Source organism: Argopecten irradians, chromosome 4 (genome assembly GCF_041381155.1).
Source record: "Argopecten irradians isolate NY chromosome 4, Ai_NY, whole genome shotgun sequence".
In the NCBI taxonomy this organism is placed as follows: domain Eukaryota; kingdom Metazoa; phylum Mollusca; class Bivalvia; order Pectinida; family Pectinidae; genus Argopecten; species Argopecten irradians.
Genome location: NC_091137.1, coordinates 21,606,820 through 21,817,314, shown reverse-complemented (window position 1 = coordinate 21,817,314; position 210,495 = coordinate 21,606,820). Strand labels below are relative to the sequence as shown.

The 210,495-nt window shown below is 36.6% G+C and overlaps 9 protein-coding genes across 14 annotated transcripts; 4 read left to right on the top strand and 5 right to left on the bottom strand.

Moving 5' to 3' along the window:
• The first annotated feature begins 953 nt into the window (after positions 1-953).
• Positions 954-17,449, top strand: LOC138320950 (uncharacterized). The gene is made up of 2 exons (XM_069264274.1): positions 954-1,634; positions 12,421-17,449. The coding sequence occupies exon 2, from the start codon at positions 12,453-12,455 to the stop codon at positions 14,790-14,792; it is 2,340 nt and encodes a 779-aa protein (XP_069120375.1). The 5' UTR covers positions 954-1,634; positions 12,421-12,452; the 3' UTR covers positions 14,793-17,449.
• Positions 17,450-21,025: 3,576 nt separating this feature from the next.
• LOC138320951 (uncharacterized) lies at positions 21,026-45,213 on the top strand. 3 transcript variants are annotated; one of them, XM_069264277.1, is made up of 10 exons: positions 21,026-22,183; positions 22,747-23,174; positions 37,714-37,801; positions 38,271-38,425; positions 38,763-39,072; positions 39,282-39,368; positions 40,115-40,236; positions 40,700-41,595; positions 41,825-41,850; positions 42,617-43,157. In XM_069264277.1, the coding sequence occupies exons 2-10, from the start codon at positions 23,042-23,044 to the stop codon at positions 42,651-42,653; spliced, it is 1,854 nt and encodes a 617-aa protein (XP_069120378.1). In that variant the 5' UTR covers positions 21,026-22,183; positions 22,747-23,041; the 3' UTR covers positions 42,654-43,157. The 3 variants fall into 3 exon arrangements, with proteins under 3 accessions (XP_069120378.1, XP_069120376.1, XP_069120377.1); XM_069264275.1 differs by lacking the exon at positions 41,825-41,850 and having other exon boundaries at positions 21,038-22,183; positions 42,617-45,213; XM_069264276.1 differs by lacking the exons at positions 21,026-22,183; positions 41,825-41,850 and adding an exon at positions 22,202-22,515 and having other exon boundaries at positions 42,617-45,213.
• Positions 43,141-56,255, bottom strand: LOC138320952 (lysosomal proton-coupled steroid conjugate and bile acid symporter SLC46A3-like). Of its 3 annotated transcripts, XM_069264280.1 has the most exons (5): positions 56,154-56,255; positions 46,155-47,353; positions 45,835-45,918; positions 45,226-45,382; positions 43,141-43,421 (listed from the first exon to the last, which is right to left on the bottom strand). In XM_069264280.1, exons 2-5 carry the CDS (start codon positions 46,840-46,842, stop codon positions 43,388-43,390), a joined length of 963 nt encoding a protein of 320 aa, XP_069120381.1. In that variant the 5' UTR covers positions 46,843-47,353; positions 56,154-56,255; the 3' UTR covers positions 43,141-43,387. The 3 variants fall into 3 exon arrangements, with proteins under 3 accessions (XP_069120381.1, XP_069120379.1, XP_069120380.1); XM_069264278.1 differs by lacking the exon at positions 43,141-43,421 and having other exon boundaries at positions 45,242-45,918; XM_069264279.1 differs by lacking the exons at positions 43,141-43,421; positions 56,154-56,255 and adding an exon at positions 55,296-55,509 and having other exon boundaries at positions 45,242-45,918.
• On the top strand, positions 55,169-73,860 carry LOC138320953 (dnaJ homolog subfamily C member 9-like). 2 transcript variants are annotated; one of them, XM_069264282.1, is made up of 6 exons: positions 55,169-55,201; positions 55,609-55,720; positions 61,346-61,498; positions 65,761-65,877; positions 67,541-67,752; positions 71,919-73,860. In XM_069264282.1, the coding sequence occupies exons 2-6, from the start codon at positions 55,678-55,680 to the stop codon at positions 72,099-72,101; spliced, it is 708 nt and encodes a 235-aa protein (XP_069120383.1). In that variant the 5' UTR covers positions 55,169-55,201; positions 55,609-55,677; the 3' UTR covers positions 72,102-73,860. The 2 variants fall into 2 exon arrangements, with proteins under 2 accessions (XP_069120383.1, XP_069120382.1); XM_069264281.1 differs by lacking the exons at positions 55,169-55,201; positions 55,609-55,720 and adding an exon at positions 59,556-59,739.
• A 594-nt stretch (positions 73,861-74,454) lies between these two features.
• LOC138320949 (bone morphogenetic protein receptor type-2-like) lies at positions 74,455-141,101 on the bottom strand. The gene is made up of 12 exons (XM_069264273.1): positions 140,737-141,101; positions 110,970-111,176; positions 91,290-91,460; positions 88,671-88,718; positions 86,520-86,729; positions 85,404-85,574; positions 84,583-85,143; positions 83,822-83,991; positions 83,493-83,640; positions 83,114-83,250; positions 82,657-82,789; positions 74,455-82,200 (listed from the first exon to the last, which is right to left on the bottom strand). The coding sequence occupies exons 1-12, from the start codon at positions 140,789-140,791 to the stop codon at positions 80,552-80,554; spliced, it is 3,660 nt and encodes a 1,219-aa protein (XP_069120374.1). The 5' UTR covers positions 140,792-141,101; the 3' UTR covers positions 74,455-80,551.
• A 967-nt stretch (positions 141,102-142,068) lies between these two features.
• On the top strand, positions 142,069-151,636 carry LOC138320948 (uncharacterized). Its single transcript, XM_069264271.1, has 8 exons — positions 142,069-142,175; positions 142,474-142,523; positions 143,600-143,699; positions 144,044-144,316; positions 147,925-148,074; positions 148,324-148,480; positions 150,454-150,490; positions 151,116-151,636. Exons 1-8 carry the CDS (start codon positions 142,151-142,153, stop codon positions 151,488-151,490), a joined length of 1,167 nt encoding a protein of 388 aa, XP_069120372.1. The 5' UTR covers positions 142,069-142,150; the 3' UTR covers positions 151,491-151,636.
• A 2,596-nt stretch (positions 151,637-154,232) lies between these two features.
• On the bottom strand, positions 154,233-160,193 carry LOC138320947 (uncharacterized). Its single transcript, XM_069264270.1, has 3 exons — positions 160,034-160,193; positions 157,647-158,000; positions 154,233-156,969 (listed from the first exon to the last, which is right to left on the bottom strand). The coding sequence occupies exons 2-3, from the start codon at positions 157,972-157,974 to the stop codon at positions 156,809-156,811; spliced, it is 489 nt and encodes a 162-aa protein (XP_069120371.1). The 5' UTR covers positions 157,975-158,000; positions 160,034-160,193; the 3' UTR covers positions 154,233-156,808.
• Positions 160,194-166,503: 6,310 nt separating this feature from the next.
• LOC138320946 (alanyl-tRNA editing protein Aarsd1-like) lies at positions 166,504-178,482 on the bottom strand. Its single transcript, XM_069264269.1, has 13 exons — positions 178,329-178,482; positions 175,546-175,674; positions 175,293-175,310; positions 173,837-173,978; positions 173,143-173,200; positions 172,708-172,867; positions 172,048-172,167; positions 171,653-171,783; positions 170,641-170,707; positions 169,742-169,833; positions 169,277-169,331; positions 167,945-168,039; positions 166,504-167,122 (listed from the first exon to the last, which is right to left on the bottom strand). The coding sequence occupies exons 1-13, from the start codon at positions 178,365-178,367 to the stop codon at positions 166,972-166,974; spliced, it is 1,257 nt and encodes a 418-aa protein (XP_069120370.1). The 5' UTR covers positions 178,368-178,482; the 3' UTR covers positions 166,504-166,971.
• Positions 178,483-181,234: 2,752 nt separating this feature from the next.
• On the bottom strand, positions 181,235-210,290 carry LOC138320943 (methyl-CpG-binding domain protein 5-like). The gene is made up of 7 exons (XM_069264268.1): positions 210,140-210,290; positions 205,295-206,727; positions 204,553-204,914; positions 187,329-191,927; positions 186,325-186,482; positions 185,846-185,958; positions 181,235-185,488 (listed from the first exon to the last, which is right to left on the bottom strand). Exons 2-7 carry the CDS (start codon positions 206,518-206,520, stop codon positions 185,344-185,346), a joined length of 6,603 nt encoding a protein of 2,200 aa, XP_069120369.1. The 5' UTR covers positions 206,521-206,727; positions 210,140-210,290; the 3' UTR covers positions 181,235-185,343.
• Between the last annotated feature and the right edge of the window lie 205 nt (positions 210,291-210,495).

Here is a 210,495-nt window from a genome sequence, read left to right as displayed (position 1 = left end):
TTAAGGAAGGTTGAGTTTATGAGTTTATAATATGACAATTATTAGAAGTTTTATGTGTCCTAACTGAGTGAAAGTTTTGACATGTTATTTTTGCTTTAGTAATATATTGAAAACCATTTGATTAATTCAGCTGTGAAAATCATTCAAATGGACAGACAAACATATATGATGCCATATTAGTTACAAAAAAAATGAATTAATGCACTTGTTTGTTTGGTCTTTCCTATGCATATTTAGATGGAAACATATCTGCCGAAATCACTTATAATTACGAATAATAAGTGCAGTTGTAGTTGTAAAAATGTGAAATAAAATTGTACACCAAAACTTGAAATTAGATTCATAGTCAGACTGTATGTGCTGATAATGATTTTTGGCAGTACTGTCAAAAATCATTTTCAGTCCTTATTTGTTCTATCAAATTAAAACCTGTGGATTGTAAGTATTTGATTCTCAAGTTGTTGGCAGATTTTGGTGGTAAAGAAAACATTAAAATCTTTTCTTGGGTATTCGTGAGTATGGAAATTATAGCACATAACTTTAAATACTTTCAATATTACTGTTTAATGTTATTTCTTTTCATGACTGTAAACATTTACCATTGACACATTGGTACTTCAGAGATTTTGACAGAATACTATCTAAATATCAGGGTACATTAACAATAAAAAGTTTGTTGAAGAAAATGTATGTATTTTTTTCTTGGAATAAGGTTATGTTTCCTCAAACACATTGGATATCCCATTAGCAAAGGTTTCTTACGCATAATCTAATTAACTTCGGCATTTTAATGTGTTCACTAAAATCGTATAAATTTTGCTGTTTTTCATCATATCAAAAGTGAATGTAAATAATATAATGAATCACATCTTGACTTGTTTAAAACACAGGAAATTAATACAACCTCAGAAAAATCTTTGCCTAAAGGCAGATACGCAACCGTCACTTCTCATCATTGTCTGGTAGGTAAAAACTGTTCAACATAATTGTTCTATTATTCTGCTGTTCAAGTTCTTATGATTGGTGTGAGTTGGTGGTAGTGCCGTCATGCAGTATTTTCCACTTTGATTACAGACATACAATATACATGTTCTTTTTTTCCTGTATATATTTCTAAAATAGCTTGTTATTACTCCAAAGTATTTTTTCGTGATGATGATGATGAGAACTCCTAACTTTGCCTGTTGCCCTATCCCTGGCGTATTTTATAAGCTGTGAGGTTTTCTTCTATTTTACAATGGATATAACATTTCTTCCAGTTCTTTTTTTTCTTTTTTCCATTTATGTTTTTTTTTTTTTTTTTTATAATTATTATTATTTTTATTAATTTCCGTGTTTACACGTTCAGATGAGATTTCTATCTGTTGGGAGATGTCATTTTAACTAATATTGTGTCATCTATTAGTTGATTAAAGCTTTCAAGAAAAACATTCCAAGACTAGTCTAATATCTGGTGATTTTCCTTTTAGTAGAGCTTGCAACGGTTAATATTGTCGCGTTCCCTTAAATTTTATCGGGATATAATTCACCTGTGCTGTAAGAGTTACTTCCCTTGATTAGATATGTACGCTGCAGGTTCGTAGACTTGTTTAAGTGGGCCGCAGACACAACATGACACTGTAAAACTGAAATAGGTAAGAATGTAAATATATAAATTACATGATGAACCTTTCTTTGAATTGCTGAGGAGATGAGTGACTTGATCATTATCTCATATAAAATCAGCACAGTAACCGCTAAGTTACTGATCAAGTGAATGTCGGTCATGATCACAAATCTAGATACAGATGTAACTTTACGTCGATTATTTTGAGATTATTTGTACTCAAATTGTTATTATCATACAATCACTGGTATGGCAAGTAGATCTAAGGAAAAACAAGAATAAAATAAAGGGCATTCAGTACTGTCATAGTAATCAAATGGGTGAATATCGGAATGTTATTTTTTTACTTTCGTTTTGTTTACCGGAAGTAGGATATGGCCATGAAGCATATCATGTAGTCAGCCCTGAGCCGAGCTTTGTGTTGTTATCCTCCAAAATAGCAGGTATTAAAATAATTGTTGGCACAAAGAATCTTTGAGTTATTTGTTAGCTATACATACTATTTATATTTCTTGAAATTAATATGGATTTCATAAATAGACCATTATCTCTTTTCAAGGGGCAAAACCATGTAACCTACAGTCATAGGTATTTAGCCTGCTGGGAAGTCAAAGACCCACTATAGACTAATATCTCTATATATTAGTCTAACTTTATAGTGGGTCTTTGACTTCCCAGCGTGCTAAATACCTTTACCACAATCGAGCGCGACATTTTGCGATTTTTCTAAATTGTTTGAAATCTATGCTTTTTTGAGATGAATAATTTTAATCCAAACAGCAAGTATACATAGCTGGTCTGATAAGTATAAATTTCAACATAAATATCAATTTATAACAAATTCGTCTTTTTTGGTAACCCCGTTAACAAGTACCTGTCTTGCCGATCTCACTGTTCACCCGAGCCGAGCCTAAGCTAAGGGTAGGCAACTTTCCGATCCCAAGATTTTTTAGGTCACCTGAGACAAAGTCTCATTGTGACCTAATTCTAAATGCCTTTTGTCCATCGTTGTCCGTCGTCTGTCGTCCGTTGTGCGACGATAAACATTTTACATTTTCGACTTCAAAATGTGAAAAAGTCTGCCGTATCCTACAGTGTAGCTTCCAGTGTAACTTCTACAGTATCACGCAGGCCTATGATTATGATGGAAACACCACTCAGGAAGATGTAGTAAAACCCAAGGCTTGCCAAGGGTTTTACAACATTTTGTGATCCCGAGGGTAGAATATCCCTATCCTTCCTATCCACTTATGAAAGAGTATTTTTCTTTCATACCTCAACGTTTCAATGCAATTTTACAACTACATAATATCCTGCCATTTTGAAATAAATTCCAAGAAATCCACGACTGGAAGTCAATTTTCCATACATGAAAAATAACGTGATATTTTCAACACAAATCCCATTGCTTGCATCTTTTATAGTATAGCCAGTCAATTTTGTGAAAAAAGAAATAAAAATTTTACCAAGGAAATAGAGATTTTGTTGACGCTGTGATGTCACAAGGCTTTATTGCATGAGTAGCCATGCAATACAGCCTCAGGGGACATGAGTGTATTGCCCTAGACCAGCCAGTATTACACATGTAGGTATGAAAGAAAACGATCTACATCAAATAGGGAATTAAGGTATGTGAAAAAAGCAAGACCACATTTTAATTATCTAATTAATTTTCTTTTGAATTTTGTTAAGTTTTGTACTAAGTGTCATTTAATTAATGCTCAAATATTAATATAACATATAGATTGCTTTTACATTAATTACATTATACAATATTGTAATACTAACGTGTGCATTCTACAGGTACATTTATTAAAAAAGCTCGGGTTCGGGGAGTTGTCTGCCCATAGTTCAGGCTCGGCTCAGGTAAACAGAGAGATCGGCGAGACAGGTACTTGTCAACGCAATTACTAAAAAAGGCGGAATTTGTTATGAAATAATTGGATATTTATGTTGAATGTATACCTTTATGATGTATTTTGAATAACAGCAATTCTTGTCAAAAAAACATAATATTTTAATATTTTGGAAAAATCAAGAAATGTCACACTCGTTGTGGTCTACATGGTTTAGCCCTTTGAAAAGTGATAAAGGTCGATTTATGAAATTCAGATTAATTTCAAGAAATGTAACTTACTTAGAAAGATAAAACATAACACAAAGAATTGTTGTGTCAAAAATTGTTTTAATATGTGCTATTGTTGAGTAGAAAAACGAAAATAGCCGAAGCTCAAACTCGGGTTTAAAAGCTTGGGCTTGGGGCGGGCTACATAGTTTAGCCCCCACCGTAACTAGCATAAACACCTTCTTATCTTTATCAATAGAATGTATGACCGTTTTCATTAATTCCGAACAACCGGTTCGACCGTTTGTAAAAGTCATTACTTCAAGTATAAACCGTGGCAGACCTACAATTTTTGATATGGGCCTGTGAGAGCTTTGTCAAGGCTCGTCTGAAAACAATATGAAATCCTATACCTGTACTGAAGTAACTACCAGTTTCCCCAAACCTATACCTATACAGTCATACCTACCAGTCTCCACAAACCTATACCTGTACTGACATACCTACCGGTCCACAAACCTATACTTGTACTGACATACCTACCAGTCTCCACAACCCCATACCTGTACTGACATACCTACCAGTCTCCACAACCCCATACCTGTACAAACATACTTAGCAGTCTCCACAACCCCATTCCTGTACTAACATACCTACCAGTCTCTACAACCCCATACCTGTACCGACATACCTACCAGTCTCCACAACCCCATACCTGTATTGACATACCTACCAGTCTCTACAACACTATACCTGCACTGACATACCTACCAGTCCTCTACAACCCCATACCTGTACCGACATACCTACCAGTCTCTACAACCTATACCTGTACCGACATACCTACCAGTCTCCACAAAACCTATACCTGTACAGACATACCTACCAGTCTCTCACAACCCCATATACCTGTACTGACATACCTACCAGTCTCCACAACCCCATACCTGTACTACATACCTACCAGTCTCCAACCATCTTACAACACTATACCTGTACTGACATACCTACCAGTCTCACAACACTATACCTGTACTGACATACCTACCAGTCTCTGTACTGACATACCTACCAGTCTCTACAACTCCATACCTGTACTGACACTACCTACCAGTACATACCTACAGTCTACCCCATACCTGTACTGACATACTACCAGTCTCCACAACCCATACCTGTACTGACATAGCTACCAGTCTCCACAACCTATACCTGTACTGACATACCTACCAGTCTCCACAACCCCATACCTGTACTGACATACCTACCAGTCTCTACAACACTATACCTGTACTGACATACCTACCAGTCTCTACAACCCCATACCTGTACTGACATACCTACCAGTCTCCACAACCCTATACCTGTACTGACATACCTACCAGTCTCCACAACCCCATACCTGTACTGACATACCTACCAGTCTCCACAACCCCATACCTGTACTGACATACCTACCAGTCTCCACAACCCCATACCTGTACTGACATACCTACCAGTCTCTACAACCCCATACCTGTACTGACATACCTACCAGTCTCCACAACCCCATACCTGTACTGACATACCTACCAGTCTCCACAACACTATACCTGTACTGACATACCTACCAGTCTCCACAACCCCATACCTGTACTGACATACCTACCAGTCTCCACAACACTATACCTGTACTGACATACCAACCAGTCTCTACAACACTATACCTGTACTGACATACCAACCAGTCTCCACAACCCCATACCTGTACTGACATACCTACCAGTCTCCACAACCCCATACCTGTACTGACATACCTACCAGTCTCCACAACCCCATACCTGTACGACATACCTACCAGTCTCACAACCCCATACCTGTACTGACATACCTACCAGTCTCCACAACCCATACCTGTACTGACATACCTACCAGTCTCTACAACCCCATACCTGTACTGACACACCATCTCTACATCTTCCATACCTACCCCATAACCTATACCTGTACTGACATACCTACCAGTCTCCACAACCCCATACCTGTACTGACATACCTACCAGTCTCCACAACCCCATACCTGTACTGACATACCTACCAGTCTCCACAACACTATACCTGTACTGACATACCTACCAGTCTCCACAACCCCATACCTGTACTGACACACCTACCAGTCTCCACAACCACTATACCTGTACTGACATACCTACCAGTCTCCACAACCCATACCTGTACTGACATACCTACCAGTCTCCACAACCCCATACCTGTACTGACATACCTACCAGTCTCCACAACCCCATACCTGTACTGACATACCTACCAGTCTCCACAACCCCATACCTGTACTGACATACCTACCAGTCTCCACAACCCCATACCTGTACTGACATACCTACCAGTCTCCACAACCCCATACCTGTACTGACATACCTACCAGTCTCCACAACCCTATACCTGTACTGACATACCATACCAGTCTCCACAACCCCATACCTGTACAACTACCTACCAGTCTACCACGATACCTACAACACTATACCTGTACTGACATACCTACCAGTCTCCACAACCCCATACCTGTACTGACATACCTACCAGTCTCCACAACACTATACCTGTACTGACATACCTACCAGTCTCCACAACCCCATACCTGTACTGACAACCTACCAGTCTCCACAACCCCATACCTTACTAGACATACTACCAGTCTCTACAACCCCATACCTGTACTGACATACCTACCAGTCTCCACAACCCCATACCTGTACTTGACATACCTACCAGTCTCTACAACCCCATACCTGTACTGACATACCTACCAGTCTCCACAACCCCATACCTGTACTGACATACCTACCAGTCTCTACAACCCCATACCTGTACTGACATACCTACCAGTCTCCACAACCCCATACCTGTACTGACATACCTACCAGTCTCTACAACCCCATATACCTGTACTGACACACCTACCAGTCTCCACAACCCATACCTGTACTGTACATACCTCCAGTCTCACAACCTTACTGTACTGACTCCACAAGTCCCAACCCAACCTGTACTGACATACCTACCAGTCTCCACAACCCCATACCTGTACTGACATACCTACCAGTCTCCACAACCCCATATCTGTACTGACATACCTACCAGTCTCCACAACCCCATACCTGTACTGACATACCTACCAGTCTCCACAACCCCATATACCTGTACTGACATACCTACCAGTCTCCACAACCCATACCTGTACTGACATACCTACCAGTCTCCACAACACAACCTTATCATACCACGTCTACAACCCCATCCTGTACTGTCACACCTACCAGTCTCCACAACCCCATACCTGTACTGTCACACCTACCAGTCTCACAACCCATACCTGTACTGACATACCTACCAGTCTCCACAACCCCATACCTGTACTACATACCTACCAGTCTCTACAACCTATACCTGTTACTGACATACCTACCAGTCTCCACAACCCCATACCTGTACTGTCACACCTACCAGTCTCCACAACCCCATACCTGTACTGACATACCTACCAGTCTCCACAACACCATACCTGTACTGACATACCTACCAGTCTCCACAACCCCATACCTGTACTGACATACCTACCAGTCTCCACAACCCCATACCTGTACTGACATACCTACCAGTCTCCACAACCCATACCTGTACTGACATACCTACCAGTCTCCACAACCCCATACCTGTACTGACATACCTACCAGTCTCCACAACCCATACCTGTACTGACATACCTACCAGTCTCTACAACACCATATACTGTATACCTGACCATACCTACCAGTCTCCACAACCCCATACCTGTACTGCATACACCTACCAGTCTCCACAACCCCATACCTGTACTTACATACCTACCAGTCTCCACAACCCAATACCTGTACTGACATACCTACCAGTCTCTACAACACTATACCTGCACTGACATACCTACCAGTCTCTACAACCCCATACCTGTACTGCCACACCTACCAGTCTCCACAACCCCATACCTGTACTGACATACCTACCAGTCTCCACAACCTATACCTGTACTGACATACCTACCAGTCTCCACAACCCCATACCTGTACTCCACACCTACCAGTCTCCACCAGTCCTACCCCAATACCTGTACTGACATACCTACCAGTCTCAACCACCTGTACTACCATACCTGTACTGACATACCAAACCAGTCTCCACAACCCTATACCTGTACTGACATACCTACCAGTCTCCACAACCCCATACCTGTACTGACATACCTACCAGTCTCCACAACCCCATACCTGTACTGACATACCTACCAGTCCCTACAACCCTATACCTGTACTGACATACCACCAGTCTCCACAACCCCATACCTGTACTGTCATACATACCTACCAGTCTCTCACAACCCAAATACCTGTACTGACATACCTACCAGTCTCACAACCCATACCTGTACTGACACACCTACCAGTCTCCACAACCCCATACCTGTACTGGACATACCTACCAGTCTCTACAACCCAATACATGTACTGACATACCTACCAGTCTCCACAAACCCATACCTGTACTGACATACCTACCAGTCTCCACAACCCTATACTGTACTGACATACCTACCAGTCTCCACAACCCATACCTGTACTGACATACCTACCAGTCCTCCACAACCCATACCTGTACTGACAACCCTACCAGTCTCCACAACTATACCTGTACTGACATACCTACCAGTCTCCACAACCCCATACCTGTACTGACATACCTACCAGTCTCCACCAACCCTACCTGTATGACATACCTACCAGTCTCACAACCCATACTGTACTGACATACCTACCAGTCTCCACAACCCCATACCTGTACTGACATACCTACCAGTCTCCACAACCCAATACCTGTACTGACACACTACCAGTCTCCACAACCCCATACCTGTATGACATACCTACCAGTCTCCACAACACTATATACCTGTACTGACATACCTACAGTCTCCACAACCCATACCTGTACTGACACACCTACCAGTCTCCACAAACCCCATACCTGTACTGACATACCTACCAGTCTCCACAACCTATACCTGTACTGACACACCTACCAGTCTCCACAACCCCATACCTGTACTGACATACCTACCAGTCTCCACAACCCATACCTGTACTGACATACCTACCAGTCTCCACAACCCATTACTGTACTACATACCTGTCTCCACAACCCATACTGTACTGACATACCTACCAGTCTCTACAACCCCAATACCTGTACTGACATACCTACCGTCTCCACAAACCCCATACCTGTACTGACACACCTACCAGTCTCCACAACCCCATACCTGTACTGACATACCTACCAGTCTCTACAACCCCATACATGTACTGACATACCTACCAGTCTCCACACAACCCCATTACTGTACTGACATAACCTACCAGTCTCTCACAACCCATACCTGTACTGACATACCTACCAGTCTCCACAACCCCAACCTGTAGACATACCTACCTGTACTGTCACACCTACCAGTCTCCACAACCCCATACCTGTACTGACATACCTACCATCCACAACACATACTGTACTGTACCACCAGTTTCTACAACACATACCTGTACTGCAGTACCTACCACTCAACCACTATACCTGTACTGATCCTACAGTCTCACAACCCCATACTGTACTACAGCCACCAGTCTCCACAACCCCATACCTGTACTGACACACCTACCAGTCTCTCACAACCCCATACTGTACTGCCTACTACATACCTACCAGTCTCCACAACCCCATACCTGTACTGACATACCTACCAGTCTCCACAACCCCATACCTGTACTGACATACCTACCAGTCTCCACAACACCATACCTGTACTGACATACCTACGTACCTACAACAGTCCACTGTACTGACACACCTACCATCTCCACAACTGTACTGTCACTGACATACCTACCAGTCTCCACAACCCTATACCTGTACTGACATACCTACCAGTCTCCACAACCCCATACCTGTACTGACATACCTACCAGTCTCCACAACCCCATACCTGTACTGACATACCTACCAGTCTCTACAACCCCATACCTGTACTGACATACCTACCAGTCTCCACAACCCCATACCTGTACTGACATACCTACCAGTCTCCACAACCCATACCTGTACTGACATACCTACCAGTCTCCACAACCCCATACCTATGTACTGACATACCTACCAGTCTCCACAACCCCATACCTGTACTGACACACCTACCAGTCTCCACAACCCCATACCTGTACTGTCACACCTACCAGTCTCCACAACCCCATACCTGTACTGACATACCTACCAGTCTCCACAACCCCATACCTGTACTGACATACCTACCAGTCTCTACAACACTATACCTGTACTGACATACCTACCAGTCTCTACAACCCCATACCTGTACTGTCACATACCTACCAGTCTCCACAACCCCATACCTGTACTGTCACATACCTACCAGTCTCCACAACCCCATACCTGTACTGACATACCTACCAGTCTCCACAACCTATACCTGTACTGACATACCTACCAGTCTCTACAACCCCATACCTGTACTGTCACACCTACCAGTCTCCACAACCCTATACCTGTACTGACATACCTACCAGTCTCCACAACCCCATACCTGTACTGACATACCTACCAGTCTCCACAACCCTATACCTATACTGACATACCTACCAGTCTCCACAACCCCATACCTGTACTGCACACCTACCAGTCTCCACAACCCCATACCTGTTACTGCCACACCTACCAGTCTCCACAACCCCATACCTGTACTGTCACACCTACCAGTCTCCACAACCCCATACCTATACTGCCACACCTACCAGTCTCCACAACCCCATACCTGTACTGTCACACCTACCAGTCTCCACAACCCCATACCTGTACTGACATACCTACCAGTCTCCACAACACTATACCTGTACTGACATACCTACCAGTCTCCACAACACTACCATACATGTACTCCACATACCTGACATACCACCAGTCTCCACAACACTTACATACTGTACCTACCAGTCTCCTCAACCCATACCTGTACTACATACCTACCAGTCTCCACAACCCCATACCTGTACTTACATACCTACCAGTCTCTACAACCCCATACCTGTACTGACATACCTGCCGGTCTCCACAACCCCATACCTATACTGCCACACCTACCAGTATCCACAAAACTATACCTATACTGACATTCCTGCCAGTCCCTACAACACTATACCTATACTGACATACCTACCGGTCTATACAACCCTATACTGTACTGATACAACTAACAGTCTTTACAACCCCATTCCTGTACTGCCACATCTACCAGTCTCCACAACACTATATATGTACCACCTGACATACCAACCAGTCTTGACAACACTATACCTGTACTGACATACCTACCAGTCTCCACAACCCTATACCTGTACTGACATACCTACCAGTCCCCGCAACACTATACCTGTACTGACATACCAACCAGTCTCTACAACTCCATACCTGTACTGACATACCAACCATTCTCCACAACCCCATACCTTTACAGACATACCTACCAGTCTCAACAACACTATATCTGTACTGACATACCAACCAGTCTCTACAACCCCATACCTGTACTGACATACCAACCAGTCTCTACAACCCCATACCTGTACAGACATACCTACCAGTCTCTACAACACTATACCTGTACAGACATACCTACCAGTCTCTACAACACTATACCTGTACAGACATACCTACCAGTCTCTACAACCCTATACCTGTACTAACATAACTACCAGTCTCCTAAACCCCATACCTGTTCTGACATACCTACCAGTCCCTACAACACAATACCTCTACTGACATACCAACCAGTCTCTACATCCCCATACCTGTACTGATATACCAACCAGTCTCTACAACACTACACCTGTACCACCCGACATATTATCAGTCTCCACAATCCAATGCCAGGCCACAGGATCATGAAACAGTCTTAGACTTAAATTTTTGCTAAGCCAATAAAAAATGACATACTGCTTTGCAACGTCATCTGGGATTGGCTAAGTCTAAACTTAAGACTGTTTGATTTTTAAGACCTTTTCATGATGCTGGGGCCTGGGGACTTGCTCAAATGGTTGGACTGACACCATGGGAACAACAGGGTAATCAAATTTGATATATTCATATCAATGACTTGCTGTGTGAAAGATATTTATTTGGCTGGTAGCTTGGCTAATAGGTGGATAATCAAACAGACGCGAAAACGTCAGGGGTCACCTACCCGATCACGTGGGTTTCTTCCTGGCACTCTGGTTTCCTCCCACTCTAAGATCCCTCGCGCGCTTACATCCAGGTCATCGAAAGTGATTTGTATAAGTTGTATTACTTGTTTCGCAATCGATGTAAAATAAATTAAGTTTATATTTTTAATCAAAATTGTTCAGATTCAAGCTCCCTGATGCCTGAGGGAAGGTACGAAAATTTTGATTAAATTACTGTTTAATAACGAATTTGTCTTTGAAACCACTTTGGATGCTACTCATATTTGACTGGTGGCATAGTAGTTGCTAAGGGTGGGAGTTCAATTATAAGCCTCGGTTTTTGTGATATTTACTAAATAACCAGGTGAGCTGTGCAGAACCCTTCATTTATTTTTGTACTGTTACTGTTTATTTTTATAATCATATTTTCATTTCAGAATGCTAAGCCGTTCTGTACTGCCAGTTGCCCATGGCAGAGGGAGGCCTGTACTGGGATGATGGTCCCAACATTAATGATGACGATCTGTTCTCTGAAGGTCCTGTCGACAGTATCACCAGTCGTCCGCTGTTACAAGCATTTCGACCAGACGATAATGATCCACTGTCGCAACGGCAGCGAAATGAACAAGATAACCATTTTAGAATTGCGACATCTTTATTTGACACAAATTCCAGCAATTTAAACACAATTCCAGGACAAAATGAATTCAAACTTGACGATGGAGGATCACAAACAGAAGAAACAAACCTGGACACCTCTGATATCACAGACTGTCCAATTTGTCTTGACACTTTGGAACGACCGAAGGCATTGCCATGCCTACACACATTCTGTCATGACTGTTTGGATTCGTTTATATCGGAGAGGAGTAGTAATTCTGCGCGAAGGCCACCGTTGAGAAGTTTTCCATGTCCAATTTGTAGACGGGACAGCTCTCCGCCTGATCCTAGTAAACACCACAAGGATTGGTCCGACCAGTTTCCTACTAACAATGTGATGTTAGAGTTAATCAGAATAGGAAAAACGCAGCATAATCCTACACATAAAATAGATCCGACAATCAAACAAAAATCCAAAGTCGATGGCAAAACTAAACCTCCAGAAAATAAATATTGTGGAAACTGCCAAACTTTTTCTAGAAAAACTGTGAAGGCAAACTTGCGTTGTGAGCAATGTTCAGTGAACCTTTGTGAAGCTTGTGATAGTGTGCTTCATTCACACGGCACTGATCACACACGTGTCTTAGTTGACGCTTGTCATTCAGAAAGTCAGATAAAGTTACCTCCCTTCAAGAATGTGGAACCCAGAGACTTTTACCCGTCAAGGTTGGTATGCAGACAGCATGGTCTGGCGTTTGAATGCTTCTGTGTGATACACAAGTGTTGTGTATGTATCAACTGCATGAAAGATGAACACGCGAAGTGTGATGGAGTTCACACATTCAAAGAATATTCTCGAATATTGAAGCGTGGAAACTCCGAATTAAAACCAGCTGTGAAAGATAGCCTGTCAGCTATGGATACATTGGCTGTCCTCTTCAAGAGGCACAAGACTTTGGTATCTGCTGACCGTGAAGCCATCCTGAGAGATATTGGCGAAGTACGGGATGGCATTAATAATCAGTTAGACGTCCTTGAAAGAAGTTTAAAGGATCAGGTTTCCAACGTTTCGGGAAATGAAGGACGCTTGTTAGATACAGTGATCGTACGATGCGAAAGTCTGAATGAAGACTTGAATCAAGCTCTTCAGCTACTTAACACAGCATTGCATGACGGCGACGATAAGAGGGTCATATCGGCCGCCCTGTTTTGTCACGTCCAGATACAACAATCTGTAGCAGTTGTGAAAGAAATTTCTGGAATCCACAGTGTTCCTCGTCTTTCCATCAACATAAGCCCCTTTCTAACGTCTTTGCTAGATTTAGACAGTTTTGGCGAAACAAATTTTGTACGTGAAAAGACAAAACTTCCGCAATCCGTTCGAAAAATCCTGCCACTGAATTCCAGAACCGTACACGAGATCTTGCGGTTCAATGCACGTACTTATTTAGATTGTTCTGTGTGCGGGATCACTAGTGCCTTGTACCTACCCAATAATGAGGTGATTCTGGTCGACTTCGCAAACAAAGCCGTCAAACTGTTTACCGACTATGGGCATCTTATCCACCAAACCGAACTGACTTACCGTCCTTGGGACATCTGCAGTGTCGGCGATGACACATTTGCAGTCACAATACCCTATAAACAGAAGATAATCTTTTTGAAGCGTGCGCCCCAGCCAAATGTGTTCATACGACTATACGGCATGGAAATGGATCTCAAAACCTGCTGTTATGGCATCACGTTTTACAGGGGTGGCCTGGTGGTCAGTTGTCCTACAGACAAGAAAACCACATTGTTTGATGTTACGAAAGATGGCACTAAAGGTCAGTTAAAGCAGTTTTGTAAGCTCCCGCTTCCTTGCTGGCAGCTTGTGACGAATAACGTTCAAAGAGAAGTGATTGGCACACATGACGTTGACAATGGTGGTTTAGTGAGGGTGTCTGCATTCTCTAAATTTTCGGAAGAATCTTTTGGACCTCACCTCGCCAAGAGTCTGCGCGGCTGTGATGTAGATAGAGAAGGAAATGTTTACCTATGTGGACGTCAATCTAAAAACATCGTACAAGTATCGCCGTCCTCTGGAAGTAGAGTACTGCTGACGGCAGTGAACGGACTTAAAGAACCATCGACAATCGCTGTGTATGAAGATAAGTTCTTAGTAGCCGATGTAGCTAGCAATGAAATCGGGATTTATGAAATGCTATGAGTATTCGCTATCATATAAAATGACTAAACAAAAAGAAAAAAAATCGATTCATGAAAGTGCAGTATAAAGCCTTACTTTTAAAATGAAAAAGAATACAAATGATTTTGGGTGATGTTAGTGTAGTAGTAATTACGGTAGTATTTGTTAGATTTTGTACAAAGCTGCGATATCGTTACCTTTAGTGAAAGATATTTGAAACGGATGCCTTTTAAAAGATAGATCTAAACGATACATATACATAGAGATAATGATACTGTAAAGAAAATACTGAGTAGCTTCAATAGTTTAACAAAAATCGTTTTCGTTTTGTCATTGTATTAACATACGAGTATAACAGATAAATATTCATAATGATGCCTTATGAATGATAGAAAAGTGTTTAAATACTTACATAAGCATATTTTTTATTCTTATTTTTTATTTTTATTTTATCAGAAGGTATGTTAATATTTGTGAGAGGTGCCCCTGTTTACCTACTGATATAGCAGTAGATTTAACGACCTGATAGTAAGTATCATCAAACACTGTAAACTCTTTCCAGTGTTTGAAAGTGATCTCCACAGTGACTGGTAGACTGGTACTCCTACGAGGAAGACATTCGTCTGTTTGTTCTGGCGGCACTCTAGGTCGTCAAGAATCGGAGTCAACAGTTGTATGTAAACCCTACTGACTTCCCGGTCAGGTTACAGGGGCTGGCACTCCTACAGTGTGTATACACAGTACTGATTAAACCGTTATGTAGGCATAAAAGTATCATTCAAATGAAGAGTGCTGGAATTGTTTGTTTTAAAGTAAGTGTCATTGTTTAATGATTATTGTTGGGGTTTTAATGTTTTGTCCTTAAACAATGAGAGACTGTAAAAAATTATCTTTTATTTGTATTGATGAGGTAGATGGTATATTATAAGACTCGTTCGTATGTTGATATGAAGGATAGGGATATTCTACCCGAGGGACACAAAATATACCAGCCTGACTGACACAAAATGATGTAAAACACTGAGCTTGCCGAGGGCTTAAAAAACATTTTGTGATTCAGAGGGTAGAATATCCCTATCCTTCGTATCCATGTATAAAGAGTATTTTTCACTCATACAACGAGGCTTTATTGCAATTTTACTATAACTTTCCCCATTTTGAAATCAATTTGAAAAAAACGCGACTGCAAGTCGATTCCCCATATATAAAAATTGCGTGATAATTTCATTGCAAATCCCGTTGTTTGTATCTTTTAAAGTAAACCAAGCAAAGTTTTTGGGAAAAAAAGAAAAGTTACAATTGTACCGATCAAATAGTAATTTTGTTGACGCTGTGACGTCACAAGGCTTTATTGCATGGGAAGCCATGCAATACAGCCTCATACGACATGAGTGTATTGCCTGAGACCAGCCAGTTTTACACGAATAGGTATGATAGAAAATGTATTTCTGTATAAGCACATTATTAGCTCACCTGGTCCGAAGGACCAAAGTAAGCTTATGCGATATTGAAACTAAGCAAAGGACAGCACCCATAATGCAAAGGTAGCATCATTATAGGGTGAGGATTCGAAATTGTACAAATAATGGGGCTGACCACCGGGGGCCTGAGGGGCAGAGTCAAAAGGGGTCAATCACTGAGAGGCGGGGTTAAAAGGGTCAAATTGGGCTACTATTTTCACATAAATTACTTCCTCTTTGAAACTATGTATTGGATAGCATATTCGTATGGTATCTACAGTAACATTATATGGTTGGAATTCAAAATTTGACAAATCGTGGGGTCAATTTTAATATTTTCTCTTATTGTAAGAGTCTTTGTAATTAAATACCTGGGCCTCTTGTTTTTGCGTACACAATATTTCGCGTCTTAGGTTTTTCAACACTTTTGCGAAAATATTTGATTTGTGAAAATATGTATCTCGTGTGTTATGAACTAGTTTACTGTAATTTAGTTCACATCAAACGAATTTTAGACATTTTAGACTGGTTTCATAATGAAATGATCAAAAATGTTTAGTTTGATACTATTTTCATAACTCCAAGGAAAGACAGTGAAATGTGTGACTGGTCATCTTCTTTTTTTCATTCTGTGAAAATTAATCAAAACTTTTTATAGTATGTTATGGGTACATAAATAAAGTATTTCGACATATAAAACGTACATGTAATTGTGGTGTCACTCGTTATCACGTTATCCTATGCTACTGTGGTAAAATGTATGACATTATTTAGAATATAGTTAAATAATTTGTCACTATTTGGGACCCTTTTTCACGAACATTCTGTAATTCAATGTAATACTTCATATTTAGATTTCCCATAGCAAAACATTGCAGAATTTGAGGAACACCAGTAATTCAATACTTTTCTTCTGAGAACATTGGGAAAGTTCGTGATGAAACAGTGCCCAAAATTATACCTAACTCGACCTATGTATTACATGAAATATTTTGAACATGGTTATGTTTTGAAAACATGTAATGGACTGATTAAAAGCATAGATGAGATACCAGTGATTGATGAGAAGTCATAATAAACTGTCATTTATAAAGGAGCAAAGAACCGTTAGGCAGTTATACAAATAACGAATAAAGTTAATTGTCTAATTTTACATTGATTCTTAGTTGTCTAATATGTATAAAGGAAATAATTTCAAAAATAAAATGTATTTACTTTAATTGCAAATGTGTTACGACTGTATTATTTACCTGGAATACAAATTAAGAATACAATCACTGAACTATGTTATGTTGCATCGTCATGATCAGCCTCACAAAACTACCAAAATACTTGTGGTATCAATGTCGGTCTTACTTCTGCATTGCTCTTCCTTCTTATTATATAATTTCTGATTTAATGATAGATTGCCAAGTATGCGGTGTAACTAACTCCAACCGATCACATAATGCTGACAACTGGCAAACTAAGTCGTCCTGTTACCTGTTTGCTGAGCATTCCCACCTATGCTGTAGTTACTACTTGTTTTTTCACCAAACTTAAGACCAAATTGAGATAGTTAGTATCAATGGAGACATTGCGTGAAGACAATTGTGTAATAAAAAAAGTGGGCTAGAATAAAAAAGAAACTAACTACGGTTCTTGCTACTTATATATACAGTGGAACTCGGTTAATACGAAGATCTTTTCAGAGGTTTTATTAAATACACGAGATAATGTCTGTCCGTGTTTTATTGACTCGGGGTTGGATATTTACCCTTTTAGTATGTAATTTTGTGTCGAGATTTACGAATGAAGCGTATAACATCAGTAAAATATAATCCGTCTAAATATATTTTTGTTATAAACATATATTTATTTACAAGGCATACATCCACGTTGTATACATACAAATACCCGATATACAGTGTAAATAATGTTGAGTTTCTTTTATTTGTATATACATTACTATCTATGCATAGTCTCAATCAAATTGATTCTGTAGACAGGAAACTATTTTGGAGTACAGAAAGGAAATTAAATAACTGATTGGGCGATTTGTAAACCAGCAATTTTAACATTTCACACCCTTCATTAGCGTGGAGTTCTTTAAACTCTATTATTTGTACGATGTTGTACCAGTGGTATTTCATTTCTTTTGCATTAAGTTCTAAAATTGATCAAATATTTAACTTTTTTTCACATCAAGTGTAAGCATGGTTGGGACTTTGTATAGAGTTACACGATTCGAAGAATAACAAATACAGAATGAACTGTTAGCTGCAAAAGGAATTAAAGATTGTGTAAAGCTTTTCAATCAAGTTCCTCACGAGACAGAGAAAAGCTAAACTTGACATATATCACCAACACCAAACATATGCGAAGCATTCACATTGATATACTTTTCGATTATATACCCTCGTGTCTACCCCATCGATTGCTTCTAATTGAAAACTATAATTTCTAACCGTTTATAAAATTCATTGTCAGGCTCTTAGGAATATTAGGCTATATCAAATAAACTTTTACCGAAGCCAAGCCAGACAGATGTCACTTTTTAGAACGAACTTTTTATTGACAGAACAAAAATTCGTGTAACGGTGTTAGTGTGAGGATGTTTGTTTTTATTTTATTTTGATTTGGTTTTTTTTTTTTTTTTTTTTTTTTTTTTTGGGGGGGGGGCTGGTTAGCTATGACTTGATTTGAAGTTTTGAAATATATTAAAATAAAGAAATATTACTTTCTGAATATTTCTCCGTTTATTTCTGTTCACAATACCGGCTTATAAATAAAAGGGTGTTTGACCCAAGTTGATGACTAACTTCTGTGCATCTCACACGTTTGATGTTTAATATCTAAAGGTCATTTACTTGATATTTCTCCAATCCTCACACGAATGAACATATACGCTGTCAACATGACCGTTAAAGTTTGCGGGTCAAGCCGCGCCATCAATTTTTATCGAGGGTCGACTCCATACAAAGCACTTCAATCTAATAACGATTCAGCTTTTCAACGCACAGACGAGGATCAGACCCTATTGAAGTAAGTACATATAGATATAAATGGAAATTAATTCTGAATTATCCGGTTTCCTATTCTGAAAATCGTTTTGGTCATAGCACATACAATAAGAACGAAAAAGAAAAACACATAGATGCTATGATTTAACGCATCCCTAGGAACATTTAAACAAAGACTAATAATAAATGACTCAAATCATATAGTTATAACTTTGTGTGGTTCAATAATGGAACTTACCACCGTATACAACATATTTGTTTTGATTTATCGATTTCGCGTTTTCATTGAATTCAAACATTTTCTTGTTCAATTCCAGTCAAATCCGTTAGGATTATTGATAAAAAGTTATTGATATTAGAGCAAATTTTGAATTTCTTAATACTAAGAGCTACCTAACGGTGTTATATAATCAAACAAAGACATTTAATCAAACTGATTTTTGTCTTGGTTAGTGTGCTGAGAAAGATGATCTTTTTGTTCTCATGATTGGGGCAGACGTACACAAATAGTTATTGTATTTTTATATCTTGTTCCTGTTTTACGGATAAGATATAGGACGACCATGGATTGCCTGTATGTAATGAATCGGTATAGAGGGTGGGTCGGTCTTAGAAACCATAAATATGTTTATTACACATTAAGTAATTAGAAAGAAAATAACCGAAATCATTGCTATAGAATGTTTAATTATTTGTATTGAAATACCAATTAAAACTAAAAAAACTGTGAATGATAAATATAGATGTTTATTATTGATAGATGACTATTGAACGTCATTAGTCTTTTCCCGTTACCATATATACTGATACTATTTCCACGTAGTTAGCGCCCAAGGTCAATAAATAACGTGTGTCTATATCATCAGCCCCACGACGTGATGACATTGCTGTACATTTTAATTGTAGACCGTACTTTATCAGCGATTTCCATTGATAGCTGTGCTGTGAAGTTCGTTTAATTAATTGTTTTCAGTCATTGATTCTACTGAAATGTCAATATCGCTGATGTGTATTCCCAGTGTTATGTTGATTGGGGTATCTGATCCGGCTAGATGTTACCTTTGTTATTTTGTTGATTTTTACTTGGCTGTTGGCGCTATTTTTAACGTTAAATTGTTAGGTTGGCTGGACATTTTTGACACGAAATAATTACTAAAATTAAATATCCTTTCCAATAGTTTTTAATTAAAATTAATAAAATCAATTTTCTTTCTCAGCTACTAATTTTCGCGATTTCAACAAGTTCGCAAAGATAAACTTTCGCTGATTTAAAAATTGGACGAAATTTCCTATCGTAATAGGTAAAGTATAGTATATTCATGAAAATTTTCTTTAGTCTTGAAAGTAAATCACACGGGAGAGAATGTTGATTTACAGTTTAGGGTGGTAACATAGTGTGTGTTATTCTACACATAATGGTACACCAGTGTTGTAAATCAATGTAAACTGTATTGGAGGGAAGGCGCGGTTATTGTAATCATTAATTATATTCTAAATCACGAGGGATGTTTTTGACACTACGATTTTTTTTCACATACGATTTACTATCACGAATTTCACTATAGAAGTTAGTTTGCTAAAGTTGAGCTCTACGAAGTAATAGATACCGCGCCTACCCTGAAAGGTACTTCGATTCAATGTTGTGTTGAACTTGGTTTGATTGCTTCAATCCCGAAAAAAGTTTTATATTTACTTACTGAAGGTTAACGTCACGGCTTTGTTTAAGACAGCAGTGTTCGTCTTGGCTGATGAAAGTTTTATATTTACTTGTAGGTGTTTCGGAATGTGGTGGTCCATTGCAAATGGAACGCAATAAAATATTCGAGTGCCTTCTTAACTTAGTATTGGTATTGGATGTGATTTTAATCCGATTATTTTGTTAACTAGCATAGCAAGAACTGAATCGGATATTGTACTAAATTTGTGAGTTTTAAAAAGTTTCGATAGAATGACAATGTACTGTACATAAGTTATTTTCGCGAAGGATTTATTTTTGCGTTCATTTGTAAGGAGAATCGTTTGCGAATTCAAATTCCACGAGAATATTTGTATAAGAAGACCGTTGACCGCCTGTTTCGATTCTACCGTTACAATAGTATGGTCGATGGTGGCTGTTCACATCACCATATTACATAGCAACGATGATCACTGATATAACAATAGAATAAGAAAGCTTTGTATTCGCATAACGTGAAAGGGGCGTAGTGGCAGTAGTTAAGTTGTTTCTCATATACATTTTAGTCCAATATACATTTTACTGGATAAATAATTCCACTTGTCTGTCAACACACCCTCATCCGCTCTTATCAACAGTACAGTGATATCTATTATTTACCTGCTGTTCAAAGTGTGTCACTCCTCCGTCCATATAACATCAATACAAATGTAGTTCATGATGATGAATATTACACATATGTACTGTTACAGTTATGGTTGTTTTATTCAAGTCTGATGTTACTAAAGCAGACTGTAATATTGAAATTTTTACTCGCTTGATTCAATAGACTTATTGAAAATAAACAAATGTAGATAAATATGGCATAGGACTAATGGATAAATTGATTTTACAATTATACTTATACAATCAAGTTTAAAGAGACTTTTGCCGTCATATGCGTATGCACAATATACTTATGAATGGGATGTCATTCCCAATCCGTGAATAAATGTTTAACAATCACCTAATATATATTGTAAAACACAGCGATGCGACAGCTCTTAGCATTGCTTGTTTATGCGTGAATGTTTGCCTTGTTTGCTGAACGGGTTTGTAAAATATTGACATAAACCACTGGCCTATGGAGCTTGGTCTATATCGCTTTATTTACCTCCTCCACCGCGAGAGTTCTTTATTAGCCTTCTGAGTTGCGAGACCAGCGCGCACGAACGTAGCCTGAGATTGTGAAAGTTTTATTTAAATTGTGATGATGACGCTCGAATGTAAATAGAGGTTAGTATCCAGCGTAGAATATTTAACGGTTTCATGTAATACATGAATGTAACTGTATTGTTAAATTTTTATTTGGTATTCAACAGAGAATCTCGGTACAAAAATGAAAAGCTTTAAGCTCAGAGATGTATTATTAGATTTACATTTAACTCTCCAATGATATCCAGGCTCTCACAATACGGGAGGCGGGACGGAACGCCGGGGTTCCAGCACAGAATATATGACAGATGATACTTTTATATTCTAATTCGAAGAACTGGTTTGTATTTTAAATCGTCTGTAACGTCAATATGTACCTGTGAGTTTCTCTGGGCATTGCAGCAATGTAACAGGTAATTACTTAGTATGTATAACATTTAATAGTTATGTCTGCTCGAGAAATTCTTTACTTTCAATTTTAATAAGAAATACTCAACATGAACCTACCTAATGGCACTAGGAATAACGTACTCTTATTTTATAATCGTCGTCATTATTTTTATTTCAAATTAGTTTGTGAATTGTTGGAAGAAATATATTTGAAACAACTGGGATGGATAAATATGTGCATTGATATGTTTCAGGTTTTTTGTGGATTGACGAAAGATGAGTTAATGAGAAAAGTAAAGAAACATCATATTAAGAATGCTTCAGTGATTTCTGTGATTTGGAAACGTAATTAATTAAGATATATAAATACAATGGTGTTGTCTGAATTATTCTATTGATTATCCCCGAGTGAATAGGAAGTGACAGAAAATACAGAGAGAAAATACTCGGATGTGTGCCATTTATGTCACCTTTCTCAACAACATTAACATCATGTGGTATCAGAAAGTAATGTATTGCGGGCATTAGGATCAAAAGACTACTGGAAACATGGGAAGTACTCAGTATGAAAAAGTAGTGGCGGTTATCTCGAAGAAACCGGAACTTCGACAGGACTTCGAGATACAGGGGTTGCTGCCATGGTTACGGAAGAAATCTCAGCTTTTCTCGCAGCTGAAAACAGGTAAGTTCATTTAACGTAGGGTTCGAATTTTAAATCAAATGTGTTTTCTCAAGGACAGATAATAAGAAGTTCAGTTACATCCTATATTTACCACTCTCTTATACAAAAAGGAGATGGAGAAGTAGCCACATTCCATTTTAAAAATGGACATTGGTGAAATCATCCTTGGTAAAAGCAGTGTGATTGCTTAGAATGTATTGCCTATACATGTGATTAAAACAGTGTAGGTAACAATTTAGAGCATAGATATGATTTGGGTATTCAGCTGAGAGGATAGGATTTGTTATAGCAGAGTACATAGTCCCAACACTGTTATTTTCTTATCAAAGGAAATAAAGTTTAATTATCATAGATTGTTACGGCAACACTTAACCAAATGAACCTTTTCATGCTATTTTAATCAGCAATATGTCACCGAACTATTACCATGACGTATATAACAGGAACTTACCAGACAAATGCTAACAAAAAGCCATTATCAGATGACACTAGCGACTGATTCTGTCTTCCGTTCTCAAAATAGAATTGTCGTTATATCAACAGCAAAATGTCTTTATTTGGAAAATTTTAGTCCCTCATTGCATCGGTATCTCGATTTTGCAAGATATTGTATGTTTGTCACCGTGAATGATGGCAAATAAACGTCCACAAAAATTCAATTTTATATCCCTCCTGATCGGATCCTTGAGGACTTTACTTGAAAACATACTTTATGTGATGAAGAGTCTAAAAGTAGTTGATGTACACCAGAGTATATGATAACTCTTCTTAATCTAGAGTGTCTCGCAAGTAACATTTATCTGGATGTCAATTCACTCGTACTAAATTCATTTGTTTATGATATGCTTTAAATATTTGTACACATTTAAACTGTAACGTGAAGTTATACTAGTAAAAGAGTAGTTCAGTGCCCTGAATTGTAAAGCTGATGGGACGATACAATGTACCTAATACTATATTGAGTCTGGTTTTAGAACGAAATACATATGTCGAATTATCATTATCATAAAACGTTACCGAATGATGTCACGACACAAGGAGATAAATATTAAGCTATAAATAAACCTTAGATGTGACCAGTTTCCAACCCAACTAGATCCTCCCTTCCCCCTAATTACAGGAGAGATCTTTGACCTTCATAAACAGGATAGCGCAGATGTGAACTTACTCTAAAGGTATGCGAAGTAACTTTAACATGAGAACGGAATGTGTGTCAAGATCTCATGTCTTCTTACAGAATGTATTTATCAAGTAGCATTTAAAATAGGCGGAGTCGATAGCCTGTAACTCATAAGTGACAATTTACATGACGCAGTATTGCACCTTAAAATGTAATGCTGTTCCACACTGCAGCACGGTCCCTAATTGGTACCTATTGCAATATTATATTGTAATCGTATGAGAATAATGGCATTAGTTATAGATAATCTAAGCTGACAAGAAGACATTGGCCGAGATTATTTAATGGGATATAGATGTTTGGAGTACTTATGATAAGTAGAGTGAGACAAGGCCAAGAGATAATATGTTTGGATGGTCAAGTTTGCTAAGCATTCAAACAAGGTAAATACGATTAAAGGCGGATGTTTGAAGGCAATTAACGGAAAATTGACCGCGCTTTCTCTTGTTGAAATTATTTGTTTTAGTATTTAATATATACACGAAACTATCGGGAAAAGATTATCACCTAGGAGAAAGGAAAATTGAAAAAGATATTCGTCAGTATATTAAACTTTAATAGATATTTCTGGTAACTTTGTAAAATGTACAATCTTTTTTATTAAAAATGTTCTATAGTCCGAGGGCCAATAAATGTTTTTGTGGACCAACAAGTCTTTGGACGTTTTCATCATACGTGCCTTCTGACTACTGTGCTTTTAGACTAATGGATATTAGGAAGTTCAGGTAGCTGGTATCCATATTCGCAATGGCGAAATATGAGTTCAAAGTTAATTGTTGTCCATACAATTGAAAGAACAACAAACAAATAAGCTATGTATTAAGATATGCTTACCTGTTTCTCCCCGAGCCGCATATTATACGTACATGTAGATATGGCTGGATTTCAGCTATATAAAGCTGTACTTTTGAGCCACATTCTTACATTAGTTAACATGTTTTTACGAAAGTAATGAATGACTAGACAACAAAGGTTTATTGTCAACTTACCGCACAGACGAGAAACTGATTTATTGCTGGGATATCCTTTCAAAATGACAAAATATGTTAATTTGTTTGAGTCTTTAGTAGTTAATCACCTGTGTTAGTAAAAGCCCATAATCGTGTCACATGCTCACCGAGTTTTCATCTGTGAGTTCAAAATTAGAGATCGGGTTATCTGTAGAAGTAAAGCAGCTAAATCAATTTTCGATAGTTGGAAGTGTACAGCTAAAGTCATGTCAAACATAATATGGATTGTTGGCAGCACATGGACAACGACCGAATATTCTTTATTCATAAACTGTACTAACAAACTTGATGAAAGAAATCATCATCATGTCATTGGTTTTAGAAGAAAAAATGTGATGCTTAATCGTAAAGAAAGGAAGCGTAGATCTGCGTTTTCGATATCATAAAACACACGAAAACACGTCAGGCACAATAAAGACTAGACATACTACAGATCTTTTAAACAAAATTCCGTAATATTTAAACGCCCATATCAAATTCGTTATAATAATCCATAATTACATCTTAATATTCACAACGACATTGTTGAAATTTATTATAAAATAAAAACATCTTTATGACTTTAACTAATTGGAATTGAAAGATATTTCCATCTTAACGAATAGACAAATATCATAACGTCGGTGTCATTTCGAGTGACTGTAACATTATCCGTCATAATCATATGTTTTTGGAAATAATATAAGAACACTGAATGTTTAAAGTTAACATCATTATGTCCTGGGTATTCTAGTGATAATATTCCTATATTCTATGTATCATTATGCCCCGGGTATTCTGGTGATAAAATTCCTATATTCTATGAATCATTATGCCCCAAGTATTCTAGTGATAATATTCCTATATTCTATGAATCAGTATACCCCGAGTATTCTGGTGATAAAATTCCTATATTCTATGTATCCCTATTCCGGGTATTCTAGTGATAATATTTCTATATTCTATGTATCACTTTGCCCCAGGTATTCTAGTGATAATATTCCTATATTCTATGTTTCTCTACGCCCCGGGTATTCTAGTGATATTATTCCTATATTCTATGTTTCCCTATGTCCCGGGTATTCTAGTGATAATATTCCTATATTCTATGTATCACTATGCCCCGGGTATTCTAGTGATAATATTCCTATATTCTATGAATCACTATGCCCCAAGTATTCTAGTGATAGTATTCCTATATTCTATGAATCACTATGCCCCGGGTATTCTAGTGATACTATTCCTATATTCTATATATCACTATGCATCGGGTATTCTAGTGATATTATTCCTATATTCTATGTTTCCCTATGTCCCGGGTATTCTAGTGATAATATTCCTATATTCTATGTATCACTATGCCCCGGGTATTCTAGTGATAATATTCCTATATTCTATGAATCACTTTGCCCAAGGTATTCTAGTGATATTATTCCTATATTCTATGTTTCCCTATGTCCCGGGTATTCTAGTGATAATATTCCTATATTCTATGTATCACCATGCCCCAAGTATTCTAGTGATATTATTCCTATATTTTATGTATCACTTTGCCCCGGGTATTCTAGTGATAATATTCCTATATTCTATGAATCACTATGCCCCAGGTATTCTAGTGATACTATTCCTATATTCTATATATCACTATGCACCGGGTATTCTAGTGATATTATTCCTATATTCTATGTTTCCCTATGTCCCGGGTATTCTAGTGATAATATTCCTATATTCTATGTATCACTATGCCCCAAGTATTCTAGTGATATTATTCCTATATTTTATGTATCACTTTGCCCCGGGTATTCTAGTGATAATATTCCTATATTCTATGAATCACTTTGCCCCAGGTATTCTAGTGATACTATTCCTATATTCTATGTTTCCCTATGTCTCGGGTATTCTAGTGATAATATTCCTATATTCTATGTATCACTATGCCCCAAGTATTCTAGTGATATTATTCCTATATTTTATGTATCACTTTGCCACGGGTATTCTAGTGATAATATTCCTATATTCTATGAATCACTTTGCCCCAGGTATTCTAGTGATATTATTCCTATATTCTATATATCACTATGCCCCAGGTATTCTAGTGATACTATTCCTATATTCTATTATCACTATGCCCCAGGTATTCTAGTGATAATATTCCTATATTCTATGTATCACTATGCCCCAGGTATTCTAGTGATAATATTCCTATATTCTATGTATCACTATGCCCCAGGTATTCTAGTGATAAAATTCCTATATTCTATATATCACTATGCCCCAGGTATTCTAGTGATAATATTCCTATATTCTATGAATCACTATGCCCCTGGTATTCTGGTGATAAATTCCTATATTTTATGTATCACTATATGCTTGGTATTCTGGTGATAATATTCCTATATTCTATGTATCACTATACCCCGGGTATTCTGGTGATAAAATTCCTATATTCTATATAACACTATGCCCGGGGTATTCTAGTGATAATATTCCTATATTTTATGTATCCCTGTGATTGAAGGCTGTCCTGTATAAACATATAGAGTTTACTCCAGATAAATACACCAAGAAAAGTTGTTAAACTGGTCCCTTTGTTTACATCACACGGATAGTATAACGGCTCTCTGTTTATTCTTCCTGTATAACACCATTCACATATACAGCATATTATTCCTGATCAACCCTATTCCATACACAGACTTTAATAGATGCTTTCAGCTTAACAACACTTGCAGTATTTTGTTGACTCGTTGTAAAAATTAACAATAATTTATTTTACATGTTAATCATATTCCGTACCTGCATCCTAGTTTCTATATACAAAATGTACAATTCGCCTGAGTTATAGCACCTTAAAGGTGTACAACTTTGTCGTGTTTACTCTACGTAGTACAAGGTGGTCGATGTATCTCATGAAAAGAGGTTTTTTATTTGAGTTATATTACCTGTTGATTATGGTGTAAAAGTTCTACCGAGAAGATTAAAAGAATTGAACGACATGAAAATTGAAGTACCACTCCAGGTCTGGTGGTATAGGTACATTTGTGTGGGTAGTGTACAGTGTGCATAACGGAAAGGGGTGGTTAAATGTGTGGTGATGTTAAATCATGCGTTACGAGTTGTATGTGTTACATAACTGAAATGTTTCACTGGTGACATTTATTTAAAACATTTCCCTTTAACATAAGGAATTTGTCGTTTCGTTTTATTTTATGGCCGTAAAATTATGTCACAGGCTCAATGTATAATGTTCGTTCAAATTTAGTCAATGATACTTGTTTAAACAAAACAGTATATATCATGCGAAAAGATGCGCGATGATAACTTGGAAACTAGTAACGTTTGAAATCACAACACAATATCTCTACATCAAAACTCTATAGCACGTCTGTTTAAGAATTAAACAATCATATATATGGATAGCTGTGGAAAATGTGAACTCATGCACTTTCTGTATATTGATATCTGATGGGTGAATATTATATATTTTATCAAATAGCACTTTGATATAACAATATAACTTTGACCTATGAACCGCTGAAACATAGTGATAATATGATGACGCCAGTTCCAATGAATATTTCAAAGAGTTTATGTCGAGTAATATAGGCATGATTTCGTACTAGAATATTATATGATTTCATAATAAAATAACGATAAGAGAAAATTGGCACAATGAAAATTATTCACAGTTCATGTCGATATTTGCAGATGACTCGAGCTATCCATTCTAAACTCAGGATATGACATTATTTTCAAAATGTCTTTGTTATGTGTCATATATAACAAACACTTGCTTACATGTCATCAATGCATAAAGAAGAGAAAATGACATGTGTCATGATTTATAGAATTTATAGAAGACCTCTTCCTTATCTATAGTATCATATATAATATACATGCTCGGAGCGCTCGATGTTGCCTCAATGTTAACAACAACACGTTATCTATGGCATGGTTACAGCCATACTCGGTTCCCTAGACGGAGGAATGTGAATGGAAATGTAGAGAGGCCGATTTCAAGCCAGGCTGCGTCACAATACATCTCGATTAATGTATTTGCAGGAGGATCAAAGAGCCATCGTCGGATTGATCGATCACAGATACTTACACTAGGATGGATTATTGTAATGATTCCCTTCTATTTTTCCTATCAATAAAATAGAATACTATACGCCCATGTCTCATTGTAGAAAAACACATTTTAACCTTTCAAGACTATTTGACAAATATCCGTCCATTGTACTTTTCAAATATCATATAGGCTACAATACGATGTCACCGAAGCTGTTTCACAATACTGAGTACATTTGTATCAAGCGAAGTATTCAGGATACACAGTCATTGCAAATACATAACCCACGAATAGAGATGAAGAGCTCTTACTTCCGGTTAATTCATTTTCCAATCGGGTGATGTTTGTAATGTCCTAGTTTAAATATTTTCTGATTTGTGGAAACTGATTAAGGTAGAAATCGAAAATATGTTAATATGTCTCACAAATATGTACATGTATTGTTTGAAACAGCTTTAGTAATAGAAACGTCCATTGATTTGTTATTTCTCGGAATTATCTATTATTTGGGTCAGCTTCAATACATCAATAACTTCCTTTTATTTAATTTGTAATCAGACTCATACTGGCATTGTAAATGGCATTGTTAACCAGGATAAGAAGACTCCGGGGTTTGCTAATCTTTTGCTGAGGCGTGCTAGACCGATGTGTAAACACTGACATGTTGGTACCATATCTATGCTTTTGTTTCACTGATTTTGTCACTTTACGACTGAGCCCATCATAATCCGACGTGTTCGCATAACAAACCTCAGTATGACATCAATTTTGTGAGCAAAATAACCATGAATTAATTTGGTTATCAGTTTGCCTTTCATAAGAAAGTCAATAATCCCAGACTCCCTATCTGACAGTGGTGTTAAACGTATCGGTGGCAACAGGAGTAATACCATCGCCATATAGCCATACGCTGTCATCTCTAGGATTCCATTAATGTGCAAATGACTTTTACACAAATTCGGTGAAGTGTTTGCTTTGGTCTTTGACTTTACCGACCAAAAATAGATGACGAATACTAAGTTTATATTTACACATTAAACAAAAAATGTACTCCTACAACAACCACACGGGTCAATCTTGGTCTCTCTGGCGCTTGCACAGATCTTCATATCAAGTGATTGGGTCGCATAATCTGGGAGATAGATCAGTAGAGGGTGGAGTTATGGCAACAGCGCAAACTAGTTCTGATCAGGAGAGGGAGGCAAGAAAAGAACGCTACTATACTCTTACTAGATACATTAGCTCCTACCAACTTTCCCTATAGAACACGCCTCGCTATGGTTACCATATATCTTTAAAACATATCGTTATGATAACAACAAATAAGTTGACGAAATAAAGATCCATGTCTGTGACTAGCTGTGATATTGTATATCCAGTGTAATAGATTAGTTTTTTTCCGCCATTAAGAAGTCATTTTACCGAAACATATGGAACTAATCTTATCTAAGTGACACACACCGATGTCTATCCACATAGAAACCTTCCGAGTAGAAGAACACTTTTAAAAGAGACATGCTAGGCATTTGTCTTGGTTAATAGACGTACATGTATGACCTACTGATCTGTGGAAATAAATGTATTCAATAAAACAAAATAAATGTGTAGACGTCACCTCCTGGTTACTTATGTAAGCTTAGTGTGACCAGACGGGCCTCGTACCCTCGATACTTACTTCACCTCTGTCATTTTAACGTGTGGTAAAGGTTTTACCAGACTAACTATAGATTTCACAACGGAGCTACCATATTTGATTATCTCTCTTATGAATCAGACATGTCGCAGAGAAAAACATTACCAGGCCAAATTTAGTGATGTATTTTATATTCTAGAAACTGGTGGTCAGTTTGTGGAATACGTAAGCTGCAATTATTTCGCACATTGTATTTCCGAAGGTTAGTTAAGATATTTTAATTTACAAACCCATATGTTTTACTAAGGGTTCCTTTAGTGTTATAAAAACAATCATAATTATTATATTATGTATATATTTTAGTGCGATATTTGCTGTATTGCGTTTAACAAAATCGCTTACAGTATGATTACGTAGTATTTTATTTTAATGATCTTGAATAAATAATAAAGGCGAAGCCTACATATTTTTACTTTATATATTTGGAAAAGATATATCAGGAAATAAAGCTGTTATCATATATATAGCACCAAGTAAAAAGCTTTACACTGACTGAAAAGAAAACACATTTTCGCATTCTAAATATAATCTTGATTAATTTTCATAAGCAAACAATTACTGAAATATTATCGGAAACTGATATGACGGCATAATATGTTAATATTAACATGATAAATAAGTATTATATGTTCATGTTGATCACTTTAAGATAATTCGGAATGTCAATATATCGGGAACATAATGTGATCCCTAGGAATGATTGACCGACAAAGCGTGTATTCCTCGAGTCAAGTGTCTAAGATGGCGGTGACCAGGTACGTGAGAACATCACCACCAGGCCTGGCCGAGTCCTTCGAATTCTCTACAACAGATATAAAAAGACAAAATAAAACCATTCCACAGTGGAAAATATAATGTCTTCCCCTTGGTACGAATTGATCAATCATTGAATTTATTGAATTTTTTGTAAGGTGCTAAAATGTTTGATCATTTTTGTACAATTATTTACGAATTCCTGTGGCTTTGGTTTTTATCCTTCTAAATACATGTAGTTATTACTTCAAGACACTGAACATCTTTATTTTTTTCTGAATAATTTAGGCATTGAGTTATTGTATATTGAACTCTCGTTTACGAAACGCCTTCGTTGCATTTTTGCATTTGCAAAATTATGTCCAAAAATTTTGTTGAATTTTGATGTTGTTTTAATTTTTTTATTGTTTTTGAAGTTGCGACTGAAAAACTAAATACTATTTAATAAGATCAGTTCGATGAATGATATGTTTACACAAAATAAGCAAAGTACAGCAAAGAGAAAAACCATTGAATCTATGACCTTTCAACTAAAAGAAGAAACATTTCAGCGGTGATCTTGTTATGTAGTTTTTTTCCGTGGAAGACGACATTCTTTTTGTAAATAATTACGACAATAATGTTAACATGTATTCATTTATTAATGTCACAAACTCGTATAACACAAATATATAATATATAGGAATAAAACAATTATATATCATTAAATCCATGCACAATATAAAGTATAATATATGACCAACACAACACTCAAGACTATGTTCTTTAAACTAAAGTTGTCTCATAATCCTAACATAGCATGGGTCAATACGTGCTTGTACGTGTTATTTGATTTCAAATTGGGGTTCGAGTGCCTCAGGAGCAAAGCTAAATAATGTGCGTCATAAAATAATTCCGATTTATTTCTGTAATTATTAGATACGATTATGACCCCTCCAATGTTTAAGTTCTTGGTCCTGGTTGACGTAGATAGTAAAGGCAATGTTTGTTCTACAATCAAGACAGTTTAGCTCCGTTTCTATTATGACACACTCGATCTACTAAGTGATCGTAAAGTAATAAATCCTGAGGTGTCCCGATGCAACATCACGACCTATGACAAGGTTGTAAAATCGTAATTGCCGACCAATCATTTAAGATCCTACTCGAGATACATCTACTTTAAAACGCACACGTATCTTTGTTTACCGTCCTCTTTGCGTTACATCGTTTTACTTTTTATACAACATTCTATTTAACAATATCGTAAATAAAAATAATATGAACATCTGCATATACCTGCAATAAAACATGTTGTTTTTATTTTTCAGTATCAATTCGATATAGCAGCATAACATTCTTATGTTGTGTAAACAAGAGAAAAAATAATGAAATGTAATTAGAAATATGGTAATATCTATATCATGCACCACTTGTAATTTTGTAATTGATGAGTTAGTATTTTGCTTTAATCACATTAAAACCACACTTCTGACCCTCTTTGCATTAACTTAAAAGTTGTTAAATGATCCCGTAATACAAACAATGTAATAATAATGACACAGTGTAGAAGTTGGATCTTTCTTCAGCTTGAAAAAGACTACTTCAGTCTTCAGAACAGTGCAAATATTGAAAGGTTGTCGAAAAATGGAGAAATCGGAGTGAAAAGGGGTACAGGGTGACAAGGGGACAAGGATATAACACATTTTTTTCCAAAATGGATTATTGCTGAAAACAGGCAGGGCAACAAAGATACGATGACAAAGAATACCTAGTAGTATGGAAAACATATGTACCAATTACTAGACATATAGTTTCTAAGATGATTTTGACCGAACGAAAACAGTTATTAAATTTTACAGGATATTCTAAAACACCCTATAATATAACAACCGGAGGCTACAAACTACGTATCAAACTACATCTATGTAATATCTCATTATAATCAGACTAGTATCATAACATAAATAAACAACAGGATAGATTTAATTTGATCAATGACCAATAGCTTTGATCTTCATCCAGGAATTCTTGTCATGTCCTAAGTACGTCGCCATTCTAGCGTGAAGAGATGTTTGCTTTCTATCCGTTATTCCATAGTGCGATTTTTACGATTCAGTTGTCACTTTAATGTTTCTACAATAAAACGAGCTGTATAAAAAAAAACTTGCGTTCAGAACACCATGAAAGAGATCTACATATATGTATGTATCCATTCTGATTAACGATGATGCCTACTAAATTAGGTAGTCATTTCTTTTGTTATGCGAGATAACAATTTAATCCTGTAATCTTTTCCGGAGTTTGACATTCCAGATTAGATGTTAAATACATCATTGATACTGTTGAATAATGTTAGATGCCGTACTGCAACAAGGTATTTGCAGTACAAAGTACGATCGCCGCATCTGAACAAAGTAACGCTGTCAGCGTTAAATAAAGGTATAATCGGATTTTCTCAAGTACGTCAATACCGATCACAAATATTGTTTTGTTCTTCTTGACAAAATAAATCCCAATGTGTTGATAGAACTTTACAAAGAATTACAGAATGGTCAGTGCATTACTGAGATTCATGTGTCATATCAATCTGTTTTGCTCATCCCTAACAACATTTCCGTGTATGTCCTTAATTTTACTTTTCTTGATTTTCATAATGATCTTTTCCACGTTTTTTTTATCGTCATCTCTATATTTTCGATTTTTCTTTGAACATGTCAAGTCGTCAGGCTAGTTGGGTTCTTTGCAATGGTTGTTTCTTTATTCTGTTACTTTTTTCATCTTTCCTGACATCCCCGCGAGTGATATCACACATTTCGGCTTTCCTAAGTGTAAGATACTAACCATGTATTCTCTATTTAATTGGACGATATGTGTTATGTGCAGGACGTGCCAGTGGAAGATGGTGGAATATATTATGTGGGAATAAAAACGTTATGCACCTAAATAACTCTGTTAAATATTTTCGTTTAAAATACGTTTGCTTACTGAAACAAATTATGCATAGATATACATGTTTTATGTTTACACAACGCAGCATGTCCGATAATCTTTAATAAAGTATCATTAAAAAAATAGAAAATAACCGCAACGTAAAAAAATCGAAATGTCAGCCAAATAAAGTCAAACTGCAATGCAAACTATTTATGGCTTGGTCAGTGAGGCTAGAGGCTTCATAAAAGGCAATCAATTTAGTAGGTGGAAAAATGTGCAAGTATTACAGAATGTTATTTATGAAACAGATTTCCAAATGTGGTCGAGGAAGCAGAAATTATTAATCATTCAACAGAAGACACGTTTTTGGAACACTTTAAAGGTATACCGGTCCAACCTAAGATAACTTCAATATACCTAGGGTTAGGAATGAATACTCATACATAGTCATAACATATATAGAGGAGTTCCATTTGATATGTTATGAAACGAGTCTAAGAAGTTTTTTTTTCTTTTTCTTGTAATTTTGCGAGCCATGGGGAGCAAAAATTAAAACTTCGAGACGATTTTAATAAAGTTGCATATGAAGTGATCATATGTTTCAGATAGCTTTATCACATAACTACGACAATCTGCATTTCAAAGAATTCCAACGTCAACATGTGTTGCAAATTCCCTGGGGTGACCGCCATTTTGTCACGAAAACTTAAAATCCTGACATCACGTCATTGTTTTCTGATGTCAAATCATGACGTCACAATGAGTGTCCAGCCAATGAAAAGCACTCCATGTCACATTACACTAGTGACATTTGCAAAACTAGTACACGTGTGAAGTCACTAGATAACTCACGAATGATGTGAGCGATATTAAAGCAATCTTACAATTAGGGCACATTTTGATTTATATATTTATGGTGAGATTCAGGTATCTATAACATTGAGTTTCCGTAAGTAATTAGTTACTACGAGATAATTTTCCTTTGCTTTGTGAGTAATGAGAACGGTCATTAAACTAATGTGTTTTACGTTTCCACCCGAACACTTTCACTAGGACTGTTTTTCAATGACTGTTTTATATAAAACATGCATATATTTTCCTGAATTTATAACAAAAAACATAACAGATTTGATAACCTCTTACTATTTTAATTACACAATTAAACTAACAAAACAGAATGTAATGTACCCTTCAAACTCACTTATATATGACACACTGTAAATATCATTAAAGCTATGTATACATTTCATATACAGTATTATATTTATTTCTAAACAAAATTTGTTTAAATTTACTTCCATGTTCTAGTGTGTAAATCTTGATAATGTTACACCTGTGATTGACAATGCTCTAACTACCTACCTGATATAATGAGAGGACCATTGTTACTATGTACTCTCTACATTGTTATATTGAATAAACATACAATACCATTGTTTACTTTCATTTTTCATTGTCACGTGTAAAACAGGTTTGTCAAATACTGTATCAGATAAAATACTCAAGGTTTGGAATTGGTTCGCTCCGGAGTTTGCTTGTTAAATTAAATGTCATTAAAAGTGATAGTATAGTACCGTGTTTATAGAAAACTAATATTGAGATATTTTTGTCATTATAGTTCAAGCATGTCTAAAGTTTATTTCAATCCTCAACGCAAGTTTAAATGATTTACAACACTTACAATATTATAATTTGAAATCTTTTGACAGACATTTCAATAGCAACAATGAAAACATCCAGGAATTCACTCCCATGCAAAACAAGTGCTTGTTTACAGAAATATCAAATCATTTGTTCCCGATATTCCCTGTAACTATTCAGCCCGTTTTAAATATAGAACAGACAAAGAAGTCGCCGTTATAAACGCTTATAATGATGGTTATACATTGATTTGGCTTCATCCAGAGATATAGAAATCAACAGGTTCAAAAACCCCGTTAATGTTAATAGTTTTTATCCATCCCGAAATAATAATTTTAAATTAAAACATAGGTATAAGTAGCGCCTATTTAAGTTATCTAATTTCACAGTCAATACCAAACAATAGAGAAACCTTTACAATATAGAGAAAACACGTCTATAGAGGTAAACAATGTGAGTAATTATCAGGGGATAATGGTGTACCATTTATTATTCAAATATAATTATCGAATGTTTTATTTTATTCAAGCGATTTAACCATAAATTGTTTTCTATGAGAACGTTAATTTGAAAATGGAAACCAACAAGCTAATGCCACGGCGTGCAACACACCAGAACTCCATAGTAATATGCAAACATTATAATAGGCTAGCGATTTGAGTATCAGCATATTGTCATTCAATATTGATATAGCATTACCTTAATGTAGAATGACAATGGCGTCATGAGCTTTCAATCTTTAAAATTCATCTTGTTACTTCCGCTCATCAAGAATACCTTTATGAAATAAATCTATCGGAAATATTGGATTTAAAAACTCCAACCAGTATCGTAATCCCGGAAATAAGCAAGTATTAATTAAAATTACGAAAATATTGGTATGATTTTTACTGTCTCAAGAAATAATTATAATTTTAAATTCGTCCCGGATTATCACAAATAAATAAAAGGTTAGTTTCAATTAGTTTGCTCGTGTTTAAACTGCTTTAAGATATTAATTACAAAGTTAATATTTTTTTAATCAATATCAAAATATGGTAAGTGACATCCAACGTTCACTTCCGGAAATCATAGTCGTGGCGGAAGGACCGGCATACGCTGGAAATATTTATTTCTGTTAATTTTGAAACATTACGAGTTAAATGGTAAAACTAAGATTCGATGCCTTAAATGATGAGTAACCATGCTCTTTCATGTCTTTTATATAATGTTAAATACAAATATATTAATTACCTCCCTGTACGTTACGTATATAATTTGTGTCATTCGTTACATCTGTTTCCATGGTGTCATTACAGACTACCTGAAGGATATCGTGCGGAATTGTGGGATGGTGTCTTACGACAAGGACGAGATGATTATCAGGCAGGGAGACAGAGGGGACTGGTAAGATAATGGAGTCTGCTGATCGCACTTAAACGTATAAGTCATAATAATAGTCAGCAGATCAAGACTAGTCATACGGAATTATTGTTCTTTTGAATGGCAGTGCTGAAATTCATCCAACTTATTACAGTGTTAACACATATGGAGCCAATGTTCGTATTAAATTAATAGCATGCTCAATATAACAACGATTTTTATCTAAATAAATACTCAAATTTCGCTTAATTCACATTATATATTCTTTTCCTGTAGTATACTCTTATACTCTTTTATGTCATTGCCATTTTAGTCTTTTCGATTTGAGTTGTTTTATCTAGTGGGCCCTCTAGATCAAAGTTGAAAGGACATGTTTTGTGGGAATATCATCTCAAAATTTTATTGCATGAAAGCCTCTTTGTGATTTATTTGATAGATTTAGCTACATATTTCTTATAATTCATTCCCTGATTTTTCTCATTTTAAATTGCAGTTTCTACATCATTCTAGACGGCAAGATATCAATCTTTATCCTTAACAAAGATAAAGATGCCGACGATGATGATAAAGCCATGGAGGACATTGGCAAGCGAACACCTGAGGGCAAACTCGACAGGACCAAACTCGGCAATTTTGTGACACATTTAGGTAATTTATCTTAAGGACAAACATGTAAGTCGTCTATAATTATGGCGACGGATATTTACTAATGCTTGTAAGAGAATATAGTCAGCCAACAAAGTCAATGTTTTGTGTTCATTTAGGTAAAGATTGAAGCCTCTTAATGTTGTCAATAAAAACTTTGTTAATGAAGTACCTTACCCTAACTAATTTCAAAACGATTTTTATTATGAATATAAGAACCTGTGCAGTTGGGAACCATGACGTATCTTGCAATCAATATTTTTATTTTCTTTATGGTTTTACTATAAAAGCTGTTAAAGTGTGCGTTTCCCGTAAATTATATATATTATTTTATTTACAGGTTCCGGTGTGCCGTTCGGTGAGGTGGCGTTGATGTCAGACGACTGTATACGTACAGCGTCCATTATTTCCGAGGAGAAAACAGACCTTCTAGTCGTAGACCGGGCTCTTTATAACAGAGCAGTGAAAATTGTTTTAGCCAAGGAATTCGAGGAAAAAGTGGAATTTATTAAATCCAATCCGTTATTCGCTAATTGGGCACCGCGATACAGGAAGCAACTGACGATGGCAATGTACAAAGAGACGTTCCCTTACGATAGCATACTGGTCAAGCAGGGAGAACCCGTCACAAATATTTACTTTGTAATAAGGTAAATAACAAATTGGAAAACCTGTAACGTTACTAATAATTACATTGTAATAATTCAAAATTAGGGAGATCCTTTCTTTAATATGGAAAACATGTTTTGCTCTATGCTTTAAGCTAGTGTTGATTTAAGTATATATGGGTAAAATGTTGCTCTTCTTATCTTCTCTTAGCATTCGTGAAATGTTTTATCGATATTTTGTCCCTCCGTAGTGGCCAGGTAGAGCTGCAGATTGACCCATCCCACCACCAAGTGCAATACCCACGGATCTTTATGGAGGCCCAGGACGAGTCGGATAGGTACGTAAATATCATCAAATCGTAACGGGATTAGAATAGGCAGTGGAATTCGGAGGCCAAACCGTAATGTAATTACCCTTTAGGTGCAGGTCTTTCATCATCTCTACCGTCAGTAATGTGACTGTGACAAACCTTGGCAAGACCAAGCTGAAATTGAATAGAGTGGGGGAGCATGGCCAAAATTTCACGGCACCAATACGTTTCGGGCACACGGGACTGCCGTGGCCGCTTGGAACATAGTGTAAACCTAGCCTTATCATTATGTCTACAAAAAAAATCATTGATGAAAACTGTCAATTTATTTGTGTTCTTTGTCGCTGGAAAGAGTTTAGCGAGTGTTTCGGCGATTCGATTATCCGTTGTTACTAAATAATTATCATGGACAATCTGTAGTAAGACGACATCCTTATCCCCTCCTAATGTGGTGTATCAAAGTTGGTGTATTAAGTTCGTCATCAGATCAAAGTTTATAAGATTATTGATCTCTAAGCAATGAAAAATATCAAAAGTTCAATCCATAAATTCGTTTGCAACAGTAGTTCTATTTCTTCTATTAACATCACTTACCGACATGGAAATCATCTTATCAACACACAAACAGTTTAAACGTTTGATCGAATCATCTACAATTCCATCATTATATTATATATATCATATTACCTTGTCGTTATATATCTACTATTTTTGAACTACATGTATTTCACATGTAATAAAAACCATTAATTGATATCTTTATGTTTTAATAGGTTGATACGAAAACATGAAAAGATCCGACCCCCAACCGAAACACAGTACTCAACATTCGTGAAGAAGAAAGACTCAACCAAATACTCCAAACTGTGTATTTTAGGCATCAACGAAAGTATAGGTAAAGGAAGATTAATTATAGAGTAGGAATCAAGGGCAGTAAAGATAATGGAATGGTTGACTCATTTTAAACATCAAAGAATGTAACGTTATAAATGAATGAAGGTTTAATTCACATTTGGGTGTCAACAAAAATATGTTCGGTCCAATACTAAAATGCACATACAATGTATAGAAAGATATACGAACGCTAACACAAGAATATGTTGCATGCATGCTCTTTGTACAATCCTTCCATGACTTTATAAGATGAAAAAAATTGTAATTGGTGCTAGGACGTCAGTTCTTGGGTACAAGCTTATGTGGCTATCCACACAACGAACGTATATTACAAAATGTTCACGGTGATAATGTTTTTTTTATAATCATTACAAAAACAACAGATGTTTATTATATGTAAACAACATTTGTTTGATTTCCTATTGAACGTTTACGATAGATAACCGTCCTGGTATTATTTCTAGGTGAGGTAGAGGTGCTATTGGATCTACCGACGTACACACAGACGGCCGTTTGTACCGAGAAGACAGAAGTTCTTGTGTTGGAGATGAAACATTACGAACGACTTTTTGTTCGTCGCCATCCCCGTACGATCGAAGCCATGCGACAGATGTTTAAAGTAAAACTAGTTACAAGGATGAATCTGCTAACCAACAAAGAGGAATTGCCATTTTTAAACCTCTTAAAAGACAGAATTGACTCTTATAACAACCCAAAACCCTCCGCAGATAAAAAGAAAAAGGAACTAACTTCTGCTTCTGCAGCGGAGAAGGAGTTCTTGAATCACAAGGGACCTCTGATAGACATCTATGGTCCTGGCAGTGTGTTCTATATGATCCGTATCAGGGAAAAACACAAACAGAAATACAAGGCCCATAAGGAACGTGGACATTTCAAGAAACCAGTTACAAATGACAATGGTCATCTGCATTCCGTTAGAGTACCACATACACTTTTAATGGCAGCACAGATGTCGGGTGCGACAAGAGACTCCGATGCCTTGAGTGAACGTTCGGAACACACATCGCGAATTGTGTCCAGTAGAATTCCAAGTGCACGCTCACTTCCGCAACGCAATGCACGATCATTTAGGCGGATTCAAAGTGCCACTAGAGCGACCGAGCTCGAGGAAAAGCAACAAAACGATGAAAATGAAAAGAACAATGACCAAGAAGAGGATGACGACTTAGACTTGGCCAAGTCCTTACCTGACACTCGTCAGGCGACGGTCATGTTCCCCGATACAAAGGAAGACATGGCTCTGACGTCTCTTGAGGAGAGAGTTCGGGAATGGCTTGATAAAGGCAACACCTCACGTGGTTGCCCACAAGTGGCGCAACTCAGGCGACTTCCAATGCAGGTAGGAACGCCTTAAACGTCTTATGATAAAATGTATAAAACATTGCTTTCCTGACTTTGAAAATGATATTTGGGGATACCGGAATAGAGTTGTTTGTTCGTTGTTTTGTGATATACAGCACGTGTATATTAAAAAAAACAAGATTATCGTAAACATTATGGATTGTTAAAGAAAAGTTATTGTTTGAGTAACTTCAGTTTCTAATATATCTATGAATCCTGAAATATAGATAAGAAGAAGGAATCTGGCAATGTTGTAAGTACGGTTAGTTAGAACCTTCCTGATCACCATCAATACACAGTAGATAGTACCCAGTCCCCAGAACGTCACTAATGATCCATGCACTAGTACACAAAGCTCCAGGAGTTAGAACACCTACCATCATGTGTTTATAATTACTAACTATTCCAGGTTTACTTCTTAAATGATTACATTGGAAATACATCAATCATTGGAAAAAATGGAGAAAAAAAACCCATCAAACGCATTATTTGTTATATGATGTTATTAAATCATTATTTCATCGATTGTCTCTAGAATTTAGCGTAACAGTGGAACAGAATAACCAATATCTTCATATGTGCCACCAGTTTTGACTTATGCTTTATTTCGACAAAAATTTAAATATCATCATTACTTGAAATTAATTAATTTGTAGTCAACAGGAATTAAGTTGTTGTAATAAAATACAAGAATATTACAACCATATATGTTGCTGACAAACGTTTTGTGCAAATATACGTAATCTAATTCGTCGCTTTTAAACCCGCTTTTGCAATAGAATTATACACCTTTACATTTTAAGCTGATAGATTAAACTTAGAGACATAGTATAATATTAGGGAAAAGGATTTAATCAAGTTATGTATTAAGAAAATATGCTGCCTACATGTAATCAATTTGAATCTATTGACAATTTATACATTAGCAAGCGTCTAGCTGATTAAGCCATACAATTAATATTTTTCCGATTGCATCATCAGTATGATCTACACATTTTTTTATTTCATACTTGTAATAGGAACTGGAGGCGCAGCCCAAGCCAGGCAACAAAGTGATATTGAGACGACGCATGCGCTCCAATGAGCCACCGGAAATAGAAAGAACGTTTCACGACGAGGAGACCACAAGGAACCCAACAGAATCTATTGAACATTTTAAGATTCTTATAACCTAGACAAATTTATTTTATCCATCGATTGAGTATCGCCTAGTCCATGAATCTGGCAAACTTTGAACCACTGTTTACTGAAGACCAACTTATATTCGCGACCACTTAATTTTGCAATCTAATTTTTGCGATCTTGCGATTTAAAAAAAAAATGCGATCTAGATTTTGCGATTTAGACTTTCATGGTTCAACTAACATGTCTTTGAAATATTTTCGAAAGATAAATTTTCGCGATTTCTTTTCGCACGCTAAAATAATCTGGTTTACAGTACTCGTATTCGGAGACATGACACGTACCATACCATAATATTTTCATAAATTATTTTTTTATCATAACTCGATGACGCCGTTTCAAACACTAAACCTCAAACTCAAGAGAGATAACTTTTATTTAAATACAAATGTAAAGATATTATTGAATACAGTGTATGCAATGGTTATACGTCTTTTAATCTCTATTTACTTTGTGCAAGCATGTCAAAAAGAATAAATTATCAGTAGACATAGATTTGATTCGATAAAAAAATGTAAGCACAATTTAAAAAAAAAGATGTCAACACGATTCGACCAGGCCTTGATCACATGTCTTCTCAATATTTCAACCGCATAAGCAACTTCTCTTTACTTCGATAGTTTAGATCCAATTATAAAGCATCTACAATGAAAAGAAAATACAATTATATAAAATGTATTATTTACAATGTAGATATTTATACCAATAAATTAAAATAAACAAACTATATATGTATTTTTATTATTTGATTTGAGCTCTATGTACATCGATACCGCTTATTATTAGCAAAACTTGTAACGGTAAATAGTTTGGATCCCTTTGATCTCTCATACAGCTCGGCGACGATCAGTTTGCAAAACGTTTCTGATTGGCCGACCAATCAGGGAACAGTAGCGACGTGAGTGTAACACTTTGATTGACTAATAGTTTTGGGAAGAAGGCAGGGCCACTGTTCGTCGCTGTTTTTTTCAATTTAATAGTTTGTATCAAGAATTTATAAGTGATATTCGTCCTTGTTTGTACTAAAGATACACATAATTGCATGATATCAGAATAATGAATGAGTTGCTCATTGTTTTCTCTCTTCTTTCTGTCTACATTTAATCCAGCTTAAAATGCGTTTTGCTAACTGAAACCTGTAATCAAACAGGAACGATATACATATATATACATGTATGTTAACATTTGCTTGGACAATTTTAAGTTAGTAAGTTCTTAAGCTCTGCATTAAATATCTTTGGCAGACATGCAACAATACTGTCGAAATATTGGAGAATGTTAAAATTCTAACATGTTTTGAAAATTCCGAGAGTTCCACATTTGCAAATTTCCAGATCATATAGAGTAGCAAACTATGATTGGTTGAACTATTTTTAATAAACTGTTATAAAAAGTTAATTTCTTTCATTAATAATTTTCGCTTGGTGTAGGCGTATTAGATTTTTTGATTTCTAGGCCATTGATACATGCATGGTAATAAAATATTATTTTAATATTATTTTTTAATATTATGCAAAAAATTGCAAAGCAAAAAACAAATGTCTTTTACCGTCAAACGTTAGCCCCGCCTACAAACAAAACTCAAAGTCAATCAAAGTGTTACACTCACGCCGATACTGTTCCCTGATTGGTCGGCCAATTGCAAACTGATCGTCGCTGAGTTGTGTTGGAGTTCAAAGGGATCCAAACTATTTATCGTTACAAGTTTTGCTAAATAATAAGCGGTATCGCTGTACTATACTAACAGAAGAATACCACAGCCACAGTGAATTCATTGTTTTAAACCACCTCACCATAAATCTGTTTTAAACACACAACGAGTTTACATCTAAAACACGAGAGATCGCATGCCCGAAACATAGGACGATTACAAACTCTAAACTTTGACAACAACCTGTCCTTAACAATGGAGGATTACACAATGATGATAACCGACATCATTCACTTGGTAACATTCTGAACAACGGGGCCCAGATGCTCAAAAGGTGAATTAGTTAACCAATGTTTTAAAATCAACATAAAATAGCTGCTTTTAATACTAACTTTTCAAAATTTTAAGATCATCAAGAAATCCATCTTTACCAACTTACTGATCTTTTGTGAAAATAATTAAATTTAATAATTTAATGATAATTTAATTTTGTGAAAATAATTTTGGAGCAAATAAGAAATAACCAAGAGACCAAGATAATTAGATTTTGAACAATTTGACACTGATTATTACCTACCCAGTAAAAACATTTGTAAAACCTTGGGTGATCACTTTTTTGACCACCTACAGCCAGTCGGCTACTCCTCAGAAGTTACAGGGGTTATATTTTCTATCTACTACTAGTATTATGTTAATTATCTAACCTATATTACCTATACCATCCTTTATCTTTCTAAATATTATCTACGAGTATATGGATATCTTTATAAAAATATGTAAGTATTTAATACTCACATGTACAAACCAAGCATGAGCAGACTACATCCTGCAAACTCCAGAAACACGAATCCTCTGAAACTGGTGACAGTCGCTGTGTATATGGACCTGGTTAAAATCTCATTTACTACTGTACAAACGGATTGTACCACCGCTATACCGGAAAATAACGCACCTGAAAACACGGTAAAGAAAGAGCATGCTTAATAACCACTGATTATAACAATAACGTCGTTTACAAATATGTAAATAACAAAAACAATAGGTAAAGAAGGAGGTAAAACATATACTTTAAACCAACTTTCTTTCGCGTGCGAAATGGAAATCACGAAATTTAATAGCAGTGAAAGAAAGTAAGTTTACAGTATGTAATAATACAACCCCAAAGTAGAGATATATATTGTACAGATATATGAATAATAAAAACTCTAGTTAGAGAAAGAGGTAGCAAATATATGTTAATAATAAAAACCGTAGATAAAAAATATAAATGTGTGAAAAATAAAACATTTAGGCTAACAAAGTGATTGTGCAAATATGTGAATAACAAAACCACCAAATAGAGATTGAGGTTGTACAAATAAGTGAAACACACCAATTCTATAGAGAGAATACAAAAGCAGAGACCTTGTTGGTCGGGTGGAGTGATTTGTGACATGACGGATCTAATGACGGGACTGGCCAGGAAAGTAAAGATCCCAATGGCAGGAACTGAAAAAAACCCACAATATAAATAAAAGATATGCAAATGTCTGTTAAAAGTAAATTACTCTAATTACAAAATCATTAATATTTGCATTTCTTAATTCATATTAAATTGTATATTTAGATTAACAAGAAAATGAATAAACATGAAAGCGAAATGGCGCTTACGTTATATATTTAGCAACATGAATGCAAAGACAGTATAAATGTACAAGGATCATAGTTAAATTGTTGGTACTTACCAGAAAACAACATAGCATCATTGACAGCGAAAGCCTCCATAACGTACGCTAATATGCTTGATAAACCACTGATTATAACAATAACGTTATCTAATAGACAGTATTTTAAAAGTTTGATGGAGCTCAGGCCAATGATGTTTCGCACAATGTACACTGAACTGGAGTACCATCCTATCTTGACAGAATCCCAACAAAATGGTGCATTCAGTTGGTACAACAACTCTACCGATTCTCTTCCCACAAATGACATTGTAAGAGCAATATAACTCAACGTTAGTAAAATAAACTTCCATCTTTTACCTTCCTTCGACGTATCACGGATGTAAAATGTAAATGCACCCTTCATCAAATCGCGAATCCTTGTTGTCTGGTGCATGGAGCTATCCAAAGATTCGGGAAGGAACATTAATACTGCAACAAGGTTAAAGGCATTAAGAGATGATATAACAATCATTGAATAAACAAACCCTGCATCTTTGATTAAATAACCTGCAGATACACCCGATAGCACTAGTCCAAAGCCCACTGAAATCTCGACCAGCGCAAACGCGAAAGTTCGGCTTTTGCCGATGGTTGTTAAGTCGGACATGTAAGCATATCCGAGAGATAAGACGAGGCACCAACCCCCTGTTACCCCTTCTATCGCCATAAATAAGTAGATATATGTCAGGCTCGTACCCGTACTCATCGCTACTGCAGTCAAGACGGTTTTCAGAAAGGTTCCAAGTAGTGAAATAATAACAAATAATTTCCTTCCATATTTATCGCTAAAGGATCCTTAAACTATATCACTGACGATAGCTGGGGCGTTAGAAAATATAGCGGCGAAGATCAGCCATTCACTTGTCAGCTTCTGTACATGAGTCCTCTGTGTATAGGCTAGGGATGTCTTGTTGATGTGACATTCAGACCCACCTTGGTCGTGAAGGATCGGCGAACCTGGATAATAGTGTTTCGCAAAGTAATAGTAGATGTACTGGCCGATGACCTGATTGGTGTACATGAAGGATAACAGATGTAAAGTGAGGCATGGCCCCATTAAATAGTGTCCCCATCTCAAACGAGGATGTCCAGGTTCTGTATCTACTTTAGCTTCTAAATCATCATCGTTGATAGACTGGTGTGGTAGTAAAAGTGGATTTTTCTCATCATCGCTCATCTTATCCAATCTATCCGTTCCTTCGACTGAAACACGTTCTCTGAAAATATACAGAGAAAAAAATTAAAGGGCATAACAGTGTATAATACGTGTTGTCAATTAAATCAAATATTCATAACTTGATGTTCTTTGATACTCTAAAACATTATTTAGTATTTACAGCAGAGCACTATAAAAGACTGAATAATGACACCTAATGAAAGAGTTTGTCTTCTCCTTTTTACTTACGGACAGTGGAAAACCAGATGGTCCAATTGAACCGAAACTAGTATTCCATGGAGTAATAATCTCAAAACAAAAGTAAAATCATGCTATGAAATCAGAATCGCAATCAACGAAAGAGAACAAAAACGTTATTGATACTATGTTTTCTTTTTCCTGTGAAAAACACAACCTTGGTGTGAGGTTAACGTCCAGAATTATTTTCTCGCGATAATGTTATCAACGCTATCGAGAATCGTCGGATTTCTTATGGTCTGTAAGTATAAAGAAGGCCGGCTGTATAGCGATTCCATTATTAATAAACCCATTACAAAACAGCCTCCTAACGAAATAACCAATGCTGTTCTCGTGGACCAATAATATGTTCTCTTCGTAGGAACGATAAAATACAGAACCCTCGGGAAGTAGACATACAAGCAATAAATATCACTTTTCTGGTCAGCAATCAGTTTACTACCTTTTTTACCCATACAATGCTGCATTTAAAACATTTTACATAAAACTCATCCGTATCACCTAACCAACATCCTTTTACACAAATCATCTGCTTCACCGAATGCAATACAGAAATCAGTGTTGTTCTCTAAGTCTTATCAAATGCCTGTTCATGATCAGACATATGATGTATATAATTACCCTTCTGCTGGTACATCCATAGTCTGATGTATCGTAGTACCCATCTGCTGGTACATCCATAGTCTGATGTATCGTAGTACCTTTCTGCTGGTACATCCATAGTCTGATGTATCGTAGTACCCATCTGCTGGTACATCCATAGTCTGGTGTATCGTAGTACCTTTCTGCTGGTACATCCATAGTCTGATGTATAGTAGTACCCTTCTGCTGGTACATCCATAGTCTGATGTATCGTAGTACCCATCTGCTGGTACATCCATAGTCTGGTGTATCGTAGTACCTTTCTGCTGGTACATCCATAGTCTGATGAATAGTAGTACCCTTCTGCTGGTACATCCATAGTCTGGTGTATCGTAGTACCTTTCTGCTGGTAAATCCATAGTCTGATGAATAGTAGTACCCTTCTGCTGGTACATCCATAGTCTGATGTATCGTAGTACCCTTCTGCTGGTACATCCATAGTCTGATGTATCCTAGTGCCTTTCTGCTGGTACATCCATAGTCTGATGTATCGTAGTAGCTTTCTGCTGGTACATCCATAGTCTGATGTATAGTAGTACCCTTCTGCTGGTACATCCATAGTCTGATGTATCGTAGTAGCTTTCTGCTGGTAAATCCATAGTCTGATGAATAGTAGTACCCTTCTGCTGGTACATCCATAGTCTGATGTATCCTAGTGCCTTTCTGCTGGTACATCCATAGTCTGATGTATCGTAGTACCTTTCTGCTGGTACATCCATAGTCTGATGTATCCTAGTGCCTTTCTGCTGGTACATCCATAGTCTGATGTATCGTAGTACCTTTCTGCTGGTACATCCATAGTCTGATGTATCCTAGTGCCTTTCTGCTGGTACATCCATAGTCTGATGTATCCTAGTGCCTTTCTGCTGGTACATGCATAGTCTGATGTATCGTAGTACCTTTCTGCTGGTACATCCATAGTCTGATGTATCCTAGTGCCTTTCTGCTGGTACATCCATAGTCTGATGTATCGTAGTACCTTTCTGCTGGTACATCCATAGTCTGATGTATCCTAGTGCCTTTCTGCTGGTACATCCATAGTCTGATGTATCGTAGTACCTTTCTGCTGGTACATCCATAGTCTGATGTATAGTAGTACCCATCTGCTGGTACATCCATAGTCTGGTGTATCGTAGTACCTTTCTGCTGGTAAATCCATAGTCTGATGAATAGTAGTACCCTTCTGCTGGTACATCCATAGTCTGATGTATCGTAGTACCTTTCTGCTGGTAAATCCATAGTCTGATGAATAGTAGTACCCTTCTGCTGGTACATCCATAGTCTGATGTATCGTAGTACCCTTCTGCTGGTACATCCATAGTCTGATGTATCCTAGTGCCTTTCTGCTGGTACATCCATAGTCTGATGTATCGTAGTACCTTTCTGCTGGTACATCCATAGTCTGATGTATAGTAGTACCTTTCTGCTGGTACATCCATAGTCTGATGTATAGTAGTACCCTTCTGCTGGTACATCCATAGTCTGATGTATCGTAGTACCCTTCTGTTGGTACATCCATAGTCTGATGTATCGTAGTACCTTTCTGCTGGTACATCCATAGTCTGATGTATAGTAGTACCCTTCTGTTGGTACATCCATAGTCTGATGTATAGTAGTACCCTTCTGTTGGTACATCCATAGTCTGATGTATAGTAGTACCCTTCTGTTGGTACATCCATAGTCTGATGTATCGTAGTACCCTTCTGTTGGTAAATCCATAGTCTCATGTATCGTAGTACCTTTCTGCTGGTACATCCATAGTCTGATGTAAAGTAGTACCTTTCTGCTGGTACATCCATAGTCTGATGTATATAATTACCCTTCTGCTGGTACATCCATAGTCTGATGTATAGTAGTACCCTTCTGTTGGTACATCCATAGTCTGATGTATCGTAGTACCCTTCTGTTGGTACATCCATAGTCTGATGTATAGTAGTACCCTTCTGCTGGTACATCCATAGTCTGATGTATATAGTACCCTTCTGCTGGTACATCCATAGTCTGATGTATCGTAGTACCCTTCTGTTGGTACATCCATAGTCTGATGTATAGTAGTACCCTTCTGTTGGTACATCCATAGTCTGATGTATCGTAGTACCTTTCTGCTGGTACATCCATAGTCTGGTGTATAGTAGTACCTTTCTGCTGGTACATCCATAGTCTGATGTATAGTAGTACCCTTCTGTTGGTACATCCATAGTCTGGTTTATCGTAGTACCTTTCTGCTGGTACATCCATAGTCTGATGTATGTAGTACCCTTTCTGCTGGTACATCCATAGTCTGATGTATCGTAGTACCTTTCTGCTGGTAAATCCATAGTCTCATGTATCGTAGTACCCTTCTGCTGGTACATCCATAGTCTGATGTATCGTAGTACCTTTCTGCTGGTACATCCATAGTCTGATGTATAGTAGTACCCTTCTGCTGGTACATCCATAGTCTGATGTATCGTAGTACCCTTCTGCTGGTACATCCATAGTCTGATGTATCGTAGTACCCTTTCTGCTGGTACATCCATAGTCTGATGTATCGTAGTACCTTTCTGCTGGTACATCCATAGTCTGATGTATAGTAGTACCCTTCTGCTGGTACATCCATAGTCTGATGTATCGTAGTACCTTTCTGCTGGTAAATCCATAGTCTGATGTATAGTAGTACCCTTCTGCTGGTACATCCATAGTCTGATGTATCGTAGTACCCTTTCTGCTGGTACATCCATAGTCTGATGTATAGTAGTACCCTTCTGCTGGTACATCCATAGTCTGATGTATCGTAGTACCTTTCTGCTGGTACATCCATAGTCTGATGTATCTAGTACCTTTCTGCTGGTACATCCATAGTCTGATGTATCGTAGTACCTTTCTGCTGGTACATCCATAGTCTGATGTATCTAGTGCCTTTCTGCTGGTACATCCATAGTCTGATGTATCCTAGTACCTTTCTGCTGGTACATCCATAGTCTGATGTATGTAGTACCTTTCTGCTGGTACATCCATAGTCTGATGTATCCTAGTGCCTTTCTGCTGGTACATCCATAGTCTGATGTATCGTAGTACCTTTCTGCTGGTACATCCATAGTCTGATGTATCCTAGTACCTTTCTGCTGGTACATCCATAGTCTGATGTATCGTAGTACCTTTCTGCTGGTACATCCATAGTCTGATGTATAGTAGTACCCTTCTGCTGGTACATCCATAGTCTGATGTATCGTAGTACCCTTCTGCTGGTAAATCCATAGTCTGATGTATAGTAGTACCCTTCTGCTGGTACATCCATAGTCTGATGTAATCCATAGTCATGTACCCTTCTGCTGGTACATCCATAGTCTGATGTATCGTAGTACCCTTCTGCTGGTACATCCATAGTCTGATGTATAGTAGTACCCTTCTGCTGGTACATCCATAGTCTGATGTATAGTAGTACCCTTTCTGCTGGTACATCCATAGTCTGATGTATCTAGTACCCTTCTGCTGGTACATCCATAGTCTGATGTATAGTAGTACCCTTCTGCTGGTACATCCATAGTCTGATGTATCGTAGTACCTTTCTGCTGGTACATCCATAGTCTGATGTATCGTAGTACCTTCTGCTGGTACATCCATAGTCTGATGTATCGTAGTACCCTTTCTGCTGGTACATCCATAGTCTGATGTATCGTAGTACCCTTCTGCTGGTACATCCATAGTCTGATGTATCGTAGTACCCTTCTGCTGGTACATCCATAGTCTGATGTATCGTAGTACCTTTCTGCTGGTACATCCATAGTCTGATGTATCGTAGTACCTTTCTGCTGGTACATCCATAGTCTGATGTATAGTAGTACCCTTCTGCTGGTACATCCATAGTCTGATGTATAGTAGTACCTTTCTGCTGGTACATCCATAGTCTGATGTATAGTAGTACCTTTCTGCTGGTACATCCATAGTCTGATGTATAGTAGTACCCTTCTGCTGGTACATCCATAGTCTGATGTATAGTAGTACCCTTCTGTTGGTACATCCATAGTCTGATGTATAGTAGTACCTTTCTGCTGGTACATCCATAGTCTGATGTAAAGTAGTACCTTTCTGCTGGTACATCCATAGTCTGATGTATAGTAGTACCCTTCTGCTGGTACATCCATAGCCTGATGTATCGTAGTACCCTTCTGTTGGTACATCCATAGTCTGATGTATAGTAGTACCTTTCTGTTGGTACATCCATAGTCTGATGTATCGTAGTACCCTTCTGCTGGTACATCCATAGTCTGATGTATATAGTACCCTTTCTGTTGGTACATCCATAGTCTGATGTATAGTAGTACCCTTCTGTTGGTACATCCATAGTCTGATGTATATAAGTACCCTTCTGCTGGTACATCAATAGTCTGATGTATATAATTACCCTTCTGTTGGTACATCCATAGTCTGATGTATAGTAGTACCCTTCTGTTGGTACATCCATAGTCTGATGTATATAATTACCCTTCTGTTGGTACATCCATAGTCTGATGTATAGTAGTACCCTTCTGCTGGTACATCCATAGTCTGATGTATAGTAGTACCCTTCTGCTGGTACATCCATAGTCTGATGTATAGAAGTACCCTTCTACTGGTACATCCATAGTCTGATGTATAGTAGTACCCTTCTGTTGGTACATCCATAGTCTGATGTATAGTAGTACCCTTCTGCTGATACATCCATAGTCTGGTGTATATAATTACCCTTCTGCTGGTACATCCATAGTCTGATGTATAGTAGTACCCTTCTGCTGGTACATCCATAGTCTGATGTATCGTAGTACCTTTCTGCTGGTACATCCATAGTCTGATGTTTAGCAGTACCCTTCTGCTGGTACATCCATAGTCTGATGTATCGTAGTACCCTTCTGCTGGTACATCCATAGTCTGATGTATCGTAGTACCTTTCTGCTGGTACATCCATAGTCTGATGTATCGTAGTACCTTTCTGCTGGTACATCCATAGTCTGATGTATCGTAGTACCTTTCTGCTGGTACATCCATAGTCTGGTGTATATAATTACCCTTCTGCTGGTACATCCATAGTCTGATGTGTAGCAGTACCCTTCTGCTGGTACATCCATAGTCTGATGTATAGCAGTACCCTTCTGCTGGTACATCCATAGTCTGATGTATAGCAGTACCCTTCTGCTGGTACATCCATAGTCTGGTGTATATAATTACCCTTCTGCTGGTACATCCATAGTCTGATGTATCGTAGTACCTTTCTGCTGGTACATCCATAGTCTGATGTATCGTAGTACCCTTCTGCTGGTACATCCATAGTCTGATGTATCGTAGTACCCTTCTGCTGGTACATCCATAGTCTGATGTATAGTAGTACCCTTCTGCTGGTACATCCATAGTCTGATGTATCGTAGTACCCTTCTGTTGGTACATCCATAGTCTGATGTATCGTAGTACCCTTCTGCTGGTACATCCATAGTCTGATGTATCGTAGTACCCTTCTGCTGGTACATCCATAGTCTGATGTATCGTAGTACCTTTCTGCTGGTACATCCATAGTCTGGTGTATATAATTACCCTTCTGCTGGTACATCCATAGTCTGATGTATAGCAGTACCCTTCTGCTGGTACATCCATAGTCTGATGTATAGCAGTACCCTTCTGCTGGTACATCCATAGTCTGATGTATAGCAGTACCCTTCTGCTGGTACATCCATAGTCTGATGTATCGTAGTACCTTTCTGCTGGTACATCCATAGTCTGATGTATATAATTACCCTTCTGCTGGTACATCCATAGTCTGATGTATAGTAGTACCCTTCTGTTGGTACATCCATAGTCTGATGTATCGTAGTACCCTTCTGTTGGTACATCCATAGTCTGATGTATAGTAGTACCCTTCTGTTGGTACATCCATAGTCTGATGTATAGTAGTACCCTTCTGTTGGTACATCCATAGTCTGATGTATAGTAGTACCCTTCTGTTGGTACATCCATAGTCTGATGTATAGTAGTACCTTTCTGCTGGTACATCCATAGTCTGATGTATATAATTACCCTTCTGCTGGTACATCCATAGTCTGATGTATAGTAGTACCTTTCTGCTGGTACATCCATAGTCTGTTGTATATAATTACCCTTCTGCTGGTACATCCATAGTCTGATGTATAGTAGTACCCTTCTGTTGGTACATCCATAGTCTGATGTATAGTAGTACCCTTCTGTTGGTACATCCATAGTCTGATGTATAGTAGTACCCTTCTGTTGGTACATCCATAGTCTGATGTATAGTAGTACCCTTCTGTTGGTACATCCATAGTCTGATGTATCGTAGTACCTTTCTGCTGGTACATCCATAGTCTGATGTATATAATTACCCTTCTGCTGGTACATCCATAGTCTGATGTATAGTAGTACCTTTCTGCTGGTACATCCATAGTCTGTTGTATATAATTACCCTTCTGCTGGTACATCCATAGTCTGATGTATAGTAGTACCCTTCTGTTGGTACATCCATAGTCTGATGTATCGTAGTACCCTTCTGCTGGTACATCCATAGTCTGTTGGTACATCCATAGTCTGATGTATAGCAGTACCCTTCTGCTGGTACATCCATAGTCTGGTGTATATAATTACCCTTCTGCTGGTACATCCATAGTCTGATGTATAGTAGTACCCTTCTGTTGGTACATCCATAGTCTGATGTATAGTAGTACCCTTCTGTTGGTACATCCATAGTCTGATGTATCGTAGTACCCTTCTGTTGGTAAATCCATAGTCTCATGTATCGTAGTACCCTTCTGCTGGTACATCCATAGTCTGATGAATAGAAGTACCCTTCTACTGGTATATCCATAGTCTGATGTATCGTAGTACCTTTCTGCTGGTTTTGTTTATGAGATATTCCCATGTCGGGCACATCCATTTTTGTTTTTCTCTTTACCAGTATTCCTACGCGCTTACCAACCCCTACAGTATATAAAGCGCGTGAATCAACACACGTGCGCTCGTACCCTGAAACGATTTTATATTTATCGTACAGGTAAGTTAAATTCTTTAAAGTTAAACGCACGTGCATATACATCTAGCAGTTGTTCACTGTGTGACATCTACTAATACATAAACAAAGCCCTTACCTGTAAAGCTGTATGCGGCTTGTTTTATCAAACAAATTTCAACACAAGTGAATAGAAATCCAATGAATAATCTGTCCACATATTTCAACGTACATTTGTATATTATCGTACTCGATGTGCACAACTGACCACGTGCACGTGACCACATGTCCCGAACGAACTACCAAGGATACACGCTTGTACATGTACGTGTAAACCCTAGTGTATATTAAAATGAAGTGTTTCAGTAGCTCGGACTGGACATATTTTGAGTTCTAGTTGATAATATTACTTCAATGAAACCTTGTCATGTGAATGCATTGTTTATTTTCAGTTTGGCAATGTTATCTGCAATACCGGGGCATGTGTCGTCGAGGCAACATATGATTAGAATGACGCACGTATGTCAAGTCCCGTGTTTTATATAGGTCGTCGACCAGTGGAAGGTAACCAAGCAGAGCAAAAAAATGACTACCTTTCTTGGATATGGCACTGTCATAACTGGGGAATGTCTCAAAAACTATTTTCGGAAACTACTTTTTCATTATATTTTTGTACATGTAATCTCAAACGCATGTTTTTTGCATACATTGTAAGGTATATACAGTGTGAGTTCCTTTGATGTCAACAATATTGAAATCTAAATATGATCGAAATATCTGGGATATACTCTCCTTTCAGAATTATATACGTCAGCTAGAATAATTTCTTTGAACATAATTGATTACAAATACTGACAAAAATGTGTACTAAATATATACTCTGGACTCCATTCGGATCTGCTACAACCAGACGATCTAATTTGACACTGCGGCCAAGTTAATCTAAACAATATTAACATGTTAACTGCACAAACTTTCTGTTATAAATTGTACTTACGTTTTATGTTGGTATTTGTGACTTTTATCCCAACATATTTATGTGACATAAGGACAGCGTGGTCTTATATCATGACCTCGAAGCTCATGTCATGTGAAAGATTATTACTACCCGTATCTCCACTAGCTGTGCAGCTACATGTAAACATAGCTGACTCATTCAAGATATTACATTAAAGGTTATCATAGAAGAGAGTTTTTCATTATTTACATCTGTGTCCTCATTTGACTTGTGGCTAAGATTTGTTTTCCTTTAATTTCTTAACATCACATCACTTTCCAAATTGGGATGTACTTTGTATGGTTAATCTAAATCGTCTGTGATAGTGACCTTTTATCGAGATTTGCAATTAAATCTATGGAAATCTATGGTTCTCCCAATTGTAATTCTCTCTAATTGCAACCTGTGAGAATAGATCTGGCGTACTTTGTTGTCTTCTCTGACATTGATATTACCTCACCTTAGCATTGTTTCGTTGTTAATGTACTGTGTGTATATCATGTAAGCATAGTTAAAGTTGTTTATGGCTGATATGGTCATTCCAATATTTAATTGCTCTTACAAAAACTGAATTTCTATGTCTATCAGTCTTTGCAGCTGGAATGTTAACGCAATTGCTATACATTGCTGAAAGGGTCACAAAATATTGTAAAAATGACCCGAAGTCAATTTTCAACGGAGGTCCATTTTCAACGTTACACCGGATCGGAATCCATGATTTAACGATGTTAGAATGTTTTGGCTTTCAAAAAATGTTTTCGTGTATGATGTGCTCCAGTAGCTTGGACAGCCCTGAAGTGAGGGAAACAGGTCTATAGTTTTCCGGAAAGTGGCGATCCTCTTTCTTGAATATAGAGGCTATGTTGGTCCGGTCTTTGGGGAGCTCGCGTGTGTCTACTAATCGTTGGAAGATTTATGATACTGCTGGCGCTAACTGGTGTGCACATTCCTTGATTACCAAATTGGGAATGTTTTCAGGCCCTTGAACTTTAGAGGAATGGGTGTTCCTTAGTAGCTTTTCCACTCCATTTGTATCGATGGTTAAGGCTTCCGAGCTGCTGTGGAACCATTTTCTTATTGGTGGTAATATATTACAGACAGCTCTTGTGAATACATAGCTGCACTATTTGACTGGAATGTCAGCTTTAGACCTGCTGTCAGTTACCAAGTGTACTTCACGTTTTAAGGTCACGTGTTATCTTGCTTTTTGGACTTGATGTAGCGCCAACACAGTTTACTGTTGTTGTTCGAAATACCATCCTGTATCACGTTGTTCACATATGTCCATTCTGCTCGTCTGAATGCACGTTTACCCTCACATTGAAAGTGACGATAGTTCTTAGTTTTGCAGGCTTTGCCTCTATACTTTGTACTGTTTACGCCGCCTGAGTTCGTTGGTCGTCAGGATGAGGAGTTGTTCTCCCTTACACAATCAGATGGTATATGAGTGTTCGTTTCCTTCTGAAGTGATGAAGTTAATGATGACCAAAACACTTTAGCACTATCTACAGCAGTTAATTGTGTGCCGATGGTTTCAGATACTTTATCACATTTTTTTCTCTGTTTTTTTCCCAGTTGGCCTTGGAGTATTGATATACCTTGCGCTTCATTTTTGTGGTGTAGTGGGTCGGATGATGGTGTCGACTATCACCACAGCATGATCCCAGATCCCTGGAATTTTAGAGGTTCTTCTTGACATCGTCATTTTAGACTTTTCTAAGTCAACAGTGGACCCAGTACTCGGTACATCAGTATTCTTATGTCATATTAACGACTTGCCTGACATTGTATCATCTAGTGTCCGTCTCTTTGCAGACGACTGAGGACTCACGTCATTAACATCTACAAGCAAGCCAATTCGATGCTTGACTTTGTGAGAAGGCGCGTCTACAACATATTCCGAGAATCACTTGTAGAACTGCATATAACACTAGTACGTTCGACACTGGAATAAGACTCAGTATTTTGAGACCAATTTAAGCAGTAACATCAACAAACGTGAACGCATCCTCAGGAAAGCATCCAGATTCATCACAAGGGACTTTAAAGTTATATGTGCCGTAACTGGCCGAAAATTTGGACATGTTATATTTTCTTCAATTATCTATTCAAAACCATAAGTTTTAATGAATGAAGCTGTGAAAATCATTCAAATGGACAGACACATATATATAATGCCTTATATACGTTAGTTAGAACAAATAGGTTATGTACTGTAAAATGCTTGTTTTTTATGCCTTAGATGGAAACGTACCTTCAAGAATCACTTTACAATTACTAATAATACCAGAGATTTAAATATCATTACTATTTAAATCTCTGATAATACTGTAAAAATGTGCTATGAAATTGGGCACAACAATATGGCTTCATGGTTTGACCGTATATACTCATTTCACTACACTGAAGATGTTAATATAATGATTTTTGGCAGCACTGCCAAAAATCATTTTCAGCTCTTTTTTGTAGTTGTAAAATTAAAACCAATGCATTGAAAGTATTGTAATTCTCAAAATGTTGGTAACTTTTGGAGTTAAATAACATATTAAAAGCTCTTCTTGATTCGTGACTATGAAAAATACGGCACATAAAACTTTAATAGATCCAGACTGCATACCCGAAACATGTAGTCTATACATATGTACCCTAGGCTTTATGTGTATATGTTTCTGGCATAACCAACATGCTTTGAGGAATTAATATTAACTACATTCGGATCGCAAATTAACGCATCTAATCCGTGCTAGAACTACAAGTGTCACTGCTAACTTTGATCGTTGATATAATAAAAGTGAAGGCTCTGTACATTGTATGCGCAAGACAACAGACGAGAAAGTAGTTTGGTCGTTTGATGCTTGTAGTCTACATCGAAATAATTCAATAACGGTTCACTGTAGTTGACTGTACTAATGTGTGACTTTGAAGTTGGGCATTGCTGTCTCTATGTCTCTAGAGATACAGGCATGTGATTTGTCACTTTCGGCCCTCTAGCTGATAACAGGTGTGATATCAAAATATCACATATTCAGAAAATCAAATATCAATTTACATAAATGTGTTTCAAACATTTTGGAGGACTGCCTACAGTAACAGTTCAGTTTTGACATCGTTTTCGAGGGTAGGCTACATGTACATGTATTTAGGCCTACCCGACCCCTTTCACGTTAAATTATTAATAAATTTACTCTTAAAAAAATCAGTCAACATGGTAACACAAAATGAATCTACAAAAGTTTGTCATAATTACGATATGTTGATCTGAAATTCAATGAACATCAGCAGTGGTGTTTCTTTTCAATGTTTTAATCGTCCGCGACAAATATAGTGATAAATAGTTCAAGGGAGGTAATATTGGTTAATACATGTTCTACAGTTACTTCTCTTGATTTCGCTCTCTAATATTGAAGTTAAATTACTCCGATCCAAATTTAGCGCGGATTTCACGACATCAGCACCAACCTGACCACTGTTGATCATCGACTTATCATCGGAATGCCAGGCTTTTTAGAAACATGTCGAGAATGTTTTGGCACAGATGACTTGTATAAAATCATCGGAGTGCTAAAAACGGCAAATGATGCCGAAGGTAAATGTACTGAATTATCTAACCAATATCGCATTATTTGTCATTGGTTTTGACAGGTTGGGGACCATCCCGTATATGCAGGATAGTCCTGCATTTGAGTAATAGTCCTGTATTTGAGGGATAATTTTGTTACGCAAATGCAGGATTCTATGAAATGAAAAGTGATAAAGTTGATTTAAACATTGTCATCAAAAAAGGGCATCATAATTTTTATATGGCATCATCACTAATACAACTTTCCACATTATTGCTCAAATGGAAACAAATTTCATCATCTAAATGTTTGTAAAAGTCACAAACAAAATCACCTCTATTGCTTACTATGGGGCTAAAAATAGAACACAGGTAAAAGTCAATCAACCATGACATTTGCACTAAATTTCCCTGATGGCTATACACTGTTGTCTATGGAGAGTACCTAAATTGTCACTTTATTACAAAGTGAGATAATAGAATTCAATAGTTCATAAACAAATACATAAAGTTTTCAATTAGTTATATGGGTATCTGAAAATGATGACGCCCTTTTTATGATACAAATTTTTAAAACAACTTTATCCATTTTCATTTCACATTATCCTGCATTTGAGTAACAAATTTATCCCTCAAATACAGGACTGTTACTCAAATGCAGGACTATCCTGCATATACGGGATGGTCCCCAACCTGTTTGAATTAATCCCTATTGACAGAAGCATATATATGTATATATGTTTCTGCTATTGAGATTCCTCCTCTAGACTCTTTTATATTCGGACATTTGATAGATGTCTCTCGTCGGACGAGAGACATCTATCAAACGTCCCAATATAAAAGAGTCTAGAGGAGGAATCTCATTGGGGATTAGTTTTGAATATGAACAGATGAACCGAATGAAATGTCACAAACAGACAAACATCTACTTTTGGTTTTAGCAAAGGCGTAGGCTATCATATGTTTACAAAACCATAAACAGCCCCTATGGATATGCTGATTTACATGACCGACCACAAGCCATCCCTTATAAATCTGGGCTCACAGTTTCATCAAGCTGGTTGACTGCACACTATTCTCACCCGGGACATTTTATCAAATAAAATTCAATGTTGTGATTTAATTACCTATCAAGTGTTAGCAGAAAGGAGATAAAAGGTGATATCTTTTCTACTACATCAGTAGCTACATGTATACTCTCACCCTGATTCAATGATGCCAGACAGGCATGAACCTGCGACCCGGGACTTTCTGGTCCGCCGCTCTACCGACTGAGCTAAAGGGAAATTACCTCTAGTGGGAAACTAGCTATAGAAGGCGAACACATTATTTACAATTAAAGTCTGCTACAATTGAATTTAAAATCTAACTATACCAAAATTATTGTTATTGTAGCTTCTTTGATTGGTGAGAAATCAGTAATAAATAATTCCTGGTATGAGCACGAAATCACATCCACCCCCTGATTCCTGGTTGAGTCAAATGAGGAAGAAGAAAGTAATGAGACATGGCATTTATTTACGTCCTACTCTAGATCACTATACCATATCATGTACATGTATGTATTCCAAATTTAAAGGTTGATTTTCATTGTATTTTTTAAATATAATTGAAATTTCGAATTCTGTTACAGTTAAACGTGGATACCATCGTCTGTCACTGAAGGTCCATCCTGATCGTGTGGAGGAAGAAGAGAAGAAAGAAGCGACACAAAAATTCCAGACAGTTGGCAAAATTTACAGCATTTTATCAGACAAGGAGAAGAGAGCAGTTTATGATGAAACAGGTTACTAAATATAGTACAAAACAGTTTAATTTTAAAATGTTAGACTTTAATCTCTCATCTTGCAATCCGTAAATACTGATTAACCCACAGGGACCTGGCACAAAAAATTTTAACCAACAGTATACATATATTTATATTATAGTATCAAGGGTATGAACTCGGTGGTCGAGAAAAACGGACCTATTTTTTTAAAACCGTGATTATTTTAATAAATGGGCTCTACACAACATTGAAGTATATCTTACCTTAAAGAGAAATAATTTATCTTTCCATTGAGTGCTTGATGACTAAAATTGGCCAAGTATTGACGAAGTTATTGCTTTTAGAATCGGGAAATTTACGAAAAATATGCTAGGTAGACATTTTCCTGTCCGGTCGAAATGTCGTCTCGCCTCTAATGGGTACCTCAAATACCAAGCCAAAATCACAAAATATACGCTTGTGGTGGTAAACAGTACCCATAACCGTGTTCATCCACAATCTTATTTGGAGGTGTCATGATCCGTACTTTGTAGAAACTCAATTTAAACATCGTGTAGCTCACTTACTTTAACCATCACCGCCATGTTCATTTTTCTCTCGGAATGCTTCCCGATTTTACGAATCGTGACTGCATTATGCAAATTATGTGGTGTTGTGCTTGTCGGTAAAATGAAGAAGCGTTCTGAAGAACATATGAACATGGCGGTGATGGTTAAAGTAAGTTGTTTAAATTGAGTTTCTACAAAGTACTGGTCATGACACCTCCAAATAAGATTGTGGATGAACAGTTATGGGTACTGTTTATCACCACCAGTGTAGATTTTGTGATTTTGGCTTGGTTTTTGAGGTACCCATTAGAGGCGAGACGACATTTCGACGGGACAAAGAAATGTCTACCTAGCATATTTTTCGTAAATTTTCCGATTCGTAAAGCCACAACTTTGTCAATACTTGGCCAATTTTGTTCATCAAGCACTCAATGGAAAGATAAATTATTTCTCTTTAAGGTAAGATGTACGTCAATGTTGTGTAGAGCCCATTTATTAAAATCATCACGGTTTTAAAAAAAATAGGTCCGTTTTTCTCGACCATCGAGTTCATACCCTTGATACTATAATAAAAATATGTATACTGTTGGTTAAAAAATTTCGTGCCAGGTCCCTGTGGATTTACCTATACACATATGGCTAGACTTTCAAATGCTTAGGATTATCGTTTCCAAAATTTTCTTCTGAAGCTAAGATTTCAAACTGAATTTACAGGATTCTAGTTTCAAAGTTACTTATTCTATTTACATTTAATATAGAACAAAACAATGACAGGTGCAAATGAACTTAATAATATATACAATGCGCATTCAAGCAGTTTTAGATAAATGAATAGCTAGAGAAGATAAAGCCAAAGGTGAAGTGTAAACTTAATATAATGCTTAGACATTAACTAGTAACATTATATTTAGTGGTGTGACATATACTTTGCTGTGATGATTTGATCTGTTTCCCTTTCAATTCAATGTCATGCCAAATAAAATATTAAATGCATTTCCAGAAGCACACTTTAAAACATTTCTTTTTCTCTTCATTTTATTTTTCTACAATGACAAAACTAAAATTTATTCTAATATAATTTAAAATAGACTATGGATTTGATTCATAGTATCTTTTGGCAGAATGTTAAACATACCAAAAAATCCTATTGTTGTGCGATACAAAAAATATTTTAGGTTGTTATTTGTTGGCTTGATGAATCTGATAAAAAGTTTTGGGGTAGGCACAATTTTTAGCTCACCTGGCCCAAAGGGCCGGTGAGCTTATGTCATGGCGCGGCGTCCGTCGTCCGTCCGTCCGTCGTCCGTCCGTCGTCCGTCCGTCCGTCTGTCTGTCAACATTTCCTTTAAATCGCTACTAGTCATAGAGTTCTACATGGATTGTAACCAAATTTGACCACAAACATCCTTGGGGGTAGGGCAATAGAGTTTGTATAAATTTTGGCTCTGACCCCCAGGGGGCAGGAAGGGCGGGGCCCAATAGGGAAAATAGAGGTAAATCCTTTAAATCGCTACTTGTCCTAGAGTTCTGCATGGAATGTGACCAAATTTGGCCAGAAACATCCTTGGGGGAAGGGGAACGGAACTTGTATAAATTTTGGCTCTGACCCCTCGGGGGCAGGAGGGGCGGGGTCCAATAGGGGAAATAGAGGTAAATCCTTTAAATCGCTACTTGTCCTAGAGTTCTGCATGGAATGTGACCAAATTTGGCCACAAACATCCTTTGGGGAAGGGGAACAGAACTTGTATAGATTTTGGCTCTGACCCCCAGGGGGCAGGAAGGGCGGGGCCCAATAGGGAAAAAAAAGGTAAATCCTTTAAATCGCTACTTGTCCTAGAGTTCTGCATGGAATGTGACCAAATTTGGCCAGAAACATCCTTGGGGGAAGGGGAACAGAACTTGTTTAAATTTTGCTCTGACCCCTCGGGGGCAGGAGGGGCGGGGCCCAATAGGGGAAATAGAGGTAAATCCTTTAAATCGCTACTTGTCCTAGAGTTCTACATGGATTGAAACCAAATTTGACCACAAACATCCTTGGGGGTAGGGGAATAGAGTTTGTATAAATTTTGGCTCTGACCCCCAGGGGGCAGGAAGGGCGGGGCCCAATAGGGAAAATAGAGGTTAATCCTTTAAATCGCTACTTGTCCTAGAGTTCTGCATGGAATGTGACCAAATTTGGCCAGAAACATACTTGGGGGAAGGGGAACGGAACTTGTATAAATTTTGGCTCTGACCCCCAGGGGGCAGGAGGGGCGGGGCCCAATAGGGGAAATAGAGGTAAATCCTATAAATCGCTACTTGTCCTAGAGTTCTGCATGGAATGTTACCAAATTTGACCACAAACATCCTAGGGGGAAGGGGAACAGAACTTGTATAAATTTTGGCTCTGACCCCTCGGGGGCAGGAGGGGCGGGGTCCAATAGGGGAAATAGAGGTAAATCCTTTAAATCGCTACTTGTCCTAGAGTTCTGCATGGAATGTGACCAAATTTGGCCACAAACATCCTTGGGGGAAGGGGAACAGAACTTGTATAGATTTTGGCTCTGACCCCCAGGGGGCAGGAAGGGCGGGGCCCAATAGGGAAAATAAAGGTAAATCCTTTAAATCGCTACTTGTCCTAGAGTTCTGCATGGAATGTGACCAAATTTGGCCACAAACATCCTTGGGGGAAGGGGAACAGAACTTGTATAGATTTTGGCTCTGACCCCCAGGGGGCAGGAAGGGCGGGGCCCAATAGGGAAAATAAAGGTAAATCCTTTAAATCGCTACTTGTCCTAGAGTTCTGCATGGAATGTGACCAAATTTGGCCAGAAACATCCTTGGGGGAAGGGGAACGGAACTTGTATAAATTTTGGCTCTGACCCCTCGGGGGCAGGAGGGGCGGGGTCCAATAGGGGAAATAGAGGTAAATCCTTTAAATCGCTACTTGTCCTAGAGTTCTGCATGGAATGTGACCAAATTTGGCCACAAACATCCTTGGGGGAAGGGGAACAGAACTTGTATAGATTTTGGCTCTGACCCCCAGGGGGCAGGAAGGGCGGGGCCCAATAGGGAAAATAGAGGTAAATCCTTTAAATCGCTACTTGTCCTAGAGTTCTGCATGGAATGTGACCAAATTTGGCCAGAAACATCCTTGGGGGAAGGGGAACAGAACTTGTATAAATTTTGGCTCTGACCCCTCGGGGGCAGGAGGGGCGGGGCCCAATAGGGGAAATAGAGGTAAATCCTTTAAATCGCTACTTGTCCTAGAGTTCTGCATGGATTGTAACCACATTTGGCCACAAACATTCTTGGGGAAGGGGAACAGAACTTGTATAAATTTTGACTCTAACCCCGGGGGCAGGAGGGGCGGGGCCCAATAGGGGAATTACAGGTAAATCCTATAAATCACTACTTGTCCTAGACTTCTGCATAGAATGTGACCAACTTTTACAAGAGTTTGTATAAATTTTGACTCTGACCCCCCCAAGGGCAGGAGGGGCGGGAACTGATAGGGGAAATAGAGGTAAATATTTAAATTCCTTTAGAAAAGAAATAATGAACCTGTATTCAAAACATAACTTGGCATTACAAACCAGGTGAGCGATACAGGCCCTCTGGGCCTCTTGTTGTAATACAATTTACAATATTTAATCTGGTTACCGAAAACACAAATATTTTTTGTATAGCCTTATCATGATTTCAGAAGGGTGAACTGATGATGGATAATGTGAAATATGTTACCTGATACAGGTGAGGTTGATGACGAGGATGGTATACAGGAGGACAGAGATTGGGTTGACTACTGGAGAATACTGTTTCCAAAAATTACAGAGGAGGACATTAAACATTTTGAGATGAAGTACAAAGGTATGAATTCTTGTTAGCTAAATAAACTTAATTAAGGGCCATTCTATTATCAACATATTTATTGACATATTCAACAGGTAAATCTACATAGAATCCTAACTATAGCTGGATCAAGTGTTAAACTAAATGTGTTACCTTAAAACATTAAGGTTTTAATACAGGTATTAAAAAAAATACAAATGTTATATTATTCATACTGACAAATCAGAAAGAGCTTTTAATATCTTCTTTGCTACTAAAAGTTAACAATATTGTCATTTTGATTCTTGCAATACTGACAATTCACAGGTTTTAATTCTACACAGACAAATAATTATTTTAAGAGCTCAAAATGTTGTAACGCATATCATATTTATAAGGCATCATAGGTTGTTTAATATGCCTTTTAATGATTTTCACAGCTTGATTCATCATACGGTACCTTATGTTTGTCAATAGATTATACCGAAGAAAAAAACCCCCAATTATTTTGCCCATTGATGGCACATATAACTTAAACATATTAGGGGAGGTAACTCATCAGGTGATGTAATTGGATCAACATACCACAGTAATACAATGTACGTGTGTTCTGGTATACACTACATTTATTTCAAAAAGTTTGAGATGAATGGAAGCTATCAGGTATGAAATCCTGCTAAGCCATTTTTCTTTATATAACTTACTATGCAAACAGATCAATGCATCTTGACATGCTTGAGGATAATCACAAAGCACCAAATTTGTTTACAACTTACTGAAACTGGTTGTACATTTATAATTTCAACAGATAAATTCCTAACTTAGAATGCTCAATCTAAAAACTTTGATTTATAATTAGTCTTCTTAATATGTCTGCTATATATAGTGATTTAATGTGTATGCAAGTGTAATGTACGTGTATCTATAGCTTTTGACAACAAGATATAATGTTATATTTGATCAATCAAGTAATATAGTCAGACTGAATAGTTTTAACAAACCATAAGTGGCTGTGTAATGACGGAATCTACTGAATAAGAAATGTTTGGTATTGACAACCCAGCCAAATGGGATTACATGGATTAAATGGTAATTCCTTGATAAGGTGTGGATGTGTATTGGGTCATCTGCGATACAATAATACATTGGGTTTTCTCTGGATAAAACTGTGCTGAAACTGGGCGAAAATTATGAAATGTTATATTTCTTCATTTATATATCAAAAACCATAAGTTTTGATGATTTATGCTGTAAAATAATCATTCAAATGGCTTCAGATGCCTTAAAAATTTAAGTTACAACACAGAAATTATGTATTGTAAAATTGACATTACATTTACTAATAACACTGTAAAAATGTGAAATGAAATGGTAGTCAGCAAATTGACTTCATGATCTGACCGTATGTACTCATTTCTCTTCACTTAATATATACATGTACGTAAATATAATGATTTTTGGCAGTACATGTTCTCTCAAAATTAAGTTTCAGCTCTTATTTGACCTTGCAAAATTAAAACATATGCATTGAAAGTACTGTAATTCTCAAGATGTTTGTATTTTTTGGTGATGAGTAACATATTAAAAGCTTATCTTGATTTGGGAGTATGAAAAATTTGGCACATTTAACTTTGAAGTTAGATTATAGTACATGTACACGTATTTTGTTGTAAAATGATAAATATTTTTGTTTGCGTCTCAGGCTCGGAGGAAGAACAGACTGATCTGAAACAGGTTTACCTTACTTTTGAGGGAGATATGGATGAAATCATGGAGCATATCATGTGTTCTAGTATCGACGATGAGCCACGATTTAGAAAAATCATCAAGAACTTAATTAAAAAAAAAGAAGTCCCTGACTTTGATGCATTCAGTAAAGAAAACAAAAAGAAAAATGCATCAAGAAAACGGAGGGTAAAGAATGTTTAATATGTTATTAACAAAATCTTTATTATATCATCCGCTTTGAACAATTAAAGATGAATGGTAATTTTTTATCTTTTAAAAACAGGAGCAAATAAATTTGTATTTTTCTTCAGTAATCAAAATTTACTAATTTTACACTATTACCATCATTGCAAAGTTTTAGCTTCTTTTTTAGGTCACCTGAGACGAAGTCTCATGGTGACCTATTCTAATCGCCTTTTGTCCGTCGTCGTCCGCCGTGCGATGATAAACTTTTTACATTTTCGACTTCTTCTCCGAAACCCCTGAAGCAATTTCAATGAAATTTTGCATAAACATTCTATGGCATAAGGCCAATCAAAATTGTGAATTATATGTCCCCCACCCCCCAGGTGGCTGTGGGAGGGGCCAAAAGGGGTAAAATTGACTAAAATTTGAAAAACCTTTTTCTCCACCCACAGATATTGTAGAATCAAATACTTTTCATGGATAGAAAGGTCTCAAGGCCCTCTACAAAAATTGTGAATTATATGACCCTTGGGTCTCCGGTTTTCCCGTGGGGTAGGGGTTAAGTTTACTATAGTTTATATAGAAAAAAAAAACACATTTTTGAGCATTATTTGGTCATTTGTAATAGGAAATTAGTCAAACGTCATCAAAAATATCCCTATGAAATGGCCATTGAATCCTATTAACAAATTTTCTATGACTGACCCCCTGGGACCTTAGGGGCGGGGCCAAAAGGGGTCAAATTAGCTAAAACTTCAAAAATCTTCTTCTGAAATTCTCGAACTGTTAGAATCAAATACTCTTCATAGATAGAAAGTTCATAAGGTTCTTTACAAAAATTGTGAATAATATAATCCTGGGGTCTCAAGTTTCTCCCAGGGGAGGGGGTCAAGTTTACTATATAGTTTATATAGTATAAAATACATTTTTGAACATTATTTGCTTAGTTTTCATAGGATATATTAGTCAAACTGGGTTAGAATTATTAACCTGAAATAGCATTTTAACGTCAAATCCATATTGGTCCTGACCGACTCCCAGGGGCCAGAGGGGCGGGGCCAAAAGGGGCCAAAATGGCTAAAATTTCAAAAATCTTCTGAATTCACAGATTTGATGGAAACAGATACTCTTCATAGATTGAAAGGTTTTAAGGCTCTTTACAAGAATTGTGAATTTCATGGCCCTTGGGTCTCAGGTTTCCCTCTGGGGAGGGGGTTAAGTTGACTATAGTTTATGTAGGGAAAACACATTTTTAAGCATTATTTGGTCATTTGAAATAGGAAATTTGTCAAATGTTATCAGAATTATCCCTATGAAATGGCCATTGAATTATATTAACAAATTTTTCATGACTGACCCCCAGGGGCCTTAGGGGTGGGGTCATAAGGGGTCAAATAGGTTAAAACTTTAAAATTCTTCTTCTGAAATTCTGGAACTGGTAGTATCAAATACTCTTCACAGATGGAAAGGTCTCAAGGGATTCAAAAATTGTGAATTCTATGACTCTGGGGTCTCAAGTTGTTCCCTGGGGAGTGGTCAAGTTTACTATAGTTCATTTATGAACTTTATTTGCTTAGTTTTCATGGGAAATTAGTCAAACTGGGTTAGAATTATTAGCTGGAGGTAGCATCAATATTGGTCCTAGCTGACCTTTAGGGGCCAGAGGGGTGGGGCCATAAGGGGTCAAAATTGCTAAAATTTCAAAAATCTTCTGAATTCACAGATTTGATGGAACTAAATAATTTACATAGATCAAAAAGTCAAATTTATAAGATCATGACTTACTTCAAGGGCCTGGTGGGCTAATATATAGTGTTTATATGTCTTTGTTTTATTCTGTATCCGAACTCAGGTGACCGTTAAGGCCCATGGGCCTCTTGTTTTCTTCAGAATAAATGTATTTCAAATAAGTAATTGCATCCTGAAAAAAAATCCATGGCACTATGCCCTATAGGGAATGAATTGAAGTTTTGATTGCGCAGACAACAAAAGGAAAACAAATCATATAATGTATTTTTGTGTTAATTTGACATATACACAATTAAACGTCTATTTTTGTGCAAATGATAAATATTATTATAGGCTCTTGAGCTATCAGTGCTGGAGCATCTTCTAACTAACCATTAGTAAAAACAAGTATTGGCTTCCCAAAAAGCTAAGTGGGCTACATGGAAGCTTAACCCTTTAATTGGAAAGAGTAATTTCAATTATTCTGTTGCATTGGAAGCCATTTTATAATTTGTGCGCTTGTGTTACTGCAAAGTACATGTAGTCAGGTCTATAGTCCGTTAAACCTGCCTATATTTTTAGGCTTTTTTATTTTTAGCCCACCATCATCAGATGGTGGGCTATTCAAATCGCCTTTCATCCGTGGTTCGTTGTCCTTCCGTCCTTCCCTCCGTCTGTTAACAATTCTTGTTACCGCTATTTCTCAGAAAGTACTGAAGGGATCTTTTTCAAATTTCAGATTTCAACAAAATTTGACTGGTAGCATCCTTATGTGCTACTATCTATATAAACAACTTCTTCTCCGAAAATAAGCATGGGATAGCACTCATAATGCAATGGTAGCATGCTTATAGGGTGGGAACGCAAAATTGTACAAATGATGAGGCTGACCCCCTGGGAGCCTGAGGGGCGGGGCCAAAGGGCTCAATTTGGCTATTTCATATAAAGGACTTCTTCTCTGAAACAAAGCATGGAATTGCACTCATAATGCAATGGTAGCAACGTTATAGGGTGGGGATTCATAAAAGTACAAACAATTGGGCTGCCCCCCTAGGGGTCTGAGGGGCGGGGTTAAAAGGGCTCAATTTGGCTATTTTCATATAAAGGACTTCTTCTCTGAAACTAAGCATGGGATAGAATCCATAATGCAATGGTAGCATCCTTATAGGGTGAGGATTCAAAATTGTACAAATGATGGGGCTGACCCCCTGGGGGCTTGAGGGGCGGGGTCAAAAGGGCTCAATTTGGCTGTTACCATATAAATGACTTCTTCTCTGAAACTAAGCATTGAATAGCAATAATAATGCAATGGTAGCATCCTTATAGGGTGGGGATTTGAAATTGTACAAATGATTGGAGTGACCCTCCCCCCCAACCCCAACCCACCCCCGGGGGCCAGAGGGGCAGGGTCAAAAGTCGTCAATTTGACTATTTCCATATAAACAACTTCTTCTCTGCAACTAAACATGGGATTATGCTCTAATGCAATGGTAGCATCCTTATAGGGTGGGGATTCAAAATTGTACAAATGATGGGACTGACCCCCCGGGGCCTGAGGGGTGGGTTCAAAAGGGGTCAATTTGACTATTTCCATATAAACAACTTCTTCTCTGCAACTAAGCATGGAAGAACACTCCTAATGCAATGGTAGCATCCTTATAGGGTGGTGATTTGAAATTGTACAAATGATAGGGCTGACCCGCCGGGGCCTTAGACGTGGGGCCAAAAAGATCAATAAGGCTACTCTTTTCATAAAAATTACTTTCTCGAACTCTCTATGTATTTGATAGCATATTTGTATGGTATCTATAGCATCATTATATGGTTGCGATTCAAAATTAAACAAATTTTGGACTCAATTTTGCTATTTATTCTAATTGTAAGAATCTTTGTGATAATTACTGAAGAAAAAAAACCCAGGTGAACGTTACAGGCATTCTGGGCCTCTTGTTATTGTTACACAATGGTGTTCTACATAAGAAATATAAAAGTAATATCTCAAACATGGTTTATCACATAACTAGCCATAAAGGCCATGTCATAAATATCATAAGACACATATATGTAATAACACTATTGTGATGTCACAGGTAGTTTAAAGGCTGGTGGCATACCAAATTATTGAACTCATTTGATAAATTCCATATCACATAGCCACTCATGTAAGATCCTCTATGTAATACTACAGATATATTAGTTCCACCTGTAAATGGAACCAGAGTTCAATAAACATGCTTGATTAATTACTAGAAAATCTTAATTCAGAATACTTTTACCACAAATGCTTTTTCTACAGGGATCAATCGTCTGATTCAAGCGTTCCTGCTGCATGACTAATCCTGCAATAATGCATGAATTGCTTATGAAACTAACTGTAGTAGCTGACACTCATCTTTGACTAACTCTGATTTTGTAGATGTTTGTTTGGCTTGTTGCAGGCCCAGGCTGAGGAAAAGGAAGCTGAGGAGGCGAAGAAAAGCCTTGGAATAGGGGCTAACGACTCCCTACAGGCCCTTATACTCAGCAAACAAAAGGGACGAGCTGCTCAAGCTGATGATTTCTTCGCTAACTTGGAGGCAAAATATGCTCAACCAAAAAAGGCAAAGGGAAAGAAAAAGTGATAAAGGAAGGGTTTTTCTACATCTAAGAGGATGTTTTGGAGCTGGTGACTTACTGCAAAATATTGGCAAATTTCTACCAGTGACATGATTATGCCAAACATTTATTGTCGACAGTCAAGATAGATTCCTGGGATCATAATCATTGTTGACAGTTAAGATAGATCCTGGGATCATAATCATTGTTGACAGTTAAGATAGATTCCTGGGATCATAATCATTGTTGACAGTTAAGATAGATCCTGGGATTATATTCATTGTTGACAGTTAAGATAGAGTCCTGGGATCATAATCATTGTTGACAGTTAAGATAGATTCCTGGGATCATAATCATTGTTGACAGTTAAGATAGAGTCCTGGGATCATAATCATTGTTGACAGTTAAGATAGAGTCCTGGGATCATAATCATTGTTGACAGTTAAGATAGAGTCCTGGGATCATAATCATTGTTGACAGTTAAGATAGATTCCTGGGATCATAATCATTGTTGACAGTCAAGATAGATTCCTGAGATCATAACCTATAGTCGTAATCATTACTAGCTCACCTGTCGAAAGGACAAGTGATCATGAGCTTTGGTCGTGACATGTCAGCCGGCCAAGGGGCCAGCTGATGTCAATTTCCCTTTAAGCAACTTTTTCAAAAGTAGGAGATCTGAAATTGGGACTATAGCATGATGAAATCCAGGGCTTTCAATTTTCAAATAAATGACCTTGACCTTCATTTAAAATCACAGTGGTCAACAAGACAAAAGTCTTAAAATAACTTCTTGTCAATAACCAAGAGGCCTAGAGACCTGATATTGGGCCTGTGACAAGCAAGGGCTACCAAGTTTTTCAAATCGGCGAACTTTACCTTCATTTAGTGTAGCAGAAAATATTTCTTTGTTAACCCCTAGGGTATGACAGATTGTGCATGCTAACCTTTTGAGACAATCATGTGACAACATCACTTCATGCGGTAATTAGTATGCATTGTATACGACGTCATCAATATTGACGTTCAGTCGACAGAATCATGTTCATGGCGTGGAGAAAATGCTTGTTTTAGGCTATTATCTCATGTTTTTCTTTTGCATATGGGAGGAAAAGAATCTTTCCCTACCTATGACTGTGTGACAACAAAATCAAAACCCTAGGGGGATTTCCTCAGTATCCAACCCTTGGCAAACCTCATGATAGATTTTCAATGCTTTGTTTACCATGCATTGTACCGTACAGCAGTATTTACGGGACTCGATCACCTATAGAAGTCCTGGTCTCATTTCTTTTTTGTGGGATTGGGACTCTTTTGTTGGAAATTAGTGTTCTGGATATGCCTGAAAAATCTTACATAGATAAACATTTTGTTGTACAATGTATAATTTAATGAAAATAACATGCTATAATATCTAATATAAGCACTGATAACTATTGTATAACATTGTGTACAGTGGGAAAACGTTTATTCTTATGATATTAATATTAAGGCCAGTTTCATTGAAAGATTATCGATACTTCTGAACAAAATTTTGCTCTATATTTATTCAATAATGATATACCCCAGGTATATAATCAGGATATCAGAAACATGTAGTCAGCAAGACATCTATTAATTTGAGATCTTGGTTCACCGACGCAACAAAATTTTTGCTTGTTGTGTGTCAATCTGGCACTTCACATTTTGACCACTATATCAAGCTTCCATATGTGACTCAATAATTTCAAGTGATAATGAGTCATCCCATAGGCAAACATTATTCATTAAAGTGTCGAGGTAAAATTTTGTGTTTGAGTATTTTTGAATTTCAAATAAATCAAGATACTTATTAACGGTCATCTGACTATCTTTGCAACAGTTGAATAGGAAATTAATTAGATATGGTGCCATGGTGTCCATCTTTTATTTGGGAGTAACTTGAAATGTAACATTTCATTAAGGCAAGTTTCAGCCAAATTGTACTGGTCGAACTTGAGAAGAGGTTCAAAATATGTGTTCAAAATGCAAGCTGTCGCAGCCATCTTGGATCTGGATTGACCTGAAAAATAACAACTCTTTGTCAGGAACATTTCAGGCAAGTTTCAGCCAAATTGTATCGGAAGAACTTGAGAAGTTCAAAATGTAAAAAGTTTACACACGGCAGAAGATGATGGAAGAAACATGATGACTATGGGTCATCATGACCCTTCAGTATATGTATATTTTAAAGTTTGTGTGTTTCTGGAGAATGCATGCAATGTACATGTAGCAAAACAACTGTTTCTGGGCTTTGTGCAGAAATGCTTTAAATAGTTTTCACTTTTGTAGTACAATCTCACTGAAACGCACCATAATCATATACATTTAGTGGTGTCTTCAAACAAACAACAAATCACATTAAGATATACAATTGCAATTTTATTGCAAATACAATAAAGCATAATGGACAGGACTGTAACAGCATGGAGAAAAAAAAAAAGAGTTCTTGTTGAGGGCAATAACTCTGAATCAATGAGATTATAAGAAATGCTTACAACAAAATGGTGCATCATTGAATCAGAAATCTTAAGAAATAAGATCAAATTTGGATTTTTAAATATTTGGAAGCGAGTGTAAATAATATATCCTTCACTGCATGCTTATAAACAACATAATAACATGTTTCTGAAATGAGAGGTCGGAGGTGAAACCTATCCTTACATACAGACACCATACAAAAAGTGAATGTTTTTAATGTTGTGATCCCGTAATTGTTTCAAAGAAATGCAAATCTTCATAAAATAGAACTTTTTTTTGGTAAATATTTTGATTTACTAGTAGGTTCATGAATTTTTAATACTATATGTGTACTTCAATTAGCACACTCAAATTTTAGCACTCTGAGAGAGTATTGATTATTATGGCAATCTAAAATTTTCGCAACCACTACATCTCACTATTCACATGTATACAGAATTCTGCCTCGGATAAATTTTAGCCCTGTACTTCATTAGATTACGAGAGCGAAAGGTGCTAAAATTAAATTACCGCTAAAATGTAATAATGTACAGTAACTCTGGTGTAAAATCACTGAGATTGCAATACTCAAGTTGAGACACCTGTGACAAACTCTAGTACATGTATCTAGAACAGTACAGAGTGTGATCCTGTTTGTAAAAGTAATGGAGTTACATGTTTGTTCAGCATGTTGTAAATCCAGTTACTGTTGGTTCCAAATGTATACAAGTTGCAAGTTTGAATTGTACTCTAATTTACTCTAATTTCCAAATACTTGCTTTAATAAGGAGTAATCTTCATCACTTCCATTTTCACAAAAAACCTACACATAGTTGTCAATTTAGGTATGATAGCAATTACATGTAAATTGTACAGAAACTTTCTTTCTTGTAAAAAACATTTTACTTATAAGTTACAATCAAATTGTAAAATTTAGACATTCACATAAGAAAACTTTTAAACACAACACATTGACTCCGTCAAGGCAATCTTTTCTTTAAAAGATTGAAATAAAAACAATACTTATGTTCAGTTATTGGCAAGTAAGCACTATTCTTAACGTGATAAATAATGATGATTTTCAATCAAATGACTACATAAATAAACATTGAGAGAAGAATTTACAACTAAAGACCTAATTGATATTTAAGACTCTCACCTGAAGGTGATAATTCCTTTGGTAATATTATGGAATGTTTATTCACTTAATAAGCTGACCTTGTTATATTTAGATCAATGAATTCTGTGTCTGGACTATACATAGAAATCTTAATATAGGCTTCAATAGGCTGAAAATGTATAACCAATTTTAATTTCCTAACACTGACTATAATACAAGTTGCTAATTTAATTATTGTAAATGTATTTCAAAATTACTTCTCTCATGAACATTACCTTCTGATAATTGTAATAAAAAAAAAAAATTGAAATAAAAATACACAACACCGACTCCGATATACATCGTCGATGACCCATGTTGATTACACTACATTACACTACACGTATCACTCGAGGGAGAACTCAATCTCATAGCACCGCTTGAATGACGTTACTCTATTGTTAGAAACCAATCAACATAACTCTTTCAAAATGAGAACTCTTCAGCTTTGGAGGGAGAATATTTATGGATATCAAAGTTTATGTACAGCTTCTGTCAAGCGTATGTTACCTCCAATCTCATTGGCTAAAAAATCTGCAGGAAAACCTGTCCGAGCCAATCAGATGGCACTTGACGAAATCGGTGCTCTGAAACTGAGCTGTCCCACGGGTCATAAGTGTAGTGTAGTGTAGTGTAGTGCAATCAACCATGGGTCACCGACGATGTCCGATATACAACAATATCTGAAACCTTTAATTTTCTAACCAATATTTAACTTTGCAAGTTTAATGTCATGTTTTATTAATATGATTCTTTTTTCAATTAAACATCTGATTGATATTATAGGTATTACTTCTGGTTTTAATGATTAGAAAGTGCAAATCTCTCTAATCAATTTCTCCGTTTCATTCTAAAACCGACAAACACAGCACATACCGATGTTAACATATTGTGGGAGTTATCTCCCTTCCACTTAAACTAGCTACATTGTAAGTGTACATCAATCAGCAGTATACAGTCTTTCTTTTTCAAGATACATACTATGTACCTTAAGGCTTGCAATAACACATATAAGCATAATTATATAATAATGAAAAATCGGTTTACAATGAACAAGTCAATGTGACACACATAACATGATATTTAACAAAAGAAAAAGACAAAAGAATTCTGGTTTGGCACTTAAATAATTTGCGTTCATTACTGAGGGGCAACATAATATAGATAATTAAGCCAATAGCTACAACATCCACCCTTCTATATTGTCCATACATTTCATCAAACAGGCTTCAAGCCTATGAGACATTTCAAGATTGCTCACATAAGTAGCAACAATATTAACACAGAATTACATATTAGCTAGCTCTCCTAAAAACAATTACATCAAATGTAAAACATTTAATTCTTCCACAAAATCAGAAAGAAAAAACTGTACTCATGGAATAAAAACATCAAACAGATGATCCTGGAAATGAGGTTTAAACTGTAATGTAGAACTAGATTTCTCTTATCAGGTGTAATGTACTGATACATGTTGACCAGGTAAACACTACTGTCTAAATCAGAAGAATGTGCTAAACAACAAAGCATAATGGGCTGTTTAACATGCCAAATCTGATTGGCTGTCAAAATACTAAAATTACTGTTTGTATAAAACAAAAACTATACACTAACTCCTTCAGGTACTGGTTTGATTTTGTTTCTTAAACACATGCTAATAGTTCATCAACTGCAAAAGAAAACTATACCTGACTTGGAATTGTGACTTTTCTTTACAAAAAAATGTTGACTTTGATTGGTCATTAATTCTCCAACTTTGGAAAGTTTTAATGACCCCATCTGATGTATAATTTATATCTTATAATTAATAGTTTCCATCACAAGTGGATTCATGTAATTTTTGTAAGACTCTTATGAAAAAATGATGTTTGATATATGAATTTTGAATCTTTCATCAATCAGTTGATCTTAAAAGTATTGTACACACAAACAAATATATCAAACACAGACACAATTTCTTTCTCAGCCCACTCAACTCATGACAAGAGAAAATAACTCATCCAACTCAACTCATAACAGAGAGAATAAATCATCCAACTCAACACATAACAGAGAGAATAACTCATCCAACTCAACTCATGACAAGAAAGAATAACTCATCCCACTCAACTCATAACAGAGAGAATAACTCAGCCCACTCAACTCATAACAGAGAGAATAACTCAGCCCACTCAACTCATAACAGAGAGAATAACTCATCCAACTCAACTCATGACAGAGAGAATAACTCATCCAACTCAACTCATGACAAGAGAGAATAACTCATCCCACTCAACTCATAACAGAGAGAATAACTCATCCAACTCAACTCATGACAAGAGAGAATAACTCATCCCACTCAACTCATAACAGAGAGAATACTCATCCAACTCAACTCATGACAAGAGAGAATAACTCATCCCACTCAACTCATAACAGAGAGAATAACTCACCCCACTCAACTCATAACAGAGAGAATAACTCATCCAACTCAACTCATGACAAGAGAGAATAACTCATCCCACTCAACTCATAACAGAGAGAATACTCATCCAACTCAACTCGTGACAAGAGAGAATAACTCATCCCACTCAACTCATAACAGAGAGAATAACTCGGCCCACTCAACTCATAACAGAGAGAATAACTCATCCAACTCAACTCATGACAAGAGAGAATAACTCATCCCACTCAACTCATAACAGAGAGAATACTCATCCCACTCAACTCATAACAGAGAGAATAACTCATCCAACTATACTCAAAACAGAGAGAATACTCATCCAACTCAACTCATGACAAGAGAGAATAACTCATCCCACTCAACTCATAACAGAGAGAATAACTCATCCAACTAAACTCATAACAGAGAGAATAACTCATCCCACTCAACTCATAACAGAGAGAATAACTCATCCAACTTAACTCATAACAGAGAGAATAACTCATCCAACTAAACTCATAACAGAGAGAATAACTCATCCCACTCAACTCATAACAGAGAGAATAACTCATCCAACTAAACTCATAACAGAGAGAATAAGTGGCTTTTTTGTGTACATTTTCAAGCTATATCCAACATCTTATGATTTTACTAAAGAAAAAATTAATAATAAAAAAGCCCATTGTATACCGATAAATGTATAAAAGCTCTCTTAAGAGTATATATTTTTTTCAATATTTTTATTTTGTGAAGGCAAATTTAAAGATAAACACATAGTTTTATTGATGTTTTCTTCATGCTTTTTGAACCCAAGTCATTTGTCATGTAAACATTTTATAGAAATTACCCTTAAGTTATCTGAATAAGAAGTGTTACATAAAGTTACTTAGTTACAATTTCAGGGTTTCTTGATCATCAGTGACAGATATCATCAATGACAATCTACTTAGTATTTGTCAGCTAATTGCAAATTAATCTGCTGACAAAAAAGGCAAGTGCTGCTTAATAATTGTTGTAGCACTACATATTTGACACTTATATAGCTTTGTGGAAATACATCAAAAATGCTATATCTTTTTTAATTACAACAATAAAACTATGATCAATAGAGGAACCGTCAACAAAGATACCTACTCACACAAATTGTAACATCACAATCTTAACATTAACGGTACAATGAGATAATGCACATGTACTATCTCCTTTCAAACATTTAACTCATCACACAGAAAACAACAAACATTCTATAAATCACCATTCAAATAGCACAGAACCATTTATTTCATTAGTCACTGTTTTAATTGCACGATTACATCGAAGTGCCGAGAGCACTTGGTGATATTAAATGAGAGAAAGAAAGAATAAGAAGTAATTTATCTTAAAACAATGGAATGATTGAAATATAGAAAATGGCTTTTCTTTAGTTCTATCATCTACCAACCCCATTTTCTGGTCACTACGTTTATTCAATGCTAAAGAAAAAACATCTACACTTATGACTTGAACTTAACAGGTAATCTTCATTTGACGATGACAACCATTGGATATTCTTTTAAAATTATTTTAATTCATCCATTTGGATATTCTTTAAAAATCATTTTAATTCATCCATCTTCTCACTAACAGATCTTTTTGCTTTTTTATCATGTAATAATAACTGATTCCTTTTTGACGAGTCAGACCTTGCACTGTCATCTTTATCAGGCAATATCAAAATTATAGCAAATTTCCATATATGGATATTATTCGGGCATTGATAAACTGGTCAAAGTAATATTGAAATGAAACATTAAGCCTGTGATTCAATCAAATCACACAGCACAATTGATGTTTCTATGATAAAAAGAAATACATTCCCACCAAACAGTGTGTGGTTGTATAGGAATGAACATACAGATAGTCCAACAACCCCATCATACACAGATACACAGATACCATATTGAGATTACCATAGTTAATACTATAACAAGATCATTAATTACACATAATAACACAATACAGTGTTCAGACACATTTATAGTCATACAAAACACAGCTGCATGATCTGTTGCTGTGACAAAAAACAAATATTTTACAGTAGTACACTTCGCTGACAACCGATGATCTGTTGCAGTGACACAGGATTTGATGATCTGTACCTTTTCTGAAACATTTTTCAGTCACACAGATCTTTAACAGATGTGATCTGTAGCACTGACACTAGTTTGTCTGACACATTTCCCAGTCATACAGATCTTTAACAGATGTGATCTGTGGCACTGACACATTTCCCAGTCATACAGATCTTTAACAGATGTGATCTGTAGCACTGACACTAGTTTGTCTGACACATTTCCCAGTCATATAGATCTTTAACAGATGTGATCTGTAGCACTGACACTAGTTTGTCTGACACATTTCCCAGTCATACAGACCTTTTAACAGTTGTGATCTGCCGCTGTAAAAGAGTTTGCATTTCTGTCCAATAACACAAGCTCCTGTAGACTGGCACTCGACTTACACACTTTGTTTTGTAAGATTTCAGGATGTTCCATGAAATATTTTGTCATCAACCTGTCGTCGTACAGTGAAAAGCGTCCATGTTTTAGAGACAGTGGAGTCTTTATGCGGCGTTTTATCTTGGCTTTTGGTTCGACTGTTGTTAGCCCTTTGGAATTCTCCATTGCAAGGCCAAGATCTGAGCAAGTTTTTGATTCACCCAAGCTTTTTTGAGAGGTGTAGTTATGTCCCTTTAATGAAAGTGAGTCTGGCCTTTTAAATGTTGGAACTCCTTTATCATCGCTTCCTTCTTCCTCCTCCTCTCCAAACCCAGTTTCACTCCATCGCTTTGATTTGTTGGGTTTCTGAGGACTTAGATCAGATGTGCTCTTGGAATATGTTCCTTTCCGAATTTTTACAATGGATTGATGAGCACGTTGAGGGACCATTTCTAACTTTGCAACTCCGATTTCTGCCATTCCAAGTCGACTTTCAGGTTGTGTGCTATTACGAGCTGATTTGCCAGAGTGGGTCTCATCAGAATGCGAGATATTCAAGTTCAAAGGTCGTACGACTGGATTTCCATTTCTCATCTGCACCTCAGTAGGTACAGCTCGGTTGATGTTCACATTAGTATTATCTCTATAGGTCTGACTGGAATTAGAGGAAACAGAAGTAGGTCTATTTACGCTCGGCTTGGAGGCTGAACTTGCACATACACTTGAATTATCAAAATTTCCATTGATGTGTGACATGTGTTCCTTACTGTTCCTTGCACTGTCTCTATCAGTATCCTTTTTGTCGGAACTTCGCGTCACAATTTTTGACAACAAACTGAGCTGTCCTAACTTACTCCCTAACTCCCTAGCACTCATTAACTTGCTAAGCTTACTCTTGTGGGGCTTAGGCTCAGAGTTTCTACTTGTACCCGGCTGGCTGTTATTACCTGGTAAGTTAGCAATCTTTGGTCTTGTTGAGTGATTGTCCCCATGAACTTGATTCTGAACATATGATATTGGGTGTGAGCGATGGTGATTCAACACATCATTCTGCACAAGTGAAGTCTCCAGATTGTCACTGAATCCATCGAACGATGTGTCATCATTCGGTAGATTAGAGGGAGCGTTTTGAGCGGTGTCACTGAGGCGGTTGTCTCCCCCGTAAACAAGTTGATTCCCAGATACAGCTAATTCCTCATCACTTCGCTTATGTGTATTCCTTTCCACTGTGGGGTTTCTGCCTTGGTGTGGACGCAGGGCAGATTTGTTTTTGTCCATTGTTACGTTCATTAACTTTTGTGGGGGCAGTGACACTTCATCCTCCGACGGTGACAATATGGTGTCTGTCGTCGATGATGACATACCCCAATCCTGACGCCATGACTCTGGGCGCTGACTTAAGTAGCTATTGGGTGGTGATGACACTAGTAGGTGAGCAGTGCTACTATCAGACTGGGTGTTAGCAATTTGTTCACCTGATGTAACATGTCCGTTAGCCACATGGTGGTGTCTGTCGACCGCTTGTTCACTGGTGTCGTTGGAAATAGGCTCAAACAAATTACTGGTGGTGGTGATGGTAGGTGTCATACCTAAGGGAGATAATGGGGAAGTCATCATAAAAATAATCATGAAATAAAATGATTTTTACATGGGCAGACTATCAAACATTATCATGATAATATATGTCACATTGATTACCAAATATTTTCAAGTCAGATACCAGTACATTTTGTTTAATGATAAAATGATAAATGTTTGAAAGATATGGATTGTTAAAACAATTTGAGGCACTGTGTTACTATACATAAACTTTTGTTGTTTTCTGGTTGCTGCAAGACAATGAATATAAAAACAACAGATTTTGTTTTATATACTATTGGCACTGTTATTTCATTGGTTAACCTTAAATATTTCTACCCATGAAATGATACAAAACTCAAAACTATTCAAGTAAGTACACACAAATATTTCATGCTATACAGTATCTCTATTACAGCTGGAATCCTATTTAATGTTTATACTTGGTATTATGCCATCAGATTTACCTTTGTGTTTTGAGTCCTGGGACCACAGCGTCATTAAGTCAGATACACGTTCCTCCACACACATGGCTGTCAGTCTGGCCTCTGCATCGTGGTCCCAACAGTCCTCAATTGTCTCCTTTAATGCTCGGATAGCCTACAGTCAAATTAAAAATACTTCAGTCCAAATTGGGATAACTATGGGAGATAAATTGTTGTTTTTGGAATTTTGGAAATTCAGAGATAAGAGAGATTATTATTAGAACAAAAGTTGGGTGGTCAAAGATCAAAATGTAGGTCACATTGACCTAATTTTGGTATGAGACACTGCAATCTCATTTCTGACATAATAATCTTCAATGTAATGATGTTAGGTGTGGGAGAAAATGATTGAAGATGCTATGATAAAAGTTCTAAACTCTTCTATCTTTTAAGATTGATAGAAATATTTGGACAAGACAGAGCTCAAATTCATTCCTACCTGATTATAATCTTTCCACACTTCAGGAAACTTTGGTCGAACTTTGTTACGTGAAACAAGAATCTGCATCTCTTCAAACGATGGATGGTTTCCAGCCTCTTTCTGAAATGGTAGCATGTATTCTGGAGTAGGGACACCTACAAAAGAAAACAAAAAAAAACCAAGATAAGTCAGATCTATTGCTAAATTTTGATGTGTACTGAAAATGAACAAATGTATATTATGCCAAAATTTCATGCTTACATTCTGTTATTCTGCTTTTATTGCTCAGATGAACTTGGTACCAAGTCCTGAGTTAATATATCATTTTAGACTCTGATTTATTCCTGAACATGACATAAGGAAAGAGATCCTTTTTTTGTCTAATTTCTGAACCTACCTTGGAACAAGTCTGAGCAGCGAGAAGAGATCTCCCACATGACCAGGCCAAACGCGTACATATCAATCTGTTTGAGTGAAGACTCAGACTCACGAAGATTAGCAGCACCATCCAGAAGTTCTGGTGCCATATACCGTAACGTTCCAACCTTCAACAAACAGTTTCAATTAAAAGGATGTTTTGTGTAACTTCATTTAAAACCTGAAAAATTGAACATGCCAGAAACACAAAAAATATTCTATTTAAGATTTTATACAAACTATCAAATAAAAATATCTTTGTTGATTCTTTGAACTGCCAATTTCTTATTTTTATCTTTCTTTACTTACATCTTGTAGTGATGAGTGCTCGGCATTTTCGTAGTGACCATTGCGTATAATTTTAGACCCAATCATGGTAATACCAAAGCCAAAGTCAGCGATGACACAGGAGAGGTCATAGTTCACCAGGATATTTCTGGTGTTGATGTCTCTGTGGGCTATAGAAGGCTTGAACAAATCTACAAACAAAAATATACATTATGAAATCAACTTCTTTCAACATTCAAACTTGGTGGTTTAAAAGCCTACAATTAGAGTAAGTAATTAGTTAGGTAAGGCTGTAATTGTGATTACACATGCTGATAAACACTCAGACATGATTTCAAAGGTTTCGGCTCCTAGTTGAAAGGAACCAGGGGTAGAGGCATTGTTGAATAGATATGTGCATCTTAACTTAGTGTTTTGTGCATGGGTATTACATGTAAAATGAGTAGATTCAATCAGTTCCATTGTACAATTTTAAGACCATTCATTATTGCCGCAACATTGAGAACATCTGATTGATCTTTATTACTTTCTATCACACAGCTGAAGAGACTAACCTCCCTTTACATTGAGGACAGCTGATTAAGAGACTTACCTCCCTTTACGTCGAGAACAGCTGATTAAGAGACTTATCTTCCTTTACATCATGATCAGCTGTTTAAGAGACTTACCTCCCTTTACTTTGAGGACAGCTGTTTAAGAGACTTACCTCTCTTTACATTGAGGACAGCTGTTTAAGAGACTTACCTCCCTTTACTTTGAGGACAGCTGTTTAAGAGACTTACCTCCCTTTCTGATGTCTGAGTGTAGATGAGTCAGTCCTTTAGCAATGGTAAGACACATCTTACAGAAGGTTGGCCAATCCACGGTGTTAGTTTTAAGGTATCCATGTAGTGCCCCTAGTGGAATGTGTGCTAGTACCAACAGGTACTGTGTCGTCCCGTCTAAAATCTGCTCATCTCCTCCGTAAAATTTCAATAGATTCTCATGCTCAAAAAATGGTAGTGTATAAATAGATTTCTCACTCAAGTATATCTGTTTGTGATTTGAGGAATAAATTTTCACAGCCACAGGAGTTTCTCCCATGAAACCACTCCACACATCACCATAGCGACCATGACAAATCTGGTTGCAGAGTTTGAGGATGGATAGGTCAAGGCCAGACGAAGGCTGAGCCTCGACCTCATTCAGTAAATCACTGGGAGGCTTACGAGTACCTGGGAAAAGCTTGTAAAGTAGGAAAACACCAATTGTGATGAGTGCTACCGAGCACACAGAAACCATGGATATGATGATTGTTTTCTGCTTGTAGAGTTGGTAAGTCTCAGAGTCTAGTAAATGGGTCGCTACAAAAAAAGACAAGAAATTACCAGAATTAATAATACAGAAAAGTCTGTAAGGTATATATGACACTGTCTCCATATAAAATCTAGGTGTGGTGCGACAGTACATGAGGCAGGTTAGACATGGTGAACACTTAATTTGATGGAGGGGGCATAAAAACATAATAGTACATGAAGATACTATTTACAATTATATTTGTCCAGAATAAAAAAAGCACCATTTAGGCAAACAGGATAAAACAACATCAGAAAATAGAACTTACCAGGTAACATGGGGTCCTGTGTGGTGTGTAAGTTTGGATCATAAATATCTGTAAAATTGGTGTTACACATGTTGCCACGGCAACAACAAAACTTGTAATCTTTCTTTTCAAGTATTTTCATTGGATGATTTGAGAAGCATTCTTCTGTTTCACATGACATCCGCCAGCAACCTACAGGAAAGCGAGAGTAAAACAATCAATTACATATGTATTTAGTTTATTACATACATATGTTTAGTTAGAGATTAGTCTTACTTGAAATATGAAAAACAGCTTTGCAAAATAAGCTATATCGTATTTAACCGCAAATAAGACCCCCCACCCAGAGAGGAAATAAAGGTCAAAAGTGGTGGGGGTCTTATGTGCATCAATGACGAATATCTTTCCCGATTCATGTCAAAAATGACAAGCAGTACGAACACTATAACGTCTTGACCATGCAGGTTTGAAGTGAAACCAGTGTCTACATGGAAACATATATCGGTGTATTTGGTCAAAAATATCATTCAATTATATATAAGCACTGTCCACAATTCCTAATTCTTAAATAATAAAAAAATATCACCTGTGAATTAACTTGAATAAATGACAGAAATAACAAACACAAACAGTTGTTTACTACGTGACTTTTCTTTGCCGATAAAACAAATAAAAAACATTTCCGGAACACAATCATTTCGGTGACATTTTTAATTACCCCATTTCTCAAATCCCCCATCCAATGAAAAAATAGGTGGGGGTCTTATTTTCAGACATCCCTAAGTCTGGAAATTTGTCAAAAATAGGTGGGGGGTCTTATTTGCGGGAGGGGTCTTATTTGCGTCGAAATACGGTAGCTAAGTCTATCTCAACACTGATGTGCAATTACTTAATTCTGTTTCTGTGCTAGGATGTTATATCCTATTATTTCAAAGACTATTGACAACTTGTGATAGATTATTTTTGATGATCAATATTATCGTATGTATCTATCCGCCTGAGAAAATTTAATTTTTTTCTACATCTTGTGTACAAATTCTACTGTCTGACTGCCAACAATTTTTTGACAACACCAGTTTCAGTAGGTGGTAACAAACTATTTCTGACGATAAATTGTTGTCCATCAACACATCTTACCCTGTCTATTAATGGTTGCCTCTGTGTCATTGGTAGCAGCGAACCACAGTGTATAACAGGAATCTATCTTGGAGCAGCGCACAGTCTTATGGTCCGGTAGGACTAACTCATCTGTGAATATATTGGACGCCATATCTGTGAGGGAGCCATTTTTCAACACTGTCCTGTCGCCATCATAATAGGCACAGTAGGTGTATTCCTCGGGGTCTACTGTAAAAGTAACATCACACAATATCACAGACAGTGACAGTAAATCCAACCTATCCATTAATAAATCTTTCTAATAACACAATGTATTTTCACCTTTAGCACATTTTTATAATGTTCATATATATCTTGACTCTGGGTGTATGAAATAGAGGTCATTCGAACAACTTTAACCTATTGGTGTGATCTTGACTGCATTTGAATATCAAGATCACAAGTGATAAAACATTACAGATCTTCATTCCAGCATGCTACAGACCAAATACAGTCAACCCTGTCTTAACAACCACCTCTGTACAATGACCACCTGCTTATTAAGACCATCCTTGGAGAGTCCTCAATTATCAATTTCAACACAATTTTGCCTGTGTATATATATATAGACCACTTGGCTATAAGGACCATTTTGTCTTGGTCTCCTGGGTGGTCCCTACAGACAGGGTTGACTGTACAGTGACACCAGACATCTAATTGGCCTTTTTGAAGATCTATTATCCAAAAGATTTACAACATTAAGCCCCAATAACCTTGATAGAAGGTAAAGTATATTTTTTAATAATAATGCTGACCCTTTTCCATGTTTTGTTCACAATATGTATACAATGTTTGATTTTTGTTTTTGTTATATAACATGTTGTCACCATTAAAAGGTTACCAGTATTTTCTAGCACCTAGTAGCACTTCAGTCCATTATACCACAAACCAAATATCATGACATTTGCCTACATGGTATTTGGAATTTAACAAGAGACCCATTAGACCTGTATCACTCACCTGTTTCAGGCTAAGAACACAAGCTACCAGCTTGACGGCTTTAGAATTGAACTTAATCTATTTATTTCTACAGATGGATTTAAAAGAATTTGCTATATTTTCCCTATAGGGCCCGCCCCTCTAGACCCTGGGGGAACAGCCCTAACGTTTATACAAAATTGGTTCCACTTCACCCAAGGAAGCTTCAGACCAAATAAGAACTGAATCCCTTCATTCCCACAGAAGAAGAAGGATTTTAAAGAATTTGCTACATTTCCTGTATTGGGCCCACCCCTCAGGCCCCTGGGGGGCCAGGGTCACCATTTATACAAGATTGGTTTCTCTTCACCAAAGGAAGCTTCAGACCAAATTTGGTGAAAATCTATTTAGCCGTTTATGACTTGTAGGGATTTTTTGTGAAAAGTTGACAGCCGACAGACTTCAGGCCAGGTGAGCTAAAAATTGAGACTGTTTATAACTCAACACAATATATCTTACTGGTGAGCCTTATTAACCTGTAGGACTATTCTGGTGACTAATTATAGTACTCATTATCATCTATTAACCTCCTCCCTTTGGAACACGTGATGACAAATTGTTTTGTTAATTATTTGTCCCAGCTATATATTGATCAGGAAGTTGAGCTGTATAGCTTACTCATTAATATATGCACTGTAGAGGATTGCACTTTGGACTGAAATAGATTCTCTACACTTAAGCCAAGAGGGATGTGTCACATTCTACCTACCATACCAAATTTCATCAAATACACTAGTAAAATTATCAAAAACTAATAAGAAAATGTTATAATTATACATATTGTATTCCTCAAATGTTTCTTTTTATATCCAAGAAAGTTCAATACTTCTCCCATCAAACGGGGCTGCAGTTGCCAAGTGCTTGAAATATCCTGACATGCTACAAACCCTCTACCTCTGGGTTGGAAGTTTGTATCAGTTGCCAGTTATTGACCTGACCGCTGGTTGATGTTTTCCCATTTTCTACAGGTACTCTGGCTTTTTTCCACCTCCTCTATATATGATGTTCTTAAACGACTCTGACTGTTTATATCATGTTAAACCAATCAATTCTTTCTCAAGCCAGACCCGTAGATAGACTAAATTCAAGCCATAATTACTGTACCTGATATAAGACTAGTAAACATATAAACTGTAGCTGAGATTGACTTACCTGGTGACACTGTCTTTTCTTTAATAGTTGGCTTCTGTGCCTGATCACCTGTAAAAGAAACAAAATAATCATTTAATCTACATGGTTTTTTCCTACACGAAATCATCATATTTTTGTCCTCAACCCTCCTATCTGGTTTCTATTAATAGAGCTTGTAGATCAAGGAAGATTACAGGAAATAGATACAGGAAGAGTAATTAACTGTTCAACATAATCCTAGAAAAGCTTTGTTGTTTGATTTAGGTCAAATGCCAAAAAGTAGGTTATGTGACCTACTTTGGGCACATGACCCAAGCAACTCCTGGAGTATCAAGAAATAATACACACAGTACCTGTGTTACAGGATAGATATAAATTGTGATGGGGATAATTGTTCCAGAGGTTTACTGATGCCTGAAAATTTGTGATCTTCATATAGGTCAGAAAACATTTCCTCACTGTACTTTATATTAAACAGTGAAGGTAAAACGAACAAGAGGCCCAAAGGGCTTCAACGGTCATCTGACTACCTTGGCAATAGTAAAATTAATTACATGTATATATGGTGTCACTTTGTAAGGACCTTGTCAGGATCATTTTCAATTTCTTTCAACAAATTTTATTTCAAACAAGAGGCCCAAGGGCCTTAACATATAGAAAATTAATTAGATATAGTGTCGTGGTGGCCATCTTCGATTTAGGATCAACCAGAGATGTAACAATACTTTGTCGGGACCATGTCAGGATCATTTCATGCAAGTTTCAGCCAAATCGCACTGGTAGAACTTGAGAAGAAGTTCAAAATGTGTTTTCAAGATGGCGGCTGTGGCGGCTATCTTGGATTTCGGATCGACCCGAAAAATAACAACACTTTGTCGGGACCATGTCAGGATCATTTCATGCAAGTTTCAGCCAAATCGCACCAGTAGAACTTGAGAAGAAGTTCAAAATGTGTTTTCAAGATGGCGGCTGTGGCGGCCATCTTGGATTTCGGATCAACCCGAAAAATAACAACACTTTGTCTGGACCATGTCAGGATCATTTCATGCAAGTTTCAGTCAAATCACACCAGTTGAACTTGAGAAGAAGTTCAAAATGTGTTTTCAAGATGGCGGCTGTGGCGGCCATCTTGGATTTCAGATCAACCCGAAAAATAACAACACTTTGTCGGGACCATGTCAGTATCATTTCATGCAAGTTTCAGCCAAATCGCACTAGTAGAACTTGAGAAGAAGTTCAAAATGTGTTTTCAAGATGGCGGCTGTGGCGGCCATATTGGATTTCGGATCGACCCAAAAAATAACAATACTTTGTCGGGACCATGTCAGGATCATTTCATGCAAGTTTCAGCCAAATCGCACAAGTAGAACTTGAGAAGAAGTTCAAAATGTGAAGAGTTAAGGCATGGCGGATGGTGGATGGCGCACGGCACACGGCGGACGAAACGTGACGACTATAGGTCATCCTAACCCTTCGGGTCAGATGACCTAAAAACAAGAGGCCCATGGGCCTTAACAGTCACCTGAGTTTGGATAGAGAATGAAACAAAGACATATTTATAACCAATATATATTGGCCCATCAGGCCCTTGAAGTCAGTCAGTAATTTTATAAATTTGACGTTTTAATCTATGAAAATTATTTTGTTCCATCTAATCTGTGCATTCAAAAGATTTTTGAAATTTTAGCCATTTTGACCCTTTTCTGCCCCGCCCCTCTGGTCCCTAAAGGTCAGCTAGGACCAATATTGATAAGATGTTAAAATGCTATCTAAGGCTAATAATTCTAACCCAGTTTGACTAATTTCCTATGAAAACTAAGCAAATAAAGTTCATAAATGTGTTTTTTCCAATACAAACTATAGTAAACTTGATCCCCTTCCCAGGGAGAAACTAGAGACCCCGACCCCAGGGTCATATAATTCACAATTTTTGAAGAGGACCTAAAGACCTTTCCATCTGTGATGAGTATTTGATTCTACCAGTTCCAGAATTTCAGAAGAAGATTTTTGAAGTTTAGCTACAGTACCTGAACCGTTTAACGTTCCCAGCCTAATACAAATGCCATGCAAAAAATTTGTCCGTTAGCTAATGCTAATGATTGCTAATGCTAATGATTAACGATCAACGATTCACGCAATACAGGCTAACGATTAACAATTAACGCAAAAAGATCGGCTAGGATAAACCGGTAATACCATTGTTATAATCACGGACACGGCTTGATCGTAAATAAATTACGGATCCTGACGTTCTGAAATACAAACGAAGGTATAAGAAAAACGGGAGTATGTTCAGGATTAAAGTTTCTGTATATCATATAAACATTTGCCTATGAAAACTTCATGGACATGATGAAGTCAAAGACGACTGTACTCAATGCGAAGTTTTAACTTTACATGTACAAAATGTACGTCGATTTTACCCCTTTTGGCCCCTTCCACAGCCCCTTGGGAGGTGGGGGTCATATAATTCACAATTTTGATTGGCCTTATGCCTTAGAAGATTTGTGCAAAATTTCAATGAAATTGTTTTAGTGGTTTTCGAGAAGAAGTCGCAAATGTAAAAAGTTTATCGTCGCACGACAGACAAAAGGTGATTTGAATAGGTCACCATGAGACTTAATATCAAAATATTCTTACTTAGCATTTGATTTTCACGTTTCCCAACTTCAAACTGAGCTTTGGTGAAATAATTGTTGCAGGTGTGTCCATGGCAACAACAGATCTTGAAATCGGCAATAGTTTTAATCTCACTGGCACAATACTGATAGTCAATGCAAGTATGGGACATCTTCTCTCCACTGATACAGCCTGTAAATTAATGATAGAACATTTACTGGTAGTCAAGACAAGTATGGGACATCTTCTCTCCACTGATACAGCCTGTAAATTAATGATAGAACATTTACTGGTAGTCAAGACAAGTATGGGACATCTTCTCTCCACTGATACAGCCTGTAAATTAATGATAGAACATTTACTGGTAGTCAAGACAAGTATGGGACATCTTCTCTCCACTGATACAGCCTGTAAATTAATGATAGAACATTTACTGGTAGTCAAGACAAGTATGGGACATCTTCTCTCCAATGATACAGCCTGTAAATTAATGATAGAACATTTACTGGTAGTCATTGGACAAGTATGGGACATCTTCTCTCCACTGATACAGCCTGTAAATTAATGATAGAACATTTACTGGTAGTCAAGACAAGTATGGGACATCTTCTCTCCACTGATACAGCCTGTAAATTAATGATAGAACATTTACTGGTAGTCAAGGCAAGTATTGGACGTCTCTCCTCTGATACAGACTGTAAATTAATGATAGGAAATAGGCCAATTATCTATTTACCCACTATGTATTACAGCTTGTAAATAATGTTTGCATAAATGGTGGCCATCTTGAGTCTAATTAAAATCAAATCTTAATTTCAATTACACAAGCACCTTGATATCTTTATGTAACACAATTTTATCAACAACAATGTCACTAATATCTTCCTGACATAAGTTGACTTTGACACCTATTGAAGTTAAATGACATTAAAAGTAATTTTGTTAGGGTGTTTATTGACAGTTAAAGCCTCACTATCCGTATCTGTCTAATTTTTTTCATGATTTAGAAGAATGGTGAAAATCAAATCCTGTTATAAATCATGCAGAGATAGGACTAAATCGAAGACAAGATGAGTGATAATGATTCGGAAACTTTTGATAAATATCAAATAAATATTGAACATCGCTAGGTGGGTCCTACTAAGCCAAACAAGCCGAAGTAAGCTGACATTGTAATGTCGTTGCTGAGAACGTCATGTGACTACCGTAACTACGTAACGTCTATCCGTACTCTTCCAAGAACGGGTTATGAACTTTCCGACTTTTGTTCGGCAATAATCGTAACTTCTATGGCGACCAGTTAAAATGAAGGCATGTTTACAAGTATCGACTTTCAACAACTGCTGTACCAAAGTTATTAAGAAATTATTTTAAATATTCTTAGATATAACTTAATTTCAACTACAACTACAAATACTAACAATATCGGGGTAGAATCTAACTTGACTTTTTGTTGATAGTTACAGATAGTGTGGCTTTAAACTAAGGACCACTTCTTAGTAAAACATCATATAACATTCTTGAAATATATGAAAAAAAGTCAATACAACTTTTACTATGTGTCAATTGGTCAAAACTTTGAAACTAACCACAAAAAAGTGGTCAATATTTGCAAAGTTGATGAACATTAATCGGACATCGTATGAAAGATTAAAAATGTACCATGTAATAATGAAAGCTAAATATGGAGAACAGAAGAGAAAATAAAATTAACAGAAAAGTTTGGTTTAGTATCAGTTCCGCTGTCTTTATACAGAGGAAATACTGATCTTTTGTTGTACAATGCTGGCTCAGTTCAGTCAGCAGACAGGGTAGGAATTTATTTCAGACATTAATGTCAGCATATTATGGTTATGAATCTTACAGTGAGGAAATAGAAATCTGACCATGTCTGTTACCATGGTTACATACGAGACTTGGTTGACAATATTTGTGATATTTGTGATCTTTATATAAGGCCTGTTACACCTCTAGCTATATCCCTGAAGCTATAGAAATCCTGTCAATCTTTACCAAATGTCTCAGTTTCTGATGACACAGCCAAATACATAACACGCATTGAAATCTAACACAGTCAACAGCCTTTCCCAGAAAGCCTCCACAGTTTTGAAACATTTAATGTCACCGTTTTTACTGTCACTTCTGACATTTCTGCCTATTCAATATTATATGCATTAAATAGAAGTATGTATCCACAGGGATTTATACAGAATTCAAAGTCAAGCCTATAGTCAAAACATCAGTACAAAAGACGGATTTATAGGAGATTATTTTTCGGTATTTACCATTGTATCATTTCAGCAGGTCTTTATTTTGATCGTTACCTACAAGGTTCCTTTTTATTTGTTTATGTGTCATGGTAATATCACCACTGCACTAATGTTATATTATCTTTGTAAAATACAAAGGTAAATAAAGTTGCATATATCTGTTGTATCCTATAGATCTACTTTAATGTAATACACTAATTCACAATAGCTTATTCCATGTGCAAATGAAAAGTTATACCTAGGTAATTGCCATATATTACAGCGAGTGATGATTCCAGCTGCTGTACGGTAGCAACAAGTACATTCCTGTTACCATGTGAATGCTTGTCACATGTTACTCCAATGCTCAAAGGAGCCGATGTGTAAGGAAAAACCTTGATGCAATTCCTCACATTTACAGGTGCTATTAGAATTGTAATTATAGGCCATATTTATTTTATTTCCCGAGGTCTAAAAAAAATCAATAATTGAAATATTATCAAAGGCCATACATTTGCTGTAATTCCCTAGGTCCAAAGATAGAGTTGCTGTATCTTCCATGGATGAAGTAAAATTAGAATTGAAGGAAGTGCATTTTTATTGCCCATATATATAAACTTGCTGAATCCACACATTTCTTTGTACCTAAAATTTGCTGTACACATGTATATAATAGATTTACCAGGTCTACCTGGCATCAGTTTATAAGATGTTTCTGAGTGTCTTGACCACCTTCATTTTCTAATCACTGAATATTTTTTGTTAGTTTAAGAAATCAAAATTGATGTGTGATATATTTTTTAAAACTAGCTAGAACATACATTTGCTGCCTGTCTTGTATTACCAAAGGTTATGTCTCTACTGTAGGACAGCCATGCAAAAATGAGAAAGAATGAAGAAAATTTATAAATTGTATACATGCTATTTAATCTATGCGTGAAACAGACTGAAGAGTTCACCGACTTTTTAATCATATGGCAGTGTAAGCAACAAAATGTCTAAGCTGTGAAAACATCATTACACTTACGTCTGTCAAGTGCATATTGTTTTAGACAAGGAGACTTCCTCACACATGTGGATAGGCAGTCTGTACTGAATTATGGATATTGTTCTGGACATTTTGATAGTCAACATAATTATGAACATATTATCGTTTCAATTTTTGTTTACAAAGTTGTTTGAAAGGTCACATCTGTTAGTACAACAAGAGGCCCAGAGGGCCTGTATCGCTCACCTATTTTGTAATGCCATTTTAGTAATGATCTGAATGCAGGTTCATTGTTTCTTTTCTGAAGGAATTACATCAGATTCCCCTATATGGCCCACTCCTCCTGCCCCCAGGGGGTCAGAGTCAAAATTAATACAAGTTCTGTTTTTCTTACCCAAAGGATGTTTGTGGTCAAATTTGGTCACAATCCATGCAGAACTCTAGGACAAGTAGCGATTTATAGGATTTACCTCTATTTCCCCTATTGGGCCCCGCCTGTCCTGCCCCCAAGGGGTCAGAGCCAAAATTTAAACACGTTCTGTTCCCCTTCCCCTAAGGATGTTTGTTGCGAAATTTGGGCCCAGCCCTCCTTCCCCTTTGGGGTTAAGAGCCAAAATTTATACAAGTTCTGTTCCCCTTCCCCAGAGGATGTTTGTGGCCAAATTTGGTTACAATGCATGCAGAACTCTAGGAAAAGTAGCGACTCATAGGATTTACCTCTAATTCCCCTATTGGGCCTCCAGGCCCCTCCTGCCCCTTGGGGTCAGAGCTAAAATTTATACAAGTTCTGTTCCCCTTCCCCCAAGGATGTTTGCTGCCAAATTTGGTTACAATCCATGCAGAACTCTAGGACAAGTAGCGATTTATAGGATTTACCTCTATTTCTCCTATCGGGCCCCGTCCCTCCTGCCCCCAGGAGGTCAGAGCCAAAATTTATTCAAGTTCTGTTCCCCTTCAACCAAGGATATTTGTGGCCAAATTTGGTTAAAATCCATGCTAAACTCTATGACTAGTAGTGATTTAAAGGAAATGTTGAGGGATAGACGAACACCGGGCCATGACATAAGCTCACCAGCCCTTCGGGCCAGGTGAGCTAAAAATTGATATATAAATATTGCATAGGATTTTCTTCATCAACATGTTTAAGTTGACAAAAGTGTATTATTATATGACTGTGAGTTTTGCGGTTTTCTGATTGGTCTAGACCGCTCGGACAGGTCTTGACAAAATGCAAAGTCAACCTGAGACCGATGAACACCTGTTCAGAGGTTGACATTGCAAATCCTGTAACCTGGCTATAAATAGACACAGGGAATTCCTGGTCTTTTCTACATTTCTACAATCAAAATAGAGCATTGCTGATCATCGGGCAATAACCAAATCAAACATGGCAGACAACAGTGTAGTAGGATTAGGAAAGGTATTTTACACATGTCAAATGTAGCTGTATATTCGAAGATTATATATTATGAAAAAGCATAATAGAAGTATTAAAAGTACCTACATTGTACTGAGGATACGTGGATGAAGATTTTCTTGACTTTTTGTCAAATTAGTCATTGCGCTGCCCTTGCTTCAAAATTGTTTTAAATAGCAAAACTTGTATCATTTCATATAACAAAACAATTATTGACTTTTTGTAGGTTAATAGAGGAATTGTTAAACCTTTGAAAGGTGATATTTCCCTTGGCCTGCGGCCTCAGGGAATATCATCTTTCTCAGGTTTAACAATTCCTCGTATTAACCTACAAAAAGTCAATATTTGTATAATCACACATGAAATGTAAACTCTTATTCAGCGATAAATTCCTAAATTGGGTGATAAATGACACAGAATTGTAGCAAAAAAACAACAGAAAACACTACCAGAAACTTGTCCTTATCATATGTAATTTGTTCAGTGAACTATAATATTGCTGAAAACCAAGAGACAAATTGATGTGATAAGCATGTTGTTTAATCACTTGAACTCATGAAAAGTATAAATATTATTTACTAGAAATATTAGATATGACAATGAAGAATGTATGTTTTGGATCGGTGACTGGAAACAAATCAACAATCCACCAGAAATGATCTGTGTAAACGGTTTTCCCTGATTTTTGTCATTCTTTCTGAAGAATGTTGACAGCTGACAGGAGATGTGTATGGGAATGGACAGAGATGGTATTGAGTTGAGAGCTTGTACTTGGCCCCAGGAGGCAAGGAGTGTAAGGGAGGGGACCTCCTTATGTAAACATCACTACACAGGACGGCCTGTATCTCAACAAGTCTGTCATACAGTGTGCAGCACAAGTTTGGAAATGTGTCTAACTGATAAGCTGTGGTGTGATAATATAAATTTGCTAGATCTGAAATTAATTGCCATGATGTGCTGTACTTGGGATGTTTCCTCCACAGTGGTGTATACAAAACTAGCCAATGTTGAATAGGCCTTTTATCTTCTGTTTCAAACTTTTTTTAGCGATTCTGTGAAAATGTGTTTCTATCTACCAGCAGTGTAAACATGCATTATAGCCCTAACTGCTGTATTCTGTCAGACACACAAAGCTATATCACTACTTCACTATTACCGCTGAGGGAGAATGGCTTACAATTCACTTTATTGCATTTTCCATCCAAAAGAACTATACCCAAACATACAAATGAACATGTATAATGTACAAATCAAGCTTAAACACTTGGCAAGCTTGCCTCAGTCCAAGCCTTTTTAATTCTAATGAAGATTACGAAATCTTGTGAAAGTAGCAATCATTTTTAGTGACTATCTTAACATCCTTTATGGTCATGCCTGGGTTTAAAGAGTTGGTGGAAAGCCAGAGTACCTGGAGAAAAACCACCGACCAGTAACTGGCAGCTACCCAAACTGGGTTTCAAACTCCTTCAAGAGTATTAAATGTATTTCATATGCATGTTAAGAAGACCAGCCAAGTAGTGCACACTGACTGAGGTGTTGATGAATTAACAAACTTTATATGTCAACCATGCTTATTCAATAAGAATTAAGAAATCTGAAAATTATCAAAACTGTATTGCTTATCTCTTGAATCAATGTCCGATATTTATGAAAGAAAACCATGCTTGTGATGTAATATATTTATCAACTACACCCCACACATATTCCCTTCCCCAGTTATATAAATAAAACAAAACTGAATATTAAAACAGTGTAATGACAAATGTGCATGGAATCCTTCATGTGAGAAAAAAAACCACAATTTTAGCAAAGGCAACCTAACAAACTATCTGTAAAACCTCACTAAGGCATTCCAACAAATTAAACAAACTATGCCAATTGACCTTTATATCACTAACTACTGATTAATTGTTTCCTAATGAGGTATTTATAGAGACTTGTTCTTGATGATTAGAAATTACAGTTCCTTCAATCTGGTAATCTGTAGTGATAAAACACCAAGCTATGAAAGGGGGAAAGTTTGGAAGTCCCCGACCGTCCTTTCTGTAAATTAAGACAGTAAGCTCTTTCATAACACAACAGCTGGAAGAGTTTCCCTATCACTTTTACAATCTTAAACAATATTGAACAAATATATACATAAAATTTCATTTCACACAACCTTTGACGCAATAGATTTTTTAAGGTTTCAAATAACTGCAGCCTGTTGTGGTATTTTTTTATGAATATAGATGTACTAAAACATAGATGTTTCAAAGCTATCAATGCTTCATTTGACACAAACATAATACATGTTTATTACAGAATGCATTATTTTGAACATAAAAGTTAGAAAACCACTGATATGACTACTTCTTCAGGAGGTAGGATGTCACTATCAACCATGCCTTCATCTTCAGTCAAACCTGCCTTAGTGACCACCTCTGCATAAAGACCATCTGCTTATATTAAGACCACTTGTTCCTTGGGTGGTGTTTATAGACAGGTTTGACTGTAAGTTATTGTTAATTCATCATACCATTGTTCCATACTGGTTTTGTTTGACGATGACTTATGTAGGCTTTGCCTGGTGCTAAATCCTTTTGCATATGCAACAAGATTTGATGAAATGAAATATCTGAATCCTTAAATTATGTATAAATAGGTTACCATAATTTCCAGAGTATAAGCCGCGTCTTTTTCCCCTGAAAATTGGGAGTGCGGCTTATTCACCAGTGCAGCTTATCTGTGGACGAAAACCAAATATCATAACCCTTTTAATTTTGCATATGAAAAAAAAAATTTAAAAAAACTTATCCATCAGACACTTTAACTATCTCCCTGTGGACTCAGGAACTATTAACTGAATGTTGCAAATGACCCTGTTCATGGACACCACTTAACAGTATAATGAGAGAAAAGCAATAAAACTTGCCATTAGGTAATTACAGTAAAAATTTCACCTTTTTAATCAGACACAGCTATGTAAATGGCTGTGTTATTCCCCAATAGAATCAAATAATTGGCCTGAACTTCCCATGTTGTGTATATCTTGCATAGCTTGCAGGGAAAATACTGTTTTTATTTCATTGATCGGCATTAACATGCAATTCCATAGCTGCATGGTGGTTCTTCTGTTACAGGAATTTTGATGGAACCATTCCACAGAAACATTGGGTCACCCTTCTCATTCACGTATCATTTTCTAATTCATTCTTTTTTCTCTCTTTTTCTTTTAATCCATTTTTTTTTTTTTTTTTTTTTTAATTTGCAAGCTAATATTTTGTTAAATCAATTTCAATAGAACTAAATTTCTACACACTGAATATTTTATATTGCAGTGATCAACAATTAAAAGTACACAATTACTGAATCTGACAATCTGGTGCTAGTGTTGGTTATGTAACTATGGAAGTATGATACCCAATAGATAAAGACCAAACACATTAGTAAAATATAATTATAGATGTTTTACACGTTAAAAAAAAAAAAAAATCCTGGAAATCTTGAACTCTGTTATATAGTTTTTCAGTACTCTTATGTGTAAACAGGCCATCATGACTGTGTGATGCCCTGACATAGAAATGCTCCAGACGGTCAGTACCAGACACGAAATGGTCAGTTATTATCTGTCGCAGTTCCAGATAAGTGCAGTGTGGAAATGGCCGTGTCAGACAGATACCGGACATCTCCCAGTCCTCAGGGTGGATCACCATACAATTAATCAGTCTGGACACCAGATCAATGTACACATTATACACCAAATCCACAAACCTCTTACCAACATCAATGCTGGGTCATGGTCATATTCACACACAAACAAAAAATTTACAACACAAATTTTGAGGATAAAAGCAGATTAAAAAAGCATAGATGACTTGTTGATACATGTACATTAATATGTGTGCTGTTACGATAATTAACATATAAATGTTAGGACCTCTGTGTAGTAGCTGTTTGCTATGTTATGATGTTGACCACTGTAATGATAGAATATTACAGCTCAGACCAGTATGTTTCAAATAACTTTTAACTGAACACTTTTAGGCAATGTCCTGATCAGAATTTCCTTTTATCTTTTAAGCCTCAACGTTAACTATTTTAGGAGAGAATGTGTATAGGCTAAGCCTGTTGTTCAATCCTATTGACAATACAACACCAATATGTCAATAAAATTTGATGAAATGACAAACGTTAACTATACCTGCTGCCCCTATTGCATAATCATAAAAGGCGACTAAATTTAGAATCTTATCTTTTCTTCCTTACTAACTTTTTTCTTCCTTACGTCGACCTTGACACCTGTGAGGTAGGATCTGGTTTCTGGTCCTGCTTAGCGCTCAGCATACAGGTAGTGGCACGACTGGTTCGCCAATTGTCAGTATAATGTGACCAGGTTAGGCGTGTTGCTTGGTATCTTGGTAGCATACTTCAGTGATATAGCACTATAAAAAGGGCAGGAGTTCCACAAGACAAGAAATTAAGACACAACATGAACATACCGCAATCTCTCAATACATGCACCTCGCACTACATACATGATTGTGCAAATACATGGAAAGCATCTTAAGTCGTATGTATTGTAAAACATTAATAAATTTGCTATAGTTTTGGAAAGTCTATTTGAAAAACCTTCATTATGTGTCATAAAAGTGAATTGATTTTTTTGGTTTCCTGTGTATGCATGTATCAGTTAACTTCCCTACTGGGATCTCACAGTTAATGTGTGGTCTAAAATTGGTCTTGATCACAAACACTTCAATACATATAATTCTAATTAAGAACCTGGTCATCAAGACATACCAAGTATCTAATTCTAAGGACCTGGTTAGCCAGACTTACCAAACATCTAATTCTAAGGACCCGGTTAGCCAGACTTACCAAACATCTAATTCTAAGGACCTGGTTAGCCAGACTTACCAAACATCTAATTCTAAAGACCTTGTTAGCCAGACTTACCAAACATCTAATTCTAAAGACCTTGTTAGCCAGACTTACCAAACATCTAACTCTAAGGACCCGGTTAGCCAGACTTACCAAACATCTAATTCTAAGGACCTGGTTAGCCAGACTTACCAAACATCTAATTCTAAGGACCGGTCAGCCAGACTTACCAAACATCTAATTCTAAAGACCTTGTTAGCCAGACACCAAATCTAATTCTAAGGACCTGTTAGCCAGACTACCAACATCTAATTCTAAGGACCGTAGCCAGACTTACCAAACATTAATTCAAAGACTTAGCCAAACTTACCAAACATCTAATTCTAAGGACCTGTTAGCCAGACTTACCAAACAATCTAATTCAAAACTGGTTAGCCAGACTTACCAAACATCTAATTCTAAGGACCGTTAGCCAGATTACCAATAAACATCTAATTCTAAGGACCCGGTTAGCCAGACTTACCAAACATCTAATTCTAAGGACCTGGTTAGCCAGACTTACCAAACATCTAATTCTAAAGACCTTGTTAGCCAGACTTACCAAACATCTAATTCTAAGGACCTTGTTAGCCAGACTTACCAAACATCTAATTCTAAGGACCTGGTTAGCCAGAATTACCAAACATCTAATTCTAAGGACCGTTAGCCAGACAACATCTATTAGGACGTCCAGATACAACTCTAATTCTAAGGACCTGTTAGCCAGATTACCAAACATCTAATTCTAAGGACCTGTTAGCCAGACTTACCAAACATCTAATTCTAAGGACTGTAGCCAGATTCATTTAGCCACTTACCAAACATCTAATTCTAAGGACCTGTTAGCCAGACTTACCAAACATCTAATTCTAAGGACCTGTTAGCCAGACTTACCAAACATCTAATTCTAAAGACCTTGTTAGCCAGACTTACCAAACATCTAATTCTAAAGACCTTGTTAGCCAGACTTACCAAACATCTAATTCTAAGGACCTTGTTAGCCAGACTTACCAAACATCTAATTCTAAGGACCCGGTTAGCCAGACTTACCAAACATCTAATTCTAAGACTGTTAGCCAGACTTACCAAACATCTAATTCTAAAGCAGACTACCAAACATCTAATTCTAAGCCAGCCAGACTTACCAAACATCTAATTCTAAGACCTTTACCAGACTTACCAAACATTAATTCTAAGGACCTTGTTAGCCAGACTTACCAAACATTTAATTCTAAGGACCTGGTTAGCCAGACTTACCAAACATCTAATTCTAAGGACCCGGTTAGCCAGACTTACCAAACATCTAATTCTAAGGACCTGGTTAGCCAGACTTACCAAACATTTAATTCTAAGGACTTGGTTAGCCAGACTTACCAAACATTTAATTCTAAGGACCTGGTTAGCCAGACTTACCAAACATTTAATTCTAAGGACCTGGCCCCGATTTCTCGAAACAAAAGTGCAGACTTAAGTCAAAACTTTAGTTTTTCTCCTTATGTAACTTATGAGAAAATTTATGACTTAAGTCAGTTTTTGACTTAAGTTTGTTTCGAGAAATCAGGGCCTGGTTAGAAAGACTTGCCAAACATCTATTTCTTAGAATCAGTAAGCCAGACTAAGTAAACCTTATCTCTTATTTACATGTTCCATCTCTCTATCAGGGCTATGTTGACCGTTATGTTAATTTGTAACTGAATCTGAGGTTCAGCTTCTACACACTGTTGGACTCTACAACAAATTCTAGAAAACACAATCAATATGTTAACCAAATATCCCTTTTATTCACCAACATTCTGAAAAGAACACACTGGAGAGAAAAGAAAATGACGGATCCTGAAGGTCGTTGTCTGAGGCAAGGTCTGGACATTATTTAACACATTAGTTGGATTCCAAGTGGTCAGAGGAGACACATAGTCACACAGATCAGTTCCATCAGGCGACAGTCTTAGCACATTTTACACAATGATGTATACTGGAAGACGTTTGCGCACAATACATGTACAATAAAACAGGGTCAAGGTCATTCGTATGTGGGTCAAGGGTAATTTTAGGGCATTTGTAACCATACTTATCTCTTCATTAAATACTCTCAGTCATATATATCAGATATTGATCATTTTAGAATAAAGGTGGATCCATTGAAAACAGATATTCCTGGAGGATTAGAAAAAGTAATACTCTTAAAGGAGACAGTGGTTTTAAATATTGACGAGGCTCTCGAGTATGTTCAGGATGTTCATCTGCTCAGCTGTTCTTATAAGACACTGACCTCTGAATCACTGACTCCAGCTAGAACAATGGCCTAATTTACCAATATCTGGTGTTGATTTAGTCCACACAAGTTGATAGGAAGAATTAACACCTAAGCTCCTTGCCCCAATTATATCACTTGAGTGTTGGCTTCAATATTGGATGATTTATTTTAGTGTCTATCACAAGGACTTTTTTTCATATTTCTAAGCAGGGAAGTAGAGCAAAAGATTTTGAAGTTAATCAACAAATCAATAGCATATTCTACTTTTAATATTGATTGTCAATCAAAGTGCCAAGGCCACTCAAAGATGCTGTGAATGAAGGACTCAAACAAAGGAATAAAGAAATTGGTTTTTCATTTAAATATTGAATTTAGTATACTAATTAAGTGTGCAGTGTTGAATTTTCATCATCTCTTCAAAGACAAAAAAATCATAAGTTAACATAGCCGTATCTTCATATCCACTTAACATTTAAGAATATTTATCGGAAAAATATAACATTAGAAATATTACGATTTCCGGATATATTTTGGTTTCCTTTTTAGAAAATAACATGGGTTGCTTTGACGGCTTTTGACTAAAAAATCATGGCCAGATACTTTTGCCAAATAAAAGGTACAATATTTCGTTACGTATAAAACTCAGATTCATTTTAAATTCACAAGAACGCTAGTCGGTAACATAAAAAAAGCTTCATGTAATGCATCGGACTTTAGCAAGTCTTCGTAAGAACTGTACTGTACTAGATCCAGATCATGTGTGATGTTTGTGATGTGTGGTACCACACTGTGTGTGTAGAGTATAATGAGGAGGAAGAGAATTTCATTTGTAATGCATGTTAAATCTGGATAATTTATTAGCAGCTATAAGTGTGTATACATAAATGCAGATGTCAACATATAATATACTTGCTGAAAAAATAAAACTAAACAAACTTTAGCTTCCTACACTAGGAACGATGTACATCTGTATACCTGTATCTGTAGCCAACAAATTTAATGGCATAATTTATTTCAGTAAATGAATTTATATGACTGTCTCTGAATCAAATATTGTGTGTATAAATGTCGCTATTGTTTCAATGATTTTGAATTTCAAATACATGCATTATTTTAATCACCTATCTTAGCAAATATTTGATGATGTATGATTTAGTATTTCCTAATAGAAAAAACTTTTGTAAATATCATGTACATATAGCTGTGGTTTAAACATGAAGAAAAGTGAAAAAATGATAATAACACATTGATCACAAATCACAAACTTTTTTTGTTGTTCATTAGTATACCTGGTAAACCTTAATCTTTGTTTGTTTGTTGTTTATTGATATATCAAGCTCTTTTGATTGATTGAATGATGCATCCTTGTTCCGGTTTACCATTAAAATCGATCTGTAATCAAGCTCAATCCGTGGTCCGCTTTTTTGCCGAAATGCTCGAACGTCGGTGAAGACACCCCAAAGGAGCATGGGATGGATTTCGCCGATAGGAACTATAATGTTACCATGGGATATCAAAGTTATCTGTTGTGAGAAGTTATACAACACTAGAGTCTATCTGTTTTTAGATTATATATTTTGATCAAGCTTACGTCGTATGATCGTAAAATTCTTCTAAGTTGAAAAATCACGATAACTGGTACAGTCGATGTCTGGAACAGGTCCGATTTAATGCATACATTGTCTGCCAATTTTTCGTATGATTCATCTCAAATATAAAAATCACGATAACTGGTCGCGGCCCAGTACTGGATGGCGACATATTATCGTGAAGAACATATTATCGTGATTTTTGCTTTGCCGACTTTTGAATAATAATAAATCATGGCCAGATATTTTTGCCAAATAAAAGGTACATTATTTGGTTACTTATGACACTCAAATTTCTTTTGAATTTATAAGAACAATAACGTCAACAAAACTTCATGCAATGCATCGGACTTTAACAAGTCTTCTTAAGGCTACCGTAACTTACACATCAATATAAGTTCATTTGTCACTCTTATATATATAGTAGCTCGTATATATATATAGATCTATATTATCATTATATTTTGTAAGTTTATGTTGATAAACTTTGTACTTTTTCCCTTTCAATATATAACGCAGTTGTCGATAAACAAAAGGCACAACTAGCTCCCAGTGACAGAACAAGGGAGGAACCTCATAACTATTAACTATTACTGCGCAATAATATCATCAAATATAGTTCGTCAATGCAACCGAAACAAAAACATCTATAACCGTTATAAGAACTTTCTTTTGCAATTATCTTCCTAACATATCATTACATTAATTATTCAGTAGCATGAATTACGTAAAATTGAAAAAATCATACACAATCCAAAATCCACCGAAAGTCTGCCGCGCGCGGAGGAATACATCAAAGAATGCATTGTTCGTGATTTTTGGGACCTTACATGACGTGTAGGTATACATAAATCACAGAGTCCCTACTGAACGCTTAAAACATACCGTCTATGGTGCATATGTATGTACAAATGCATTGTTTGTGTTTTTGAATACTGAGGTTCGATTTATTCATACTATCAAGTAATATGTAAAATGAACTAAACAACATTAAATTTTCATCGCGGAGTGGTTTTATTGCTTGGATGTGCACAGGCTCTTCGAGCATACCTAAGAATGCTGTTTCACAGCATCAAAAAATGTATTATCAATTTTAAATTTGACCTCCAAATTCCACATTTTTCACTGAAATATTTTATAACGTGGTAGTGAGATTTAGGTAAAAGTATCAGCACAGCAATCAAACTAACTACTACTACAGTTTACAGGCAAGACATTTTTATAATTTAGATTTAAACTGGAATAAGATGTCAATTGAAAATAGTTTCGTTTTAATGCAAGATGTTTTTCAATACTATTGAATTCGAAATATAAAGTAAAGTGTAATTATTCATCAGAAATAAATGTATTTAACAGAGAAAATCTGACCAACGATCATCTCATCCGGAACATTCTAGCTGACCTCTGCACCCATTAGGAACCTGACAGATTTGTTAAGTACCTTAACGACACTGATCATATGGCCTCTCCATACCATCCCAGCCAAGGCCAAGTACCACCAAGGTGGACAGAGATACCACAACACTCTAATGGTATAAAGCCTTATATAGTAATCCTCCATCAATTCACAGTCCGTCTTGTCAACACTTGTACAGACAACATCCTATCCATTATTCTTGCTATGGGAGGTTAAGTCAGGATAATTGTACCTTTTGGTTTTTATCTTAAAGCAACAGCTAAGGTTACCCAAGGACAGATAACATACAATTCTGTATACCTGTCATGAGTGTATTTTGAGAGACTGCTGCATGTAACCATCTCCAAAGTACTACTTCACTAAATCATAGGGGACTGCTGTAGCTGAGTGGTTATACATATAAGATAACCCTGACATATTACTACTCGTCCGAGATCTTTTGAATGTTAGTCTTAGGCCATACCAATTTGATTTCTTGTTCTTCGGATTTTGGAATTTCAAAATTGGAGCGAGCGAGCGAAATTTTTTTACATTTTTCAAATGGCCAAAATCTTGGAGCGAGCGCATATTTTCTACTCAAAGCGTGCATGATCAGATGAATATAATCAAAATACAAGGATAAATATCTTACTATTGCCTGCAATACCAACTAGGTGAAATCGGCCTAGAAAACCTGTAGTATTGGATGGACTTATAACAATTTATGAAAATAGAAAGAAAAACTACAACAGAAAACTCATATAAAATAAACAAAAAGGTTTAATAAAAAGATTGAATGTCAACACCAACAAAATATTAAAATTATAAATCTAAAAATCTCTTTTAGATTGGTACAAAAAATATCAATCTTTAATCCTTCCTGGATTCACTCATTGGCACAAAATAATAATTTAAAACAACAATATATATATGAAAGATATTAAACAAAACAATAAGGGGGAGGTAATATATATTCTATCACTTGATTCTGTTCTAGTTTAAATATCTTCTAAATTGATACAAAATATCAATTCTAGATGTTTACAAGATTCAAAACAGTTATGAAAAAATAAACCAACCCCCCCCCCCCTAAAAAACACAAGGGAATGTAATATATCTTCAAACACTTGACTTATTTCTTTATGCCATTAGACACAAGACTTTCTTTAATTGGAGTAAAATCTCTTCCGACACATTTCCTGCACAAAATATGACAAGGATCACAACATAATGATTTATAAAAACGATGGAATAAAGATAAAAAATAAGGGGAAGTAATTTATAACAAATTTTCTATCACTTGACTATTCTTCACAAGACTTTCTACTCCTACTAAAAGCTACAATGTCTTCTAGATTGGCACAAAAGTAACCATCATCTACATACATACTTCCCCCTATTACTTAATGACAAAAATATGATAAGTCTCATAAAAATGAAATTCAAACAAAAATCAACAAAACAACGAGGGATACATAATACAGGTATAAATATACCCATTTGTTAGCACTAGACTTTCTCCTATTGAAGTTAAAATCTTTCCATCAACACAGAAAATGCCGATTGTTTGGTTGTTGTTTCATTAAGTGGAGAGTCATTCTTAAGTACTAAAAATTCAACAAAACGCATTCCAAGTTCATTGCATACGTCAACGGACATTGACGGCGATGAAATGACAATGTTGTTTTGGGAGGGAGGGCGAGTACGTAGTAAATAATCTAATTTCATGTATGTTGTTTTCTTGTTCTAAGCGTTCATACAACTGATAGAAAGTTACATCACCTTCAATGTTAATTGGCTATTGCTGTATTTTGCAAAACATTCGAGCGTCCGGATTCTGTTGTTACCGACACTACAAGCACGCCCATGATTAATCATTATACAGTCCGGCGATGGCGATTTGCCGCTTCAAAACACGTTTTATGGGTCTGATCGGCGCTTTCACGTCGGAATGAATTTTGATTCCTTCGATTCAAACATCTGTTCAACCAAGAAACGGGTACACTAAAATTAGAGTCCAGAAAAAATCCGGGATTTTTTTTCACGAGTTCGTCAGACTCCGTCGGCGAGAAAAGAGGGTGGTAAAATTTTGTTTTTATTTTTTTTGTATTTGTTCAAAATAGGAGCGGGAAATCTGACGAACGAGAAATCAAATTGGTATGGCCTTAAGTATAAATTAGGCTGGGTGCATATTTACTCAAGTTATGGTATTCCCAAGGTCCAATCATAATTATAAGTGCAAAGGGCACGAACTCCGTAAATTACTGTTGAATCAAGCTGATTTTCGAACTTGTCTGAAATATTTTCAATGTTAGTCATACAAAGTTTTATTAAGCCCAGTTCATATTTACTCAAGGTTATTTCAAATAATTTTGCTCTGACTAAAATCTGTTAAAAAAACAGAGACTTCACAGCTATAAATTTTGTGTCAACATAAATTATAGGAGTCCATATTGTTTTAATATGTACTTCTATATATTTATTGAATTAAAAACAAGATGCAACTCAAAAACAGAATAGATTTATATATAAACAGGATTGATGAATTTGTTTGAAATATGACAAGAACTGAAAGATGATATTTCTCCAGAGTTTTGATATGCATTTAGAGTTGGACCCTTATGGCAATGTTTCTTGATCTACACCCACGGCTCTCCCCTTGTAGCCACTCGGAACTGTTAGCACTTGAGCTAGCACTAATTAGCCTGAAACAATGTATAAAGTCAGGGGTGTGACTTATATAGGCTCAAACTACAAACTCTGTCATCTAGGAAAGTACGGTAAATCTCTACAAACTTTGAACATTTGGATAAATTCAGGGGTGTGACTTCTACACACTCTGTCCGCTATGGTACTACGGTATGTTTACACAATCCTCGAACGATGAAAATTAGAACTGTAACAAAGCCATTAGCTTACTAATAACCCCCCTCTCCTCCCTCTGTTCCCAAAACTTCTGATGTTACCTGTCCTGGAAATTTTTTCTCATTATTTTTTCATTGTCATGTAAATTCTATAACTAATTGATAGTGAACAATTAACAGTGAATTTGCTGTATAGCCATTTTTGCGAGTCAAAATTTTCATGATTTGATCTAAAAACGGGGAATTCAAATTTCAGCGGATTTATAAATTTGGGTGATATGGCACGCTTTAATGGTAAACATTATTCAACCATTTCTTGATATTTCACATTCAATTTTCGTAATCCAGAAATCGCAAAAATATAATCCCCGCAAAAATAACTGGCTATATTGTATTTAGCTTTGTCAACATTTGCTAACATAATGACTAGTTCCAGCTTGGGGCCATTGTGTTGTATGTCAGTTGTTAGAGCGTTTGTAGTGTGGCCTACCAGTATCCAGATCATTATGGTTGTGATCATATCAAACTTTGGAGGAGAAAATCCCACACGGATGTCCTCTATCGTTGTCTGTATGATGTGGGGCCTGTATCTTTGTCAATAGGTTTCACCTAACACTAATCACATCATTCTGGAGTAAGATTACACTAACACAGATCACATGGGTCCACAGAGACCTACACAGCTCAATACAGCAGCTCCCCTACACCTCCTAATACATAACATCTCAGTATTGTCATCTCCAACAATGACTCAGACATTCTTGTGCTCAATATAGCAGCATTTTCCCTAAATTTTACTTGTATTGCTGTATTTCAGTTTACACAAGGCGTGTAGTTTATACTGATATTGATTCAATAATGTTACTGGGAAGCTGCTTCCACTTCATTTCTTCCAAAAATCATGCATTGCAATCCTTTTTCACTAAACAACATAATTGTAAGTGTTTACTAATTTACTAATTACTTTTGCAAATTTATTTTCACCACAAAACAGGCTAACAACTTAGAGCAATAAAGCATCTATACATACTAGAGATGACCCCACGCCATAGTCCTATAAGACATGGACATAAAAATAGAAAATTTGTTCTATATAGCCCAAATAGAAACATACCGGTCTCCAAAACAAATGTCAGAGATATGATACATAATGTTATATATTTTAACATTGTTACTATACTAAGTGAAGGTTTAATTACTCCTTTTGATAAAGGTAAACAAATACATCTGACCTTGGTTGAAGGTTGTGACCTGGCCAGTAGAAATATGGAGTATACAAAATCTGACCTTGGTTGAAGGTCATGACCTGGCCAGTAAAATTATTGAGTATATAAAATCTTACCTTGGTAGAAGGTCATGACCTGGCCAGTACAAGTAAGGACTATACAACATCTTAATTTGATTGAAGGTCATGACCTGGCCAGTAAAAGTAAGGACTATACCATATCTGACCTTACCAGGCCAGTAAAAGTATAGGGTATACAAAATCTGACCTTGGTTGAAGGTCATGACCTGGCCAGTAAAAGTATTGAGTATATAAAATCTTACCTTGGTAGAAGGTCATGACCTGGCCAGTACAAGTAAGGACTATACAACATCTTAATTTGATTGAAGGTCATGACCTGGCCAGTAAAAGTAAGGACTATACCATATCTGACCTTACCTGGCCAGTAGAAGTATAGAGTATACAAAATCTGACCTTGGTTGGAGGTCATGACCTGGCCAGTAAAAAGTAAGGACTATACAATTTCTGAATTTGATTGAAGATCATGACCTGACCAGTAAAAGTAAGAACTATAAAATAACTGACCTTGGTAGAAGGTCATGACCTGGTTAGAAAAAGTATAGAGTATACAAAATCTGACCTTGATAGGTCGTGACCTGGCCAGTAAAAGTATGGAGTATACAATATCTGAACATGGTAGAAGGTCATAATGTAAACTTGGCAAGTAAAAGTATGGAGTATACAAAATCTGATCTTAGTAGAAGGTCATGACCTGGCCAGTAAAGTAAGTAATTATAGAGTAACCAATATATGTTACCTTGGTTGAAGGATGTGACTTGACCAGTAGCATTGTTTCTGTTCCATGTTGTGTAGCAGAAATGATTCTCATCCTGACACTGCACTGTCATGTGATTTTTCACGACTGGAATACCATCAGAGTTCAAGGTCACTGTGATGTCTGGATGATTTGATGGTGTAGATCGGTTGAAATGGGCACAGCGTAATATGCTTCCTCCTACAGCTCCTGTAAAAACAAAATTTGGCCAAGGTTATCAAAATTTTAAAACATGGAGGAATTTGTTTTCAAATATAAACCTGAAAGCAGGTTAATATTTGTTTTATTTAAAAAATAATAATATATGGCACTTAATTTAAAATCTTTTATATGGACTGTTTAATGTACTCATACCTTATATGAAGTAAAGATTCTATGATTCTATAGTACAGGATTTAAAGAATTTTTAAGACTATAAATGCCTGTCAGTTGGTTTTCTTGAAAGATTTTTTCGTTCTATTACAGTGTGCTGCTTTTTGTTCTTCTTGATGGTCCATGACACCACAATAGAATATCGAGATGTCATGAAAGTCACAAAGTCCATTTTTGCTATACATATATTTGGGTATGACCTGGACCTGTTGGAATCTTAGATCATCCTTGAAAATGATTATGACATCACTAATACAAGAATTCTACGGAAGTGATGTGTCATCTACACAGCATCACAAACAAGAGATCCCAGAGGGATCTTGGCGCCAACCAAAGTATGATCTATGTCTGACAATGGAAAGAGGGATCTTTTCTCTGCTTTTCAAACTTTTTCAAACATACAATATATATAAAATATGAAACAGATCACTTCATTACTTTTTTAGAAATAGCAGTACCAAACTTCAACTATCAAAATCCAAGATGGCTATCTGTCGGCCATCTTGTTGACCGATCGGTCCTAAAATGCAATATGCACAACTAAGGTCCTAGGGGAACATACATATAAAATTTGAGAGAGATCGCTTCAGTACTTTCTGAGAAATAGCGGTAACAAACTTTAACTATCAAAATCAAAGATGGCTGCCTGGCGGCCATCTTGTTGACCAATCGGTCCCAAAATCCAATATGCACACCTAGGGCCCTAGGGGAACCTTCATATGAAATTTGAGAGAGACCCCTTCAGTTATTTCTGGGAAATAGTGGTAACAAACTTTAACTATCAAGATCCAAGATGGCAGACTGGCGGCCATCTTGTTGACCGATCCGTTCGTAAATACATTATGCACATCTAACGCCCTAGGGGAACCTACAAATGAAATTTGAAAGAGATCCCTTCAGTACTTTCTGAGAAATAGCGGTAACAAACTTTAACTATCAAGATCCAAGATGGCGGCCTGGCAGCAATCTTGTTGACCGATCCGTCCCAAAATGCAATATGCACAACTAGGGCCCTAGGGGAACGTACATATAAAATTTGAAAGAGATCCCTTCAATTCTTTCTGAGAAATAGCAGTAACAAACTTTAACTATCAAAATCCAAAAAGGCTACCTGTCGGCCATCTTGTTGACTGATCGGTCCCAAAATGCAATATGCACAACTTGGGCCCTAGGGGAACCTACATATGAAATTTGAGAGAGATTGCTTCAGTACTTTCTGAGACATAGCGGTAACAAACTTCAATTGTCAAAATCCAAGACGGCCATCTTGTTGACTGATCCGTCCCAAAATGCAATATGCACAACTAGGTCCCTAGAGGTACCTACATATGAAATTTGAGAAAGATCCCTTTAGCCCTTTAGGAGAAATAGCGGTAACAAGAAATGTTAACGGACGGAAGGACGGACGGACGGACGGAAGGACGGAAGGACGGACCAACGGACCACGGGCGAAAAGCAATTTGAATAGCCCAACATCTGATGATGGTGGGCTAAAAAAAAACAAAATATAAAATTTGAATGAAATTGGAAAATAAATAGTATAGTTATTGAGCGTAAACTGTGGATTTATCTGTTTTGACGATTTTAAAATCCAGTAACTCTTGCAAATATTGACGGATTTTTACCATTATCGAACTCACCCATGATCACATTAATATAAAACAATATATTGGTTGAAATCGGTCAATAAACACTAAAATTATCGAGCAGAAACCATGAATTTATATGTTTTGTCGATTTTAAAGTCCCATAACTCTTGTAAATATTGATGGATTTTGACCATTATCGATCTCGTTTGAGAGTTTATTGATATCATGCAATATACCAAATTTCGGATATCGGACGATCAATATTTATGATCAATATTTAAGTTACTGCACTGAAACCATTTTCCGGACATAGTGATACCTAAGTGTCGCCCTTGCATTGTAGGGGACACATTATGAAGTCAAAATACAATCAAGAGATTATGAGGTCAATTTAGGATTTTCTGGTGGACATTGTGTTGTATCAAGGGAAAGTGTAGTGAGCCAGCTGATGAGGAACAAGTATGGACATGTAATGATATGAGACAAACGCGTACGAATACACAAAAAATCATGTATTGATAACATGTCACTTCATGCAACTTATGTCACAACGGGGCTAATCATACAAACAGGGCTACGGTATTTACGCTTGTGGAAACGCTTCTTTTACATAGAAAAATATCGTCTGGGGGAGCGTACGAATCCAAATTTACAAATTATCCACAGAACAGTACAGTGATTCATCAATGCGTAGAAGTAAAATTTCTGTTTCATAGTAGTATACTTTGTCCTGTATTTCCTGTACAGTATAGATGGGCATGTCATAACATCGTTGAAAAGTGTGATTTTTGTCGTATATTCAAACAGATGTATATCTAAGCAAAAAACAGAGCTAAATTTGGATTAAGTTAATAAAATTATCACAGATTTCAATGATTAGGTACGTGACTTTTTCTTGTGAATGTTAAATGTTATAAGTTAATTTTCTAAATTAGGCAAAACCGCTAACCGGTATACACTAAAGAACATACAGTAGATACATAATAGTTCCTGAATCATTTCTCATTTTTAAGTAGAATCAGAGCAAAGATTTATAGTTTTGAATTGAAATACAGTGTATTAAGAATAAATTCAATTCGCGTTTTCGCATTGTAAGTTGGTGTATTCTGATTATATAGCCACCTTAAAACAGTTCAACACTTAAACTGTGAAGAGCAAAATCAAAGTTTTGAGGAACATTCACGTTTATAATCTGTGAACCAATCACATTATAAGAATGAATTATTTAATATGACGGATAAGCATCTTAGAACTTGAAATCTTCAAACAAGACCAACCAGACGAATCGGTTTTGTTCCAATAGAACGTCGTATTCAATTTATCGTTAGGTTCGTACTGTTGTCACAGAAATAACTTTCGACTGAAGAAATTATATTATAAGAAGTAGTATCCACTGTCTCATATATTTTTAAGTGTTCCATATGCGTACAGCTATACCAGTCTGAACCGTTTTCGCATGCTTAATTAAGAAAATATATTTATAACAGTAACATTCAACAAGAAAAAGTCACCTCATTATTGAAATCTGTGATTCTTTTATAAACTGAATCCAGTTTTATCTCTGTCTCTCGTTTAGATATATCATTTCTTTCAATATATGACAAAAATTACACTTTTCAACAATGATATGACATATCCGCTATACTGTGCACGAAATACAGGACAAAGTATAATACAATAAAACATCAATTTTACTTCTATGCATTGGTGAAACAATCTACTGTTCCATGGGTAATTTGCATATTCGGATTCTTGACCGTGAATTGAACACCGAGCAAATATTTATCGCATACGCTCCCCTAGATGACATTTTTCTATGTAAAAGAAGCGTTTCCACAAGCGTAAATAGCGTAAATAGCGTAGCCCGGTTTGTACGATTAGCCCCAGTGTATCAAATAAACGACTTTTGTGAAGAAGAAAAAATGATCAAAGTGACATTTGATTCTAGATGCTCAATAATGAATGACCTTTGAGACTAATGTTTGACCTGACCTGACCTATATATGCCTTGTATCTCCCATCACTCATAAGAGCCTGGGCTCCCCGAAGGGAAATCCTCATTCATCATGGGCCCCTAAGGGGTTATCACAAGTAAAATTGATAACACAATTACTCTATCAAGATAATTAACGCCTTAGTTTTCATTCAATTATTCCTCACTCATCTCTTTCAAGATCACGACCTGGGACTATTAAGCCCCAGCTGATTTATTCAGGTTCCATTATTTTAAATTGTTATTTATGTTGTAATCCCAAGTCCCTACATAGTGTTTTGATATATATTATTAGCTCTCACCATAATTCATTACTGTATGTAAGGTTACAGAGTTGAATTTCCTGTCATTAACTGTGTTGCTATTGGAAATATGTGTACAATTGATACTAAACTAATAGTGATAAGGTATTCAAGCTGTCTAGTTGATGCTTTGTCACATATATGATCAAGTAGAGAGAAATCCGGCCAACCATACTGTCAACTGCTGAAACCTCCTCCACCAGGCGGATGTTGCATGGTAAGGTGCAATATATATATATACACCATCAGGTTTGAGTAATAAATGGATGTTGGATATCTTGAGTGTAAGATCCCGACAGAATATAGATGATAGATTTGTCTTCCTTTGTCACTTTGTTATAGTAAATCATAGTATCTTGTACCTTTATATGTACACCCTACATACATGCCTAGTTCCAAATGACACCATCATTTGCATATATTATTTACATTTTGACTAATATGATAGATTTTACTTTCAACTTCAATACTGTTTCATCCCATAAATTATTCAAAACAAACTCCCCCTCAGGGGCAATTTCGTTTGCTAGAACAGATTCATTTCACTCTATGACTCAAATCTCAAGATTCAAATTGTTTCTTGCAGTGGTTACATTGTAGAACTTAATTAAATCAAGTGCTATTAAGGAGGATGGAACTTGATGACTCACAATAATCTGTATTTTTCAATGGTAATTAAATCTGATTATCACATTGAGGTGACTTTCTTTAAACTTTAAATATAATAGTCATCGTATTTAACCCAATAAGTGCCCCATCCTTTTTTCTTTTTCTTTTTTTAGTTTTTTGATACCTCATTTTCATTTACCTCAATTTAAATGCGAACAGGATATTAATCAAATTATGAAAACCATTGATTTCTATGGAAATGAATTATGGATTAATTGTTTTGTGCATTAATTACCTGGGTATGTGAAGGTAGGTTTTACAATTAAGAATCTACCTCCTTTTTTCAAGTAACTGAAAACCACCCTGGACATTTATTGGACAAAATTTGGTGGCTCTGAAGCCATCAGATAGCAATATTTAATTATATCAAGGCTGTGACCATGAATATCTCGGGATCAAAACATAAGACTAAAAGGGAATAGAAAAAAAAGTTAAAACTGTTAGAAGGCTCCACACAATCTTATCCAAACTAGAGTTCAGAAATATTTTATCTGAAAATAAGAAAACCAATTCACAATCTGTCATAATGATTTGTAATATACAGGCCACTCATGATTCTTTATCATCCAGGTCTGGGGGAGAGGGCCTCATAACATAGTTCATACTATGTTAGCTAGCTAATAGTGTCCACTCAGCAATGGCCAAAATGGGTTTAATACAAACTGCCTTTACAAAATTGGTATAAATTGTTCATCTATTTGCACGCATTTAATTTCATAATTTGCATGTGTAAAACATTTTAATTTCGCTATAGACATATCTTCTGACTTTTAGCAACGGGAAATTTCCGCAGTAAAAACTACAATGGTCTTGTATTTGATTTCTTACACAAGTCTGGAAATACAACAAGAGAACAGCACCACTCTATCTACATTTTCGATGTTAAACCATAAACACAACATATCTACTGCATTATTTTGATACAGTAGATTCAATTTCATGAACAGTGAAAAGGGTCTATTAATAGATTCTATGCAGCTAGCTGCCAAATAGTCACACTTATTTTTTCTTGTCCCTATATCACACCCTGCCACTGTTTTGACCTCTTGGTTGAATAAAACCTAAAAATGAGGATAATTATTTTGTACAGTCAAACCAATATGATAACATCAAAGTTGTAGAAACTTGATCGTGAATAGTAGAAGAATCTGAGTTGAGTAAAAGTTTGATACAGAACAGCTAATTAAACAAATTGGCAAATTCCACAGAATATTCCAGGTTAAATCCAAATCAAGGAAGTTCAACAGCAAAAATTATTGCTTCTCATTGGTCAGCACATTCAAGACAGGCTTTCTAAATTTAGAAAATATTTCTAAAGTAACTATGTGTGGTAAGGGTCCTTTCGGCCCCCCCAAAATCCATTAATTTTCCATACTGAATGTTAAGAAAATAAGTTGTTGTGTTTGAAATATTCCATACATCCCTGATTCAATTACAATGGAAGTTTTCCAATTTTGCAGTTGTAGTTGTCATGATCACCATCCTACGTATGAATAAATTAAGCGAATTTGAAAATTTTGTCATACCTACTTTTTGAAAGTTTTTGTCTATGAAATAATAGAGCGCATCTTTGAACAGACTTAATATTTACTGAGAATATGAAGGCACTTTCGATACATCTTAAGGAAACATATAAAGTTCATTCAAGGATGCAATTCATAGTTTATAGATGAAAAATGGCAAAAATTGACAAAATATCCATATTTTCATAAAAATTTGCATATTTAGGATGATTATATTTAGCAACTTCAACTGCGATGATACAAAGCCATCATACCTATTGTTTAGAGAATGTACTTGATATATTTGAAATTTATTAATTTATTCACAAAAATAACGTTTGAATATTTGGCAGATTTGGGGGCCAAAATTTTTTGGCACATACAAAGTCTTTTGTTTTCCTTATTTATATCTGAGTCATTACAGAGGTATTGATTTTGACAAGGACAGGATGATACTTGATATACAATAGTTGATTGGTTTGTCCGAGGTCGGGAAGTACAGGAGTATATATAATTAACCTGCCTACTCCGCCATGGCTGTGTGAATCTGTACAGAAAACTCTGTAAAACATCACAGAATAAATACTGAAATATTGATCAGAAGCCTATAATGTTTTATCAGCTCACCCACAATGTGCTACCACAAAGCACATGCATGCCACACACACTGTTCAGCTGAACACAGAACTCCAACTTTAGTGAACTACACACTGTTCAGCTGAACATTGAACTCCAGTTTAGTGAACTACACGCTGTTCAGCTGAGCACAGAGCTCCAGCTTTAGTTCACTCCTCACGGCTCAGCTGAACACCGAGCTCCAGTTTAGTGAACTACACACTGTTCAGCTGAACACCAAGCTCCAGCTTTAGTGAACTACACACGGTTCAGTTGAACACAGAGCTCCAGTTTAGTGAACTACACACGGTTCAGCTGAACACCGAGCTCCAGTTTAGTGAACTACACACTGTTAAGCTGAACACCATTGCAATGGTAGTCGTCTTCGGTATCCAGTGGAGAACCTTACATCCAAACAAACTATTATATCGAGGTAATGGCTCCATTGCATAAATCCTTCAAATATCCTGATGATGTCATTCTTGTGAATTTTCTGACAAGATGCCAAGTACATTATAGTGCTATGAATATTTGAAGTCATTTTATTGAAAACAGAACATATTTCATTCTTTTTTATTTCAAGCTTGATAATAAGATTTCTTGTATAGATATATTTGTTGATGGATGTATGAGTGGGTTTGGGTTTATGTTGCTGAAATCCTATAAATAGTCAGCTGCAAGGTCATTAAGGATGTGCCAGGTCAAGTGTTAAATAAATATAAATTCATTGATAAAGAGGTGGGCCAATAATCAATTATAATCGGTAATCAGTTAGTAAACCTTTTCCGATTATCGATTATGAAAATCTATGATCGCTAATCGCTAATCAAATAGGTACAATGTAATGTTGTAGACTTATTTTTTACAAATTATTTAACAGATACATTTTCAATCATGTACTCTCTTTTCTCAACAGAAAATGAAATATTATAGGAGTACTTAATGAGATTGATAAAGACTTTTGTGTAAATATTCCATATCAAAAGATATATTGAAGAAAAGTATAACAACAGCAAATATTATATCCGAAATATTATTTATTAGAAATCAATTATCATATCAATTACAATGAAATTTTGCTTGAAAGTGGTGTTTTCATTGGCTTAAAAATTTACTTTATCAGCCCATAAAGGAAAAAATAGCGTCGCCGTTTGTAACATCGCTTCTGATTAGCTGAGATAAGGGTGTAATGATTTCATAGAAAGAAGAGACCCATGGACCTTAGCGGTAACCTGAGTTCGGATACAAAATGTAATATAAGAGATATAAACACATATATATTGCCCATCAGGCCCTTGAAGTCAGTCCTGAAATGATTTTATAAATTTGACATTTTAATCTATGAACATTATTTGGTTCCATCAAATCTATGAATTCAGAAGAATATTTTTGAAATTTTAGCCATTTAGACCCCTTTTGGCCCCGCCCCTCTGGCCCCTTGGAGTCAGCTAGGACCAATATTGATAAGATATTAAAATGCTATTTCAGGTTAATAACCCAGATTGACTAATTTCATCTGAAAACTAAGCAAATATGTTCATAAATGTGTTTTTCCTATATATAAACTATAGTAAACTTGACCCCCTCCCCAGGGAGAAACTGGAGACTCAAGGTCATATAATTCACATTTTTTTTAAAGGACCTTAAGATGCTTCCATCTATGAAGAGTATTTGTTTCTATCAGTTCCAGAATTTCAGAAGAAGAATTTTTAAGTTTTAGCCTATTTGACCCCTTTTGACCTGCCCCTAAGGCCCCTGGGGGTCAGTCATGGAAAATTTGTTAATAAGATTCAATGGCCATTTCATAGGGATAATTCTGACAATGTTTGACTAATTTCCTATTACAAATGACCAAATAATGCTCAAAAATGTGTTTTCCCTATATAAACTATAGTAATCCCCTCCCCACGGGAAAACCTAAGACCCCAGGGTAATTTAATTCATAAGTTTTGTATAGGGCCTTGAGACTTTTCTATCCATGAAGGATATTCGATTCTACCACATCTGTGAGTGGAGAAGAAGATTTTTCAAATTTTAGTCAATTTTACCCCTTTTGGCCCCTCCCACAGCCCCCTGGGTCATATAATTCACAATTTTGATTGGCCTTATGCCTTAGAAGGTTTGTGCAAAATTTCATTGAAATTGCTTCAGCGGTTTTGGAGAAGAAGTAAAAAATGTATGTAAATTCTTTATCGTTGTACGCCGGACGACAATGGACAAAAGACGATTAGAATAGGTCACCATGAGACTTCATGTGAGGTAATCTTAAAAAAAGGAGTTCCAAAATGAATTTGAAATTTTGAAGAGATTGTCTTTAGTGATTTGAATTATAAGGATTAATTTGAATAGATTTTTTGTGTTATGGAAATATTACACTAAAATCTGAGTGTACTCTGAATAAATCATGAAGCGGTTTATGATGAGAGTACATTCATATTTATTAAACTTAATCCTTACATCAATCGGTTTGTGAATTCAAACTACAAACCGATAATTGATTATGATTTCAAACGAATAGCCCAGGCCATCACTAATAAAAAGAATTTGATTCTAATTTTGGCTCTTCAGCATGGAATTTAGCAAAATTATTACCACTTATAAAAGATTCTTGGCATTTGATATTGATTGTACTTAATAAGTTCCCATGATAATAATTAACCAAGCATTAGGTATAAAATGTGCGACATTTCTAGAATAAGTTCTTTCCAACTGGCAATAAAATTACTTATTAATACAGCAAAAAGTAAATTTCAGAAATTAGAAATTAGATGATGCAAGCTAAGCTCTGTTTGAAAATGATCTACTATAAATTTTCCATGGCCACGTACAGGTGAAATTGATACCATATACACTATCTCAGGCCCTCCCATTGTCCTCAAAGCCATTTCCTGTACCACAGGCCCATACAAGCACGGACACCTAATTATGAAGAAGTTGACAGCAACTCTATTATTGGGAGTGCCTAACAACCTAAAAGGGAAATACTTAAAACAAACAAGTTGTCCTACTTCTAAAAAATTTCAACCCTCCATGTCTGAAAGTGTAACAGTATAGCTAACTTATGGCCAATTAAGCGGCTCCCTTTCCCCTGAAGTGCCAAACTTACGACTCCAAGTCTGTTTGCTATCTCACCATTAGAGTAAGGTAGAAATATTTCATCCTTGATGTAAGACTGTACGTACTGGAATCAAATCACTAGAAACAGAGGTGATACAGTACTTAGGGCATATCTTATGATGTCAAACTTGTCCTTGTTTTTTTATATTGTTAATACTCCAGTACATTACAATGCTTTAGGGAACAGTTGGGAAGTTGGTGGAGACACAATCGAATTGAAGAAGCAATACAGAGTCTGTATTTTAAAGTATTTACAGTAATACTAAATTAAGGACGTGCCAGGTTAGTGGGGTGGAGGAAAGCCAGACTATCAGGACAAAAAACACCAACCAGTAGTTAGTTCTCTAAAAGTTATAAATATCTAATTCCTCCCATACTATCTATACCCCTATCCCCCCCCCCCAAAAAAAAAAAAAAAAAAGTTGTTGTGACATGTACAAATTACTCTGTTTATTCCTGTCACATCATATATATAAGTGGATACAATGCTCCACCAATCCATACTAATAAATTTTGTTCTTATCTTTTTACCAAGCCACTTAGAATTCAGAAAGAAATATCTATTCTTACTAGAACACCATAGATTTTAGCTACAAACAGCAATGAGAGAACTGGATATAACACTGAGGGTACAGAGGGGTAGGTGAGACAGGGTAATTCTACCCTCAACAAAATTAACCTGGGGAAACCTCTGCTTCTAACCCACAGATACAATTTACATCTCTTCATTATCTTGGTCCATGAGATGGAGTACTTTTCTGTCGCTCTCTGACATAAATGTGCATAAGAAATTAAAAGAAAATTCCCAGCATCTGAGTGATGATGTCTATAAGATATACATCAAACACTAAAGCGTTGACACAATTACAGCCAATTCTAACATCTTAAATGATTCCTTATACATTCCTAACACCTACACTCAAAGATACATGTCGCCCGACAGCACTAAATGCAAGCGACTCCATTCACAGCTGCACACTTTATAAAAATTGCTCCATTTTATGAAAAGTGCTCGGTTTGTGCTCAGGTTTCCACATTAAAGCTGATTTGAGAATTTTATTTTTGACTAATAGCACTACTGGGTGTGATAATGTTCACATCCGTCCAGTGCTTAGGTACACAAACATGATGTCATACAGAGAAATCATAGAATTAATATCTTTAATACAAGCAGGTACTAAAACTGGTTTAAAATTTCAATATTCTAACAGACTAGCAATTATAAATCAATGGGCTTATTGCATTTATTTGCAGCAGGCAAAAAGTGAGGGAAAAACAAGGAACGCTTCCACATATAAAGAAGCATGTTTGTTTTAAACTTATTTTACAATGAAATATATTCATTGTAAGTCATAAGGTACCTAGATTCACGGAAAAATCTTAGAGCTTGCACAAGGCAAAGTACATACATCTTCATCAAAATTGTACAAATTAATTGAACATGGTATCTAAATTTGTCTTTTGAGATGAACAGCGAGGATTGCAGACAGTGCCTTTACTGCCGTCGAAAGATCCTCAGAGCTGGCAATATAGGGAAAATACTATTTCTACCACAATACGTTGTACTATTCCACTCTCATGCCATCGAATATAAATTTGCTGGGTGCTGAACAAATACCAGGTATATTGATATTCCACTAATGGAATATGACCTTTCAGTCTTTTGATTGGTTGAGATTTTAAACTTTGACCCTAATTTCTTTTTTCTGAGTGTCACATCACAAATTGTTAATGTCATCACTAATCAAATGACATCATATACGGCTGTACTTTGATCGCTGCTGACATAACAAACCGTTGCTGAAATCAGATGTATGCAGTGTCAGAATCCTTCACACTTTCTCATTCATTAAACATAAAAATTGAGTCAGAGGGAATGGATAAAAGAGTTATTTATAATATCGAAACGGTTTGCTGTCAAAACATTATTTATACAATTAAAATTTTTAAATATCAATGAGTGTATGACGATATCGCTACACCTTATTTGCATATGTCGGCAAATATGTTTATCTGAATCTCGCCTTCTTGTAAATGGTTTAATTTGTGGTAGAAACAGCCTGTTTCTACCACAAATTAAACCATTTACAAGTAGGCCTGTTACAGGTCACACAAGGATTTGTTGTTGGATATGGAATTTATTTTACATAATTTATTTTTTAAGTCACAAAAAACACAAGCTTTAGTAACAGTCCTAAAGTTAGTGTCTTTTGTAACTTTTAAAAAAATAACTCTCTCATGTGAAATAAATTTCATACCCAACATTATCACTTTTGCGTTACCTCTATTTATATAATGAAAGATGGCTTAGTTTTAAAACCGAGTACGTTAATAAATAAAACATTTTTTAAGTGTAACCAAATTCAGGAATAATATATAAATAGTTTCACCCGAAGATCATGTGACAAGTTTTGAGATGACATCTATACGTACTGCAGTCCGAGTTACAAGTCCTAGTGATGTCTAGACAGAAGTGTAAGCTGGTCATCAATAATAGAACGAGGTTGGTACGGAGATCAATAAGTCGTCACGCAACCCAAATGGCTATGACAACCAGGAAGGGGCTATTTGTCTTCTTTTTATGAAAGATTCTTTACCTGTTCAATTTTTCTTGTGATTTGTAAATATTTTCATGAAATTTGTAAAAATTCAATATTCACCTTTAATTCCAATGCAGGGAGGCAGATACTATAATGAAATATTTACATTCAATATGCAGAATCAAACATGGTTTGCTTATAAGGCATTAGGACCTAGCTATATAAAAAAATTATATGAAAATCTTATTTAGGTCCCTGAAACATTACCTAGATATACATTGAAACAGTTCAACAGATATTTGCCAAACTTGGCCCCTGAACCATCCTCGATACTCCAGGGGTTACTATCACTATTGTAATATCCACCCCAGGACTATGTCATAGCAAAAACAAAGGTTCTGGGTGCGACACCAGATAAGACAGGTAGTTTGGCCCTTTGATGTATATGTAAAGTAAGTCTCCCCAGTAGAGATTTGATAGACTTCCTGTGTTACACATCTTATTGTGTCCTCAGTAGGATAGTCTGTGTTACACATCTAAATGTCCAGACAAAGTCTACAACCTAATCATATTCCCCAGCCTAGAGTTGGCTTTTTGCTCAGTTGGCACCACAAGTCTTCAGATGAACATATCGTATCAAGTTTCAAGTTTTAAATACTTTTCAGGACAAAAAAAGGAAATCAATACAGCTAGTATACACAAAACTATAAATATCTGTAAAACCTAAATGCTCTTGTCTCAGTGCGAGTTGGACGAGATGGGGAGGGGGGGACTGGGTATGGATGCCTCCTCCTTTCATTGGAGAGGAAGCAGAATGCTGTCATAGAGATGTTTTCTTTTTGACCTTAAGGCTTACTGTGACTATGTTAAGGATGCATGCTACCTACAGTACAAGTAGAATTAAGGGTGCATGCTAAAATACAAACTCTGTTCCCCTTCCCCTAAGGATGTTTCTGGCCAAATCTGGTTACAATTCATGCAGAACTCTGGGACTTGTAGATTTAAAGGAATTGTTGAAAAACGGACAGACCAAAAGATGGATGAAAGATGAATGTTGCACAATGGCCTCACCAGTGAACTAAGGAATTGTTCAAAAGCATGCTGAAAGCATTCTCATTCTATCTAATACTATGACATGAAGAGTTCAGGTTGTATGCTATTTTACTGTGAGTTTGTGAGATGGAAAGCTCCGGGGGATTATACTAGTTTACTGTGAGTTTGTGACATGGAAAGCTCCGGGTGTATGCTAGTTTATTGTGAGTGTGTGACATGGAAAGCTCTGGGTGTATGCTAGTTTATTGTGAGTGTGTGACATGGAAAGCTCTGGGTGTATGCTAGTTTATTGTGAGTGTGTGACATGGAAAGCTCCGTGGGAGTATACTAGTTTATTGTGAGTGTGTGACATGGAAAGCTCCGGGTGTATGCTAGTTTATTGTGAGTGTGTGACATGGAAAGCTCTGGGTGTATGCTAGTTTACTGTGAGTCTATGACAGGGAAAGCTTCGGGTGTATATCATGCAAGTTTACTTTGAATCTGTGACATGGAAAGCTCCGGGTGTATGCTACTGTGAAATGGACACTAACACATGTGATGAAAACCTGATGGATATATACCCTGGTAACAGATCAAGTGTTACACACATTAATCCTCTAACTTTTATTAATGTCACTCTCATTATAACATGTGCTTCCATGTGTTAAGTCATTGCCATAATCTACAGAACCAGTCATCACCCATTCTACACACTCTAGATCTGTACGCCCTTCATGTGAAAACTGGCCTGAGCATCAAATGGACAATACACAGCCACTTGTGACAAACAGAAACAAGTGTAACATTACACTGTAATAATATACCATTAATTACATTAAGACATGGGTCCCGGGATTACAGACAATTATTGCACAATTACATAACCATTATTAAAGTTTTTTGTTTTTCCTGCTCTTACATTGAAATGTCAAAACATGAGTTAATCTCCGGAAACCATGCTATTTGTGACCAAGAGCATTTTACTTCTTTGTTAATTTCCATAATCGCATTTACGCTGCCGTCATATACACTAATCATTAGAAAATGATAATGATAATTTATTGTTTTCTACGATTGATTATTCAAATTTAGTTCAACACCATATGCATTTCCTTTGTACCTTGAAAATAGTCTTTATTTCTACAGATATGTGTTTTACATTTTAAATGATGATTTGTTTCATGATTTCCAAATAAATGAGAACATATATATCCCTAGGCATGCCCATGAGTAGGAGGAAACCAAAGTGCCGGAATTGAGAGAAAACTCACTTGAACCCTGACCTTTTCACATCCGTGCTGGGGATCCAACCCCGGCCGGCTAGCTAGGTAAAATGGCTTTACTTCTACACCACTCTATTACATGTTTCAGTCACACATTCTGAAATTGAGGGTCTTTAATTAGCATGAATAGGTCCTTCATGCTTTCAATAAGAATACTGATAAGTTCCAATTTGGAAATATGACCAAACCTGTAAAATTATAATCAGCTATACAGTTGATGTCCTTAAATTGTGTATAGGTTTGTAATTTCACAAAAAAAAAGACAAGATAAATTAAAATAGCTAATGGCAGCTATAAACATGTCAGCTTGTCAGCTAATAGGATGCAGCTCAAACCTTAACAAAAACTTCAGGATCTTAACGTGACATTCTGGTAGATCAGGTTCTACAAATTTAAGTAGATATGCGCACCTCTATACTACAGGATAAAAAAAAACCAGTGATTAATATTCACCAGGTAGCCACATAAACCCTAAAACTATTATGATTACAAAATGGCTCTCCTCAAGTTTAAGGAATGGAGCTGTTAAATCTGATGGGTGAATAAAAGAATACAGACAAATATAAACTTTATATCCACTTTTATTTGACTACCATTGTCTTCTTCAAAATCGTTGACCATTTTGGTAAGCAATGGTCACTGTACATGTATTGTACATTATAATGTCTATAGGTCATTGAGTGAATGACAGAAGTTGAAGATATTAGGAATCTTAATTTGCAAAAACATAATCTAATTTTTTTTTTAAATTTATTTGCAAATGTTTACTCAAAATTATATTTCAGGTTATTTTCACTCTGAAAAACTGTTGAAAAACATACATTGTGTGAATACATATGTATATGGTGAGTCAGATCCATAAAAGCATCATCAGCATACGATTAGGATAGAGGGGTGGTTGGATGATATATATCATGCATTTTGAAAACGATCACAGACCAACATCATGTTTAAAACTTATGGATAATATCAACGATATCCATACAGATCGAAAATGATCACTGAACAGCTGGAGTTATTTTCAACATATACACAAGAAAAAGGATTAATCTATATTGAATTATTTCATAACTCTCTGAATACGAACTTTACAAAACTTGATAAATATGGAAAGTTCAAAAACAACTTTAATATAAAATGTATCTTAAGATCAATTAGCCTATGTAAAAACGGAAATGTTTATAATAATTTTAATACCAGTCAGGTTTTTCTGGTGTATACATCACAATGTACATGTATCTATAAAAGGGGGATGTGGGCTGTCAAATTTTACTTACATATGAGTTTCAGAGAATAAATTAAATTGTCAATTTGTTTTAACATCTCTTAAACATACACCATTCTTATATTTTAATCCCCCCTTCACACAAGTATGACTGAAGGCAAGGCCTTAAAGAGCGCAGCCAGATGTTTCAGTAACCATTAATCATACAATGTAAAAAAGTTCAATTTATTCATATATTCACACTCTGTCCTTTTCCAAAAACCCCCATTTGAGAAGGAAATCCTTGGCTCAACCCGATTTGCGCTAAGAAGAGAAGTCTTCTCAGAAGATTTCCAGCCTATAGAAAACAGAGCTTCCAGAAGTAGAAGAGCTACAATCGAGTGAACGGAAGTTATATTCTGGAAGTAGAAGAGGGCAAATCGAGTTAGGCTCACATTAGAGAAAGAAGAAATTTTTAATAATTTTCCGTAACAGATATTCTGTTTTGGGTCAGATGATTATATTGGAAGGTGGTCTATCACTTGAACGCTTGCAAATAAAGAGCAATAGCACCAAGCTTCTGCCGGATGAAGATTACGTTTGTCGGGTCATAAAAGCGTTTGAACCGCTTGATTATATATTGAGCTGACTTCAAAGCATCACATTCACGCTGATGGGATTTTTTAAAGTGTGTAAAACATGGCGGCTGCAAACTGAAGCAGTCAGTGTGTAGGATTGAATTTTGAAGATTGTGTTTTTCTTATATTTTCATGTATGCATTACCTTAGAAGTGCTTCGCATTTCGTGCCCGATGCACCCTTATAAATCTTTTTCTCTAATTGTGTCACAATCAGATGTACTCTAAAAGTAAAATGTGCTAATATCTGTTGTATTTTTGGACAATATATCCAATCTTTCTGTTGTATTTGTGGACTGATAGAGAAATATCTGACCTATCTGTTGTATTGGTGGACTCATATTGAGAAATATCCAACCTATCTGTTGTATTTATGGACTGATATTGAGAAATACCCAACTTTTCTGTTGTATTTGTGGACTGATTTTGAGAAATATCTGACCTTTCTGTTGTATTTGTGGACTGGTGTTGAGGGTCAAAGAAGTAATATCAACAGGATTTTCCAGATGACACAGGATCCTATCAAACCTAAGTCTGTTGGATAAAAATTACTCCAAATGGTAATATGGGACAAAGAAGTAATTCCAACCATGTAGACAAAAAAAAATATAAAAATATTTAGCAGCACAATGGAGCACAATTAATCATTTGGCAAGTGGCAGCCGAAGACTGGATCTACCAACATGTAGCCATGATGTTCAGCAGAACACTACAATATAAGTGGGGACTGGAAAACGTGCCATGTGTGAAATCAAATGTGTGGCGAAATTTATATGCAGTGCTCATTTGTATAGGATTCAAGTTAAGTGGATTGATATTGAGAAATATCCAACCTTTCTGTTGTATTTGTGGACTGATGTTAAGACATATCTGACCTTTCTGTTGTATTTGTGGACTGATATTGAGAAATATCCAACCTTTCTGTTGTATTTGTGGACTGATGTTGAGAAATATCCAACCTTTCTGTTGTATTTGTGGACTGATATTGAGAAATATCTGACCTTCTTGTTGTATTTGTGGACTGATATTGAGATATATCTGACCTTCCTGTTGTATTTGTGGACTGATATTGAGATATATCTGACCTTCCTGTTGTATTTGTGGACTGATATTGAGAAATATCTTACCTTTCTGTTGTATTTGTGGACTGATGTTAAGACATATCTGACCTTTCTGTTGTATTTGTGGACTGATATTGAGAAATATCTGACCTTTCTGTTGTATTTGTGGACTGATATTGAGAAATATCTGACCTTTCTGTCGTATTTGTGGACTGATGTTGAGAAATACCCAACCTTTCTGTCGTATTTGTGGACTGATGTTGAGAAATATCCAACCTTTCTGTCGTATTTGTGGACTGATATTGAGAAACATCCAACCTTTCTGTTGTATGAGTGGACTGATATTGAGAAACATCCAACCTTTCTGTTGTATTAGTGGACTGATGTTGAGAAATATCCAACCTTTCTATTGTATTTGTGGACTGACGTTGATAAATATCCAACTTTTTTGTCGTATTTGTGGACTGATATTGAGAAATATCAAACCTTTCTATCGTATATTTGGACTGATGTTGAGAAATATCCAACCTTTCTGTTGTATTTATGGACTGATGTTGAGAAATATCCAACCTTTCTATTGTATTTGTGAACTGATATTGAGAAATATCTGACCTTTCTGTTGTATTTGTGGACTAATGTTGAGAAATATCCAACCTTTCTTCTGTATTTGTAGACTGATGTTGAGAAATATCAAACCTTTCTACTGTATTTGTAGACTGATGTTGAGAAATATCAAACCTTTCTACTGTATTTGTGGACTGATGTTGAGAAATATCAAACCTTTCTACTGTATTTGTGGACTCATGATGTTGAGAAATATCAAACCTTTCTACTGTATTTGTAGACTGATGTTGAGAAATATTCAACCTTTCTGTTGTATTAGTGGACTGATGTTGAGAAATATCAAACCTTTCTACTGTATTTGTTGACTCATGATGTTGAGAAATATCAAACCTTTCTACTGTATTTGTGGACTGATGTTGAGAAATATCCAACCTTTCTACTGTATTTGTGGACTCATGATGTTGAGAAATATCAAACCTTTCTACTGTATTTGTGGACTGATATTGAGAAACATCCAACCTTTCTGTTGTATTAGTGGACTGATATTGAGAAACATCCAACCTTTCTGTTGTATTAGTGGACTGATGTTGAGAAATATCCAACCTTTCTATTGTATTTGTGGACTGACGTTGATAAATATCCAACCTTTTTGTCGTATTTGTGGACTGATATTGAGAAATATCAAACCTTTCTATCGTATATTTGGACTGATGTTGAGAAATATCCAACCTTTCTGTTGTATTTATGGACTGATGTTGAGAAATATCCAACCTTTCTATTGTATTTGTGAACTGATATTGAGAAATATCTGACCTTTCTGTTGTATTTGTGGACTAATGTTGAGAAATATCCAACCTTTCTTCTGTATTTGTAGACTGATGTTGAGAAATATCAAACCTTTCTACTGTATTTGTAGACTGATGTTGAGAAATATCAAACCTTTCTACTGTATTTGTGGACTGATGTTGAGAAATATCAAACCTTTCTACTGTATTTGTGGACTCATGATGTTGAGAAATATCAAACCTTTCTACTGTATTTGTAGACTGATGTTGAGAAATATTCAACCTTTCTGTTGTATTAGTGGACTGATGTTGAGAAATATCAAACCTTTCTACTGTATTTGTTGACTCATGATGTTGAGAAATATCAAACCTTTCTACTGTATTTGTGGACTGATGTTGAGAAATATCCAACCTTTCTACTGTATTTGTGGACTCATGATGTTGAGAAATATCAAACCTTTCTACTGTATTTGTGGACTGATGTTGAGAAATATCAAACCTTTCTACTGTATTTGTAGACTGATGTTGAGAAATATCAAACCTTTCTACTGTATTTGTGGACTGATGTTGAGAAATATCAAACCTTTCTACTGTATTTGTGGACTGATGTTGAGAAATATCCAACCTTTCTATTGTATTTGTGGACTGATGTTGAGAAATATCCAACCTTTCTATTGTATTTGTGGACTGATGTTGAGAAATATCCAACCTTTCTACTGTATTTGTAGACTGATGTTGAGAAATATCCAACCTTTCTACTGTATTTGTGGACTGATGTTGAGAAATATCCAACCTTTCTATTGTATTTGTGGACTGATGTTGAGAAATATCCAACCTTTCTATTGTATTTGTGGACTGATGTTGAGAAATATCCAACCTTTCTATTGTATTTGTGGACTGATGTTGAGAAATATCCAACCTTTCTATTGTATTTGAGGACTGATGTTGAGAAATATCAAACCTTTCTACTGTATTTGTAGACTGATGTTGAGAAATATCCAACCTTTCTATTGTATTTGTGGACTGATGTTGAGAAATATCCAACCTTTCTGTTGTATTTGTGGACTGATGTTGAGAAATATCAAACCTTTCTACTGTATATGTAGACTGATGTTGAGAAATATCCAACCTTTCTATTGTATTTGTGGACTGATGTTGAGAAATATCCAACCTTTCTATTGTATTTGTGGACTGATGTTGATAAAGATATCTAAGTGATGTAACACATCCTGCTAGAGCTATAGAGATTTGACACGTGTTGAGTGGTGACCACTTCAATCCTCTCTGTACGAGGCAAAGTGGTGACCAGTACGTTGTATCACAGTTTCCTTACAAGGAGTGGGGCGGATGCACTGTGCCTCAGCTTGATTTGTCATAACATTTTTTATTCATTTTTTTTAAGATGCACCATATGTTGGTTTATAAAACTATCAGTTGCATCATTATAACATACAAGAACAAGTCTCTTTACAATAAAAATTATTATTAACATAATAAATATACACTCACAGCGAAAATGATTGATATAGACTATAGAGTCAGCTGTCCAATCCTATACACGTTACCTTAGTTAAATATAAATCTGTACTATTAAATGTTAATCTCTATATTGTCAATAAAACAATTTGATATTGTATACTCTGTACATGTCTCTATCACCTTGTTATAACAGTAACTGTACTATAGGCAATGAAAACTACTAACTGTGGGTCAGTTTCTTCTCCAGATACTACAGCTTTCTGCCACATAGTAAACCGTCTGGTATGTCCTTAAATAATCATGGCTGTTAAACAAAATAAACCAAAGTACAGGAGATTTCTCCAGGGGCAGATAATTAACTATTATCTGATGAAATATTCTGAATGTTTAGAAAAACCAAACATTAATTCCAGGAGAATCGCCTTCAAGGCCTCAATTTTGTTTTCAAAATACATGCACAATGTAATTTAAAAAATTGCATCATGAATTATAGAGAAAACATCTTATGAATAACAATTCAACCATATAGATGATTATATCAAACAAAAAAGAAATCCAATTTCAAAAGAGTTTACTGGTATATATCATGTGATCAGTTCGTGATGGAAATAAACTTTGGTGCCACAATTAAAGAAACACTGTAGAAAAGTTGCATATCACAAACACAGGATAAAAGGACTATCAAGTTAACACTCATAGACACACAAGTAGCTGCTGAACAGCAAAATAGAACTAACTAGGAAAGGAATCAAGTACAAGTATGTCACACAGGCATCACATAACTATCAATATATCCTGTGTGTGTCTCCTAGTCGTACTGTGTGGCCTGTGAGAGGGTAGGCTCATTCAGATTACTCTGTCAATGTATCCAGTGTATGTCCCCTAGTAGTACTCTGTGGCCTGTGAGTGGGTAAGCTCACTCAGATACCTCTGTCAATGTATCCAGCGTGTGTCCCCTAGTAGTACTCTGTGGCCTGTGAGAGGGTAAGCTCACTCAGATACCTTTGTCAATGTATCCAGTGTGTGTCCCCTAGCTATATAAATAGTAGTACTGTGTGGCCTGTGAGTGGGTAAGCTCACTCAGATACCTTTGTCAATGTATCCAGTGTGTGTCCCCTAGCTATATAAATAGTAGTACTGTGTGGCCTGTGAGAGGGTAAGCTCACTTAGATACCTTTGTCAATGTATCCAGTGTGTGTCCCCTAGCTATATAAATAGTAGTACTGTGTGGCCTGTGAGAGGGTAAGCTTACTCAGATACCTCTGTCAATGTATCCAGTGTGTGTCCCCTAGCTATATATATAGTAGTACTGTGTGGCCTGTGAGTGGGTAAGCTCACTCAGATACCTCTGTCAATGTATCCAATGTGTGTCCCCTAGTAGTACTCTGTGGCCTGTGAGAGGGTAAGCTCATTCAGATAACTCTGTCAATGTATCCAGTGTGTGTCCCCTAGTAGTACTCTGTGGCCTGTGAGTGGGTAAGCTCACTCAGATTACTCTGTCAATGTATCCAGTGTGTGTCCCCTAGTAGTACTCTGTGGCCTGTGAGAGGGTAAGCTCATTCAGATAACTCTGTCAATGTATCCAGTGTATGTCCCCTAGTAGTACTGTGTTGCATGTGAGTGGGTAAGCTCATTCAGATAACTCTGTCAATGTATCCAGTGTATGTCCCCTAGTAGTACTGTGTGGCCTGTGAGAGGGTAAGCTCATTCAGATAACTCTGTCAATGTATCCAGTGTATGTCCCCTAGTAGTACTGTGTTGCATGTGAGTGGGTAAGCTCACTCAGATTACTCTGTCAATGTATCCAGTGTATGTCCCCTAGTAGTACTCTGTGGCCTGTGAGAGGGTAAGCTCATTCAGATTACTCTGTCAATGTATCCAGTGTGTGTCTCCTAATAGTACTGTGTTGCATGTGAGTGGGTAAGCTCACTCAGATAACTCTGTCAATGTATCGTGTGTGTCCCCTAGTAGTACTGTGTGACCTGTGAGAGGGTAAGCTCACTCAGATACCTAGATGTCAATGTATCCAGTGTGTGTCCCCTAGTGGTACTGTGTGGCCTGTGAGTGGGTAAGCTCACTCAGATACCTAGATGTCAATGTATCCAGTGTGTGTCCCCTAGCTTCTGTATTTGACCGCAAATAAGACCCCTCCCGCAAATAAGACCCCCCACCTATTTTGACACATTTTCAGACTTAGGGGGGATGTCTGCAAATAAGACCCCCCACCACTTTTTCAGTTTACTGGATGATGGAATTGAGCAATGAAGTAATTAAAAATATCAACAAAAGACTTTGTATCGGGACTTATTTTTGTTTGTTTTATCGTCATAGAAAAATCACGTAGTAAACAACTGTTTCTGTGCTTGTTATTTTTGTCATTTAATTCAAGTTAATTCACTGGTGATTTTATTAACTACCAATAACTTCGAATTGTGGACAGTGCTCATATTTAATTTGAGCTTATTTTCAACAAAATACGCCGATATATGTTTCCATGAACACTTCATATCGGCATGGTCAACACGTTTATTGTTCGTAGGGCTTGTCATTTTTTACATGAATCGGCAAAGATATTCGTCATTGATGCGAATCGTTTCTGCAGTCATGGATTCTAACTCAATACAATCATTACCTAAAATATCTACTTAAGGCATTTACAGTTTCAAATATGTTTATTTGTGAACGAAACGTACCTGTAGTTCACGATCAGTTGGAGAAACCATGCTTTACTTTTCGGCCGCCATGTTTTGTTTACGCAGTCAGTATAATATGATTGCCGCAAAGTTTTGTATTTTACTCTGGATACAAAAATACTTGCTACAATGTTTTAATGCAGTTAATACTTGGATTAAGTTCTGAAATATTATCAAACTATCGTCGTATCAATAGCAATACCGATCAAATTCCCAAACACGACCCGGTGTGAAAATGTGAAAGTATGGCTTCAACCCGGCGCCATTTTCCTACACATGTGTGTACGATGTTACAAACAACTGCATCAGTGCATGTCGGCATGTTGAAGTTAAATCACGATCGTTTGCTCATTTGGCTGAGACAAATGTACGTAAATTCTTCTGCTTAAGAAAGAATTTGGTATGTAAACGTTTGCAGCGAATTTTGAATAGACCTGAGCCTGAACGGCGATTGTCCTTCCGATTCACGGCGATTGATTCACGTGTTTACTAAGACGGAGATGTAGTTGTGATCGTAAACAATAACCGAATTTGAATATTTTAATATAGCTATACGATTATTAAAACTTCTGGATTAAAATGACATTGCTTATGATGCTGTTTCTTCGTTTTGTTTCATTGGTGAATGTCCGCGTGACTCTTGCAAAAATGTGCGTTTCCCTTTCAGACTTACGTTACAACTGCCCTAGTTTAGTTTATATTTTAATTTGTCATAACATTTGATTTAATTTTACTCATACGTCTTCATAATTATTATCAATATTTGAACATCTTGCTATTACCCATCTGTCATACGACTGTTACAACAATGACAGGATATTAAAAAATCCAAGATAGCGACCTCATAGATCGATGTTATCAGGCGGGTTGTCCGCAAATAAGACCCCCCACCACTTTTGACCTTTATTTCTTCTCTGGGAAGGGGGTCTTATTTGCGGTGAAATATGGTATATATATAGTAGTACAGTGTGGCCTGTTAGTGAGTAAGGTCACTCAGAGAACTCTGTCAATGTATCCAGTGTGTGTCCCCTAGTAGTACTGTGTGGCCTGTGAGTGGGTAAGCTCACTCAGATTACTCTGTCAATGTATCCAGTGTGTGTCCCCTAGTAGTACTGTGTGGCCTGTGAGTGAGTAAGCTCACTCAGATAACTCTGTCAATGTATCCAGTGTATGTCCCCTAGTGGTACTGTGTGGCCTGTGAGTGAGTAAGCTCACTCAGATAACTCTGTCAATGCATCAAGTGTGTGTCCCCTAGTGGTACTGTGTGGCCTGTGAGTGAGTAAGCTCACTCAGATAACTCTGTCAATGTATCCAGTGTATGTCCCCTAGTGGTACTGTGTGGCCTGTGAGTGAGTAAGCTCACTCAGATAACTCTGTCAATGGATCTAGTGTGTGTCCCCTAGTGGTACTGTGTGGCCTGTTAGTGAGTAAGCTCACTCAGATAACTCTGTCAATGCATCCAGTGTGTTTCCCCTAGTAGTACTGTGTGGCCTGTGAGTGGGTAAGCTCACTCAGATACCTCTGTCAATGTATCCAGTGTGTGTCCCCTAGTGGTACTGTGTGGCCTGTGAGTGAGTAAGCTCACTCAGATAACTCTGTCAATGTATCAAGTGTGTGTCCCCTAGTGGTACTGTGTGGCCTGTGAGTGGGTTAGCTCACTCAGATAACTCTGTCAATGTATCCAGTGTGTGTCTCCTAGTAGTACTCTGTGGCCTATGAGTGGGTATGCTCACTCAGATAACTCTGTCAATGCGTCCAATGTGTGTCTCCTAGTGGTACTGTGTGGCCTGTTTGTGAGTGAGTTCACTCGGATAACAATGTATCAAGTGTGTGTCCCCTAGTGGTACTGTGTGGCCTGTGAGTGGGTTAGCTCACTCAGATAACTCTGTCAATGTATCCAGTGTGTGGCCCCTAGTTGTACCGTGTGGCCTGTGAGTGGGTAAGCTCACTCAGATAACTCTGTCAATGTATCTAGTGTGTGTCTTCTAGTGGTACTGTGTGGCCTGTTAGTGAGTAAGCTCACTCAGATAACTCTGTCAATGTATCCTGTGTGTGTCTCCTAGTGGTACTGTGTGGCCTGTGTGTGGGTAAGCTCACTCAGATACCTCTGTCAATGTATCCAGTGTGTGTCCCCTAGTGGTACTGTGTGGCCTGTGTGTGGGTAAGCTCACTCAGATACCTCCGTCTATGTATCTAGTGTGTGTCTCCTAGTAATACTGTGAGGCCTGTGAGTGGGTTAGCTCACTCAGATAACTCTGTCAATGTATCCTGTGTGTGTCTCCTAGTGGTACTGTGTGGCCTGTGAGTGGGTAAGCTCACTTAGATACCTCTGTCAATGTATCCAGTGTGTGTCTCCTAGTAGTACTGTGTGGCCTGTGTGGGTAAGCTCACTAAGATAACTCTGTCAATGTATCCTGTGTGTGTCTCCTAGTAGTACTGTGTGGCCTGTGTGTGGGTAAGCTCACTCAGATACCTCTGTCAATGTATCCAGTGTATGTCTCCTAGTAGTAATATGTGGCCTGTGTGTGGGTAAGCTCACTAAGATAACTCTGTCAATGTATCCAGTGTATGTCTCCTAGTAGTAACATGTGGCCTGTGAGTGGGTAAGCTCACTCAGATAACTCTGTCAATGTATCCAGTGTGTGTCTCCTTGTAGTAACATGTGGCCTGTGAGTGGGTAAGCTCACTCAGATAACTCTGTCAATGTATCCAGTGTATGTCTCCTAGTAGTAACATGTGGCCTGTGTGTGGGTAAGCTCACTCAGATAACTCTGTCAATGTATCCAGTGTATGTCTCCTAGTAGTAACATGTGGCCTGTGAGTGGGTAAGCTCACTCAGATAGTATCTGAGTGAGCTTACCCACTCACAGGCCACATGAGTCAGATAACTCTGTCAATGTATCCAGTGTGTGTCTCCTTGTAGTAACATGTGGCCTGTGAGTGGGTAAGCTCACTCAGATAACTCTGTCAATGTATCCAGTGTATGTCTCCTAGTAGTAACATGTGGCCTGTGAGTGGGTAAGCTCACTCAGATAGTATCTGAGTGAGCTTACCCACTCACAGCCACATGAGTCAGATAACTCTGTCAATGTATCCAGTGTGTGTCTCCTTGTAGTAACATGTGGCCTGTGAGTGGGTAAGCTCACTCAGATAACTCTGTCAATGTATCCAGTGTATGTCTCCTAGTAGTACTGTGAGGCCTGTGTGTGGGTAAGCTCACTCAGATAACTCTGTCAATGTATCCAGTGTGTGTCCCCTAGTAGTAACATGTGGCCTGTGAGTGGGTAAGCTCACTCAGATAACTCTGTCAATGTATCCAGTGTATGTCTCCTAGTAGTACTGTGTGATCTGGGAGCAGGTAAGTTCTTCCATTAAACATTTGTCTATAACAACTGCTGTTTTCAAAGAATAAATTAGAGCTGCCCATGATATAAATTTTAAGCATTGATATAGAGAAAAGAAAATATCATGATGTATCGATATATATCAAAACAATGATGTTGTTGAGAAAAAGATGAAATCTGGAACGGTTGTTTTGTGTATTACATAATGGGTTTAGGAACAAAAACAATGAATGTTACTCGGGAACTATTTCTGAGTATTTCATATATAATTCAGGGTAAATGTGAACAATAGATCCCACAGGGATCTTGGCGCCCACCAAAGAATGACCTATGTCTGACAATGGAAAGAGGGATCTTTTCCCTGCTTTTCAAACTTTTTCAAACATACTACATATGAAATTTAAGACAGATTGCTTCATTACTTTCTAAGAAACAGTGGTGAAATCCAAGATGGTGACCGCTTGGCCATCTTGTTGACAGATTAGTCCCAACGGTACGATGCACAACTAAGGTCCAAGGGGAACCTATGCATGGAATTTGAGTGATATCCCTTCAGTAATTTCAAGACAAATAGCGGTAACTATCAAAATCCAAGATGGCGGCCAGGTGACCATCTTGTTGACCGATAAGTCCCAAAATGCAATATGTACAACTAGGGCCCTAGGGGAATTACATGTGAAATTTGGATAGATCCCTTCAGTACTTTCTGAGAAATAGTGGTAACAAACTTTAACTACCAAAATCCAAGATGGCGGCTGGTCGGCCATCTTGTGACCGATCAGTCTCAAATTGCAATATGCACAACAAGGGCCCTAGGGGAACCTACATATGAAATTTGAGAAAGATCCCTTCAGTACTTCCTGAGAAATAGTGGTAACAAACTTTAACTATCAAAATTAAAGATGGCCGCCGGTTGGCCATCTTGTTGACCGATGGGTCCGAAAATGCAATATGCACAACTTACATCTGAAATTTGAAAAAGATCCCTTTTGCACTTTCTGAGAAATAGCGGTAACAAGAATTGTTAAAGGACAGACATGAGATAAAATGATCAAGAAACTTACAAAATAATAATGCTACAGTTGGTATACTGTAAAAAATAATACAATATTTGCCGGCACTTGAAATTCCAACGTTGCTAGGCAGGTCATAGGTAGGTCAAAAAGTACAATTTCGGTCATTGTATCGATTTCGGAAAATAGGAAGCGATATGGTATCGGAAGATGAAAATCGTCGATACATCAATATCGTTTGTAACGATGACAGCTCTAGAATAAATGTCAAAATACCTTGATATTGGTGTCAACTACAGTTGACAACAGGAAATAGTGAGAATATGGAGAAAGGAAAAGAGGGTAAAACCTAGTCAACAACAATACAGAAAGAGTTTAGGATGGCCTCCCTTGAATAATGTCCTGTATAGATATTAGGACATACTACCATAGTTAAATGTACGTCCAATTAACAACTATCTAGATGTAAACATATAATCATATCTATAGACATGTACAGTGCTAGGGTGATATTTTGTTATTGTGTTAAAATTAGGACAGAGACTTAACCTATAAACGTATAAACTGAGGCTAGGTCCAAAGTCAAACGAGGATATGTGTATACGATACAAATATAACCTGATTCATTACCACACAAGGAAATTAGCACTATACCATTAAGTGAAAACTGTAAGGAGTAATTGTCTTTAGCTACACAGGTCATGTGTACTAGCATATTAATATCTGTTATAAACATTAACACTTTTATCAGAACAAATCCTTATTGGTAGTACTGTATATATTGAATATAAAAATATCAGCTTACCAACGATGTCAACTGAGCGAATCAACAATACAAAAAGATCAATTTCATATTGCTAACACTTTCAAGGTTGCCCGCATCTTCAGACGATGTTTTTAATGTCTTAGAATTAACATTATGAAGGGTTCATTTTTGTAAGTGTTATAAAACAGAATGGAACTGTGTTTTAAATGCTTAAATAACGTCGACAATTTGGATAAGATTAACTGAAAGTCATCTTATGTAATGAGCTGAATGTACTGTATTTTACCAAATTTCTATGGAAATACAAAAAATATACACAAACTTGAATAATCGGGCCAAGACTTCTTAACTGATAAAGAAAAAATTACTAATTAATTATAACAGTCAATTAATATTGTCAGTATCTAAGTTACTGTAGAAAATCAGTAGAGTATCTCACTAGTGTCTAGACGTTCCTCTTAAAATAAAGCAACTAAGCCATTTATGGAAGCTAATTTTTAGCTAAATACTGTACTATAATGGCTGGTGATAAATATTTTCCATAGTGTTGTCAATAGGTTACATATAGATCTATATGTGGACATGAGTTTATTATCAACTAAATGAGCTTACACACAGTACAAAAGTCAACTCTAACCGTGCATGTTCACACAACATGTCATTGTCAATAAACACTGCAAGTTATAATTGCCATATAAAATCATGGTATTATACTACAGAAACAGATTTCATTTCGACATATTACTAAATGCAAATACGACATAGAGCATGTTCTTGGGAATAGCATAAACTTAGTTCGGGTGTAATTTTGTTTTCTTTCGCTCAATATTTTGCCTGAGGTGTTCCTAATTGAACCGTCTAGACGGCGACACGATGACCTTTACCTTTACCTGTGTGTCGATTAGGCCGACCAAGCGTTCTAAACCCAAACAAAACTAGCAGTGTAATATTAGGAATTGAGAGGAAACAAATAATAACTTGAATAATTACACAATATAACTAAAAATCGAATGCGACAGAAACATAACAAAATTGAAATAAAGAATAGTCTGAATCAGTGCTAGAAGTCTACGGTCTATCGAATGTCGGTCAATGAACAAAATGCACTTCGGTTGCTTCAAACGAAATAATGACGGATCAGGTTCGACAGTTGTTCGGAAGTATATCAAATAATAGAATAAAAACTTACCCTCTGGAAGTAAAACTCCTACAAAGCTAGCTGTAAACAGCCATAGAGGAACCATAACTGTGGCGAGGGATCTCCCTCTATCTCCTTGTCTGTTTATCTATAATCCTAGCTAGTCCGTGTCTTCCGAACGCTTTCACTGGTTCCCCTCCGACTTGGCAAAATGCTTAGTCTGCGGTCGGATTTAGAACACCACTTTAAAACAGAAGATACTGATAAATCCAAAGACCAGTGAAAAAGTGTCAGTTTATTTTTATCACAGGTTTGTCACTCAACTCTCAACACCAGACCGTCTAAAGTGTTCTTTAGACACATCGTAGCCCGCATGCGAAGTATTTAATTGGGCGGTTACATTTGGTGAATAGGGAGCGCAGCCTCAACTGTTTCTCATGACATAACAGACTGCATAGCACTAAATTGCAGTGTATGAATACACACCAACAGATATCAACGTAATATACCCATGAATGCGTACATTCTCTGCGAGCTCCGTTTTTAAAGATTTTGGAGGAAACTACATCGCACTGCATGAATATGCCACTGGATGGAAATTTAAAGAAATGAAATCAAAACGCATGTACATATACACGCTAGCCTATTTAAAGCCGATAAAGTTTTCATTTAAACGCACAAGACGTAACCTATTACGATGAATCATCCAAAATCGATAATTTTGATCGAGTCACAAACGGAAGGGAAGTCTTGTAAAAGGTAAAAATCAATTTCGCTGACGCAAACGCGCTAAAATTAAAGAATTACAAATCAGCATACTCAAGACTTGAGCGATTTCTTTTTAGAAAAATATTCTGTAATGTTCAAAAAGGATTATTAATAGATGTTCTTGTGTTCATGGATAATGGCCACAAATTTATAGAAAAGTTTCCGAGTTGCCGAGATGACTGGATATTTCGTGGAATTAAAATACCTAAATATCTAATGTATGTTTCCGAAAATATGTAACAGTATTCTTTAACAATTCTAATTAACATTAGGATACTTTATTTATTTGTTTATTATTGGTTATAGAAAGGCCTGTAGTCTGTGTATTCAGTCAACAGAAAGGACTGTCAATATCATACGAGCTGTACACTCGCATTATTCTAGCGCAATTAAAATACTTTTTAGACTGGGAATAAACTAAAAAAAATGGTTAATTTCAAGTTTACACCCCTTTCATATTCAGTATAAAAGCTTATATCCTTAAACCGACGATTTTACAACAATAGACTAAAGTCAGAAGGCTAACAAATCATTATTAAAGTTAGTATAGAAAAACTTCATCTTGAACGAATGACACGTGTTCGAAGATCTTCTTTCCCGCGAATTTACAAACGTTCACGTTACGTCGATTTCCCTCATTTTGATGACGTCACAAAACAAATAAACGACGGCTAAAATGTAACACTGACATTTTGCAATGTTCCGTATTTTTCTTCTTTACGGTAAGTTCATCATAGATCTATGATACAAATTTATTTTAATCATAAGTAATCTCCAAGAATTCCGTTTATTTAAAAAAAAAAAAAAAATCCTGCCTTTCTGGGTATTCTCCTTTTAAAAAATGTTGAAGTTGGCATGTGTTGATACATGTACTGTACAGTACCGACTTGAAATAAAGGTAGATCTAGACATAACATTGCTATCGTCTGATAAAAGTTGGTTGCTTGGAACATTTCTAAATTGGCGAAGCGATGAAAGGGAAGTAACCCAAATAAAATTTACGCCCTTTACGCATTGTAGGTGTCTTCTTGCTAGCTACAGCATTGACAGAGGAAGAGCCGCATAAAAAGGTATTTAAGCTTACTGTAATAGTGTAGATTTTTAATATCTGATATTTACATCAGTGTTATGGAAATATGATTCATTATAGAAAAATTACAGATCTAAATATGCTTCATCATCATCATCATCATCATTAATCACCAGCATCATCATTGTTGATCATCAATGATCAAGTGCACATGGTGGTAGGAAACATGATTATATTTATTGGGATATGATTTGCAAACTTCCTAATACCTGTAGTGTAAAATCAGCAGGTGAGAAATTGTCTTACAAAACGTGTATTTTACATTAATTCAAACTTTCTTATCTAAATATTATTGTTCACAGTCTATGAAAAATTTATAAAGTTATTGTCATCTAACGTTAATGAACCACAACTTCTGCGGGATTTGGGCCACTTCATTAAAAAGTCGTTTGAACTGAGGAAAGCGGGCTTGCTGAATGCATAAGTTGTTCTTGTTTTATTGTTATTGTGTTATACATGTAATGTTATCTTTGTAATTTGCTATCGATCCTTGTTTGTGGATGTAAAAATGCAAATAAATGATTTAAATTGAATATAGCTACAATGACCTTGCAAAAAATCTTTTAACCAACAGTAGGCCTATACATATCAGAATTGTATATAAAAATAAAACTCAACTCACGTTTGATAGTACTTTAACTATTTCGTGATGGCTCCTAAGGAATTTATAATACATACTGTTGGTTAAAAAAAGTTGTGCCAAATCTCTGTGAACATAGCTTGGAGTAGTAATAACATTAGATACAACAATAGGTTCTGAAACATGCAGTTGCATGTTCTGGAAGTTGGTTTGAAAATTAAATTGATATTTGATGTAAGCAATTAAAAGTGTCACATCAAATCATCGAACTGTCAGCAAATTTTAATTCAAAAGAATGTCAGACCATGCTAGCTAACATTACTAGATCTGGTATACATGTACTGATATAAAATTAGTTGTGATTGAACGTCATAAGCAATTACATAGTCTAGACTGGTTGTACTAAAGGACTGATTAGAATAAGATGTAACATCTGGCCTTATTTCTTAATCAGAATTTATGTTCATTTTCTTCAGAAATATAATGGCCCAATTGTAAATGCTCCAGCAGTAATAAGCCAGACTTCAATAAGTGCTACCAAGAGCCAGGTCACAGGAGAATTTGGGGATCAATTTGGTAAGTTGTAGTGCTAAGAACTTAGAACTACATACATGTATCTTTTTAAAATGTTTCTTATATGTGATTTTTTTTTCATTCACCATAATGGTTTTTAATGTGTCTTTCAAAAGTATCAAACCCCATCCTCGATTCTCCAGAGGTTACTATTATTGAACGTTATATCCACCCCTGGACTATCTCATAGCAAAACTTGAGGCAACAGATGACACAGGTATAATTTGATCCTTTGATATACATCAAAAGAATATAACACGTAGAGTAAAAAAGAGTATGGAGGATGGGAAAACCCATGTGTAAATCAAAACGTGAAATTAGAAATAATGATTGTTTATGATTATTAGGCTCACCATCAGTAACAGTACACAGCTCTAAAGGTGTTTTAAATGACGGTACTCCTTCATTGGATCTCAAATGCTTGGCCAGGTCACCAGCCAAATCATCCCATGTTTTCTACTGGATGAGAAAGGGACAAGGGCAGGCACAATTCAAGTTACTGGCAAAGGTATCAAAATCTGGTGCTGTAATATGGCCCGATGATGTACAGGGTGAAATCGGCTGGAGGAAGTATCAGCATATAAAGGATAAACAGCTGTTGGAGGGAGACGTCACCCAAGGTAAGATAAACAGTTATATTTAATGTACATATACAGACAAAGGATGTTTTTTATTTTTTTAAAGTGAAACATATCTCAACATAATGTAATATCACTCTATCTTATTTATTTATTATTTTTAGTTACATTAGTAATGGTTAATCACCTCTCTTTCCTCAATCTGCATTTTGTATTATTAACATGATGTGGCTTTCTGTTGGTGTGACAGCGTGAGAGTAGTATGCAGCCAGCGGGGATCAAATCTGTAACCCTGGACTATAGGGAAAATCCTCCCAGCTACTTATTTATGAATCAAACCTGCTACACTACTAACTCGTTTCAATTGTGTTTGCTCATGAACACACACTTATCTACGTTAATTCCCTCTCCATTCAAAAAAGCCTGGTAATATTTTTACTTGGAGTGGTGTGCGACCCCTTACATCACTGGTCTGCTGCTCTGTCAACGGACCTATAGGGAAATTCTTTATAGTATGAAGCTAGAAAATAGAAAATTATCGCTATAGCAAATTTAAACTGTTACATTGGTAACAAAAAATTGTGATTTTTTTTTTGTGTAAGTAAGTCCCTGAGCTCCTGGATAGAATATTAATTGTCAGTGTGACAGAACAACATGCAGTATTGATATCCTCGTTGGACTGTGTTGATGAACAGGATTACCATGTGATGTTGATTTCCTCGTTGGACTGTGTTGATGAACAGGATTACCATGCGATGTTGATTTCCTTGTTGGACTGTTGATGAACAGGATTACCATGTGATGTTGATTTCCTCGTTGGACAGTGTTGATGAACAGGATTACTATGTGATGTTGATTTCCTCGTTGGACTGTGTTGATGAACAGGATTACCATGTGATGTTGATTTCCTCGTTGGACTGTGTTGATGAACAGGATTACCATGTGATGTTGATTTCCTCGTTGGACTGTGTTGATGAACAGGATTATCATGTGATGTTGATTTCCTCATTGGACTGTGTTGATGAACAGGATTACCATGTGATGTTGATTTCCTCGTTGGACTGTGTTGATGAACAGGATTACCATGTGATGTTGATTTCCTCGTTGGACTGTGTTGATGAACAGGATTACCATGTGATGTTGATTTCCTTGTTGGACTGTGTTGATGAACAGGATTACCATGTGATGTTGATTTCCTCGTTGGACTGTGTTGATGAACAGGATTACCATGTGATGTTGATTTCCTCGTTGACTGTGATGAACAGGATTACCATGTGATGTTGATTTCCTCGTTGGACTGTGTTGATGAACAGGATTACCATGTGATGTTGATTTTCCTCGTTGGACTGTGTTGATGAACAGGATTACCATGTGATGTTGATTTCCTCGTTGGACTGTGTTGATGAACAGGATTACCATGTGATGTTGATTTCCTCGTTGGACTGTGTTGATGAACAGGATTACCATGTGATGTTGATTTCCTCGTTGGACTGTGTTGATGAACAGGATTACCATGTGATGTTGATTTCCTCGTTGGACTGTGTTGATGAACAGGATTACCATGTGATGTTGATTTACTCGTTGGACTGTGTTGATGAACAGGATTACCATGTGATGTTGATTTCCTCGTTGGACTGTTGTTGATGAACAGGATTACCATGTGATGTTGATTTCCTCGTTGGACTGTGTTGATGAACAGGATTACCATGTGATGTTGATTTCCTCGCTGGACTGTGTTGATGAACAGGATTACCATGTGATGTTGATTTCCTCGTTGGACTGTGTTGATGAACAGGATTACTATGTGATGTTGATTTCCTCGTTGGACTGTGTTGATGAACAGGATTACCATGTGATGTTGATTTCCTCGTTGGACTGTGTTGATGAACAGGGTTACCATGTGATGTTGATTTCCTCGTTGGATTGTTTTGATGAACAGGATTACCATGTGATGTTGATTTCCTTGTTGGACTGTGTTGATGAACAGGATTACCATGTGATGTTGATTTCCTCGTTGGACTGTGTTGATGAACAGGATTACCATGTGATGTTGATTTCCTCGTTGGACTGTTGATGAACAGGATTACCATGTGATGTTGATTTCCTCGTTGGACTGTGTTGATGAACAGGATTACCATGTGATGTTGATTTCCTCGCTGGACTGTGTTGATGAACAGGATTACCATGTGATGTTGATTTCCTCGTTGGACAGTGTTGATGAACAGGATTACCATGTGATGTTGATTTCCTCGTTGGATTGTGTTGATGAACAGGATAACCATGTGATGTTGATTTCCTCATTGGACTGTGTTGATGAACAGGATTACCATGTGATGTTGATCTACTCGTTGGACTGTGTTGATGAAAAGGATTACCATGTGATGTTGATTTCCTCGTTGGACTGTGTTGATGAACAGGATTACCATGTGATGTTGATTTCCTCATTGGACTGTGTTGATGAACAGGATTACCATGTGATGTTGATCTACTCGTTGGACTGTGTTGATGAACAGGATTACCATGTGATGTTGATTTCCTCGTTGGACTGTGTTGATGAACAGGATTACCATGTGATGTTGATTTCCTCATTGGACTGTGTTGATGAACAGGATTACCATGTGATGTTGATCTACTCGTTGGACTGTGTTGATGAACAGGATAACCATGTGATGTTGATTTCCTCTTTGGACTGTGTTGATGAACAGGTTTACCATGTGATGTTGATCTCCTCATTTGACTGTGTTGATGAACAGGATTACCATGGGATGTTGATCTACTCGTTGGACTGTGTTGATGAACAGGATTACCATGTGATGTTGATTTCCTCCTTGGACTGTGTTGATGAACAGGATTACCATGTGATGTTGATTTCCTCATTGGACTGTGTTGATGAACAGGATTACCATGTGATGTTGATCTACTCGTTGGACTGTGTTGATGAACAGGATTACCATGTGATGTTGATTTCCTCGTTGGACTGTGTTGATGAACAGGATTACCATGTGATGTTGATTTCCTCATTGGACTGTGTTGATGAACAGGATTACCATGTGATGTTGATCTACTCGTTGGACTGTGTTGATGAACAGGATTACCATGTGATGTTGATTTCCTCTTGGACTGTGTTGATGAACAGGATTACCATGTGATGTTGATCTCCTCATTGGACTGTGTTGATGAACAGGATTACCATGTGATGTTGATTTCCTCGTTGGACTGTGTTGATGAACAGGATTACCATGTGATGTTGATTTCCTCGTTGGACTGTGTTGATGAACAGGATTACCATGTGATGTTGATTTCCTCGTTGGACTGTGTTGATGAACAGGATTACCATGTGATGTTGATTTCCTCGCTGGACTGTGTTGATGAACAGGATTACCATGTGATGTTGATTTCCTCGTTGGACTGTGTTGATGAACAGGATTACCATGTGATGTTGATTTCCTCGCTGGACTGTGTTGATGAGCAGGATTACCATGTGATGTTGATTTCCTCGTTGGACTGTGTTAATGAACAGAATTACCATGTGATGTTGATTTCCTCGTTGGACTGTTGATGAACAGGATTACCATGTGATGTTGATTTCCTCGTTGGACAGTGTTGATGAACAGGATTACCATGTGATGTTGATTTCCTGTATTTTCCAGGTGATACCGCATCCTTCACCTTACACATCCCACTCCTACCTTGTGAAGACGAGGGACTCTTCAAATGTGTCCACTTTTCCTATAAAAGCAAGAGCACAAAGCCAAAGAAGGATGATGTTGTGTTTAGATTTAACATGACTCTTGTTTGTGGTAAATATGTTTTTACACACCACTAGTGATTATAGTTCTATTTGTTAATTATTGCTGTACTGAGGTCATTTCACACTACTATTGATATATGGAAAAATGCTAATTTACATCGATTTTGATTGTTACCAAGTTAAATATAATATGTAGATTTAACTATGGATGCCATTAATGTGAAATCAAGGAATGGTAATTCAACAAATTAAGGAGATTTGACAATTTTTAAAAAAAAATTTAAAATTTTATTACAAGGTAAACTGACCTTGACCCAGCCGAATTCACCCAAACATGTACCATCAGCTGTGGCTACTATCCTTGAGGATGAAAATGTGAACTATGCTGATCTGGCTGTCACAGAACTGGCTGCCATCTTTGTACTAATTATCATCCTGGTAATAACGATTATATGGTAAGTCTGGCCAAGACACATGCTGATTATCACCGCTATATGGTAAGTCACAACAAAACACATGCTGATTATCACCGCTATATGGTAAGTCACAACAAGACACATGCTGATTATCAACACTATATGGTAAGTCACAACAAGACACATGCTGATTATCACCACTATATGGTAAGTCACAACAAAACACATGCTGATTATCACCGCTATATGGTAAGTCACAACAAAACACATGCTGATTATCACCGCTATATGATAAATCTAGCCAAGACACATGCTGATTATCACCGCTATATATGGTTAGTCTGGCCAAGACACATGCTGATTATCACGGCTTTATGGTTAGTCTGGCCAAGACACATGCTGATTATCACCGCTATATATGGTAAGTCTGGCCAAGACACATGCTGATTATCACCACTATATGGTAAGTCACATCATGCTGATTATCACCACTTGATGGTAAGTCTGGCTAAGACACATGCTGATTATCACCGCTATTTGGTAAGTCTGGTCAAGACACATGCTGATTATCACCTCTATATGGTAAGTCTGGCAAAGACACATGCGGATTATTACCGCTATATATGGTAAGTCTGGCCAAGACACATGCTGATTATCACCGCTATATGGTAAGTCACATCATGCTGATTATCACCACTTGATGGTAAGTCTGGCTAAGACACATGCTGATTATCACCGCTATTTGGTAAGTCCGGTCAAGACACATGCTGATTATCACCTCTATATGGTAAGTCTGGCAAAGACACATGCAGATTATTACCGCTATATATGGTAAGTCTGGCCAAGACACATGCTGATTATCACCGCTATATGATAAGTCACACCAAGACACATGCTGATTATCGCCGCTATATGTTAAGTCACATCAAGACATGCATGCAGCGTCTATCATCAGCGGCTTCAATAATTTTGACACACTGCAACTGTCCAATGATGGCGGCGCTTTGGAAATGTTTCTAAAATTTCATTTTCATAATGCTTTGTGAAAGTATGGGAGAAAAAGAATCAAACATGGGTCTATCAAGTGGACAGGGATATCTCAACCCTCGTGAAAGATATTGGCCATCAACTCCCGCCAAGCCTCGGGTTGACCAGCCAAAATATTTCACTCGGGTTGAGATATCCCTGTCCTCTTGACAAGCCCATGTAAGATTCTATTAATCTATTATGGCCTGGTTGAGAGAGGCTATTGTCTAGTATTGTTGAGGGATTCCAGCACTAGACAATACATACTATAAGGCAATAGTGACATCTTAACCAGACCATAATGAGGTTAGTACATCACACTCACATCAGAAAGGTAATAGTGGCATCTTAACCAGACCATAATGAGGTTAGTACATCACACTCACATCAGAAAGGTAATAGTGGCATCTTAACCAGACTATAATGAGGTTAATACATCACACTCACATCATAAAGGTAATAGTGGCATCTTAACCAGACCATAATGAGGTTAGTACTTCACACAGTTTCACACTCACATCAGAAAGGTAATAGTGGCATCTTAACCAGACCATAATGAGGTTAGTACATCACACTCACATCAGATCTTTTTATGTCATTGTAACAGAAGCAAGTCAATGGACACCTCGCAGCGCTATCTTCATTTCCACATCACTTCTAAGGGCAATGATGCCGCAGCCTTGGGCGGGGTACATATATTACATTCTCATGAGAATTATCTTGATTTTAATTATTTGAGGGTTTAGACATATTACAACAAGTCAAGCCCTTCCTCTCTTAGTCGCGAGTTGGATTCCCATGTTCTAGTAGTTACCAGGTGCTGATGACAGTTCAGGTTGTAGTTCTCCAGATACTCTGGCTTCCCTCCACCTTCTACCCTAAATGACCCTTGCTATGACAATGTAAGCAATAGAATACTAAACCAAAATCAAACTATTTACTCAGACTGTTGTTGATCTTTACATGAGCCTCTTTTGTTGTTGCAGCTGTGTGCGTCATCAGAAAAATGCTACCAAGGCAAAGGTAAGTCTTTATCTTCTTATAACATTAAGTTACTTGTCTTACAGAAATAAAAAAATTGTCATTATATAATAGATTATGAATGTATACATCAACGTACAATTAGATACTTACATACCAAAATCCTGACAATTCCTTTATTTAGTGTTACCCAAACCGGATGTTTACATAAATATATGCAAATGACTGGCGAGAATTAGGCCACCTATCGCTACCACTGATGCAAATTATCCTCACTATTTTTCAATTATAGACGTTCATGCTATAGTTTTTGTAGACATGTTTGAAACTATTCTATTTAATGAAATGCCATAGAAGTTGTTTATTACAATTAAACTGCACTATGGCAGCATATTTGTTCTAGAAAGAGGAAAAGAGAAAAAATCGCATGCAAATGAGAGGTCAATCGCATTTAAATTAGTGGGTCATCCGGGCAGTAGCAATACTGCAAAAGCACGCTTTTTCAGTAAAAAATGTACTTATTTTACTGTATCTTTTCAATATTGCTCCTCATAATAAACTTAACATAACAAACGTATGTGTAAATAAATACTTGTTTTCCACTTACTGTAGCACACCACTCATTTTAATTAAGACAAAATTGATGTATTGTTTTTTCAAATTATAGAAAGAAAAAAAATCAGATACCAACTTAACTGAGAGGAAATCATCCAAGACGGGAACATCTCGATCAGCTAGAAACTTGAAGACTCACTTGTCTTCTCACAGGCAGACATCCTACACCTCCATTGGTCCAACCCAACATTCACCCCACAGATCCTACCAGTCTATGACTAGGATGCCCCCACCCCCTCCCCAGCCTATGGGCGGCCCACCACCACCTATTGGAGGGCCCCCTCAGCCAATGGGTGGCCCACCCCCCATGGGAGGGCCTCCCCAGCCCGGGGGTGGTGCCAATACAGACAGACCACCTACAACACCGAACAGAAATGCCTTACTGGCAAGCATCAATGCTCGGAGAGTCAGCTCATCTAATTTGTAACATCAGTAAAATCTACATGGATGTGATATTAGAACAGAAAAAGAAACTCCCATTTGTTATAAAGGTTTAACATATATAAGCAATGTTTTCTTTGATGTTTTTGAATTGAAATTAATGCTAAATAAACATGTATTTAAATTCTACAATTGTGTATATCAACTTATTTTAGTTTGTAATTAGATCTTGCTTATTTTTAGGGCGATTAGAAATCACAATAATTACTGGTAATGGCTGCCGAATTGTTCTGACAATAGGTAAAGTATTGATCCAAATGACTTTAAATCGTGAAATCATATCACCGTGAAAAAGAACAAACAAGAAAACGCGAAAACAAATCAGTGAAAAAATCAGTTTGTCTACAGTAATGTACGAGTACATTCCTAGTATCAAAGTTTGTCTACAGTAATGTACGAGTACATTCCTAGTCTATAAGTTTATCTACAGTAATGTACGAGTACATTCCTAGTCTTTGTTTGTCAACAGTAATGTACGAGTACATTCCTAGTATCAAAGTTCGTCTACAGTAATGTACGAGTACATTCTTAGTCTATAAGTTTATCTACAGTAATGTACGAGTATATTCCTAGTCTTTGTTTGTCTACAGTAATGTACGAGTACATTCCTAGTCTATGTTTGTCTACAGTAATGTACGAGTACATTCCTAGTCTATGTTTGTCTACAGTAATGTACGAGTACATTCCTAGTATCAAAGTTTGTCTACAGTAATGTACGAGTACATTCCTAGTCTATAAGTTTATCTACAGTAATGTACAAGTACATTCCAAGTCTTTGTTTGTCAACAGTAATGTACGAGTACATTCCTAGTATCAAAGTTTGTCTACAGTAATGTACGAGTACATTCTTAGTCTATAAGTTTATCTACAGTAATGTACGAGTATATTCCTAGTCTTTGTTTGTCAACAGTAATGTACGAGTACATTCCTAGTCTATGTTTGTCTACAGTAATGTACGAGTACATTCCTAGTCTATGTTTGTCTACAGTAATGTACGAGTACATTCCTAGTCTATAAGTTTGTCTACTGTTATGTACGAGTACATTCCTAGTCTATAAGTTTGTCTCATATATATAGTTACAGTAATGTACAAGTACATTCCTAGTCTATGTTTGTCTACAGTAATATACAAGTACATTCCTAGTCTATGTTTGTCTACAGTAATGTACAAGTACATTCCTAGTCTATGTTTGTCTACAGTAATGTACAAGTACATTCCTAGTCTATAAGTTTGTCTACAGTAATGTACAAGTACATTCCTAGTCTATGTTTGTCTACAGTAATGTACAAGTACATTCCTAGTCTATAAGTTTGTCTACAGTAATGTACAAGTACATTCCTAGTCTATAAGTTTGTCTACAGTTATGTACGAGTATATTCCTAGTCTATAAGTTTATCCACAGTAATGTACGAGTACATTCCTAGTCTATAAGTTTGTCTACAGTAATATACGAGTACATTCCTAGTCTATGTTTGTATATTGTTATGTACCAGTACATTCCTAATCTATAAGTTTGTTTACAGTAATGTACAAGTACATTCCTAGTCTATGTTTGTCTACTGTTATTTACAAGTACATTCCTAGTCTATCCACAGTAATGTACAAGTACATTTCTAATCTATAAGTTTGTCTACAGTAATGTACGAGTACATTCCTAATCTATAAGTTTGTCTACAGTAATGTACAAGTACATTCCTAGTCTATGTTTGTCTACTGTAATGTATGAGTATATTCCTAATCTATAAGTTTATCTACAATAATGTACGAGTATATTCCTAGTCTATAAATTTATCTACAGTAATGTACGAGTATATTCCTAGTCTATAAGTTTATCTACAGTAATGTACGAGTACATTCCTAGTCTATGTTTGTCTACTGTTATTTACGAGTTCATTCCTAGTCTATAAGTTTGTCTACAGTAATGTACGAGTATATTCCTAGTCTATAAGTTTATTTACAGTAATGTACCAGTACATTCCTAGTCTATAAGTTTGTCTACAGTAATAAAAAGAGTACATTCCTAGTCTTTGTTTGTCAACAGTAATGTACGAGTACATTCCTAGTCTATGTTTGTCTACTGTTATTTACGAGTACATTACTAGTCTATAAGTTTGTTTACAGTAATGTACGAGTACATTCCTAGTCTATAAGTTTGTCTACTGTAATGTACGAGTACATTCCTTGTCTATAAGTTTGTCTACTGTTATGTACCAGTACATTCCTAGTCTATAAGTTTGTCTAGTTACAGTAATGTACAAGTACATTCCTAGTCTATAAGTTTTTCTACAGTAATGTACGAGTACATTCCTAGTCTATAAGTTTGTCTACTATAATGTAAGGGTACAATCCTAGTCTATAAGTTTTTATGCAGTAATGTACGAGTACATTCCTAGTCTATCAGAACAAGCTCTTGTATTTATTTATACTTCAATTTGGCTGTAATCCAATCATTAGTAACTGTGTATGGAGTAGCCTTTTTAAACCAAATCTCAGCATTTAAAGTTTGCCTTCTTGAGCTATCTGCTGCTGTTAAGGTATCAGACCAATTTATATAGTGTAAATGATTGCTATGCCCTAATAATGTTTTATGCCAAATCTGCTTTGGCATGACCATGAAAGGAGAAGTGTTTAAAACGTGTTCACAGACTCTGGACAACAGACAAAACACCATGGCATTACGTCATTTGACCCTTCCAGTCACATGATGTAAAAAGATATAAATCAACATAGCATATAAATTTTCATTTATTTATCAATTTATGTAACATACAATGTTCTGTAATTCCTTAGTATATCATTGTAACAGATTCTAGCTTATAATACCAGTTAACAATGGGCAGCTCTTTGAAGGCAGCCTAAATTACCGTCAATTCTAACAAAGGTCAAACATTTGTTGTAATTTTTTAACAAAAAATCAAATTTGTGCATGAAGATTTATCTTCAATAGATTCATTACAATTCATTTGGAATGCTACATAATCATTAGTACATGTATTAATTTCTAAAATCATTTAAAATTTTGTTAAAATGATCATCTCATTTCTATATAAAATAAAATTATTGATATTTAGAAAATGAAAAATATTTACGAATATTCAATGAGAATGATTGATTCAAACAACTATATATGTAATTGCACCTTGACTTGGGTGATGACAAAACAAATATCCCTTAGCCAGCATCATATAGTTGTTTGGTACAGAATACATGGACATTTATTGTGCCCTAGCAAACAATCAGCTGTAATTTTTTTAAGTATTAAAACTATTAAGAGATTCAATTTATGAATAATTTAGGGACATGATTTTTGAAGTCTTTTGTAACATAAACATCTTATATATACCTTTATTTCTTTAATTCCTCATTTAAATGTGCCCATCAATTTTCCAAATATGATTTTCTCCTGGTAAAATACATAAAAATTATCCCCAAGTAATATTATAAAATCACACATACATGTAATATGCTCTGTGAAACATGAATTATCTACAATTAAGACCTATATGTTATACTATACTAGTTCAAGATTTGATTAAATAGTAAAACAAAAGGAATCAAAATTGAGTACCAACATCTTCCTTTTACCATTACAAAAGTTTAACTTTCTATTCCTTTGAGTGTTCCACATTGTTGGAGACCACGGTTGACTGCACTACATTACACTTATCAAATAAACCGTGAATCTCTGATGATGTGCATTTCATTGCACCTCAATATTTTATGAACAACTCATTTATTAATGCAATATTTACTAGGAAATCATTTGTTAGTACATGTAACTTCCACCTGGTACCATTTTAACATTGTAAGGAGTATAATGCCTTATAATTCAAGATACATACATAGTATCTTAGTATATCTAAACAAACCTGCTTCAACATTGCAGACATCCTACTGAATACTGCAAAATCAATTCTGCTCAAAAGTTTGAAAAGGAGGTTATTTGAGTTTAATATTCTGAATCAATTCAACTTAAACTTAAGTTTCCTATATTATTGCTTTGTAATTATTTGTTCACTTTGTAATCATGATGTGCTGATACTTCCACGATTAATTTCTTACTTTCAGATAGAAAATTACTGAACACTGCATATATCTGGAAAAAGTATGATGATGATGATAAGTATGGCACAAGACAAAATCAGAAAATATTTACAAAAAATGAAATGAAAGTACAAATGTAATATTACTGTCCTATGTATCTACCTATTGCTAAGTGTCCTGAACATCCACATATTGAGGTATACAGTGTGTAATACGAAAGCCAGAAAACATTGACAGTTCAGGGATATAAATGGTTTTAATCCATGCGTTTTCTTTAATGATACCTACATTTGACATTTTCAGTACCTATACAACCAACACAGATGCGTTACTTTATCACGGAAAAAGTTTGTTGATGATGTATTTTTTAACAAACAAAAAATCTAGGAGTGAAAGAAAAATAAATGGAAGACATCTTTTTTGATAACGCAGACTTTACAACATTTTTCTTTATGTTGGATTTTTTTTGTGTATGTGTAACTTTCATTAATTTAGCACTTCAAATGACAATGGAATGTGCTTTCGTCAAACAATTTACTGTGTTAAAAAAACAGTATAAAGTTTCCATGAAATATGTACAAAAAGAAAAAGAATGGCCATACAGATAGGATGTCTGATGATACCTATATACGATATACACACTGCTTTCTATACACTAGTGTCATACAAAAATATATATCTATACTTTGATCTATTTACATTGTACATGCATTATGTATAAAAAAATTGACTAAAATATTTAAATCAGAAACATGCAGCAAATTTTCTTTCCCTTCTCTGTGCTTCCTTTCCACTTGTCCATACTTACAATTTTTTCAAACGTTACGAAGAAAAAAATCCATAATCTGACATTGCAAGATTTATCTAACCTTTTCTTCAAAACAAATATTTATGTGCTTCATAGTGAATTTCGGTAAAACATTGACTTGCAGAGATACTGTTGACTAGCTGATATATGAAATGTTTTTCCAAACAAGCTACTGTCTCAAGTCTTATAGCACTCCTATCGTATAATTTCGAGTTTGAGTATATAAGTGATTAGATTTGTAAACAGAAATCTGATAACACTTCATATTTATCATAACATCACAACACAGACCTTTTGGTCTTTCCTATAGTAAGCACTTAAGTTCGAACCAAATCTTATTATTTTTGCCCATGGGCCTCTTTTTTTCTTTTCTTCTTATTGTCGAAACTAAAGGAGTGTCATTTTTTTATAAACGAAACAAAATATTTGTAGATAAGAATGAATGTTAAGGTCAGTAATAAAACTTGAGATGGTAGTTCACCACTTGAGCTACAATCAGAGCCAATACAACAATCATGGACACGATCCCTCCAGCTGCGACACCTTTGGCGTAAGCTCCATACTTTGAGGCCTGGATGTATTTACAGCGATTAAAGTAATCCTTGGACATCTCTGTTCAGGAAAAAAATACAGAAATATTATAAAGACACCTATGTACAGATTATCATATAAAACAAACAGAAAACATGTACAAATCAACATAAAACTAACAGAAAAGTAAATATATATATGATGAACCATCACATCATAGAAGTCCTATAGTTTTGAGTGTTGTGAATCAAATAAGTGCCAAGTCTTGTCTAAAATGACACTAAAACAGCAGTGACCAGTCTGTTTCTCAGCTTTCAAAGAAAAAAGACAAGCCATGTATATGGATTAGAGCAGTGAATTGTGCACCTTCAACTAAGTGATTTATATACATTAAATTGGTTTACCTGTACGCAATAAATTCTCAAAATGCAGTGTTTGTATTAAACTGTTTCTATTAATTTTACAGTCTTTATGATTCACTTGCTGCTCATACTGTAACTCAACTTATTTCCATGGCAACTTAATTTTGCATTTCCATATTTAATGATTTTCTTTTACTGCAATTATTTAGTTATACGGATCCATCATTCCACCTTGGAACATTTTTGCAGTTTCTTATCGCAAAATTTAATCACACAAGAAACTTAGTTTGTTTACAGTATAACAGCTTGATTAAGATATGTATGTCCAAATTATCTGTATCTCAAATTGACTGACACATTCTGTCAATATAGTCAGTACAAATATTACAATCTTACCTGCTAATAACACAGCAATGAGGCCAAATAAAGGGTTAATAAATATAGAACAGCAGGCGAAGCCCCAGTTATCTGCTGGCTTTTTGATCGGGTCGGGTGCATCAGTTACAACAGGGAGGATGTATGACGCCTGGGACGGCGTGTACATAGACAGGATACTCCGACTTCCATATAAGGACATTGTCATACTGGCTTGGGAAGTGTATCGAGAATCTCCCAGGCGACGGAGCTCATAAGCACTGCCAAGCTCTGAGGCAGACTCTAGGCGGTTGCCTCGGCCATCGTCAAAGTAATTGGCGTCCATTGGTCCGGGTGGATAATTAGACATGTTGGCTGTCTATAGGTGGTGAATCTCTGTGGGGGAAAACAGGATTGGTTATCAACTACTCTACAGTACACGAATAAAAATTCCTTGTTTCTTGATGAATACCAGTTATTTTTCATGCAGTGAGGTGAACACTTAAATGCGAAGAATAAGTGAAAAACATCAAAGTTTCCACCTCACAAGATGAAATTCAAGGAATATTCTATTTTTATTACATTTTCTTCTTGCTTCCATGGACAGAAGACCATCACTTCTAGTTTTGCCATTGTATACTATTTTACAGTTATTTGCCCTTGTGATTATAACGTTATATTTACAATAGCCACTGTTTCTGTATCAATAGACTTAGTTGGACAGATATATTTATTTCCCAAAAACTTGAGTGCAGCACGTGACCCGATTCGTTGTGTATGCATACATGTAAATACACGTCAATATTGGTAGAATTACTTTGACATTCCACAAAATCATGTGTCAATTTTAACAAATAACAGTTACACATGTACGAGACAACTGGAGACATACAATAAAATAAAAAAGATTTAATTTTTTTAATGTACATGTGTTATTGCTATTTGTCCTGAAAACAATTTTTTGTGGCATCATGCAATAATTAAAAGGGTGGGATTAAGCTGTCAATCAACAGCGTGCTTTTTTTGAATGGCTGTTGTACATGGCTAAACATGACGGCAGTATAATTTTGATGACAAAAACACAAAGTAAATGATTGTATTTGACATTCTGGTTGATTTCATTGTTTACAGAAAATATTGTAAATGTATAAGGATTAACCTCATACTTTGTTTAGTTTATGAGATGATAAACCCAATGGAGCAGTCGGTAAATTGTACGTAAACGCTTCATGTTTACGCAATTTACCTTATGCTGCATTGGCTTTATAATCATCGCATAACTCAAAAACAAATTAAAGTAAGAGATTAATCCTTTTTGTGCACAAACTAATGAGGTTTTCACTGCCAATGCTGCATTCTGATTGGTGATATTTTTTCTGGAGTGAAGTACATAGGTTCACAGGTGTAAAACCTTATATTTACTGTGAAAACTGTAATAAGAAGTTTTATTGAGTCTGGGTTTTTTTTTATTTTAATGATATTTTTGACATTGTTTTCTGAATGTTTGCATTTAATTTATAAAATGATACTCATCATCAAAATTATTGATCATTGTCACAACATACCCATGTTGTTTTTGCATTTTTTTTAAATAGTTTAGAGAAACAAATGCAGTTAAAAGTATTGTTTCAAACAAAAATCACCACAAATGTATATATATACATATAAAAACAATAATATTATTGTTTTTATTTCTTATAGATTTCGTCCGTAAGGATTTTTCTTTAAATTTATCATATATACATATATATATATATAAACACTTATATAACTAAGTGACAAATTGATTAATTCTAAGCAATATCTTAGAAAACTATAAATCATATTAGAAAGTTTTAATATCTGATACATATTCAATATTCTAGCAGATCTAGAATTACATAAATAATCCCTACAGTACTTATCCTAGCTATATAAACATAACTGTGATGTTATATAATTTGATATACTTTGTTGAATGGGGGGAGCAGTACCATTATACGTAGGGATAAGAAATTCCGAATTTTTGCAAATTGGATATCAGGTACGTACCATGAAATATAAAGTTGTTGGACATTAAAAATTATAATGGTTTAAACATTTCTAATGGTTGTGAGCAATATGTGTAATTTAGTCTAATATATATGTATATGTACATGGCGAATCACGAACACCAATATATATACTACACCACGTCTAACAGAAAGTCGAATTTTTACCCACCGATCGTTTGGCTGATTGTACCTTTGTCACAAATACTGATTAAATTTTGTGTTTTAAGTTGCATGGCTGGTTTAGAGAAATTAAGCACCATAATTAGAGCAAAAACAAATATGGAGAAAAACTAGGAAGTGAATGGCGCGGTAACGTGATTTTAAAACCAACAATCAACGCCTAGCTTCGTACAGGTGAGTAATGCAAAGATAATGCACATAGGTGTTGTAATTTACCTGTAGATATTCCAATCTCTATCATCAACGTAAGATAGTATGTGTGAAGAAATGCTTATTTTCAACTTTCATCCTCTGGATTTTACATTTCTTCAATCGTCCAGCGGAAATCAACGCTAACAATAATACGGATGTACGCATGCGCGCAGGTATAAAATTCTCAGGTGAGTCATTGAAGGAATGCAAAGTGTCCACAACGGAAACGACCAGTCCCTTTTAAGTTATATACACTTATTTGTCTTCAATCTTATAAAAATCTTGTATTCGTCAGTAATTTGATTGTTTTTTTCTTAAGTCATGAAATATTTAAGTTTGTAATTTCAAATTGCAGCACGGATACATACTTTTGAACATCATGCAAGAGTTGTCTCCCATCAACGCATAGACACGCCCAAGTGACCGTGCACAATCCTAATAAATATGACAGGTTCAGTCTGATGAAAATACAGATCATGGTATTTTAATCAGATTGAGGCAGGTTAAGCGGACTATTTCAAATTTAGCATTCTACGCCTTATTAAGTAAACGATTTGATTTACCTAGATATATACAGGAAATTAATAAACATACGTTAACCTTGGTTGAAACATGCCGTGGCAATCGATCTTGGCCAGGCACTTAAGGCATTCAACCTTGTTACCAAGTTTAAAGATAATCGGTTAATATTTATTACAGTTATATTGTATGGAAGTGGCAGAAACTGACTTTTTTTTTATTTAAGCAAAGAGCCATAACTCCGCTAAATAAGGTCCATCGACAGTCGCGATCGAACTTGGCCGAGCCCTTAAGGCATTTAACCTTGTCACTAAGTTTGAAGAAAATCGGTTTACATTTGTTACATTTGTTGCACGGAAACGAAGTGTTACAGACAGACGGACGGACGGACAGACAGACAGACAGACAGACAGACAGACGGACCTTTCCGAAGCGGCTTTTTATTTTTAAAATTGGAATGTAAAACAAGATCGATAATTTTGTAGAGGCACATAATTTATTAACTTAGCGTTAATACTGCATTCATTATCATTTCTTGAAGAAAAAATACTTAAAATGAATCAAATGTTAATTTTCATAACGCGGGTCGTTTTATGTTTCCCGCCGTCGTCCTAGATACTGCGCGGTAGTTGAATATTACTGCGCCAGACGGCAAAACAGCGAAATGAATCTCCACAGTTATCATATATTACGTAGGACTGTTTGGTGCTATTACCTCATCTTAGGCCATCCATATTGTATTTTCTTATTAATTTAAAGAAACTTTTAAATTTCGCTTCGGAAAGGTAGCGGGCCTTTACATATTGCCTGGGTTGGGTATATTTTCAAATTTCGCATTTACCGAATTACCATACAACGAAATTCAATATAAATATAGCAGGTCCAAAACCAATGTCGATAAATTAAAATTTTAATACGGTACATTGTATACCAAATTATTTTATTTCAACCAAGGATTGGGATCCTCGTCCTTGATTTCTACTAACTCATAATTATAAGCAGTGTCGGCTAGAGTATGGAGGTTTACAGCTTGAAAACTATGTTCCTCTCCAAAAGTATTGTCATTTTAAAATGTTTCCCGCCTATTACTTAGAATATAAAAACTGCAAATTATTTTTTTCACATGACTGCAAACTTCATTGAACGAATGCCATTCACAGTTTATGTAAATAATTTAGCCAGAAAACAATGGTTATAAGGATTTGTCTTTATTAATGGCATGCGGTAATTTGTGCAACGATAGATAGATAAACATTTGTAAATATTATTACTAAAAAATGTACGTTTTACAGCAGAATATAAGTATATGTTTCTGTGTACAGTAACGGGATTTGAGCACGTGTGCCATTCACGGCATATGTTCTCTTTATAGTGCAAAGGTTCCCGATTTTACAATGGACTTTTCAGGGTTATGTTTCAGATCTTTGCTGTTGTATTGTGTTTTAATGACGCATGCGTCTGTGGTTACTATTTGTTCGAGTATGTAGATTTTCACCTATATGTTCCTTTCGTTGGTCTCAACAAGAGGGTAGTGTGAATTGTATGGTAGGTCAAGGTCACCTATTTGATAAAAATCAGCAGCACTCCATTCTGACATGCTCCATGAAAAAAAATCTACCCGTTTTTTCTCTGTTTGGAATTAAGTGAATTGCAACGATGAACAATTAAAAGACATTACTATTGTGTCATTCTCCGACGTTTCGTGTATAATTAGATCATTAGGCTAGAAGACGATCATCCTCTCTCCCATATGGAGCGTATCGCAAGTAAGAAATACTGTCAGAGAGGCGACGACCGCCTATATTACTATGATAATAGACCTCGACGACAGGTAACAGGTACACGAGTTTATGGAGGGGTTGCCATACCATGGAGGAAGGACAAAGATTGCTGCCTGCAAAATTTTACCACTATGGGAACTAAAAATCTGCTTGGTAACAACATACCTTCCCTTCAGAGGCAGAGTCAGTTCAGTGATTCAATTCAAATATACTATCAACGAGTTGCAGGAGATAGCCACGAAGTATACCACATCTTACAAAATCATAATCTGCGTTACCATAGACCCATACACGCAGTAGCTGACTGTTCCTCTGGGAGGGAGGGCAGGAGATCCAACACTATTCGGAAGAAGAGCTCCATCCATTGGGCTGAAAAGATAGCTTTAGCCAGTAAACTGTCTAGGAAGGCTCATAAAGCCTGGAAGAAACTTGGTAAGTCTATAGGACCCAAATAACCCCCGCTCTGTTCATAAGTAGTAAACGCTAGCTGCAGCGCCAAGTTAGAACTCACATTACAATGAATCGTACGAAGTTAAATTCTGATATAATGCAAGCCTCCGAGAAGGATAACAGAGTGTTCATAACCGAGACAGCAGAAGAACTTAAAGGAAGGACCTTTAAAAATTATTAAGAAGTCCCAACAAAACTGTAAATTACCATCAGCATGGGAAGAAGACATAGTCACTCCATTATTCAAAAAGGGAGCAAAAATGATCCTAGCAATTACAGAACAATTAGCTAATCATCAGTTCCATCTAATCTTGCAATGGATAGTAAGGGATGAAATTGTAGCTTATATGGATACCAACAACCTCTTCACTCCTAACAAAAAATTCCTTCTGCATAAATTAAAACATTACGGAATCAATGGTAAAATGTTGGGATGGATCAAAGCTTTTCTTGACAAAATGACTGGACGAGTATTGGTAAATGGAGCAATATCAGAACCCCATCCAGTTACAAGTAGAGTACCACAGGGGAGTGTACTAGGACCAGTCCTCTTTTTGATCTATGTCAATGACATGCTAGACATACTAAACTGTACAATTAAACTTTTCGCTGATGACACAAAGTTGATAGGCAAATCCTGCAGTACAACATAGACCAAATGTGTAGATGGACACAGACCTGGCTCATGCAACTAAACACATCCAAATGTAAATACCTGGAGATTGGCAGATCTCAGGGAAACAATGATTATACTATTAGGCAAGATGGCATCGCAATACCAGTACAAAAAGTGGGATCAGAAAAGGACTTAGGAGTGAACATTGACCAAACCTGCAATTCTCAATTCATACCAACTCGTCAAGCTCAAAAATCATCAGTTTATTACTTAGATCTTTCTCATATATGAGCCCTCAAATGTTCCTGGCACTTTACAAATTCCTTATCATCCAATTGTGGAATACGCAACACCAGTATCCTCACCTCACCTGGTCAAAGACATTATCATAATTGAAAACGTACAAAGGCGAACAACAAAAAGGATACAGTGTTTAAAACATCTTCCTTACCAAAATCGCCTAAAAAATTTGAGTCTACCAACATTTCAATATCGTAGAGAACGGGCAGATACCACCCAAACTAATAAAATTCTAAATAATTTGGACATACTGAACATTGACTCATTATTCGATGAAATCGGACGAACTTCAACTAGGGGGCACTCCAGAAAACTCTTTAAGAGGCAATTTAGACTGAGAAAATCGGGCCATTTCTTAAGCAACAGAGTTATCAACATCTGGAATTCTCTACCAGAGGAAGTGGTGTGTTCACCATCTCTAAACACCTTCAAGTCAAGAATCAATGTGTACTGGAAAAACGACCCAGCAAAATTTCAGCCATTCTTCTGAGAAAATTGTACAAATCTGAAAAAAGGATACCCACAGGAATGGACAGTAAACGCTTTGATATTCTATAAATCTATGGAAACTTTTTAACCCGTGAATTTATTTTATCAGTGTCTGGCACTTATATTTGTATCAGTATCTTCAATATATACATGTATCTCATGTTTCCATTATCGACGGAAACGGATCCCAACATTAATGAAATGGCTGTATATATAACCGGAAGTCCATAGTACGCGTTAGGAGTACATTATGTCATTGTTTGAAGAAACTTTTAATACATCTCCACAAGCTAGCCTCAGCTAACCAATGATGTCAACTGAGCGAATACTGAGCGAATAAAACCATAACCATGCAACGGAAAACCGGCCCACCACACACGGCCGGTTATGACGGCAAAAGCTGAATAGCGAAGAAGAAATTACTATGGTTTGGAAAGATCACTACGAAGCCCTTGTCACGACTTCATCAAAAGCACATTTTGACGCTACCTTCTACGACAAAGTACTTTTTAATGTGCTACAGTCTAAAATATATATATGCTACATTATCTATTCTAGTCGGATAGAGATATTCACACCAGATATCATCCACAAAGCTGTACATGAACTCACCAACAACATGGCAGCAGAGCATCTAGGCATCACTGCAGAACACCTCAAATATGGAGGACAGCCTATCATTCACCGCCTTACAGACATATCCAACCATATCATCGACTTAAGGAAACTTTCCTCACTACTGAAAACCGGAATTTTACACCAGTTCTGAAGAAAGACTAAACTCTATCAGGAAACTATCGGGGAATCACTGTTACTCCAGCAATATCCAAAGTGTTAGAGACAAGCTATCCATCCCTCCATTGAGGCAAGCGTCACATCTACGCAGAACCCTCTCCAGCGTGGTTTCACGAACAACACCTCAAGCAACAACGCTGCGCTCTAGTTACAGAAGCTAATAATGAATCTAAATCTAAGGATCGTAACATCCCGCCGGCATTTGACATTTTGGATTCAGCTAAGGCGTTTGACGTAGTGTGGCAGGAACACCTACTTAATAAAACTTGACCAAATCAACATTCAGACTAGCGGCTCAACACGAGTGAAGTGGTCTAACCAACTCTCCGACACCTTTATAAACTTACAGGGCATCCAACAAGGAACCAAGCTGTCACCCACCCTATATAAGGCATACAACAACGATCTACCCAATGCATCGGCGAGACATAGTATTGGCGCCAGTATATGGACGACCTACATAGGGGCTCCCACTGTAGCAGAAGGCATCGCCCTTTTGGCAAACGTGCCAATAGATCTTCAGACAGGACTCATATGGTAACCACTAATTCTCCAGCAGGAATCGTTTCACTATCAACACTGTCAAAAGTGAGATAGTGGTATACAACAACATTAAAACAGAGAACAGACTTGTGCAATAGGTAACAATACAACTCCTGAAGCTAAAACTGCTACGCACCAAGGTATTCTCAGATCAGATCCTCAAGTAAAGGGTTTGGTGGCATAGACGAACGGATAACGGAGGGACGGAAAGCCCTGTATGCTATGTTTGGGGCTGGCATGCATGGGAAAAATGAACTCAACCCTCTTATCTCCTACAAAATGTACACTGTCTTCAACAGACCAAGGGCCATATATGGGCTAAAAACTACACATCGGACAACTTAATAAATCTCAACTCTCCGTACATCTGAGCAAAAGACTCTAATCTCTACCAGACCGCTGCGGCAATACAGCAACCTATGTGCTCCTAGGTGCAACTCTCATCGATATCGCTCTTGACATCAAGGCTCTTACTTAGTTTGGTTCCACCTTCAGACAAAAGAACTCAGCTGAGTATGACATTGCCAGACGTCAGTTAGCAATCAAGAACAGCAGCAGTAATATGTGGTTTGCACACGTGCCGCATCTGTTAGCAAGATATTCATTACCATCGGCGTCTGATCGTCTGGATAACCCTCTTACCAAAGGACAAATGGAAACACAGGGTCAAAGTGGCAACCAATACGTATTGACATGGTGTCTGTGTTGAGGACCAAGAATCAAAATCCTCCCCGAGATACCTCTGTAACCCCAAGAAGTCACTGTAGACAGCACACCCGTCTGGACTAATATCATGGATGGACCACGTGAGGCAGCAGAAGAGATCAAGGCATGAACTGGTTATATCTCTCCTTATGTCGAGAAGTTTATAACGTACAATACGTCCTCTCTCCATGTCTGTCGCGTGTAGACCTTAGTATCACTTACGACTATGAGGTAGGGGACATTAGTATCAATAAAATGTGACGGAAGACCCCAAAAAAAAACACAGATTATTAAGATACAAACCTTATTTTTATTGGAAAGAAACTTTTTTCAAAATTTTGATAAAGTTCTTAGTTAAAAAAATTAAAGAGATCTAAAGACACATACATAAATTACACAAATCTTTATATTAAGATCTAAAATATCACACATGACATGTACCAGGACCACTTAAGAATGATACAAATGACTGGTTTTGTTGACAGTGTGAGAGGGGGTAGGTTAGGTGGTGTATCTCAGGATTAATTTTCTTTATCTGTTTTACTCCTAAGCTGGATCATAAATAACTTGTATATCACACATCAAAACACGTTTTCCATACAAAAGCCTTTGTAGATTTTTAAGTAAATCTTCCATGTTTATAGCATAAATTTGTGTTTATATAAACATCATGTTGTCATATTCATTCTCATTGGCTTCATTTTGTTGTCATATTCACTCTCATTGGCTACATCAAGTTATCATCAATTGTCATTTGCTGCTGGTTAGCTCTCATTGGCTTGACTCTGTTGTTGACTTTGCTGCAGAAACTCTCTGAGGATTTTCTCTGCCTTGTGTCTTTGACCTAGTTTGTTGACCTTTCCTTGAAAATTGCCACGGTTCATTGACCCCTTGCCGTCCATGATCTCTGCCATCCTACGAGACAATATTTATTACTGGTATTAAATACATCACAGACAATAATACCGTATTTATTGTTTGTGATAACATTTTGTGGTATTTAGCAATTATCCAAAACAGTGAAGCTGACACTTCCTGTATATTTTCAGAATTTTTGTTAAAGAAGACATTGTTTCAGGTTGATCAAAATTTAAACCTTTTAATCAATAAATAATGTTGAAGCAGACATAATTGACTCACTACTTAAACTCCTCTTCAAACAGATATCCCTTACCTTGGCCATATCTAGCTTGCACAGATATCCCTTACCTTGGCCCCCACCTTACACAGATATCCCTTACCTTGGCCCCACCTCACACAGATATCCCTTACCTTGGTCCGACCTCACACAGATATCCCTTACCTTGGCCCTACCTCACACAGATACCCATTACCTTGGCCCCACCTCACACAGATATCCCCAATCTTGGCCCCACCTCACTTAGATATCCCTTACATTGGCCCAACCTCACACAGATATCACTTATCTTGGCCTCACCTCACACAGATATCCCTTATCTTGGCCCCACCTCACTTAGATATCCCTTACATTGGCCCCACCTTACACAGATATCCCTTATATTGGCCTCACCTCATACAGATATCCCTTATCTTGGCCTCATCTCACTTAGATATCCCTTACATTGGCCCCACCTCACATAGATATCCCTTATCTTGGCCTCACCTCACTTAGATATCCCTTACATTGGCCCCACCTCACACAGATATCCCTTATCTTGGCCCCACCTCACACAGATATCCCTTACCTTGGCCCCACCTCACACAGATATCCCTTACCTTGGCCCCACCTCCTTTAGTATATCCTCTGGCCCTGACAGAAGGAACAGTCCAGCCCCTTTATCATCCCCAACTGTCAAGTAGCAGTTGACATTCTGTAATGGGGAAGTATGTGCATTAATATCTCAAGTACTAATTTACACGTACATATACCCTAAAATCTTGATAATAAGCCTAAATAAAAAATGGGCTGGCCTTGAAAATAAGCCTTGTATTTCTTACAATCAAATGTTTCCTACAATCAAATGCATCTTGAAAATATGCCGGTTTTGAAAATAGGCAACACTTGAAAGTAAGCTTTGTATTTCTTCCAAGGAAGCAATCTCAATAAAAAGTCGGCTTTATATGACGTGTGATCAATATGATTTTCTCGTTCTGTAGTGCTGTTATTTTATTATATACATCCACCTGAAGGCGCCTGTGAAGGCAGAAAGGCCTTGAAATGAAGTCTCAAGTTTTTTTCATTTTTGATATATATATATATACCTTTGCAACAGATGTGAAATAGTGTATCTAAATAATGTTCAGTTTGTTTACCAGAATAATATGTAATGAATAGTCAAATGTTTAAGAGGTTAGCTATTGTATTATAAACATTTTGTGAACAGAAAGTTTGTCTATAATGTTGGAAATCCATATTTATATGTTTCCTTAAAGGGACAATTCAGTGTGGCTAATTCATTACATAACCACGAAGCAAAATGTGACATAAATGTATTGTTCTACATTCCTTATGAAACATATGACAGGAAAAAGGGACAAATTCCTCAACATCGTTAAGTATTGTGATTAATACCATTGAAACTCCAAATTGTTGATCAATACGGTTAAGCAGGTACAACATGTACATTGTACCTTTACCCGAGTCAAGTCATGCACGTTTAACAAATGCAATACATAACCACTGAGGAGTAGATGAAATTATTTTTAGACAAGAACATTCACCTAACAATGTTAATACAACTGTAAGAGCGATTTGAGTAGTTCTAGACACAAAATTCTTTACTACACAGGCAAGGGTCAGGGATCGGCATACAAGACTATGTGTAATGGCAATTGAACATTTCACATACTTTTCACTACAGTGGATTTTTCTGGCATATCACAGTAAAACCAACTAATCTAATTTCCATTAGAACTAATTTGTTGCTAGAATATGTGCAAGTTTTAATGTACTCTTAGACTGAATTGTCCCTTTCAACTACAACATTTTCTAGATTATAGAAACATGTTCATAGCTGACATGCTTGGTTTGTCTTCGTGTAGTGAAAAACATATCCTGTAACAATTGTACAGTATAAGAGTCAAGGTGTGTCTCGTGATGAAATTTACCTTGTCGTTGATTTCTCGTACAACAATATTCATGAAGTCATTGTCACCTTCTCTCCTGTTGAATGATAAATCATATCTACAGGTCATTAGGTGCTAGTTTAACTTAATTAGGTTTTCATTACATGAACAAGTTAAAACAGGAATAAGACAAAAAGATATTAGCACAATATCATTGACAAAGTAGTGATATTTTCTTGAAAAAATTGACCTTATCTATTCACCCAACTGAAACTCATCAATAAGTACTGAGGCAGATTAAAATAGAAGTTATCTTTTCATGATTTCTTTAATATATATATATATTTTTAAAATCCACATTTAATAAAAGCCATGTAGATAAAATATATGGAAGCAGGGAAGACCTATGGACAACTGTTGCCCGAGGCACATTCATTGGATCTGGGTCAGTCAGAGATTTTTATTTCTGTGTTTATAAAACAGCAATTCTCTTTTTACACAACTTACCGATGCAACACGAACAGTTGATCAGGCTCACTCAGAGACTTGAATTTCTGGGCTTCTAATACAGCCAGATCTTTCAGTAAGGTATTCACATTCTGTAAAACAAAGTGTAAGTTATTCACATTCTGTAAAACAAAGTGTAAGTTATTCACATTCTGTAATACAAAGTGTACATTATTCACATTCTGTAAAACAAAGTGTAAGTTATTCAAATTCTTTAAAACAAAGTGTAAGTTATTCAAATTCTGTAAAACAAAGTGTAAATTATTCACATTCTGTAATACAAAGTGTAAGTTATTCACATTCTGTAAAGCAAAGTGTAAGTTATTCACTTTCTGTAATACAAAGTGTACATTATTCGAATTCTCTAATACAGAATGTAAGTTATAAACAAAGTGTAAGTTATTCACATTCTGTAATACAAGGTGTACATTATTCACATTCTGTAAAACAAAGTGTACATTATTCATATTCTGTAATACAAAGTGTAAGCTATTCACATTCTGTAAAACAAAGTGTACATTATTCACATTCTGTAAAACAAAGTGTAATTTATTCACATTAATTTCATAAAAAAAATGTTAGTTATTCACAATCTGTCAAACAAAAGTGTTAAATATTCACATTCATTTCATAAAAACAATGTGTAAATTATTCATATTCTGTAAAATTTCTACATGTGGTTATGAAAATGCTAAATCCCATGATTAAGAAAGCTTTGATTAAACTTTGTGCTTTCGATATTTTGCAGTGAAAAATTACCTTAAATATGTTATTAACTAAAGCAAAACAAACAGGTATCGCCTAAAATCAAAACACTCAGAATATTTATCCAACCATGAATTCTGAATAATGAACTATTTTACTTTTTTTTATATAGTGTGCGAAGGAGACATATTTACCTTTTGACAGGATTTAAATCCCTTCACTGCTTTGTCAGCTAAGTCGAAGTGCTGATCTAATGGACCTCTGAAATATACAACATCATTTACAGCACACAGATCAAATAGTACTAAATAGGTAATTGTGGGATCTATACATGATGGGCATTATAGGCTAACATATTTTAATATAATTTTATTCAATTTCAACTACCGGTATATTTTATTCACAAAGAAACGAATTGAACAACATTTATCAGTCTATAAGTTCTCTACTAAATTAGGATTGTATATGATCAGAGTTGTTGACAATATTTTATTACGAGTAACAGTGTTTCCATCAATTTGACACAACAGGCCAAATAGATCTGTGCTGCTTATCTGTTGAACAGCAATAAAGAAGAATTTATTTGCTTCAGCCAAAACTGATATATAGAGACAATGACTATTGGTCAATTTCCCGTCTAAAGTTAAGTCAAAGAAATCCTTTACAAGTTTAAGACACTTACCTATAGAGAACCTTACATGAGTGGCTATGTAATATGAAATTTTTTGAATAAGTTCAATAATTAGCTCCTTTCATAAGTATCATATTATGTAACCACATGTGTAAGACCGGATGTTAATAATGAAGAAATTCCAAACATATTTCATCCAATTTTTCTCGGAAACCTGAAGTTAACAGTTAAACAAGATAAGGAGACGAAACACAATAATACACAAAAATAATTCTGGATATTCCATTGATGGTATTGAAATAACATATACCATGTAAATAACAAATGACCAAATCAGGCTCAGATTTGAAGTTTCAATCTACCGAGACTTGTGCGACATCATATTTTGAAAATGACATCATTATAACATGTGAAGTCACAACAATGTTATTAAACATGTGTTTTACAATATTTATGACATGGTCGTATTACATGGTTGAACAGATCAGTTACATGAAAAAGATTTATGACCATATCATACTTTATAATCCATTACATTTTTCAGATATCATACATAATATGATGTATGACCATACTTTAACAATCCTGTAAGTGATCGCTCCGTCTGTACACTTCGAGACAGGTATTTCCTCACACGGCCTCCAGCAACAAAGTGTAGGTTGGTCTTATTCTTTTTCCCTTTTTCTGAGAAAAGCAATTTTATCAGCTGCAAAATGAATCAGACACCAAGTTCAAATTCAAATTCAATTTTGCAAATTGCAGAATATAGGTACATGGATAGTGCATACTTATGATTAATCAAACATAACAATCGCCTTTTCAATGCTCACCATACAACTTTAAATAATAACAGATTATGTAACTAGTGATCTCAGTTAATATTTGCTATTAAACCATGTTATATCTGAAATTGTCATTTGATTCAAGTATTTACTGTAACAAGAAAAAGCTTAAAAATGTTATCACTAACCTGTAAATGTGAGAGATTCGAAACATGGGTTCCACAACATAGTGTGCCACCATCAATCCCCTCAATGTCCAATACTCGGACTGGTCCCACGTGGTCATCTGGTAACCCTCGACAACGGTACTGTTGGTAGAAAAAGTTGTATATCATATTGAAACTTCATTTGTCTTAGCTATCATTACGATCACTCAATCTAATATAAATTACATATATCTTCACTGTAGATGAATCATTGCCATAAAGTCTCAATAAAATCACTCCAGCAGTTTAGGAGGAATAATCTTTTAATCATTTTTTTAACAAGGGGGCAAAACTCTAATGGACAACTTGAATCCCGTATACTCCCCTCCCCACCCATCTCCCCATACTATCTTGCGGGGGAGGGAGTACAAGTAAAAGCAAAATGTCTCCACTGTTCTTTACATTTGATCTTTGAGATCAACAACATTTGCTTTCAATCTGTACTTTCTCAACCTTATGTCTATAACTCTTTCTTTCTGTTGTTCATCTTGACACCCAAAAATCCATAACCTGCTTTTTAAATGACTTAATATCATGATCAGGATATCTCCACTGTAATGAAATGGTTGTTAGATATTCAACACACATATAAATTAAATATTGCAATTATCATAATGAGTGATTGTTGGACAAGTTCCTTACTTCTTTTAATTTGGGATCATTCTTATCCTCAAACACATGAGGAGTGACTGGAATCTCTGCCAGAATTTTTTCGTTGACTACTTCCTCCAGTTTGGCAACATCCTGTTCAGTCAGGTTTGGAATATCTAACTCTATAAATGATGTCCTCTCACCCAAACACCTGCAGGTATTGTAATAGAAGATAAATATCCTATCTAATATGCATAAACAAGTTTCACTGAAATCCCTCTAGTAGTTTAGTAGTGGTAGTCTAAAACACAAGTTTTACTGAAATCTCTTGAGTAGTTTAGGAGGCGTAGTTGGATTATCATTGTCTACAGACAGACAAATGGACAACTTGAATTCAGTATATGCTCTCTACCCCATCTCAACTCTTAACTTTGTTGAGGGGGGTTAATAATGAAGGTGATGAAGGTGTTGTCATCTTCTACTTACCAAGAGGTAGTTGCACAGCCAAACATTTGTTCTGCCAGAGCAGTGATGAGGTGTTGACCTAAAGCCAAAGCAACAAATAAATTCTTAATCAATATACTATTATCTATGTTCAATTACACAATTACAACAGGCAAACTAGTAGACTTTATATCCCTCGTTCCCCTCACATATCGTAGATGTTTAAGGTTAGAGTCATTATAGCTTCCCATTGTGTTTTACCTAAATTTTAAAATCTGACACCATTTTGTCCAAGTTTTCAGATCTGACTCCATTTTGTTTATGTATTCAGATCTGGCACCATTTTGTTTTTGTTTTCAGATCTGACGCCATTTTGTCCAAGTTTTCAGTGCTGACAACATTTTATCCAAGTTTTCATATCTAACATCATATTGCCTATGTTTTCAGATCTGACACTATTTTGCCTATGTTTTTTTTAGATCTGACACCATTTTGTCCAAGTTTTCAGTGCTGACTCCATTTTGTCCAAGTTTTCAGTGCTGACACCATTTTGTCCAAGTTTTCAGTGCTGACTCCATTTTGTCCAAGTTTTCAGATCTGACACCATTTTGTCCAAGTTTTCAGTGCTGACACTGTTTTGTCCAAGTTTTCAGTGCTGACAACATTTTGTCTATGTTTTCAGATCTGACACCGTTTTGTCTATGTTTTCAGATCTGACACCATTTGGTTTACCTACCTGTGTGCTGCTGCATGTGGTCAAATCTTCGTGTCCAGTCGACTTTCATGTCCACCTCAGTGTCAACAGCGATTTCTGTTGTCACAAAATTCAAAGCCTCTGCCCCTTTCCTTGTGATACGTAGAACATCTATGTTGTTTATCTGTTTGCCATGAAAAGAGCCCTTCCATTAAAAACATCATAATCTATATATCTGTCATCTATGTACATGTATTATTATGTGAATTTAACTTAAAGGGACAATTCAGTCTAAGAGAACATTAAAATTTGTATATATATCAGAAAAAACCCAGTTCTAATGGAAATTACATCAGTTGGTTTTACTGTGATATGCCTGAAACGCCTATGGTGGTGACACATGTGTGAAATATTCAAACTTGCTCGCTGTCCGCCATTACACACTGTGGTCGAACTTCTTGTATGCCGAACCCTGTCCCTTGCTCGTAAAGTAATGCAACTTTTGGCTAGAACTGCTGAAATCGCTCTGACAGTAGTGTGTTTACCTTATTAGGTGAATTGTCTTGCCTAAAAATCATTTTATCACCTTCTCAGTGGTTATGTAGTTCATTTGTTTAACGTGCGTGACTTTGGCTTGGGTATGGGTACAGAGTTAATATTGTACCTGCTTAATCGTATTGATCAACGATTTGATATTTCAACGATATTAATTAAAATACTTAACAAAGTTGTAGAATTTGTCAATGTTTTACGTTATATGTTTCATAAGAAATGTAGAACAATACATTTATGCTATAGTTTGCTTATTGGTTATGTAAAAGAATTTGCCTGAGTGAATTGTCTCTTTAAAGATTAAAAAACTTATCAAATAAACACTACCTACCAGTATATCTTTTACTATCTATTTGTATGTATTAAGAGGCTGAAGGGACATGCATCATTTACTTGTCAACCCTGTTTGCATTGCTGTTGTAAGAGAATGATTGTAAAATGGATCCAATATCAGTTATACTTCCCTCACTCTGTCAGTTGTATAGGTTAGCAGTGGCTTACTGACCGAACTGAAATGTATCCCAAATCAATATCAAATTCTTGTTGAGCATGATTTTGATGGCCTTTCATTGAATTTGATTTACCATATTTTCTGGAGTATAAGTTGCGACTTTTTTCCCTGAAAATCGGGAGTGCGACTTCTACACTACTGCGACTTATCCATGGATCTGATGATGTTTTTGCTTATTATTCTGTCATGATTCTCATGTGAAAATCGTAAGTTTTAGTTTAGTTACGTTATACAAGACATTAAATACAGTCACAAAAGATATTCAATCTGTATGAATTTGCATTTGGTCAAATATCAATAGTTCTTCAGATTTTTTTCTTATTCAATATAAAATTGTTTCAATGCAATTGATGAAGGTGATTTACAAATCTTCCTAACAGTACTACATGCATATGAACTGCATGACACTAAAAAGTTATTGTTTTGTATACGTACAATTCCTCTGTCATCAGGCTGAAATAGAAAACCATATTTCCTTAATATCATCAATAAAGAAATACATGTACTTAAGAAATGTATCATTTTTAAAAAACATTGAACTTCTGAAATTTCATCTAAAATTCACTACAATATGAGGTTTGCAAAATGATATTTGGATTTCTTTAATACATGAACTGTATCACTTTTAAAGAATTGTGTATGAATGACATTTAACTGGTATTTTCTTAAAAGAAAAGATAAAATATACCTGACCACCCCCTTCAGGAAACAGAATGGTATCTTCCAAAATGACATGAAAACCTTTGACTTTATCCTTTTTGCCATTGGTCACCAGTGTAGATTCTGCTGGGGTGCAACTTTTCACCCTTGATTTGAACTTTAAAATAATGTACAATAATGTTTTAACCCATTAAATTTAGATATGTAGTTAAATAAAAGATACATAGTACCAAATAAAAATATATACAGCAATGGAGGGTATTATCGTCAGCGGCAGTTTTTCCTTAATTTAAAATTATTTTGATAAATGGTACACTTCGGTCGCTATAGTTTTCATCAAAACAAAATGTTGTTCCTCCAGAAACTTTCTGACCCTACTGTCATTCAGGAAAAGCTTTATCTGTTTGTAATTTGATGTTCAAACCTTTATATACGTTTACATAAGGTCAGTCAAAAATGCTTTTAATTTCCTTAAGAGATCAAAATCGTAAAACAAATGCAAGAATATACATTATCTATGCCAAGTTCTAGAGCGTCTGCTAAATTGACTAGCGTTCTGTGTACATCCAGGCTACCTCAATGCTGTAAATGGGCATGGCGATAACTAACTCACATCGTACATTGGAGGCAGTTATCGTCAGTTTTCTAAATTAAATAGAAAATGTTTAAAAAAAGAAGGATCTCAATATATACAATTCTCAAAAAAAAAAAAAAAAAAATTAATGAAATCAAAGGGAATAATACTTGTAATCTTAAATTATTGGACATAAAGTAGAGAAATGTTACTATATTTGGAACCTTACTTTCACTTTCATGTCTTGGACCAAATGCACGTAGGTATTTGGCATCTATATCTACATGAAGTTCGCGATGTAACAATGAGAAACAAAAAAGGTCAATAAATACATCTAATTATATAGTTAATGTTAAATAGATCATGTTTTCTGTTATGGTTTATTTTCTAACTTAAAGATGGAATGTCTCTAAAGGAAAATTATCATATGGGCAGTAGGAATGAATCCTACCATTGGAAAAAAAATGGAATTTTTTATTTGGTTTACAAATTATGATTAATAAAGACAGATCCATATGTCATGATGTCCATAAAGCTATCGTCTTGTAAAAATAAATACTGCTCAAGTCATGATCAGAATGGCATTGAATGGATATACAAGCTTATATTAGAACCATATACCATGGTCTATGTTTCTTTAACAGAGCACATGATTTTACATAAACATAATTATTAACTTATATTATTTAACAACTTTTCATTGGAAATTAAATGAACTATTTGTTTTTAATAAATGTGAGTGTAGAACTACATAAACTAGCATTTCATTGCCAATATTTATAAATGCAAGAAAGGATTCATTATTTGATGTATTAACTACATGTACCTGAGGAAGTCTCTGTCAACAAAATACCTCTGGTGAATCGTGGTTTCACTAATATGTGTCAATTGTCATCAATAAACCAGAACCAGTAAATATCAACATTGTCTTCAAATTGTGTATGCAATATTTACATGAATCAGTTTACAAACGTGGCACAAGGTGAGAAAATGTACTTTTAATAGGTGAAATAACAAAGACTGAAGATAACTGCCTTCATGTGACGATAACTGCTTCCATTCAACGGAAGTGCAAATAATGAATTCTCCCTTATTATCACGATATAGCTGAAAACGAGCGCACTTATTAAAAACACGGATAATGATGAAGACAGCAGTATCACATTTTTAAGTCAACTGTGTGACATGACTTTGTTATGACCCGAAGATCCTTAACCTGACGATAATACCCTCCATTGCTCTACTGCATTTTTACAAATACAAATGTAATATGTATATGATATAATTACATTCTACCCAAAGATCCTTAACCCGACGATAATACCCTCCATTGCTCTACTGCATTTTTACAAATACAAATGTAATATGTGTATGATATAATCACATTCTATCCTACTCCAACAATGTTAGAGGTATAGCACGACAAAACACTTTTGATCACTACGTCATGTATATTGCCCATCAAATGAGAAGTTTCTCAATATTGACGTTTAATATTATTGGAATAATTCTATCAAAACAGACTACATTATCTAGGCTCATGACCTATAAGTGTTCAATCTAATTAAAAACAGATCTTCTATGTCGCTCGAGTTTCTACAAGTGGACACTACAGTGTACGGGGAGCGACAAAGACTTGATAAAATTTCAATTAGATTGTATAAACATCCCTCACCACTGTTCAGGGCCTTGATCATACTCACTTATACCTTATATTTACAATTTTAGGCTATTAAAATTATAGATAGAATGTGATATTAAAAAAATTATGGGGAAAAATTATTACCATAAAGTTGATTTATTATATTTATTTTTCAAATTGATTTATGGCTAACTTTACCCAACTTAAGTAAGTAACGTTACATACCTGAGACATGTCGTCGAGATCTTTAAATGTGCAATAGGCATCTCTGACCCATATATGTAATTGTTCATATTATAAGTTTTTCATAGTTCAAATTATTGTTTTAATCGTCTCAACATTGACAACTATCAATACCATAATACTGTTACCTATATATAAATATGCAGATATGTTGTGCATAACAAAATACCAGATGATCTTATGTTAACCTGAGTTGCTCAGAACAGCTCTTACTGTACATCTGGTGAAATTTTTGACAAGTCTAATCGGGGTTATGTTAATCCTTCCTTGTCATGACTCTGAGCTGGATAGAAGATTTTTAACATAAGATATATCTTAAAGAAAAAACACGGAATTTGTTACAAAAGCTTACCTCTCGTAGATAGCTGTTTCTTTGGCATGCCAAAGCCATTTTCGTCAACACACGCACTTTCACTTTCAACGTCAATGTCTAATACACGCTCATTTCATGATCAACGGAACGCTTGCAACTGGTTTGCCTCCCCTTCTCGGGAAAGATTGGTTAGGCCTAGGCCGTTTTCGATTATGCGGTTTGACCGATTGAACTTAGTTGTTCGTTTATGAATTAAAGACGGACCTGGTGATTTTATATTAATTTCAGGCGAGCTTTGACAAAGCCCTCACAGGCCTGTATCATAAACTGCAGGTACGTCAGGATTTATACTTGGAATAATTACCGGTTGTTCCGAATAAACGAAAACGGCCCTACTGTATATATATATTGGTTCGTATTTCGTAAGAACGCACATGGTGGATCAGAGCGTAGCCCGAATGTATACATATGTCATCTAATATTTGATAGTTCTGAAATATGTGCTTCAAACAGAAACATACACAGCTACATATATATGTTTCTGGCTTAAACTAAAATACCATAACGCTAGGCCTACCGTTGTTTTGAAAGAAGTCCGTATAAACGCAAAAAATATAGGTAGGTTTAGCTGACTATTTTTAAAGTATCCATTAAGGATGCTCCACCAACAATACCAATTCATATGAGCATACATGTATGTCTAATATTGTTAATACAAAAAATACATAACCCTATAGGCCTAAATAATTTATTTTGCTTTGGGTACACTTCATAGTGCCATGGAGTTTTAGATCTTATTATTTTAAATATTTTTATCTTGAAGTGAAACAAGAAACTGAAACTTTTCAATGATGGTAATAGTGTAAAGTGAGTAACTTTTGTAACTGAAGAAAAAAAAAACATTTCGTCAGCGGTGTAGCATCTTTAGTAAATACATTTCCATCACATGTATGTGAGATCTACGTCCCTGGATTTATTGTACAGTGCATATTCATATTTAATATGGAATTATTTACGAGAGAAAAAAACGTATTTAAGTTGTGACAATTTGTGCCTAATACTACAAAAGTTAGTTGTCAACTTCGCTAAGTTGTTTAATTAACAATAAAATATGCTTAATTGCTTACTGGTGCTTTCATGGGATTCTTTTTTGGAGTGTTTGGCTTGCCGGTATATATGTGGTCTGTTGGCCTTGACTTCGGTTCGGATTTCACTTTCTGTTGGTCTGCCTCTTTCTTCTCCTTTTCAACATAGGTTTATTGCATGTGTCTAGTTTTTTCCCCCAAGTTAGAACACACATTTGACTTTTCCTCGAATGTCCCGTTTGAACATCGTTGGTCATTTGAATCTGTTTAAGATCATATTTGTACACGTATGTCAAACTTATCGTATTATCTAAGTTACATATTGTATATGATCAAGGTCATATTAGTATATGATAGAGGTCACATCAGCATCTTGTCAAGGTCATATCAGTATCTGATCAAGGTCACATCAGCATCTAGTCTAGGTCATATCAGTATATGACCAACATCATACCGGTATTCTCGGTACTGCCGTTATATCTCCCCTGCACTATGTCATAACAAAACCAAGGGCTATTTGTTTGGTCCTTTTCTGTTCATCATAAGAATCAAATTAGGTACACTGTGGTCGACTGTGTTGCTTTGAACTTGGACTCACTCTCTCTGTAATCTTCAAGGAAATCTCAGTAGGTATGTGATTGGTTAGTTTGTTTTTCTCCTGAAGTCTTCAGCTTTAATGAGATGGTCAAGTTGTGGATATTATAACAATACTGATAGTAACTCCTTGACTATCATGGATACATGCATCAGTATCTGGTCAAGGTCATATAAGTATCTGCTAGAGGTCATACAAAGTCAACAGATATCAGATAGAGGTCATATCAGTATTTGGTCAAGGTCTTACCAGTAGCTGATAAGAGGTCACATCAGTATCTGGTCAAGGTCATACCAGTAGTGAACCAGTAGTGATAAGAGGTCATATCAGTATCTGGTCAAGGTCTTACCAGTAGTGATAAGAGGTCACATCCGTATCTGGTCAAGGTCATACCAGTAGCTGATAAGAGGTCATATCAGTATCTGGTCAAGGTCTTACCAGTAGTGATAAGAGGTCACATCAGTATCTGGTCAAGGTCATACCAGTAGCTGATAAGAGGTCACATCAGTATCTGGTCAAGGTCTTACCAGTAGTGATAAGAGGTCATATCAGTATCTGGTCAAGGTCATACCAATAGCTGATAAGAGGTCATATCAGTATCTGGTCAAGGTCTTACCAGTAGTGAACCAGTAGTGATAAGAGGTCATATCAGTATCTGGTCAAGGTCTTACCAGTAGTGATAAGAGGTCACATCCGTATCTGGTCAAGGTCATACCAGTAGCTGATAAGAGGTCATATCAGTATCTGGTCAAGGTCTTACCAGTAGTGATAAGAGGTCACATCAGTATCTGGTCAAGGTCATACCAGTAGCTGATAAGAGGTCACATCAGTATCTGGTCAAGGTCTTACCAGTAGTGATAAGAGGTCATATCAGTATCTGGTCAAGGTCATACCAATAGCTAATAAGAGGTCATATCAGTATCTGGTCAAGGTCATACCAGTAGCTGATCAAGGTCATACCAGTAGCTGATAATTATTAAGAGGTCACATCAGTATCTGGTCAAGGTCATACCAGTAGCTGATCAAGGACATATCATTATCTGGTCAAGGTCATACAGATATCTTGACAATGTTCTTGGTCTGATCAAACTTATAATATCAAGTTAAAACTTGGGAGTTTTGGTTTTAATCAAGAAAATTCTTAAAATTTTGACTAAAAATGTCAAATTTGTATCTGATAGAGATTATATTGTGTGTGACCAATGTCGTTTTTTTTCTGATCAAAGTTATGCTGGAAACCAAAAAACAAGACGTAAAACAAATCATCAGCTTTTGATAATTTTATAACATTATGCACAACTCCAGTGCACATTGTGTAGTATACTCCCAATGCTTAAAATAGGGGTTCCTTAGAACAATATATATTGAATGATATTGGACATAAACAACAGAAATATAGAATGGTAAAGTTACACAAAAAATGCTTTTCATCAATATATTTTTTCTCTCAGAGAGCCATTTATTTAGTGGTTTTATTATCTTATAAAGCTTAACATACTTTTAACTTTCATGTAAAAAGAATTAATGGCAAAATCTGCCAAGCAAAAAATATAAATGCAAGATAAATACAATTGTACAGACAAATAAAACTAACATATTGACCATATTTTATGTTGCTTATCGAAACCGTCAAATTAGTAGGTATGGCAGTGGCAACACTTCGCCAGAGCGAGGATTTAAGATATGGTCCTCTGCATACCTATATATAATGTGTATCACAACTTTCACATAACAATAACAAAATAATTTAAACGCAGCACTGCAAATATTGCAAGGTCATCGCTATCCACTTGCGCTGTACTTTACAAGTACCCATTAACATCACAAGAAACAAATCAACAACAATACACTGTAACACTCGCCTGCCCTAGGCATTCCCATTCATCCTATATACAGGTCTATAAGTTTATATATATATAAGTTTGTGTAGTTCCTATCAGCACTCAGAGATACAGTATATATACATCAGTAACAATCTATATGGTGTACCAGTCAACAGCACAATAAGGAGTATATACAAAACTTAATCCTAAAGCTTTAGAACACAACTTTCATCAAATCAAAAGGCCGCTTGAAGGCAAAAAGCATATCGGGAAACCAATCTACAACATTTTAAAATCTTATGTTCTAAAGCTCTAGAAATAAGACATTTAAAAACAAACTTTAAGTTGTATTTTTACAATATCAACAAAGTCTTGCTAAAATCCACAATTTTGGATACTTTGCAACCATGAAGTCTTAAAAATGTTCAAACATGTTTTACTGAACATCACAATAAAAATTCAGATCCTTAACAGTAATTTTGGCTATTTTCTACCATAGCTTTATTATATCAAATTGCACTAGTTTGTTGAAAATCACAATATATATAGATATATAACAAAGAGTAAGGTAATATGGCACTAGTCTCCAATGATAACAATGTTATAAGAAACATAAAATTCTTCCCTCGGCTATTGTGGCAATCTACACAAAAGTAAAACAACTAAGGTAAAGGAGCACTTCTGTTCATTATCTAAAACAATAAATCTACAAGCAAGCATTTTTTCTTAAAATAACAATATTGGTTTTTTTATGGTGATTACAATTGTGATCCTAACATTACAAGATCAATACTGGATCTGTATTACAGCATGTTACTGCTGATTAAAACTAAGATGTGGAAAAAAAAGTGTTTATTCCACACCAAAGACATCCCAAAACATTGTTTTACATTATTTCTTCTTGACACGATCCCATCTTAAAATCCAACATGTAATTTTATGGTATTTTTAACATTTTGGAGACCAAATATGGGGCTCAATGTGTAAATATGAATGACAAGAACATATACACAGTCTCAATCTGATTACACAGATATCCTCATTCTCACACTATTACCTAGGAGATCTCTGATTCCCTAAAGGACGAGAATAAGGAATCTAAATCTTAATCAGAATGATACTGTCTGTAATAGCTTACTACAGTCACACAAAACTGAAACTTCCCAAACTCATGGTATTGTTTATTTTTCACACTCATATTCCATCTTTGTATATTACCAAGGTGCATCTGCCCAAGTAGGTTTTGATTGTGACATCAATAGTTTGTGAGAGAAATTACATTGTTTTGTCTAAACATATGATGTGATACTCACAAACACATGATGTAACAATCAATACCTATATGAAAGGCAGATAACTCTGGGATATGGAAATATGACTTCCTCTCTTACTACAAATTGATTTAGATTTATATTATTTAATTCCCATAACCACCTTTAATTTGTACCAAACAATATAAACATGAAAACAGAATAACCAGTTGGCCCAAACATTCACCCAAGTTCTATATGTATGATGATAATGCACTGTTGTAGTTTCTAGTTTTGCGGCCAGATACATACATACTTACAATTTTCACACGAGAATCATGACGTAATAATGCAAAAAAATCGTCAGATTTTGGTTTTTGTCCACAGATAAGTCACACTGGTTATTTGTCGCATTCCATATTTTCAGGGAAAAAATTGCGACTTATACTCCGGAAAATACGGTATGTTATCAGTAATACAGTAAAAATACTACATGTACATTGTAATGCATAATAATTAAGAAAATATTTTAATAAAGCGAGAAACAATCAAATTATCTATGTAAGAAGCTATCATTTAATTTCTTTCAATAGAGATTTTGAAATTCATAATCCAAATAAACTACCTCAAAACCCTTCGAATTACCTTTTTTTATAAAACAAAGAAACTGACAGAAAGACAATTGGTGCAAGTCAAGGGTGCCTTTTAAATGACAATTTCATTTAGAATGACCTATCATTCTACAGCATAGACCAGCACTAGAAATCATCTGGTAATTCAAAGTATCATCTTAAATTAAACTCATTATTACAAAGCTACAAATTGTGATAGAATGTCAGATTTTGATGTTAATAGCATATCCAATTATTGAAACAATCTGGTATAATAACTAAAAGTGTATCCTTGCAATTACTAAATTCTATCATTGTAAACACAAAACATTGCATCATTTTATTACCTAAACTAGATTTCATGAAATGATATTGAGGATATTAGCACTAGTGAATATACGATATTTAAGCTGTAAGCATGATGATGAAAAGCACTGTTGTATATATACAAAATTAGTCATATCAAAGAAATATTTCATATTTCAAAAGGCATTACTTAAATTAATCACAAGTCCATCGTAACTCATTGTTTCTCACTTCTGAAATCACTTTAAGATCATGTTATTGTTCTACCAAATAATTAAATAAGCAAATTTACTAAAAAATAGAATTCCAAATAAAATCATACATCATTTACAATGTTTAAAACAATGAAATGCTTTTAAGGTTTTAGCAATTAATAAATATATAACAAAACAAACAAGGTTTATACCAATTTGATATTTAAATTTTCATAGCAATCTTTGCAGTTAGAACCTGAAGCACCAGGAACAAATGCTATGGTTTTGTGACAATCAACACAAAATATAAGAAATAGTAGGTCTACTCTAATCTACTAATGGACTTGCAGTCAGTGTTCTCAATGGGCTGTTATGTACACCTTGGTCATACCATTTACAATTTTGACCATGCAGTGATGTCTTACAAACTGGGGTTTCTTTATGCAATCTGGAGTGTTTGGCAAGCACAAGATTTAATTCAACATGATAATCCATATTTAAAATGAAATTAATATGAGAAGGTCTTTATTTTGTGTGATTTGTTTCTTTAATGATAGTCTACAATTCTATTGAAAATAAATTTTACTATAATTTGACTTTGCTAATGCAGATCTTAACATTTTTTTCTGAATAGATTTCTTTTCGTCCTATATATAAGCAAATCATGAAAATTTCATTATCAGTTGATAAAATATTCTACTCACTATTGCAACATTAATATGGCTGTAGTTGATGTGAAGGGGGAAATAAATAAGGAAGTACCAGGTAAATTGTCTCTATAATGCTGGCCACATACAATGACTGTTATAACTGTGCAGCACATGATCAGAAAATCAATTAACCATTTCTGGTTTGTAACACTGTACACACACTGTAAATGTCTATACATTATGGTATCTCTATAAGTCACAGGAACCAGAACGAGGGCCCACAATTGTAATCTCACTTTCAACTATCACAAATATGGTTATGTAATCAACCAACTCATCATGATATGAAATTTCTAAATCCAAAATCATAATTCAACAATCAATATTATGTCTTCATTATAATTCCATCTCACATACTTTGAAACATGTTCACATTTGTCTTACAAATGCTTAGACATTGAATATTTAGGGTAAAATATCTGCAGAACTACTTCTTTGAGATTAAATAGTGTTAATTCCACCACCTAGACAACCACATGGTCATCTGACCTTCCGTTTTTTGTTGGTCTTGCCTCGAATGACTGACTTAGCCTGGATTTTATTCTCAGTTTCTTGTGCTTGCCTGTCTAATTCAGTCATGGCTTCATGAATAGCCGCCTCAAGGTTTGAGTTCATCTTTCTTCCCCTGAGAAAAAAACAAAATTGGAATGAAACTTTCATTGAATTTCCAAAATTTCATCACAAAAAAAAAAGAAAAAAAAGAGTTTGTTATACAATTTGACAGGATAACCAAACACAGCAACACCTTAGTACACCAACTATGAACTTAACAATATCCTGAAACATTTGTGACATTTTAAAATGTCATTTTAAAATGCTCATTTTAAAATGCTAATGAGGCTCAACATATACCTCCTAAATTCTAACAGGTTAAGCCATCCAAGTCATACAAATAGTACAAGGTTCTTCAAAAAAGAACCGTGCAGTAAAAAGGTTTTTTCAACCAAGATTTGCTGTCAATGATGTGACTTTCTGGCCTTACTTTCTGTACTTTTTCCTTGCACGGTGGTGTGCCTCCAGACCCTCGGACAGACTTTTCAGTTTGTCTGGTTCAACCTCTGTGAATGTGTGGTCGCCAAACCACTGCACCCAGCACTGAAACCAAGAGGTAACACAAATTATTTTGTTTCTTTTGTAGCTGTAAATCAAATCTTAAGTCCTTCAATATTAACAATGTCTTTGCTCATGTGTTCTGACAAAACCTGACAAAAGTTTCAGTTCAATTGGATGTGATTAATATTGTCAAAAGAGAATTTAATTGCAAATTCTCAAATTTCTGGGTTTTCTACCCCAACCTCCCAAATATTGAATGCCCGTTTTTATCTTTGTTTATGTGTACTGACTGATACAGAAGTAACTTGACCAAATGCGGATGTGAATAACTTTGTCAAACACAAATGTTAGCGCCGATGACAGTCATTTTCACTGAGGATAGAAGTATTGGTGTATGTGTAAGTTTACCTTGCCAGCATCAGGTGTGTGGCCTTCCTTCACTTCTTTCTCGTCCACGACCTTGCCAGGCCAGGATGGGAAGCCTCTGATCTGTCCCCATACTAGGTCGCCCGTAGTGAAGTTGTGTGGGTAGGAAGAAGGGGACATCTCTGATGAGGAACTGTCCTCTGTATAATGTAATAATATTCCACTATACTGACATGCTGGACAAAACAATTATGAATTATTCTGCTATAGTGAATAATTAAATGGTTACCAATTGTCCCCCATACTACAATGGAACTTCCCTAAACCGATCATGGTCGGTGCATAAAATTTCGGCCATTTTAGAGAGGGTTCGGTTTGGAGAAGTGAACTGAATATTGATCATTACGATCTGGATTTTATTGATCAGAAGTCGTTTTCTACACTACACTATACTGCCCAGTGTTCATTATAACCGACAGATATTAATTGTTAATGTAAATGTTATCACAAAAGAGAAAATCATACGATTAAAAGGAATAGATTACAACAATCTTGACTTTGTTACCGCTTATAAACATAGTTAGTTGCGTGAATATTCTTGGGGATGTTCTCGCCTGAATTACCTAACCTACATACTGCAGATCACTTCCGGTTACGTCAAGAATCAAATTAAATATGGTCTATTTACACGATGATTAGTCAATGCCGGGCATTATATGATAAAACAATACATGGCTCTGGTTTCTTCATACAGATAATTTACGTTATCTGACAACTACATAGGTAAATAATAGAGGTGATCGGTTTTGAGAACGTTCCGTTTCGGGAAATTACACTGTAGATGATATGATATTTTCAATATTGATAGATTTAGATATGCTACAGAATTATGGTTTTTAAATGAAATTGGCACAGCTATAGAATTTGTACAGATTCCATATTTTGAGATCATAATAAGTCTCGGTCAAATTTATTATTATTTGAAGACATATTTTAACATTATTTTTATCAATAAGGAATCTTCAATAACATAATCTTTTACATACCATCATCATAGGAGTCTGTGTCTATCTCGCGTGATCGCTTGCTCGCTCTGTTGACGAGAGTGAGAGCATCAGCAGCTTTCTGAGCACGTTCACTGGAGAGCTCCACCGTGTTCAGTAGATGGTTGGCTTGGAAGAAGTTGACCTCGACCCGGTGACCAAGGTCAGACTTGGTTGCAACATCTGAGGGAAGGTTAGCCTCTTTTGGTTTCTCAGCGATGCTGGGATCATGTTCTGGACTAGATTTTGGACGAATCTTGTCCGTCTTGTTGATGGCTCCAACTGTTGAGGACACAGTACCTAATTGAGGACGTGGGTGATTTTCCTGGATTCCATCCCTGATTTCTAGATTTGAGGAGTCTGATATTCTACATGGGTCTGCAATCTGTGGTGTCGTACTTGGAGAGGAATCCTTGCTAACTTTAGTACTTGAATTTTGGAGGAAATCTTCACATTTAGAGGTGGAATGACATGACGTGTCTTTGTTTGGAGTCTGTTTAACCACTGATTCTGATGACCTGGGTGAGACTGAGATTCTACTGTCAGACATTCTGTCACAACTGGACTGCTTCTCTGTTGATGTTGATGGTTTACATTGCAATACAGTTTTATCCGAGATATCCATATTCTCATCCAAAGCACTGCAATCTTCTGCTTTATTGGAATTGACAGAAACAGATGAATTATTGCTACTTTGAGGAGACAGGTCCTGGTCTGTGATGCAAGAAGTTGTAACAAGTGAGCACTGTGTACCATTGATAGAATCATCTGCGGACATCTTATGGCTACCAGTGCAAGAGAGGACAGAATGGCAGGCCTCGACACTTGCAGTTGATTGAGTGGACTGTGTACTGCAGAAAGATGCAGCAGTAGAAGTTGGCACTTCAGATGTTTGTACACTTGGCAGCATGTCTGAAGAAAGTGAACTATTACATTCCAGTACTGAAGAACTCACATTAGGCTTGCCATCTTCACTTTCACTTATTTGGGCTTCTTCTCTCTTAAATGCAGTATCAAAAGAGTCGGATTTATTAACTGTATTGCTCACAACTCTTGATGTTGGTATGTCCGTCTTAAGATCTGGCACAGTTACATCTGTTCTCACAGGCAGAACAATGCTTTCTCCTCCTGTCACCTGATGAGTGAGAAAAGTTTTGCCATCCATGGTAAGACAGGTGTCTGTATTATTTCCTGTAGTTATGGCTACAGCTGACAGGCCATTGCTGACTGTGGTGGTGGCAGTCTTGTTAGCCACACTACTGATCGGGTTACTTGGGTTACTCTGCATGTTAAACTGACTGATAAGGGTCTGCATCCCTTGTAGCTGCTGAATCTGTTGTAGTAACTGTTGTTGAAGCTGCAAGGTCTGCAGTTGCATTGCAGTCAGGTTGCTGCCCGTGGTCAGGTTGTTCCACACCTGTTGGACGTTCATCATGTTCAGAGGTGTGCCCACCTGGGTGAGACCTGCCTGAAGCTGACCAATCAGTGCTTGTATATCAGCCTGGCTCTGTATTGGGTAGGGCTGTTGTTGGATGTTACAGCCAGGTGTCTTTTCCAGCATAGTAGGATTAGAGGCTGCAGACAACTGGTTGGCACTCAGCACTTGCAACAACGGCATTTGTACATTTGGGAGTAGCACCATCTGGCCCGATGTAGAAGTTGCAGAAGGAAGCACCTGTTCACATGGCATCTGCATCTTGTTGACTTGATCTTGAAGGTCATCAGGTTGTGATGCCATGGCTGATTTCATTTGCATGGCACATCCTTGATGTTCTGATGTTATCAACTGTGTCATTGTTGATCCAGCTTTATTGAGAAGATTTGGATCAATCAGATTACGTTGGCCCTGGACCATATTGCCCATGTCAACGTTCTGTGTAAGGTTGTTACAACCAATGAAACGCGGGAAGTTGGACTGATTCATGCCGTTGAGATAGGTATTTTGGCCAACTGCGTTGTTCACAAGAACGGACATATTATCTTGTGGAAGCACCTGACCTGTCAACAACATTTGGGCACCTTGACCATTTGCAGAGCTATTTTGCATTGTGTTGATTCCCAGGTTGTTGAACAGATTCATCATAGCCTGCTGACTGAGAAGGTTCTGTGACCCGTTGGTTCCTATTGCTGGAATAACTTGTGTGAGCGAGTTGGTCACAGCTGTGACCAGAGGCAGGGATATAGGTGGCATAGGTGTGTTAACACTATTAGCTTGAACATGCTCTAAGGAATTCATACCAGTCTGTCCCATCATAGACTGTGCAGGCAAACTGCCAAGATGCTTCATCAAATTACCATCAAAATGACCTTGTTTAAGTAATGCTGTTGTGTTGATACCATTCACTGGTTGTGCTAGGATTTTTGAAATTGTATCTGTGCTTGTAGTATCTGAGTCTGGTTCAGCACCACTGTGGCTTTTACCAAGTGGAGTGGCTGATGATGAAGTACTATCTGTTGAGGGCTGGCCTTGTAGTGTAGACACAATACTAGTTGATTGTGATGGATTGCTGACACTACCTTGACCACCAGGTAAACTTTGACTGACCAGTAACTGATTGCCTTCTGCTCCGATCAAAGTGGAGGTAGGGACTAGTTTTCCGTCCACCCCTACAGGTCCGGGGTTAATGCCCATTGGAAATGACTGACTGATCTGAATATTAGGAACAGGTTGTTGTTGGTTAATCATGATGTTCATGTGGTTGTGTTGTTGTTGTTGTACCATTTGTGCCCTGGCGGCAGCTGACAACAGATTACTGGCCGGAAATTCTGTTGCACTCTGATGTCCCAGCATCTGCTGTATCAGGTTTGTCCCAGTATTCCTGTTAAATCTTGATCCACTCGTCAGGTTGTTATCTCCTGTTTTCTCCTGGTCATTATTCCCAGTTTTACCCGGCACCAACACATTGTGACCGGGTATATTTAGAGATTGTGATGTAACTACAGTTTTATCCATGTGGAACGTTTTGTCTTTTGTTTGTGGATTACTTTTACTCTCACTGTCTTCCTCAGTGTTTGATGGTGTGTGGTGAACAACAGAGCTTGGTGTGATTGTCTCTGTAAACACCAAACTTTCACTGCCCGAGTCTGGCGACAGAGATTCACAACGGTCCTTAGTGAACATATCCTGATTGGTGTCAGGGAGTTGCATATGTGATTCAGATCCTGTGTTGGGTAACTTCAGAAATATTCTGGTATTCTCCAGTGGATGCTGTGGAGGTTTGATAAATGAAGAAGATTCTTTAGAAACTGAGCCTCCACATAGTGATGCTAATGCTTGTGTCGAGGTAAATATGGGATTTGGAAATGAAATGCTAGTTGTGTTCATCACCGAACTGGAGGATGCCTGAGACAAAGCTTTGGCCTTCACGATAACCTCACCATCAACAGTGTCATTTTTTCCATCTTTACTGACAGAAGTAGAAGTACCTTCAGACGTATTGCCTGTCGAACAAGTTGGACTAGAAAGCGTAGATGTCATAGAATTACTAATTAGGGCTGTCTGTTCCGCCAAAAAAGCTGTTGGATTTTCTAGAAATGATGAAGATGATTTGACTTTTGGAATAGGTCCTCTTCCCTGATCATGAAGTTGACTGACATCAACATTTGGGGGAGGGGTATCACTTTCAAATACACTGTTCACCTTTTGTTTCTCCTTTTTTGCTTTTGATTTCTTAGGTTTGTTCTTCTTTTTTTCTGTCCATATAGGGTCAACAGACTGAAACACAGGGTTAGGTGAAGGATACATTGATTGTTGGGGACTTACACTAAATGGAGACCGCCCTCCGAACCCCATACCGTGCATAGCATTAATGTGATATGGCGGGCCAGCCATGATATGGTTTTGATCAAGCTGTTGGCTCATGAATCTACTGGATGTATTCTGGACCTGATACACAGGAAAGTTGGACTGGTGAACACCTTGTACAACCATACCCATATTCTGTGGAACATTGACAGGAGAACTTCCACACTGGATGTTAGAACCATAGTTGCCACAAGGGAGAGTATGGTTTGGGGGAATGAATCCATAGCCAGGTGAGCTCCGCAATGGGTTAGTAGGAGATTGCTGAATAAATACTTGTTCCTTGAGATGTTCTTGAGAGAACACTGTCTGAACAGTCAGCTGATTCTGGTGTTGTAGAAAGTGACCTGTGTGTCCAGAACTACTGTCTGTAGGTATACTGGACCCGGGATGACCACCACAACTGTCCTGATCACTTTGACTGAAGTCTAGCTTTACCACCTTACTTGAACTGATCGGCCCAAGATCATCACTGGGATCACTACAAGATGACCCGGATTTCACATGTGATACATCACTTGCAGCACCCGGTGATTTACTGTCCTGTTTGTGATCTGGTAACTGTTCAATGATGGGATCACCTGCGCTCTGTCCACCTTCATTCAATTCACACTGGCTAGTCTTATTCATTCCTGATGTCAGAGATTCTGAGGTGCTGGGACTGGTAATTTTCTCCTTGTTGGCAGCCTGAAGTGCAGAATTTTTAAGCTTTTCCCTCTGTGCCAAAAGCTCAGAGACTAGGAGGCGGTCATATGGATTTTGGCTGCCACTTCTTCCCTTTTTCTTCTTCCCCTTGCTTTCTGAAAGTAAAACAAAGTAACACTGATCAATATGTTTCACAATGAACTCAAATAGAATTAACTAAAAATATCTAAGGTATTTGTTAAAAACTTAATAATGAAGCTGTATATTATGCAAGGAGCCCAACAGGTCTTAATGCTCATCTGCCTATATAAAGAACTTTTCAGTTTCTTAATTAGTTTTTAACATATTTTGGTATACCAAGTCTGGTATAATAACAATACAAGAGATCCCAGAGGGATCTTGGCGCCCACCAATGAATAATCTATGTCTGACAATGTAAAGAGGGATCTTTTCTCTGCTTTTAAAACTTTTGCAAACATACTACATATAAAATTTGAGACAGATTGCTTCAGTACTTTCTGAGACACAGCAGTAACAAACTTCAACTATCAAAATCCAAGATGGGTGCTTGGCGTCCATCTTGTTGATCGATCGGTCCCAAATCGAAATATGCACAACTAGGGCCCTAGGGGAACCTATATAAGAAATTTGAGACAGATTCATTCAATACTTTCTGAGAAATAGTGATAACAATCTTTAACTATCAAAATCCAAGATGGCAGCCTGGCGGCCATTTTGTTGACCGATTGGTCCAAAAACGCATTATGCACAGCTAGAGCCCTAGGGGAACCTACATATGAAATTTGAGAAAGATCCCTTCAGTAGTTTGTGAGATATCGCGATAACAAACTTTAACTATCAAAATCCAAGATGGCTGCCTGGCGGCCATCTTGTTGACCGATAGGTCCAAAAATGCAATATGCACAACTAGGGCCCTATAGGGCAACCTACATAAGAAATTTGAGACAGATCCCTTCAGTACTTTCTGAGAAATAGCAATAACAAACTTTAACTATCAAAATCCAAGATGGCTGCCTGGCGGCCATCTTGTTGACCGATTAGTCCCAAAATGCAATATGCACAACTAGGGCCCTAGGGGAACCTACATATGAAATTTGAGACAGATCCCTTCTGTACTTTCTGAGAAATAGCGATAACAAACTTAACTATCAAAATCCAAGGTCTGGGCCAGTCAAATAAATAAACGCAAACTAAGGGGAACCTACATATGAAATTTGAGACAGATCCCTTCTGTACTTTCTGAGAAATAGCGATAACAAACTTTAACTATCAAAATCCAAGAAGGCTGCCTGGCGGCCATCTTTTTGACCGATTGGTCCCAAAATACAATATGCACAACTAGGGCCCTAGAGGAACCTACATATGAAATTTGAGAAAGATCCCTTAAGTACTTTCTGAGAAATAGCGATAACAAACTTTAACTATCAAAATCCAAGATGGCTGCCTGGCGGCCATCTTGTTGACCGATTGGTCCCAAAACAATATGCACAACTAGGGCCCTAGGGGAACCTACATATGAAATACGAGACAGATCCCTTCAGTACTTTTGAAATGCGATAACTTTTAGGAGAGGACGACGGAGGAAGACGACGACGACGACGAGAAGGCGGAGGAAGGACGACACGGCCACGACAAAAAGCGATTTGAAGCACCAGTGATGGTGGGCAAAATCCAAGAAGGCTGCCTGGCGGCCATCTTTTTGACCGATTGGTCCCAAAATACAATATGCACAACTAGGGCCCTAGAGGAACCTACATATGAAATTTGAGAAAGATCCCTTAAGTACTTTCTGAGAAATAGCGATAACAAACTTTAACTATCAAAATCCAAGATGGCTGCCTGGCGGCCATCTTGTTGACCGATTGGTCCCAAAATGCAATATGCACAACTAGGGCCCTAGGGGAACCTACATATGAAATGTGAGACAGATCCCTTCGGTACTTTCTGAGAAATAGCGATAACAAGAATTGTTAACAGACGGACGGACGGAGGTACGGACGGACGGACCACGGACCACGGACAAAAAGCGATTTGAATAGCCCACCATCTGATGATGGTGGGCTAATAAACATTGGGGCATGAAACTGGCATGAAAAAGGTGTGTATCTCATTAGTGATTTTTGTAAAAGATATAAGCTCAAAAACTTTCTTCTTGTATATAAGGAAGAGTATAAATAGAAATTCAATCTTCACCATAATATTCTTCGCATAAGTGTTCTTCACATTTTCCCTTGCTAATAGTGTTTCTTTGGTATTTAATAATTCATACAATATTTTTACTCCCTTTGTGTTTCCAATGAATAATGAGATATGTGTTGGTAAAACATATGTACATAAAAGCAATTCAATACCACTTGTGTCAAAATATAATATTTGCAATTGTGAAAGAGAAACAACTGTGCATTTATTTTGGGAGTGTGACGAGGTACAAAATTTTCTCAAAATTCTAGATGAGGTGTTGGTTACACTTTGTATTCCTTTTACAATAAATAATTATATATAAACATACTGGGTACTCTGTTATTTGGTAAGCTAGATAATAACAATAGTCCAGCCTTCAAAGTTGGCAATCAAATTATTTTGCTTTTAAAGCAGTACATTTATAGGTGCCGATGTTTACATAAATCTTTAAATATTCCATCTTTTCTGTACTCTTTTGTAGATTAATAAAGAACAAAAATAATTTACCAACAAGAAAGGCCAGCTTATAAAACATAAGTTTTTAAATGAGTGAAAGAAGTGGGAAAAGATAATACAACTATTTGGTTAAGATATGTTTATTTATTGTATTCAGTTGTTGCAATTGATATTTTCCCTCTGTCATATGTATATTCATATAGTCCTTGTAACCTTTACATCTTTACATTTACGTTTTCAACCCAACTCCCCCTGCCAACGTGTTGGCATAGAAAATATTTAGGGGTTTTCCATCTTCCTTTCTTTTTTTCTCTATCGCGCCTTTTTTCATATTTCATTTATTCTGTATATAAAACTGTTTCAACAGGACTTTCAATGCTCTTAACTTCATCCTTTTTCTAAATCTTATCTTATTTTTATGTCCCAATGTGTAAGTGATTGCATGCGTATAGTAAGATTGACTGTATATATGGGTTTAAACTATGGAATTTAAACTTTATGAATTAGGAGTGCATGTAAACTGCTTTACATCTTTTAATTATTAACAGATGTATATCTAAGAAAAATTGTATGATAAATGTGTCAGTGAATGTAAGAGTCTGTGTGATTTTCTTGTAAGTTATGGAGATAGCCGAAAACTTTACAATATGTTGGAGAAAGAACTGTATCGATGCCCGTCAGGACCGAGATCTGTTCTTTCTCCAACATATTGTACATGTACAGTTTGAGGCTTATCTCTAACTTAAAACATAGCAAGCCTTTTTGCTAATAAAGTACCCTTTTATTTCTTATATAAGCCAATTTTTTGCCTTTGTCTATGAGCTCAGGTAACTCTACCAATGTGCATTCAACCATGACAAATCCAATATAGACAATGGCAACATAGAATTACCTTTGCCTGTGTTATATGTGATGAATAGCATTCATGAATGGAAAGCATAAAGCATGCTTTTGGGTTGGACAACTATCTGTAAATTCACTTTAACCATGTCCACCGGGTCCGACAGTGATGGAAGGATATTACTTTCTTATATTAATTTAAGTGATATAATAAGGTGACTTAAATGACATTTAATGCTAAAAGGATATTTTAATGCTAAAAGGAAATTTCTGTCCAATGTCTGATGTGGTCAAGAAATGACATATGAAACTAGACTTGCAATTTAGGCGTTTGTTTGAAAGCGTCTTGCTAAAATGATCGCATATAATAGTGATTTTGCAGGCTAGTTCAAAACAGTCGGTGCCATCAGATCTTACATTGCATTCAGAGGATTTAAAATTTCGACCTCTCTAGGGACAATCTTGGATTTATTTATAACATGTGCAATTTCATTCAACAAGCCAACCCAATGGGATTTAGGTGAAATTTTGAAATATTGTCAAAACAAAATCAAAAGAAGTGTAAAACTACAGTGAAGATAATTTGGAAATTTAAAATCAAAAGTGGTGTACATAAACAAGGTTTTAAGAAAGCAGAAATTGGAGTTAATGCTGTAGATAAGTGTTAAATGGTGAATTCATAATCAGGAAGAAAACTTGATATGGGATATATACAGATATTCTGTTGATGTGTTTAATTCTGCATCAAAAGTGGATTAAATTCTCTTCATATTCATTGTGTTGGATTTTATTTGTAATTTGGATTTAAAATTATGGAATATTCCGGCAGATTGTGTGTTGTGTGTTAACATAATTATGGGATTATGCATGGAGACATATACTCACCCTCATTGTGTAACTCTCCCATAAGTTACCTTTTACTGTCTTATAAGTGACTGTCTTATATTAGAGTCACATATAAGACAGTAAAAGGTAACATATAGGACAGTTACAGGTAATGGTCCCAAAATCCTGGAGTTAAAGTACAGAAACAACAATAGATGACATCACAACTATGTTTTAATAATTGATAAATGATCTTCTTCACAAATAAAACAATTACAAAAACAAGAGGCCCATGGGCCTAAACGGTCATCTGACTATTAGTAGAATACAACATAGTCGTTTAAAGATTTTAGCCTATTTGACCCCTGTGACCTTGAATGAAGGTCAAGGTCCTTCATTTGCACAAACTTCATAGCCCTTCATCCCAGTGTGCTGCAGGCTCAATATGAGTATCCTGGGCCTTTGGTGCTTGAGAAGAAGTCGTTTAAAGATTTTAGCCTATTTGACCCCTGTGACCTTGAATGAAGATCGATCAAAGTTGTATATTTGAACAAACTTGATAGCCCTTCATCCAAGCATGTCACGGGCCCAATATCAGGTCTCTAGGCCTCTTAGTTATTGACAAGAAGTTGTTTAAAGGATTTTAGCCTATTTGACCCCTGTGACCTTGAATGAAGGTCAAGATCATTCATTTGAACAAACTTGGTAGCCCTTCATCCAAGCATGCTACAGGCTTAATATCAGTACCCTGAACCGTCTGGTTCTTGAGAAGTCGTTCAAAGATTTTAGCCTATTTGACCCCCGTGACCTTGAATGAAGATCAAGGTCATTCATTTGAACAAACTTGATAGCCCTTCATCCCAGCATGCTTCAGGCCCAATATCAGGTATCTAGGCCTCTCAGTTATTGACAAGAAGTTGTTTAAAGGATTTTAGCCTATTTGAACCGTGACCTTGAAGGAAGGTCAAGGTCATTTATACAAACTTTGTAGCCCTGCATCCCAGCATTCTTCAGGCCAGATATCAGTACCCTGGGCCTTTTGGTTCTTGAAAAGAAGTCGTTTAAAGATTTTAGCCTTTTTGACCCCTGTGACCTTGAATGAAGGTCAAGGTCATTCATTTGAACAAACTTGGTAGCCCTTCATCCCAGCATTCTTCAGGCCAGATATCAGTACCCTGGGCCTTTCGGTTATTGAGAAGAAGTCGTTTGAATGAAAAGTTTATACACGGCACGAGGCGCATGACGCATGGCGCACGATGAGCGACTGTGTATGATGACAATAGGTCAGCCTGACCCTTCGGGTCAGATGACCTAAAAATTAATGTCAATCTTGTGAACAAATTTAAAGTGCAGTGCTTTGTCCAGCATGCTACAATCCAAATTCTGAACATATTTGACCCCTGTGACCTTTAATATAGGTTAAGGTTAACAATTCCACTTCGCAGCCATTCATCCCACCATGTTGAAGGCCGAATATATAGTCTCCGAATATATAGTCCCTAGGCCAGCCTTTTAGATACAGGCAGTAATTTGTATATTTTAACCTCTTTGACCAATGACCTTCAATAAAGGTCAAGGTGGAAGGCCAAAAAATGACCAAGGAAGCATGTTGACGGCTCATGATGACCTCATAAACGTCTGACATATACTCAGTTTATGGCAAACATTGGTTTTAAACAATATTAACCCAGAAATGGATTATGAACTGAATAGTGGTATGATATGCTGAAACACCTTCGCAACTCAGCCACCATGGCCCCTTGAATTTGAAAATTATCAATCCATTAAATTCATGAACAAGTAGTAATCAATACAAGTAATATTGCTTATGGGCAGACCTATAATTTGACCAAAACAAATCTATCTAGTGTGAGATTGCAATTTTCACTATTTATCAAATCTAGAGATCAGACTGTAGTGTTGTGCAGTGCTGCTGAATACAGCGGCCATATCTTTAATGACTGAATTCTGTGTTTCCTACCAATATTTAGCTAGTGCTTAAATGTCACAAACTAAGACCAGTAAAAGCTATTTCCATGCAGCACTTTTAAAATCTGAAACCCAGATCAATAATAATAGAATCCGTGAGGCAATAAAAGGTGGCTGATGTGTAGATACAATCCACAACATGGGTTATCTCGAGTGACTAACTGGCAGACATTCCAACTACAAATCGATTGTATCACTATCAAAATTGACAATGTAAACTTGGCTTTTGTACCAAGATAGCATGCAATATATAACTATTGCCATTTCCTCTAAAGCAATTCACAATGGCATCTGATTGTTTTATTGAAGTGGCTTGCAGTTGTACACTGGTTTAAGCTACAGTATATATATATGAAACTTGTGTAAACCAGTGCCTGGTTTCTCCCACCATTATTATCGTTAGTTTTCATTGTCCATCTGAACTTTTGTCAGGTGATTTGGCCACTGTATATCAAGTATTCCAAATTTTGCAAGCTACATTACAGCATATCAATTGTGTAAACCAGCCCCTTTCATATCTAGATTCTGGTTCCCTGTCTCTACCAGTATTATAACATTGTCATTCGGTTTCATTATCCATCCCTCTGAACTTAATTATGATTATGTCATGATCAGTTGATTTGTATACTGTAATATTTAATTACCTGTACTTAAAAAATTCACTTGCATAATATATAATTGTATGTTGTTGGGTGACAGCAAACTATGTATACAGTATACAAATCAACTAAAATAATCATAATTTACCCCTTAGTTGGGTATGCAAAGGCTAATTAGATGTAAAGGTAAAATCTTCCCCAGTTTGAATAGGGGTGAAACGGTATACTGCGATGTAGTAGTACTGCAGTATTACGTGCTTGGTTCGGTACACGGTTTTGTTAACACAAAGTACGGAACATGTACCATGGGTGGAAAAGTTTTCTATGGGTATGCCGGTAACACAAGTCCAATAACAACGAGTCTCTGATTGGTCATGCGGCCGTCATTGTGACCCAATCACAAACCGCCTTACATAAAATCAATGTTTTTACAGGAAATGGAGGAGGCATCGTCTGTACATTTGAGAATCCGTCAATAGAGCATCATACCATTCTGCAGTTTAAGGACTATATGGTTTTAGAACAAAGGAAGCTACGACAGCTAAATGCAGTATATGTTAAGCCGATTTTTCGTATAAGTATGGCAATACATCAAACATGAACACACACTTAGTTAGAAAACACAACATCGGCAATGTGCGTACTGCCATCACACATGCTCAAGTCCAAGTTGGACAAGTTCCAACAGCAAGTACTGCCAAAAAATCACAAAGCCAGACGGCGATATCTGAGATATTTTCAAAAAATTTACCCTATAAATAACTGTAAATCCAAGAAAGTTACACAGGCAATTGGGTTTTTTATTGCAATTGACATGCGTCCATACTTCATTGTTGAAAACATCAGTGGAAAGTTAGAAAGTGTTAACAGTTGGGCATATCGTGTGCCATCAAAAGGTCTCCCTTTCTTGTGAAAACGTAGACAAACTTGTGTTCTTAAAAAAATTGGTCATTCCTGATGATTTGCAGTGAAATTTTGATTTTTGAATTCAATAAACTTGGGAGTTGAATAGTTTACACTGAGTTCATTGCCTTATTCATCTCTTATAAATTTTACATGTACCAAACCGAAAAAACCGAACCGTCCACTCTATACAGCAATACGTACCGAACCGTGAAGTATCTGTACCGTTTCACCCCTATGTTTGAAGGTCATGCATCACTGACCGTGGTGTTTCCCTCTTGATGTTAATATGATTAACAATTGACATTACAGTTGAACTTTGTAAACTAAGAAATTGTTTGATCTGAATTGTATTGTTGGTCCTGACAAAACTAATACTTAATTTGTGTGTTGGGTTTTATTGGTTTAACATCCTATTAACAGCTATGGTCATGCAAGGACATGTCAGGTTTGCTGGTGTAGGAAAGCCAGAGTACCCAGTGAAAAAGCACCGACCAGCAGTCACTACTTGGCAAATGTCCCACATGGGATTCAAACTCGCGACTCTGAGGTGGAGGGCTTATGGTAATATGTCAAAATATCTTAACCACTCGGCCACCGTGGCCCCTGGTACTTAATTCATTATTCATGTACACATGTTCAACTAAATATACATTTGAATCAAAGTAATTAATCAAAAGGTAATTAATTAGACCAATTCATTTCTTTATTACTAATTTTTATTTACCAGAGATGCTAATGATCCAGGTTCATAAACAGGGTACTGGTGGTAGTACATAGACCTGTAGGGGAGGTAATACTGGTGGTAGTACATAGACAGGGGGTTAATACTGGTGGTAGTACATAGACAGGGGAGCTAATATTGGTGGTAGTACATAGACAGGGGAGGTAATATTGGTGGTAGTACATAGACAGGGGAGGTAATACTGGTGGTAGTACATAGATAGGGGGTTAATACTGGTGGTAGTACATAGACAGGGGAGGTAATACTGGTAGTACATAGGGGAGCTAATATTGGTGGTAGTACATAGACCTGTAAGGGAGGTAATACTGGTGGTAGTACATAGACAGGGGAGCTAATATTGGTGGTAGTACATAGACAGGGGAGGTAATACTGGTGGTAGTACATAGACAGGGGGTTAATACTGGTGGTAGTACATAGACAGGGGAGGTAATACTGGTGGTAGTACATAGACAGGGGAGGTAATACTGGTGGTAGTACATAGACAGGGGGGGTAATACTGGTGGTAGTACATAGACAGGGGGTTAATACTGGTGGTAGTACATAGACAAGGGAGGTAATATTGGTGGTAGTACATAGACCTGTAGGGGAGGTAATACTGGTGGTAGTACATAGACAGGGGGTTAATACTGGTGGTAGTACATAGACAGGGGAGGTAATACTGGTGGTAGTACATAGACCTGTAGGGGAGGTAATACTGGTGGTAGTACATAGACAGGGGAGGTAATACTGGTGGTAGTACATAGACAGGGGAGGTAATACTGGTGGTAGTACATAGACAGGGGAGGTAATACTGGTGGTAGTACATAGACAGGGGAGGTAATACTGGTGGTAGTACATAGACAGGGGAGGTAATACTGGTGGTAGTACAAAGACAGGGGAGGTAATACTGGTGGTAGTACATAGACAGGGGAGGTAATACTGGTGGTAGTACATAGACAGGGGAGGTAATACTGGTGGTAGTACAAAGACAGGGGAGGTAATACTGGTGGTAGTACAAAGACAGGGGAGGTAATACTGGTGGTAGTACATAGACTGTAGGGGAGGTAATACTGGTGGTAGTACATAGACAGGGGAGGTAATATGGGGTAGTACAAGGGAGTAATACGGTGGTAGTACATAGACAGGGGAGGTAATACTGGTGGTAGTACAAAGACAGGGGAGGTAATACTGGGGTAGTACATAGACAGGGGAGGTAATACTGGTGGTAGTACATAGACAGGGGAGGTAATACTGGTGGTAGTACATAGACAGGGGAGGTAATACTGGTGGTAGTACATAGACAGGGGAGGTAATACTGGTGGTAGTACATAGACAGGGGAGGTAATACTGGTGGTAGTACATAGACAAGGGAGGTAATACTGGAGGTAGTACATAGACAGGGGAGGTAATACTGGTGGTAGTACATAGACAGGGGAGGTAATACTGGTGGTAGTACATAGACAGGGGAGGTAATACTGGTGGTAGTACATAGACAGGGGAGGTAATACTGGTGGTAGTACAAAGACAGGGGAGGTAATACTGGTGGTAGTACATAGACAGGGGAGGTAATACTGGTGGTAGTACATAGACAGGGGAGGTAATACTGGTGGTAGTACATAGACAGGGGGAGGTAATACTGGTGGTAGTACATAGACAGGGGAGGTAATACTGGTGGTAGTACATAGACAGGGGAGGTAATACTGGTGGTAGTACAAAGACAGGGGAGGTAATACTGGTGGTAGTACATAGACAGGGGAGGTAATACTGGTGGTAGTACATAGACAGGGGAGGTAATACTGGTGGTAGTACATAGGACAGGGGAGGTAATACTGGTGGTAGTACATAGACAGGGGAGGTAATACTGGTGGTAGTACAAAGACAGGGGAGGTAATACTGGTGGTAGTACATAGACAGGGGAGGTAATACTGGTGGTAGTACATAGACAGGGGAGGTAATACTGGTGGTAGTACATAGACAGGGGAGGTAATACTGGTGGTAGTACATAGACAGGGGAGGTAATACTGGTGGTAGTACATAGACAGGGGAGGTAATACTGGTGGTAGTACATAGACAGGGGAGGTAATACTGGTGGTAGTACATAGACAGGGGAGGTAATACTGGTGGTAGTACATAGACAGGGGAGGTAATACTGGTGGTAGTACATAGACAGGGGAGGTAATACTGGTGGTAGTACATAGACAGGGGAGGTAATACTGGTGGTAGTACATAGACAGGGGAGGTAATACTGGTGGTAGTACATAGACAGGGGAGGTAATACTGGTGGTAGTACATAGACAGGGGAGGTAATACTGGTGGTGAGTACAAAGACAGGGGAGGTAATACTGGTGGTAGTACATAGACAGGGGAGGTAATACTGGTGGTAGTACATAGACAGGGGAGGTAATACTGGTGGTAGTACAAAGACAGGGAAGGTAATACTGGTGGTAGTACATAGACAGGGGAGGTAATACTGGTGGTAGTACATAGACAGGGGAGGTAATACTGGTGGTAGTACATAGACAGGGGAGGTAATACTGGTGGTAGTACATAGACAGGGAGGGGTAATACTGGTGGTAGTACATAGACAGGGGAGGTAATACTGGTGGTAGTACATAGACAGGGGAGGTAATACTGGTGGTAGTACATAGACAGGGGAGGTAATACTGGTGGTAGTACATAGACAGGGGAGGTAATACACGGTGGTAGTACAAAGACAGGGAAGGTAATACTGGTGGTAGCGCAAAGACAGGGGAGGTAATACTGGTGGTAGTACATAGACAGGGGAGGTAATACTGGTGGTAGTACATAGACAGGGGAGGTAATACTGGTGGTAGTACATAGACAGGGGAGGTAATAATACATGGGAGGTAATAGGTGTAGTACATAGACAGGGAGGTAATACTGGTGGTAGTACATAGACAGGGAGGTAATACTGGTGGTAGTACATAGACAGGGGAGGTAATACTGGTGGTAGTACATAGACAGGGGAGGTAATACTGGTGGTAGTACAAGACAGGGAGGTAATACATAGACAGGGGAGGTAATACTGGTGGTAGTACATAGACAGGGGAGGTAATATGGTGGTAGTACATAGACAGGGGAGGTAATACTGGTGGTAGTACAAAGACAGGGGAGGTAATACTGGTGGTAGGTACATAGACAGGGGAGGTAATACTGGTGGTAGTACATAGACAGGGGAGGTAATACTGGTGGTAGTACAAAGACAGGGGAGGTAATACTGGTGGTAGTACATAGACAGGGGAGGTAATACTGGTGGTAGTACATAGACAGGGGAGGTAATACTGGTGGTAGTACATAGACAGGGGAGGTAATACTGGTGGTAGTACATAGACAGGGAGGTAATACTGGTGGTAGTACATAGACAGGGGAGGTAATAGGTGGTAGTACAAGACAGGGGAGGTAATACATGGTGGTAGTGCAAAGACAGGGGAGGTAATACTGGTGGTAGTACATAGACAGGGGAGGTAATACTGGTGGTAGTACATAGACAGGGGAGGTAATACTGGTGGTAGTACATAGACAGGGGAGGTAATACTGGTGGTAGTACATAGACAGGGGAGGTAATACTGGTGGTAGTACATAGACAGGGGAGGTAATATGGTGGTAGTACATAGACAGGGGAGGTAATACTGGTGGTAGTACATAGACTTGGAAGGTAATACTGGTGGTAGTACATAGACAGGGGAGGTAATACTGGTGGTAGTACATAGACCTGTAGGGGAAGTAATACTGGTGGTAGTACATAGACAGGGAAGGTAATACTGGTGGTAGTACATAGACAGAGGAGGTAATATTGGTGGTAGTACATAGACAGGGGAGGTAATACAGGTGGTAGTACATAGACAGGGGAGGTAATACTGGTGGTAGTACATAGACAGGGGAGGTAATACTGGTGGTAGTACATAGACAGGGGAGGTAATACTGGTGGTAGTACATAGACAGGGGAGGTAATACTGGTGGTAGTACATAGACAGGGGAGGTAATATTGGTGGTAGTACATAGACATGGGAGGTAATACTGGTGGTAGTACATAGACTTGGGAGGTAATACTGGTGGTAGTACATAGACAGGGGAGGTAATAACGGTGGTAGTACATAAACAGGGGAGGTAATACTGGTGGTAGTACATAGACAGGGGAGGTAATATTGGTGGTAGTACATAGACATGGGAGGTTATACTGGTGACAGGGGAATAAATAGTAATTTCGTAAAATATACCGACCTTTTCTTGTATTGCTCAGGACTGGAGTGGTAATACTGGTGGTAGTAGTTGTTAGACTTGAACTGGCAACCACACTTGACACACGTGATGTAGAAACAGGTGAAGTCACAGGTAAGGATGATTTAAAAGTTCGACTGTTTTGATATGTTGCCATAGCAATTATTTTTCTTTTATGATTGCAAAGTTTGGTAAGATCTTCTGCACAATGAACATCCAGTGTCCACTGCCTTGATTGAATAGTTATGTCAAAATTGAACACTTTTTCTACCATCACTGGACATTCAAGTCCACACTTGCAAGTACCTTCCCTTGATAAATACTGACCAATTTCTTGAGTTGAAGACAGTTTGGTGTTGCTTGGACTGAAAGAATAATATTGATTTATTTACATATTTATTCTGCATGAAATTGCTATTATCAAACATCAACAATTTATAGAGATCATTATTTCTATACACTGATTATAAACTAGCTTCATGCCTATGAATATACCAGTAGACTCAGAAAATAAACAGAATATGTTCATAAGACTAAAGCCTAGGGTAAAATGAGTCATTCAGACAATATTTTAACCAAACTTCATACCTACAAAACAATTATAACCAACTGAGCAAAACCGAAATCTTTGAACCTGTTTGATAAAAACGTTTTCTTTCATTTAACATATTAGAAAAAGACATGACATTTTATGTAGCCTAGAATCATAGGCCTGAGAATCATCAATAGGGTTTCCTATATTTACCTGTAGTAGACAATAGCACCTTCCTCGACTACCCTTCTCCAACCAAAGGGGACAACCACATGGTTAGAGGAGGGTGGAATTGACTGAACTGGTGTGTCTGACCCTCCCTTACTGGAACATTGAACTTCTTGTCCTTTATAATCACAACCTAGTAGATATGGTTCCTTTTTTGTAGTTTGTGTATTCACCAACTTCCTGTCTGATATGTTGCCATGTGAGGTCGCCATGGTGACATGTGTTGATGGGACAACAGCCGAAGTGACAGAAGTGTTGTGTATGTGTGCCATAACTGGTGCTGTGCCTGTGGTACTGGTGATTGTGATTACTGATGAGGTGGTACTGGTAACTTGATTACAACTAGCAGCCACATGTGAAGACATGATGGGTGGGGAGGATAAGGTTAGTTGTGGCTGTGGCGTTATTGTACTACTGCTGGCCACTTCTGACGAGGACAATCCAGAAGCACCACAAGGGTTAGTCAGTCCAGGCAGGTTTTGGCATCCCATCACATTTGCATTGGAAAAGTGGCTAAAGTTACCAACAAGATTAGCACTCATGTTGATTTTCATATTTACACTGCTGAAGCTTTGCTGTTGGTTTCCAAGGTTAGTGGCAAGCATTCCGGAAACACTTGTTGAGTTGGGTACAAACTGTCCAAGACTTCCATGTTGTAGTAAGGCGCTTGGGAATCTATTTTGATTTTGATTGGTTTGGAAGATCTGTTGTTGAAGCTGTTGTTGCTGAAGTTGTTGTTGCTGCTGTTGCTGTGTAGATGGTTGTTGATATGGCTGGTGCATGAGAAAGTGTCCAAAGCTAGGTAGAGCATTGACTGCCCCTGCAGATTGCTGGGAGGGACTGTGCCAACTATCCAAACTTTTATAGCCTGTGTTTGGTAGCACACATTGTCCCATGGTAATATTAGCCTGGTTAAAGTTACCAACAAATGTACCCATGGAAGGTAGTGTTCCGGTGCTCCCCGAGCCTGCGGCTGGCATCCCGCCCTGAACATTAGTGAGGACAGATCCTTGGCCTTGGTGCATCATGGGATAATTTGGAATGAAGGCGTTACTTCCCATCATGCCAGGTATATTGAAGGGTTTGTTCTGTGTCTGTTGGAATCCCTGCACCTGGCCATACTGCAGCTCGTATCCCGTTCCCTGGGCCACAGGGAACATATGGGACATACCTGTTCCCATAGGCTGGGCATTGCGGTGGTTAGGATCCATAGTATCACACCACCTCTCCCTGGGCCTTCATCCCATCATTTGACCTGGTAGCTTTTAGACTAAACTTCATGTGCACCACACTGCTTCCTTTCCACAGCATAAGTTCACTTTCTCAAAATTGTTTTCATCAATATAAGTCATTCACTATTGTTTCTGTCTCCATTTGGAAAACACATCATGATTCAAAAATTAGGTCACTAAATAGATCTGAAAAGACAGAAAATCAAATCTTTATCCTTATTATAAATATAATATGGAATATAAAAAAAATAACTAAGTATTCTGTAATACATGCATTGTAATCTAGTAATGTCTAACTTAAAAGTCAATGGGGTTGACAACAAAATTTTTTAAAGAAATTTCATAACTAGATCTTTTCCTAGGTTTTCCAAGAAATAGTTTAATTTGATATGATATTGTAAATGACTACCTCCTATCCCTGTATGGTTCCTCAACATAGCCAATACATATATGTATATGCAAGATATAACTTATGAAAAGCCCTAGGAACTGTTTCCTTCTGCCTCTGGCCCATGACCTCAGGAGTAATCAGTTCTTGCCGTTGGTCCCAACACCTCCCAGGGTTTTTGCCAGCTATTTTGGGAAAAGGACCCTAAGCAAAAATTGGGAAAATATCATCGGTGTTTTTCAAAATTGGGAAAATATAAAAAGTATAACTTTAATAAAAAGAATTCAATTTTGAAAAGTTCTGAAAACAATGTACGATCTTAGCGAAATGCCTTAAATTTTTACAAGATATTGATTATATTGTCAAAGCTTTTCACATCATTTGGGGATTTAAACTTAATTTTACCACAATTGGGGAAAATGTTGACTGAATTTGGGAAAATACAGTGCTATTTTTCAATTGGGAATGGGTCCTTTTACCAGACCCTGCAAAGGCTTGGCAAAAACCCTGCCTCCAAAAAGATTTTTGACTGCTGACTGATAAGGCATGAAACAACTGTTTCGTTACCGAATTAGTTCAGAAAAACATACTGAATTAGTGCATATATTAATAAAGCAAAAATGAACTTGAAAATTCACTTGATTTGTACTCCCCAAGAATTATGTTTTCTGTACTTATATAATTTTAGCACTTCTACTTTCCCAATTTTCCATCACAACCACAAACTGTCATCTGCCTGGTGATCATGAGGTTTCATTAAATCATTAATTGTAATGCAATCTTACACTTGTCAGAGCTTTTTTTTGATAATAATTATCTTTGAAAGAATATTTGGGTTCAGCATGCTGGTGTTTATGATGCCAGGCAACAGTTCAAATATTGACTGGTCAATAGTTGCTGAGGATATGTATATTTGTAATGATTTCAAAGCTATTTTGTGAGAAAAAAGTAGGAAATATTTTATTTATATTTATATAGAGAGTTAGGAAACATTAAACAATAATAATTAACAATTAATATTATTTAATTGTTATTCCTGACATCATCTTGTATCAGATTGTAACAAGATTTTACGTTTTGCCTAATAACTCCTTTTGCCTCCTTCTTAAAATTATCTAAAATGTTCTTTTAACTCATAAATATGGATAACGACATATTTATTGAGAAATTGGTCCTGATAATACACATGTAATTTGTTTTACTAATAATGTGAAGAATGAAAAGGAGACATTATCAAATATTGTTTGTGATAATAAAAAATCGTCCACAACACATACCATGCTGTCTTTGCATATTACAGAGTTACCTCCCTTGTGGGTAGACATCCATTGCTATGTCAATATTTTGTGAGAGAAACTTATATCATTTTGACTTAAAAGTATGATGTACACTTGCAAGCAATGATGTAACCCTGGTGAATACTAGCCACAATATACTGCTCTGCTAGTGAGAACTTCTCTTCAGCTCGATCGGTTGTGTGTCAGACTATAAGCTAGTAATCCAGTGGTTCCGAGTTCGAATCTAGGCAGAGGCAGTGATTATGTTTGTATCAAGTCATCTGCTCTGTTACAATTGCGCCCATGTAGGGACTCGGGAAATACTCAGGCATGCCCCACAGGTATCGCTGTTAACCCCTGGAAACTCGAGGACGACTTCTTTCCTTGAGAGGGGAGTATATTGTAACCCTGGTGAATACTAACCGCAATATACCGCTCGGTTAGAGAGAACTTCTCTTTAGCTCGATCGGTAGAGCATCAGACTAGTAATCCAGAGGTCCTGAGTTCGAATCCTGCCAGAGGCAGTGATTATGTTAGTATAAATTAAATCATTTGCTCTGTTACAATAACGTCACAATCAATACCTACCTGCAAGGGCAGATAACTCTGTAATATATGCAAATATAGAATTGCAATGAAAAGACACCTACATTATTTTATATGTCACAGGTACAATTATTTAACTATAATTTTTAGTTAATAATTATGTATATACATTACATGTGTTTGTCAGTGTGGCGTTTAAATGTGGAAAGTACCATGTCTATATTTAGTAACGTGGTGTTATGTACGCATAGCCTGTACAGTGCACGTCCAGATATGGTGTTGTTTACTAGTTATACGCTAAGTAGTGTGTTAAATGTAAGAAAGCATGCAGGAGTGAGAGTCTTTATAACCCGTGGGATGGGGGAAAGGACGCAGATACAATGTGACCGTGCGAAAGGACATATCCTCTGGGGATCCTCAGCGCAAACGCAACCAAGCCACGTAGCCATTTTCACCAGACTGACAGGTCTTGGAAGGGCTTTTTATTTTATGTCATGTCAACGCCCGGTGTTAAATGAAAATAGCAACAAACCAGCAGGAAAAAGTGTCTTGTCATTATTCTCCTGTGACATATACATGTATGAGCACTAAAAAATGGCTTTTACATTGTATACATTGGATTTTTTTCGTACTAAGTAAATTTCTAATACTTTTACAGTAAGTTAAGCACTTGCTTTAAAATATACCGGTATAATATCATTCTACAAAGCCATTTTATATTATCTAAAAAAAATAGTTCGATGTATTGAGAGCTCTGTCATCAAAAGGTGGACTGGTGCTCTCTAGATCTTGTGGTACTCCCCCGTAAATGTAATCAGACATCAAAATATCATGATGTCCAAGTCTGCTGTCAAGTTAAGAGGAAAATCTGGCTACGTATCATAATGTCTGGTATCCTGACCTACATTAAGTGGAAAGCAGACGGATGTGTTTGTCGGACTTTCCCTGGTAACTAATTAGTTCCTAACCACCTGTGTGGGACAATACACGGTGAATAATAACCATAAAAAGACACGCATGCACCATTCCCTGCATAAACAGCCATTATTGTATATTTACAATAAGACACCACTGAATTCCCATTCTCATTTTGTTGACATTTTGCGGTTACGAAATTTTGCAGACACCCAAACACGAGTGTCGAAAGTATTTTACGGTCGACATCAACAGGTACACGCTGAATGCATAAACGGTTAACAAGACCTTGAAATGAAAGTTCGATTAATAACTGAAGTGGTATAAACCGACTGTCAAAATTAATTAAGAAGAATTTACGCCTATCATTTTACCATCCCAAACCCGGACGCGAGAAACCGATTAGTGTCAACGTTAGGGTCATTGAACGAAAGCCAGTGTCTCTCTCGAGCTAGCGAGGAGGATAACATACCATGTAATATGCATTCAGACGTTCCTGTATAGCTGTATATCCACACAATGAATCCGTTTTCACAAAATGTTGATTCAAAGCTCTTCATATTTACACGGAATTTTTCATCAAGCAAAACATTCTGCAGAAAAATGGCTGACGGTTCACTGCGCATGTGTCAATACCCATGATGCAATGCGATGTCAACGCAATTATCATGCAGAGCTTGCAATACACATCGGGACCGTTATGACTTCATAACAGTCATCGATCGTCCCTTAGGTCCACATCGCATTACATTTTCATAATTTTAATCGACGTTAATTACTTAAAACGTAACCGTGTTCATATAGCTCTCATAGACTTGTAAATCAATT

Coding starts and splice junctions, on each gene's coding strand:
- LOC138320950 (XM_069264274.1), top strand. CDS start 12,453: ATGGCAGAGGGAGGCCTGTACTGGGATGATGGTCCCAACATTAATGAT.
- LOC138320951 (XM_069264275.1), top strand. CDS start 23,042: ATGGGAAGTACTCAGTATGAAAAAGTAGTGGCGGTTATCTCGAAGAAA. Junction 37,802..38,270: donor CAGGGAGACAGAGGGGACTG/GTAAGATAATGG, acceptor TTTAAATTGCAG/TTTCTACATCATTCTAGACG. Junction 39,073..39,281: donor AATATTTACTTTGTAATAAG/GTAAATAACAAA, acceptor GTCCCTCCGTAG/TGGCCAGGTAGAGCTGCAGA.
- LOC138320952 (XM_069264278.1), bottom strand. CDS start 46,842: ATGAGTACGGGTACGAGCCTGACATATATCTACTTATTTATGGCGATA. Junction 45,919..46,154: donor TGATGCTATGTTGTTTTCTG/GTAAGTACCAAC, acceptor GGTTTTTTTCAG/TTCCTGCCATTGGGATCTTT.
- LOC138320953 (XM_069264281.1), top strand. CDS start 59,646: ATGCCAGGCTTTTTAGAAACATGTCGAGAATGTTTTGGCACAGATGAC. Junction 59,740..61,345: donor AACGGCAAATGATGCCGAAG/GTAAATGTACTG, acceptor ATTCTGTTACAG/TTAAACGTGGATACCATCGT. Junction 65,878..67,540: donor TTTTGAGATGAAGTACAAAG/GTATGAATTCTT, acceptor TTTGCGTCTCAG/GCTCGGAGGAAGAACAGACT.
- LOC138320949 (XM_069264273.1), bottom strand. CDS start 140,791: ATGGTTCCTCTATGGCTGTTTACAGCTAGCTTTGTAGGAGTTTTACTT. Junction 88,719..91,289: donor ACGTGAAAATCAAATGCTAA/GTAAGAATATTT, acceptor TTTCTTTTACAG/GTGATCAGGCACAGAAGCCA. Junction 82,790..83,113: donor TGTGGAAAGATTATAATCAG/GTAGGAATGAAT, acceptor ATTTGACTGTAG/GCTATCCGAGCATTAAAGGA.
- LOC138320948 (XM_069264271.1), top strand. CDS start 142,151: ATGTTCCGTATTTTTCTTCTTTACG. Junction 143,700..144,043: donor AGAATTTGGGGATCAATTTG/GTAAGTTGTAGT, acceptor TATGATTATTAG/GCTCACCATCAGTAACAGTA. Junction 150,491..151,115: donor AAAATGCTACCAAGGCAAAG/GTAAGTCTTTAT, acceptor TTCAAATTATAG/AAAGAAAAAAAATCAGATAC.
- LOC138320947 (XM_069264270.1), bottom strand. CDS start 157,974: ATGTCTAATTATCCACCCGGACCAATGGACGCCAATTACTTTGACGAT. Junction 156,970..157,646: donor CATTGCTGTGTTATTAGCAG/GTAAGATTGTAA, acceptor TTTCCTGAACAG/AGATGTCCAAGGATTACTTT.
- LOC138320946 (XM_069264269.1), bottom strand. CDS start 178,367: ATGGCTTTGGCATGCCAAAGAAACAGCTATCTACGAGAG. Junction 172,168..172,707: donor ATGATCCCAAATTAAAAGAA/GTAAGGAACTTG, acceptor TTCTACCAACAG/TACCGTTGTCGAGGGTTACC. Junction 169,332..169,741: donor CAACTGTTCGTGTTGCATCG/GTAAGTTGTGTA, acceptor ATCATTCAACAG/GAGAGAAGGTGACAATGACT.
- LOC138320943 (XM_069264268.1), bottom strand. CDS start 206,520: ATGGATCCTAACCACCGCAATGCCCAGCCTATGGGAACAGGTATGTCC. Junction 191,928..204,552: donor CCTGAGCAATACAAGAAAAG/GTCGGTATATTT, acceptor TTTTACTTTCAG/AAAGCAAGGGGAAGAAGAAA. Junction 186,483..187,328: donor CACAGACTCCTATGATGATG/GTATGTAAAAGA, acceptor TACATTATACAG/AGGACAGTTCCTCATCAGAG.